General features: G+C 37.5%; 1 protein-coding gene across 7 annotated transcripts; it reads left to right on the top strand.

The window, feature by feature from the left end:
• The first annotated feature begins 56,460 nt into the window (after positions 1-56,460).
• Positions 56,461-213,878, top strand: WNK3 (WNK lysine deficient protein kinase 3). 7 transcript variants are annotated; one of them, XM_059156945.1, is made up of 24 exons: positions 56,461-56,556; positions 77,929-78,583; positions 104,456-104,628; positions 105,726-105,946; positions 106,675-106,832; positions 109,767-109,855; positions 113,655-113,874; positions 118,344-118,638; positions 119,616-119,797; positions 119,894-120,043; positions 149,499-149,567; positions 150,459-150,520; positions 167,752-167,899; positions 178,556-178,672; positions 180,483-180,638; positions 180,720-180,771; positions 182,023-182,160; positions 182,535-183,478; positions 188,681-188,771; positions 189,326-189,456; positions 189,996-190,618; positions 193,828-194,039; positions 203,804-204,006; positions 208,379-213,878. In XM_059156945.1, exons 2-24 carry the CDS (start codon positions 78,047-78,049, stop codon positions 208,706-208,708), a joined length of 5,301 nt encoding a protein of 1,766 aa, XP_059012928.1. In that variant the 5' UTR covers positions 56,461-56,556; positions 77,929-78,046; the 3' UTR covers positions 208,709-213,878. The 7 variants fall into 7 exon arrangements, with proteins under 7 accessions (XP_059012928.1, XP_059012929.1, XP_059012927.1 ...); XM_059156946.1 differs by lacking the exon at positions 56,461-56,556 and adding an exon at positions 56,609-56,686; XM_059156944.1 differs by lacking the exon at positions 56,461-56,556 and adding an exon at positions 56,694-57,253.
• The last annotated feature ends 6,681 nt before the right edge of the window (positions 213,879-220,559 follow it).

The following is a 220,559-nucleotide window of genomic DNA, read 5'->3' as shown; positions in this document are numbered from 1 at the left end:
GAAGATATTATGCTGAGTGAAATAAGTCAAGCAGAGAGAGTCAATTATCATATGGTTTTGCTTATTTGTGGAGCATAAAGAATAACACGGAAGACATGGGGAGATGGAGAGGAAAAGGGAGTTGGGGGAAATTGGAGGGGCGTGATGAACCATGAGAGACTGTGGACTCTGAGGAACTAACTGAGGGTTTTGGAGGGGATAAGGGTGGGAGGTTGGGTGAGCCTGGTAATGGGTATTGTGGAGGGGACATATTGCTTGGAGCACTGGGTGTGGTGTATAAACAATGAATTCTGGAACACTGAAAAGAAATTTAAAAAATAAATAAAAATTTAAAAAAGAAACAAAGAAATGCCTAATTTCATTGGAGGTTAGAAAATAAGATGTATTTTTTCACATCTAAATCCACACTTAAATTCTATGCATGACACTTACTCTACTCCTACTCTAGACCCTATTCTAGAGCAAAAATTTCAGACTAGATTAAGCCTAGATGAAGAGGACCAGATTAACATGGTAAAGACTGAACTCCCAAAACCTAAGCCTAAACTCAATTCCCAACATGAGACCTGAGACTAAGATCCAAGATTACAACACAGATTGAGTTGCCAAACTGAACTGCTAGTGTTTAAATGCAGCAGGTTCTTCCAGATGGAAATTTTCAGACTAGAACCCAGCCTGGAATTCCAAGACAGAGCCCACCACACAGAGATCACAGGTGAGGTTACCATATTGAGATCCCCTAGGCTTGGCTCCTCAGTATAAAATATTCTGGACTGAACTCCCAAAATCTGATTGTCCCAAAGCGGCCAGACTCAGCCACCCACACTGAGCCTTGAGCCTGGCAATCACTTGGTGAGAGGCTCAGTCATATCTTAGATCAAAAATCAGTCTTCCATATCAAATCCTTAGGTGTTTCAAGAGTTAACTCTCAGTGTTTAAACCCTCAATGTCATGTCCCCATAATGAACTTCTAGGCAGAGGTATGGGATTGAGACCCTAAATTTAGCTACTTGAAGGAGGATAGGGATGATATCTGGAGGAGGTCCAAGCCTGAGTTCCCAGAAGAATCCCTCACATGCTGAGGCCACAGATACATCTCCTCACTGAAAGTATAAAGTGAGCTCATGTTCTGAAACAAGTTCCTCCAGAATGAAAACCTAAGTCTGAGCTCCCAAATAACATGCCCAGAATGAGCCCTAGAGGGAATCCCCAGAGAGAACCACCAGTACATATCCAGTGGTAGCCATGAGAAAGCATCTCATAGACTTTTTATTTTATTTTATTTTTATTTTTAAAAATTCTTTTGTTTCAAACAGATTTTATTTATTTATTTGAGAGAGACAGAAATAGAAGGAGAGAGCATAAGCAGGGGGAGAGGCAGCAGGAGAGGGAGAAGCAGACTCCCTGCTGAGCATGGAGCCCAGTGCAGGGCTCGATCCCAGGACTCCAGGATCATGATCCAAGTCGAAGGCAGATGCCCAACCAACCAAGCCACCCAGGAATCCCTCTCATAGACTTTTTAGACTTTAGGGAGCATAAGTAATCAAGTGCCCCAGCTGCTGTGTTCCGAAATCCATCCCTACATTTCTGCAAAGACCATGCTTCCCACAAGCTATTCCTAGCTTGAGTATGGCAGAGATACTTTGATGACTTTGGGTCAGGAATCCCAGACAGCCTTGCCAAAACTTCTTTGTACTGCACAGCTGTCTAGAACACTTCTGTTCAATCTTCCCCCCTTCTCTCCTTTTATGGGCCAAACTACATTGTGTTCTGATGGCTCTCAGCCTTCCATGGAAACTACCCCATTTTCTGTCATGGGCATTTCCCCTGACAAAATCTTGCTCACTTAATCCCATCTTGGTGTTTGCTTCTCAAGACTAACACAAGCTCCTGGGCATGAGACTATGTGGTTAATTGCTCCAGACTGAGCTTCCATTTTTAGAATGAGCCTACAGAATGAGATCAGGAGCCACAGTGTTCCCAGATGAGCTAATAAGGTCTCAGCCTCAAACAAATATCCCAGTTTGAGTCCTCAGACTTCTATGGGAGAGGGAGCAGTCCAGGTGGAACTCCAGAGGCTACCAGATTGAACTCCCACTCTCAAAACTTTAGGTTTATGCTTGCAGAATTAACTTCCAAGACTGAGCCCCTGTCTAACTGCCCCAGAATGAGTTCCTAGATTATTCATTTAACTGACTCCCCTGAGGAAGCTCCCCACAAGCCCCCAGACTGAGCTCCCAATGTTAGAGCTCCTAAGACATATATCAAAAATGGATCTCCAGACAGGCATGCAGAGAGAGGGGGTCCTTGTCAATTCAGACTAAGGGCCCCACACTGAATCCCAAAAGTGATGAGTAAAGGCTGATCCCCCAAATTGAGCTAGTTCTCTTAGATTGAGCCTCCAAAAGCTGGGCTTACAAACCCAAGATCCAGAATGAAGCACCAGACTGGCAATTCAAGAGGCTTAGACACATCCTGGACTGAACCCAGAGGTAGAATATAAAAAATCAGGATCCCAGACTGAATTCTCATATTGAAATACAAGAATGATTCCCTAGTTTGAGCACCCCCCAGACTGAACTTTTTATGAATGGAAAACCAAGAATGAGAATCTGAAGACTGATTCTACCAGACTGTCCCCAGACTCAGAAATTGAACTAAATCCTTTAAAGTAAGCTTCTAGACCAAGGTTCCCCAACTTTGATCATGAAACTGACTCCCCAGAATTAATTTCCAATCTCTCAGACCCTAAATTCATATCCCCAGAATGAGTTGCTCGAAATGGTATCCACAGAATCAGGGGCTCAGACTGAGAATCCCAGGCTGAGATGTCTGTGCAACAAAACTGCTAACTTCACATCCCAACTTACATTTTCCCTTTCTCCTTTGGAACGGAACCCATATTTTTAGCTAAGTGGATATAAGTCCAGCTTAAAGACTATATTTCCGGGCACCTGGGTGGCTCAGAGGGTTAAGCCTCTGCCTTCCGCTCAGGTCATGATCTCAGGGTCCTGGGATCGAGTCCTGCATCGGGCTCTCTGCTCAGTGAGGAGCCTGCTTCCTCCTCTCTCTCTCTGCCTGCCTCTCTGCCTACTTGTGATCTCTGTCTGTCAAATAAATAAATAAAATCTTTAAAAAAAAAAAAAGACTATATTTCCCAGTATCCCTTGCAACTGATGGCCATGTGATATAAGCTTTGGCAGTAAGATTTAAACGGAAGAGTGAGGCAGTTCCTTGGAACTGTTTTTACATGAAAGAAATAAAGGCTTCTATCTTGTTTGAACCATCAGTATTTGCTGGCTCTCTATTATGTGCAATTGTATCTGATACCTGTGGAGCACCCTTGGTTGGGCTGAAGTCTGATCCACAATGACTCAGCATTGTAAGCCCAAATCTTGATGCTGAGTGCCTAACAATGAGTGATCCAGACTGAGCTCCTGACTGACCAATACAGTGAGACTGACCCTCAGTACTAAGCTAGTAGTGCCTTAGCCCTTAGACAGGCAACCATAAAGTAAGTGTTTCAGTTTCTAGACCAAACCCCCCAAAATTATGTCTCTAGAATAAATATCCTGCCTGAGCTCCCTGACGAAATTTCCCAGATTGTGCACAAGAGATAGTTTGCAGGACAAAGTTTTAGATCCCCATACTGAGGCCACACTCTGAGCCTCCCCAAAAATGAAACTCCTCACCAACCTCAGAATTAACCACTGGATGGAGCTAGCCCATTACATCCAGAGTAAACCTCTTCACGGAACCTAGTAGACAAAATCCCCCAGTTGGAGCCTCCAAAGTGGTTCTCCAGAGCAGAATTCCCAGATAAATCTCCCTGAAGTCTATCTGCTAAATTGAGGTCCCAAGATCAAGTCCCTCAGGCTAAGACTCCAAAATGACCTCCAATTATAGATCTAGGTGGTCCACTCAAGTTGTCTGAACCCAAATATAGGCCCTCAGAGTGAGGCCTTCAAACTGATTCCACAGATGAAATTTTCAGATCAAGGTCCTGTACTAAAATTGAGACAACCAGTGACAATGTTGGAACTTATCTGAGCCCTGTGTTCCTGGAAAATAGCCATGGTCCAAAACTCATCCACACTCTGTGCTCTGAGAAAGGGCTAACTACCAAGGACTTCCCTGCTCCCACATATTCTGAGATAAGACTCAGCTCCCCCTTTCTTCAGTGACTCAGATAAGACCTGTCCCTTTTCTTCTTAATCATCCTGTAAGACTCCTTAACTGTCCACCCTTGTCTACTTGCCTCCATAAAATTTCAGTCTCCCTTTCTTTCCTTTAAGACATTTCTCATTAGTGTATGATCTCTCTACTGTAATAGGCTGAATAAAAATATCTTCTTAATTGTCCAGAGTGTTTTGTCTTTCATGCCAATCTCAGTCCTCACATTGAAATACATTGCACTTAAATCCTCAGTGTCTCATTCATTGATTCATTCATTCATTCACCAAATACTGATGGAATGCTGAATATGTGCCAGGCACTACACTAAGCTCTGCACTAACAAGGCTCTGCTTTCACAGAGCTTACATTCAAGTAGGATAACAGGTGAGGGAGGAACAGTTTTTAATATGGTGGTCAGGAAAAATGCTGGATGTAACATTTAAATTGTTTTTATAAGGAGAGGATAGGCCAGAAGAAGATGGTTCCAACAAAGGTAACATGCACAAAGACAAGGATAACGGAACTTAGTATGAGAGGAAAAGTGATACAGGAGGTGAGGCATGTGATACCAGCAAGGGCATTATTAGTCCATGAGAAGAAATTGAATTATAGAGAAGCAAAAGTGGAAGCAAGAGACCTGTCAGAAAGCTCTTACAATAGTTCAGATAAGAGACAATGGTAGTTTGGTGTAGGTTAGTGATAGTGGAGACAGAGACCTGTGGACAAATTCAAGACAGGTTTTAGAGATAAAACCCATAGTATGCTGTAAGTACTACTGAGTGTGGAGGAGTTGAGGGAAGGGCATGATTCTCAGTTTTCTAATTTAGTAACTGGTAGTTGTACTGAGGTAGAGAAAGGTCGTGGGAGGAAAAGACTTGGGGAAAATATCAAGATTTATGCTTTAAAGATGTTTAATCTGAGGTGCCTATTAGATATTCAAGTGCAGATAACAAGGGGCAATCCATCTACAAGCTCAGAATGTCAACATTTAGAGGCTAGCGAGAGAAGATGAGAACACACAGACATGTTCTAGAAAGAGGAACTGGTTGACTGACCATGTCAGATTCTACTGAGAGCACAGTTAGGATGAGCAAAGACAAGTGCTCATCTGTTGGGTTTGACAACATGAAGTCTTTGGTGACTTTGACAAGGGCAGGTTTCATGGAATGGTGCAAAACTAGACTGGAGTTAGTTGAAAAGTGAATGGGAGGTGAAATGGGGACAGCAATGTGTAATCCACATCTTGAGAAGTTTTGCTATGAAAGGAAGAGAGAACTAGGCAGTAGCAGAGGGGCTCATGGAATTCAAGGAGGACTTAAAAATGGTAGATAACAGAGCACATTCACGCACTAATGGGCATGGCCCAAAAGAGGAGAACCTGGTGATCCGGGAGAGATGGGAGTAGCTAAAGGAGTAAAGACCTTGAGTAGGTGAACAAAGTGTAAAGTAGAACTGAAAGGACTGGTCTTTGATATGAAGAGGTTTAGTTCCTTCACTTGACAAGTCAGAAGTAAAGGAAGTTCTGTGCAGAGAGAATTGTAGATCTGGTGGTGAGATAAGGGAATTTCCATTTGAATGTAGCTATCTTCTTAATGGAGGGTCAAGTGAAACCAACAAGCTGAAGGTGAGAACAAAGACTGGAATGTGGAAGGTTTGGGAGGAGCAGAGAAGGTATAAAATAGTAATCTCTGAAAGTGCGGAAGTGAGCACAACAGGATTGCTATGCTATTAATGCCCATTTGAGGTCTGCAATCAATGATTTAGAGTGAAATCAACTAACTTGTTTTGTGGTTTTTTGTTTTCTCTAATAACATTCAGCAGCTCACATACAGATGTAGAGTGGGTGGGGCATTTTGACTAACCCAGGTTGTGTTTGGCTAGCCAAGTATTAAGATGGGAGGGAGGGGCTGCATTAGTTTCCTATGCTACGGAACAAATCATCACAAACTTAGAGGCTTAAAACAAAATGCATTTATTATCTCACAATTTCTATGTATCAGAAGTCTAGGAATAAAATTACTTGGTCTTCTCTAGGGTTTCATCAGGCTGCAATACAGATGTCAACTAGAACTGCGGTCTCATCAGAGGCTCAAACTAGGGAAAACATCTGCTTCTTGGCTCCCTTGGGATGTTGGAAGAATTTACCTCCTTGAAGGTATAAGACTCATTTTCTTGCTAGCTTTCAGGTAGGGATGGCTGTCAGCGGCTAGACACCAAGTTCCTTGCCACATGATCCTCCCTATAGGCCCTTTCACAACGAGTCTGCTTACTTCTTCAACGCTAGTAAAAGCATCTTCAATTCTAATCTGCTAAGGTGCAGTCTTATGGGAATAAAATCCTATCGCTTATCATATTCTATTAGCCAAAAGCAAGTCACAGATTCTGCTTACACTGGTGGTGGTGGGGATTACACAGGGCAATCAACACCTGGTAGTGGAGATTACTGGGAGTTGCTTTAGGGTCTATTGGCCGCAAGGGCCAGAACAGTAAGGAAGTTTGCAAGGGAGTGATTATAATGATGGATAATGAAATCTAAACTGAGTGTATTAGCTTTCTATTGCTACATAACAAATTACCACAAACTTTGCAACTTAAAACAACACACAGTTATGTCACAGTTGCCATGTGTGAGAAGTCTAAGCACAGCTTACCTGGGCTCTCTGTTCAGGGTCTCACAGGCTGCAGTCAAGATTTTGGCCAGAGCTGAGGTCTCATAGGAAGCCACATATTATTTCTGTAAGGACCTATTTTAGAAACTGTCGCGGCTCCCCTTCCTCCAGGGGATTTACAGGTAACAAAGCCCTGATACAAAGGTGGGTCAGGCCAGGTGGAGACATCGATCAGTGGGGGGGGTGGGGGGATGCATGCTGTCTCCCTGGTTACCAAGGAGTATGGGCCCCGCCCTTTGGGAGCCCTTTTGTCGCTAATCCCAATCAAGGTGTAATAGGCTGGTTCAAATGTCTACTAGGGTAAATTGTAACTCAATTGGTCACCTTCCATCACTGTGGAGTTTCCTCTGTGTGTTACAATCTCATTGGCCACCTGTGCGTGGCCAGGCCCGACTGCATGGCCTTTGCCCTTAAAAGCTAGACTGTGAAACAGAGAAGGGTCACCCTCTCTTGTAAGAGGTGCGGCCCTGAATGTTCGGTTAGATTTTTGATGCTTGGCATGAAATAAAGCTTTGCTTGACCTTCGCTTTATATCAGTCTCGCTTCTTTAATCACGGACCCATTATTGGGGCATAACAATTTCATATTCTCTTCCAATCTCACATGGTTGTTGACAGAATTCAGTTCTGTGTGGTTATAGAACTGAGGTTCTGAGATCCTAGGGTCTGCCCAGAGCTCCCTGCTATGTGGCCTTCTCCATAGGCAGCTCACAACATAGCAACTTGCCTCTTCAAGGCCAGCAGTTGAGTTCCTTGCATGCTAGCAAGATGAAGCCCATCAGCTAGATAGATAGATAGATGATAGATAGAGATATCTCCCATCACCTTTGCCATATTCTGTTGGTTAGAAGCAATTCACAAATCCTGCTCATAAGCCAGGGAAAGGGCATAATACCAGGAGGTAGAGATCATGAGGACCATCTTGGAGTTCTGCCTACCACACTAGGTAAGGAGGGAAGTGAGAGCACAAGGGGAGTGCAGGACAGTGAAAAGGTGGTGGGTGAAAGAATCAGAGGTTGAGATGTGTTTGAAGAATTCTTATGCAAGGTAGGTATGAAAGTAAATCAGCAAGAGGACCAGGGAATGATTATTAGAGGGTGATATGTTTGAACTTGAGATCTGGGGAGAAGGTTCCATTTTTTGCTGAAGATAAGGGTTAGGCTATGATCATAAAAGTGAGGGGCTGAGGTAGCTGGAGAGGAAGGTTGGAAATGAGGAGGTCAGAGATAGGCCAGTGTGGTGGATGGGTCATCTACATCTAGGACCTAGCCATCCAGGAGAGCCTCACAAACTAAGCCCCCCCCAATGGAGCCCTCAAATTGAGATCCTAAGGTAGACCCCCATAGCTTTGATGCCCCCTAAATCAAGCCCCTGATTGAACCAGGAAGCTCACATAGGCCTGAGTAAATTCCCAGAGAGAGGATATACCCTTAACTTGTCCTTTTCCATATATAATCTCCTACTCTGAGTACCTATCTGGGTGTCCTGCAAGGTTTCATCTTGTTTTCCTCAGTCTCTCTCAAACTAACAGCCTCTTATCCTATGTTGTCTCATCCTTCTCAGCCACCCCGGCCCATCCCCTCCCCAACCTACCCCAGGGAGATACCCCAGGTAAGGCTGTTACTAATTCATACAGTATTGTACTCTGAATGTAGTGAAAGAGGCACACTGTCGGCTGGAAAAATTACAAAAATGAGCCCCTTCCAGTGGATGGGCACAAGTTCACAAAGGGGGAGCATCCTTGTTGAGTGGATCACAGATTATATTTCATTTCAGCCCAGTCCCCACTTAGACTCTAGATTGGGTATTCTTGTAAATGCATAAACTGCACAACCATTTACAGCAGCCAAAGCAGCATGTGTAAGGGGAATGACCACTGTGAGGCAGCCTTAGCCTTAGCTCTGCCATCTCCTAGCTAGACAACCTAAAGCCAGCCACCAACCTTTTCTGAGCCTCAGTTTCCTCACTGGATGAATAAGACATAATCATACTTATAGTACAAGGCTGTTGTGAGGATTAAAAGAACTACTTAATGCAAAGCATTTGATGGAGAGCCCTGATGAGGGGAGTGGGACCTGGGCCCTGCCCTAGGGGGCACAGTCTGATAGCGTATGTGACCTCTTGTGGGTAGGGACCACCTCTGGTAATCTAACGTCTTTCACACTCATTCCTGCACCGTATTTCCTTATCTGTGAATGGTCTGTTCATATCCCTTGCTTATTTTTCTAATTGGGATGTTGGGGCTTGGTATCCAGCAATGCAAAGATGGGGAAAATGTTTGGTGTTCATTCATTTCTTCTAGGAGTAGTAATCGGGGGACCCTGTTAATAATTTTCTGCTATTATCAAGTTCCCTAAGGGTTTTTGTCTGTCCAGGCTTCCTTTTAATCCTGTGAGTTTCTCTTACTTTCTGTTACTTGCAGCCATAGAATCCTGATCAAAATTCACATTTGTGGGGCGCCTGGGTGGCTCAGTGGGTTAAGCCGCTGCCTTCGGCTCAGGTCATGATCTCAGAGTCCTGAGATCGAGTCCCGCATCGGGCTCTCTGCTCGGCAGAGAGCCTGCTTCCCTCTCTCTCTCTCTGGCTGCCTCTCTGTCTACTTGTGATTTCTCTCTGTCAAATTAATAAATAAAAAAAAATCTTTAAAAAAAAAAATTCACATTTGTAAGTGAAGAGATGAAGGTGGGCTATCCTTCTGTTAATCTTATAAGAATAATTTTGAGGGGAGACCCTCAAAGAGCATCTTGAATGCTAGTGAATGACGTCTTACAGATTCAAGTTTTGCTCTTTATGGGTGGATTCTAATAAATTACTATGTGATATGGAATAATAAGCCTATTGTAAACCAAAGTTGAAGCCAACATTATACCTTATACCATTTACTCAGAAAATTATCGGAGCCTTGGAGACAGAGTCATTTGGGCAAAATATTGGGCAAGCTGGAACTATTATTGTGAGAACAGGGCAGACAAGCAAAACTCACCCATATTTTTGCTTTCACCACTATGGAATCTGCTCCATACCAAATATGGCCCTAGATGGAAATACCATAAGAGTGTCCTGTTACCTTGCCAGTGAGAAACCAGAGCTGAACACTTCCTGGAATTCCCAGCTGCTGGGCCTCACCCACAATAATGCCTATGTCTTGAAGCATTCATCCATCTCTGGGAACCACAGCTTCATTTGAAGGTTTAATTCAAAGATTACCCCCATGAAGAAGTTAAAGCTGTTTTTGTTTTTATTTTTTTTTAAGGAGGAACTTCCTGAATTGTCCTTATCAGCTGGTAGCAATATCTTGGGTACACGCTGAGAAACTTGTACTTTGTCTTACAGCTGTGTATCTGAATAATGAGAACAGTGAGTTTGGGACATGGAGTTCAGATCACCCCTTAATCACGTCTCCTTTCTGCCACATACCCTTTAATAAGCTACTGCATTTTGTAATATTAAATCTTTTAAGGGATGCCTGGGTGGCTCAGTTGGTTAAGCAGCTGCCTTCGGCTCAGGTCATGATCCCGGCATCCTGGGATCGAGTCCCACATCGGGATCCTTGCTCGGCAGGGAGCCTGCTTCTCCCTCTGTCTCTGCCTGCCATTCTGTCTACCTGTGCTCGCTCTCTCTCCTGCTCTCTCTGATAAATAAATAAAATCTTTGAAAAAAAAATCTTTTAAACATGGCCTTCCAGCAATTTAATGAACCAAAACAATTATTAATGGAGACCCTGACATTAATGCAAAGAATCTTAGTGATAGGCAGACCTTCTTTCTTTACCAAAGCTTTAGATGAACAGTCTGTGCACATAGTTTCCCAGTTTTCTTCCAGTTGTTGCTGGGCAAAGAAACTTTCAACCACCTTGAAGATGCCCAAGTGCCTTTATAGTCTCCCAAAGGTGCTCACAAAATAGAATGTCTTTCATGACATTTCATGATGTCATTTCATGATTTCATGACATCAGCAACACATAGAGGTTGAAAACTAGGTGCTGGCTATAGGGAGAGACTTTGACCCAGTTGCCTATTGAAAGGAAGTTGCTGAGATGCCTGGGTGGCTCAGTCGGTTAAGTGGCTGCCTTCAGCTCAGGTCATGATCCCAGGGTCCTGGGTTTGAGTCCCACATCCGGCTCCTTGCTCCAAAGGGAGCCTGCTTCTCCCTCTGCCTCTGCCTGCCTGTACTCTCTCTATCTCTCTGATAAATAAATAAATAAAATATTTTTAAAAAAAGAAAGAAAGGAAACTGCTCTCACTTTCTCACAACACATCTCTCCCTTTTTACTTCCCTCCCTCAGGCTTTTCTTCTCCTTCCTTCCTCTAGAAAGGAGGACCAGATTCAGAGCAGCTCTAGACTGATATTCTTTTAAGGCTTGCTGCATCTGGATGAAGGTATTCCATCTGTTTTCCCACTCTGCACTCTTTTTGCTCAAAGGGTGATCTGTTGGCATCATCTGGGTTTCAGGCCTCACTGACTCAGAACCTGCAAGACTCTCAAGTGATTCAAATTCATGTTAGAGTTCAGAGAAGCCTGTCTCAGTAAAAATCCAGCTGGTCTAGTTTGGGTCATCTGCCCACCCTTTGACAGAGGAGGGCATACACTATGGTCGACCTTACTGACAGACTATATCAGTGGGGGAAGTGATCATTTAAATTTCCTGAATCAAGGTGCTATTACCAAAAGAATGGGAAACAAATGAAGGGAAGCAAGAACCAAATAAAATACCCATTTCACCTTTGTTCTTCTTTGGGAGGATGAAGTTTCCCCTTGCAGGCAATGAAGTTATTTTGCCTATGAAAGGGAATTTCAGAGGCTAGAAAAGGAAAGTCTCACTTGGCCTGGGATAAATCCCTAGGGAGTGGAAAGAAGGGTCTGTGATGGGCAAATACCTGATTCAATCTGAACCTTGTGCCTCTGGGGCAGTGAGGTCTCTGAGAAGAGCTAAAGTGTAAACCCAGAAACATTGGTTACTTAGAGTTATAATTTGGGGATTATCTGTAAAGACCATACTGACCTGTGCTGGAAGGTGGAATCAGCTAAGCTTTGCTCTGGAGCAGACCAGCTGTGCCAAATGGAAACAGGTCAGTGTTCAGTAGTGATACATTGTGGCATTGAGGCATGGCAGTAGAGATTTTTCTCTGCTGAGGCAAAGACATCAGGCCAAACTCCTTTGTGGACTATGGTCAAATCCTCTATGGACTTAGCTTTCTGGATAAGCTAGAGGAAGAGAAGAGCCAAAGTGGGTGGTATTAAATTTTTTGCTAACTGGCCCATGAAGGCTCAAGCCTGTTTTCATTTATTTTGGAGAAATACAAAAGATAAGATTCTACTTGCTCCTCAAGTCCTAAAGTTCTAAAGCTATCATAGAGTCTACATGCAATTTTATGTAATTATTAGTTCACTGTCTTTCTTCCCAAGAAGAAAATACCAAGAATGGCAGGGATTTTGCCTGTCTTATTCATGCCTACATCCCCAGAAACTAGCACATAGTAGATGCTCAACAAACATTTGTTGAATGAATGAATGAATATGATGGGGTGTCAGTGTTGTGGGGCTTCAAGACATGCAATAATGCTGGCCAAATCCAGAAATCATCTAAATGCCTTCTGCCTAGATGTACCCAGAAACTACAGCCTGACATGGTCTCTTAGTTCTTTAACACTCTCATAAAATGGCTGAAATCTTAGCCACTTAGAAGTGGCTGATATTTCTCCCCTGATATTTCTGAAGATTCTTGGCAGAATCTCATTTATTCTGGCCGGATTTCCTACTTCTTCTGGGCCTGCCTGCTACTTTGCATTGCCCTGCAAGGTGCCATAGCCACTCCCATTGTTACATACACCAGGAGCAGTCCTTTTCACTGGGGCTTTCCTGAGCTGCCACCAACAGTTCTTGGCACTGTTTTAACCCTGTGCCTGCTTTTCTTCATAGTCCCCACCCCCATTCAATCCTTTCTTCTTAGACCTCTTAACCTCTTAACCTCCTCTAAGGTCACTGCCACTACTCTTTCCTCCCCCAGACCAGAGTAAGTGACTGTTAAGTAGAATCTGGCATTTGGTAGGGGGAGAGCCCCATAAGATGGCCTCTATTTTCCTCTCTTTTCTTTCCAATCTTTATTATAATGTGTTCTGCTCTAATTTAGGATTTCTCTTTTGAGTCAAAGACAGAGTCAAAGTGCATTACCTTTGCACAAAAGCCTAAGTTAGAAGCAAAACAAAACAAAAACCTGAGCATTATCTACCTCTTTATGTTTCTTCTCTAACAATTCTAATTCCAAATTCCCTTCAAGGTGATAATGTACTGAACTGAATGGTCCTCACTGAAAAATTATGTGCACTCAGAACCTATGAATATGACCTCATTTGAAAATGCTATCTTTACAAGATGGGATTGGGAGGGAGACAAACCATAAGAGACTCTTAATCTCACAAAACAAACTGAGGGTTGCTGGGGGATTAGGGGGTAGGGATAGGGTGGCTGGGTTATTGACATTGGAGAGGGTATGTGCTATGGTGAATGCTGTGAAATGTGTAAGACTGATGATTTACATACCTGTACCCCTGGAGCAAATAATACATTATATGTTAATAACAATAAAAAATAAATTTAAAAAATAAAATATTATCTTTGCAGATATAATCAGGTTAAGATGAGGTCATACTGAATTAGGCTGGGCCTTAAATCCAATGACTGGTGGCCTTATTAGAAGAGGGAATTTTTAACACAGAGACACAGAACAGACACACAGGGAGAGGGCCATGTGAAGATGGAGGCAGAGATTGCAATGATGGATCTATGAACAAAGGAACACCAAGTATTGCCAGCAACCACCAGAAATTAGGAGAGAGGCATGGATCAGATTCTTCCTTAGAGCCTCCCGAAGGAACTAACCTTGCCAATACCTTGATTTTGAACTTTTGTCCTCCTGAGCTGTGAGAGGATAAATATCTGTTGTTTTAAGCCATTCAGTATGTTATTTTGTTATGGCAGCCCTAGGAAACCAATACAAATATGGATGTTCTTGTCTCCTGGTAGAAGAGCTAGGAAAGGTAAGGCAAAAAAAAAAAAAAAAAAAGCGCAAAGATTAAGGTTTCAAGATTGTATCCTGAGATTTTTAATATGGTCTACAACCTTGCTAATCAAAGTAGGTCCAAAGAGCAGCAGAATTAGATCTTAAGAAGGGCTGACTCTTGGGGCACCTGGGTGGCTCAATGGGTTAAGCCTCTGCCTTTGGCTCAGGTCATGATCTCAGGGTCCTGGGGTCGAGCCCCACATTGGGCTCTCTGTTATGGCAGGGAGCCTGCTTCCCCCTCTCTGCCTACTTGTGATCTCTCTCTCTCTCTGCCAAATAAATAAATAAAATAAAATAAAATACAAAAAAAAAGAAGGGCTGACTCAAGGAAATTCTACACATGCTACACATATTCAAGTACATGCTACAACATGGATGAACCTTGAGGGCATTATGCTAAGTGAGATAAGCCAGTCTTAAAAAAACAAATGCTATATGATTCCTCTTGTTTTTTTTTTTTTTTTTTTTTTTTTTGACAGAGAGAAATCACAAGTAGACAGAGAGGCAGCCAGAGAGAGAGAGAGAGAGAGGGAAGCAGGCTCCCTGCTGAGCAGAGAGCCCGATGTGGGACTCGATCCCAGGACCCTGAGATCATGACCTGAGCCGAAGGCAGCGGCTTAATCCACTGAGCCACCCAGGCACCCCTATATGATTCCTCTTCTATAAGGTACCTAGGACAAGCAAATTCATAGAAACAGAAAATAGAATGGTGCTTGCCCAGGACCAAGAGAGGAAGGAAATGAGAAGTTATTATTTAATGGGTACAGAGTTTCAGCTTTGCAAGAGGAAAAGAGTTCTGGAGATGGATGGTGGTGATGCTTGCACAACAATGTGCCACTAAACCATACACTTAAAAATGGTTAAGATGATACATTTTTTAAGAAGTTTTTCTTTTTTATTTTTTTAGTAATCTTTATGTACAACCCTGAGATCAACAGCCACATGCTCTTCCAACCGAGCCAGCTGGGTACCCCTAAGATGGTAAATTTTATGTTACATGTGTTTTACCACAATTAAAAATAAAAAAGAAGGGCTGGCCTACAAAGTCACTTCTGGCTTCTGCCGCCTCTCTAGCCTCATTTAGCCCATTATCCCCCTTACTTTGTGCCCCAAACAACCAGGAGTTTCTTCTGTTCCCTGCATGTATCAACTGTGAACTTTGACAAGACGTGGCTCTCTTTGGTGCATTTTTCCTTCCCTATTGCCTACTATCAAATGTCCCTTTCTCAGAGCAAAACTTTCCTGACACTACAGACCAACTCAGCCTCCAACTGGACATTCTCAAGGCACCTGTGCTTTTCCTTCTTTATGCTGATTGCGTCAAATACTTAAACAATCCATTGTTTAAAGTCTGTGTCTCCAACTAGAGTGTCAGCTCCTCAAGGACAGGGATCGTGTCTATTTTGTTTACTGCTGTATCCCTCCTAGAACAGTTAGACATTCAGTAAACATTTGCTGACTGAATGAATGACCTACTCATTGCTAGTTCAAGCTCCTTACCTCATATAATCCAAGGCCTATAAACTTCAACTATGCGGATCCAGAAATCTGACTTTGAAGGAATACGCAGAGCTGATCCAACTCAGAGCTGGGTGACACAAGCAAACAGTACACTCAATTACTCCACAAAACAGATGCCATTTAATTAATTTATGGAGTGGATGCCTGGTTGAGCAGAGAACTACTGCCAAGAAAGATAAAGAATCTTCAGCGATACTTGCCTGACGAAACAAAATGAAACAGAGAGTATCTCCTAGTAACTGGTATATTTCTGTCTCTGATCCTGCATCGTTTTTAAGGTTGTTGGTTGCTCACAATGGAAATCATGTCTGTGCTCATAGAATCCATGCTCTCCTAGAGGACCAGGCTGAGAAGGGGGATGGGGACTACAGGAATATTAAGGGAAATGAACAACTTCACAGTCTTCCCTCCATCCTTGTATTCTTCGCTCATGATTCGAAGACAGAATCTGGTTGGCTAAGTTTAGTTCATAAGCCTACTGGGCTCAACACACTAGGGAAAAAGGTAATGTATTATTTTGCAAAACAATAGCTAATAACAGCACAGAAGAACTGAGATTAAACTGAGTTAATCTGTAAAAACACATATATTTATGTTCAACCTTAGCTATTAACCTTAGCCAAGCACCACCTTGGCTATTATTTATTTAATTTTCATCTTTAATTCAACTCAATTTATTTCAAAAAGAATATCTTGTATTCTAGAAAATACAAGAATATACAAAGACACATTCTATTCACTCTCAGAGTGATAATATCATATGTCATATAACCTCTAAGAAACCCCATCATATACTTATAAAGTAATGAGAGTAAAAAAGGAAAAGAACATCATGAAAACGGTTATGACCTTGCAGTATGAAAAGGTCTTGGGTATCCCCAGGAGTCCCATAGTACACCTTCAGAACCACTGGCTTAAATCAATCAAGACTTAGTCCTGAGTCACACAGGGTAAGATTGGGCCCTGGAATCAAAGCAGGGCCCTGACAGCCTGGAAGAGGGAGATAACTGATGGCCTGCTACAGTGGGTCAGAGAGCATTCCCCAAAGACCACAAAGGAAGGAGAAGAAGTGTGTCTGGGCAATCATAAATCAACAAGCAATATCCCCACTCTCTTCCCCCGAGACAGAACTACTATCCATTGGACACTCTCTTTCAATCTCTGCATCTCTTCTTCACAGGGTTGGGCCTGGTTGTCCATGGAACCATTTTTCCTTCAGATGTATTCATAGCCCTGATGAATTTGTATAGGCACTTGGCTGCCTACCTTTATATATTTCTTTCATTAGATGGGTGTTTGCTAAACAGCAGCTGCTGGAGAAGAACCTTAGAATGTTTGCCAAGATCAAGCACCACCTTGGCTATTATTTATTTAATCTTCATCTTTAATTCAACTCAATTTATTTCAAAAAGAACATCTTATTCACTTGGATAGTGAATCATCATCATTCAATCAGTCATCATTGATTGAAAGTCTCTCTAAGCTTCTCCAAGGAGTCACAGGAAAAATGATCCACTAGACTATTGATTCTTTCTTAGAATTACATTTGTGTGTGGGCTAAATTGGTCTTAAAAGCCTTTTCTGTTTTTATTGTCTTATCAGATGCTGTGGTCCAGGCAAGCCTAGCATTTCAAAGATACGGTTTCTTAGTGGAGTTTGTTTTTGTTTTTTTTCCTAGAAAGTCAAACCAAACTCTGACCATCATTAATTGTAGCAGGGCAAGACAAAAGGAGAGTTTAAATTCCTCTTTTGTTTCACTTTTCCCCTCCAAAACAAATGGCAAAAAAGAAGACTAGGAGAGACTATGGACTCTGAAAAACAATCTGAGGGGTTTGAAGTGGCGGGGGTGTGGGAGGTTGGGGTACCAGGTGGTGGGTACTATAGAGGGCACGGATTGCATGGAGCACTGGGTGTGGTGCAAAAATAATGAATACTATTATGCTGAAAATAAATAAAAAATAAATTTAAAAAAAGACTAGAAGTGTAACAACACCCCTTTTTTCCTGCTTCTCCTCTCATTCACCCCTCCTGAGGGTCAGCCTTATTCAGGCCTGGGAAGTGGGAAGCCCCAGAGGCTTTGAACAGACGCAGAAGCTCCAAGGTCTTGAAAGTTGCTCATCCTTAAACCTGGGAGGAGGGAGGAGTGTAGAGAGGGGGTGGGGTGGTCACAAGAAAGATTGCAGAGGGGTGGGTGGAGAGTTCAATTGACCCAAAGGCCAACCCTCTGAAGGGAAGGAGAAGAGAGAGACAAAGAAACAGAAAAGCAGAAATCTGAATCACAGAGAAGAGAAAGGGCAACACATAGGAGGGCCAAGAAGGAGAAAAAGGCAGAGGCAGAGGGAGAAGCAGGCTCCCTGTCGAGCAAGGAGCCCAATGTGGGACTCGATCCCAGGATGCCGGGATCATGACCTGAGCCGAAGGCAGCTGCTTAACAAACTGAGCCACCCAGGCGTCCCTGCTTCTATGTATTTTTTAATTTGTCTTTAATTTACTGGTTGACCCATTCATTCTTTAGTAAGATGCTTTTTTTAGAGATTTTATTTATTTGTCTGACAGAGAGAGAGATCACAAGTAGGCAGAGAGGCAGGCAGAGAGAAAGGGGGAAACAGGCTCCGTGCTGAGCAGAGAGCCGGATATGGGACTTGATCCCAGGACCCCAGGATCATGACCTGAGCCGAAGGCAGAGGCTTTAACCCACTAGCCACCAAGGCGCCCCAGTAAGATGCTTTTTTAACCTCCACATATTTGTAGTCCTTCTAAATTTTTTCTTTTTTTTTTTTTTTTTTTTTTTTTTTTTTTTTTTTTATAAAGATTTTATTTATTTATTTGTGAGAGAGAGAGTGAGAGCGAGCACAGGCAGACAGAGTGGAAAGCAGAGTCAGAGGGAGAAGCAGGCTCCCTGCAGAGCAAGGAGCCCGATATGGGACTCGATCCCAGGACGCTGGGATCATGACCTGAGCCGAAGGCAGCTGCTTAACCAACCGAGCCACCCAGGCGTCCCATTCTAAATTTTTTCTTAACTTAACTTTTTTCTTAACGTTAACTTCACGTTTTATAGCATTGTAGTCTGGGGTTGCTTGGGTGGCTCAGTCACTGGTTAACCATGTGCCTTCACCTCAGGTCATGATCCTAGGGTCCCGGGATCAAGCTCCACATCGAGCTCTCTGCTCAGCAGAGAGTCTGATTGTCTCTCTCCCTCTGCTGCTCCCCCTGCTTGTGCGCTCTCTTTCTCTATCAAATAAATAAAATCTTAAAAAAAAAAAAAAACAAAGCATTGTGGTCTGAAATTATGCATGGAACAATCTCAATCTTTTTGTATAAGTTGAGACATGATTTGCAACCCAGTTTGTGATCTTTTTTGGAGAATATTCCATGTGCACATGAGAAGAATGTGTATTCTGCTGCTTTAGGGTGAAATGCCCTGAATATATCTGTGAAGTCCGTCTGTTCCAGTGTATCATTCAAAGCCCTTATTTCCTTGTTGATCTTCTGCTTAGATGATTTGTGCATTTCTGTGAGTGGGGTGTTAAAGTTGCCTATTATTATTATATTATTATCAATGAATTTCTTTAACTTTTTATCAATTGGCTTATATATTTGGCTGCTCCCAAGTTGGAGGTATAAATACTTACAATTCCTTTTTATTACGATACAGTGTCTTTCGTGTCTTACTATAGTCTTTGCTTTAAAATCTAGTTTGTCTGATACAAGGATTGCTACTCCAGCTTTCTTTTGATGTCCCTTAGCATGATAAATGGTTCTCCACACCCTCACTTTTAATCTGGAGGTGACTTTGGGTCTAAAATGACTCTCATGTAAAAAGCATATCAGTGGGTCTTGTTTTTTTTTTAAAATCCAGTCTGATATAATATGTCTTTGGATTAGAGCATTTAGTCCTTACATTCAGAATAATAATTGGAAGATATGAAGTTAGTGCCATTATATTACTTGTAAAGTCACTGTTCCTGTAGATCGTCTCTGTTCATTTCCAAACTTTGTTACTTTTGGGCTCTGCCCTAGTTCTAATAATCCCCTTTAATATTTCTTGCAGAGCTGGTTTAGTGTCTACAAACTCCTTTAGCTTTTGTTTGTCCTGGAAACTCTTTATCTCTCCTTCTGTTTTGAATGACAACCTTGCTGGATAAAGTATTCTTGGATGAATATTTTTCTCATTTAGCACATTGAATATATCATGCTAGCCCTTTCTGGATTTCCAGGTCTCTTTGGACAGGTCTGCTGCCAACCTTATTTTTCCACCCTTGTAGGTTAGGGATCTCTTGTCCTGAGCTGCTCTCAGGATTTTCTCTTTATCCCTGAAATTTGCATGCTTCACTATTCTGTGCCTTGTACACTTGAAATACTGCTTCCTTCCCCAGATTAGGGAAGTTCTATAATTTTAATTATAGAAGAAGTTGTCACCATTTTAATTTTAAACTTTCTGATAGACATGCGGTGAAATCTCATTATGGTTTTAATTTGTATTCCCCTAATGGCTACTGGAGTTGAGTATCTTTTCACATGTTTCTTTGCCACCTTTATATTCTCTTAAATGAGATGCCTCCTCATTTTTGTCCATTTTCTAGCTGAATTTATTTATTTATTTTATATTATTTTATTTATTTGAGAGACAGCATGCATTCATTTTGTGAAAAATTTTTGCATCCATGTTCATCAAGGATATTGTCCTGTAGTTCTCTTTTTGGGTGGTATCTTTTTTTTTTTAAGATTTTATTTATTTGACAGACAGATCACAAGTAGGAAGAGAGGCAGGCAGAGAGAGAGAGGAGGAAGCAGGCTCCCTGCTGAGCAGAGAGCCTGACGTGGGGCTCGATCCCAGAACCCTGGGATCATGACCTGAGCTAAAGGCAGAGGCTTTAACCCACTGAGCCACCCAGGCACCCCTTTGGGTGGTATCTTTATCTGGCTTTGGTATCAGGGTAATGCTGGCCTTATAGAATGAATTTGGAACTTTTCCTTCCTTTTTTATTTTTTGGAATAGTTTAAGAACAATAGGTATTAACTCTCCTTTATTTTTTTAAAAAGATTTTATTTATTTATTTGTCAGATCACAAGTAGGCAGAGAGGCAGGCAGAAAGAGAAAGAGAGGAGGAAGCAGGCTTCCCACTGAGCAGAGAGCCTGATGTGGGACTTGATCCTAGGACCTGGGATCATGACCTGAGCCGAAGGCAGAGGCTTTAACACACTGAGCCACCCAAGCACCCCTAGCTCTTCTTAGATGTTTGATAGAATTCTGCTGTGAAGCTATTTGGCCTTGGATTTTTTTGGTTGTTTTGGGGAGGTTTTTTTTTTTTTTTTTTGATTGATTCAATTTCTTTGCTGGTTAATAGTTTGTTCAAGTTTTCTATTTCTTCCTGTTTCTGTTTTGGTAGTTTACATGTTCCTAGGATTTATCCACTTCTAGTTTGCCCAATTTGTTTGTATATAGTTTTTCATAATACTCTCTTATAATTCTTTGTATTTCTGTGGTATTGATTGTTATTTCTCCTCTCTCATTTATGACTTTATTTATTTGGATACCTTCTTTTTTATTTTGATAAGTCTGTCTAGAGTTTTATCAATATTCTAAAGTATTTCAACGAACCAGCTCCTTATTTCATTGCTCTGTTCTATTTTTTTTTATTTTTTTAGTTTCTAGATCATTCATTTCTTTCATCTTTATTATATCCTCCCATATGCTGGCTTTAAGCTTTGCTTGTTGTTCTTTTTCTGCCTCCTTTGATGTAAGGTTTGGTTGTTTATTTCAGATTTTTCATGCTTCTTGAGGGAGACCTATATTGGTATGCACTTACCTTTTAGGACCACTTTGCTTCATCCCAAATGCTTTGGACCATCGTGCTTTCTTTGTTATTTGTTCCCATGAGATTTTTGATTTTTTTCTTTGATTTCATGGTTGACCCATTAGTTGTTTAGTAGAATGGTGTTTAACCTCCAAGTAATTGTGGTCCTTCCAGATTTTTTCTTGTAGTTGACTTCTAGTTTCAGAGCACTGTGGTCAGGAAAGGTGCATAGTATGACTTAAATATTTTTGTGTTTGTTGAGGCCTGTTTTGTGACCTAGTATGTGCTGCAGAATATCCCATGTTCATTGAAAAACATGTGTACTCTGCTGTTTTAGGATGAGATGTTCTGAACAGTTTAAAAAGCATTGTGGTCTGAGAATACACAGGGTATAATCTCAATCTTTGGGTATTAGTTGAGACCTGATTTGTGACCCAGTATGTGATCTATTCTTGAGAAAGTTTCATGTGCTTTCAAGATAAATGTTCTGTATATATCTGTTAATTCCATCTTATCCAGCATGTCATTCAAAGTCATTGTTTCCTTGTTCATTTTCTGTTTAGATGATCTGCCCACTGATGTAAGTGGGGTGTTAAAAATCCCCTACTATTATTGTATGATTATCAATTAGTTCTTTATTTTTGTTATTGTTTCATATATTCGGGTGCACCCCACATTGCATGCATAAACATTTAAAATCGTTATATCTTTTTGTTAGATCTTCCCCTTTCCTATGATATAGAGCCCTTCCTTTTCTCTTGTTATGTCTTTTTAAATTTATTTATTTATTTGTTTATTTGTTTATTTATTTGCTTTTAGAGAGAAAGAGAGAGAGCAGGAGAGCATGTGTGGGGGGAAGGATTGAGGGAGAGGAAGAAGGAACAAGAGCATCTTTCAAGAAGACTCCATGCTGAGCATGGAGCCCATTGTGGGGCTCAATTCCACAACTCTGAGATTACAAACTAAGCTGAAACCCAGAATTGGACACTCAACCAACTGAGCCACCAGGTGCCCCATTGTTAAGTCTTTCTGTAAAGTCTAGTCTGTCTGATATAAGTATTGCTACTCTGGCTTTCTTTTGACCTCCATTTATGTGATAAATATTTCCCCATCCTCTCACTTTCCACCTGCAGGTGGCTTTATGTCTCTATTGAATCTCTTGTAGATAGCATATAGATGGGTCTTTTTTTTTTTTTTTTTTTTTTTGGCCCATTCTGTTACTCTATGTCTTTTGATTGGAATGTTTAGTCCATTTACATTCAAGGTAATTATTGGTAGATATATATTTATTGCCATTTTATTACTTTTTTTGTCATTGTTTCTGGAGATTTCCTCTGTTTTGTTTTGTTTTTTTTTTTTTCTTGTCCTTGTCACTTTTGGTCTCTACTTTCTACCCCCTCTAATATTTCTTGCAGGGCCTGTTTAGAGGTCATAAACTCCTTTAGTTTTTTGTTTGTCTGGGAAACTCTTTATTGCTCCTTGAATTCTGAATGATAGTCTTGCTGGACAGAGTATTCTTGGCTACAAGTTTTTCCAATCAGCGTTTTGAATATATCAAGCCACTGCCTTGCAGTGCAACTGGCTTGTCAAGTTTCTGTTGTGACATCTCCAGCTAGCCTTATGTGCTTTCTCCTGTATGTTAAGGACTCTTTTTGTTTTGCTGCTTTTAAATTTTTCTTTATCACTATATTTTACAAAATTAATTATAATATGTCTTGGTGTTAGCTTGCTTTTATTGATTTTGATGAGAGTTCTCTTTGCTTCCTTGATCTGGATAGAGAGACAGTGAGAGAGAGAGAGAACACAAGCAAGGTGAGGGGCAGAGGGAGAAGCAGACTCCCTGTTGAGTAGGGAGCCCAATGTGGGGTTTGATCCTGGGACTCTGGAATTAGGACCTGAGACGAAGGCAGAGGCTCAACTGACTGAGCCACCCAGGCACCCATCTGATGGCTGTTCTTTCATTTGGGATAAATTCCTCTCTCTTTATCTTTTATCTTTCTCTGCCTTCCTCTGTGTGTTAGAAAAGCTGGTTATGTCTCATGCTCCTGAAAGCTTTATGACAAAGAGATCATGTAATGCCCAGGGCCTGATGCTTCAAGGAATATCTCGGGTGTGTGCTGCATGTGCTCTACTATTGTGTTTTCACCACTCTCTCCTTCAGGCCAGTCATCTGCATAGGCTCTCCTTGCCTGCTGTAGCCCTATTTGGTCCCTGGCCTGAATGTGGCAAGTTTTAGCTACCTGTATTCTGGTCTGCTTGTGAAATGAGACCTGTTATCATCTCCAGCAGAACTGAGGCCCTGCAAAACTCTCCTGTCAGGCAATGTTTGGGCAAGGATTTGTGCTGATCTTCTGTGGGAGGGGTCTGCCTTGCTGGGACTGACACAAGTGTGACTGAGAAAGGAAGTCCTTTAAGAGTGCGGGGGATGGGGCTTATAAGCAAGTTGGGCAGCCAGTGTTGGTGCTTCACTTCTTCTCCTAGGTGGCACTTTGTTGATGCTGAGGGGCAGGAGAGGAAAATGGTGCCAGGCAACTCCTTTTTTCCTGAATAGGTTATCTCCTTGAACACTGCCTCCCAGTGATGTGCTCTGAGAAGAGCAAATAATCTCCCTATGGCATGCCCCTAGTGCTCTTCAGATTGCTGTTTCCTTGTTTTCTGCCCCTAAGTTATTTGCCTGTCTTCCAGGAGCAACTCAGTGTCCTTTAGGCTCTATTCCAGCCAAGCCCATTGACCTTTAAAATGTCACACTTTAAAGTCCTGCTGGTTGCAAGAACTCAAGAAATTCAACTCCTCTCATTTTCCTAGCCAGTGGCTTTGAGAAATGGTCTTTTTGTGTATTCCTGTGTGCTCCTGTCTCTCTCACCCTTCTTCACAATCAAGGCACCCCCCTCCACAGGACCTGTGATCCTTTTCTCCTCTAAATTTCATCTCTGCACTTCCTACTTTCTTCAATGTGCCATCTTCTCTCCCTTTAGTTACAGAGTTTGTTCTGTCAGTCTTCAGGTTGATTTCTGGGGTACTTAGGGTGATTTGGTAGTTATCTAGTTGTGGTCATGGGATGAGGTTCCTACTCTGCTGCCATCTTCCCCTCCCTGAAAAGATTTATTGTGTTGGTTATTCTTTTTTTTTTTTTTTTAAGATTGTTTATTTCTTTGACAGAGAGAGATCACAAGTAGGCAGAGAGGCAGGCAGAGAGAGAGAGAGGAGGAAGCAGGCTCCCTGCTGAGCAGAGAGCCCGATGCGGGACTCGATCCCAGGGCCCTGAGATCATGACCAGAGCCGAAGGCAGCGGCCTAACCCACTGAGCCACCCAGGCGCCCCTGTGTTTGCTATTCTTAATGCAATTAAATACATTATCAATAGGGTTGATGTGCATTTTCCTAAGATCCAGGGCTAGTGTGAAATTCTAAATAAGTCAGTGAACCAGATAAACCCATGGGTCACAGTTGTTTATGCAAGATTATGCCCAATCTTTATTTCCAGCCCAGATTTCTTCCCTGAGCCCCAGACCCAGGTATTCAATTACCTACTGGACATCTCCCTGTGAATGTCCCATAAGCATCTCAAATTTAACAAATATCACTAAACTCACCATCTTCTTTTTTAAAAGATTTTATTTATTTATTTGAGAGAGAGGGAGCACGTGTTGGTGGGGGTAGAAGGAGAGGGAGAAGCAGACTCCCTGCTGAGTGGGGACCTGATGTGGGGCTCAATCCCAGGACCCTGAGATCATGACTTCAGCTGAAGACAGATGCTTAACCGACTGAATCACCCAGATGCCCTTAGTTCATTATCTTCTTACCCCAACTTGTTTCTTTTCCTATGTTTCCTACATTAATTGGTGGCATTACCATGACGCACAATGACCAAAGTCAGGAACAAAGCAACAATATCTCCTGTTCCTGATAAATTTCTCCAAGTAAGGTTGACTCTACAACTAAAGGTCTATCAAAACAGTATACTATTTTCCATCCCCATGGCCATCTCCTTAATTCTGGCCTCAATATCGCTCTTCTTGATTATTGCGTTTGCCTCTCTAAGTCCAATTTTCATCCTTCAGTCTACTTGCCACAATGACCCCTGGCAATTGTGTCTTGGTAAATGTTTAACAACAGGCTCTGTAGGGGGAAAAAGGCTTCAGTTTGTAGCATTTGTTGACATCCATTCCGTAAATATCCCCATTATGACTGATTTCAAGTTACTAACATGTCAGTTGGCTGGCAAAATTCCTGAAATTTTAAGAATCATCTGTTTTGGGAGCTGGTAGGAGCCAGCTGCAGAAAACCACTGGTATAAATGAATCTTTGTAACATACAAATTTGACCAAGTTACTCCTTTGATTAAAACTTCAATGACTCTCCCATACTCACAAAATAAAGCCCAAGGTCTTCAGCTTAGCATTCACCTTCCTTTGCAATTTAGCCACTACAGACTTCACCAGCTTCATTTCTCAAACCACCCAAACTACAGGTCCCGTCCATTTTGAATGGCTCAACATTCTTTGATTCACCAGACTGTTTCACACCTTTGTTATCTTATTTCTTGCTTTTCTCTGCACCTGGTGAACACCTATTTATTTTTCCAGACTCATTTGATGCCCTCAGGCAGAACTGGACACGCCCATATCACAATTCATTCAGACTTCTGTCACAGCACCTGTAACTTTTTGTTTTATATGTTCCTTTATGTTTTTTTCTTTGAGACCAGCCTGTGAAGTTACTTGAAAATGGATAGAGTATCTATCATTCATCCTTATCTCTCTAACACCTAAGGCCTTAGCCTGGTCTATAGATACAATTTAATAAATAACTATTAGAGAGAAAGTTGATTTATTTTTTATTTTATTTATTTATTTATTTATTTATTTTTACAGAGAGATCACAAGTAGGCAGAGAGGCAGGCAGAGAGAGAGAGAGAGAGAGAGGAGGAAGCAGGCTCCCTGCCGAGCAGAGAGCCCAATGCGGGGCTCGATCCCAGGACCCTGAGATCATGACCTGAGCCGAAGGCAGAGGCCTTACCCACTGAGCCACCCAGGTGCCCCAGAGAGAAAGTTGATTTAGACTAAGACTTGAAGGAGTTAAGAGTTAGCTGGACAGACAAGTATTAGGAGAGAATTGCAGGTGAGAGAAAGTGTCCATATATACAATATGAGCACTCTCCAGTTCCTTAGAAGGCAAGGTGTGTGATATTCCTGAGGAGTTTTTTAAGTATTCCTCTAACTAAGTAAATAAAGAGGCTATTAGTGAGCCTATCACACTGTGGACTTCAATTATGATTAATGGCAACAATCACTATGATGTTTTTCACTCCCCACCCCTGGCTCATCTGCCATGGGTACAAAAAATGTGCTGTACTCTGATTAGGGAAAATACAAATGCTCCTTCTTTTTCTACTTTTCTTATGAATGATTCTTAAGACTTCTCTGTGGATGGTGAGGAGACAGATTTAGGATACATTTTAGAGATTGGGCTTTAGAGGACTTGATGGATTTGATGTAGCATGTGAAGGAAGGGGAGATATCAAGGATAACTCTTAGGTTATCTAGGTTGACTGGAAAGATGAAATTTTCATTAACCAAGGTGGGGAAGACTGTAGGAGGAGCAAGTTTGTGGTGGAGGAAGATCAAGATTCTATTTTGGACATGCTAAATTAGAGAAGCGTATGAGACAACCAAGTGGAAATTTCAAGTAGGCAGTTGAATACACAAGTATGGAGTTCTGGATAGACTATTTGGGAGTAATTAGTATACAAATGGATGGTAGTTAAAGTGCAAGGACGGGATGAGATTCTCAGGAGAAATATCTGAGGACTGAGACCTGAATACTCTGAAGTTTGGGGGCTGGGGAAAAAACACTGGAGTCAGCATAAGACAATGTGAAGGAGCAACCAGTGAGAAGGGGAACACTATAAGGTTTCAGTGTTACAAAGATTAAGAGAAGAAAATATTGTAAAAATGAAATTATTACCTCTGTTGAATGTTGCTCATAGTTTGAGCTGCTAAAATAAAATACCATAGACTGCATGGTTTTAAAAGAGTAGAAATTTATTTCTCACAGTTCTGGAGGTGGAAAGCCAAGATCAAGGTGCCAGTATGGTTGGGTTCTGGTGAGAAACCTCTTCCAGGTTGCACATAACCATTTTCTCCACTTATCTTTACATGGTGGAAAGGGCAAGAGAATTCCCTAGGACTTATTTTATAAGGGCACCGATTTCATTCATGAGGGCTTCACCCTCATGACCTAATTATCTCCCAAAGATCCCACCTCCTAATACCATCACATTGGGGATTAGAATTTCAACCTTTGAATTTTGGGGAGATACATTCAGTCCATAAAAGTTGGAAGTTGTTGAGTAAAATGAAGATAAAGTAATACTGAATGCAGTTGGCAACCTAGAGCTCACTTGTGGCCTTGCCGAGGACAATTTTACTAGAGGAGTAGGGATCAACACCTACTTACAATGAGTTGAGAAGAGAAAAGAATGTAACAATAGCTCTCTACTCTCACCTAGCACTGTCTGAGGTCAGTGACTATTAACCAAGATGTTTATTTCTTCTTGAGATACAGTGTATGATACCATACAGATTAAGACAGACTTTAGAGTCAGACTGCCTGGTTCTAGTCCTGATTTAGTCACTTGCTGGTAGTGTGACATTGAGCAAATGACTTCCCTTCTCTGTGCCTCAATTTTCTCATTTGTAAAGTGAAAATAGGTTGTTGTGAGATATATAAAAATTAATCTATGTGATATAGAATAGTGCCTAGCTCCTAATAAGTGCTAAAGAAATGGTAGATCTGATTAGTGTTTCATCTTTAGCCTTCAGAGAGATCTCTGGATTGGAATACTGGAGGGCAGGCCTCTAGTCCTATTTCTGCCATGGATGAATGACCATGAGTAATTCACTTAAAAATAAAGAAGTTAAAACAAAATATTTCTAGAAATTCAAGAACCTAGAATAAGTTTTAACCTATATGGATGGCAACTTATTCAAATTTGAAATGGGTGAAATAATGGTATTTTATACACATACATTTGCACTCACAGAAACCCCTGGAATTTGAAGGGCCAGATATGAGATCCCATTATTTGCTGAATTTAATGTTATATCAAGTAGAGGCAGCTAGGATGCAAAGGGAAGAAAGAAACAATCAGAACCAATGAGGCTCAGTTGTCTACATAGGTTAACCAGGCATTTCACAGCAACCCACCATGGTTAAGTATGATTCTCATTTCACAGGTGAGAAAACTGAGGCTCAGGGAGGGTAGGTAATTAGACCAGAATGGCACAACTATTGAGAAAAAGAATCAGAATTTGAACTCTGCTATTTTGACTCAAAAGTGCCTGCTTTTTCTATCACTAAGGCAGCCACAATGCTCTGTGGTCTCAAGCATAGGCTTTGGAGCAAGAACACCTAGATTTGATTCTAGCTCCTGCCAGTTATCAGCTGTGCAGCCCTCTGCAAGCCACTCCAATTCTCTGAGCCTCTCTTGTTCATTAGTAAAACAGTGATGGTAATAAGACTATTTAATTTTCACAGGGCCCCTGTGAGGATTAAACAGTCCTATAAGTGAAGCACTGAGCACATAGTCAAGAATCCATAAATGGTAGCTCACAATAATACAACAGTATGCTACTCAAGATTTAGTTTTAGGTTTAGCCATTTATAGTACACTCAGATTAGTTACTATACTTCCCTGGGCTCCAGTTTCTACCTCATCTTTAAGGTCCCTTTTCTGTTTGTTAACAACAACAACAAACAACTTGTATTGAGCTATTGCCTTTAAAGGATTCTGATAGGATTTAAATTCAATCCCAATTTTTTTCAGTAAGCTTTAGGCCCAATATGGGCTTGAACTCACTCTGAGATCAAAAGTCACATGCTCTACCAACTGAACAAGACAGGCACCCCTCATTTTAAGTAAAATTGTGTGAACACTAGGTACTTCCACTGAGATGATTGGGGTCACAAAGATTTTCCATATATTTGGTCTATATCTGCCTAAAATTATTCTTATTTTTATTTTTTTGAAGTGTGACTAAAGGTTTTAATGGCATGTGTTTTTTCTTAATTTTATTTTATTTTATTTTTCCATTGTTCCAAGATTCATTGGTTGTGCACCACACCCAGTGCTCCATGCAATACATGCCCTCCTTAATACCCACCACCAGGCTTACCCATCCTCTCACCCCTTCCCTTCCAAAACCCTCAGTTTGTTTCTCAGAGTCCAGTCTCCCATGTTTCATCTCCCCTTCTGATATCTCCCAATTCACTTTTCCTTTCCTTCTCCTAATGTCCTCCATGTTATTCCTTATGCTCCACAAGTAAGTGGAACCATATGATAATTGACTTTCTCAGCTTGACTTATTTCACTCAGCATCATCTCCTCCAGTCCCATCCATGTTGATACAAAAGTTGGATATTCATCCTTTCTGATGGAAGTGTATTATTCCATTGTATATATAGACCTTATCTTCTTTTTTTTTTAAAAGATTTTATTTATTTATTTGACAGAGAGAAAGATCACAAGTAGGCAGAGAGGCAGGCAAGAAAGGGAGAAGGAGGCTCCCTGCTGAGCAGAAAGCCTGATGCGGGCCTGGATCCCAGGACCCTGAGATCATGACCTGAGCTGAAGGTAGAGGCTTAATCCAGAGTCACCTAGGTGCCCTGGACCATATTTTCTTTACCCATTCTTCTGTTGAAGGGCATCCCTCCACGGTTTGGCCATTGTGGCCATTGCTGCTATGAACATTTATATATGGCCCTTCTTTTCACTACATCTGCATCCAAGCCTCACTTCAAACAAATGGAAAAATCCCGAATACACCAACTCTTTTTACATCTTAAAGAACTGGAAAATCAACAACAAATTAAGCCAACCCCATGCACAAGAAGGGAAATAATCAAGATTAGAGCAGAGATCGATGAATTAGAAACTAGAGATACAGTAGAACACATCAACGAAACTAGAAGCTGGTTCTTTGAAAGAATCAGTAAGTTTGACAAACCACTGGCCACACTAATCCAAAAGAAAAAATAAAGGACCCAGATTAATAAAATTATTAATGAAAGGGGAGAGATCACAACAAACACCAAGGAAATAGAAACAATCATCAGAAATTATTATCAACAGTTATATGCCAATAAGTTAAGCAACCTAGAAGAAACGGATGCATTCCCGGAAAACTTTAAACATCCAAGACTGAAACAGGAAGAAATTGACAACCTGAATAAAACTATTCTTTTTACAAAAATTATTATCATAACCCCTTCTGTGATCTGTCCCTATTCAGCCCTTCATTAGTTAAAAGCACCACATAAACAGCTATTACAGAACCATACATCTAGGTGATTCAATCATTTTGTTGCTTTCATTTCTTCTTTCTAAACACATTCCAGTTGACTATACTCAGTACATTCTGGTCATTATTTCTTCCAGAGATCCTCTTTAAGGTATACACAAAGGTGTATGGAGTTTATATCAGTAGAAGTCCTCGAAGAATAGAGTAAAACACTTCCTGCTCTGAGAAACACTACATGAATCTGTTAAAAGAGAATGAGAAAAGGTAAATACATATCACACTGAATATACCTGTAACATAACATATTCTCAGGAATTAGTAAAACAACTCAGAACATTTACTAAAAGCTCTCAAAAGTGGGAGTTAAAGACCAGAGATTTGGCAACAAATGATGGAAAAACAATTGGTTACACATAAGAAAAAACTGAAATTGGAGGCTAATACTATGTCATATACAAAATCCAACTCCAGCCTTATTAGATACTTAATAAAGGCAATATTTTACAAAAAAAATAATAGTCCTTGATATTCAGAAGCTGGTCTAGCACTCACAGCTAGGCCATGTTATTCTCATATTTAGACATAAACAGAGAACACCTACCTCAGACAAGGTTACACTGAGACCATGATAAATTGAGACAAAACAAGGTCATTTCCTAATTTTGTCTAAACACTGTGCCACTCACAAATTACCAAATGTCTCCTCTCTTTGCCAAAATGAGTGACTTCTACTTTGCCTATTATAACCTTAGCATTATGCTCCTTTTCCCCTCCCTATAGATAAGATTTATTGAGATACCTGATCATAGAATTGCCCCTTCCCACTGTCTGCTGGCACCCAATTTAGAACAGACTCTCACTTTCTTAGGCTCTCCTCCAAATCACTCAACCAAAGTTCAATTCCAGTAAAAGGTTTTTTTGTAATCCAATTTTATTGAGACACCTCTGGATTCCTTATGGTGTGTGTTTTTTCTTGTTGCAATGAATAATAAATTCAACTTGTTCAATTTTAGGTGTCTTTGATTGGAGGGCATTGACAACTTAAAAACCTTGAGTAAAAAATACTGGAGAACGTACTTTTACTTTGGGGTAGTGAAGTATTTTTTAAACAATACACAAAAGCATTAGCAATATAGAATAAAATTGATAAATTTGAGTGTGTGTTAGGCAGCCTCTTACATAGTCCCAATGATCCCCTCCTCCTGGTTTTCACACTCTTGTGTAATCCTTATTGTTGGGAGTGGGCTGGATGTAGTAAATTGCTTTTGATGAATACAATAGAGAAGAAATGATAGGATTTCACTTCTGAGATTAGATCATAAAGACTGGGCTTGATCTTGAGTACTCTTTGTCATTCATTCTCCCTCTTAGATTGCTCACCCTGAGACAAGCCATTTGCCATGTCATGAGAAAGCTCTATATAGAAGCATCCATGACAAAGCACCAAGGTTCATTAATCACCACATAAGTGAGTTTGGAAGTGGTCCTCCCTCAGTCAAGCATTCAAATGAGACCACAATCTCAACCAACAGCTTAGCTACAACCTCATGATACACCTTGAGCTAGAAGCTAAACCGTGTTCAGATTCCTGACCCACAGAAAATGTGGAATAAGAGTTCATTGTTTTAAGCTGCTAAATTTCAAGGTAATTTATTACATATTGATAAGTAGCTAATATAGACCACATTAAAATTAAGAATTTTGGTTCATTGAAAGATGTGCTATTAAAGTGAGAAACTACAAAGCTATAAATCATGAAGAGAATATTTGAAATACACGGTTTTTTAAATTTTATTTTATTTTTTCAGTGTTTCAAGATTCATTGGTTAGGCACCACACCCAGTGCTCCAGGCAATCAATACATGCCCTCCTTAATCCCCATCACCAGGTTTACCCATCCCCTCACCTCCTCCCTTCCAAAACCTTCAGTTTGTTTCTCAGAGTTCACAGTCTCTCCTGTTTCATCTCCCCCTCTGATAACTCCCAATTCACTTTTCTTTTTCTTCTCCTAATGTCCTCCATGTTATTCTTTATGCTCCACAAGCAAGTGAAACCATGTAATAATTGAATTTTTCTGCTTGTCTTATTTCACTCAGCATCATCTCCTCCAGTCCCATCCATGTTGATAAAAAAGTTGGATATTAATCCTTTCTGATGGAGGCATAATATACCATTGTATATACGGACCATATCTTCTTTAACCATTTGTCTGTTGAAGGGCATCTTGGTTCCCGCCACAGTTTGATGATTATGTCCATTGCTGCTATGAACATTGGGATACACATGGTCCTTCTTTTCACTGCATCTGTAGCGCAGTTGCAGGGTCATAGGGGAGCTCTATTTTTAATTTCTTAAGGAATCTCTACACTGTTTTCCAAAGTGGCTGCACCAACTTGCCTTCCCACCAACAGTTGAAATACACATACTTATCAAAGGATAACTAGAATATAAATCAAGAACTTCCACAGATAAAAATAGGAAAAAAATAACTCAGTAAACAAATGGGCAAAAGACAAAGATAGGCATTTCATAGAGTGAGAAAGAGGAATGTCAAATAAGCATATAAAAGGACAGTAAACCTCATTAATAATCAGACCAAGGCCAAATAAGATCTCAATGAGGTATCATTTTATTCATTAAACTGCCAAAAGTTAAGAAGTCTGCCAATGACAAGTAATAGAAAAGGGAATGTTATATACTACTGGTGGGAATGTAAATGTAGACAATCACTTCAGAAACATTTTGCTATTACCTAACTAATAAAGCTGAGCATACCCATATTGTACATTCTGGACATTTCAATCTTAGGTATATGCCCTGGGAAAAGTCTTTCATGAGTGCCCCATGAAACAAGTTTACAGCAACACTATTGGTCATAGTCAAAACATGGAAACAATTTAAATGTCTGTTGAGAGAAAAATAAATTGTGATAAGTGCATATAGTGGAATATTATATTTTTGGGAAATGAATTACAAAATGAATGAATCTTTTAGAAACATAATATATTTTATTAACATATAATGTATTATTTATTTCATGGATACAGGTCTGTGATTCATCAGTCTCACCCAGTTCACAGCACTCACCATAGCATGTACCCTCCCCAATGTCCATCACCTAGTCACCCCATCTCTCCCACCCCCCTCCACTCCAGCAACCCAGAAACATAATATTGAGTGAAAAAAACAAGATGCAGAGGACTATGGAGAGCATGATATTATATTTATAGAGTTAGAAATAAGGAAAAATTAAGCAATTTATTGATTATGAATACATATATAGGAAATAGAACTTTTCTAAACAAATGACAAATATAAAACTCAAAATAGCAGTTAGTTATGTGGAGAGGTAGGTGTGGGTAGAGAGAATCATATAGATAAATATAAGTTATTGGTAATTTCCAGTTTTTTAGGCTGTGTGGTTGATTCACAGGTGTTTTATTAGGATTTATAGGTTACATTTGTAACATAGTTAAAAATATTATTCCAAATGTATCAAATATTACTTCATTTAAAACATTTTAAAAAACAGATTAGGAGCATTTTTATTGTTTATTATGGAAAATAAAGAGCATTTTTTTACATCTAGAGAAAGTAACCAAGTTTATTTTTTTTAATGGGAAGGAAAAATACAGAAGGGAGAAAAGTTTGGTGAGCTCCTAAGAAGATCAAGAAAGGGAATACAATTCAGGGAAAAGGAAAAAAATCTTCCATTTTACACTATGTTATTATTTTAATCCTAGATCATTCAGGAAGCTATGCTGGCTAAAACAGGAATTTATTAAGAAGATTATACATTCACCTGCAGTTCACATCAAGTAATTTCCATCCATGTTCCACATCTACATCTTTAAATAGTTTTTAATGCTCTCCCTTCTCAAATCAATCTCAAATATCAGAAACCACCACATAAGGAAGTAGATAGAGCTACTTCTATCAGTGCTAGAGGGGAACCAGTCTCAGTTACATTCTTGGGGTTTTCCTAACTGGTTCTGGGGTCTTATGCAATGTCAACTCTTGATAGGTGTTGAAGAGGATCATTTGTCTTTACAAGTTATTACTGAGGGACATTGTCCACTTGGCATCTTCAGATTGGCAGTCTCTCTGTGGCTTCTGTGCTTGCCTTAGGACACAGAAGTCATAATATTTGTAACTCCAGGCCTTACATTCCTGTCCCTCAATTTTATTAAAGCAGACATTCCTTTCTAGGGCCTCACTGGGAGGCCATGGAAAGAAAGTCCAAGGTATCAGCTGACTTTTCCTACCTTCCTGCCCCCCAGCCCATGGGACCTTGCTTTTGAATCTGATAGAGGTCCCATTCTCCCTCAAACCTAATTTTCCTATGCGCTGGGGCTTTTAGAAAAGAAAGCTCAAATATCTTGCAAGCTGACCTGCTTTTGCTCAACCACATACTTCCTAGAAGGCGAAGTACAGAATCTGCATTTCCCAGAAAAGGAGAAAAGGAAAGTGTGAAATACAGGAAGAAAACCCCTCAATATTTCAAAATATTATCTGGAGGTTAAGCAAAAGTTTTTCAGATAGGATTCAAAAAATGCGAACTGGGGCACCTGAATGGCTCAGTCAGTTAAGTGTCTGACTCTTGGTTTCAGCTCAGGTCATGATCTTAGGGTCCTGGGATTGAGCCCCATGTCAGGCTCCCCACAGCGGGGAGCCTGCTTGTCTCCTTTTCTCTCTGCCCCCCCTAAAATAAATAAACCTTTAAAAAAAATCCTGCTAACCAAAGAGGGGAAAAATTGGACTCCCTAAAATAAAGAACTTTTGTTTACCAAAATACACTGTTAAGAGAGGGAAAAGGCAAGACAAAAAAGGGAAGAAGATTTTTGAAATACATATATCAAAGGATTCATGTTCAAATATATAACAAGGTCCTATAAATCAATTAAAAATGCAGACAATCCAACTGAAAAATTACTTAAAACCAGTATTTCACAAGAGAAGATATCCTAATGGCCAATAAACATGAAAGATTGTTCAGCCTCATAAGTCATCATGGAAATGTAAATTAAAAAAAAGAATGCAATCCTACTCTACATTGACCAGTATGGTTAAAGTGGGAAAGACTGACAATATCAAATGTTGGCAAAGATGTGGAACATCTTGATGGGAAACATAAAATGGTAAAACCACTTTGGAAAACTGACATTAACCACTAAAGCTAAACAACCGTAGCAATTTCACTTAGATATATACCAAAAAGAAATAAATATATATGTTTATCCATAGGCATATCTAAGAATTTTTATGGAGGTACTACTTATGATAGCCCCAGTGGAAACTATCCAGATGCTCATCAACAGTAATTGGATAAAGAGTAGTATATTCAGGGACACCTGGGTGGCTCAGTTGGTTAAGCAGCTGCCTTCGGCTCAGGTCATGATCCCAGCGTCCTGGGATCGAGTCCTACATCGGGCTCCTTGCTCAGCAGGGAGCCTGCTTCTCCCTCTGCCTCTGCCTGCCATTCTGTCTGCCTGTGCTCGCTCTCTCTCCCTCTCTCCCTCTGACAAATAAATAAAATCTTTTAAAAAAATAGTATATTCATACAATGGAATAACATACAGCAATGAAAATGAAGAAACTATTTCTACATAAAATATGGAGGAATCTCACCAACCCAATCAAGTGTAAAAAAAACAGACATAAGAGTATGTGTTGTATGATTCAATTTATATAAAGTTTTAAAAGAAGCAAAATTAATTTTTGGTGTTAGAAATCAGAATAGTAGTTATCTTTGAGATGAATAGTGACTGGAGTGCACATGAAGAGAGCTTCTAGGGAACTGTCCATGTATTATTTTGGGATCTGGATACTGGTTCCACAGCTGTGTTCTCTTTATGAAAATTCATTAAACTCTACACTTAAGATTTGCTCATTTTTCTATATATATGTAATACTTCAAAATACTAAAATACTAAATTTACCTACTTCTAAAATACTAAATTTACCTACAAAATTTTCATCTAAAATTTATGCAGCCTCATTGTACCTACAAGTCTGAGGGCCAGACCCTGAAATATGATTCACCAAAATAGCCAATGCCTCTTTAAAATGTTTTAGGTACTGCCCTTCGCCTTTTTCTTGTTATACCCCTATGCAGCCTTTCCCAGAACACAGCAAAATTTCTTCTCTAGGTCCTTTAGTGAAACTGAATAAAGTAATCTAGGCACATATGTAGGTTTTCACAAATTGGAAAACTTGGTATTCTATACCTACCTCAGCTGGTAGTGAGGGACAGAAATTCATTTAAACCTACTTGCCCAACTTCACTTGATACCCAAATTCACCCATCTTCTGACAAATTGCAATTACCTTTCTTCTTTTCCTATTTTTCCTTTTCCAGAGTCTCAATTCACACATTCAACTAACAGAAGATGCCAAACTCTATTACTTTTACAAAATAAGTTTGCTTTTTATAGAAAAATTCAACAATAGAAAAAAGAACAAAGAAACGGGCAATAGATAACCCCAAAATCCCACCACCCAAGTATAACCAGAGTTAGCAATTGGTGAGGACTCTCTGTAGAATGTATTCAAATAGCAAGAAGGATATATAGAAGAAAGATGGATCATGGATGCATAGAGATGGATATGAATATTTAAGCCACAAATTGGAAGAAGACAAGTTGCCATAAATACAGCAGCAAAGGATTAATATCCTGTATCTGTAGAGAACTACAAACAAAAAAGATGTGCAACTCAATTAAAAAGTGGAAAAATGATATGAAGACAATTTACATGGTATGAACCACAAAAGAACTGATAAACATATGAAAAGATGGTAAATCTTACATGTAATCAACAAATTAAAAGTAGAGGGGGTGCCTGGGTGGCTCAGTTGGTTAAGCATCTTCCTTCAGCTTGGATCATTATCCCAGGGTCCTGGGATTGAGGCCCATGTTAGACTCCCTGCTCAGCAGGGAGCCTGCCTTTCCCTCTCCCTCTGCCCCCCACTCATGCTCTCTCTCTTGCTTGCTCTCTCTAAATATCAAATAAATTAAATTAAATTAAATTAAATTAAATCAAAATAGAGTGACATAGAGTGAAAGTAATGGGATACATTTCCACATGTATGCAATGTTATTGCTACTATTTCACAATAATCATATTGGCAAAAATTAAGTAAGTTTTTAAAAAGTTAATTAGGTCTGGTAATATCAAATATTGGTAAAAGTGTGAAGAAAAAGAAAAGGAAAAAGGAAAGAAAAAGGTTGCAGCATAAATCAGTACAACTACATTGGACATTATTTCAGAAATATCTAGGAAAATTAAATATTGATGTCCAAGAGAAATCAAGATGCATGTTCACAAAAAACTTCTGCAATAATGTTCATAGTCATTGTATTAGTTATCCATTGCTACAGAACAAATTACCTAAAAATTTAGTGGCTTAAAACAACAAATAATATCTAATAGTCTGTAATACCATGCAGGGTTTAGTTGAATGCCTCTGCCTCAAGGTCTCTCACAGGGCTGCAATTAATGCATCATCTGGAGCTGTGCCCTCATCTGAAAGATCAATTAAAGGGAGGAGATTAGAAAAGGTCGGGCATACCAGGAGACAGAGATCATTCGGTCCCATTTTGGTTTTTTATTATTAAACTTTTTTAAAATTTTAATCCCAGTATAGTTAACGTACAGTGTTATATTAGTTTCAGGTGTACAATATAGTAACTCAATAATTCTATATATTACTCAGTGCTCATCATGATAAGTATCCTTTTAATCTCTTTCACCTATTTCACCCATCCCTCCACCCATCTCCCCCCTGGTAACCAACAGCTTGTTTTCTATAGTTAAGAGTCTGTTTTTTGGTCTCTTTTTTTCTCTTTGTTTGGTTTCTTAAATTCCACATGTGAGTGAAATGATATGGTTTTGTCTTTCTCTGACTGGCTTATTTCACTCAGCATTACCCTCAAGATCCATCCCTGTTATTACAAATGGCAAGCTTTCATTCTTTTTTATGACTGAATAATATTCCATTGTGTATATATACCACTTTTTCTTTATCCATTCATCAATCAATGAACACATGGGCTGCTTCCATTATTTGGATTTTGTAAATAATGTTGCAACAAACATAGGGATGCATGTATCTTTTCCAACTAGTATTTTCACATCCTTTGGGTGAATACCCAGTAAGGGAATTACTGGGTCATATGGAATTTCTATTTTTAATTTTTCTGAATAATCTCATACTGTTTTCCACAGTGTTTGCATCAATTTGCATTACCACCAACAGTGTATGAAGGTTCCTTTTCCCCACATCGTTGGCAACACTTGCTTCTTGTGTTTTTTATTTTATCCATTCTGACAGGTGTGAGGTGATACCTCACTGTGGTTTTGATTTGCATTTCCCTGATGATGAGTGATGTTGATCTTTTCATGTGCCTGTTCACTGTCTGGAGTTCTTCTTTGGAGAAATGTCTGTCCATGTCTCCTGCCCATTTTTAATTGGATTACTTGTTTTGTGGGGTGTTGAGTTGTATATGTTTTTATATATTTTGAATATTAACCCTTTATTGAATATATCATTTGCAAATATCTTCTCCCATTCAATAGGTTGTCTTTTAGTTTTGTTGATAGATTTCTTTTCTCTGCAGATGACTTACCTGGATGTAGTGTCAGTAGTTTATTTTTGCTTTTGTCTCCCTTGTGTTAGGAGACATATTTAGAAAAAAAAATGTTGCTATGACAGATGTCAGAGAAATTATTATCTGTGCTCTCTTCTAGATTTTTGTGGTTTCAGGCCTCACATTGAGGTCCTTAATCAATTTGAGGGTTTTTTTTTAGATTTTATTTATTTATTTGCTAGAGAGAGAGAGAGATACAGTGAGAGAGGGAACACAGTAGGGGGAGTGGGAGAGGGAGAAGCAGAATTCCTGAGGAGCAGGGAGCCTGATGAGGGGCTCGATCCCTGGACTCTGGGATCATGATCTGGGCAGAAGGCAGATGCTTAACGACTGAGCCACCCAGGCGCCCCTTGAATTTATTTTTGTGTATGGTGTAAGAAAGTGGTCTAGTTTCATTATTTTGCATGTAGTTTTCCAGTTTTCCCAATAACATTTGTTGAAGTGACTTTTTCCCACTTCATATTCTTGCCTTCTTTGTGGAAGATTAATTGATGATATAATCACAGGTTTATTTCTGGGCTCTGTGCTATTTGATTGATCTATGTTTCTATTTTTGTGCCACTATCATACTGTTTTGATTACTATAGCTTTAGAGCATATCTTGAAATCTGGGATTCTGACACCTCCAGCTTTGCTTTTCTTTCTCAAGATTGCTTTGGCCATTTGAGGTCTTTTGTGGTTGCATACAAATTTGGGGGTTGTCTGTTCTAGTTCTGTAAAAAATGCTATTGGTGGGGCACCTGGGTGGCTCAGCCATTGAATATCTGCCTTCAGCTCTGGTCATGGCCCCAGGGTCCTGGGACTGAGCCCCTCATAGGGGCTCCCTGCTCAGCAGGAAGTCTGCTTCTCCCTCTCATACTCCCCTTGCTTGTGTTCCTGCTCACTGTGTCTCTGTCAAATAAATAAAATCTTAAAAAGATATGCTATTGTTGTTTTGATAGTGATTGCATTAAATCTGTAGATTGTTTTGGATAATGTGGACGTTTTAACAATATTTGTTCTTCTAATCCATGAGGATGAAATATCTTTCCATTTCTTTGTGTCCTCTTCAATTTCTTTCATCTCTGCTTTATACTTTTAAGAGTATGGGTCTTTCACCTCTTTGGTTAAGTTTAATCCTAGCTATTTTATTATTTTGGGTGCAATTGTAAATGAGATTGTTTTAATTTCTCTTTCTGCTGCTTCATTATTGGTTTGTAGAAATGCAGTGCATTTCTTTTTAAATTACTTTTATTAATATATAATGTATTATTTGTCCCAGGGGTACAGGTCTGTGAGTCATCAAGCTTACACATTTCACAGCACTCACCATAGCACATCCGTCCCCAAAGTCCATAACCCAACCATCTTCTCCCTACCCCGCACCCTCCAGCAACCCTCAGTTTGTTTTGTGAGAGTAAGAGTCTCTTATGGTTTGTCTCCCTCCTGATCCCATCTTGTTTCATTTCTTTTTCTTTCCCTAACCCCCAAACCTCCTGATTTTGTATCCTGTGACCTTACTGAATTCATTTATCAGTTCTAGTAGTTTTTTGGTGGTCTTTAATGTTTTCTATATATAGTATCATTTTATCTGCAAGTGAAAGTGTATTTCTTCCTACCAATTTGGATGCCTTTTATTTCTTTCTGTTTGGTGGCTGAGGCTAGGATTTCCACTAGTATGTTAAATAAAAGTGGTGAGAGTGGACATCCCTGTCTTGCTGTCTTGTTCATGACCATAGAGGAAAAGCTTAATGTGTCCACATTGAGTATGATGTTTGCTTTGGGTTTTTCAGATATGGCCTTTATGAGCTATGTTCCCTCTAAACCTACTTTGTTGAGGGTTTTTTTTTTTTTTTTAATCATAACTTGGTGCTGTACTTTGTCAAATTATTTTTCTATTGAAATGATCACATGGTTTTTATCCTTCTCTTATTGATGTGATGTATCATGTTGATTGGTTTGCAAATATTGAACTAATCTTGCATCCCAGGAATAAATCCCACTTTAATGTGGTGAATGATTTTTTAAATATATTGTTGGATTTTATTTGCTAGTATTTTGTTGAAGATCTTTGCATCTATGTTCATTAGGGATATTTGCCTGTAGTTCTCTTTTCCTGTGGTGTCTTTATCTGACTTTTGCATCAGGGTAATGCTGGCTTCATAGAATGAATTTGGAAGTTTTCCATCCTCTTCTATTTTTTGGAATAATTTGAGAAGAATAGAATATTAACTCTCTTTTAAATGTTTGGCACAATTCACCTGTGAAGCCATCTGGCTCTGAACTTTTGTTTATTGGGAGTTTATTACTGATTCAATTTCATTTTTGCTAATATGGCTGTTCTAATTTTCTATTTCTTTCTGATTCAGTTTTGGGAGGTTATATATTTCTAGGAATTTATCTATTTCTTCTAGGCTGCCCAATTTGTTAGCATATACTTTTTTATAATATTCTTTTATAATCCTTTGTATTTCTGTGGTATTGTTTGTTATTTCTCTTATTTTGTTTCTTGTCTTTTTTTTTTTAAAGATTTTATTTATTTATTTGAGAGTGAGAGACAGACAGAGAGAGAGCGAGAGCAAGAGCAGGGGAGAGAGGCAGACTCCCTGTCAAGTTGGGAGCTTGATGTGTGGCTCAACGTGGGGCTTGATGTGGGGCTTGATCCCAGGACCCTGGAGACAAACCATGAGAGGCTCTTAATTATAGGAAACCAATTGAGGGTTGCTGGAGGGGAGGTGGGTTGAGGGATGGGGTAACTCAGTGAAAGGCATTAAGGTGGCATAAGATGTGATGAGCACTGGGTGTTAAATGCAACTGATGAATTACTAAACTCTACATCTGAAACAAATGATGTACTATATGTTGGCTAATTGAATTTAAATTTAAAAATATATAGTAAAATATTAATAGTAGAATTTAGGTGGTGGGTACGTATAAATTCACTCTACAGTTTTTCAACTTTTCTGTATGTTTCAAATAAACAATAATAAATAATAAAACATTGGAGAAAAATTTAAGAAGCATATCCCATATTACTCAGCAATCCAATTCTAGGTATTTGCTTACAGAAAAAATCTCAAACATGAGTATAGGTAGACATGTGAAAGGATGTTCACTACAATGTTGTATGTAATAGTAAAAAAGTGAAAACAGCTCACCTGTTCTTCGGTAAAGGTTTGGATAGATCAACTGTAATTTATTCATACAGTGGAATATAACATACGATGGAACTAGATCTACATGAATCAACTTGAATATATCTGAAAAACAATGTTGAATTTAAAATACAAAGTGCAAAACCATGCATACATCATGAGACCATTTATGTAAAAACAAGATAAATATTACTTATGGCTAGCATCATATGAAATAAACCTATAAAAACATCCATTGGAGGGGTGCCTTGCTGGCTCAGTTAGTACAGCATGGACTCTTGATCTCAGGGTTATGAGTTTTAGCCCCACACTGGGTGTAGAGATTACTTTAAAAAATAAAATCTTTAAAAATATTCATTGGAATAATATATACCAACATCAGAATGACTGTCCCTCTAGGAGGGAAGGATGTGAGTTAGGGCTCTAGAAGTATCTTTTAAAAAAAAAAAAAAAAGATTTTATTTATTTATTTGACAGTGAGAGAGAGAACACAGGTGGGGGAGTGGGAGAGGGAGAAGCAGGCTTCCTGCTAAGCAGGGAGCCTGATGTGGACCCCAGGACCCTGGGATCATGACCTGAGCTGAAGGCAGACGCTTAAAGACTGAGCCACCCAGGTGCCTCTCTAGAAGTATCTTTAATGCATTATGTCTTTCAAAAGTAAAAATATTTGCAGCAATTATGGAAATAATATGTAATATGTTTAATCTTAGTGGTGGATTTATACTCATTTAAATAATTACCATGTGCCAGAAACTTTGCTAAATGTTTTATATATTTTATATCTCACTTAATCCTCAAGTGAAATAGATTACCATTCATATTCACTTTCCAAATAAGGAACTTAGGCTTAAAGAGATTAAATAATTTAACCAACATCTGGGACACCTGGCTGGCTCAGCTAATGGAGCATGCAACTCTTGTTCTTGGGGTTTTAAGTTCAAGCCCCATGTTGGGGATAGAGATTACTTTAAAAAAAAAATAAAATCCTTAAGAAAGTAATTTATCAGGTGGCTCAGGGGGTTAATCCTCTGCCTTCAGCTCAGGTCATGATCTCAGAGTCCTGGGACTGAGTCCTGCATCAGGCTCTGTGCTCAGCAGGGATCCTGCCCCCCCACCTGCTTGCCTCTCTGCCTACTTGTGATATCTATCTCTGTTCATCAAATAAATAAATAAAATGTTTGAAAAAAAAATAATTTACCCAACACCATACATGCTAGCAGATCCAGAAAGTCTAACTTCAGAGTCTACATTCTTGACCATTCTATTTATATTTGTCACCTGATTAACCCTGTGTCTAAACCTCATGGAGAGAGAGGTTTCAAGCAGGATATGAGGGACTGATTTTATAAGGGATGCCATGAGATACAGGGAGACAAAAGGTGACACAAGGTGGATAAAATGGAACTTGTCTTCACTTCTGCACAGAATACAGTATATCTCTACCAATTCAAAGACTGGAAGCAGCAAGAGATACAACCCATTATGCAGATGCTGTGGTTTTCATGATGGATGTTACTCTCTATTGTGTATTGAATTGTGCCCCCCCCCCAATAAGATCTGTTTAAGTCCTAAGCCCCAGTACCTGTAAATGTTTGCAGTTGTAATCAAGTTAAGATGAGGTCATATTGGATACTCCTCTCTCTTGACCTTGCATGTTTTTAGGCACTTTAGAGAACAGTCAGAGCCCTGATGGCCCAAGTCCTTGGCGTACTACCTCTGCAGATTCCTGAGTTGAAAGCACATTCCAGGTAACTGCACCTTTGTTTGTTCTTTTATAACCAGGTACCTAGTAAAGTGGAATTTAAAAAAATTATAGCAATCGCTTTAAGTCATTAAGACTGTGACTCATTCTGGGAGGGCTTTTTCTTACTCTTAGCTAAAGAAAAACAAGATCTTTTTTTCTTTGTTTTAGCAATGTTATTCAGAATTCTGAAGAGTCTTTGGGAGGGAGTAGACCCAATTTGCATAAGAAGGCAAGGTGCTTTGGGAGAGGAAAGGAGAAGAGAATTCAATCCCTTCTTGCTTAGATTTAAAGTTTAGGAATCTGTTGGAGTGGTAAGAAAGGATGCCAGTGGTCCCAAAGGAGAAATTACCTTGAAGGCTAGCAAGAATCTAGGCCGTTTATCTAGGCTGTGTATCTCAACACCAGAACCTAAAGGTTCTTGAGGGTTGGGGTGGTTCTAAAGTTTAAAACCCCAGGACTGAACTTGGCAGGCACAATGGTATGTTTTCAGGGTCAACAGCTAAAAATGAAGAATTAACTCAAAGAGCTGTAACTTTGGCACTCCAAACTCTTGCCGTGTGCAGGATAAGGGGAGATGGCAAGAGAAGCAAAAGAGCTAGTGGACTGGATGGACTTTCTAATTCTCTCTCTCTCTGCCTCTGAGTTAAGAAATAGGACTCATCAGGAGCTACTGGGTGGCTCAGTGGGTTAAAGCCTCTGCCTTCGGCTCAGGTCATGATCCCAGGGTCCTGGGATAGAGCCCCACATGGGGCTCCCTGCTCAGCAGGAAGCCTGCTTCTCCCTTTCACACTTGCCTTACTTGTGTTCCCTTTCTTGCTCTGTGTGTGTGTGCGTCTCTCTAACTCTCTGTCTAATTAATTAATTAATTAAATAAATCTTGAAAACAAAAGATACAGTGTAATGATGAAGGAAATGGAGAATTTTTTTTAAGATTTTAGACAGAATCAGTATAGATTTCTATATATACATATGGACTTCTAGAATCAGAGAAATTCACAGTTCCACAGAGCTATTCATTAGGGCACAACTTACGATGTACAGTGCTATCAAATGAAAAAAGAGTGGTGTTCAACGTTCTTTGAACAAATTTGTCAAGACCTGAAAAGAAGAGCAGCTGAGTGGCTCAGTTGTTTAAGCAGCTGCCTTTGCCTCAGGGCATGATCTCAGGGTCCTGGGATCAAGCCCTGTGTAAGGCTCCCTCCTCAGCAGGGAGCCTGCTTCTCCCTCTTCCTCTCTCTTGCAAATAAATAAAATCTTAAATAAGAGAGAAGAGTTGAAAAGATACCTCAAAGTTAACATCAAAATTCCATGCTTAATCCTTTGAAATTCATTATCAACAAGTCCTTCTTCCCAACATTAAAACCAAAAAATGTTTGAAGAACTCATGGCCAAATTTTAAAGAATTTGTTGAAGATTATAAAACCGCAGAACTTCTTTTTTTCAGCCCCTGACTAAATTGTAAGCTCAGGTGCTAGGACTAGACCTAACTTGTTCTGGGTTCTCACCATAAATTGAGCACAAAGTAAAAAATTAATGAATGTAATAAATAGATGGACCTGACTATGTTGCAACAAATATTTGCTGAGGTCCACTGAAGAGGTAATACAGTTCTTGAAAGTAGAGTGCTTTCAAGTGTAAGGCTTATTTGTGAAAGGACCTTCTGTTCCCAAAGATTACTGTTTCCAACAAGAAGTCTGCTATCATCCTTATCATTGTTCTGTGCATAAATTATCTTCTTTTAAAAACAAGCTGTTTTAAGATTTACTCTTCATCATTGGTTTTAAGAAATTTCATTATTGACATGCCTTGGTGTAGTTTTCTGCCTGTTTCTTTTGCTTAGGGTTTTGTTTTTGTTTTGCTTTTTTGTTTAAGTTTTCTGGATCTCTGGTTTTCTAATTTTCAACAAATTTGGAAAAAGTTCAACAAATAGTTCTTCAGATATTTGTTTTTTGACACACCCCCCTTTCTGGGACGCCAGTGACATGTGTATTAAGGCCTCCTAAAGTTGTCTCACAGCTCGCTAATGCTCTGTTCATTTTTTTCAGTCTTTTTTCCCCATGTTTTTAGTTTCTTTTTCTTTTTTTAAATTTTTTTTAAAGATTTTTTTAATTTATTTGACAGAGAGAAATCACAAGTAGATAGAGAAGCAGGCAGAGAGAGAGAGGGAATCAGGCTCCCTGCTGAGCAGAGAGCCCGATGCGGGACTTGATCTCAGGACCCTGAGATCATGACCTGAGCGGAAGGCAGCGGCCTAACCCACTGAGCCACCCAGGCCCCTAGTTTCTTTTTCTTATTAAAAAAAAAAAAAAACCCATGTATTTATTTTTCTCTCTTTGTAAAAGGATTTATTTAGTTTAGAGAGTGAGTGCATGTGAGTGGGCAGAGGGGGAGAAGGAGAGGGAGAGAGAGAAGCCCCACCAAGTGCAGAGCCGGACTCAGGGCTCTATCCCAGGACCCAGAGATCATGAACTAAGGTGAAACCAAGAAACAGCCACTTAACCAACTGAGCCACCCAGGCACCCCATAACTAGATAGATTTATTGTTATGTTTTTGAGTTCATTAATCTTTTCTTCTGCAATGTCCAATGTCCAAGAAAATCTTAAAGCAACTTGTTTTTTTTAATAATTTAAAAAAATTTTTTATAAACATATAATGTATTTTTAGCCCCAGGGGTACAGGTCTGTGAATCGCCAGGTTTACAAACTTCACAGCACTCACCATAGCACATACCCTCCCCAATGTCCGTAACCCCACCACCCTCTCCTGACCCCCCTCCCCCCAGCACCCCTCAGTTTGTTTTGTGAGATTAAGAGTCTCTTATGATTTGTGTCCCTCCCGATCCCATCTTTTTTGATTTATTCTTTTCCTACCCCCCTAAACCCCCCCACATTGCATCTCCACTTCCTCATATCAGGGAGATCATATGATAGTTGTTTTTCTCCAATTGACTTATTTCACTAAGCATAATACCATCTAGTTCCATCCATGTCTTCGCAAATGGCAAGATTTTATTTCTTTTGATGGCTGCATAGTATTCCATGGTATATATATATATATATAGCACTTCTTCTTTATCCATTCATCTGTTGATGGACATCTAGGTTCTTTCCATAGTTTGGCTATTGTGGACATTCCTGATATAAACATTTGGGTGCATGTGCCTTTTCAGATCACTACGTTTGTATGTTTATGGTAAATACCCAGTACTGCAATTGCTGGGTCATAGGGTAGCTCTATTTTCAACTTTTTGAGGAACCACCATGCTGTTTACCAGAGTGGTTGCACCAGCTTGCATTCCCACCAACAGTGTAGGAGGGTACCCCTTTCTCTGCATCCTCGCCAGCATCTGTCATTTCCTGACTTGTAAATTTTAGTCATTCTGACTGGTGTGAAGTGGTATCTCATTGTGGTTTTGATTTGTATTTCCCTGATGCCGAGTGATATGGAGCATTTTTTCATGTGTCTGTTGGCCATCTGGATGTCTTTTTTGCAGAAATGTCTGTTCATGTCCTCTGCCCATTTCTTGATTGGATTATTTGTTCTTTGGGTGTTGAGTTTGCTAAGTTCTTTATAGATTTTTGATACTAGCCCTTTATCTGATATGTTGTTTGCAAATATCTTCTCCCATTCTGTCAGTTGTCTTTTCGTTTTGTTAACTGTTTCCTTAAAGCAACTTGTTTTTAAGAAGATACTTTATGGGGGCGCCTGGGTGTTTCTCTCTCTTTCTCTTATTTTGGGTATTTCTCTCTCTTTCTCTTATTTTCCCCTTCACTCGTTTGTTTGTTTCTTACATTATACATATGAATGAAATCATATGGTATTTGTCTTCCTCTAACTGGCTTATTTTGCTTAGCATCATACTCTCTAGCTTTATCCATGTTGCTGCAAATGGCAATATTTCATTTTTTTTTTTTACTGGCTGAATAATATTCCACTACATATATTTATACCATGTCTTCTCTATCCATCAATTAATTAATGGACACTTGGGCTGCTTCCATAATTTGGTTATTGTAAAAAATGCTATAATAAACAGAAGGGTGTGGGTGCCTGGGTGGCTCAGTCAGTCAAGCACCTGCCTTCAGTTCAGGTCATGATCTCAGGGTCCTGGGATTGAGCCCCATGTCAGGCTGCCTGCTCAGCAGGGTATCTGTCTCCTACTCCCTGCTCATGTTCTGTCTCTGTCTCTCATTCTCTTTATGTAAAATAAATAAATAAACAAACAAATAATAAATAAGTAAATAATAAATGTAATGGTGCATGTATACCTTTGAATTAATGTTTTTGTATTCTTTGGATAAATGCCCAGTAGTGTGATTGCTAGATTGTAGGGTAGTTCTATTTTTAATTTTTTGAGGACCTTCCATACTGTTTTCCATGTTGGCCACACCAGTTTGTATTCCCACCAACAGTACATGAGTATTGCTTTTTCTTCACATTCTCATCAACACTTGTTTCTTGTATCTTTGCGTTTATCCATTCTGATAGGTGAGAGATGATATCTCATTGTCATTTTGATTTGTATTTCTTTGATGGCAAGGATGATGATTATCTTTTCATGTGTCTATTGGCCATCTGTATATCTTCCTTGGAGAAATATCTATTCATGTCTTCTGCTCATTTTTATTGGATTATTTGGTTTGGGGGTGTTGAGGGTTTTTTGGCATTGAGTTTTATAAATTCTTCATATATTTTGGATACTATCCCATTTACAATTGCACCAAAAAATAACAAGATACCTTGGAATAAACCTAATCAAAGAGATGAAAGACCTGTACTCTGAAAACACTGATGAAGGAAACTGAAGAGGACAAAAGAAATGGAAAAATATTCCATGTTCATGAATCGGAAGAAAGAATATTGTTAAAATTCCATACTACTGAAAGCAGTCTACACATTTAATGCAATCCCTATCAAAACAACAGCATAAATAATCCTAAAATCTGTATGGAATACCCAAAGACCCCCAAATAGCCAAAACAATCTTGAAAAAGAAAAGAAAAACTTAAAATAATATTTCAAAGCTGTAGTAAAAAAAGGAGTATGGTAGTGGCACAAAAATAGACACATAGATCAATGGAACAGAATATAAAGCACAGAAATAAACCCACAACTCTGTGGTCAATTAATCTTCAACAAAGTAGGGTAGAATATTCGATGGGAAAAATAGGAAGAAGACAGCCTCTTCAACAAATGGTGTAAGGAAAGCTGGACAGCAACATGAAAAAGAAAGAAACTGGACGACTTTCTTACACCATACACAAAAATAATTTCAAAATGGATGAAAGACCTAAATGTGAAACCTGAACCCATAAAAGTCCTACAAGAGAACATAGGCAGTAATGTCTTTGACACAGGCCCTAGCAACTTCTTTCTAGATATGTCTCCTGAGGCAAGGGAAACAAAAGCAAAAATAAACTACTGGGACTCCATCAAAATAAAAAGTTTCCACACATTGAAGGAAAAAAAATCAACAAAACTAAAAGTCAACCTACAAAATGGGAGAAGATATTTGCAAATAACATATCTGAAACAGATATTTTAATGTTTTTTATAGTTACTGCTTTTAACTTCTGTATCTTCCTCTCACATCCTTTTGCCCCCATACCCGGGTTTTATTGCCTCAGGGGAAGGGAATGTGGAAGGACAAAAAGCAGATTTCACTTGCCAGTCTCTTTGTTTTTGTGTTTCAAAAGCCCAAGTCCTTTAGGGAGAGAGGATTAGGGACAAAGACAAGTGTTTTGGCTAGAAAAAATTAAGGGCAAAGGATTTTATCCAGCTTAGAGAGGGATTCTAGCACTTCCTGTCCTTAGGGCTGGAGATAATGTAATGCTATCAGGGAGACGGGGGTGGGGGGAGTGGGGGTGGGGGGAGTGGGGGGTCGGGGGGGGTGGAGGGGGTGCGGGCGCTGGGTAGAGGGGACCTGTGTCCTGCTTCCTGGCACCATCTCTGGATAGACAGGAACATTTGAGAAAACAGGGGCTATTCTAGGCAGCCTTAACAAAAATTCCTGAGCCACTGGCGGGATCCCAATGTAATAAGGACCTGCCAAATAGCAAAGGAACGCTGTGGGCAGAGGTAATGGACCTCTGACTGCTAAGCTGTATTGCCTGATGGTAAGGACTTGATGAACTTCTGTTCCCAGGCCTTAGCACTGTGTAATAGCCCAGAACTGTGGCATAAGCCTAGGAGAAATGCCAAGAAGAATTGAGGTTAAGTCACATAGTAAAGGAAATAATGGATAAAATGAAAAGACAACCTACTGAATGGGAGAAAGTATTTGTAAATGACATACCTGATAAAGGGTTAGTATCCAAAATATATAAAGAACTGACATAACTCAATACCCAAAAAGCAAATAATCCAATTTGAAATGGGCAGAAGACACGAACAGACATTTCTCCAAAGAAGACATACAGATGGTCAAAAGACACATCACTCATCATCAGGGAAATGCAAATCAAAATTAGATATCACCTCACAAGTTTCGGAATGGGTAAAATAAAAAACACAAGAAACAGCAAGTATTGGTGAGGATATGGAGAAAAAGGAAACACTCTTGCATTGCTGGTGGGAAAACAAATTGGTGCAGCCATGGTGGAAAAAAAAAACCAGTATGGAGGGGCCTTAAATATTAAAAATAGAACTACCTTGTGGTCCAGTAATCACACTACTGGGTATTTACCCTGCAAATATGAAAACAGTAATACATGAACCCCTATGTTCATTGTAGCATTTTTTACAATAGCTAAACTAGGGATGCAGCACAAATGTCCATCGATTGGTGAATGAATAAAGAAGAGGTGGTATATATATATATATATATATATATATATATATATATTAATATTACTCAGCCATAGAAAGAATGAAATCTTGCCATTTGCAACAACATGGATAAAGCTAGAGAATATAACGTTAAGTGAAATAAGTCAGTCAGAGAAAGACAAATACCATGTGATTTCACTTGTATGTGGAATTTAAGAAACAAAAGAAACAAGCAAAGGAAAAAAAGAGAGGGCGTGACAGAACAAGAAACAGACTCTTAACTATAGAGAACAAGCTGATGGCTACCAATGGGGAGGCTGGTGGGTGGATGGAGAAATAGGTAAAGGGCAGTAAAGAGTACAGTTATCATGATGAAAAATAAATAAGTAAAATGAATAAAAGGAATAAAAATAAAAACGAAAATAAAAAAGAATTGAGGTTGTCTTACCAGCCCCATAGAAAAGAGAGCTTGGAGTCTAAAGTTAAATGTAATCATAGAAAGATACAACAAAATGATTGAGAGCATGGACTCTGAAATAAACTAACTAGGTTCAAATCTAGCTCTGCCATTTACTTGCTGTGTTACCCTGGCAAGTTATTTAAATTCTTTGTGATTTGGATTAACAATTTGAAAAATGGTATTAATAATGTCACTTAACCCATAGGAGTCAATGGGTTTGTATAAAGCACATTGTAAATGTTATTTCATTATTATTATTATTACTAGTAGTAGTCATAGTAGTAGTAGTAGTAGTAGAATAGTAGTAGTAGACAGAATGTTGGAACAGATACAGAGAGATCAGTGGAAGGGAAGGTGAAGGGAGAGAAGGAGAGAGGAAGGAAAGGCAGGCAGGCAAATGCAGCCTTGTAGGTTAGCTCAGAAAATTGATTCCCAAAAGAGTATACCATGTTAGACTACACATTTCTTTTTTAAAAAAATATTTATTTATTTATTTATTTATTTATTTATTTAGGAGAGAGAGAGAATGAGCAGGAGGGGCAGAAGGAGCGGGAGAGAGAATCCCAAGCAGACTCTGTGCTAAGCTCAGAGCCCAACATGGGGCTTGAGCTTGTTGAGCTTGTTACCCTGAGCTCATGACCTGAGATGAAACCAAGAGTCAGACCTCTAACTGACTGTGCTACCCAGGTGCCCCAGACTGTACATCTCTAAATGAATTGATTTTCTTTTGGAGAGAGAAAAGTTTGTTTCAGCACCCCCAACTCAGGCTCTGTATCCGGTCCACATGGGGACTTGGCAGAGGAATGAAGATTCCAGATACCTAGCAAATTTTAGAGAAATGATGCAGGTTTTCTCTTTTTTAGGCTAAGTTGTCAAGGCAAAGGCATTTACTATAAATTTGCCCCCCTACCTGATATCTGGCCTGGGGCACATGAGGAAAGACTGTGTCTAGGAAGCGGAGAGCAGACTCCATAGTAAATCTCCAGAAATTGTACTGTTTAATCTGGATGGTGGAGATAGTTGCTCATTTCTGAGCTAGGTGATGTTTGTTCTTACTCAGGCAACACTCAACTTCTCCTGGAAGGAAAGATAGCCTCCTGAGAGGACATTAACAGACCCTGGATGATTCAGGTAAGAAATTTCCCAGTACCAAGCCCAGTACCTTGAGAAAAGATCACCCATGCATCCAAGCCCTGGGAGTTACTGTCTTGAGCAGGGGGCATCTCGATGCGAAGTAAATTTTCTTTTTTTTTTTCCTTCCAAATTTTTATTTAAATTCTAGTTAGTTAACATATAGTGTAATATTGGTTTCAGGAGTACAACTTAGTGAATAATCACTTACATATGACACCTGGTACTCATCATAATAAGTGCCCTCCTTAATACCCATCATGCATTTAGCCCATCGGCTGCCTACCTCCACTTCAGTAACCCTCATTTAGTTCTCTAACATTAAAGAGTCTCTTATGGGTTGCTTTCCTCTTTTTCTTTTTTTCCCCCCATCCCATATGTTCATCTGTTTTGATTCCTAAATTTCACCTATGAGTGAAATCATATGGTTTTTGTCTTTATCTGACTGGCTTATTTTGATTAGCATAATATACTCTAGCTCCATGCACATCATTGAAAATGGCAAGATTTCATTCTTTCTGATGGCTGAGTAACAGTCCATTGTATATATATACACCACATCTTCTTTACCTATTCATCAGTAGATGAACACTTGGGCTCTTTCCACAGTTTGGCTATTGTTGTTAATGTTGCTATAAACATCCAGGGGCATGTATCCCTTCAAATCTGCATTTTTGTATCCTTTCAGTAAGAGAAATAAGTTGTCTTTGCCCTAGGTGCTAAGATTTAATAGAGGGAGAATGTGGTTGGAATGTTTTGAGACATAAATGGATTTTTTCTTTTCTGTATTCCCATCATTCCCGCCCCCCCACCTCCCGAAAAAGTAGTCAGTTTTGTGGTGTATCTCAGGGCAAGAAGGCAGTGAGGCAGGAAACCAAATACTGTGTCAGTCTCTCTAGCTTTTGTGTTCCAAAAGTGGAAGCACTAGGGGAGGGGGATTAATATCAGAGGCAAAGACAAAGTAGCTGGGCCAGAAAACTAGAAGGAGGAAAGATTTGCATAAGGCTAAAAAAAAAGGTTCTTCTCTTCCTCACTCCCCTCTCCTTGGTGCATGGGGTGGGGGTGGCAAAGAGAGTTCTTTGGGAGGTCAACCAGCACAAACTGCCAGGAGCAACATTTGGTTGGCTGGAAGGCTCAAGAGAGGAAGGGCTGTGTGGAATGTCTAGGTCGATGGACCAAAGGTAGCTTGACAATGAGTTCTATGCTCCAAGTATGGCAGAGACATTGGAGAAAACTATAGCACCTGAAAGGACCATGCGGGCAGAGGGCTAAGCAGTAACTGACAGGCTCTAAGGACTTGGAAGTATATAATTTTACTCCAGTCCCACTCTCCACCCCCATGCCTGGGTACTACATAAGATCCCCGAACTGTGACATCACCTGGGATGAGGGGAAAGTACATTAAGATGACTTATATTGTTTTCCCAACAACCTGACAAAAGGAAGGCTCGGGGTTAGAAACTGAGTTTCAGAAACATTCACAACTCTACCTATGGTTGTAGCAGTTAGCTAACAGTCAGCTTTGAGGTTCATCTCCGTTCCATCTTGTTAATTGAAGGAGTTAACTTCTGTGTAGTAGGGAGGAGATCAACATCTAGTAGGGCCATGAAAATAACCCCCAGCCCCACCCCTGTGGGATGCTGGGGTCTAAAAATGGTTCCAGCAAAACCTTTTGTAATTTCACATAAGATGAACTAGATTAGGGGCGCCTGGGTGGCTCAGTGGTTTGGGCTGCTGCCTTCGGCTCGGGTCATGATCTCAGGGTCCTGGGATCGAGCCCCGCATCGGGCTCTCTGCTCCGCAGGAAGCATGCTTCCCTCTCTCTCTCTCTCTCTGCCTGCCTCTCTGCCTACTTGTGATCTCTGTCTGTCAAATAAATAAATAAAATCTTAAAAAAAAAAAAAGATGAACTAGATTATTGGAAGAATGTTTTCCTAGAATAATGTAAGGCCAAATTACAAATAGTTAAAATAAGTCAAATTTTCTATTTGATGAATAAAAACATCACTAATACAACCTAAGAGTCAGTGGAAACCAGGGGGTTAGAAAGGAATATTCCCTGGCATACGTTATTGACTAGTTATAATTGCGCATTCCCCTTTCTGCCCATAGTGACATTTGATCCTACTTATGGATAGGTTGCTTCAAATAGAAGAGCATGGGTGTCAATAAAATGTCTAAACTGAGAAAAGCCTGTGCTTGAACGGGGAACAAACTGATTTTCTAACTTCTGAAGTTTGTAAAAGTCACACTACTTTACATTTATTTAGCAAATGTTTGACTGTCAAAGAGGGACTTCTCAGAAGGGTTCATATCTGAGCAGGTTGAAGGGCTAACATTTCTAGGTATTGCTCTGTACTGATTACATCAAGGCGCTTGGAGACTAAGGAAGAGGAGGCGGCCAAAACTGAGGGAGGTACCTGTTGATTTTCCTAAAGGTGGATGTGTGTAGTGATGGTGGGAGTATAGAAATACTGAGAAATAAAAAATTGTGGTTCAGTTAAAGAAAATGGTGGGCACAAGTTTCTAGTTGCCATCTCAGTGGGAGTCAGGGGATACAAAGACTTGTAATAACTTGGTAACCTTTGAAACTGCCTTTTGGTAGTTGGCTCTGTTTCCTGTTTTCTTCGTAGTAGTGAACAATTCAACAAGGAAAAGGGATTATCTTCAGGAGCAGTGAGGTAAGGAGGTTAGGAGACTCCATTCATTCCACAGCTAATTTGGAATGTGGAGACCTTTAAGGTAGAGTGGTGGCGCTTTTTGGAGAAATCACACCTTGCTCTTCCAAATTTTGCCAGGAAGATCTCCACAGGTGAAATAGTTGGACCTTGTAGCCCTGAATTTCATTCCTTTAGAGTCTCTTTCCATTGTCAAAAGGGAAGATGGGGATTTGAAATTTATTACGGGCATAGTCTGGTTTTCTTACATATTCTGGCAATCATGGGATCAATTAAGTGACTTTCAAGAGGAAAGATGTAAAGACAACAAACAGGGCTATATGGCCTCTCACCATTCCACTCCATTTGAACTCTGGAAACTTATATTTAACTTTATTGACTTTTTTTTTTTTTTAAAGAGCTGAAAAGGCTGAGGTTTTAAGGCCTAAAAAGAAAAAAAAAGTGGGGAGAAAAGATTGATATAACTCTGTAATAGGGCCCTGAGGCTGGGCGGTTGTAAATATTAGCCTGGCGTTTTCCACACAGCCTCCTACACTCAGGGCATCTTGCTAAAGCTTGAGGGGTATTTGAAAGGAGTCCTGCCCCTGAGGAGCTTTCACTCAGGGGCTCAGAAACCAGATGAGGCCTGGAGGGTTGAAAAATGCATGGGCTTTGGAGTGAGCACACTTGGGTTCAAGTTATGACTCCTCCATACTTAGTTGTGTGAACTTGGGCAAGTCATGTCCGTTTTCCCCTCCTGAGCCTAAGTTTCCTCCTTTATGGAGCCAGGATTATTCATGCGAGAATGACAGAAGTAATTCTGTACAATGCCTGATACAATGCAGGAAGCAGTTCTTAACTAAAGCCGCTGTGCTGGGGTTAACGCAGCAAAAGCTTGAAGGAGCTAGCATTCATTACCAACTAAAGGAGAAAGGACGTGAGCGGTAAGAGATGGTGAGAGCCTGCCTTAGCGGGAGGTGGCCTTTCCGCATGCGCACAGTCTAGGAGACCGGCAGAGTAAAGAGGGGGCGGGGCTAGGTGCCTGAAGGGGTTGCTATGGCACCGAGGGGCCAGGGGAGGTTAACTGAACCCTTAAAACATTACGCCCTCCCTCACCCGTTACTGCCTAGGCCGAAGGCCATTGTTCCCAGCAAAATGGCGTCGGTAATTTCCCTCCCGGCTAGAGGCCTAAGTAAGGCTGAGGATGGGAATTGGACTGGGGATGAGAAGAAAAACTACAATTCCCAGGGTACACCGCACTCGTCTGCGAGGCGCAAGGCACGTGCCCAGGCCTAGCGGTTACATGCCGTCAAAAATCCGTTTCATAGCTTCCCTTTCCCATCCCCACTTTCGTTGTTGCCCAGCCCCCGCGCGCGCGCACTGCGGTCTTGGGGGGGGGGGGACATGCCATGGCCGTTGCCCTCGCAACGTAACCGGGAGACCGGTATTTGTAAATCTGTGCTTCGATTTCTAATCCCAAAGCCGGCAGGTATGGGTCTCGCGAGAAAAGACGGGAGTTGGAAAAAGGGAGTTAGGGGTGGTGGGTGAAAAGGTGCCCAAGGGTACCACATCTCGGCAGAGAGGCTGCATTTAGAGGCTTGCGGATAGCAGAGTGGATGGTGGGTGGCTGGGAAGTAGTGTGTGCTTGTACTTTTCTTTTTTGGAGGGGAAGAAGGTAAAACAGCCGTGGAGACAGAGCTTTTGAACACAAGGAGGTGTCACGCGTGTCTTTTTGGAAAGGAGAGAAGCCTTTCTCCAGTTCGACGCGCATCCCTCTCTCCCGCTGCGCTGAAGAGGGCGGGGGAGGAGTGCGCTCGCTCTAGTTGGCTAGCCACTCGGCACCTCGCAGCGATAGGGGCTGTTGGGAGTTGGGGCTGCTCCGTAGGCTTTCTCCGCCCCTCCCCCTCTTCTTTCCTCCCCTCCCCTCCCCGCCCCCCTCCACCCCTCTCTCCTCTCCAGAATTCCCTGGCTGGAGTACGCGTGCGCCTGCTCTGCTCCCGGGCGAGCGCGAGCTTGGGCTCGTACCCCGCTCCCCTAACCCCGCCCGCTCTTTACCTACCGGCAGTAGCTGGCCCGGTGGGCTCGCGGGAGACGCTCGCACGCGCACGCGCACACAACGCGGAGCGGAGCTGGAGACATCGAGGAGGGGAGTAAGAAGCATCGGAGGAGGTGATAGAGGAGGCGGTGTGCGTATCTGTGTGTGTTCTACGGTGTGGCTCGTCGAGGGGCGAGCGCAGGCTTGAAGGAGGGCGAGGGAGAAGGGAAAAGAGTCCGAGTCTCTGTCCGTGAGAGCCTCTAATCTGGTGAGGGTCCCGGGCCGGCCAGGGTTCTGGGAGAGAGGGAGGAGGCCGGGGGGCGTGTCTGGGATCCGGCTGAGAGATGAATGGGCCGGGGATGAATGGAGGGAGGCAGCGGCGGCCAAGAGTCTGTTGAAGAGTAAGCGTCCTAGTGGGGGGCGGCTTGACCGAGGCAGGGTGATTGTTGTCGTCAAGAGGTATGGGACGAGGCCGGGCTTGGGTCTTCGCGGTTGTCGGAGTTGCTGTCCGTTTGAGCGAACAGGCGGAGAGGAAAATTCTAAGGTGGAGGGAGTGGAGAAGGGCAGGTTTGGGTTTGAGGTGCGTTTTTTGTCTTCTTTTCTGTTTTTGTTGGGGGTGGCAACTTTGGGAGTTGATGGAGAACTAGGGAATGGGGAAGGTGAGAGGATACATGGGGGTTGGGACATGGTTGACAAAGGACTGAGTGATCATTTAAGTGAGATTGAGGGTGCTGAAAGAGATGATCGCTTCAGGTGTGAGAAGTTGAGTTTCAGTGGGTCAAGTGGTGGGGGAAAGTGGACTTAATATAGAGATTCAGTTGTGTATGAAAGTCGATAGGACTGGATCGGGTGAGAGAATATTGCTGCCTGGTTCTGTAAGTGGGTTAGGTTCAAAGAGATTGAGAGGTGTTATTTGGCAACGGTGGTGTTTTCTGTGACTGACAACTTGAGGATGGGGAAGAAATGGTATGTTTAGGATAAAAGTGGTGAGGTGGCTTCACTGTGCCGAAAGAGGTTTTGTTCGACTAGTTAAGAGTGGTGAAACATTTATGGAGTGGGCTGTGGATGGAAATCCTGCACGTGTATATCTTCCCATCTTGGGAGTTGATAGACGTGTTAAAATGAAATTGAGCCCTCAAAACAGATGCGAGTGGTATGGCTATTCCTTCTTAAGAATTACCTTTGACTAAAGCAATTATACGAATAAATGGGCTTTAAGTTGTGAAAGTCTTCTGTGTGGTAGTGATTACATCCAATTTGGGGAGGCATTGTTACCTGTTTTTCATTTATAGTACGTTGTAATACCAGGATAACTTTTGAAGAGATCTCAGTATATGATACAGAGCAGCAGGTGTTTTCCAGACAGTCTCTAACATTTAGCTTGATGAATTTAAAAATTGCTTAAAGTCAGCAGCCTAGGGGAAGGATACCCTGCATTTAAGGATGGCTAAAATATACTAAAGCTGATTCTGAATGCTGAAGTAATTATACATAATTTTTTTTTTTTGTCATTCTGAATTTACCTTGTTTGAAAATTGGCACTTGCTTTTTGGTGTGAGTTTAAATTATAGCAGATTACTAGGACATTTTGTTCTCTGAATACATTACTTATCTTCTGGTAAGGATGCCTGGTGATGGTTTCATTCTGTTCTGGGTCAAGATTAATAGTTTATGAATTTGTAACTTTTCATGGTTACTTTTTACAAACTTTACTGACATATACTCAGTATCTCGGAAATGTTGCAAATTTGAGAACTTTCCCATGCCCTTTATCTTTTATTCTGCTTTGATGTTGCAAAGAGTGTAATCCTTGTTTTGACTACCCAGAGTTTAAATACAAAAACTAATACTATATTCATACTTTCTTAGATTAAGATGAATACTGGTGTATTAAGCGGTAGAGTAGAAGTACTAAAGTACCATGAGAGCCTGGGAATGTTGCACCAATTTTGGCAGGCAAGGTAGCCTCCCTGTCTTGAACTAGATGTTCCTGGAGTGGAAGAACCTGCAAGTTTTGAGGCTGGAAAGTGTAATCTTGGTATATCTGGGGAGTGGAATGAGATAAGGCTGGAATCTTAGTTTGAATTAGGAGCCTTTGACTATTTAAGAAGGGGAATAACATGAGCAGGTTTTTGGTGTTTATCTCCCTGCCTTTGCTTCTGATGCCTCTGCCCCCAACCTGGAATGCTCTCTTTTCCCCATGCTGTGAATTTGAGCTCATTCTTTTTAGACTAACCTCAGTCATTAGTTATTCCCTAAAGCCTTTCTTGCCCCCGACTTTTTTTTCCTTTTCCCAGCATCCTCCACAAAGCTTCATTAGGTGCCCCACTTCAGTGGTCCCATCATACCTTGTACATATTTTTATTACTGTATTTCTGTTGGTAGGCAGGCAGGAAAGTTATTTGCCTTTTTATACTTAAGAGAGAAAATAAAGATAAGAGATAAGACCTACCCTAGTAAGCAGTGGACCCTGGAATTCCGACTTCTAAACCAATGTTGATCCTTGTATCACAGGTCTACATTTGTTGATGTAATAATTCTGTAGTGTTTTAGGAGTTAAATTTCTCTAATTTGGACTTTAACTTCCTTCCATAAAGTACAGGAATTTTTCATTAAGGTGTGCATTAGTTAGCTTGTAAGTGATAAAGCCAGTGGCTGCATAGAACCAGAGTAATCAGAAATAAATGAGAATTGTTCTATTACTATAAGATTTATTGTCAGATAATTTACTTTAACAAATTAACAGAAGTTCTAAATTTTTGTGTATATGTTTGTGTGGGGGGAGGTTGTGTGCAAGGAAAAAAAAAAACCCTTTCTCAGTACCCCATCTTAGTGTAAGTAGACCAGTTCTATTTGCAGATATATTTGATTATTTCTCTTGGCTAAAACCCAGAATACTTTTTGGGGGGGGGGAAGTTCCCATTTTTTGTTTGAGATCATAAAGTTTATGGCACTGTTAGGAGATGTTTGAAGATTGTAAAGGACGTCTATAAAAGATTTCATTCAGAAATTCCCAAAACTTCAAGAGTAGAATTGATGCCATTTTAAATTGTTTTGGTAGAGTTTGTCATGAGATACTTGGTTTAGAAAATGTTGAGGTTAAGTTACTGCAGTGGTGAGCCTTTAATGCCCCTTTCTTCAGGGATATATCTATCTATCTATCTATCTATCTCATTAACAGAAATGAAGTAACATTGTTTTCTGTGTTTTAACCTGGTAATTTTTTACTGTGATAAAATTCACGTAATATAATGTACCATTTTAGAGTGTACAATTCAGTGTCATTAAGTACCTTCATGATGTTGCATATCTAGTTCCAAAACATTTTCATCACCCCAGAAGGAAACCCTGTACCCATTAAACCATGGCTTCCCATTCCCCATTCCTCCCAGCCCCTGGCAACCACTAATATTCCATCTCTATGGATTTTCCATTCTGGGTATTTCGTATAAATGAAATCATGCATTATATTACCTTATTGTCTGGCTTTTTTCACTTCACATGTTTTTGAGGTTCACTAATGTTGTGGCGTATATCAGTATTTCATTCCTTTTTAAAAAAGTTTATTTTTTTTTTTTTAGTAATCTCTACACCCACTGTGGTCTCAAACTCACAACCCTGAGATCAAGAGTTACATGCTCTTCTGATTGAGCCAGCCAGGTGCCCCTATATTACATTCCCTTTTAATGGTTAAATAATATTCCCTTGTATGGATATACTACATTTTGTTTATTTATTCATCAGTTCATAGACATTTGGGATCTTCTACCTTTTAGCTTTTGTGAATAATGCTGGTATGAATATTTGTATATACATTTTTGCTTGAAAACCTGTTTTCAGGTATGCACCTAGAAGTGGAATTATTGTGTCATATGGTCATTCTGTTTAACTTGTTGAGGAGCCACTAAACTGTTTTCCACAGTGGCTGCACCATTTTACATTCCCACCAGCAATGTACAAGGGTTCCAGTTTCTTTACATCCTCACCAACATTTGTTACTTTCTGGTTTTTTGTTTGTGTGCTTTATGGCCATACTAAGTGGGTGTGAAAAGGGATCTCATTGTGGTTTTTATTTGTCTTTCTATAATGACTGATGATGTGTAGCATCTTTTCATGTGGCTGTTGGCTGTTTGAATTTGTTCTTTGGAGAACTAAGTCTTTTGCCCATTTTTAATTTTTTAAATGTTGACTTAAAGAGTTTTAAAAGAATACATTCTAAATTCTAGACCCTGATCAGACATATGATTTGCAAATATTTTCTTCTATTCAGAGTTATCTTTTTACTTGTTAATAGTGTCTTTTGATGCACAAAAAATTTGAAATTTGAAGTCCAGTTTATCTATTTTTTTTGTTGCTCGTGCTTTCAGTGTTATATTTAAGAAACCACTGCCAAACCCAAGACAATGCAGATTTACTCCTATCTCTTCTTCGCAGAGTTTTATTGTTTCAACTTTAATATTGAGGTCTTTGTTTCATTTTGAGTTAATTTTTGTATATAGTATGGGGTAAGGGTCCAGTGGTGTTTTTTTGTATGCGGATTATCTTGAAGTTTTATAAACTATAAAATAGATAAGGGGGTGGGAGATATAGGCTTCCAGTTATGGAAATAGTAAGTTACAGGGATAAAAGGTACAGCCTAGGGAACATAGTTAACGGTATTGTAATAATGTTGTATGGTGACAGATGGTAGCTACACTTGTGATGAGCATAGCATAATGTATAGACTTGTGGAAACACTATGTTGTTTCCCTGAAACTAATGTAACATTTTGTGTCAACTATACTTCAATAAAAAAAGTAATATATGATACTATATATGACGCTATTTTGTGGCAATATGTAATTATTCTTTGGGCTTTTGTGGAGGAGAAATGTTTCTAAATGCATTTTTGAAGGTCATGCTTTGTATTTGAAGAGTGGGGATATTCTAAAGCTCTTTATGAGACAGTTGGACTTTCATGATCAGGAAACCTCAATATGGCAAACTAGACAATCCTTATGGTAAAGTTACATAAGTGTTTTGTTTTTTAGATAATTGTTTTTCTTTTTTTAAAATAAAGAGTATTATTTTTGTTTTCGGATTTTTTGTGTAGGGTGAAATCTTTTATTATAACTGGGGGGAAAAGCAGATTTAGTTTATAATTAAGCAGAAATTGGCATTGGATTTATCCTAAGAGCACCCTCATCTATGTGTTATTTGGTTTCTGATTGTGAGCCAGCTTCTTGACCAAAACATATATCAATCAGTACCTTGTGGAGACTTTTTATTTGTAGCTTAGGCCATAATGACCTGTACATTGTCCTATTCATTTAAGAATCATGTAAGATTATTTTAGTTCCGTTACTTGTAAAAATGAGAGTTAAAATTTAGCACAGCACAATTTGTTGGTAAATCTCAGCCTCTAGTTAAGTGTAATTAAAATAGAGACGTTAGTTTGAATTGTTTTAAACACTAGGGGGTGTGTTTAATAGAAGAATGGGAAATTGGCTTGATTAGACCCAAGACTCATAGGGTGCTAGTTCAGCTCTGACGATATCCAGTGCTGCCCAGAGAATAATTTTGTCCTGATGAGCTACTGTGGCATATCCATTCATAGTTAGCCTTTGAAGGTTTCTAGCAAGAGGGGGAAAAAACCCCTTGAAGCTCTGTGGTTCATTTACTAAGGAAGCTTTCAAAGGTCCTGATAACTTACTCTGAAGCTGTTAATCCAAATGAATTTTGGAGTATGACTTACCTAACATATTTGTAAGGTTCTACCATTCCTTGAACAAATTTTTATTGTGTTCCTCCAGTGTGCAGGGTTGGTGTGTTGGGAATAGATGAAAAGGAAGCAAAGCAGGCAATGACCCTGCTCTCTTTGAGGTTACATTATAGTTGGAGGACAATAGTCAACAAATAGAACATAAATGCTGAGAAGAATGAGTTTTTTGAAAGATTTTATTTTTAAGTAATCTCTGCCCAACATGGGGCTCAAACTCCGAGATCAGGAGTTCCATACTCCACCGTCTGAATCAACCAGGCACCCTGAGAAGAAATTTTTTTAAAGGATGCTGGGATGTTAGAAGCCTCTTTAGCTCAGTTGGTTAGTTTGGAAGGTTTCTTTGAGGAGGTGACTTTGAACAGAGATCCGAATGTTAAGAGACCAGCAATTCTTAGTATCCCTTCTGTTAATTATTATTTTGTTAAATTGTTAATTTATCTCTACTAAACATTTTAGATTTCTTAATATTTTAAATGTGTAAGATATGTGCTTTTTTTTAAAGATTTTATTTATTTGACAGACAGAGATCACAAGTAGGCAGAGAGGCAGGCAGAGAGAGAGGAGGAAGGAGGCTCCCTGCTGAGCAGGGTGCCTGATGTGGGGCTCAATCCCAGGACCCTGGGATCATGACCTGAGCTGAAGGCAGAGGCTTTAACCCACTGAGCCACAGAGGCACTGCTGTGCTTTTGTTTCTAAGGAAAAAAAAAACAAAAACAAAAAAGGTGCATTCCTTATGAGAAGAAACTGTGTTTCCAGGTGAAAATGTCACTGGAGTAGGAGTCAGCCTAGGTTCTGGTCTTGCTCTCAGTGTAATCTTGTATAAATTGGTGAGCATGGATTTCCTCATTTGTTACTAAACAAAGCAAAAGCCCTACCTATTTTGCAGAGGTTTTTTGTTTTTTGTTTTTTGTTTTTTTGGCTAACTAAGAAAATATACTGCGTAAATTACACAACGGTATATGAAACACAGTGTATTCTATTAACATATTTTTGGAGTCAAAGTTTCTCAATTGAGAAATGTTTTCCTACCAATTTAAAGCTTTTGTGCCTGTAACCATCTGGTAAATTTTAGCACCAAAGATCTAAACTCATTGATTAATCAGGAGGGGTTGGGTTCTTAGAACATGGCAGTATGGTAGAAAGTATGTTGGATTTGGAGCTAGAAAACTGGGGTTCCAGAATTTCCCCTTCACTTACTGGCTTTGTGACTTGGGCAAGACTATAAACTTTTCTGAGCCTTCCTAATTTTCAGAATTCAGGGTAATACTACATAGCTCTCAGGGTTGTTGTTAGGAGTCTTTGAGTTAAGTAGATGAAGTTCTTATGGAACTATAAACCTTTTTCTGTAAAGGACCAGATTGTCAATATTTTAGGCTTTGCAGACCATGAAGTCTGTTGCAATAACACAGCTCTGCTGTTGTAGCAGCCATAGACAATATGTAAATGAATGAGTGTGGCTGTGTTCCAATAAAACTATTTATGAACACTGAAATACAAATTTTGAATAATTTTTCTGTGTCATGAAATACTGTTCTTTTGATTTTTTTCCCCAACCATTTAAAAATATAAAAATTTTTCTCGGGTCACCTGCTGCACAGAAACTAGCAGTGAGGTGAGGTAAGTTTGGCTTGAGGGCTGTATGTAGTTTTGCCACAACTGTTGTAAAGGGTCAGGCAGAATAAAGTCTTAATTAGGGATTTGAGGGTAGATGATTGATAAATATAAAGCCAAGTGCCCCGATAAATATAAATTGTTTAATTTTGATAACAAAAGAAGATGGAGATGATCTCAACCCCTTTTCTAATTTGAACCCAGAAATTTCTTCATATAAAATGAGCGTCTTTAATTGAGGAAATGATCTTGCTAAAGCAAAACTGGATGATGGAAGTGAGGAAGAAGATAGTTTTAGTGTTATAAACTCCCAGGGACTGTAATGTGGTTATGCATTGTATGTATCTCTGCAATTCAGGATTGTGTATAGTGTTGTGCATGTGGGTCCATGTCATATGTGGGTGCATGTCATATGTGGCCCCATATTATGAATAAAGAGTGGACTTGGGAGTCCAGTGCCTGAGTTAAATTCTGGCCCTGGTTTCTACTGGCTGTGTGATTTTAGACAAGTTAACTTAATTTTTGGAGCCTAGTTTCCTCATTTGTAAAATGGGAATAAAAATATTACCTACGTCAAGATTTTTGTGGTGATTACATGAGAGAATGCATGAAGGGGCTTACAGTGCTTGGCACAAAGCATTCAATAAGTATTAATTGATATTTATTTGTATTTATATTGTACATACCTTATTTGTTTTCTTCTTTCAGTTACTTTGAGAAATGGTAATATCCTCTTATTTATTATTTATTTATTTGACAGAAAGAGATCACAAGTAGGTGGAAAGGCAGGCAGAGAGAGAGAGGGGGGGGAAGCAGGCTCCTGCCAAAGAGAGCCCGATGTGGGGCTCAATCCCAGGACCCTGAGATCATGACCTGAGCTGAAAGCAGAGGCTCAACCCACTGAGCCACTCAGGTGCCCCAAGAAATGATAATATCCTTAACTGGTTCTTTTGTACAGGTTATTGATGGACAATTATGCTTTAAAGGATTAAACTAACATACAGGTAGATTAAAACCTTAAGGTCCACCTTTACACAATTTTTGCTTTCCAGTGGGTAACTATTGTTAAGTGTTGACTATAGGGGTGCCAGGCTGGCTCAGTTGGTAGAGCATGAGACTCTTGATCTCAGGGTTTTAAGTTCCCATGTTGGGTGTAGAGATTACTTAGAAATAATTTTTAAAAATCTTTAAAAGGAAGTTGACTGTGAACGTGTACAGTCCTTTTTCTCTGTATTTACATGCATATGCATATGCAAATAAAAATATTTTATGTCTTGCTCTTTTCCCAGAGAATATGACTTAGGGCTCTCTCTCTCTCTCCATATATATATATATATATATATATATATATATGTGTGTGTGTGTGTGTGTGTGTATACATACACATATATATGTATCTTCACATCATTCTTTTTAATGAATACACAGTGCTTAATACTAATTGCTTCTTAAACCTGCAGGATAAATTAAGAGCATATCTTCTGGGGCTTTTTTGTATGCATTTAAACATACATGAGTACATTTGGAAACAAGGTTTTATAGTTTTTTTTCTCACATAAATGATATGTTGTATATGCTGTACTGTAATTTGTTTTTTTCACTTAATAGTATTTATATGTAGGAGATTTTTATATATTAGTTGTATATATCCATCTCTTATTTTTTAAACATGCATATTATTACATAGTACAGATTTACACTGCTTATTTTATCATTCTCTTATACATGGATATTTAAGTTCTTTTCAGTATTTTTTGCTATTCCAGACAATGCTTCAGTAAAAACCCTAGTGCATGTATATTTGTATACGTACAAAAATATTTCTCAGGTAGATACCAAAAAGTGTAATTGCTGGTGATAAGTATGTATTAAGATACTTGGAATTTGTCAAGGAGTTTGACAAAGGGTTTGAAAGGTCTATTCCAGTTTGTCTGCCAAGAGTGCATGAAGTGCTGAATTTCTCATACACTTTTCAAAAACAGATTTTTTGGCTCATCTGTTGGATAAAAAATGATTGTTTGAATTTGCATGTCCCTGCTCAAAAAAGTTTGAGCCATCTTCCTATCATCCACATATTGGCCTTTTGTATTTCTTACTGATTTTTTTAGTTCTTCGTATATTCTGGATATTAATGGTTGTTATACATGTTGCAAATATTTGCTCCCCATCTGTTGCTTAGCTTTTAACCTTGTTCATGGTCAGATGGGCAAATGTGTTAGCTTTTTATTAATGGTCTTTGCATTTTGTCTTTTTATGAAAGCCTTTCTTCAGGTTAGAAATATATGCAGCCATATTTTTTTTAATTAATTAATTAATTATTTTTTTCATATTTTCTTTTAATAGTTATATAGTTTTGCTGTTACATTTAGCTCTTTAACCTACCTGGAATTTATTTTTGTGACTGGTCTGAAGCGGGTCTTTAACATCCTCCCCCACATTATAGATAGCCAGTTATTCTGACAGTGTTTATTATGCTATCTGTTCTGTGCTGAAACTATTATTTAACTTACTATAGCTGCATTATATTACAGTTTTCTTTATATAGGTATTGAATATTTCTTCTTGAGTTTGTTCCTAGATGAGTATGTTACAGCTTTGTTGCTCTTATGTACAAGATAGTGTGTGTGTATTTAAAATCTCAGTGACCTGCCTTCCTCCAGACACCCAGCCCTTCCCTCCCCTTCTGAGTGCTGCCCAACTCCAGGTCCCTCACCTTAGAATAGCTGCTTTTTAAATTACATTTTCTAGCTGATTATTGACAATGTATAGCAAAGCTATTGATTTCTGTTTGTTGATTTGATCTTTGGCCTTTCTGCTGAGCTCTCTATTCTGCTGAGTTCCTATTATAGTTGTTAGTTGATTTGCTTGGATTTTCTAGATAGATAATCATATAGCCTGCAAGTTTTGAATTTTGTGTCCTACTTTCTAATATTCATACATCCTGATTTATTTCCTTAAATGGTAGTGGTGATAATAAGAATTCTTGGCTTATTCATGACTTTAATTATTGTTTATGTGAAAGATGCTTAACCTCACTCATAAGATAAATGCTAATTAAAACCACACTGAGATTCCTTTTTAAAATCTATCAGAGTGTTAAAAGTCAAAATATTTGATAAGGGGGCGCCTGGGTGGCTCAGTGGGTTAAGCCTCTGCCTTTGCTCAGGTCATGATCTCAGAGTCCTGGGATTGAGCCCGCATCAGGCTCTCTGCTCAGCAGGGAGCCTGATTCTCCTTTCTCTCTGCCTGCCTCTCTGCCTACTTGTGATCTCTCTCTCTCTCTCTGTCAAATAAATAAATAAAATCTTTAAAAAAATATTTGATGATACCTTTTTTGTTGTAGGTAGGAGTTTGAATTGGTACAATGGCCATGGTACGCAGTTTGGCAGCATTATATAAAGATACACATGTATTACGTGTATTATTCTGGATGTATTAACATACATCAATAAAAGTTAAATACATAAATTTCTTTTGATCCAATAATATCATTTCAGGAAATACATATATAAACACACACAGACATACATACACACATATGTACAAAATATGCAATGCTATTCGTCATAACAAATAACATAGCAAATAATTGAATACTATATACTATATAGGTTTTAAAAGAATAAGAATAAGGAACTTCTGTGTAGTGACAGGGAAAAAATACCAAGTTGTTGTGACTATAAATAAAAGTTTGGTATACACTGTGCTATTTTTTTGTTTAAGGAAGGAAAAAGAGAGCATATATTTGTATTTGCTTATTTGCCTAAAGGAATTCCAGAGGGCTACACAATAATCTAATGAGTGGTTACCTGTTGGGGGAGTGGTGGGAACTGAATAGATGGGAAACAGGGTTGGGAGGGAATCTATTAATTATATACCTCTTTGATTTTTGAGTTTTAGGACTATATTTTTAAAAATTAAATTAAAAATGGTTTCTTAAATTATTTCACCTCCTCCAAGGACATTTTTGTTTCTCTTGATCTCTCTTTTCTGTATTACAGGTTTTCTCCAAATGGCTGTCTCCTGATTCTGTCCGTATTTAAGAATGAGCTAGTAGAAGGGCCGATTGGGAGTTCTGTGTACGGAGACAGGGTTGTCAACTGGTAGGCTTTATTTTGGGGTGAGTGGGTGGACAGCTGGCTATTACACTTGGAGTACCCAAATACCAGAGGGCAAAGGGCTTTGCTCTGGGATGCCCTTGTTCATCCGGGTTTGTTGAAATTAATATTTTGCGTGCAAGGATTTTTTTCTTGGTGGAATGGGGAAGAGAGTTCATCAACTGTTTCATAATTCAGAGCTTCAGTTAGTCCCTTTTTTTCCAGACTTTTTTTTTTTTTTAACTCTGGCACTTTATGGGATCACTTATCTCTGGGGTTTGGTCCTGCAAGTCTTCTCCATCCTGGGTTGGAACCATTTCTATTGCATATTTTAGGTTGTAGTATCCTTTGATTTGTGTTACTAGCCAGTTCTTTCCTATTTGCTCTCTGTCAGAAATTGTTGAAATCTTGTATTTGTTATGCCATTTTCCATTTGTATCCTTGGCCTGTGACTTATACTTTTGTACTTTATTACCATTGCTTTTCCAGGAAAGTACAAGAGATATAAGTGTTCAGTTTACCTTCTTGAACCAGAAGCCAACAGTGGTATATGTTAAACTTGGGTAAACTGTAGGCTCCTTGAGGACAAGGACAGACTTTTTCTTTTATCCCCAGATCCTGACCATGCTTGGCACTTGGTAAATGTTTATTGATGTGGATACATATATGAGAGAGAGAGGACTGTTAATGGGAAATTTACAATATAATTGTGACAATTTATTTTAAAAAATTTTATTGAATTATACTTGACATATGGTGTTGTATTAATTTTAAGTGTACTACATAGTAATTTGACAGTTCTATACATTCTGCTGTGCTCACCACAGTAAGTGTAGTTACCATCTGTCACCATACAAAGTTATTACAATATAATTGACTGTATTCCCTATACTGTACTTTTCATCTTGTGACTTACTTATTTTAGAACTAGAAGTTTGTATCTCTTAATCACTTCCCCTATTTTGCCTGTCCCCTCACTCCCCTCCCTTGTGGCAACCACCAGTTTGTTCTCTGTATTAGTGAGTTCATTTCTCTTTGTTGTCTTTTTGTTAGTTTTATTTTTTAGATTCAATATGTAAGTGAGATCATATGGTATTTGTCTTTCTCTATCTGACTTATTTCACCTAGCATACTACCCTCTAGGTCCATTCATGTTATCGTGAATGGAACGATCTCATTCTTTCTTACGGTTGAGTGATACTTCATTTTGTATATATACCACATCTTCTTTATCCATTCATCTGTTGATGGACACTTAGGTTGCTTCCACATCTTGGCTTTTGTAAATAATGCTGCAGCAAATATAGGTGAGCATACAACTTTTTGAATTAGTGTTTTTATTTTCTTCAGGTATAAACTTACCTGAAGTGGCCCAGTAGTGGAATTACTGAATCATGTGGTGCTTCTACTTTTAGGTATTTTTTAAAGACAGGGAAGGGGGAGGAGCAGAGAGAGAGGGAGAGAGATAATCTTAAGCAGGCTCTGTGCTTAGCACGGACCCCGACATGGGGCTTGAGATCATGACCTGAGCTGAAATTAAGAGTCAGATGCTTTAACTGACTGAGCCACCCAGGCGCCCCTGCCTGTTTTTAATTGGATTATTTGTTTTTTTGTGTGTTGAGTTGTATGGGTTCTTGGTATATATCTTGGATATTAACTTCTTATCAAATATGTCATTTGCAAACGTTTTCTTAAGCAGGTTGACTTTATATACATTCTTTCAATGGCTGGTTCCAAAAGTTGAAGTTCTTGAGCCATGGATTAACAAAGTACTGATTTTATGCTGAATTTCTGATGGATAGAATTTCTGATGGATGATAAGCTATGAGGGAAGATTATTTCAAGCTTTTCACTCAAATGCTCCAAGATTATATATCAAACAGGTTAAAGGAGTAGATATAGGGTACACATTTGTGAGAGTTTCCCTATAATTTCAGTCTCTCTGGTAGTGCTTTTGTAGTTATCTTTATATATATTCCCAGTTTGTTACCATTTTATGAAGGAAAAAAATGGTCATATAAAAGTTACAACATATAGCTGTTGAACTTAGTAAGAGACTTTAGTTTTGAGGCCTGATTTTTGTGGACTATTTCACTGAGGTATGTTGCTGCATTGCTGAATGTAGAAGAGTTTATTTCCTGGTCACTGAAGCAATGCCAGCTTGGTTTATTACTGGAAAGCTTTAAAAGAATGCATTATATACTTATCAGCCTTCCTAAGTGAGTCTACTGAAAATCACTTGATTTTTTTTTAGAGTATTATTGAATAGTGCTTTAATATAGCACTGCCCCTAGGGGTTATTAAGATGTAGAAAATAAAAGCTTCTATTGATTGATTATTATATTATGCCAGGCACTGTGCTAAGTAGTTTATATGTGTATTTTCATATCAGTCCTTTGAGATTTCACAAATGAAATCAAGAATGATTGAGGTAAAGTAATGGGCCCCAAATCTACTTTGAGGAATGAGAGGCAGAACCAAGATTTGATTCCAGGTTTCTCTCACTCCAAAGCCTGTGTTCTGAACCCCTGTTTTATGGACAAGAAGCTAGTGGATCCATGATGGGAAGGCCATAGATATTCTGTGCTTAGTGTAGTTCTTGGCCTAGTTTTAAAAAGATTTGTTGTTCTTATTTGTTGTGTTTGTGTCTTTTATTTGTTGTTTTTTATTAATTATTGATGTCAGGGCTTTCCCATTTAGAGAAGTGATTCTCAACTCGGAGGCCAGGCTGAAGATAAAGAAAGTGGACAAAATTGAGTGGGGGAAGATAGAGAATATAATTTTAGAAAGGTATATTTGATATTATGGCTTATATTTTAGTCAAAATGTTTTAAGATTCTTAAGAGAGACATCATCTTTTATTGAGATATAATTTATATACTATAAAATTCACCAATATAAATGTAAATGATTTTTAGTAAATTTATAGAATTGTGTAACCTTGATTACAGTCTAATTTTAGAATATTTCCATCACCCCCAAAAGGTTCTTTAGGCCAGTTTGCAGTTAGTCCTGTTCTTATATACTTCAGCCCCAGGTGACAAGTTATTTATTTTCTCTTTCTATAGATTTACATATTCTAGACTTTTCATAGAAATGGAACCATATGGCATGTTGTCTTTTCCTCTGGCTTCTTTCACTTAGCAAAATGTTTTCAAGGTTTATCCTTGTTGTAGCATATATCTGTAACTCATTCCTTTGCATTGCCAAGTAGTATTCTATTGTATGGTTATAACACATTTTGTTTACCCATCAGTTGACAGACATTTGGATTGTTTCTGCCTTTTGGCTGTTGTGAATAGCATTGCTATGGACACTTATGTACAAGTTTTGTGTGGACATACGTTTTCATTTCTCTTGGGAAGATGGTGTCATATAGTTACTCAATGCTTAATTTGTTGAGGAACTGCTAGACTGTGTTCTGGAGCAGCTGCACCATTCTACGTTCCCTCCAGCAATGTATAAGAGGTCCATTTCTCGGGGCGCCTGGGTGGCTCAGTGGGTTAAGCCGCTGCCTTCGGCTCAGGTCATGATCTCAGAGTCCTGGGATCGAGTCCCGCATTGGGCTCTCTGCTCAGCAGAGAGCCTGCTTCCCTCTCTCTCTCTCTCTCTGGCTGCCTCTCCGTCTACTTGTGATTTCTCTCTGTCAAATTAATAAATAAAAATCTTTAAAAAAAAAGGTCCATTTCTCTACATCCTTACCAACACCTGTTATTGTCTGTCTTTTGTATCATAGCCATCTTCATGGGTATGAAGTAATATTTCATTTGTGGTTTTGAGTTGCATTTCTCTAAAGAGTAATGATGTGTAACATCTTTTCCTGTGTTTATTGGCTATTTGTATATCTTTTTAAAAAAATATTTATTTATTTGACAGAGAGAGATCATAAGTAGGCAGAGAGGCAGGTGGGGGTGGGGGAAGCATGTTCTCCATGGAGTAGAGAGCCTGATGAGGGGCTTGAACCCGGGACCCTGAGATCACTACTTGAGCCAAAGGCAGAGGCTTGACCCACTGAGCCATCCAGGTGCCCCTGTATATCTTATTATACAGAATAAACATTAGAGAATGTCTCTAATAGACATTAGAGAAATGTCTATTCAGATTTTGAGCCTATTGGATTATTTATCTTTTCATTATTGAGTTATAAGAATTCCTTTATAGGAATGCCTGAGTGGCTTAGTCAGTTAAGTGTCTACCTTCAGCTTGGGTCATAATCCCAGACTCCTGGGATGGAGTCCCTCAAGGGGCTCCTTGCTTAGGTCTTGCTCAGTGGAGATCCTCCTTCTTCCTCTGCCTACTGCTTCCTGTGCTTATGCGTGCTCACTTGCTCGCTCTCTCTCTCCCTCCCACCCTCCCTCTGATGAATGAATAAAATCTTAAAGAAAAAAAAACAAATTCCCTATATATTCTGAGTACCAGTCCCTTATAAGATATGTGATTTGCACATATTTTTGGTCAGTCTTTTTGCTTTTCACCTTCTTGATGGCATCCATTGAAGCACAAAAGTTTTAAATTTTGATGAGGTCCATCTTCTCAATTTTCTCTTTTATCACTTGTATTTTTGTTATTTTATCTGGGAAATCATTGCTTAACCCGAAGTCACTAAGATTCACTTCAGTGTTTTTTTTATTTTTAGAGCTTTAGAGTTTTAGCTGCTATATTATGTCTCTGATCCACTTTGAGTTCATTTTTTTATGGTGTGAGGTAGGAGTCCAACTTTATCTTTTATATGTGGATATACCCAATTGTCCTAGCACCTTTTGCTGAAAAACTGACAAGGAGCAAGGAGCCCATGCTGGGAGTAGATCTCAGGACTCTGGGATCATTCTTTTCCCATTCAGTAGTCTTGGCCTCTTATTTGAAAATCGATTGACCGTAAATGTTAAGGTTTACTTCTCGACTCTCGATTCTATTCCATTGATCTAAAATTGACCCTTGATGATGTGAGGATTAGGGGCACCAACCCCTGTGCAGTTGAAAATCTGCATATAGCTTTTTGTTCTCTAAAAACTTTGTAGTTGGAGCACCTGGGTGGCTCAGTGGGTTAAGCTGCTGCCTTCTGCTCAGGTCATGATCTCAGGGTCCTGGGATGGAGCCCCGCATTGGGCTCTCTGCTCAGCAGGGAGCCTGCTTCCTCCTCTCTCTCTGCCTGCCTCTCTGCCTGCTTGTGATCTCTCTCTGTCAAATAAATAAATAAAAAATCTTAAAGAAAAACAAAAAAACTTTGTAGTAATAGTGTACCAAAGCTTTACCAATAACATAAACAATTGATTAGCACATATTGTATATGTTATATATATTGTATACTGTATTCTAACAATAAAATAAGCTATGAAAAAATGTTATTAAGAAAATCAAAAGACTATGATGAGTGCTGTGAAGTGTGAACCTGGCGATTCACAGACCTGTACCTCTGAGGCTAATAATGCATTATATGTTAATAAAAAAAAATCAAGAGAGAGCAAATTCACAGTACTCTATCGTAAAATATCCATGCATAAGTAGATCTGCACAGTTCAAACCCATGTTATTCAAGGGCCAGTTATATGTATCTCCTTTTTCTATTGTTCATTTCTAATTTAATTCTTTTGTGGTAGGAGAGCATACTTTGATTTCAGTTCTCATAAATTTATTGAGATTTATTGTATAATATGTGATTTGCTCTGGAGATTTTTTGCATGTGTGTTTGAAAAGAATGTATATTTTGCTCTTATTAGGAGTGTTATATAGATGGCAGTTAGGTTAAATTGGCTGGTTGTATTGACCAAGTTTTCCAGATTCTTTTTGCTTTTCTGTCTAGTTCTCTCCATCACTGAGAATGGGGTATTAAAGTACTCTACTGTTGTTTTTGAACTGTTTATTTCTTTCCAGTTTTCTCATACTTAAAAAATATCCTTCTTTGTATCTAGGAACATTTTTGTCTTGGGTTTTGCTTTTTTAGAATTTAGAAGACTGGGGAACACTTATTTCCCCATTCCCCTTAATTATTTCTTCTTATACTTATAGTTTAGGAAACCAGGTGACCAAATGTGTTAGAATTACTATACCAGAGCAACACTACTGTTTTTATATTCGAATTCTGAGTAAGATTTATATTTTTCTTATTCTTTTTTTTAAGAGTTTATTTATTTGTCAGAGACACAGAAAGCAAGCTCAAGCGGGCCGCGGTGGGACGGGAGGGGGTGGGTAGGCAGAGGCCGAAGGAGAAGCAGGCTCCCTGCTGAGCAAGGAGCCCATGCTGGGAGTAGATCTCAGGACTCTGGGATTATGCCTGAGCCAAAGGTAGACACTTAGCAACTGAGCCACCCAGGGGTCCCAAGATTTAATTTTTAAAAAGAGGTTATGCAGTTAAAAATGTTTTAAGGCCTTTTCCAACTTAAATTCTCCAATTTTATGTATTTTTGTCTGCTAAGAGGTCTTTTTATCTTACTTATGGATCTCTGTTCTTAAGGTTTCTGGATAAGTGATCTTTAGTGAAGTAAAGTGAATAATACTCTTCTTTCTTAAGAATATCCTACCTAAAATGTTTATATTTGGAAAATGTGAGTGAAGGGTATACTGGATTCTTTGTATATTCTTGCAGGGTTTTTTTTTTCCAAGTCTAAAATTATGTTGGAATAAGTTAACAAAAAAAATCTCTGCCTCAGTAAAGCATTGTTAGATACTTATTTCTCACTTGCAGGCAGTACTAGTCTGAGTCTTAAAGTGTATTGATTTGGCAGTGTGACCTCACAGAATAGTTTTGGTATTAACATAGTTACTTCCTAGTTCTGTCATCTGATAGGCACATTTCTGGGAATTTTTATAGGCTTTTCTTTTGCCTCACAACCATATTCACTTAGATATAAATCTTGCATTTAGTATTTGCTTAACATGTCTTGAGTCTGTCCCTCTTGCCACTGTTTTCACTGAAACCTTAGCATCTCTTCCCTGAATTGTGGCTCTCTAACTGGTCTCCTTGTTTTACATTGTATGGCATAGAAATCCTTAGTGACTATCTGCCTCTCTGTCCTCATCTACGTGCTTCTAATAAGTGAGTAAACTATTATTCATGATATCACTTATATGCACTTATTCCATACTGTTTTATGACTTTGCTTGTGATCGTCGCTTTGCTTGGACCAGCTAATTTTCTTTCTTTAAAACTCAGTTTGGGGATCTTTCCCAGGAAACCTTTCTTAGAGTATCTGACTTCAGGTTTTTGCATGTAGATATACAATAGTCCTAGCACCATTTATTGAAAAGACTGTTCTTTATTGAATTTTCTTGGCACCCTTGTTGAAAATTAATCAACTATGAATATGTGGGGTTTTTTCTGGACTGTTTATTTATATTCCCTTTATCTATACCTCTTTATGCCAGTATCACACTATCTTAATATTATAGCTTTGTAGTAGGTTTTAAAATTGGAAAGGGTGAGTGAGTCTTCCAACTTTGTTCTTTTTCAAAATGGTTTTGGTTTTGGCTCTTCTGGGTCCCTTGTAGTTCTGTATGAATTTTAGGATCAATTGGTGAATTTCTGCAAAGAAACCAGCTGGAATTTTGATAGGAATTATGTTAAATGTGTAGAACAATTTGGGGTGTTTCTCCTCATTTTGTTTTAGTTCAGGGTTGGTTTTCTTCAGTTTTTCAAATTTGGTATTTCTGTGTATGCTTCGTTTGGCATAGCAAATTGTGCCTTTGGAGGCATATAACATGATAATGGGTATGTAAGCTTAACTTCGTGATGCATGTTTGTGGTGGGAAGGGAGAATTTTCTTACTGGTAGTTTTACCATTTTTGAAAAAAGGTTTTTCCTTATGAATTCCACGTATTTCCACACATTCATTGTGGAAAGTTTTAGAAAATACAAGAAAGCAGAAAGTTCATAATTCCACCATTCAGAGTTCATATAGTGTGTACATATGTGTATGGAAGCTTGTTGTATATATTTCTTTTTTCATTTATCTGTATAACATATAGGCAATGTCTTTTCATCTCACTAAAAACTGTGGTGTTTTTCTTTCTTTTTTTTTTTTTTAATATTTTTGTTTTTTAAGTAGGCTCAATGGCCAGCATGGGACTTGAACTCATGACCCTGAGATCAAGAGCTCTGTGCTTTACTGACTGAGCCAGACAGTCACACCCAAACTTCAGTGATTCTTAATGCTGTGTCACATCTCATTTTGATATTTAACTAAACCTCTATTAGGCTTATGTTTAGGATAGTTTTTCCAAATTATAAGTGCTATAGTTAAATCTTTGCCCAGATTCTTGACTATTTTCTAAGGCAAGTTCCTATAAGTGGAATTGCTGGTTCAAGAGGATGCATATTTTTAAGTCTTTTTTGCCATTTTTTTAGTATAGTGATATTTGAAAGCCATTTCTTTATGTTAATATTTGAGGGTAAGCCATTTCTTTATGTTAATATTTGAGGGTAAGCTCATTAACAAGTATTTACATTATTTGGAACTACCATTAGATGTTCATATAGCATTATTCACTGTTGTTATTAAAAGGATAAAAAAAGGCAAAAACAAAAAACCAATCCATTGACCAGATGAATGGAAAAACAAAATGTGGTATATCCACACAATGGAATATTGTTGAGCCTTAAAAAGGAATGCAATTCTGATACACGGTACAACGTGAGTGAACTTTAAGCATCATGTGAAGAGAAATAAGCCAGACATAAAAGGACAAATATCGTATGATTCCACTTATATTGAAGTACCTAGAATAAGCAAGTTCATAGGGACAGAAAGTAGTATAGAGATTACCAGAGGCTGGGGATATGGAGAGTTTAACGGATGTAGAATTTCAGTTTGGAATGATGAAAATGTTCTGGAAATGGATAGTGGTAGTGATTGTACAACATTGTAAATGTACTTAATGCCACTGAATTGTACACTGAAAAATGGTTAAATGGCAAATTTGATATTAAGTATATTTTACCACAATAAAAATACTGCAATTGGAGTAATTTCAGAATTTTAGATAAAAATCACTCACTGAGAAATTATGTGCTTATTTTACTTATTGTGTATTACCTTGTAGCTAAGTGAGCTCAGGTTTTGAATACTTGTTTTAAATGTGATGGATTGATAGCTGGTGCTGAGAACTAAGTTCCTCATTAACATTCATACAATATGAAGATTTATTGAGCTCTGTATGCTAAGTAGTCTGCTAGGCACTGAGGACTACAGTGGTAAACAAGATAAGACACAGTCCCTAGAATCTCCTGGTTGCTAAGATTGGACAGAAAAAGAACAAATTTCTTATTAAGAAAAAAAGGGATTAAACAATCAGGTGACTTGTTTTCTCCTTAATGATTTCCTTTGTGGGGTGATTTTAAAATATCCGTTTCCCCCCCTTCAGGTTGCTATGGAAACATATGACTAAATAAACGGAAGTCCATTCTGATAATTCTGATACCTGAGATGTAACTGGACTAAAGAGTGGAACAGGAAAAATTTTAGTGCCAACCTCAATTACAATGGCTACTGATTCAGGAGAGCCAGCTAGCACAGAAGATTCTGAGAAACCTGATGGAGTTTCATTGGAAGACAGAGCTCCTCAGCTTGCAGCAACTTTGACAGTGGAAGCTAGACTAAAAGAAAAAAATAGTACCTTCTCTGCTTCTGGGGAGACTACAGAAAGGAAGAGATTCTTCCGAAAGAGTGTTGAGATGATGGAAGATGATAAAGTTGCTGCATCTTCCTCCAAAGATGAGAGAATGAAGACCACAACCAATATTCCAAGAGTAGAAAAACTTCCTACAAATGTGCTAGGAGGTGGACAAGAAGTTAAATATGAACAGTGTTCAAAGGCAACTTCAGAGTCCTCAAAAGATTATCTCAAGGAGAAAAGTGAAAAGGAAATGGAAGAAGAAGCAGAAATGAAGGCTGTAGCTACTTCTCCTAGTGGGAGGTTCCTGAAATTCGACATTGAGCTGGGAAGAGGAGCATTTAAAACAGTATATAAAGGATTGGACACTGAAACATGGGTTGAGGTTGCTTGGTGCGAGCTGCAGGTGGGTATATAATCTTCTTGGTCTTAATAAATTCCAGTTTTAGCATGCCTAGCCTTCTGATGGGTCCAGGGGTAATACATATCATGGATTAAAATAAAACGAAAGGCTTGTCCACTACCTCCCTGAAATTATGCTCTTTTCCTAGATCCTCTTAGGAGCTCATGGCAGCCATTTTTTCCTCCTCTTTTTTCCCCCCTTGTTTTAAAGGGGGAAAAATTTATCATTGTTTTCTTTGGAAAAATGTTCTCGATTTATTAACGTTGGGAAATCCCCAAAACTCTTGAGGTCTCATTTTGAAAACTTTTAGTAAATTTTAGTTAGTTGCATTATTACTTAGTTGATTGTTCTAAGTATTTGGGAGTGTGATATATCAGGGATATATTTAGCACGATACCTCCCTTTTCTCTTTTTCTTTAAGCAAATATTTTGGGGTTCGTATGGTGTTTTTCAGAACAGAAAATATTATGCTTGATTCTTTGATGACTTCTTTTTTTTTTTTTTTAGAAAGTATTTTATTTATTTATTTATTTATTTATTTATTTATTATTTATTTATTTGAAAGGCAGAGGTCAGCTTTAGCAGAGGCAGCTTTAACCCACTGAATGACCCAGGGGCCCCAATGACTTGTTAATATAGACTTGTCCATGCTTTAAATTTACCTCAGAGAGGATCTCTGGAAGAAATAATCACCAGAACCTACTGAGGTTAGTCAACTGGAATGTGTTTAGAAAAGAGAAATGAAAACAACAGATTAAATTTCCTCAGTATTTGGTTCCATATTTGTGTGGTAGCTACAGAACATCATAGAAGGGGTTATAATAAGAATAGTTTTAGATAGATACAGTTCAAATATAAAGAAAACCTTTGTGACTTCAGTCAGCCCATGGAAAATGTCACTGTTCACATGAGATGCTTAAAATTAAGATTGAGTAGAGCAAGTCACTTAGTACAGGTTTTTTTTTTAATATTTTATTTATTCATTGGACAGACAGAGATCACAAGTAGGCAGAGAAGCAGGCAGAGAGAGGAGGAAGCAGGCTCCCTGCTGAGCAGAGAGCCCGATGCGGGGCTCGATCCCAGGACCCTGGGATCATGACCTGAGCCGAAGGCAGAGGCTTAACCCACTGAGCCACCCAGGTGCCCCAGTACAGGTTTTTGTTGTTATTCAGAGACCTGTGGTCTCTCCATATGGATGTGGATGTAGGTGCTCTGATTTCACCCATTCTGAATTTGCTGTAGGTTGCCATTTAGATAGGTTGAAATTTAGTCCAGGTCCCTGCATTTCTAGGGAGCTTTTTGTTAAACAACATGGTTTTGAAACTTCACCATCTGTAACAGTTAGTGTTTTATTCATATGTGGATTCCAGAGCCTATTGTCAAAGATTCAGATTCAGTAAGTCTGGGGTGGAACGCAAGACTGCAATTATTTTTTTAAAGATTTTATTTATTTATTTGACAGACAGAAATCACAAGTAGGCAGAGAGGCAGGCAGAGAGAGAGGAGGAAGCAGGCTCCCCCCTGAGCAGAGAGCCCAGGGCTCGATCCCAGGACCCTGAGATCATGACCTGAGCTGAAGGCAGAGGCTTCGACCCACTGAGCCACCCAGGCGCCCACAAGACTGCAATTTTAACAAGCTTTCGAAGTGCTTTGAAAGTGCTTGGCTCTCTGGAATGCAAGTTACCTAGCAGTCAAGCCATTCTAGTAGTTCTCCAAAGATGTGTGCATGTGTGGGTTTGCTTGGTTTCTTTTCACCCCCTTGTTGCCCTTTCAGAATTTCAGAATTCTATAAGGTCTGTGTTGTAGTGGAAATATTAAGTCATGTGAACAAATAAATATCAAAATCACCTGAAATTCCACCATTTTGAGGATGTTTTTATTTTTTTTTATTTTATTTTTTTTAAAGATTTTATTTATTTATTTGACAGAGAGAGATCACAAGTAGGCAGAGAGAGAGAGAGAGAGAGGAGGAAGCAGGCTCCCTGCTGAGCAGATAGCCCGATTCAGAACTCGATCCCAGGACCCTGAGATCATGACCTGAGCCGAAGGCAGCGGCTTAACCCACTGAGCCACCCAGGCGCCCGGTTGAGGATGCTTTTAAATGGGCTCTTTTTTTTTTTTTTTTTAATGTGGGCTCTTCCCCCCCGCCCCCACCCCGGGCTCTTTTTTTTTTTTTTTTTTTTTTCAAATGTGTACATGACTGTTTTTTCTCCCCCACAGTGGGATTGCTACTATAAGGTTTTGCAAAACCTTTTGTTTTTACTTATGATGAACATCTTTTCATTACCAGTAACCATGAATTAAATTATTATTTTTAATAGATACCTTTATAACTTATTTAATCAGTCCTCTATTGTTGGACATCTAGAATTTTCTCCGCTATTTCACTGTTGTAAACATGGTTGTGACCAACATCCTTGTATATATAGTGAAAATTATGTACATTTTAATTTCATCTCTACATTGTGCCATTGGTAACACTCATCTTTTAGTGATACTCTGTAAATAGGGGAAATAGCTTCCATTCACTTGGTAGTAGGATACATAGTAAAAATATGTCAAGTATTTTGCAAATTGTATACTCTAGCTATGCTAAAGGATGCTTAGGTAAAACTTAAAACATTCTAGTGGTGGACCACTTAGGGAAGGGCCTTCTATCATTCACCTGTGGAGAGAGTGAAAGAGCCTGTAAGGTGTTAGTATATAAAGTGTGGTCTCTGAACCAGCAGCATGGACATCACCTGGGAGCCTGTTAGAACTACAGGTTCTACGTCTCATCCCAGACCTACTGAATCAGAATCTGCTTCTTAGTGACATCCATAGGTAATTTGTATGCACAGTAGTATTTGAAAAGCCCTGAAAGAAGGGACCACCAGTCTAAGAGCTAGCTGAATTAGAGGAGGAATTCCCTTAATACACCAACATATGCTTTATATTATATCATAGATACTGATTCCTGCTGTCTGCTCCAGACTTTCCAAATCAGAATCTCTAAGAGATGGGACCCAGGAACTTATTTTTTTAAAAAGTTGCCCAGGTGATTGGACACATAGCCAGATTTGGTAATATCCATGTGGAGCAAACGCTGTAAATATATAAAATACATTTTAACTTACATCAAGAAGAATTGCAGTTTTTGTCAGAATTGGTGGACTTGATACAATTTTTAGACATCACTTCATTTTCTGCATATTTGTAATTAGGAAAAACATGAGTATTATGCAGTTTGTAATGTATAATTTCTCATATTTTTTCTACAAAGTCGTCTTTGTTATATAATTAAACAATTTTGTAGAAAAACATCCCAGTCAATAATTTAAATGTTTAAAGTATTCCAAATTCTTCTCCACTCTTTGATTATATGTGTGTGTGTTTGTCTGTGTGTATAATATATAAAATTAGTATGTCCATACTTATCAATTTGGTATGTGCTTTCTATTTATTAACATCACTAAAATATTTATATTTTATTGCATTCATGTCACCTCTTGCTTAAATCTGCTTCCCTGAAATTAGGTAGTTGAATTAAAAAAATTTTTTTTGCATGTTTCATTTAACAGTTTAACAAAAGACTTTTATACCTTTTTCTCTTGATGACATTTTCCCCCATTGTGGATATTTGAGCCTTGTGTAACAGTTGTTAAAAGCGCCATATCCATTTGTTTAGAATACCTTGACCTTATGGCAGTGCAAAGAACCAGAAGAGAGAGATTTTACTGCTGATATTTGACTTTAAGGATGTTAAACAAACTCTTTGATGATGTTGGTCTGATTTAGGATTTGGCTGTAAATGTCTGCATTTCAACAGTTTGTCATATTTTATGGTTTCCATAACTTTATGCATTAGTGGGAAGGCTGACCGATTGTTCTTTCTAAAGAATTTGCTAAACTACTTGGTAAATTGGTAATTTACTGTGAGTGAGGGCTGTAAGTTGTAAGTGCTGTTTGGAAGACTTTTAGTTTATGATGTTGAAAGACCTGGTCAGATGTTACTGAAAGGCTTGTTTAGTAACCCAATAGAAGGAGTCAGTCACAAAAATTTATAATATTTTCTTCCCCTACCAGCTTAAGAATCAATAGCATGGAAACATAACCAGTTTTTGCTTTACTCTAATTTGGAAAAAATACTTCCACTAGTGCATTTGTCATTTGTTTTCCTGATGGAATTGAGTTTTCATATAATGGGAGTATTTTCCAAGTAAAGAGACATCATAGATATCTGAAAATTTTTTTGTTATTTGACTGTTTCTAAAATGTATTTGAGTGTTCTTATAATAAGCTTTACTATGGGGTCAGATACGGGATTGCTTGCTTCTCAGGGTAATTAAATGGGCCTCCTTTTTTATTTTAATTAATTTTTTTAATTTTGAAATTTTAATCACCACCATATAGTTAACGTACAGTGTAGTATTAGTTTCAGTATAGTGTACAGTATAGTGACTCAACAATTCATCACCTGGTGCTCATCAGGACAAGTACACTCCTTAATCCCCATCTTCTATTTAATCCATCCCGTTACCTGCCTCCCCTCTAGTAATCATCAGGTTTTTTGTCTATAGTTAGTATCTGTTTCTTGGCTTTGCCCTATCTCTTTTTTCCCTTTGCTTTTTTATTTCTTAAATTCCCTGTATGAGTGAGATCATATGGTATTTATTTTTCTCTGACTTACTTCACTTAGCATTATATTCTCTAGATCTTAATGGGCCTCCATCTAACAACTAGACATCTAGCAAGTCTGGCTATAGGGTCTGAACTGAACCAAAAATGGCACTGAAGAAGAGATTTTTTATAAAAGACTCAGTTGACCGTAGCGAGTTGACATGTTGAGTGAGCATTCTAATGCACTTTCAGAGCAATGCAATGGAAGTAGCAGTCTAAAAATCTATACTTCCACACCCAATATACCTATCATAATTGTGGAGAAACTTTTTTCCATTTTATTTTCATTCAGGATCTAAAAGCACTTTGGGGATGTATATTTTTTAATACCAGCCCTACATTTAATTGTAAAATTAGAATTAGATAATAATATGTAAATAGTTGAATTTCCAAAAGAAAAATAAAAAAATGTTAGAATTTCTGTTTCTGAATAAATATTGTGGTCCAAAGTATTCACTCTGGGATACTTTTGCTCTCAAAAGTTTCTTATGGCCTTCTTGGAAATGCTTCCAATTTCTGTTTGAGCCACACAAGAAAATGCTTCATTACATATAAGCACTCCCAAAATATTGTTATTCAGTTTGATTCCTGTCTTTTCATCTGACCTAGCCCTCAAAGTGGAATACTCTCACAAACAAAGAAGATTACATTGAAGGGAGGAGGGATAAGGCTTGTTTAAATATGTATGTTCTTATCTCTTTGTCTAAAAACTAGTCACATAACTCTATCAAGTATAAACCAAAGGCAGATGTTTTCATAAAATGACAAAGGGTGAGGGTGGCAAGAGACAGACTCAGTCTGGAAAATAACATTTATTTTCTCAGTTCAGAGTTAGTTTTGAACGATCTGTTTGATAGTTAAAACAACAAACTGATACATCTACTAGGCTGAATAATTGTACCCCAAGAGGCCCATGTCCTAATTCCTGGAATGTAAGAATATGCTACCTTACATTGTAAAAAGGACTTTGTAGATGTGATTAAAGATTTTGTGGTGGGTAGACTATCCTACATTATCTGGGTGGGCCAAACATAATCAAAGGTCCTTAGAGAGAGGAGGGATGGTCCTGGTCTGCAGAAGATTTGATGATGGAAGCAGAGGTTGGAGTGAAGTGGTTGATGAAAGTGGGCGTGAGACAAGGAATGTGGGAAACCTTTAAAAGCTAGAAGGAAACAGATTTTTCCCTAGACCAATCCAGCCTTGCCAATACCTTCATTTTAGTCTAGTGAAACTCATTTAGGACTTCTGATCTCCACAAGTAGAAGATAATAAATTTGTGTTGTTTTAAACCACTACATTTGTGACAATTTGTTACAACAGAAATAGGAAATGAATAGAATACACACAGCTGCCATTCATTCATTGTCCATTCATTCAACAAATGAATATTCAGTTCTATATGTGACACTTCTTCAGCCTTTCCTCTCCTTTTCATGATCTTAAAGAGTACTGCTCAATTATTTTATAGAATGTTGCTTCATCTGGGTTTGTCATGTTTTCTCATGATTAGATTTAGGCCGTGAATTTTGGGAAGAATACTATAGAAGTTATACAGCCTTCTCAGTGTGTCATAGCAGGGGGTACCTGAGGTTGTTTAGAGTACTGGGAATGATAACCTTGATCACTTGTTTAGGAAGGTGGCTAATAGATTTTTTCTACTGTAAAATTAATATTTTCCTCTTTGTAGATTGATAAATATCTTGGGAGTAGATACTTTGAGACTATGTAAGTATCAGTTTCTCCTCAAACTTTGCCCTGTTGTTTCAACAACCATTGGTGTATCTTGCCTGTAATAAGTATTACTGTTGGTGTTCAAATGGTGATTTTCTATTTCCCAGGTTCCTTCTACAGTTCTTCATTGGAATTACCTCTTAGTTTTATGTGGTCACTTCCTAAGTATGACTGTTAAGTTTCTGAGAGCCCAATAATTGGGAAATTTGTGGTTGAGGAATTTTAGTATATTTTAAATTATTAATAATGATATCATATACTTTGCATTTATCAAAATTAATGTTAATTGAGCACTTGTATGAGTACCCAGATAGGTACTTAATTTGAATATTTTATTTAATCTTCACAGTAATTGTATAAAGTAGAGATGATTAGTTTTCAGATGGTGGAACTGAGGTTTAAGTACATTAAGTAACTTGCCAAAAGGATAGAGCAGGGAACTGTATTCATCAATTATATATATGAAACATTTACATAGATTATTTAAGAACTTTCTCCTCATTGGTTATTTGAGCAGATCGTTCTTTTGTTTTTAATGAATTTAGATCAGTTTCATAAATGGATCCTGTTTAAAATAAAGTTCTTAATATTAAACTACTAAGGCTGAAGGGATACTTAATAGTGTCATTTAAGGACACTCCCTCGCTTGGGGCCTCTGAGGAATAATTTAATGGCTGGGTTGCCTTGGTTCAATATCTGGCCTTCATCTTCTGTCAGTGTCCAGAGGTGGTTGGAAATGTGGGCGAGACTGACTTGTGTTCATTCAAAAGCCTGAATCTAGGACACAAATTTATTAATTTAGAATGAGGAGTACATTTGGTAGGTCAAATGTTCTAGTTGGTCTGTAGGCTAGATACATGGGACACTAAATTATAACCAGAAACTGACTTGGTAAGAATAGAATCAGAACAAAGCAACTAGAGTCCCTTTGTATGTTCTGCCAAGACAATAGACCAAGCAAATAAACTGTATGCTCAGGTCCTGCCTGGATGAGGACATCCTCTTTGTTCAATAGTACTGGAAGACAGGTGAACCTGGTTCTGTATTTGGTTCATTCCCTTCTCCATGTGCTATCTTAACTACTATTGATGAGCACTTTTTAAAAAGGTACTGATACTATTGCTGCCTAAAAGCTTTAAAATGCTAATATGACCAGGCCATAACTATTATATGCTGATTTCTTGATTAGTACTTTGGTATTACCACTTACTTAAAATGATTGTTACCCTAGTATGTGTTTATTTCATATAGCTTTAGTTCTGGGATGCTACACTGTCTCTCCAAGGAAAGTGGTTTGTGAATGAGGTATCTGCAGTCATTGCTGTGAAGACTTTCTGAGAGGCAGAGCGGTGAACTAGAAAGTACTCAGGATTCAGAATATGGCAAACCTGGGTTCTAGTGATACCTGTGCCCTTTGGGTTTCTTGGGCAAGCTAAGTAGCTTAACATTTTGGAGCCTTAGTTTTTTACTTTTTAAAAAAGAAATATAATATTTCTGATATGCAAAAGAGAATAAAGAATAACATGGAATATGTGTACATACTGCTCACATAAATAAAATAAAATAACATAATAATTTAATAAATATTTAATAATAAATAATAATATTTAATAAAACAAAATATTTAATAATAAATTATATTTAATATTTTATTATTAAAATAATAAACAATTATTCTAAATAAATTATTTTATTTTTATTATAAATATTTTAATAATAATTAAAATCAATAATTCATTTAATATTTAATAATAAACAATATTTAATAAAAATAAAAATAAAAATGTTGAGGATCAGAGATAATGATTATAAAACATGGCACATGGTTGAGTGAACAATAAATGATAGTGATAAAATACTCATTAATGGACTACTTTGTAAGTTAAGCACCATTTTGAAGCCTTCATTGTGATTTTCCTTACTTGAACAAGTTATTATATAGCTTTTGAAACACCATTGATTATTTCTTCTGTTCATGTTTGCAGAAACAGCCACGTAGCCACTGACCTGGTTATGTAGTTTATTGTTGGTGTTTGCATTAAGAGACATAGCTGATAAGGCTATAGTTTACAGTTTGGAAATGGAATGCTTCTTTTTTGTTTTGTTTTTTTTGTTTTTTTTTTTTAAAGATTTTATTTATTTATTTGACAGAGAGAAATCACAAGTAGATGGAGAGGCAGGCAGAGAGAGAGAGGGAAGCAGGCTCTCCGCTGAGCAGAGAGCCCGATGCGGGACTCGATCCTAGGACTCTGAGATCATGACCTGAGCCGAAGGCAGCGGCTTAACCCACTGAGCCACCCAGGCGCCCCTGTTTTGTTTGTTTTTGTTTAAATTACAATTAGTTAACACAGTGTAATATTAGTTTCAGGTGTACAATAGAGTGATTCAGCACTTCCATACAGCACCTGGAGCTCATCACAAGTGATCCTCATCACCTATTTAACCCATCTCCCCACCTACCTCCTCTCTGTTAACATCAGTTTGTTCTCTAGTTCGGAGTCTGTTTCTTGGTTTGCCTCTCTCGCTTTCTTTTTCTTCCCCCTTTGCTCATTTGTTTCATTTTTTAAAAATTCCACATATAAGTGAAATCATGTGGTATTTGTCTTTCTCTGACTTATTTCTCTTAGCATAATACTTTCTAGCTGCATTCATGTCATTGCAAATGGCAAGATTTCATTCTTTTCTTATGGCTGAGTTATATTCCATTGTATATATATTCCATTGGCAGGTTTCTTTTCCACTCACTGAATTAGAAGTGGACCTTGGAAGATCTTGGCTAGACCTTTTCGGTGGAGTTTACCTCCAGTAATGCATCTGGGGCAACAGTTGTAATTTTGTAAAGTTGTTTACTCCTAATGCTCACTACTTTTGATTCCTAGGATCAAAGGATAAGATGGAGTAGTTTAGTTTGGCACGTGAAAGACTTGTATTCTACTAATTTAATCAGAAGGCATCAAAATCTATTCATTATTCTTCAGAACAGATCTGCTGATCTATCACAAGTGGATGACTTCCAGCTAATTATAGGGACAGTTAGGACTTACTTAGTCATCTTAGATTAGACAGAAAAATGTAAACACTTATTCCCAGGTCTCTTCCTTTTTAAAAAAAAAAAAGATTTTATTTATTTATTTGACAGAGAGAGACAGACAGCAAGAGAGGGAATACAAGCAGGGGGAGTGGGAGAGGAAGAAGCAGGCTTCCCACTGATCAGGGAGCCTGATGGGGGGCTCAATCCCAGGACCCCAGGATCCTGACCTGAGCTCACGGCAGACACTTAACGACTGAGCCACCCAGGTACCCTCCTAGGTCTCTTCTAAGTGTAGTATTCTTTGCTCTTGTTCTTTAAGTTCCTTAACTCTTTTAGCATTTTTTTAAAAAGTTCAGATATGCTTGACATAACATTGTGTAAGTTTAAGGGGTAGAGTATGTTGGACTGATACATTTATATATTGCAATATGATTGCCACAGTAGCCTTAGCAATCTATCGTGTCATGTGTTTATCTTTTATTTTTTGTGTGAATACAGTTAAGATTTAGTTGCTTAGCAGCTTTGACGTTTATGACAGTATTGGTGACTATTCACTATGTTGTCTATTAGATCTTCAGAACTTACTTATTTACTAGTTGTAAATTTATATCCTTAAGCAGCATCTCTCAAATTCCCTCCTCCAGTCCCTGGTAACCACTGTTCTAGTCTGTTTTTAGAAATTCACTTTTTAGATTCCTTACTTATTTTAAAAGATTTTATTTATTTATTTGACAAAGAGAGAGTATAAGCAGGGGGCGTGGCAGGGAGAGAGAGAAGCAGGCTCCCACTGAGTAGAGTATGGGGCTCCATCCCAGGACCCTGAGATCATGATCTGAGCCAAAGGCAGATGCTTAACCGACTGAGCCACCAAGGGGCCCCTAGATTCCACATTTAAATGATACCACACAGTGTTTGGATCTCAGCCTACGCATGATCATTGCAGCATTATTCACAATGGCCAAGATATGGAAACAGCCTTGGTGTCTGTCAGCAGATGAATGGATAAAGATGTGAAGCATATATATAGACAATGAAATATTATTTAGATATACACAGTGGAATATTATTTAGCCATGAGAAAGAAGGAAACCCTGCCATTTATGACAACATAGACAGACCTTGAAGGCCTTATGCTAAGTGAGATAAGTCAGAGAAAGACAAATAATGTATGTTTCTTAACTCTTTTTTAAAGATTTTATTTATTTCTTTGAATGAGAGGGAGCAAAAGAGAGCACACACAAGTAGGGGGAGGGGCAGGGGGAGAGGGAAAGAGACAAACTCCTCAATGAGCGAGGACCCTGACATGGGGCTTGATTCCAGCATCCCGAGATCACAGTCTAAACCAAAGTCAGATGCTCAACCAACTGAGCCACCCAGGCACCAGATAACTCTTTCTTAAAATACTTTTGTGTTATGGCAAAATGTACATAACAGTAAAATTTACCATTTTGGGGGCACTTGGGTGGCTTAGTTGGTCAAGTGTCTAACTCTTGATTTCCCCCCTCAGGTCATGATCTTAAGAGTCCTGAGCTTGAGCCCCATGTCGGGCTCCAAGCTCAGCACAGAGTCTGCTTGTCTCTCTCCCTCTCTTCCTCACTGTACTTGCTCTCTCTCTCTCAAATAAATAATAAATAAAATATTTTAAAACTTTACTGTTTTAGACATTTTAGGTGCATAATTCAGTGGCATTATGTATATTCACATTGTTGTATGACCATTACCACCTCCCATTTCCAGAACTTTTATTCATCACAAACTGAAACTCTATACCCATTAATCAATAATTCCCCCTTCCCCACTCTCCCAGCCCTGGTAACCACTGTTCTACTGTCTCTGTGAATTTCTGTCTCTATGAATTAGCCTAGCCTGTTCTAGGTACCTTGTAAAACTGGAGTCACACAATATTTGTTTTTTTGTATCTGGGTTACTTCACCTAGCATAATGTTTTCAAGTTTTATCCATGTTGTAGCATGTATTAGAATTTCATTCCTTTTTAAGGCTGAACAATATTCCATTGTATGTATATGCCACATTTGTTTTATCCATTTGTCCATTTATCCATTTGTGTAGTTTCTTCTGGCTGTTGTGACTAATGCTGTTATGAATGTTGATGTACAAATATCTGTTTAAGTCCCTGCTTTTAATTCTTTTTGGTGTATATCTAGAAGTGGAATTGCTGGATCATATAGTAATTCTATGTTTAATCTTCCAGGAACTGCCATACTATTTTCTACAGTGGCTGCACCATTTTACATTCCTACCAGCAAGTTACAACGGTTCCAGTTTCTTTAAATCCTGGACAAATCTTGTTATTTTCTGTTTTTGTTTTGTTTGTTTTTTTAAATAACCATCCTAATGGATGTGAAGTACTATCTCATTTTGGTTTTGATTTGCATTTCCCTAGTGGCTAGTGATGTTGAGCCTTTTTTCATATGCTTATTGTCAACTTATATTTCATTCTTTGGAAAAATAAATATTCAAGTCCTTTACCAGTTTTTATTTTTTATTTTTTTTATAAAGGATTTTTTCTTTTTTTTTAAAGATTTTATTTATTTATTTGACAGACAGAGATCGCAAGTAGGCAGAGAGTCAGGCAGAGAGAGAGAGGAGGAAGCAGGCTCCCCGCTGAGCAGAGAGCCTGATGCGGGACTCGATCTCAGGACCCTGAGATCATGACCTGAGCCGAAGGCAGCGGCTTAACCCACTGAGTCACCCAGGCGCCCCCCTTTACCAGTTTTTAAATTGGGTTGTTTGTCTTTTGGTTTTTGAGTTGTAGGAGTTCTTTATATGATCTGAGTATTGATCCCTTATAAGCTATATGAATTACACATATTTCTTCCCATGCTATGAATTATCTTTTCATTCTCTTAATAGTGCCTTTGATGTACAAAAGTTGTAAATTTTGCATAAGTCCAGTTTATCTATTTTTCTTTTCTTTTTTTTTTTTTTAAAGATTTTATTTATTTATCAGAGAGGGGGGGTGGAGAGAGAGCACAGGCAGACAGAATAGCAGGCAGAGGCAGAGGGAGAAGCAGGCTCCCTGCCAAGCAAGGAGCCCGACGTGGGACTCGATCCCAGGACGCCGGGATCATGACCTGAGCCGAAGGCAGCTGCTCAACCAACTGAGCCACCCAGGCGTCCCAAGTTTATCTATTTTTCTTTTGTTAATTCTGTGATTTGAGATTCCCCATGAATTTTAGGATGGGTTTTTTTTTTTTAATTTTGCAGAAAATGTCATTGGATTTTTTTTTTTAAAGAGTTTATTTATTTGAGAGAGTGTGCGAGAGAGCAGAGGGAGGGTTAGAGGGAGAAGCAGACTCCTAGCTGAGCAGGGAATCCATTGCAGCGCTCCATCCCAGGACCCTGAGGTCACAACCTGAACTGAAGGCAGTTGCTTAACTGACTATACCACCTAAGCACTCCTCATTGGGATTTTGATAGGGATTGCATTGAATTTGCAGATTTCCTTTGGCATTGACACTTAGCAATATTAAGCCTTCCAGCCATTAAATTCCATTTATTTATGTCTTCTTTAATTTTAGCAATGTTTTGTAGTTTTCAGTGTTAAAGTCTTTCACCTCCTTAATTAAAATTTCTTCCTACATATTTTATTTTTTTGATGCTGTTGTAAATAAATTGCTTTCTTAATTTCCTTTTTGGGTTATTAATTTTAGTCCATAGAAAGACAACTGATTTTTGGATGTTGATTTTATATCCTGCAACTTTGCTGAATTAGATTATTAGTGTGTGTTTTGTTTGTTTGTTTGTTATTTATTTATTTGACAGGCAGAGATCACAAGTAGGCAGAGGCAAGCAGAGAGATTGAGGAGGAAGCAGGCTCCCCACTGAGCAGAGAGCCTGATGCAGGGCTGAATCCCAGGATCCTGAGATCATGAAGCCGAAGGCAGAGGCTTTAACCCACTGAGCCACCCAGGCACCCCTAGTTTATTGGTGTTTGATTTTGAGTGTCAGGAAGAGGAAGCTAACAACTTGTGAAAATGAAAAAATGTAATATATTTCTAAGTTAATAGAAATAAAGGAAACAAAAAGTAAAATATATAAACAACCTGAATAAGATAGAAGGAGTAAAATTAAGTATGTCATGTGCTAAATCAAATATGTTCCTATTGCATTTGCTTGTTTAAAAAGTGAGACTGTTAAATGGGGTTAAAAGACAAAACCCACGTGTTGTTTGCTAAAAACATACTTAAGACAGTGGTAAAGAAAGGTAAGATAAATGTATGAACAAGAAAGAGAAAACAGGAGTGGCAATATTAATATCTGTCACAGAAGGAAGGAAGTAAACTTAGATCACTGAACAGGATTTTATGAAATTATTTACTTCACAGTTTAAGAAGATATATAAAAGAGCAATAGGCACAAAAAATATTTTGGTTTGTAATTTAAACTAAGAACCTGTAATAGTTTCGAGGAAAATGGATAAACATATGGCTATAGTCAGAGATTTCAGGTCCTATTATTTTAAAATAGGACTGATCTAGTAGACAAAAAGTGAATAAACACAGAAGAACTAGATAATATAGTCCACAAACTTCATTTGATGGATATATAGTACTATATATCCTTCAAAGAGAATACACATTTTTATTAAAAAGTTGGTCAAATTATGTGGCCTAAAGAAAACATTAAGTTAAATAAAGAGATTTTATATTCTGTATTCCTCAGTAAAATGAGAAATAATGAAACAACTAACCAAAAGATTCTTAACTGGAAATCAGAAATCATACTTGTAGATAAATTTTGGAAAGAAGAGAGAATCAAAACTGAAATTATAAACTACCCAGAAAGTGATGAAAAAGAGGACATTATGACAAAAATTGTGGGTCATTGCAAAAGCTATACCCAGAAGAAAACCTAAAATGTCTTCATTATCAATGAATAATAACTAGAAGGTATTTGATAATTTTGAGACATTAGGGATATAACAACAAAATAAAGCAAAATAAAATAAGAGGGAAATAAAGATAGCTGAAATTAATAAGGAATTATAAACCTGAAAATAGGATAAATAAATTCTACTCACTTTGGCTTTCTGAAAATAATTAATGAACCTGATGAAGAAACATAAAGAAGGCAAAAATACACAAGAGGAGAAATGACGAATGAAATATACCCATGCTCTGGAAAAGAGTCAAAGAAGTAGAAGAGAACATTATATGCAACTTTGCCAACAAAATTTTCCCAACACTTAGTATGAAACATTTCAAATATAGAGCAAAGTTGAAAGACTTGCCTAGAACATCCATTATGTCTGATAATACATTTTAAATCTTAAGTAATGGGTTGCTCCTAAACAAAATATAATCCAAAATGTACCCAAGAAAAAGTAGAAAAGTTGAATAGGCCAGTTATTGTAGAAAGGTGATCTAAATTCTTTTTTGTTTTTGTTAATACCGGGACAAGGAGGCATCCAAGGATATGCAATGCAGCATTGTTTATAATAGAGTAAGCTTGTATCAACCCAAATATCCATCAGTGGGTGAATGGATAAATTATGGTAGAACTAGATAATGAGATACTATGCAAGTTAAAATAAATAAATGGGAACTGTTATACATATCAAAGTAGATAAATGTAATATCAAACAATAATTTGCAAAAGGAACGTAACACATGATAACCACCTCTATGAAGCTTTAACACCTGTAAAACTATATTGCTTATGGATACAAACATATAATAAAAATACTTTTTAAATGTGCATGGATTAAAAACCTAATTCAAATAGTTACTTCTGGAATGGAAAGGAAGGGGATAGAATCAAGAAGGGATATCTAGGAAACTTCAACTATGTCTCTAATGTCTTGTTTAAAATGGAAGTAAATTTGGCAAAATGTTAAAATTCAGCAGAGCTGATTATTACACCTTATTCTTTATGCTTTTTTTTTTTTATAATTTAAAAGCATAAAAGAACATTAGAAACAAGTAAATCCAGAGCTTGATATTTAGGTAACCTTTATTTATTTTTTTTTAAAGATTTTATTTGTTTATTTGACAGACAGAGATCACAAGTAGACAGAGAGGCAGGCAGAGAGAGAGAGAGAGAGAAGCAGGCTCCCTGCTGAGCAGAGAGCCCGATGCGGGACTCTATCCCAGGACCCTGAGATCATGACCTGAGCTGAAGGCAGCGGCTTAACCCACTGAGCCACCCAGGTGCCCTATTTAGGTAACCTTTAAATGACAAGTGATTCCAATTTTAAAATTATTTAACTCTACTTAATTTCATGAAGCCAGTGTATTTTCTTTTTTTTTTTTTTAGATTTTATTTATTTATTTGACAGAGAGAGATCACAAGTAAGCAGAGAGGCAGGCAGAGAGAGAGGAAGGGAAGCAGGCTCCCTGCTGAGCAGAGAGCCCGATGCGGGACTTGATCCCAGGACCCTGAGATCATGACCTGAGCTGAAGGCAGTGGCTTAACCCACTGAGCCACCCAGGCACCCCAAGCCAGTGTATTTTCAATATGAATCCTTATATTTGCCAAAGAAAACTATAGCCTAATCTCACATATTAATATAGAGGTTAAAATCCTTAGCAAATATGATTCATCAGTGGATCAAAAGAATAATATGCTGGAACTAGGTAGGCCTTAAAGATTTTAAGAATAATTCTGTATCAGGAAACTATCAAGAAACCATATGATCACATTAATAAATGCTGAGAAAACATTTAACAAAATTCAACAGCCACTCCTAATTAAAAAATAAAAGTAACGTAAGAATGTAAGTTCAGCGTGTTAAAGTACTCGCAAAAACAAAAACAAAGCAATGGATGTTGTAAGCTGTGAGAATAAAACTTTTTATTAGAATACAATAAAAGGCATTGATAACTGTTACATCATTATGTTTTTTTTCAATTTTGTGAATGTCTTAGGAAAATTGATAAAAAATAAACAGGTCCATCCATGTTGTCTCAAGTGGCACTATCTAACTTTTTATGGCTGCATAATATTCCAATGTAAATATATATACCCATCTTCCTTATCCGTTCCTCTAATGATAGACACTTAGGTGCTTCCATATCTTGGCTGTTGTAAATAATGTTGCAGTGAACATAGGGGTGCATATATAGTTTTGAATTAATGTTTTAATTTGGGAATTATTGGATCATATGTTTTTTCTATTATTATTATTTTTTTTTAAAGATTATTTATTTATTTATTTCAGAGATCACAAGTAGGCAGAGAGAGGAAGGGAAGCAGGCTCCCCTCTGAGCAGAGGGCCAGATGTGGGGCTCGATCACTAGGATCCTGGGATCATGACCTGAGCTGAAGGCAGAGGCTTCAACCCACTCGGCCACCCAGGCGCCCCTATTATTAGTTTTTTAAGGAACCCCCATACTGTTTTCCAGAGTGGCCACACCAATTTACCTTCCTTCTAACAGTACATAAGGGTTTCTTTTTTCCCACATTCTCACCAGCACTTGTTATTTCTTGTCTCTTTGTTTATAGCCATTCTGACGTCTCAGTGTGATTTTTTTTTAAAGATTTTATTTATTTATTTGTAAGAGAGAGAGAGAGAGTGAGAGTGAGCACAGGCAGACAGAGTGGAAGGCAGAGTCAGAGGGAGAAGCAGGCTCCCTGCGGAGCAAGGAGCCCGATGTGGGACTCGATCCCAGGACGCTGGGATCATGACCTGAGCCGAAGGCAGCTGCTTAACCAACTGAGCCACCCAGGCGTCCCCTCAGTGTGATTTTATAGCCATTCTGACATCTCAGTGTGACCTTTCAGTGTGATAGCTCAGTGTGATTTTGATTTGCATTTCCCTGATGATGAGTAATATTGAGCATATTTTTATGTCTGTTGCCATCTGTATGTCTTCTTGGGAAAAATATTGGTTTGGATTCTTTAGCCATTTTTTAAAAGGTTTATTTATTTTAGAGAGAGAGCACAAGGAGAGCAGGGGAAGAGAGAGAATCCCAAGCAGACTCCCTGCTGAGTATGAAGCTGGACACGAGGCTTGATCTCATGACCCTGAGATCATGACCAGAGCTAAAATAAAAAATTGGGTGCTTAACTGACTGAGCCACCCAGGCACCCCTCACCATTTTTTAAATCTCATTTTTTTTGGGGGGGTATTGAGTTATATGAACTCTTTATATATTTCACATATTAACCACTTATTAGATATAACATTGACAAATACCTTCTTCCATTTAGTAGATTGACTTTTTTATTGATGGTTTCCTTTGCTGTGCAGAAGCTTTTTATTTTGATGTTGTCCCAATTGTTTATTTTTGTTTTTGTTTCTCTTCCATTAGGAGACATATCTAGAAAAATGTTGCTATAGCCAATGTCAAAGGAATTACTGCCTGTCTTCTCTTTTAGGATTTTTATGGTTTCAGGTTTCACATTTAGGTCCTTACTCCATTTTGAGTTTATTTTCGTGTATGGTATAAGAAAAGTTTGTTTTCACTCTTTTGCATGTAGCTGTCCAGTTTTCCCAGACCATTTATTGAAGAGACTGTCTTTTTCTCATTGTATATTCTTGCCTCCTTCGTTATAGATTAATTGACTATAGAAGTGTGGTTTTATTTCTGAGTTCTCTGTGCTTTTCTGTTGACCTATGTGTCTGTTTTTATGCCAGTGCTATACTGTTTTGATTACTACAGTTTTGTAGTACGTCTTGAAATCTGAAATCATGATACTCCCAGCTTTATTTTTCTTTCTTAAGATTTCTTTGGCCATTTGGGGTCTTTTATGGTTCCATAAAAAATTTTAGGGTTTTTTTGCTCTTGTTCTGTGAAAAATGTTGATGGTATTTTGATGGAGATTGCATTGAATATGTAGATCATTTGGGTTGTATGAGCATTTTAACAATAGTAATTCTTCCAATCTGTGAGCATGGAATATTTTTCCATGTTTTTGTGTCATCTTCAATTTCTTTTATCAATGTTTTATAGTTTTCAGTGTATAAGATCTTTCACCTCCTTGGTCAAGTTTATTCCTGGGTATTTTATTCTTTTTGGTGCAATTGTAAATGGAATTCTTAATTACTCTTTCTACTACTTTATTATTAGTGTATAGAAATGCTACCATGAAATTGTTATTTTTAAAAAATACTATTTACAGTAGCACCAGAAAAATACTTAAGTGTATATAAAGTATGTGCATTATCGGTATGCTGAAAACCAAAAAAAAAGTAAAATCAAAGAAGATCCAAATAAATGGATTGGTTGATTGGAAGACTTAATATTAAGATGTCAGTTTTCTCCATATGACCTACAAATTCAAGACAATTACATCAAAATCCCAGTGGGAATATTTGTAGTTGTTGACAAGCTGATTTTAATTTGATTAATCCAATTAATATGGAAAGGCAAGGAACTGGAATAGCTGAAACAATTTTTTAAAAGATTTTATTTATTTATTTGACAGAGATCACAAGCAGGCAGAGAGGCAGGCAGAGAGAGAGGAGGAAGCAGGCTCCCCACTAAGCAGAGAGCCCAATGCGGGGCTTGACCCCAGGACCCTGGGATCATGACCTGAGCGGAAGGCAGAGGCTTTAACCCACTGAGCCATGCATGCACCCCTAAAACAATTTTGATAAAGAAGTTTAATGAATTCCTGTTAAGTGATTTTTCAGACTTACTCCAAGGTTACAGTAATTAAGACATGTTTGGTATTGGCAAAAAGTAGACACATAGATAAGTGGGACAGAATAGAATTTGGAAATAGACCCAAACAGATATGGTCAAGTGATTTTTATTTTATTTTGTATTTTATTTTTTTGGAAGATTTTATTTATTTATTTGAGAGAGCGAGCCACAAGTGGGGAGCGGGAGAGGGAGAAACAGACTCCCCACTGAATGGGGAGCCCAATGTAGGGCTTGATCTCAGAACCCCCGGGATAATGACCTAAGCTGAAGGCAGATGCTTAACCAGCTGAACCACACAGCTGCTCCCTGGTCAAGTGGTTTTTGAAAAAGATAGAATAGCAATTCAGCATAGAATGGATGGTCTTTTCAACAAAAGGTGCTTGAGTAATTATACATGCATACTAAAAAAAAAATGAACCTCCACCTAATTTTCACATGTTATACAACATTTAACTCAGAATAGATCATAGACCTAAAAATGTAAAACATAAAACTGTAAAACCTCTAGCAGAAAACCTGAGAAAATCTTTTCCACTTTTGGTTAGGCAAAGAGTTCTTGGATATAACAATGAAAACATGATCTATAAAAGTAGAAAATCAATAAATTGGAGTTCAACAAACTTAAAATATTTTGTGTTATGAACGACACTGTTAAGAAAATGAGAAGATAATCCACAGAGTGGCAGAGAATATTTTCAAATCTCATACGTGACAAAGGACTTGCATCCAGAATCTATAAAGAACTCTCAAAACTCAACAATAAGATAAAACAACCTAATTAAAAATGGATTAAAGATTGGAACAGACATTTCAGCAAAGAAGATAGATGTATAGCAAGTAAGTGCAAAAAAAGATGCACACCCTCAGTAATCATTAAGGAAATGAAAATTAAAACCATAATCTGATACCCCAGTATACCTATTGGAATGGCTAAAACCCAACCAAATGAAACAAAATCCTGACAGGACCAACTGCTAGTGAGGATAATGTGGAGAAACTCTAATACATTGTTGGTGAGAATACAAAATGGTAGAACCATTCTGGCACTCTCAGTTTCTTACAGAGTTAAACATACCATATGACCCTTCAATCCCAGTTGAGACATTTATCCAAGGAAACCTATATTCATGCAAACAGTTGTACATGAATGTTTATAGTAGTTTTATTTGTAATTGCCCCAAACTGGAAAGTACCCAAATGTTTTTCATCTGGGAATGGATAAACATATTGTGGTACATTCATAGGTGGAATACTATTCAACAATTAAAAGCAACAGACTATTGATAGAACAATATATGGATCAATCTAAAGGACATTGTGCTAAGTAAAAGATGCCAGACTCAAAAGTCTGTGTATACTTTCTTCCCATTTATAGGACTTTCCAGAAAAGGCAAAATTATAGGAATAATAAATAGATGAGTAGTTTCTGGAATTTAAGAGTACGAAGAGGGTTTGACTAGAAAAGGATGGCGCAAAGGAATTTGTGTGTGTCGGTGGGGAGAGGGTGGAATCAATGGAATTGTTCTGTGTGTAATTGTGGCAGTGGTTATACACTTTATGCATTTGTCGAAATTTAAGGAATTATACATCAGAAAGAATCTGTTTTACTAAGTGATTTTCAAATAAATTAAAATTAAATATGTGGTTCAGGGAAAAAATAAGCTAAAAGAGTAACAGGTTTTTCTCCTTGCTCTCCCTCTCCCCCCAAAGAACCTTACTGGAACTCTGGACAAATGGAAAGATACACACCATCTTCTTAGATGGCTTCCTAGTTACAGTTTTCTCCAAATTAATGTCTGTATATTTGCTATAAGTCCAATTATATTCCAAGTGATTCTTTTGTTTTAATTGGAAAAGTGATCTTAATGTTTATATGGAACATAAAGAGATGAGAAAGCCAAGAAAATAATGAATAGGGAAGTGATTTGTCTTATCAGGCATTATACATACTGAAAGCCACTATCATAGGAATGGACAGATTAGTGAAAAGAAGCAGAATCCAGTATAGCTAGAGACAATATACAACAAACATTTTCCTCAAGTCAGTGAGAAAAGAGTAGTTAAAGTGGTGCTAGCACAACCAATTAACCATTGAGATAAAAAGACTGCATGTACAGGAAACTCCAGATAGATGAGAAAGTTAAATATAAAAAGTCTTAGGAGACTAAGCTTCAGATAGTCCCATAAAAGATATTCAGTAAAGTAAGAGATACTGGTGAGTGACTATGAGGTGTACCATATAGTTAGTCATCATGTGAGAAAAGACTCACATGCCAGTCTTCTCCCTTCCAAATATAATTGCAGCTACTCATTTGTGTATCTGTCTCATCCTATATCTATGCATTTAAGTATGTAATAGAAAATAAAGCATTGTTGAGGATGGGTTTTTTTATGTACAAATTACCATCTTGTAATTTTTTCCAAGTGCTTTTTTTTTTTCTCAGCAGAATGTCTTAGAGACCTATCCACATTAGTATACATAGATCTCCCTCATTCTTTTAACTTGTTATTTGGCTATAACCCACATTTAGCCCATTTGATCCTGGGCAGGTTACCTAACCATCTTAACCTCAGTTTCTTCATTTGCAAAATGAAGATGACAGTAGTAATGCCTATCTTAAAGGATTGTTGTAGGACTAAATGTATCAATATATTAAAAAATTTAGAGCAGTACCTGGCATATAATAAACTTTATTACTGACATTTTAGTTGTTTCTAATTTTTCACAATTCCAATCCATGCTGCACTGAATATCCCTTTATATATTTCCATACACACAACAAGGAATAATGTGAATAAAGTAACCAAAAATGAAATTGCCACAGCCCTGATGTGCTGCTTTATTAGGGTTATCATGAAGTCTTTAAAAAAAAACCTCTTTTTAAAAGTTTTCCCTTTTTTCCTCTTTTAAAAAATACATATTAGTAATCTCTACACCCAACATGGGCCCCAAACTCATGACCCCAAGATCAAGTGTCTTATGTTCTTCTGATTGAGCTGGCCAGGAGCCCCTTAAAGTTTTTCTTTATATTCCAGTTACTTAACATACAGTATAATATTATTGGTATGCAGTATAGTGATTCAGCACTTCCATGTAACACAAGGTGCTCATCATAACCAGTGCCCTCCTTAATCCCCATCACCTATTTAACCCATCCCCCCACCCAGCTCCCCTCTGATAAACTATCAGTTTGTTCTCTATAGTTAAGAGCCTGTTTCTTGGTTTGCCTCTCTCTCTCTCTTTTTTCCCTTTGCTCATTTGTTTGTTTCTTAAATTCCATATATGAGCGAAATCATGTTATTTGTTTTTCTCTGACTTATTTCTCTTAGCATAATACTCTCTAGCTCCATGTATGTTGTGGCAAATGGCAAGATTTCATTCTTTTTATGGCTGAATAATATTCCATTGTGTGTGTGTGTGTGTGTGTGTGTGTGTATGTATACATATATACACACTACATCTTCCTTACCCATTCATCAGTTGATGGACACTGGGACTGTTTCCATAATTTGGCTACTGTAGATAATGTGCTATAAACATGAGGGTGCATGTATTCCTTTTATTTAGTATTTTTGGATGCTTTAGGTAAATACCTAGTAGTGTAATTGCTGATCATAGGGGAGTCCTAGTTTTAACTTTCTGAGGAATCTCCGTACTGTTTTCCAGAGTTGCTTCACCAGTTTGTATTTGCATCAACAGTGCAAGAGGGTTCCCCTTTCTCCACATCCTCACCAATGCCTGTTGTTTTCTGAGCTGTTGATTTTAGCCATTCTGACAGGTGTTATACCTCATTGTAATTTGGATTTGTATTTCCCTGATGATTTGTGATGTTGAACATCTTGTGTCTCTTGGCCATCTCTATGTCTTCCTTGGATAAATGTCTACTTATGTCTTCTGCCCAGTTTTTAACTGGATTACTTGTTTTTTTGGATGTTGAGTTTTATAAGCTCTTTATGTGGTTTATCACATATGTCATTTGCAAATATCTTCTCCCATTCTGTAGGTTGCATTTTAGTTTTGTTGATTGTTTCCTTTGCTGTGGAGATTTGATGAAATCCCAGTAGCTTATTTTTTTCAAAAAAAATAAAACAACCTCTTTAATGGAAGTCTTTTGTGTCTATCAAGTTACCATTTCTTCTACTCTCTTGAGTTTCATAAAAGTATATTCTATCAATGCTTTTATTATTTATCTTTAAAAAATTTAACCCTTCTCATATTTCCATAAATGAAACAAGATGGGATTGGGAGGGAGACAAACCATAAGTGACTCTTTTTTTTTTAAATTTTTTATTTTTTATTTCATAAGTGACTCTTAATCTCACAAAACAAACTGAGGGTTGCTGGGGGGAGGGGGGTTGGGAGAAGGGGGTGGGGTTATGGACATTGGGGAGGATATGTGCTATGGTGAGTGCTGTGAAGTGTGTAAACCTGGCGATTCACAGACCTGTACCCCGGGGGATAAAAATATATGTTTATAAAAAATAAAAAATAATAAAAAAAAATGTAAAACTGCAACCAGAAAAAAAAATTTAACCCTTCTCATATTTCCGATACTACTGTGGATTTGCTTATGTATTTCTTTTGTCATTTTGGTGATATTTAGGAAGAGAAGGGAATTAATTTAATATGTTGTCAGTCATCTTGAAATGAAAATTATACTTAAATTTTTAACTAGGCTACTTGATTATTTCTCTGTCAAAATCAAAACTTAAAATAGTTCTCTCCTTCCTTTCCTGCTCTCACTTTCAGAAGACAAAAATTTTTATTCTTCTTTTTCTGTTTTTTAAAAATTTAATTTATTTTTTTATAGTTTCAAATTTTTATTTAAATTCTAGTTATGTAACATACAGTGTAATATTAGTTTCAGGTATAGAATTTAGTGATTCATCACTTACATATAACACCCAGTGATCATCTAGAGTCTTAATTGCAGAATTTCTTTTTACATTACATATCTTCTATTGAAATTATTATCTAGAAAATTCCTTCAGTTTTAATAACCACATTAACCATGATTACTTAGCCTTGACTAAGCATTATTGGAAATTTCATGCTATTTATTGTATGTCATACTTTCCTTTTCTAATGATGTTATCTGGCTAGATTTTTACTGAAATTCTTTGAGTAATAGTTTCAGAAAGGGTGTACGGTATGGTAAACTTTGGGTCCTTGTTTTCATGAAGATGTGTTTCTTTTTCCCTTATAAATTTGGTTGGTAGCTTGTCTGGGTTCAGAGTTTTGGGGTTACAGTCTTCCCTCAGAATTCTGTAAATGTTGCTCCTTTGACTTCTAGAATTTAATGTAGCAGATTAGAGGTCCAGTTCCTGTTTGAAGGTATTTTACTGGATGGTAATCTTGTATTTCTGTCTGGAAGTATGTTGGCAATTCAGAAGTTTAACCAGAATAAATGCCTAATGTCTAACATTTTGATTATTCCTATCCTGACATTGTAGATCCTATAGATGTGGAAATTTCAGATTTATGGAAACTTCTATTTGTTTTGATTATTATGTTTTTTCATTTTGATACCTTGTTTTTCTTTTCCAGCAAAGGAAATTTTTAAAAAAATTTATTTTTTTTCAGCGTAACAGTATTGTTTTTGCACCACACCCAGTGCTCCATGCAATCCGTACCCTCTCTAATACCCACCACCTGGTTCCCCCAACCTCCCACCTTCCGCCCCTTCAAAACCCTCAGATTGTTTTTCAGAGTCCATAGTCTCTCATGGTTCACCTCCCCTTCCAATTTCCCTCAACTCCTTTCTCCTCCATTTCCCCTTGTCCTCCATTCTATATGCTATGCTCCACAAATAAGTGAAACCCTATGATAATTGACTCTCTCTGCTTGACTTATTTCACTCAGCATAATCTCTTCCAGTCCCATCCATGTTGCTACAAAAGTTGGGTATTCATCCTTTCTGATGGAGGCATAATACTCCATAGTGTATATGGACCACATCTTCCTTATCCATTTGTCCGTTGAAGGGCATCTTGGTTCTTTCCACAGTTTGGTGACCATGGCCATTGCTGCTATAAACATTGAAGTACAGATGGCCCTTCTTTTCACGACATCTGTATCTTTGGGGTAAATACCCAAGAGTGCAATTGCAGGGTCATAGGGAAGCTCTATTTTTAATTTCTTGAGGAATCTCCACACTGTTCTCCAAAGTGCCAGCAAAGGAAATTGTATTTTTCCAGTTTTATTGAGATATAATTGACATATAACACTGTATAAGTTTAAGGTGTATAGCATAATGATTTGATATTTGTATATATTATGAATTGATTATCACAGAAAGTTTAGTTATCATATGAGGTATTGATTTTTAAGGTAATGATTTTGTAGGTGGATTTATAACATAGTTATGAACTATGAACTATAACATAGTTATGAACTCTGGCCCCATTGCCATAGTTATGAACAGTGCTGCAGCACTGTTGAATGGGAGGAGTCATAGTATCCACCTAATAAAATATATCAGTGATTATATAGGTCCTGAGAAAAAAATTGATAGGTGAAGATAAATACATACATAAATGAAAACAACAAAATAAGGCACATTTGAGTGATGTTACACATGTGCATGAGAATTTCTAGACTCTAATTTGGAAATTCTTTTTTTAAAAAAGATTTTATTTACTTATTTGACAGCGCACACAAGTAGGCAGAGAGGCAGGCAGAGAGAGAGAGAGAGAAGGAAGCAGGCTCCCCAGCAAGCAGAGAACCCATTGCAGGACCCAAACCAGGACCCCGGGATCATGACCTGAGCTGAAGGCCTAGCCTTTAACCCACTTAGCCACCCAGGCACCCCTAATTTGGAAATTCTTATTCCATTTCAGGATCGGAAATTAACCAAAGCTGAGCAGCAAAGGTTCAAGGAAGAAGCAGAAATGTTAAAGGGTCTCCAACATCCTAATATTGTTCGATTTTATGATTCCTGGGAATCTATATTAAAAGGAAAGAAATGTATTGTATTGGTGACTGAACTTATGACATCAGGAACTTTAAAGACGTAAGTTGACTTTGACAGTGCCAATGAAGTTTTACTTGGATATAATTTTCAAGAGTCATAAAAGTTGTTTATAAAATAACTACTTGATGTGCTCGCTTCGGCAGCACATATACTAAAATAACTACTTGATTAAAGAATAGGTAGCATCTGAATCTAGTGACTGTGCTTCAGGGCAGGTTGAAAAATTTAGGATGTTAATGAAGTTCATTAGAAAATACAGTATTAAAAACAAAAAAGAAAATACAGTATTGAGAAATGAATATTTGTGGGATCACATAGAATTTTAGAATTAGAAGTAATGTCATTTTGTAAAAATAATGAAATTTCAAGGGTATGGCTCCATTCACATATCTAGTGAACAGGACTGTATAATTATAGTTTATTTACTTTTATTTCTGACTACAGTTTTTCATTTGATGGTGTAATCAGTTATTTATAACTATTGAATGTGAGATAGTTTTTCTGTTTCGTAGCATCTTTGCAGTAAAATTTTACATAGTTAAACCTATTTCTGTTTCCTAGCATCTTTGCAGTAAAATTTTACATAGTTAAACCCTGTGGTGACCTTATATAAGCAGTTATTAGAAAGTAGAGAAGAACTTTCTTTTTGAAATTGTGCTACCTTTCCACAAAAGGATACTCTGATTAGAATGATTCTTGTTTTGAATTAAAAATACTAAAAACTGCTAAACTTGGCAGGATATCTTCTCTAAGAATGAAGCCTTAGATTTTTTTTTTAAAGATTTTTATTTATTTAACAGAGAGACAGAGAGAGATCACAAGTAGGCCGAGAAACAGGCAAAGAGAGAGGGGAAGCAGGCTCCCCGCCAAGCAGACAGCCCGATGCGGAACTCGATCCCAGGACCCTGAGATCATGACCTGAGCTAAAGGGAGAGGCTTAACCCACTGAACCACCCAGGTGCCCCTGAAGCCTTAGATTTAAAATTGTTTTTCTATAACAGAGAATAGAAAAACAGTTCAGTGATGGCAAGCATAGTATTTACAATAGCAGCCAGCTTACATGATTTACCCTAATAGTGCTCATATAATAAACTAGGTATGTGTGTTTACATGTGGTCTTCTGTTTCTTTGTGTAGGTACTTAAAACGATTTAAAGTCATGAAACCAAAGGTCTTAAGGAGCTGGTGCAGGCAAATTTTAAAGGGGTTGCAGTTCTTGCACACTAGGACTCCTCCCATTATTCACCGGGATCTGAAGTGTGACAATATTTTCATCACTGGACCCACTGGATCTGTGAAGATTGGTGATCTAGGCCTAGCCACCTTAATGCGAACATCATTTGCTAAGAGTGTTATAGGTGATTAAACTTTTATAGTTTATTGGTTGGATAAAGGGAGATTTTGCTAATTGTCTATATCTAGAATAGGGATCAGCAAACTGTGACCCATGAGCCAAATCTGGCCCCATTGCCTATTTTTGTAAATAACACTTTATGAGAACACAGCTATATCCACTCATTTATGTATTGTCTGTGGGTGCTTTTGCACTACAGTGGCAAAGTTGAGTAGTTGTGACAGAGACTGTTGTCTCTGAAATATTTACTGTCTGCTTCTTTACAGAAAAGTTTGCTGACTCCTGGACTAGAATGTGAATTTGCTTTGAAATATCTATTACATATTGACTTATTTCAGAGACATCCTAGTGTATTTCTTTTTTGGAATATATTAAAGATCATTAAAAGGTTCTGAAGACTTAAGAAAGAGGATTTACTAATTTAGTTCAGAAAAATTTATACAGGAAGGATAGAAATAAAAACGTTTTAAAAATTAACAAAAAAAGAAAAAAAAACAGATTTTAGTAATTGTTACCTAATCTTGAGTGTTACAGATTGTACTCCATGAGTATAGAAAGTTAAGGAAATTCCTGAAGTACTTTATATAGGTATAGCAAGTATTCTGCAAATATTTAGAAATTTGGTTTAGGGAGCAGAAATTAACTTTGGTAATCCTTATGGCAGAGGGAATGTGATATTGGTGGATACATTTTTCTTTTTAATAAAGATGTGGATATGGTGTTATTTTGTAGGGACTCCTGAGTTTATGGCCCCAGAGATGTATGAAGAGCACTACGATGAATCTGTAGATGTCTATGCTTTTGGAATGTGTATGCTGGAAATGGCTACTTCAGAGTACCCTTATTCTGAGTGCCAGAATGCAGCTCAAATATACCGTAAAGTAACTAGTGTAGGTATAACTTTATTCTTTTTACTTCCTAGATTGTCACATTTCATGTTGAAGTTGGTAAAGTTATTTTAAAACTAATTTTGGTTTAGTGCTATATAACAGTGCTAAATTTAAAATAATTTTAATGTAACAAGCTTTAGATTTATGTTATATACCTATACTTTATTGGGGTCACATAAAATGCTCTGTATTAGTAAATTGGGTAAATTTACAGACATATTATCTATAACCACTTGTTTGTAAATCACTTTTACATTTATTAGGTGGATATTATTTTTTCAAAGCTGAATAATGAAGATTGACTAAACGGTTTTGAAGGTTTCTGGTTCTAAAAGCCTGATTATAAAAGGGTGTTCAAAATATTATTCAATAGCTATAGTATTTGATTCCCTGTTAGGAGTATTTTGTTGCATTACAAATTTCAAGGAATGTAAAGATGAATAAGAAGTGTTTGCTACCCACAAAGAGCTTGCATTTTTAGTATGGATAAATTCACAAACAGGTATAAACATCAGAGGATAGGAATAGAGTAAGGGATATAAGAGAGGTAGAAGTAAAGTCTTAGGATAGTTCAGAATAGGTCTGTTTCATAATCCAGTTGGGTGGCTCTAGAATAGGCCAAGAAAGAGACTGTCAAAGTGTTTAAAGTAACTGATATTAATAGGTACCCTTTTAAAATGCATGCTTATACTGCATACTTTCATATTTATATCCTTACAAGATGGTACTATCTTCAATTTATGAATGATGAGACTGAGAACCAGAGGTTGTGACTTGCCCAAGTTCAAACACTACTAATAATGGTGTATTTTGACCCTAAGTTGGTCTGACTCTAGAGATAATTGTATAGGGAGACTAGAAATAAGGCCACTATTCCAGAATGTGGGCCATTCTGTAGGGCAAATGACTTAGTTTCTCCACCAAATCAATTTCATGAAAGCAAAAGGGGGAGGAACTGTTAAAGAATACAAGAGACTTAAAGTAGTGGTGAGCAGGTAAATGTTCAACAACCAATTCTCTGAAAAAGAAAAAACACTGATTTTTAGCATTTCCTGATTTCCTTGGTGTTAAATATTTCCACAGTGACTTTTAAGTTTAAAATTTTTTTTAAGTTTAAGTCACCAGTGTGACCTCACTGAATGCAGGTTTGGAGACCGTATACACAGTGGAACTTAAATGATATTTCCACCATATGGTTAGAATAAACCTCAAGAGCATAAATAATAGTAAAATGTAGTAAAATAATTAAGGACTGACTGATATTTTCAGTATTTATTACCTTGGTTGTTGATATAATTTATTTAATTATAAGCTTATGTAATTTAAATTTTGTAAATGACTATGTTTAACAGTCAGCTTGCAAAATTCTTGAAAATGTAATAGTTGCCTCTTGTAAGCTTGGTATGAGCCATACATGTACTATGAGGACCTTGTTTGAATCCTGATTTGAACAAACCAAGTATAAAAAGCCATCATTTAGACTATATGGGAAATTTAAGTGTGGACTGTAACAAAGAGCTGAGAAAAAGAGGTAAGGCTAGAATGTCTTTTTAGTCTTGGTCTGTACATTGTACAGCAACAAATAGAAAAAACTGTGTACTCAATTTTTTAAGTTGCAGTTCCCCAATTATTTTCACCTAGGAGCAGTAATTACCCAGGACTGGGAAATAGGTTAAGAGATCAATGGAAGGCCAAAAAGGACTTTTTCTATAAGTAGAATGATGTAACTCCATATTTTGAATGGTGACTTTATTATCTTATTTTAAAGTCACAAAAATATTATATCATAATTCATGTTTCCATCTGTAAGAAAGTTTCTAGAATTTGAGATCCCACTTAACTCCTAATCTCACCAATTTATCTACTATGTGATACTGGGCATTCTGATTCTGTATCCTGTGAAGTATGTCAGACCCAGAACTAGGCTTTAGATTGCAATTGTTCTATGATATCTTTCTCCTTCTAGATTAATTTGGAGTTTTTTGTTAAATAACTGTAATGATTTTTAAAAAAGATTTATTTATTTTAGAGAGAGAGAGCGTGCCCATGAGTGGGAGGGTCAGAAAGAGGGAGGGAGAGAATCTCAAGCAGACTCCATGCTGAGTGCAGAACCCCGCTCAGGACTTGATCCCAGGAGCCCGAGATCATAACTTGAGCTGAAACCATGAGTCAGATGCTCAACCAACTGTGCCACCCAGGCGCCCCTAATGATTATTGTTTTAAATCTAAAACTCATAATTTGAGGGTAATAGAATATAAATAAGCAGATTCAGGCAGCTAATAGCTACAGAAACATTTTTAATTGTCTGGACCTTACTAATTTGTTACTGAATTTCTAGAATCTGATAATTAGCTTTGAGTTCCTCTCTATATTTTAGTATTGCTTAATGATAAAAATAATATAGATTTCTCAGAAATACATATACACAACACCCACACACACAAACATACATATATATTGATTGATTATTGCTTCTCGCCATTCTGGAAGACTTGTTTATTACAGTTTGTTAATTGGTGTTATGCTTGCATGTATATTTTGGGATCAAATATTTATTCCCTACTTAATGTTGCAATAAGAGAATTATCCATGTTATTAAATACTCTGAGAACATTTTTATTTTTTGCATAACAGCATATATATTTATCACATAATTTGTATCTCTTGTTAGAAATTTAGATTGTTCACAGTTTTTCACTGTGAAATTTATTATAGACTATTAGAACTGTGACAATATCTTCAACAAATTGTTTAAGTTTGCACTATATGTCTATATTTATCTCATTTAAAGTTTGAATATGGTTTAGTGTTAAAAATTATTATGTTAATAAGTGTCATATTGACTTGAGCTTTCAATTGCTTAATTTGTGACTAGAAACTATTTTTCAATCAATTGTTTAGTTTGTGACTAGAAACTGTTTTTCTTTTCTCAGGGCATAAAACCAGCCAGTTTCAATAAAGTCACTGATCCTGAAGTGAAAGAAATCATTGAAGGATGTATTCGCCAAAACAAATCAGAAAGGTGGGTACAAATGTAGTGAAATGATACAACAGATGGATACATTAAACTCTTCCCTTGGACTGGGTCATTTTGTGACCTTTGAATAATACCAGTTATTATTTTTGAATGGAACACAAACCATTCTGTCTGGGGTGAAGTATATCAGTGCATGTTGTTTGCCATTTTGGACTTTGATATCATGTGCCGAATTTTTCTTGAACTGGAATTTGGGTTTTGTTTGTGTTGTGACAAGTTTTCATCACCTTCACCTTTCAGTTTAATAGTCACTGATAGTAGAGTGCTTCTGAATTGTCACCTTCAGGTAAGTACTTAGAAAAAAATGATAGCTTAAGAAAAAATTGACCATCAACTCCCCAAGTGTTTCATATTTGACCAATGTCCTTGTGTCATGATAATGGTAAAATAGATAGGGCTATTTATGTCTAAGAATTAGTATTCTAAGTTTATTTATAACACAACTTGTGTTTTTCTTATGGATATATCCCTTTAGTTTTAGCTTTTATTTCCTGTTAATTTGAGCTTTGGACAGTTGTCGAGTTAAATCAGTAGGTTAGTCCTTTGATTTTTTTACCTCCTTATTGATTATGATTAATAAAGGTGATAGGTCCTTTACAGAAATTATTTTTACCCACATTTTATTGACTGTCCCTCATTTTTGTTAGTTTTCTAAGTTTAGTGTTGTATATCTGAGACTATATAAAGGCCACTGCTTCATTGTATCTTTATTACTGAACATTATTTTACCAACAGGCTATCTCTAGGTAGTTATATATTTTAATTATGGTAAAATATACATAACCTGAGATTGACCATTTTAATCATATGTTAAGTGTACAATTCAGTAGCATTAAGTACTTTCACATTGTTAAACAACCATCACTGCTATTTCCAGAACCTTTTCATTACCACAACAGAAACTCTGTACGCATTCTCTCTCCATTCCCTCTTCCCCTCAATCCCTGGTAACCTTTATTCTACTTTCTGTCTCTATGAATTTGTTTCCTCTGAGTACTTCATGTAAGTGGAATCAGTATAGTATTTGTCCTTTTGTGTCTGGTTTATCTCACTTAGCATAGGGTTTTCAAAGTTGATTTCCATGTTGTATCATAATTTCCTTCCTTTTTAAGGAAGAAACACGTATACACACACAGCACATTTTGTATATCCATCCATTTGGATACTTGGGTTATTTTTACCTGTATGATATATGGTGAATAATGCTGCATGAACATTGGTGAATAAGTATTTGCTTGAATCCCTGCTTTCAATTCTTTTCATTATATACCTAGGAATGGAATTGCTGGATCATATGGTAATACTATGTTTAATTCCTTGAAGAACCGCCAATTTTTTTCCACAGTGCCTGCACCATTTTGTATTCCTTCCAGCAACATATGAAGGTTCCAATTTGTCAACATCATCACCAACACTTGCTATTTTCCATTTTTCTGATAATAGCCATCCTGATGGCTATGAAGTGGTATCTCATTGTGGTTTTGATTTGCATTTCCCTAATGTCTAATGATGTTGAGTATCTTTTCATGTGGTTATATCTTCCTTGGAGAAATGTCTGGTCAACTCCTTTGCCCTTTTTAAAATTAGGTTGTTTATTTTTTGTTGTTGTTGTTACTGGTTTTGAGTTGTAAGAGTTTAGATGTGCTTGTTTTTAAGTGAATCTAAAAATGCAGTTGTCTCTTGAATAACATATTATACAATACTGTAAATGTATTTTCTCTTCCTTATGGTTTTCTTAATATTTTTTTACTCTAGCTTACTTTCCTGTAAAAATACAGTATATAATACATAATGTAATATGGTATATAACACCTATAAAATTTGTGTTAATCAACTGTATATGTTATTGGCAAAGCTTCTGGTCAACAGTAGACTATTAGTAGTTGAGTTTTTGGGAAGTTAGGAGCTATACACAGATTTTCAGCTGAGATTGGCACCCCAATCCCCCCTCCAAACATGTTTGAGGGTCAGTTGTACTATGTGGAAGTACCCATTTTAGTTTGGATTCTGATTATTGCTTTTACAGCATTTTAATTGTGATCTATTACCAAAGAACGTTGGAATATTCAAAAGGATTCATTATATATTAGTATATTAGAAAGAACACAGGCTTCTACATCAGACTAAGACTCAAATGTGGACTCACACTTAGCCAGTATGATCTTGAGCGAGTTACCTCTGTTCCTCAATGCAGGTATTTATTTTAATGATTAAAAAGATATTGCATATAAAATAACTAACAGTAGTAAGTATTTAATGGTGTCTTCTGCTATTACTGTAGTTATTCCATAGTAAAAATACATAGGCTACATTTTCATTGAAAGGTAGAGAGCTTGACTTGGTTGTATACTTGTTGTTCTTCAGATTTTACCTATTTATTTGAGAGAGAGAAAGAGTGTGTGAGAGGAGAGGGGAGGGGTAGAGGGAGAGGGAGAAGCAAGCTCCCCACTGAGCAGAGCACCAGACACAGGGCTGGATCTCAGGACCCTGAGACCATGAGTTGAGCCAAAGGCAGACACTTAACTGACTAAGACACTCAGGTGACCCTTGGTTGTGTCGTCTTAAACACGTCTCACCTTAGTCTTGAAACTAGTCTGAGGAATCTTATTCTTTTTATAACAGTCTCTTAATTATTTGTCCCTTGATCACTAAAAACATAATCAGGAGGGTTGAAAATCTTCAACTTACAGGATACCATGCTTCTCAGTATACTTTATCTGCTTTAAATAGTCTAAGAGAGATTTTCTATATAGACATTATGAAATACGTGAGTTTTAGCTCTCTCTGGCCTATGATATAGATAGATTAGATATTATATATATGTTTTTAGAAATTGGCCCAAGCAAAGGACATTAACTGCCCCCAGCTTGTGAAAGAATCTTTTGAACCACTGTCCTTTTTTTTTCCCCTCTTCAGAGATGGTTAATCTCTAATATTAGGTAGAGGGGTATCCATTGTATGTATACTTTGGCCTGAAACACTAGGCTTAAATACTTGAAGAAAACCATGGGACTTTGCTGAACTAAATTAATTTCATTCATGGCATTCTCTAAAGAGTGAAGTTCACTGACTAGATTATTATTAATGGAGTCAATGACTTCTATTTATAACGTTTGCAAAAGAGTTTGTATTTCTGATTTCCTTTAGAGGTTATATATCCAGAAGAGTTTTTAGTTTCCTTTGCTGACAGTCTGTTGTTTGAGTTTTAGTTTTGTATTTTTTAAAAGATTTTATTTATTTATTTGACAGACAGAGACCACAAGTAGGCAGAGAGGCAGGCAGAGAGAGAAAGGGGGAAGCAGGCTGCCTGGCGAGCAGAGAGCCCGATGCAGGGCTCCATCCCAGGAACCTGGGATCATGACCTGAGCTGAAGGCAGAGACTTTAACCCACTGAGCCACCCAGGTGCCCCTATTGTTTGAGTTTTAGTAACTTAAGTCAGTGGCTTGGGGAAACTAGTCACTCTACCTAACATACTGTAACACTTCTCTAGTTCTCTAGGCATACTTATAGGTATGTTAAAATTCAAAATCTAGCTATGCTGCTGGAAACAATCTTTAAGGTGACTTTAAGTGCATGTTGGTTAGGATTTCTTTGCATCCTTGGTAAATAATAAGTTGGATATAAGATTTCATTTTTTCATAATGATGCAGATTAATGGTCTAATTAATAGGAAATTTAAAATAAGATTGTTACTTTGATTTCATTGATGTTTGCTAATTAAGAGTTCTATATCTTGTTCATGATTGGAAAAATTGATAATGAGATATGTATTTTGTTTATTAGGTTGTCTGTCAGGGACCTACTAAACCACGCATTTTTTGCTGAGGATACAGGACTGAGGGTGGAATTAGCAGAGGAAGATGACTGCTCAAATTCATCCTTGGCCTTAAGACTCTGGGTTGAAGACCCTAAAAAATTGAAAGGCAAGCACAAAGACAATGAAGCAATTGAATTCAGTTTCAATTTAGAAACAGATACCTCTGAGGAAGTAGCGTATGAAATGGTAAGTGAATCCTACAGCTTTTCTCCACTCCCCCCACCACTGTTGCCCTTTATAATATCAGGGTTAGTCGATTCCTTTCTCCTTATTGCTTTCTTTCCTCGCTATTTTCTCCTTTTCTTTATTTAAATTCTTTTATTGTGAAATGCATCTCTGTAGCAGAGATGTACAGTATGTGTGTATGTACGGTATAAAGAATAATAAAACACTACTTTTGTTAAGAAATGGAGCACACTCTCTGTCAAATAAATAAATAAAATCTTTAAAAAAAGAAATAGAACACAACCTGTACCTTAGAAGCCACTATATGAGGCACTTATATGCCTCTCCCAGTTGTATTCCCTTCCCTAGTCACCACAGGTAATATCTACCCTGACTTTTATGTTACTCATTTCTTTGCTTTTTGTTATAGTTTATCAGGTAATATGCTGTTTTGTTTTAAAAACCTGAGTGGCAAGCACATATCTAGCTGGTTATTGAAGTTACTATTAGGTGAAGATATTCAGGAGCACATAAACTGAATGGAGTCTCTCAGTCATAGTCTGGCTTCATCTTTGCTAAGTGTTTACAAGAGTCACTTCTGGGGAAGTCAGCAGGTGAGGTCATGAGTGAGTTCAGGGAAATACATGCATGGCTCACCAATCAGTCACCAGTGGACCATTGTGTGGACCTTTAAAATTAGTTGTCTGGTAACAATATGGTTTGATGTGGAGTGGGCCCCTCTGACCTCTCTACTTCTCATCACCCCATGTTCCCCTCCTTACAGAGCAGATGACAGCAGATAACGTCTGTGGGTTTGAATGTGTGTCCCCACCTCTCCCAGGCTGCTACAGTGCTTGGAGGGAAGGTGTGTAGGCGCTTTTGCAGCACATAGTCAAATTAGCCAAGTACAGAGCGTCTAAGCCAGGTTAGCCTGGGCATTCTGTCCTCAGGTTAAAAATAAGGATGGAACATTGACATTGGGGATCTTGGAGATGATAGCCTTTAACCTGTCTGTTTTTATAGTAATAGTGTTCTAATCTGGAATGATTGCCTTGGACATCTGGTGCACAGCTATTATCCTGATATTTCTCTTTACTATCTTTCTAGACTTCTCTTCCTCTCTTCTATAGGGTTTCATGTTTCTTTAATCCCATGTCTTTCTCTTCCTTGGCTTATCCTCTTGTTTTAGTGACACACTTCCTCTGTCTGCTTCTTAAAGAAAGGATATAAGAGGTAAATTCTTTAAGACTTGTATGCATGAAAATATTTTTATTCTATATTCATATTTAATTGATTCCTTGGCTGGCTAAAGCGTTTTAGGTTGCAGTTTAAAAAAAATTTAGACTCACTGTTATGCTTTTCTAGCTTTCAGTATTGGTATTGAGAAGTACAAAGTTCTATTTTCTGAAACTTTTGCATGTGATTTGCTCTCTGGAAGCTTGTAGTAGTTTCTGTTTCTTCTTTAGTATTCTAAAATTTCACAGTGATGTGTCTTGATTTGGGTTTATTTTCGTCTACTGTGTTGGATTCTCAGTGGACCCTTCCAATCTGTCAATGCATATCCTTTAGTTTCTGGGGAATTTCTTGAAGTATTTTATTGATGATTTCTTCCCCATTGTTTTCTTTCTGGAACTGTTATCATTTGGATGTTGAACCTCTTGAACTAATTCTCTAGTGTTCTTAACCTTTCTGTTTCCCATCCTTTTGTCTTTTTATTCTTCTTTCTGGCAGATATTATTAACTTTACCTTCTAACCCTTCCACTGAATTTTTCATTTCTGCTATCATGTTTTTAATGTTAAGAGTTCCTTTTTATTTTTTTGAACTGTTCCTTCTTTAGAGTAAACATCTTGTTCTTTGTTTTGTGGAGGCAATATTATCACATCTCTTTGTAACATAAGTAAAGAGAGTGTTTTTGACATTTTTTTTCTTCCCATATAGTCTCTTTTCTCCAAATTGTTGTTTCACTTTTGATGGTTTTGTGTTTTGTGTTCTTGTTAGAGGCTTTTCTGATATTTCTGATTATTCTTGGCTAGTTGCTTATGATTAATAGATTTTAGAGACTATATTTGTTTTCTGTTGCAGTGTAATAAATTACCACAAATTTAGTGGCTTAAAGCAACACCCATTTATTATCTCAGTTCTAGAGGTCAAAAGTCCTAGTGGACTTCACTGGATTCTCTACTTAGGATCTCACAGGCTGAAATCAAGGTGTCAGTGGCCTGGGCTCTTCTCTGGAGGCTTTTGGTGGGGAGTGTGAGGAGAGTGTGGGGGTCGGGGACTGCTTTTGATTTGTTGGCAGAATTCAGTTCCTTATGGTTGTAAGACTGAGGCCCCTGTTTCCTCGGTGGCTGTAAGCTGGTGGTCACTTTCTGCTCCTAGAGGCTGGTTTTCAGTCCTGTCATGTACCCCACTCCATCTTCAAATTCAGCAATACCATGTTGAATCCTTTAAGAGTTGCCAGCTGGTAAAAGACTCACTTAGATAATCTCCCTATTTTAAGGTCAACTCTTCACAGCAAAATAATGGGAATGATATCTCATTATATTCACAAGTTCAAGGATTAGGATGGGATACCTTTGAGGGGCCATAATTTTGCTGACCACAGGGTCTTACAGCCTATTGGGTGATGTGATTGCTTGTGTCAGACTTGTTAACTTTGACCCATAAGGTAGGGTATCTGGATAGGCCTTTAATTAAGGAATCTTTGACATCAATATTTATAAGTGTGGGGTGCCTAGGTGGCTCATTCGGTTAAGCCTTTGGTTCAGGTCATGATCCCAGGATTGTGGGATCAAACCCCACATTGGGCAGCCTACTCAGCAGCTAGTCTGCTTCTCCCTCTCCCTCTGTGATCTCTTGCCTTCACTCTCACTCAGATAAATAAGTAAAATCTTTATTAAAAATATTTGTAGGTCTGTCTTCTTAGATTGGTCAGATTCGCCAGAGAATCATCTTTCATTGTGCGTCCTGAAGGGTTAGGGTCTGGTTACTGGTACTTTGGTAGCCAAGTGAGGAAAAGGGCTAAGGGTTTCTGCATATGCCATTCAGCATGCATATGGTCATTTAATCTTATTTTCTATGTAGAAGCCTTACCCTCAGTTGTGCCTGGTGTTCCATAATCCAGAGAGCCCCTCTTTTACCCTCTCCAGAGAACAAAACTCAAGGCTTCTTGAGTAGGGGAGAAGCACTCACCCAAAGGTATGGAATGGAGGGTGGGGCATAGGGATCTAAATATTTAACTGTTTTTCACAACCCTTTCACTTAGTCTTCCTTATTTTAGTCATCTCTTTTGACTTTATCCAGTTCTGGAAGTAACTGGTATTGCCAGTTCCTGTGCCTTAATGAGCATTTTTCAGTATAAGTCATAATGATTCTCAGCTTTCCCTAATTCACCTTTTTCAGGACTGCTAGGTCATTTATTACTTAATCTGTTTTCCACATTCTGCAATGTCCAAAATGTTGCTGCTATTGTCTTTCTCTTATTCTCCCTGTCCCTGTGGGTTTACAACTTAAAAATCCATTTAGTATGGGGTATTTTGTTTTTGGAGCTTTGGGAGGGAGTGAATTAAATATATGGATTCCATCTAACATTTTAATCATCTTTCGACTACCATGAAATTTCCCTGAGTCTGCAGACCCCCAAGACATGCTTTAAAAAACAGATTGTAGGACTGAGAATGATATGCCATGACACCTCCTCAAGTCATCTTCTCTGCTACTCAGCCCTGCTCTTCTCAGACAGCAAGCCCTTAACTTCTCTTCTCTCACTCTTCTAACGCCTGGTAAGATGTAGTACTTTGCTGTGAGCATATGTCCCTTTGCCTAGAGTGCGGATCTCTAAACTTCGTCCACACCTCCCTTAACAGCCAGCAAGTACCTTTTTTTGTTTTAATTAAAATCAGAGTTAACCTTTCTCTGTGACACTTTCTCTACTTTTTCCTTTAGGGCTTTTGCAGCAGCTCATTTCTACCTTATTTTAAGTTAAATTTGTACCGTCTTACCATCAGATTGTGTGCTCATACAGGACAAAGGACTGATGTAGTAACTTATATGTCTCTGGAGTCCAGTACTGGGCACATTGTAGGCACTTAACGTTGTTGAATAAGGAAACCTTTTTAATCTTTCACAAACCTAATGACAATCACAAATGGTCTGTAATAAGACTGCATGTACTGAAACATCAAGTTATTTGTTTCATTTAAAGTCAGAATTATTTTAACAATGCTTGGTAATGGTATTGTTTTTCTTATGCTGAATTTATGTATGTTTGATTAAGAAAGAACATAGATGTACATCCAAAATATCGAATCACCATGATGTACACCTGAAACTGTCAATTATATTAAATTGAAAAAAAAAAGAACATATAAACAAGTTAACTGTTATTTAATAACATTTAGAATTTGGGGGCACAAAATAATTCTGCTAGTAAAAAGTTAAAATCGTAAATGTTAAAGATGTAATTTGCTTATTATGTTTTGTTTGTAGGTCAAGTCAGGATTCTTCCACGAAAGTGATTCCAAAGCTGTTGCTAAGTCCATTAGAGACCGGGTCACCCTGATAAAGAAGACAAGGGAGAAGAAGCCAGCTGGCTGTTTGGAAGAACACAGGGATTCCCAGTGCAAGTCTGCAGGGAATGTACTCCCTCAGCCCCAGAATACAACTTTGCCCCCTGCTCCTGCTCCACACACTGGGGCTGAATGTGAAGAACCTGAAGTTGATCAACATGTTCGACAACAGCTTCTACAGAGAAAACCCCAGCAGCATTGCTCCTCTGTTGCAGGTAACAGTTACAATTTATAAAAGCAAACAAATGTGTAATTGTATTCCCTTATGTCAAAATAGTACTTTTGTGTTTTTCAATGCATTTTCTTATCTATCATTTCATCAGTCCTTTTACAAAACCCCTGAAATAGACAAGCTGGCTAGTTTCCTGATTTTGAAATTAAGAAACTTGTGTTATGTGACCTGTCCATGGTGCTAATTGAATAAGGATTATAATCTTTTTACTTTTTTTAAAGGTCTGATGTAAATCCTTTAATAAAGAAAATTTGGAACTAAAGGGAGAATGTGTTGTTCAAGAATGAATTTTCTAGATTCTAAGATCCTTTGTATTTTAGATTCAAGTATAAAATTATCATAGTTCCTCTAATTTTTCTGCTATAATGCATCCTCTTCTCTAGAAGGACAGAGTATTTTCACAATAATAACTAATTGTTCTATAATGATAGTATTGTTTTCTAGCCAGGTTCTAGGAGAATGAGAATATGACACTTCGATTTGACTGAAATCCTAGTGGCAAGTATAGATTAGTTGGGTGGGGGAGAAGCAATCACCCAAAGGTGTGGTATAGAGGGTGGGACACAGGGATCTAAATATTTTGACTGCTTCTTACAACCCTTTCACTTAGCCTTCCTTTACTTTAGTCATCTCTTTTGAATTTACCCAGTTCTGGTATTGCCAGTTCCTGTGCCTTAGGAGTATTTTTCAATATAAATGATAATGGCCAGCAAAAGGAGTTGATTTTTATGTGATTCTTTGTTTTTAGGTTTGCTTTACTAAGAAAATTTTAGTTGTACGACATTGTCGGCATGGAGAGTTTAATAATGGTTTTTGGTTAACTGTGTATTGTAAATATTTTATTTCAAGTTGTCTCAGATTGTCAGAGTAAAAAAAAAACAGAGAAAACACTTATTTTCTATGCCATTTGGACCTTGTGTTTCAGGTTTTCCCTTCTATTTCTTATTTTCTTTGTCATAGGTGACAATTTGTCTGAGGCAGGAGTTGGATCTGCTGTACACTCAGATACTTCAAGTCAGCCCAGTGTAGCCTATTCGTCAGACCAGATGATGGTTTCCAACATCCCACAGGCTGAAATTAATGTTCCAGGGATAATTTTTCCATCCCAGCAGCTAGTAGGACATTACCAGCAGATTTCAGGGGTGAGGTGAACTCATATATTTTTAAATATATAATCTGTATATTTACTATAAATGAGAGAGTTTATCTTTAATGTATTTTTTTTTCTTATTTAACAGTTGCAACAGCAGCCAAAGCTGACTCAGCCCCACATTTTGCCTTTGGTTCAAGGTCAGTCCACTGTTTTGCCTGTGCATGTACTTGGACCTCCGGTTGTCTCACAACCCCAGGTTTCCCCATTAACTGTCCAGAAAGTCTCACAGATAAAGGTAAGATATATTTTAGAAGCTCTGTATTGGGTTAAAAATTTTTCTGATAAAGCCTCTCTTTTGTAAATTCATTTTAGTTTATATAAAACTCACTGGAAGTCAAAAGTTGTTTATGCTTTCCTTCACTTAAGATATTCTTGAGGACGTGCCTAACACTGTGAAACTAGAATCTTGAGACACTGCTTATATAACTGGAAAAGAAAATGAGAACTCCACTGATAGATAAACAAATTTATTTAGGACTCAGATCTCTTGCTTTTGGTGATAATGGTTTGTTCTTTGTATTAGACTTTTCTAGCCTGATGTGCATGTGGAGGGATTTCTTTCCTTTTCTCCCCCAGATTTTATTTATTAGAGAGAGAGATAATGTGTGCACATGAGTGAGGGGTGGTGGGCAGGGCAGAGGGAGAGGGAGAGGGAGAAGCAGACTTCTCAGTGAGCAGTGATCCCAATGCAGAGCTCAGTCCCAGGACCCTGAGATCATGACCTGAGCTGAAGGTAGATGCTTAAGTGATGGAGTCACCGAGGTGCCCCTGGAGGGATTGTTTCCATAGTTAATTAGAAATAATATTTTATAGACTTATAATTTTTAGCACTTTCATCTAGATTTATGGAGGTTCCTCAAGATATTAAAAATAGAGCTACCCTACAACCCAGCAATTGCACTAGATATTTACCTCAAAGATACAGATGTAGTGAAAAGAAGGGGCACCTGCACCCCAAATTTTATAGCAGCAGTGTCTGCAAACTTTGGAAGGAGCCAAGGTCCCCTTCAACAGATGAATGAATAAAGAAGATGTAGTCCATATATACAATGGAATATTACTCAGCCATCAGAAAGGGTGAATACCCAACTTATGCTAAGTAGAGTAAATCAAGCAGAAAAAGAGAATTATCATTTGGTTTCACTTATATGTGGAACATAGGAAATAGCATGGAGGACCATAGGGAAAGGGAGGGAAAACTGAAGGGGGAGAAATCAAAGAGGGAGACAAACCATGACAGACTATGGACTCTGGGAAACAAACAGGGTTGCTGGAGAGGAGGGGGATCAGGGGAGGGGGTAGCTGGGTAATGGGTATCGAGGAGGGCACATGTTGTGATAAGCGCTGGGTGTTATAAGCAACAAATGAATCATTGAACACTAGATCAAAAACTAATGATGTACTATGCAGTGGCTAACTGAACATAATAAAAAATTACTAAAAACATTTTGGCTTTTTAAAAAATTTCTTGGCTTTTTGAGAAATTTAAATTCCAGTTTAGTTAACATACAGTGTTGTAGTGGTTTCAGGTATCGTGAAAGTGTAGTGATTCAACAATTCTATGCGTTATTCAGTGCTCATCATGTTAAGTGTACTCTTAATCCCAATCAACTATTTCACCTACCCCCCCACCCTGCTTCTGGTAACCATTAGTTTGTTCTCTATAGTTTAGAGTTTGTTTTTTTTTTGTCTTGTCTCTTTTTTTCTTTGTTTTGTTTCTCAAATTCCACATCTGAGTGAAATCATATGGTATATGTCTTTCTCTGACTGACTTATTTTACTTAGTGTTATATGCCCTAGATCCCTCCATGTTGTTGCAAATGGCAAGATTTCATTCTTTTTTATGGCTGAATAATATTCCATTATATATGTGCACACACACACTATATATATATATATGTATATACACACACACACACTCACACACACCACATTTTATCCATTCATCTATCAGTGGACACTTTGGTTACTTCTATAATTTGGCTGTTGTAATTAGTGTTGCTATATACATCAGGGTGCATATATTTTTTTGAATTAGTGTTTTTGTATTCTTTGGGGGAAGTACCCAGTAATGCAAGTGGCTGCACCAGTTGGCATCCCCACCAGTGGATTCCCAAGAGGGTTCATTTTTCTCCATGTCCTCACCAATACTTGTTTCTTGTGATTTTGGTTTTAGCCATTCTGACAGGTGTTAGGTGATATCTCATTGTAGTTTTGATTTGTATTTCCTGAGGATCAGTGATGTTGAGCATCTTTTCATGTGTCTGTTGGCCATCTGTATGTCTTCTTTGCAGAAATATCTGTTCATGTCTTCTGTGCATTTTTTTAGTAAGATTGTTTGTAAGTTTTGGTGTTAGATTATATAAATTATATATTTTGGATACTGACTCTTTATTGGATCTTGGCTTTTTTTGATTCATGTTTATTTCTATAAGAGAAATAAATGTTTCTCTCTTTTTGACTCTCAAAGTCAGCATTATTCATTTCTGACAAGGAGTAAACAGTTATGAGCGTTCATATATTAAGACTATATTGTGGTTCCCAAGGTTATAAGGTCTGGACGCATGGTTCAGCTTTTCTTTGCCATCACTGCATTTTCTTTTCTCAGCCTCACCCTCCCCTGCAAGTGCCTTATTTCTTTGGGAATGAGATGGTCTGAACATTCTCTGTATATGATTCAGTTAGCAGCTGGCACGTCTGTTTCTTTTTAAGAGATTGGTATATAGTAAGGGACAGCTTATCAACAATTTTTAATGATTGCCATTTCTGTGGATATAAGATAAAATAAAATATGGTTCTTACCTTCAAGGAGTTCACAGTCTTACAGGGGGAAGCGTACATGTAACTTGACAAATGTCAGATACATTTAAAATCTTCTGGGGTAATTTAACCTGATGGAGTTGACAGTAGCCTGATATTTGGCTTTTGTTTGTAGGTAACATGGTACATATTCATAATTGAGCTCTTGTGGTTTTATTTGTGTAAGATTTTAATAGAAAGTGTATTGAATGGATGCTTAATTTAACTTAGGTTCAACCATATAAGTATGCAGATATGTATATTTTAAAATGTGTTTCCAATCTTTTTAAAGTTTTAAAAATTATTCTGAGTGTTAACCGTATGTGGGGGCCTATGATTTAGTTTGTATTAATGTCAGTCATATTATCAGTCCAAAAACTGACATATGATAAGTTCTAGTAATGTTTTAATGCTTATTGAATAAATAATCATTATTTTTAAAAAATTACTCTCTTATTTACCTATCTAAAAATAAAGCCTATGAAGTTATAAAATAGACCGTGAAAATTACCTGTTATTTCTCCAGCTAGAGACAACTTTTGTTTACATTTGTGGGTAGAGCCTCTAGGTTTGTCTTTTTTTCCCTATGTATACAAAATATGTAATTTTGTTTATATAAACATCTGTATATCACATACATGCTATTTTTTAGACTTTTTCACCACATATAGAAGCCATATAAGAAAGCACTTTGACCATTGGTGTCTTTTTATGAATGTGGTAGTTCAAGTTCTTGGAATTATTGCAGCCAACCTCTATTTATTCAGCCAACTCTGCTCTCCTCTTTAGAGAACTTCTGTGTTCATTTTAGGTATGATACTGAAATCCTCTTGAGCTTTTTCTTGGAACTTCGAGTGTCTGGTGTGTGATAATGTTAGATTCAGTTACTCTGAATCTCTGCCAGGGTTTGAATGAGTTATGTGGCAAGTGCAGTAAATGAGAAGCCATGAGCAGTGTATTACTGGGATTGATCTCAATCCCTTAATGTATTCAACTAGCATTTACTCATGGTATCAAGGATTTCTGTAGTATTAAAACTATATACCCAGCACCTTTTTGATAACTTGCTGAAATTTTTAGAACATAGCATTATTTTATCTGTCATTCTGTCTGGGACAGGCCCACTAAAATGGGCATGGTATATGCATTTGTAATTTGAATTTTCCTTGCACCAGAGCCAACTTCAACTGACCTTTGGAGCAAATGACCAAACTTCAGCCTAATCTATGACTTTACACTTGTCAGTTAGAGTTCCACAACCAGTCTTTCTGCAGTTTCTCCTCAGACATTGCCTATTTCACAAATGACCTCCAAGCATGTAACTGTTGGTCTTCAACTTGAGCCTGGGCCTAGAAATGGAAAGCAGGCATTAACCAAATCACCAGATGCTAATCAGACTTTTAGTTTCTTACTGGTTAATTGTCTTCAAGCTTTGTCAGACAGTCATTCTGCCCAGTATATGAGTAGTGCATAGAGTGTTGCTGGTACAGCTCAGGTCCCTTCTGATTCCACTGAGGGGCCATTCTGGGGCCAATCAGCCTTCACAAAAGATACATTCAGTACCCTACCCATATCCAGTAATACATCAGGAATCTGTGGCTCTAGGTTCTTTAGCACCACAAAGCCAGACTGTGCATTTGAAGAAACCTTGTTTCCAAGCCTCTATGCAGCAGCAGCCATTAATGTTACAACCTGAGATTATGGCATCACTACAAAAAATTTTTCACCAGGATTATATTCTGCGAGTGTCTGAAGCTCATGCAAGTGAGCAGCAGCTGAAGGATGGCATTGAAAGTGTGATTCAGTCTCTGGAATAGCCATCTTATTCTGTTCAACACGCTTATCCAGGACTACCTGCAGAACTGCCATCCTTCTCACTGAAGGCTCCTGGGCAGCTGCCATTGTCACCAGGAACAAGCTTCTTACCTATCACAACTAACCTACCCAATCCAGACTCTAGCACAGCCTGTTTATTCACTGCCAGCCCCAGAGTATCATCTTATAGTGTGTAACCACCAGGATCATAGTCAACCCATTCTATGCTGACTTCTTATCCAGTCCCACCTGTGGGTACAGACCTCTTATTTGGCCCCAGGCCAAGGGCAGCCTGCTTTTCAGTACAAACTCAAGTTTCATTACCTTTTCTAGACCAGACAGCATATAAGATCCAAGGAACTTACTCTGTAATTTATAGAACAGTTTGCTTACCAGGTACTGCCTATTGAACATGCCCATTATTCAGCACAAACTGTTTACACCATCCAGACAACTCAACAGGTAACCTTCATAACCCAGTAAGTATATGCAGTAAACCTTCCTGATAGCAAGAACATATGTATTAGAAGTTCTGCAGATCAGAAGTTACACTTAGTACTCCCTTATGTAGCACCGACTTCTGACCAACAAACCTATTTAACACAACCCTAAGGTAGTAATTCTTCAAAGTTGGAGCAAAAGCCATTTATAACATCACTCTTAGATATACAGACACATTCTATGGAGCCTTTGTTTAATGTCCAGCACTCAGAAGCTCCATCACAAGCAGATGTCCATTTTAGACACCAGCAACTAGAAGGCCAGTCAATTAGCATTACATCTCAGAGGGCACAGAAGGACAGCTTCAGCACCCTGCACAGATGTCCTTCATTCAGTAGGCTTCCTCACAGACCCAGATCCAGCCCCGACATTTTTCTACACAGTTTTTGCAATCACATCTAACACCAGGCCAGGTTTCTCATTCAGATTTCATTTAGCATCAGCAGATGACTCATTCATGTTACAGACAAGTACAGAAAAGCCATCAGTTGTCTATTTAGGAAGGTCCCCTAAATCAATAGCAGTCTTTGGGTAGCCACCATGCTGCTTTCCAGCAGCCGTTACCAGGCACCAGGTATGTCAAAGGCCATTATAAACATGGTACGATTATACCTCCTTTGTAAGAACCATTGTAACCAGTGACAATGGGACAACAATATGTAATACAGCCTTTAGAGCAGCCTCAAGTGCTTCAAACATTAGATAGCAGTCAGACTTTTTCCCTGAAGAAAACCCTGGGTCAGGACCAGCCAATGTGCATTCAGCAGCAGTCTGTCCAACCACAGTGGCAGCCATCTTCTGACTCAACTCTTGTTTTGGGGTCAGCAGAAACAATGACAACAGCAGACCCTCTGTCAAAGCTTTGGAATAACTCTTTCAAATTAGCCGTCATCTTCTGTTAATCTGTTAGTATGTAATATTCTGGTACAGGCTTCCACTGTCTTTCAGAGCATTTCTGTGTCACAGACACAACAGCATTTGCAAACCCAAGAAATTCTGAAGGTAAACCCTCCTGAGGGAAAAATATAGACAATTGTGATTTTTCTGTAACGTTCAAGGGTCAAGGACATGAACTAGGTAGAAATGACATCGGATAGGGACTCATAGTCCCTGTTCCTGGGTCTTCCCCTTATTCAGTGTGTGGCCTTGACTCAAATCTCTTTGGAGTTTTCTCATCTGTAAAGTTGGAGGGGTTAAGCCAGATGATGGCTTTGATAACAAAAAAATATTTGAGCACCTACTTGGGATATATCAGTGAATAAAACACAAAAGTCCCTTCTGTCATTGACTTTTGTTTCTTAATGGGGGGAGACTGTCAATAACCTTAAAAGAAAGTAAATTTATAGTATGTTCCCAGGAAGTTGGGGGAAATATGGAACAGGGTAAGGAGAAAAGTAGATTATAATTTTAAATAAGGTGGTAATCAGGGTAGGCCTCACTGAAAAGGTGACATTCAAGCAAATATTTGAAGAAGGTGAAGCAGCCCACAGTGCACATGTTGGGTAGAAGGAATAACCAGTACAAAGGCCCCAAAGAAAGAGAGTGTCTGGTATGTTTGAAGAACAGGAAGGAGGCCAGTGTAGCTGTTGGTTGTAAAATGTTAGGAACCTGTGATTGTCTTATTCTACATTAATAATAAAGCATTTGCCCTTATGAGGTGCTAATAACAAACACTATTAAGTGATTCCTAGGTGCCAAATACTGTCTTGATGGTTTTATATGTACTATCCTCTTAACTGTATGAATTGTAGCTACCATTACCCCTCTTTTACGGGAAAGGAAACTAAGGTTCAGACAGGTTACAGAAGGGTCAGGATTTGAACCCAGACTACCTGGCTGCAGAGGCTGTGCCCTCAATCATTACACTATCCAGCCTCTGTGTAAGATAGCATCTTTCCTGCCAGAATTGGAGAAAAAGGGCATGATGACTTCATTGAGATTTAGTTAACTCAGATTTATTGAATTAATTATAGGAAGGAATTGACAATCCAGTTTATTCCCCCCCTCTTTTTTTTTTTTTTAAAGATTTATTTATTTGTCAGAGAGAGAGCGAGCGAGAGCGAGCACAGGCAGACACAGTGGAAGGCAGAGTCAGAGGGAGAAGCAGGCTCCCTGCGGAGCAAGGAGCCCGATGTGGGACTCGATCCCAGGACGCTGGGATCATGACCTGAGCCGAAGGCAGCTGCTTAACCAACTGAGCCACCCAGGCGCCCCCCCCTCTTTTTTAAAAAACGATTTTATTTATTTAACAGATCACAAGTAGGCAGAGAGGCAGGGAAGCAGGCTCCCCACGGAGTGGAGAGCCCGACTCGGGACTCGATCCCAGGACCTTGGGATCATGACCTGAGTTGAAGGCAGAGGCATTAACCCACTGAGCCACCCCGGCATCCCTTCCCCTCTCTTTTATTCTGCTGTAGATAATTCTAAAGACTCTGAATTGATTGAGTTTGGCTAATAAAATGTTTTGAGTCCCTAGATAAAAGGTATGCTGTACAGTAAGAGTTCTAGTGGTGGCATATTACTTCCAAAAGCTATTTTCTCAAGTACTGTATGTTTTGTAAAATTCTCTCTCTCTTTTTTTAAAAGATTTTATTTATTTATTTGACAGACAGAGGTCACAAGTAGACAGAGAGGCAGGCAGAGAGAGGGGAAGGGAAGCAGGCCCCCTGCTGAGCAGAGAGCCCGATGCGGGACTCAGTCCCAGGACCTTGAGATCATGACCCAAGCGGAAGGCAGCGGCTTAACCCACTGAGCCACTCGGGCGTCCGTAAAATTCTCTTTTCATCAAGGGTAAATTATAATGAATTCCAGTGTGTGCAAGCTGACTTCTAACAGGGATGATCAAGGATTAATAAAGATCTTTGCAGTTGAAGTGTTTTCAGACAAGGCATGCTATTCTGGGATTTATTTCTTTAGAATAAATTTCTTCATAAAGTATTTTGGGTTGGAATATTCATTTCTGTGGTCATGTGCTATATACTTTCCTTACCTAATTAAAAAATGTTCCCCCAAAATTTATTAAGAAAAATGTCAGAGAGGGGCGCCTGGGTGGCTCAGTGGTTAAGCCGCTGCCTTCGGCTCAGGTCATGATCTCAGGGTCCTGGGATCGAGTCCCGCATCGGGCTCACTGCTCAGCGGGGAGCCTGCTTCCTCCTCTCTCTCTCTCTCTGCCTGCCTCTCTGCCTACTTGTGATTTCTCTCTGTCAAATAAATAAATAAAATCTTTAAAAAAAAAAAAAAAAAAAGAAAAATGTCAGAGATACAGAAAAATTGAAAAATTATAAACACCCATATACCTACCAACTAGAATCTGTAATTAACTCCTGCTGTATTTGCTAAGTCACATATCATCCCTTTATTCATTTATCAATCCATCTTATTTTTCTGGTGCATCTCAAAATTAAAGTTGTTGACATCAGTATATTTTATAAATACTTCAGCATTCATATCATTGACTAGAACTCAGTATTTTTTTGTTTACATTTATATGCAGTAAAATGCATAGATTATAGTTAGTGAGAATTGACAGTAAGTGTTTGCTTACACTTGTAAGCAAACCAGTATCAAAATATAGACCAGATGTTGACAAACATTTTCTGTGAAGGTCTAGGTAGTAATTATTTTAGGCTTTGGGGCTATATGGTTTCTGTTGCAGCCACTTAATTTTGCTATTACATGAAAATGGCCATAGGCATTATGGAAAAAAATGGACATGGCTGTGTTCCAGTACAACTTTATTCACAAAGCTGGTGGTGCACCAGCTTTGGTCTGCAGGCTGTAGCTTACCTACTCAATAAGGAATACTGCCATTACTGCAGAAAGTTCCCTGTGCTCTTCCCCAGTCAGTAGCTCCCATATTCCACCAGAGTCAACTACTGTTGAGTTTTTTTACCTTAATTAGTTTATCCTGTTCTAGACCTTCACATAATTGGATTCATACAGTGTATACTCTTGTATAAGACTTCTTTCACTCAGTATGTTTTTGAGATTGATCCATGTTGTATCAGTAATTTTTTTTTTTTACTGCAGAACACTATTGTATGAATATTCCAAATTTGTTTATCCATTTTACTCTTCATGAATACCTGAGTGGTTTCTAGTTTTGGTTTATTAGGAATGAAACTGCTATGAATATTCTTTTTTTTTTTTTAAGATTTTATTTATTTATTTGTCAGAGATAGAGGGGGAGAGAGCGAGTGAGCACAGGCAGACAGAGAGGCAGGCAGAGGCAGAGGGAGAAGCAGGCTCCCTGCCGAGCAAGGAGCCCAATATGGGACTCGATCCCAGGGCGCTGGGATCATGACCCGAGCCGAAGGCAGCTGCTTAACCACCTGAGCCACACAGGCGTCCCTGAATATTCTTGTATAAGTCTTTTTGTTAACATACATTTTTATTTCTCCTGGGTAATACCTAGGAGTAGAATTGTTTGGCCTTGGGATAGGTATTTGTTTACTTTTTAAGAAATTGCCAGTTTTCCAAATTGGTTGCACTCATTTACCCTAACACCAGCAATATATGAGAGTGCCACACCCTCAACAACACTAATTTTAGCTATTTTGGTGGGTGTGTAGTGGTTTCTTGTCGTTTTAATATGCATTTCCCTGATGACTGTGTTGTTGAGCACCTTTTCATGTATTTATTGGTCTTTGTGTATTTTTCTTTGTGAAGTGTCTGTTTAAGGCATTCGCCCATTTTGTTTTGCCTCTTACAGTTTGCTTCTCATTTTTGACTTGTTAGGAGTTATGATATATGCTGTGTAATACTAGTCCTTGAGCAAATACTTGTTGAATATTTCCTCCAATCTGTGGATTGCCCATTTATTTTTGTAATGACTTCATTTGGTGAAACAAAGTCTTTAATCTTGATGAAGTCTGATCCACCAAAATTTTCAGTTGTGGTTATTGTTCCTGTGGCCTCAGAAACCTTTGCTTACACGAAGTTAAAAAAATACTCCCCTCTTTTATGGTTTTAGGTTTTATGTTCAGGTCTATGGTCTATCTTAAATTAATTTTATGAGTTATGTGAAGTAGGAGGTCAAAGTTCTTTTTTTACCCCCATATGAATATCCATTATTTAAGCTTCATTTGTTGAAAAGATTTCCTTTTACCATTGAATTTATAATGTATCTTGAAGTTAAGTAGTACAAGTCTTGCTTCTTTGTTTTGCTTTTTCAAGATTTCTTTGGATATTCTAGGTCCTTTGCATTTCCAGGCCTTGACCTCTAGTACAATATTAAATAGCAAAGAAGATACTAGACATTTTTGCCTTGTTCCTGTTATAAGGGAGAAAGTGCTCAATATTTCACCATTAAGTATGCTATTAGCTGTAGGTTTTTCTAGATGGCCTTTAGCAGATGAAGGAGTTCCCTTTATTCACAGTTCACTAACAATACTTTATCTGGAGTGGATGTTGAATTTTGTCAAATGTTTTTTCTGTGCCCGGGGATATGATGACATATGACTAATATGATTAAATTTACATATACCATTTTATTCTTTTTTTTGCTTTGCCCCTCTGTTTTTTTTTTTTTTTAATGCCTCATGGCCAGCCTTCTTTGGGTAAAAAATTTTTTTTAGAATCCAGTTTTAATTTTTCTGTTGTCTTTTTAGCTAAGTATTCTTTCTGTGTTTTAAGAGTTTCTATCAATTTTATTTATCCAAGCATTTTTAAATTCAGATATAATTCATACACCATAAAATTTATCCTTTTAAAGTGTACAATTCAGTGATTTTGAGTATATTCATAAGATTGTGCAACCATCACCACTAATTCCACCCTAAAAAGGAAACTCCCTATTAGTAGTCATTCTTTATTCTCTACCTCACCTTCCCCTGCCATTCACTTAGCTACTTAGCTATTCTAGTCATTTCACATAAATAGAATCATACAATGTATGTCCTTGTGTGTTTGCCTTTTTTCACTTACGATAATGTTTTCAGGGTTTGTCCATGGGGTAGCATGCATCAGTACTTCATTCAAAATTCTAACCAAATAATATTCCATTGTATAGATATATTTTTTTATGCATTTATCAGTTGATAAACATTTGGGTTGTTTTCACTTTTTTGTTGTAGTGAATAGTGCTGCTATGAACACTTTTATATAAGTTATTGTATGAACGTTCATTTCTCTAGTTAGATACCAGAGATCCTGGGCCACATGGAAACTCCACGTTTAACTTTTTGAGAAACTGCCAAGTTTTCCAAAGCAGCTGTATGGTTTTACATTCCTACCAGTAAGTTATAAGGATTTCAATTTCTGCACATCCTTACCAAAACTTACTCCTTGTCTTTTTGATTGTAGCATCCTAATGGGTGTGAAGTGGTATTTCATTGTGGTTTCATTGCATTTCCCTAGAGGCTAATGGTGTTGAGAATCGTTTCCTATGTTTGTAGACCCTTTGCGTATCTTCCTTTTTCTTCTTAGAAGTATCTCTTTGGGGGCGCCTGGGTGGCTCAGTGAATTAAAGCCTCTGCCTTCAGCTCAGGTCATGATCCCAGGGTCCTGGGATCGAGCCCCACGTCGGGCTCTCTGCTCTGCAGAGAGCCTGCTTCCTCCCCTCTCTCTCTCTGCTTGCTTCTCTGCCTACTTGTGATTTCTCTTTCTCTGTCAAATAAATAAAATCTTTAAAAAAAAAAAAGAAGTATCTATTTGAAGTCCTTTGCTCTTTTTTTAATTAAGTATTTTTCTTTTCATTGTTGAGTTGCGTTTTTCATGTATATTCTGGATGCACCTTTAACAGCTTTGTCATTTGCCAGTATTTTCTCCCATTCACTGTGTTGTCTTTTCACTTTCTTGATCGTGTCCTTTGCAGTTTAAAACTTTTAAATTTGATAAAGTCCAGTTTACCTGTTTCCTTTGGTTGCTTTGTGCTTTTGATGCTATATCTAAGAAACTATTGCCTACTCCAAGATCATGTAGACTTTCTTCTATATTTGATCTTCTAAAAGTTTTTAAGTTTTAGCTCTTAAATTTAGGTCTTTGATCTATTTTTGAGTTATTTTTTTGTATTTAGTTTGAGGTATTGGTCCAATTATTTTTATGTGGATATTCAAATTTCCTAGCACCATTTGTTGAAAAAACTATTCTTTCAACTGAAAGAAAACTATTCTTTTCAACTGAAAATCAGTTGACCATAAAAGTATGATTCTTCCAACTTTGTTTTCTTTCTTCAGGACTATTTTGGCTCTTCTGGATCCCCTGCATATGATTTTAGAATCTGCTTAATAGAGCTTAATTGTGTTAACTCTGAATGTTACCTTTAGTATTATTGTCTTTTAATAATAGTAAGTCTTCCAATCCATGAATATGGGGTGTCTTTTCATTAAATTAAGCGTTCTTTAATTTCTTCCAGCAACATACGGACATTGGGGAAGGTATGTGCTATGGTGAGTGCTGTGAAGTGTGTAAACCTGGCAATTCACAGACCTGTGTCCCTGGGGCTAATAATACATTATAGTTAATAAAAAATTAAAAATTATAGAAAAAGATTGGAAGAATTTAAATAATTAAAATTAAAAAAATAATTTCTTCCAGCAACATTTTGTAGTTTTCAGCATACATGTATTACATTGCCTGAAACATTCTTTTTTATGTTGTTATAAATGGAATTTTCTTAATTTCCTTTTTGGATTATTCATTCCTAATGTCTAGAACTATAACTGATTTTCATGTGTTGCTCTTATACTCTAACTTTGCTAAACAAGTTTATTAACTCTAATAGTTTTTCTGTATGTGAATTCTTCAGGATTCTCTGTAAATGAGATCATGTCATCTAGGAATAGAAATAGTCAAAATTTTTCCTCTCTAATTTGAATGCCCTCTTTTTCTTTTTCTCCCTAATTGCTCTTTCTGGAACTTCCAGTGTTTTGTTGAACAGAAGTAGTGAAAGAGGACATCTGTGTATGGTTCCTGATCTTAGTGGGAAATCTTTGAATCTTTCACCATTAAGTATGATGTTAGTTATGGATCTTTCCATTTTTAAACAACTTTATTCAGGTATAATTTATGAACAAAAAACTGCATATCTCTTTTATAGCCCACAATTCAGTGACTTGACAGATATATGCTACAGTCAAGATATTGAATATTTTCCAAACCTCCAAAAGTTTCTCATGTCCCTTTTCAGTGGTTTTTTTTTTGTGGTTGCTCAAGGGATTTTATTTTAAATTCTTAATTCTTCAGATTCTACATGGCTTTAATATTTTATTTAATATTGTATTATATAAAATATAAGAACGATGTAACCATTTATTCCCTCTAGACTTTAAGTTGTAATTATTATATATATTATACCTACATATATCATAAACCAACAGTGCAGTCTTATAATTTTTGCTTTATATAAACATAAACATTTTTCTTTTTTTCTTCTTTAAAGATTTTGTTTATTATTTGACAGAGACACAGTGAGAGAGGGAACACAAGTTAGGGAGTATGAGAGGAAGAATCAGGATTCCCACTGAGCAGAGAGCTGGATGCAGGGGCTGGATCCCAGGACCTGGGATCATGACCCAAGCTGAAGGCAAAGGCTTAATGACTGAGCTACCCAGGCGCCCCTAAGCATAAACATTTTCCAAGAAATTAAGAGAACATGGATGCCTGGGTGACTCAGTCGGTTAAGCTACTGCCTTTGGCTCAGGTCATGATCCTAGGGTCCTGGGATCGAGTCTCACATGAGGCTCCTTGCTCAGCGGGGAGCCTGCTTCTCTCTGTGCCTCTGCCCACCCCTCTGCCTGCTTGTGCTCTCTCTCTCTGACAAATAAATAAATATATAAAATCTTTTAAAAACATTAAGAGAACAAATTAATTTAAATTTTGATGGGGTCCCATTTTTCAATTTCTGTGGTATTGATTGTGTCTTTGATGTGAAATCTAACTCTTTGCCTAGCCTTAGACCCTACAGATTTTCTTTTGCTTTTTAATTTATGGTTTTCACTTGTGATCTAGGTGATCTATGTTATTTTGTTGATTTTTGTATAAGGTGTGAGGTTAAGATTCAGGGTTTTTCTTTTTCTTTCTTTTTTTTCTACCTGTATCTGTTCAGTTGCTCTAGTATCATTTGTTGAAAAGGCTATCCTTTTTCCATTGAATCACTTTTTATGCCTTTGTCAAAAATTAGTTGAGCATATTTGTGTGGATTTTTTTTTAATTTTATTTATTTGAGAGAGAAGGAGAGAGAGAAGGAGCAGGGGGAGGGGCAAAGGGAGAAGGGGAAGCAGATACCCCACTGAGGAGGGAGCCTGACATGGGGCTTGATCCTAGGACCCTGGGATCATGACCTGAGCCAAAGGCAAGCACTTAACCAGCTTAGCCACCCAGGTACCCTTGTGTGAGACCAAGGGTTCTCTATTCTGTTTAATTTGTTTATGTCTCTATTTCTCTCTTAATTATGTAGATCTTGATTACTATAGTTATATAGAAAGACTTAACATTGAGTAAAGTGATTTCTCCCACTGTCTTCTCTTTTTAATTCTTTATTTAAATTCAATTTGGTTCTTTTTTAAAGATTATTTTAGCTATTATAGGATGTCTGACTATCCATATAAATTTTAGGATAATCTTGTCTGTATCTACAGCAAATCTTGCCAGGATTTTGATAGTAACTTCATTAATTTTATATATGAATGTGGGGGAGAATTGACATCTTTACTATATTGAGTCTCCCAGTACATGAATGTAGTGTCTCTCCATATATTTAAGTCTTCTTTGATTGCTTTCATTAGCATTTTGTAATTTTCAATATCCTGAACATCTTTTGTTAACTTTAAGTATTTAATTTTCTTTGGAGAGATTATAAATGGTATTCCTTTTTATTTCAGTTTCCACATGTTCATTGTTAGCACACAGAAATGAAGTTGGGGTGTGTGTGTGTGTGTGTGTGTGTGTGTGTGTGTGTATCTTGTGTCCTATGACTTTGCTGAGCTTAATTAGTTCTAGGAGAGTTTTTTGGGTAAAATCCTTGGGATTTTTTTTTTTATGTAGACAACCATGTAATCTCCAAAATGGAGACACTTTAATCTCTTCCTTTCTACTCTATATGGCATTTAGTTTTTATTTTCCCTTTATTGCCTGGGTAAGAATTTCTAATATTGTGTTGCATAATAAGACTGGTGAGAATGAACATCCTTATTACCTTGTTCCCCAAGCCTAGAGGAAAATAGTAAGTCTTTCACCATTATGAATGATGAAAGCTATAGATTTTTCATGTGTGCCCTTTATCAAGTTGAAGTAGTGCCTGGTGGCTATTTCTGACTAAGAAAATATGACTTTTCTTTGTTAATTAGTGTAATTTTGCGATTTTTTTCAACTATTGGTATTGTGGATTACATTGATTTCAAATGCTGAAACATCATTGCTACCTTGGAATAAATGCATTTGGTCATAATATATAATTCTTTGTATACATTGTTTTATTTAATTTACTAATATTTTATTGAGGATTTTTGAATCTGAAATTCATGGGAGATATTAATTGACATTTTTCTATATCTTTGCTAATTTTGTTTAGAGATCCCATCAATTGCTAAGAGTAGGATGCTGAAGTTTCTTTTTTTAAAAACATTTTATTTATTTACTTGAAAGATAGAGAGTTGGGGGGAGGAAACAGAGGGAGAGGGAGAAGCAGACTCCCCACTGAGCAGGGAGCCCAATGTGGGGCTGGCTCAATTCCAGGACCCTGGGATCATTGCCAAGGCAGACGCTTAACTGACTTAGCCTCCCAGGCACCCTGGATGCTAAAGTTTCTAACTATAGTTGTAGATTTATATATTTCTCCTTTTAGCTCAGTCATTTTTTCCCATTTATTTTGAAGGTTTGTTTCATGCATTCACATTTAGGATGGCTATGTCTTCTTAGTGGATTGATCTTTTTATCATTAAATTATATTCCTCTTCATCACTAGTAATTTTCTTTTTTGTGAAGTATGCATTATCTGATAGTTCATATCCACTCCTGCTTTCTTTTGATTAATGTTAGCATGGTATATCTTTTTTACTTTCTTTCTTCTTTCAACCTATTTATCTTGTTGTGTTTAAAGTAAGCATATAGTAGAAAGCATCCAGCTGGTTTTTAAATATATATATATATATACTCTGACAGTGTTTTCCTTTTATTTGGTATATTTAGACCATTTACATTCAAAATAATTATTGATACCTTAGGACTTAAGTTTGGCATTTTAATATTTGCTTTTTGTTTCTTGCCTGTGTTTCTCTTTCCTCTGTTTCTTTGTTCTTGCCTTCCTGTGTGTTACTTGCATTTTTTTTCAGTATTCTTTGTTTTCTTTATACTGTTTTGAGTATCTTGTGCTGTATAGTTTCTTAGCAGTTGCTCTAGGTATTACTCTGTATATATGTAAGTGACACACTTGCTGGTATGGACATTTTACTACTTCCGGTCAACTACTAAAACCTTTCTTCCATTTAGGTCCCCTTACCCTTCCTACTTTTAAAATAAAATTGTCTCAGGCATATGTTATAAGTTTAATGATCTAGTTCTGAAAAATTCTAGTTTTCTTTTGTCTGAGTATGTATTTTTTTTCTTTTTCACTTCTGAATATGTATTTTGCTGGATGTAGAATTCATCAATAATTATTATTTTCTTTCAGCACTTGAATAATGTTATGCCCCTCCTTGTGGCCTCTTATTTATTAGATGACAAATATGCTGCCATGCATGTTGATGTTCCCCTAACAGTAATGTGTTATTACTTCATAGTTGTTATTAAAATTTAATTTTTTTAAATTTAATTTTTATAGTATGATGTATCATGCTGTGGATTTCTGTGGGTTTGTCCTTTTTGAAGTTCACTCAGCTTCTTATGTCTGTTTTATGTCTTTGGCCAGATTTGGGACATTTTCAGCCATTATTTCTTTAAAATATATATATTTTTTTGGTCCATATTCTTTCTTGTTTCCTGCTAAGGCTCCAATTACATGAATTTTCAGTCTTTTTAAAAATTATTTTTCCGGGGCACCTGGGTGGCTCAGTCGGTTAAGCCGCTGCCTTCGGCTCAGGTCATGATCCCAGGGTCCTGGGATCAAGCCCCGCATCGGGCTCTCTGCTCAGCAGGGAGCCTGCTTCCTCCTCTCTCTCTGCCTGCCTCTCTGCCTGCTTGTGATCTCTGTCTGTCAAATAAATAAATAAAATCTTTTTTTTTTTTTTAAAGATTTTATTTATTTATTTGACAGAGAGAAATCACAAGTAGATGGAGAGGCAGGCAGAGAGAGAGAGAGGGAAGCAGGCTCCCCGCCGAGCAGAGAGCCCGATGCGGGACTCGATCCCAGGACCCTGAGATCATGACCCGAGCCGAAGGCAGTGGCCCAACCCACTGAGCCACCCAGGCGCCCTAAATAAATAAAATCTTTAAAAAAAAAAAAAAATTATTTTTCCACAGGTTTAGAGACCCTGCTCATTTCTTCCTCTTTTCTCTCTCATTCAAACTGAGTAAATTCTATTAATCTGTACTGAAGTTCACGGATTCTATTTTATGTCCTTTCCAGGTTATTAATTAGCCTGTTCAGTTAGTTTTTTTATTGAGGTTATTATATTTTTCAATTCTATAATTTCTGTATAGTTCTTGTAAGTTCTACTTTTTCCCTGAGGTTTTCTATTTTTTTCATTTGTTTCCAGAGAAATTGTGATTACTCACTGAGGTTCTTTTTCTGATAGCTACTGTAAAGTCCTTATAAGATAATTCCAACATCTGATTTATCGCAGTATTGGTGTAAGTTGTTTATTCCCATTTGAGTTACGATTTTTCTCTTCATAGAACAAATTTTTTTGTTGTATATTGGACATTTGGGGTATTATGATTGGAGACTTGGTCATGTTTAAATCTTCTAGTTTATCAAAGACTTGCACTAGTAAGTCTAATTAGCCTGTAGACTCTATCCTTTTGTGGGCTGTAGTTTCAAAGATAATTTAGTTTCCTGAGCTCTTACAGTGCTATTCTGGACTAGTTGGTCTTCTGGCTCTTTCTGGTTGAGCTCTTGCTGGGTCCCTATTGGTGCTACATGCAGTAACGGAAGGGGCTTTTCTGGGCTGCCAAGTTTCAGGAGTGGTGGATGCTGGGCTGAAGGCTGGAGAGCATTTCCCCTGACCTCTTTTCTGGCCACCTGATGCTCGTACCCTTCATACTTGATCTCTTCCAACACTTACCTGGTCACTGTCTACTCCTGGTCAGGAGTTGAGGGGTCTGTATGGCTCTCTGCCACTGGATGGAGGGTGAGGACATAATGATTTGGGTTGCCTTCTGCCATTAGGTGAAGTGTTAGGAGACAAGGAGACATCTAGCCAGGATCTTTTTCTGCTGCGTGGTAGAGCACTAGGAACTTTGTGGGTCTGGAATGTTCTGTACTACCCAATTCCTTCCTCTTTTTCTTCAATCTTACTAGAATATTGGGGTTTTCTTATGATTTTTAGCTGCTTTCAGGTGAAAAGCCATAAAAATGGTAACTCATCCACTGTCCTTTCTTTTTTTCCCTGCTGTCACCTTCTTACCTGTTTTTACCTGCTTTTGCCTACTCTGTCATACCTTCAGGCAGTTGTAGGGTTTTTTTCTTTTTTTTTTACATTTGTCCAGCACTTCTTCTTTTTTAAAAATTTTATTTATTTATTTGAGAGGCAGAGTGTGAGAGTGGAGAGCTCAGAGGAAGAACAGATTCCCTGCCAAGCAGGGAGCCCGATGTGGGACTCAATCCTGGGACTCCAGGATCATGACCTGAGCTGAAGGCAGTTGCTTAACCAACTGAGCCACCCAGGCACCCCATTGTCCAGCACTTCTCATTGATAACTGCTGGGGATGGAGGAAGCTATAAGAAGTAGAACTTCACTTTCCTAATTTTTGTCATTGCAAAATTCACTTAAGTTAGGTAATCACTATAGTCCTGTCAGTAAACCCTAGAGAGTTGATGACAAAGGGATGGAGTGAATTTCTGGTATTTGGGTTATTTTACTGCTGAGGTAGAGGAAAGAGATATCTTCAGTCTGGTCAGATAGCAAACTGTGCTTATATTTTGTGTCTGTCTCCCCAATAAACTGAAATTTTTTTGCACAGAGGTCTGTATACTATTTACCTCTAATTCCTTGCACCTAGGACAGTGTTTGATACAAATAGTTGCTTATTACATATTTGTTGAATAAATTAATAAGAATATCTGTAGATATCTCTATCAGCCTGCCCTCAGTGGCAGAAGGATTCTTTGTTGATATTTATCATTCTTGTTGCTGCATCAGGACTTCCAAACTGATAATGAACTTCTGTTGGGTGGGCAACTAATATCTGCTCTTATTTGTCCATTTTATTTTTCCATTTAGCGATGGACTGGGGTTACATAAGAGACAGGAAGTGAATCACGAGTTTAGATGGTTTTGATCATTTTATTCAAATAACGTGGAAAATCACTTATTCTGATATTTATCTATTGCTAAGGTCAGTATTTCTTACCTTCTCTAGTGTGATGTGTTAGTGCTAGTGAATTAATACTTCTGGTGGTTAAGATGGATTTCTTTTCATTTGACATTGTGGTCTAATCAGACATCCATTTAAATGGTTTCATTTTCAGCTGCTGGAAAGAAATATTAAATCTTAGCATTTATTTTTTAAAAATATTTTATTTATTTATTTGACAGAGAGAGATCACAAGTAGGCAGAGAGGCAGACAGAGAGAGGAAGGGAAGCAGGCTCCCTGCTGAGCAGAGAGCCTGACAGGGGGCTCGATCCTGACCTGAGCCAAAGGCAGAGGCTTTAACCCACTGAGCCACCCAGGTGCCTCTAAACCTTAGCATTTTATATACAGTTGCATCCTTACTGAGTATAATGTTTGAATATCACTTTGATTCTTTACCACAATATTTGTATTCCTTTTCCTTTTTAAAAAAATATTTTCCCAATTACTTTAATTACATGAGTAATATGCCACTATATACTTTTGGTAAAAATTATAAACAATGCAGAGAAGCCTCATTTGACCCACCCATGTCCTTGTCCCTTCTATCGTCAGCTTGGTGTATGTCCTTCCAGATTTTTTTCAATGTAGTTACATATATAGATATGTATGCTTAGACCATACATAGCATTGTGTTTCAGTTTGATTTTTGTCTTTATGCAGAAAAGATCATCCTACTGCATGTGTTACTTTGTACTTTTTTTTTACTTAATTACATGTCTTGGAAATACAACTGTGTTATTACATATGGGTATGTTGGATTTTATTTTATTTAATTGCCCTATAGTATTCATTATTAAGACTGTACTGAGGCTTATTTAGCTATTCCTCCTACCGATGGACATTTTGGCTATTTCCAGTTTTTCACTACTAATGTTACAATGAACAAGGTAGATCATGCTAGAGGAGACACTAGGGCAGAATTACTAGACCATAGTTCTATACATTTTTTTTACATTAATACATATTGTCAAATTGCTTTTCCAAAGGACTATACCAATTTAAATTCTCATCCACCAGTTGCACAATCTGTCAATATTTGGTAACATCAGATTTTTTGATAGGTTGATGCGTAAAAAATAACATATTGTTTAATTTACATTTCCTTGATTCCTAGAAATTATGAGCATGTCTTCAGATGTTTATTTTTGACTTTTTATTATGAAGTGATTTTAGACTCACATAGAGCTTGCCAGAATAGTGCAGAGAATTTCGGTGTACCCTTCATTCAGCTTTGCCCAATATTAACATCTTATTTAATCATAGTGCAATCATCAAAACCAGAAAATTGACAGTGTGTGATACTATTACTTAAACTAAAAACCTTGATTGGATTTTACCAGTTATCACGTGTACTCACTGATTTTGTGTGTATCTATAGTTCTGTGAATTTATGTCATGTATAGATTTACATAGCCATCACCTAAATCAGGATGCAGAACTTTTCCGTTACTCAAAAAAACTCCCTCGAGCTATCCATTAATAGTCACACCCTCTTCCACCTCTAACCCCTGGCAGTCAATATTCTGTTCCCCTTCATGATCATTTTGTCCTTTGGAAAGTAATGTATCAATGGAACTGTCCATGTATAACCTTTTGAAATGGACTTGAGATCCATTCAACTTGTTACATGTATCACTAGTTGCTTATGTTTTATTGTTGTATAGTATTTCCTTGGATATGGCTATACCATAGTCTGTTTACTTTTTCATTTGTGGGATGCCTGGGTGGCTCAGTTGGTTAAGCGACTTCCTTCTACTCAGGTCATGATCCTGGAGTCCTAGGATAGAGTCTCACATCCGGCTCTCTGCTCAGCAGGGAGTCTACTTCTCCCTCTGACCCTCCCCTTCTCATGCTCTCTCTCTCTCTCAAATAAATAAATAAAATCTTTTAAAAAAATTTCTTCTTTTTATTGAAGTATATAAGGCGTATATGCATTAAAATACCCTAATCTTAAATACATTATTTAATGAATTTTTACTATTATATTCCTCCATTAAATGCAAACAAAGATAGAGAACATTTTTAGTCCCCTGGAAGGCTTACTGAGATCAACCCACATTTTTGTACATATAGGTAGTTCATTTTATTTTTTGGTGTGAATTGTTCTATTCTAGAATATGCCACGGTTCAGTGATCAGTGTTCCTATTGATGTACATTAAGATTGGTTCTGTTTTTTATTCTTATGAATAAAGCTGCTTTTAATGTTCCTGTATGTTTTATTGATGGACACATACACTCATTTCTCTTGTGTGTATATATTAGAAGTGGTATTGCTGGGGCGCCTAGGTGGCTTAGTTGGTTAAGTGTCTGCCTTCAGCTCAGGTCATGATCCCAGGATCCTGAGATCGAGCCCCACATCAGGCTCCCTGCTCAGCAGGAAGCCTGCTTCTCCCTATCCCACTCCCGCTGCTCGTGTTTCCTCTCTCACTGTCTCTCTATCTGTTAGATAAATAAATAAAATCTTAAAAAAAAAGAAGTGGGATTGCTGGGTCACAGGGAAAAGGTTTATTTAACTATACTAAGTAATGTTACACAATTTTCCAAGTATTGTGTCAAAATTCATTCCTACCAGCAATATATTATGAGTATTCTAGTTATTTTACATCCTTTCAACACTTAGCATTACCTGTATTTTAAATTTTAGCCATTCTGCTGGAAACAACGTAGTATATATTGTGGTTTTAACTTGCATTTTTCTGATAAGTAACAATGTTGTGCATCTTTTCAGGTAATTCTTAGAGACTCAGATATCTTTTTTTTTCTTTAAAGATTTTATTTATTTATTTGACAGAGTGAGAGAGAGAGATCACAAGTAGGCAGAGAGGGGAAAGCGGGTTCCCCGCTGAGCAGAGAGCCAGATGTAGGCCTTGATCCCAGGCCCTTGAGATCATACCTGAGCCAAAGGCAGAGACTTAACCCACTGAGCCACCCAGGTGCCCAAGATTCAAATATCTTCTTTTGTGAGGTGCCTCATCAAGGTTTTTGGGGGGTGGTTGTTTGTCTTTTTCTTTAGTCTGATTTAATCTCAAATATTTCTTCAGCCTTTCTTTGTTTTGCTTGACAGTTTTGAAAAGCACAGGCCAATTTTTTGTAGATTATCCCTCAGTTTGTATTTGTTTGAAGTTTTCTCATGATTTGATTCAAATAATGGATTTTTGTCAGGAATACCATGTAAGTGACATGCTGTTCTGCTCAGGGCATCATATTAAGAGGCCTGCCAGGTTGTCCCAATATTGGTGATACCAACTTTTATTACTTGGTTCAAGTAGGGCCTGCAAGTCTTCTCTACTATTAAGTTGTCATTTTTTCCTTTATAATTTTTGAGTTATTTGCAGGGAGCTGTTTGACATTATGTAAATATCCCTTGCATCATCAAAACTTTCACCCACTAATGTTAAGTATCTGTTGATGATATTCTAATTTCATCATGCCTCTTTATATTTATTAGTTGGCTCTTCTCCTTTATTTATTTTGAGTGTGGACTCATATAGCCTTATATTACTAAATAGGTTGTGATATAATATTATCATAATTTATTTGATGGTTGAAGTACCCCAGGTTTGGCTAATCAGCACAGTACTCAATGGCCTGAAACCTTGCTAGGATCTGGACTTCCCTGCCTAACTCTTTGACATCATGTAGATTTTCTTTGACTTCTGTTGTCCTTTTGTGTGATGATTAAATCCTTCCACTGGTCTGCAGTTTAAGGACAAGGAGATATATGCTGTGTATTATTAGGCATTGATCTGCTGTGGTTCTGTAGTAAGATGTGGTTTACTTTTACCCCCATAATGTGTTCTCCAAAGCTTGTAATAATCAAATATATTAAGACTGCCATCTTCAATATGTATGGCTACCAAAATTTTTCCTTTCTGCATGCTTGCTGATTTGACTTTACTTGCAGGGACTCTACCTCCCAGAATGCCAAATGGCTCAGTTAGTTCTCTCCTTTTTATTTCCAATATGAATTCTCATTCCTTCCATTAAAAAACAAACAAACAACAACAACAAAAAAAAAACAGGGTTGTTTGCGCTCTCCAAATAGCTGTAGAAAGCCTGGAGGGCTGGGACGTCTGGGTGGCTCAGTCGGTTAAGTGGTGGCTGAAGTCCCACATTAGGCTCCCTGCTTCTCCCTCTGCCTCCCCTCCCCCTGCTTGCTAAGTCTCTCTCTCTCTCTCTCTGTCTCACACACACAAATAAATAAAATCTTTAAAAAAAAAAGAAAATCTGAGGGGTTTGAAGTGTCGGGGGCGTGGGAGGTTGGGGTACCAGGTGGTGGGTATTATAGAGGGCACGGATTGCATGGAGCACTGGATGTGGTGAAAAAATAATGAATACTGTTTTTCTGAAAATAAATAAATTAATTAAAAAATAAAGAACAACAAAAAAATAAAGAACATTAAAAAAAAAAAAGAAAAGCTTGGAAGGCTGCAGGAAGAGCAGTGTCTGATCAATTTGATGATCAGTACAGACCCTTGATAACTCAACCAGGGACAGATAATAGGGGGGAAGTATGAGGTATAAGTTGACTTTCAGTTAGGTCCCTTTCATAGGGTGCTCCCTAGGGAGGCCCTGGAGTAAAGCCCAGGTAGTTTTATTTCTTTTATACAGTTCTACCTGCCCTATAATTAATGAATCTTCCTCCTAGTTTCTGTCACTCGTGCCTGTCAATATTTTGTGTGCCGATGTGTTTACATCTTTTTTTCCTTGCCTGTTTAATAGCTTGGGTGTCTTTATGTGAGTTTATCCATGGAACTGTTCTATGGATCAGTTATTTCTTAGGGTAAATTTCATTATTCAAAATCTTGGCTTGGCCAGGAATTGGGCTTAGATAAGCCGTGACTTTATAGATGAACGATTCTTTAAAAAAAAAAGATTTTATTTATTTATTTGACACAGATTGAGAGAGAGCACAAGTAGGCAGAGAGGTAGACAGAAGGAGGGGGGAAAGCAGGCTCCCTGCTGAGCAGAGAGCCTGATGCGGGGCTTGATCCCAGGACCCTAAGATCATGACTTGAGCTGAAGGCAGAGGCTTAACTCACTGAGCCACCCAGGTGCCCCACAGGGTTCTTTATAAAAATATGGAAGTGGACATATACACATTGGTAATTTTTTAAAATTAAATTAACAATGATTTCACTGTTAAACAGGTATATGCATCATATATGTAATTTTTAAAAAATTTATTAACATATAATGTATTATTTTTTTCAGGGTTACAGGTCTGTGATTCATCAGTCTTACACAATTCACAGCACTCACCATAGCACATACCCTCCCCAATGTCCATTGCCACCCTATCTGCACCCCCAGCAATCCTCAGTTTGTTTCCTGAGATTAAGAGTTTCTTATTGTTTGTCTCCCTTTCCAGTCCCATCTTGTTTCCTTTTTTCCCTCCCTTCCCCTACTCCCATCCTGCCTCTCAAATTCCTCATATCAGAGAAATCATATGATAATTGTCTTTCTCTGATCGACTTATTTCGCTTAGCAAAATACTCTCTAGTTTCATCCACATCATTGCAGATGGCAAGATTTTGGGGGGTTTTGATGGCTGCATAGTATTCCTGTGTGTGTGTGTGTGTGTGTGTGTGTGTGTGTATCTTACATGTTCTTTATCCATTCATCTGTTGTACATCATATGTATAGTCTTGAGCAGATTGTATCTTTAATTAGACCTGAGTTTGAACAATGTCTCTTTGAATTATTTACTCTACGATTTGAGGAAAGTTATTTAATTTATTTTAGCTCTGACTCTTTTCATTTGCCAAATGACACTTTAAAATGCCTGTCTTGGATTTGCACCTTACTTTGAAATGTAAAACATAAGATGGATTGATGGATATACATGTGATAAACAATTATAATAAAGTGCTGTAGACTGTGAGTGATGGATATATAGGTTTCCACTAAACAGATATTCAACTTTCGGAAAATTTTCATTGTATCAGAGAAAATGTCTGTCTTGTAGGCTCATTAGAATTAGATGAGGTATATGTAAGAAATGCCTGGCATGTAATAAGTGCTTAATGAATAGCGGTTGTTAAAAAAAAGCACGTCATAGGAAAGACATGGTTTGTAGTGTTGAGAATACAGTGAGGCAGTTTATGGAATGTTTAAAGGTTTCTCTTCTTGTTTTTTTGTTTCCTTTCTCTTTCTTCCCTCTTCTCCTTCCCTGGAGATTATAAACTGCATCCAGGGCTGAGAATCACTGGTGGGAGGAGGGCAAGTAATGATAAAGTAAGTAAAGGAGAAAGAGGGTTAGGAACCAACAAAACTAACAGAAAGCCTCTGTGGTGTGCACACATGGTCTTTGGTCCTCAATACTCTTTGGAATCATTTGTCTATTCATTGATTTCCATTTACTGACTCAGTTTTCGTTTCCATCGCTTACAACTTTGGCTTGCTCATTTGTAAAATGAAGATAACAATACCTACTGCTCAGAGTTGTCATAAGAGTGGAATTTAGTTAAATAATGTATATGAAGTGCTTAGCACTTAATAAATGCTTAATAGTGATTGGTGTATTGCTGTAATAAAAATAAAAATAATAACATGAGAATATTATAATAATGAAAAACTATTATTGAGCATCTATTCCTATTTCAGGTGTTTGTTAGGCACTGGGAATATTGTGATAAATTTTACAGATCTAATCTCTTCCCTTGAATAGCTCACAGCATCATGGGTGAGAAAGGTCTAGAAACTATAAGAGAATGGTTTAGGTATCAAATGGAGAGGAGAGGATGGTATGGCCCATGGAATCCAAGCCTAATTTTGCTTCTCATTTTTGGCCTTATCCTCATTCTGCATGTGTGCAGAGGTACTTCAGTATTATTGAACTTTGCTAGAAAGTTATCAAGGTCTCAGACATCCAGATTATCAAGGTCTCATTAGGAAAGGGGATTGGTGCCTGTCTTTCATTTGGATTTTAAGGTGGGGGTAGTTGAGAAACAAGCACAAGGAATCATTTTTTCGCCTTCCCTTTCCCCCTCCAACCTAGTTAGCCCATACTGAAGTTTTTTCCTGGACAAATTAGATTAGCTTCTAATTGCAGGTTAGATAATTAGCTTTTTAACATAATCACTGTTTAAACGCTGAAAGCAAGTATTTTGGCAGTGAGATTTCTTTTTTTCATACATACAAGATTCAATAAGATGTATCCAGCCTAACAAATGGTTGTATTAAAGAAATTTTAAAAGAATTATATTGAGTCCCAGCAGGATAGAACAGTGATGTGGTGTCCTGATACATAAATCTGGAGGCAAATCCTATGGATTAAGTAAGGAGAAACAAGACATAGTTACTGTAACAATAATCTGGAATGATATTTTATAACAACTTATAATTAATGCTACTTTGTGTCCTTAGAATCATGGCTAATAGTTGGTTTATCTTTTTTATATGATAGCTTCTAATCAAGTTCTCTCATAATATTTTGAGGAGTTTCAAAACTATTATTTATAAATAAATGCTAGGCTATTTTTTTAGATGTCTTTCAGATTTAATGAACTGCTCCCTTTATACTTTTGTTTAAAGTGACTATAATGTTGTGTATTGAAATAAAGGGGACCTGCCTTGTGATTACCAGATTTGAGAAAGTTGGATTTATTTTTTTCTTAATTACTAATGCAAGATGATTACAGATAAGCTTATTAATACCTTATTATGTATTCTTCCAGACCATTTTATATGCTTATATATATATGTAATTTTAATGTAACCATAGTATACATATTCTTTTATAATCCTTTTTCATTTATAGTGTTATCTTATATGTTTTAACAAATTTTAATGGGCTACATAATACCAATTACTATGGATATAGCATTATTTATTTAATGGAACAAGTAAGGGAAACAAGTGTCTAATTTTTTTTGCACTTTGTGATTATAATCTATGTTATGAGGAACATTCTTAAAGCTAAATCTTTTTATATACTCTTATTTCCTTTGTATACACTCTTAATTATATCCTTGGGTAAATTTCTAGAAATGTCATTGATAGATATTTTTAAGACTTGATGCATTCACTGATTGTCAAGTTACCCTTTGAAAAGGTGTAGCCAGTTTACAGTCCCACCAGTGGTTTATGAAAATCCCTCTTTTCCTCTACACTTAGTATTTGATATCCTTTCAAAGTTTTTTAAATTAGAAAATGTATGTAGTAACATTGTAAAGAGTAGGAAAATAGGGAAAATCACCCAGAATGCTATTTCCTTAACATAGCAGTGATTATAATATTTGTTATAGTATTTTAGGCTTTTAACACATGCGTAAGTGGTATGTATACTTTTGTTTTCTACTTTTTTCATTCACTGGTAAGTAGTTTCCCCTGCCTTTACTTGGCCTTCAAAATTCCAGTGTTCAATGGCCACATGGTAGTGCAATACATATTTGTATTTACCTAACTCATCCCCTATTCGTGCCAGTTTTTATTTTGTGTAATGCCACAATTAAAAACACAGATATATACCATTTAGTCAGTATTTACTATGAAACAAACTTTATATTATGTACTTTTTTCTCCCTTTGTATTATTTCCTGGCTTTATGTCCAGGAATGGTAATATTGGATCATGAGCATTTTTATGGCACAGTCCTTCTTATGTCACTGTTTTCTTTCCTATTTCTTACTATCTTAAAACATTTATTAAAAGCCTAAAATGTGCCAGACATTGTGTTAAGAGGCACTGAGAATACAAAGATAAATCAGAGTCCTTGGAGTCAGACATTAAACATACATGATAAAGAGGGACATGATAAAAGGCAATCCCAGATGATGGTGCATCAGTTTCTTGGTTAATCATTCTTTCCGTCCATCCTCCATCCATTCATCTATCCATTTACGCATTTATACCCACTTGATATCCCTCTGGAGCATGAGAGAGCTAGTTGTAGACAGCATGATGCCCATTCATTCCTAAATATTTCAGTTTAAGAATAAGGATCTTTTTAAACCACAGTACAATGACCAAATTCAAGGAATTTAATATGAATATCATACTATTATTTAAACTGTTGTCCACATTCAAATTTCATCAGTTGCCCAAATGATGTTCTTTATGGCAGTTTTTCTTCTTTGATTCAGGATCTAACTGAAGATCATGCACTGCCTTTAGTTGTGTTGTCTCTTTAGTTTCCTTTAATCAATCATTCTTTGTCTTTAACCTTTTTGAAGAATAGAGGTCAGTTATTTTGGTTTTTTTTTTCAAGATTTATTTATTTATGAGAAAACGAGCTGGGGGAGGGGCAGAGGGAGAAGCTGACTCCCGGCTGAGCAGGGAGCCAGATGCAGAGCTTGATCTCAGGACCCTGGGATCATGACCTGAACCAAAGGCAGATGCTTGACCAACTGAGCCACCCAGGTGCTCCAAGGTTGATTATTTTATAGACTATCATTCAGTTTGGAATACGTGGGTGGCTCAGTTGGTTAAGTGTCTGCCTCTTGATCTCAGCTCAGGTCTTGATCTCAGGGTTTTGAGGTCAAGCCCAGCATGGACCCTACTTAAAAAAAAAAAAAAAGAATGTCCTTCAATTTGAGTCTGTTTGAAGTCTGCTTTTGCTCCAATTCAGATTATGCATTTTTGTTAGGAATACCATGTAAGCGATGAGGTGTTCTTTGCACATCATATTAGGAGGCATTTGATGTCAGTTTGTCCCACTAATGCTGAGGTTAAATTTAATTCTTTGGTTAAGAGGGAGGCTGCTGTGTATAGTTTTTTTTTTTTTTTTTACCATAAAGTGACCTTATTTTTGCTTTTGTAATTAATAAGTAATCTGTGGAGAGATATTTTGAAATTACATAAATTTTACCCTCTGATTTTATCACCCATTGATGATTTTCTGATTTCATCATTCTCTATATTTATTAGTTGGCTTTGTGCTGTAAAAACTTTATTTGTTTGTATCAGTATGAACTCATGTATTCTTATTTTATTGGGTGGGTTATATTCTGTTACTATCATTATTTATCTTGATGCCCAATGTCCCATATTGGGGCAGTAGGAACCCCTTCAAGCTGACTCCTCTATATTTTTGATATGTTCCCATCCTTCTTTGAGCAGTTCTTTACTTTTTGGCATAACAAGATGATCCAGCTTCATCTTGTGCTTTCTTTGCTCCAGTGTTGGAATAAGTCATTTCTCCAGGAAACCTTCATCCCTTATAGTTTGGAAAACAAGATAAGAGCTAAGGTATATGTTGTTGTTTTTTAAAGAGTACCCAAAGTGATTTTCCTGGTTTGTCTGGAGCCTATTGTATTAGAGGCTTATTGTATATAGGAGTTCTGTCCATAGAATGGGCAGGATTGAGGAGGAGCTGAAATAGTCCAGGAAGATGAAAGAATATAAGTAGAGTCACACTATGTGGAAAAGCCCAGCTCACTCAGAGGAGCTACATTTCAGTGTGGCTTCAAGTAGAGGAGTTTGAGAATGAGGCAGGGACCAGTTCATTGAGGACTTTGCCATCCAATGGAACTTAACCTTAGAGATGAGGAACCATCATAGAGGGTTTAAACTGGGCAGGGAAGAGATAAAATTTTGATAGATTTGCATTTTAAGGACACTGTGCTATCACCAGTGGCAATATGTAGGATGGATTAGATAAATGTTTAAAATTGTTTTCCAGCATAGTTGGCATTTCCCTTCTTAGAGGTCCAGTATTGCAACTGCTGATACTAATGTGTCAGAGGGATAGTTGTCAGTAGTTTAGTCTAAAGAGAGCAAGAAAAAGCCAGAGCACACAAGTTAAAGCATGAGTCATTTATCTGTTTGTTGAAATGGCAGCAACTCTCCCTTTTAGTACTGCTTTTACAATCAAGACTGGAAGATGAATGTCAATGTTTTCCATTGAAAAAAACACAAACAAAAGATATAAAATATTGATGAATATGAATATTGCTACATTTTATTTTTCTTTATCTTTGGTAGTAACAGCTAACATTCAGTAATGTAGACATTCTACCTAGTTTGTTATGGTAACCAAAATATGAAATGTAACAACCATGTTTTTTGAAATAATAGCAGATTGCATTTTTAGCTTGAAGTTTGTTGTTATAACAAGTTTTATTTCTGTACTATTTACAGCCTGTATCCCAGGCAGTTGGAATTGAACAAGCAACTCTTCTAAAACCCGATTTAGTTAGAAGGTGAGTATCTTCAAATTCATACCATCAAAACAAAGAGAGTGTTTTGAAGTATTTGCACTCAATGGGTGCTTAGTGAATCTTGATTAGAGAAGCATCTGTTTTCTTGTATTTGTGTGTATGTTCAATAAGATACTAGGTATTATTTTTACTTTTTAATGTTAATAATCATATAGGATGTTAAATTATTGACTGTTTTCTTGTTTTCATTATTATAATACTCTATTCTTAAGAAAAGAAGGTGTTAAAAAAGGAAACAAGGAATAGTGTAATTTAGAATAAAAGTCCTGCTAATCTAAAGAAATAGGTATATCCAGGTATATAATTGTGTTATTATCGGGTCATTGGAAATTAATATTTTTCTCTGTGTTGTTCAGATTGGATAATTTTTATTGTTCTCCAAGTTCATTGGTTCTTTCTCCTATTCATTCTGCTATTGTGCCCATTTGATGAGTTTATCTCTATGATTATACTTTTTTCCAGTTTTATTGAGAAATAGTGGACATACATCACTGTATAAGTTTAAGACATACATCTTGATGGTTTAATTTACATATACATTGTGAAATGATAACCACAATAGATTCAACTAACATCCATTTTCTCATCTAGATATAATAACAAAAAGAGACAAAAGTAAAAAATCTCTCCTTGTGGTGAGAACTCACAGGATTTCCTTTCTTAACGACTTTCGTGTATTTCATATAGCAGTGTTAACTATAGTCATCGTGTTATGTATTACATTCCTAGTACTTATTTATCTTATAACTGGAAGTTTGTACCTTTTGACCATCTTTCAGTTTTCCCACTCCCCACCCTCTGCCTCTGGTAACCACAAGTCTGATCTCTTTTTCTGTGAATTTGTGTTTTTTTTTTTTTATTTCTGTATTTCTTAGATTCCACTTAAGAGATTGTACAGTATTTGTCTTTCTGTCTGACTTACTTCACTTAGCATAATGCCTTCAAAGTCCATTAATAAATCTGCAAATGGTAGGTTTTCCCCTTCTTATGCCTAAATAATAGTCGTGTGTGTGTGTGTGTACATGTGCACACACCACAATTTCTTTATCCTTTCATCCATCAGTGGACAGACAGGTTGTTTCCATGTTCCATGTCTTGGCTATTATAAAGAATGCTGCTATGAAAACAGGTGTGCAGATATCTTTTTGAGTTAGTGTTTTTGTTTTCTGGGGATATATTCTTAGAAATCAAATTGCTGAATCATGTGGTTTCTAGTTCTAATTTTTTGATGATCCTCCATACTGTTTTCCAGAGTGGCTACACCAATTTATAGTCCCGCTCACTACACAGTCATTCTCTTTTCTCCACATCTTTGCCAGCATTTGTTATCTTGTCTTTTTGGTAATGGCCGTTGTAATAGGTGTGAGGCAGTATTTCTAGAGCTCAGTTTGCCAGTTCCCATTCTTGAGACAGAGGTACCTGGGTGGCTCAGCTGGTTAAGTGTCTGCCTTTGGCTCAGGTCATGATCTCAGGGTCCTGGGATCAAGCCCTGTGTCAGACTCCCTGCTCATTGAGAAGTCTGCTTCTCCTTCTCCCTCTGCCCCTTTCCCCAGCTTGTGTACACACGTGCTCTCTCATGCTCTTTCACCCTCATACTCTCTTTCTCTCTCAAATAAATAAACAAAATTTTTAAAAATGTAAAAAATTCCTGAGACAAAATGGAAACACAACATACCAGAACTTTGGGATGCAGCAGAAATATTTCTAGAAGGGACATTCACAGTAATAAATGTCTACATTAAGAAGTAGGAGAGATCCCAAATAAGGAACTTAACTCTGTGCATTAAAGAATTAGAAAAAGAACAAACTAAGCCCAAAGTTAGCAGAAGAAATAATGATTAGAGTAGAAACAAGTGAAATAGAGAACAGAAAAACAACAGGACATTAACCAAACTAAGAGTTGGTTCTTTGAACAGATAAACAAAATTGACAGACCCTTAGCTAGACTAAGCTAAAACAAAAGATTAAGGACCAAAGCAACAAAATTATAAATGCAAAGGGAGGAATTACAGCTGATAACACAGATATTCAAAGGATCAAAAGAAGCTATGATGAACAATTAAATGCCAACGAACTATACAACCTAGAAATGGATAGATGCTTAGAAACATACAATTTACCAAGACTGAATCAGGAAGAATAGAAAATCTGAATAGACCAATTACTTATAAGAAGATTGAATCAGTGATCAAAACGTTCCCAACAAGTAAAAGCCCAGGACCAGATGGCTTCACAGGTGATTTTTACCAAATACTTAAGGAATAATTAACATCAATCCTTCACAAACTCACAGAAGTGAAGAGGAGGGAACCTTCCCAAACTCATTTTATCAGATCAGCGTTATACTGATACCAAAACCAGAAAAGGATATTACTAGAAAAGAAAATGATAGGCCTATTCCCTGATAAATATAGATGCACAAAAACCTCAATAATATACTAGCAAACTGAATTCAACAGCAAATTAAAAGGATCATACACTATAATCAAGTAGTATTTATCCCTGCGATACAAGGATGGTTCAACATATGCAAATTAATCAATGATTTGATTGAAAGAAATGACTCATGATCATATTAATAGAATGAAATAAAAGAATCAAATGGTCATCTCAGTAGACGCAAAAAGTACATTTGACATAATTAAACATTCATGGTGAAAACTCTTAAGAAATTAGACACAGAAGGCACATACCTCAATATAATAAAGGCTATGTATGGTAAATCCATATCTAACCTCTAACTCAATGGTGAAATGTTGAAAGCTTTTTCTTGAATATCAAGAACAGAACAATGGTACCCACTCTTGCCACTCTTATTCAACATAAGATTAAAAATCTTAGTGCAATGAGGGATGGAAAGAGATAAAAGGTATCAATCCCATTTACAGTAGTATCCCAAACAACAAAAATACTTAAGGGATAAATTTAACTAAAGAAGGGAAAGATTTCTACTCTGAAAACTACAAAATATGGGTGAAAGAAATCAAAGAAAACACAAATAAATGAGTAGGTATTCTGTGTTCGTGGCTTAGAAGAATTAATGTTAAAATGTCAGTACTACTGAAAGCCATCGATAGATTCAATGCAATCCCCATCAAGATTCCAGTGCCATTTATCACAGAGCTAGAAGTACTCCTAAAATGTATATAGAACCACAAAAGTAGCCAAGTAACCAAAGAAATCCTGAGAAAGAAAAACAAAACCGGAGACATCATACTTCCTGATTTCAAGCTATACTATAAAGTTATAGTTACCAAAACAGTATCATACTGGCATAACAACAAATAGACCAGTGGAGGACAATTAAGAGCCCAGATATAAACCCAAGCATATACAAGTCAACTAATATTTCACAAGGGAGCCAAGAATACTTAAAAGACAGTCTTTTCGGGGCACCTGGGTGGCTCAGTGGGTTAAGCCGCTGCCTTCGGCTCAGGTCATGATCTCAGGGTTCTGGGATCGAGTCCCGCATCGGGCTCTCTGCTCAACGGGGAGCCTGCTTCCTCTTCTCTCTCTCTCTCTGCCTGCCTCTCTGCCTACTTGTGATCTCTCTCTGTCAAATAAATAAATAAAATCTTTAAAAAAAAAAAGACAGTCTTTTCAATAAATGGTGTTGGGGTAATTGGATATTCACATGTAGAAGAATGAAATTGGATCCATATCTTACACCACTCACAAAAGTTAACTTGAAATGGATTAAGACTTAAATGTAAGACCTGAAACCGTGAAACTCCTAGAAGAAAACACAGGAATAAAGCTCCTAGACATGGGTCTTGGTAACGATTTCTTGGTTATGACACCTAAAACACAGGCAACAGAATAGAAAATTAACAAGTAGGACTACACCAAACTACAAGCCCTCTGCACAACAAAAGAAACCATTAGCAAAGTGAAAAGAAGACCAATGGAATGGGAAAATATTTGCAAACTATGTATCTGATAACAGGTTAATAACCAAAATATATAATGAGCTCCTATAACTCAATAACAAGAAGACAAATACCCCAATTAACAAATGGGCAAAGGACCCAAATAGACATTTCTCCGAACAAGATATACAAAAGGTCAACAGGTATGTAAAAAGATGTTCAATGTCACTAGTCATTAGGGTAATGCACATAAAACAACAATGATATCTTACTAGTGAGTGTACACTCCCAACTTGATTCTGCAGATGAGCAAAACCACTCATTGGGATTACTACTTGGACACTACAGGTATGAATTTGTCTGCTACGGAACCATCTGTTGTCCTGTTGCAAACCCTCCCCTCCTTCCCTGTCATACTCATATTCCCAGTGGTTGAGCCCTGCAGATTCTCCTGCGATGCCTGTAGTGTGAGATCAAAATAGGGGCTCCCACAAAGCTACCCACAATGCTGAGTGAGGGCTAGTTGTCCCTCTGCCAGGTTCTCTTTTCCAACTGGAGGTATTAGAGGCTCAGGTACTATGCTGGCCTGGGGTAGGAGCAGTGTGGCCAATGTATAGCCACTTCTCTTACGCCTCTTTTTTTTTTTAGAGGGGGGAAGGAGAAAGAGAAAGAATGAGCATGAACAGGTGGAAGGGGCAAAGGGAGAGGGAGAGAAAATCTTAAGCAGGCTCCATGCCCAGCATGGAGCTCGACTCAGGCCTAGATCTCATGATCTGGGCTGAAATTAGTAGTCAGATGCAACTGACTGGGCCACCCAGGTGCCCCTTCTCTTACCCTTCTAATCCAGTCTGACTTGGTCTCTACGGTGCAAAGGGGGTGGCTTCTGTCAGTTCTAGGAATGTTCTAGGAATCTTTCAGTGGTGTCTTATTCTCAAATAGTTATTAGTTGTTCTTGTGAGCAAAGGCAGAAACAACCTATGTTGCCATCTTGGTGATGTCACTTCCTGTGATTGTGCTTTATTTTTGTAATTTTCCTTAATTCTCTCTTAATATCTCTATTTTTCTATGAGATTTTCTGTTTTCACATTTGCTTCAAGAATATTTGTAATTGCTCATTGAAGTATTTTAATGAAGGCTGCTTTAAAATCCTTATCAAGTGGTGCCTGGGTGACTCAGTGGGTTAAAGCCCCTGCCTTCAGCTCAGGTCATGGTCCCAGGGTCCTGGGATTGAGTCCCGCATTGAGCTCTCTGCTCCACAGGGAGCCTGCTTCCTCCCCTCTCTCTCTGCCTGCCTCTCTGCCTACTTGTGATCTCTCTCTCTGTCAAATAAATAAATAAAATCTTTTAAAAAAAATAAATAAGAAATAAAATCCTTACCAATAGGGATGCCTGGGTGGCAAGTCAGTTAAGCATCTGCCTTTGGCTCAGGTCATGATCCCAGGGTCCTGGGATTGAGTCCAGCACTGGGGCTCCTTGCTCAGTGGGGAGCCGGCTTTTCCCTCTATCTGCCGCTCCCCTGCTTGTTCATTCTCTCTCGCTCTCTGATAAATAAATAAATAAAATCTTTAACAAAATAAAATCCTTGTCAGATAAATCCAGTATCTGATTCATCCTGGTGTTGGCATCTCTTGATTGTTTTTTTGTATTCAAATTGTTATTTTCCTGGCTTTTGGTATGATAAGGAATTTTCATTTGTCTTCTGGATATTTGGGATATTATTTTGGGAGACTCTGGATCATATTTAAATACTGTATTTTAGTGGACAGTTACCCTATTTAGATGCATAGGTTCTGATCTACTTTTGTGGGCTGTGCTTCTAATGACAATTTAGTTTTCAGAGTCCTTGTAGTATTAGTACTAGTAGTACTAGCTCACCTTGCTTGGTTCACCTGACACCACTGGGCCCCTTTGCTGCTGCCCCAGGCCAGAACTCCAGGCCACATGCTACTGGTGGAGCTCCCTCTAATCTTACTAGGGGAGGGAAGGGCCACCTGAACTATCTTCTGCTGGGTTGGGGGTCAGGAGACCACTGGTCTTGCTGCCTTTGGCTTTGAGCTGAGAGTCAGGAGACACTGAGCCTGGACTATCTTGTCACTGGGTGGGTAATTGGGAGATGCCAAACTGCTTTGTTTGTCTTTGAGTCCTGGGAGTCCCTAGCCAATCCACTTTCATATTTTCATCCTTCAGTATCTAGCTGTGATTGTCTACTCTATTTAATTTCCACACTATTTAGTTGGACTTAAGAGGTAAGAATAATAGAGCCAGTTGAATTTCTGCCATCTTGTCCCAGACCCTCAACTGGTGTTTTAAGATTACTTTGAAATGCAAATGAAATAGCCCCATTGACTAGAATTATGTCTCTTTTATCCTTTGAAGGTGTTGTTACTATTTTTTTTGTATATTAAAAAACTAAGAGCAGTATTAATGTATCTCCTTCCACCACTTGTTTTTTTTAAAGATTTATTTATTTGAGAAAGAGGGGAAAAAGTGAATGGGGGGAGGGGCAGAGGGAGAGGGAGAAAGAACCTTCAAGCAGTCTCCCCACTGAGTGTGGAGCCCTACGTGGGGCTTGAACCCAGGACCCTGAAATCATGACCTGAGCTGAAACCAAGAGTCAGACACTTAACTGACTGAGCCACCCAGGGGCCCCCTTCTACCACATGTATTTATATAATTTTTTTAACAGGAACATAGGAAATATTTTAGAAGTTATTTTTATATCTTCTTTAATATCTTTATATAAATATTTCAGGGGTAGTTTCCAGGAGAAAGGAATTTACCTAAAAATTAATTTAAAAGATATGTGTTTGGTGCTAACAGATCTTTTCATTTAATTTTTAAATGTGTTTATTGGAAATTTTGTATTTATTGAAATATCTTCAAACTTAAGGAAAAATGTCCTGACACAGATAAACTGAAAGATAGCTGCCATTTCATAATCATACTGATATGAACCTGCAAGATATAACTAGTTAAAATTAATCACATTGAACCATTTTAATATATTTCATTTTTAAATTTTTTTTACCAGAATTATAGTTTATTTTATTTTGTTATTTATTTTATTGAAGTATAACTGACATAAAAATTTATATTAGTTTAAAATATACAACATAATAATTTGATATTTGACTATATTGTAAAATGATCACCACAGTAAGTGTAGTAAACATCTATCACCATACATAGTTACAGAATTTTTTTCTTATGAACTTTTAAGATCTAATCTCTTAGCAACTTTGAAATATACAATATAGTATTATTAACTGTAGTCACCATGATGTACATGACATCTCAAGAAATACTTATTTTATAACAGGAAGTTTATATCTTTGACTGCCTTCACTCATTTTGTTCAACACATTTCCTACCTCTGGCAACCTGTGGCAACAATTAATTAATCATTAATCTGTTCTCTGTATATAGAAGTCTGTTTTTTTAATTCTACATATTATATTTTTCTTTCTGTTTCTGACTTATTTCCCTTAACATGAAATATAAAGAGGAAAATAACAAAGGGTCTGTTCATGCTATGGAAAATAGCAGGACTCCATTCTTTTTTATGGCTGAATACTATTCCTCACTGTGTGTGTAAACATGAATATAACACATTTCCCTTTTTCCTTTAAGTATAGTGTTTTATTTTTTATTTTTTTTAACATTCAGTGTTTTATTAGTTTTAGGTGTATGATATAGTGATTCAACAATTCCAAATAATTCCCAGTGCTTGGTATGAGAAGTGCACACCTTAACCCCCATTCCATTTTTTTTTTAAAGATTTTATTTATTTATTTGACAGAGATCACAAGCAGGCAGAGAGGCAGGCAGAGAGAGAGGGGAGGAAGCAGGCTCCCTGCGGAGCAGAGAGCCTGATGCGGGGCTCGATCCCAGGACCCCAGGACCATGACCTGAGCGGAAGGCAGAGGCTTTAACCCACTGAGCCATCCAGGCGCCCCACCCCCATTCCACTTTTAACCCATTCTTCCCCACCTCCCTTTTGTGACACTTTGGTCTCTATAATGATGAGTCCATTTCTTCATTTGTCTGCCTCTCCTCTGTATTTTTGTCCCTTTGCTTATTGATTTTGTTTCTTAAATTGCAAATATAAGGGAAACTATATATATTTGTCTTTCTCTGTCTTCACTTAGCATTATACTCTCCACCTCTATCCATATAATTTCCATTCTTTTTTATGGCTGAATAATATCCCATTGTGTGTATATACACCACATCTTCTTTACCTGTTCATTAATTGATAGACACTTGGGCTGCTTCCATAATTTGACTATTGTAAATAGTGCTGCTATAAACATAGGGGTGGATGTATCTTTCTGAATTCGTGTTTTTGCATTCCTTGGATAAATCCCCAGTAGTGCAATTGCTGGATCAGAGGCTAGTTCTATTTTTTTTAACTTTTTGAGGAACTTCTGTACTATTCTCTGTAATCACTGTACCTGTCTGAAGTTCCACCAACATTGCAAGAGGGTTCCCTTTCTCTGCATCCTTGCCAACATGTGTTGATTCTTGTGTTGTAGATTTTAGCCATTCCAACAAGCATGAAGTTGTAGCTTAGTGTAGATTTGATTACATTTCTCTGATTATAAGTGATGTTGAATATCTTTTTATGTGTCTGCTGGCCATCTGGATGTCTTTGGAGAAATGGCTGTTCATTTCTTCTACCCTAATTGGGTTGTTTGTTTTTTGAGTGTTGAGTTTTACAAGTTCTTTATATTTGGGTACTAACCCTTTATCGAATGTGTCATTTGCAAATGTCTGATCCCATTCAGTAAGTTGTCTTTCAGTTTTTTTGATTATTTCCTTCACTATAGAGAAACTTTTTATTTGGGTGTAGTTCTAGTAGTTTATTTTTGCTTTTGTTTCCCTTGTCTCAGGAGGCATATCTAAAAATAAGTTGCTAGGGCCGAGGTCAGAGAAGTTATTGCCTTCTAGGCTTTTTATGATTTCAGGTCTCCCATTTAGGTCTTTCATCCATTTTTAATTTATTCTTGTGTATGGTGTAAGAAAATGGTCCAGTTTCATTGTTTTGCATGTTGTTGTCCAGTTTTGCCAACATTTGTTGAAGATAATTTTTTTTTCCTACTGGATGTTCTTTCCTGCTTTGTCAGATATTAATTGACCATATAGTTGTGAGTTTATTTCTGAAATTCTGTTCTGTTCTACTGAACTATATGTCTGTTTTTGTGCCAGTACTGTTTTGGTCACTACAGCTTTCTAATATAATGTGAAGTCCAGAGTTGTGATGCCACCAGCTTTGCTTTTCTTTTTCAAGATTGCTTTGCCTACTGAGGGTCTTTTGTGATTTCATACTAATTTTAGGACCATTTGTTCTGGTTCTTTGAAAAAAAAGTATTTGTATTTTGACAGATTGCATTTAATCTATAGATTGCTTTTTATAGTATAGACATTTGACAGTATTTGTTCTAATCTATCAGTGTGGAATGTCTTTCCATTTCTTTGTGTCATCTTTAATTTCTTTCATCACTGTTTTATAGTTTTTAGAGTACAGATCTTTTACCTCTTTGGTTAGGTTTATTCCTATGTATCTTACTATTTTTGGTACAATTGTAAATGAGATTGGTTTCCTAATTTCTCTTTCTACTGCTACATTATTGGTGTATAGAAATGGAACAGGTATCTGAGATGCATGGGTGGCTCATTCAGTTAAGTGTAACTCTTGATTTCCGCTCAGGTCATGATCTCAGGGACCAGGGATCGAGCCCCACGTTGAGCATGCTTAAGATCCTCTCTCTCTCTGCCTCTGTCCCTCCCCCGCTCATGCGCTGGCTCTCTCTTTCTCTCTAAAATAAATAAATCTTTAAAGAAGAAAGAAATGCAACACATATCTGTATATTGATTTTGTATCCTGCAACTTTACTGATTTCTTTATCAGTTCTGGCAGTTTTGTGATAGAGTCATTTGGGTTTTCTATATACAGTATCACATCATCTGCAAATAGTGAAAGTTTTACTTCTTCCTACCAATTTGGATGCCTTTTATTTTTTTGTTATTGTTTGATTTCTGTGGCTTGACTTCTAGTACTATCTTGAATAAAAGTGGAAGAGTAGACATCCTTGACTTGTTGCGGACCTTAGTGGAACACTCTCAGTTCTTCCTCATTAAGTATGATGTTACCTCTGTGTTTTACATAGATGGTCTTTATTATGTTGAGATATGTTTCCTCTATACCTATTTCATTGAAGGTTTTCATTATAAATGGATGTTATACTATGTCAGATGCTTTTTCGGCATCTATTGAAATGATCAAATGGTTCTTATTCTTTCTCTTATTGATGTGATGTAATGTGTTGATAGATTTACAAATATTAAACCACCCTTAAAATCTAGGAGTAAATCCTACTTGATTGTGGTGAATGATTTTTTAAAATGTACTGTTAGATTCTATTTCCTAGTGTTTTGTTGAGGATTTTTGTGTCTGTATTCATCAAGGTTAAAGGATATTGGCCTGTGGTTCTCTTTTTTTAGTGGTATCTTTATCTGGTTTTGGTATCAGGGTAATGCTAGTCTCATAGAATGGACTTGGAAATTTTTTTTCCTTTTCTATTTTTTGGAACATCTTAAGAAGAATAGATATTAACACTTCCTTAAATGTTTGATAGAATTCACCTGTGAAACCAACTGGACTCTTATTTGTTGGGAGTTTTTGATTACTGACTCAATTTCTTTGCTGGTTATTGGTCTGTCCAAATTTTCTATTTGTTCCAGTTTCAGTTTTGGGAGTTGATATGATTCTGTGAATTGATTCATTCCTTCTAGGTTGTCCAGCTTGTTGCACATAGTTTTTCATAATATTCTCCTATAGTTGTTCATATTTCTGTGGTGTTGATTATTTCTCCTCTCTCATTTGTGGTTTTATTTATTTGGGTTCTTTCTCTTCGTTTTTTTAAGTCTGGCTAGAGGTTTATCAATTGTATTAATTTTTTTCATAAAGCCAGCCCTTCCTTTCACTGGGTCTGTTCTATTTGTGTTTTGTTTTTGTTTTTGTTTTTTTTTAGTTTCTATATTGTTTATTTCTGCTCTAATCTTTATTCTTTCCTTCTGCTGGCTTAAGGTTTTGTTGGTTTTTTCCTAGCTCCTTTAGATGCAAGGTCAGGTTGTTTATTTGAGAGTTTTCTTGCTTTTTGAGGTACGCCTATATTATTGTTATAAACTTCTGTGTTAGAACAGCTTTTGCTGGGCGCCTGGGTGGCTCAGTCAGTTAAGCATCTGCCTTCAGCTCAGGTCATGATCCCAAGGTCCTGGGATCAAGTCCTGCATCGGGCTCCCTGCTCAGCGGCATGTCTGCGTCTCCCTCTGCCTCTGTACCTCCCCCCCTTCTGCTTGTGCTCTCTCTTTCTCATGCTCTCTCTCTCTCTCAAATGAAAAAATAAAATATTTTTTAAAAAACAGCTTTTGTTGCAACTCCGAGGTTTTGGACCATTGTATTCTCATTTTCATTTGTTTCCATGTACTTTTTTTTTTTAAAGATTTTTTAAAAAATTTATTTGACAGAGATCACAAGTAGGCAGAGAGGCAGGCAGAGAGAGAGAGAGAGAGGAGGAAGCAGGCTCCCTGCTGAGCAGAGAGCCAGATGCGGGACTCGATCCCAGGATCCTGAGATCATGACCTGAGCCGAAGGCAGCGTCTTAACCCACTGAGCCACCCAGGCGCCCTCCATGTACTTTTTAAATTGCTTCTTTTGTTTCCTGGTTGAGCCATTCATTGACTAGTTGCGTGTTGTTTAACCTGCATATATTTTTGGTCTTTCAAGATTTTTTCTTGTGGTTGACCTCTGGTTTTATAGCATTGTGGTCAGAAAAGATGCATGGTATGACTTCATTCTTCTTGAATTTATTGTGGCTTGTTTTGAGAGCTAGTATGTGATCTATTCTGTAGGTTGTTCAGTGTGCACTTGAAAAGAATATGTATTCTGCTGTGTTAGGGTGGAATGTTCTGAATGTATGTGTTAATTAAATCCATCTGTTCCAATGTGTCATTCAAAGCCATTGTTCCTTGCTGATTTTTTAAAAAAGATTTTATTTATTTATTTGAGAGATTGAGAGTGAGAGAGAAAATGCATGAGCAGTGGGGGGGGCAGAGTGAGAGGGAGAAGCAGACTCCCTACTGAGCAAGGAGCCCTCCTCAGGGTTCTGTGCTAGTATTGTGAAATCATGACCTGAGCTAAAGGCAAATGCTTAACTGCCTGAGCCTCCTAGGAGACCCAGTTTCTATTTAGTTGATCAGACCATTGATCTTAAGTGGGGTGTTAAAGTACCCAACTATTGTATGATTATTGATTATTTATATTTGTTATTAACTCTTTGTCTTTTTTTGCTCATATGTTGGGTGCCTAGATATTTACAATTATTGTATTTTCTGATTGGCTGTCCCCTTCATGATTATATGTTGTCCTCCTTTTTCTCTTGTTAGTCTTTGTTTTAAAGTCTGTTTTCTCTGATATCAGTATTGCTCCTCCATCTTTCTGTTGATAGCCATTTTCATTATAGAGGTTTCTCTACTCCCTCATTTTCAATCTTTTGGTGTCTTTAGGTCGAAATTGAGTCTCTTGTAGGCTGCATATAGGTAGGTCTTATTTTTTTTTATCCATTCTGTCTCCCTGTGACTTTCGATTGCAGCATTTAGTCCATTTACCTTCATAGTAATTATTAAAAATGTATTGTCATTTTATTTTTTGTTTTGTGGTTGTTTCTGAAGATTTTTGCTGACCCTTTATTGTTTTTATCTCTTTCATCATTTGATTTTCCTTATTGATATATTTAGTTTTTTTCTTTCTGTTCTTTATGTATTTATTAGTGGTTTTTGATATATGGTTACCGTTAGGTCTGTGTGTGATGACTTCTGCAGGTCTTAGTCTATATTAATTTGATGGTCGTTTAAGTTTTGACCCATTCTTTACTCTTCTCTCCACATTTTAGTAATATTTTGTCATATTTCACAAATTTATGTATTTTACATGTTTTCCATTTATTTTTTAATGTCTTGACTGAATTTTTACAGAAATATTAATTTTTACTTCTTTAGTTTCCTAGCTTTCTACTTTCACTTTTGGTCTTTCCTCTACTCAGAGTCCCCTTTAATATTTTTTACATAGCTGGTTTAGTCATCATGAACTCCTTTAGTTTTTATTTCTCCTATTCTGAATGGTAGCCTTGCTGTATAGAGTATTCTTTTTTTTTTTAAGATTTTTAATTTATTTATTTGACAGAGAGAGATCACAAGTAGGCAGAGAGGCAGGCAGAGAGAAAGCGGAGGAAGCAGGCTCCCTGCTGAGCAGAGAGCCAGATTTGGGACTCGATCCCAGGACCCTGAGATCATGACCTGAGCCGAAGGCAGCGGCTTAACCCACTGAGCCACCCAGGCGCCCCTGTATAGAGTATTCTTGGCTGCAGATTATCCTCATTCAGTACTTTGAACTTATCATGCCACTCCCCTCTGGCTTGCAAAGCTTCTGCTGAAAAATCTGCTATCCTTTTATGTTTCTCTTTTATGTTTCTATCTTCTTTTGCCTGCTGCTTTTAAAATTTTTTTAAAAAGATTTTATTTATTCATTTGATAGAAAGAGGGAGGGAAAGAGAGCAGAAGCAGGGGGCTGCAGAGGGAGATAGGGAAGCAGGCATCTGATGTGGGGTTTAGTCCCAGGACCCTGGGATCATGGCTTGAGCTCTGAAGGCAGATGCTTAACCGACTTGAGCCCCCCAGATGCCCCTTAAATTTTTTTCTTTATCACTATTTTTTTTTTGCCAGTTTAATTACAATATATCTTGGTATGGATCTCCTTTTGTTGATTTTATTGGGGGTTCTCATGCCTCCTGGATCTGGATATCTGTTACCTTCTCCAGATTAGGGAAGTTTTCAGCTATTATTTCTTCCAATAACTTTTCTACCCTGTTTTCTCTCTCTTATTCTAGGACTCCTATAATATGAATGTTACTACATTTGGTGGAGTCACTGTGTTCCCTATGTGTATTTTCATTTCTCAAAATTCTTTTTTCTCTCTTGTTCAACTTGATGACTTTCCATTGTTCTGGCTTCTAGATCACTAATTTGCTCCTCTACTTCTTCCATCCTTCTCTTCATTCCATCAAATATGCTTCTCATTTTATTTATTGAGCCCTTTATTTCAGCAATGTTATTCCTTATCTCTATGTTAAGGGTCTCACTGATGTCCTCCACTCTTTTTTCAAGTCCAGTGAGTATTTTTGTGATCATTACTTTAAATTCTCTATCAAGCACGTTAAGTATTTCTGTTTTGCTTAGATTTCTGGCTGTGGCCTTGTCCTGTTCTTTCATTCCGGATAAATTTCTCTCTCTTCTCATTTTACCTACATTACTGTGCCTGTTTCTACACTTTAGGAAAGTCAACCACATCTTCTATTCTTGAGGGTAATGGCCTTATGATGAAAAAATCCTGTAATGCCTTGCCCAGTAGTGTCCCTTGTTCCCTAGGGCCTTGAACTTACAGGAGTGTCTCCAATGTGTGCTGTGTATGCTCTTCTTTTGTCCTAGTCACTTTATCCTTCAGGCCATTTGTTTGCCAAGGCTCTATTTGTGTGTTGTGGGCAGTATTTGATCCCTTGCCTGAATGTGGCATGTTTTAGCTAGGTGTGCTCTGATCTGTTTGTGAAGTGAGACCTACACCAACACTATAACCTGTGCTCTGCAAAACTCCTAAGTGAGGAAGCATTGTGTGAACAGGGTTTTGGGTCCATCTTCTGGGGGAGGGAGTCACCAAGGTGGGATTGTGGCAATGGAGACTGGGAATGGGAGTTCCACTAGAATGTGGGAGAGGCATGGCTTGGTACAAGCATGTAAGCTTGGGGTTGTCATCATTGTGCTGGTTCCTGTCATGGCTCTGTGGTTCAGGGAAAGGAAATGGCACCACCTCCTTCTTTTCTTCCTGGAGGTTTCTCTCCATGAATGATGCCTCTCTGGGATGTGGTCTGAAATGAACAAATAACCTCCTTACCGTGTTCTCCAGATGCTCTTCAGATCACTGTTGCCACACTGTATACTCACAGGTTATTTGCCTGCCTACTCTGCACGTGTAGCACATTGCCCTCTGGGGTGTATCCCAGCCAAGCCCAGTAACCTTTAAAACTCTAAGCTTATGCCTTGCTGGTTGCTGAAAGTCATAAAATTTGGCCCCTCTTGTTTTCCAAGCCAATTGCTATGGGGATTTGTTCCCATCCAGTCCCCTGTGTATCCCTTTTCTGTGGCTGCTGCTTCCTTCCCATCCCAGTGACCACTCTCTGATTCTCTCCCCAAACATGTCTCCATACTTTCTATCTTCTTTTTTTTTAAAATTTTTATTTTTTTTTTCAGCGTAACAGTATTCATTGTTTTTGCACCACGCCCAGTGCTCCGTGCAATCCGTGCCCTCCCCAATACCCACCACCTGGTTCCCCCAACCTCCCACCCCCCGCCCCTTCAAAACTCTCAGGTTGTTTTTCAGAGTCCATAGTCTCTCATGGTTCACCTCCTCTTCCAATTTCCCTCAGCTCCCCCTTCTCCTCTTCATCTCCCCATGTCCTCCATGTTATTTGTTATGCTCCACAAATAAGTGAAACCATATGTTAATTGACTCTCTGCTTGACTTATTTCACTCAGCATTATCTCTTCCAGTCCCATCCATGTTGCTACAAAAGTTTGGTATTCATCCTTTCTGATAGAGGCATGATACTCCATAGTGTATATGGATCACATATTCCTTATCCATTCGTCCATTGAAGGGCATCTTGGTTCTTTCCACAGTTTGGCGACCGTGGCCATTGCTGCTATAAACATTGGGGTACAGATGGCCCTTCTTTTCACTACATCTGTATCTTTGGGGTAAATACCCAGTAGTTCAATTGCAGGGTCATAGGGAAGCTCTATTTTTAATTTCTTGAGGAATCTCCACACTGTTCTCCAAAGTGGCTGCACGAACTTGCATTCCCACCAACAGTGTAAGAGGGTTCCCCTTTCTCCACATCCTCTCCAACACATGTTGTTTCCTGTCTTGCTAATTTCATCAAGATCAAAAGCTTCTGCACAGCAAAGGAAACAGTCAGGAAAACAAAGAGGCAACCCAAGGAATGGGAGAAGATATTTGCAAATGACAGTACAGACAAAAGGCTGATATCTAGGATCTATAAAGAGCTCCTCAAACTCAACACACACAAAACAGATAGTTATATCAAAAAATGGGCAGAAGATATGAGCAGACACTTCTCCAATGAAGACATACAAATGGCTATCAGACACATGAAAAAATGTTCATCATCACTAGCCATCAGGGAGATTCAAATTAAAACCACATTGAGATACCACCTTATACCACTTTCTATCTTTTTCAGTGTAGCTGCTTCTGTACCTTTAATTGTGTAGTTGTTCTTTCAGTCTTCAGGTCAATTGCTGGTGTATTTTAGATGATTTGATAATTATCTGGTTGTATTCATGGGATAGGCGAGCATAGGGTCCTCCTATTCCACCACCATCTTCCAATGAACCTTTACCACATTTTTTAAAATCTCATTTTCATTTTTTGTTCTTTCTTATACCCTGTTCATCTGTCTATGTCCTTTTTTTTTTTTTTTTTTTTAAAGATTTATTTATTTATTTGACAGAGATTACAAGTAGGCAGAGAGGCAGGCAGAGAGAGAGAGAGGAGGAAGCAGGCTCCCTGCTGAGCAGAGAGCCCGATGCGGGACTCGATCCCAGGACCCTGAGATCATGACCTGAGCCGAAGGCAGCGGCTTAACCCACTGAGCCACCCAGGCGCCCTGTCTATGTCCTTTTGAGTTCAGTACATAAACAGGTATATTTTGAGTGAAAATTGTTTATTAGAAGATTTATTTGAACACATTAATAATATACCCAAAACAAACAAGATAAAATTGATCAAGAGCATCCTCTGATAAAAGGTTCCACAAAGATCCGTCAATGCCCTTGTTTTTCTTTTATTGCCACTACTGTCAGGTGATTGCCAAATAAATACATATTATCTCAGTTTTTTGTAACTTTGAATAATATCTTCATTGAGATATAATTCACATACCATTAAATTAAGCAGTTTAAAGTGTACATGTGCTTTTTGTATATTCTCAGACATTATGTTTCTTATTTATTTCCTTAAACTGATTATGTATTATTTTATAATTGGAATTTTTCTAGAATTTTACTGTCAGAATGGAATTATTCTAGATGTCATAGAATTTCAAATGTTAATTCTAATTTGGGTTAAATACTGGGCTTTGAGAATCATGGAATAATGTTTTCTTTGAGAAATTGAATATGACTTGCTTTCATTTTTTTTTAAATAACTAGTTTGAATCCTGATGTGGCAGCTGTGAAAGAAAACATCAATACCTCCGATAATCCATGTGGAAATGGCAAACAAGATCGGATCAAACAAAGAAGAGCTTCTTGCCCTCGACCAGAGAAGGGGACTAAATTCCAACTTACTGTCCTTCAGGTCAGTGTGTAAATATTATTTGGTTAAGTGTGTGTGTAGAGGTCTATGTTGACAGGTTGGGACCATGTTGCTTCAGACTTAAGTATAGAGCATTGCAGAATGCTAACATCTCTTTCATTAAAATTTTTTCTGATTACAATATTCTATACTAGGAAATATTGGCCAAATATTAGGAAGAAAATAAAAATCACATTTTACCACCTCTCAGAGATAGTTCCTATTAATGTTTTAGTTTTCATCTTTCTTTCCTATATGTATGTGTAGTATTTTATATTATTAAGGTTGTAATAGTACTAGTAATAGTAGCATATTTATTGTATTATTTTGTGGTAGAAACCCCAAATGTTATGCATTTGTTTTATCATTTAATCCTTCAGTACACCTGTATGATAGATGTTAGTATACTCATCTTTACAAATGAAGATGCTGAAGATTTGAAAGGTAAAGTAATTTGCCTGTGGTCATTGAATTAGCAAGTGATTGTTGGATCTGAATCCATTTCAGACTTTAAAGCTGGTATTCTAACCAATGTGATAAACATTTTGGATGGATGCTTAAACCTATATATATAATTTCATATTCTTCTTTTGCTGAACACACACACACACACACAAACACACACACGTATATTAGTTGTATTAAATTTTTAATTTTAATTCTACTAGAGTTAACATACAGTGTTATATTAATTTTAGGTGTACAATATAGTTACTTAACAGTTGTGTACATTACTTAGTGCTCATCATGATAAAGGTAATCTAATTCATATCATCTATCTCACCCATCCCCCATATACCTCTGTGGGGAGGTTTGTTGATTACTGACTCAAGTTCTTTGCTGGTTATCTATTTCTTGGTTGTCTCTCTCCCTTTTTTTTTCAATTTTTCATTTGTTCTTAAATACCGCATATGAGTAAAATGTTATGTTATTTGTCCTTGTTTCACTGACTTACTGTACTTAGCATTGCACTATCGAGTGCTATCCATTTTGCTACAAATGACAAGATTTCATTCTTTTTTATGGCTGAATGATATTGCATTGTGTGTCTATCTATCTATCTATCTATCTATATATCTATCTATACACACACCCCACATCTTCTTTATCCATTCTTCAGTTGATGGGCACTTGAGTTGCTTCCATATCTTGCTTATTGAGTGCTGCTATTAACATAGGATTATATATATCCCTTGGAATTAGTGTTTATGTATCCTTTATGTAAATAGCCAGTAGTATGATTGCTGGATCATGGGGTAGTTCTATTTTGAACTTTTTGAGGGACTTCCATAGTGTTTTCCATAGCGGCTATACCAGTTTGGATTCCAGGCAATAATGCATGAGGGTTCCTTTTTGCCACATCCTTGTCAATAACTATTTTTTTCTTGTGTTGTTGATTTTAGCTATTCCAACAAGCATGAGGTGGTAGCTCATTGTAGTTTTGATTTTCAGGTCTGTGATGACGAGCATTTTTCATGTGTTTGTTGGCCATCTGAATGTCTTCTTTGGAGAAATGTCTGTTTGTGTCTTCTGGCAACTTTGTAATTGGATTATTTGTTTTTGTTGTGTTGAGTTTTACAGATTCTTTATGCATTTTATATGCTAGCCCTTTATCAGATATGTAATTTGCAAATATCTTCTCCCATTCCATAGGTTGCCTTTAGTTCTTAATTGTTCCCTTTGCTGTTTAGGAGATTTTATTTTGATGTAGTCCCAGTAGATCATTTTTGCTTTCGTGTCCCTTTCTTCAGGAGATACAAGTAGAAAGAAGTTGCTAGTGCTGATACCAGGAAGTTACTGTTTGTATTCTCTTCTAGGATTTTTGCAGTTTTAGATCTTACATTTAGGTCTTTAATCCATTTTGAATTTATTTTTGTATATGGTATAAGAAAGTGGTGAAATTTTATTCTTTTGCATGTTGCTCTCCAGTTTTTCCAAAGCCATTTGTTGAAGAGACTGTCCTTTTACCATTGGATGTTGTTTCCTGCTTTGTTGAAGATTAATTGATCCTAAAGTTGTGGGTTTACTTCTAGATTTTCTATTATTGTTCATTGATTTATCTGTTTATTTTTATGCCAGCACCATAGTGCTAGCTCTAGATATCAGGTTATACGACTAAGCTGTATTAATCAAAAGGAAAAGGAAAAGCAAAGCTGGAGGCAACAGAACTCTAGATATCAGGTTATACGACTAAGCTGTATTAATCTGTATTAATCTGTATTAATCAAAATACAGCTTAGTTGTATAACCTGATATCTAGATATCTAGAGTTCTGTTGCCTCCAGCTTTGCTTTTCCTTTTCCTTTTATTTTTTAAAGATTTATTTGTTCATTTTTTAGAGAGAAAGAGAGAGCATGCATGTGAGTGGAGGGAAGGGCATAGGGAAAGGGAGAGAGAGAGGAAGAGAAGCAAATTGCCTGCTGAGCTTGGAGCCCTATGTGAGGCTCGATCTCACAGCCCTGAGCTCATGACCTGAGCTGAAATCAAGAGCCTGATGCTTAACTGACTGAGCCATCCAGGCACCCCTCCTTTTCCTTTTAAACATTGATTTTTGTGTGTATGTTCATCAGGGATATTGGCTTGGAGTTCTCTTTTCTAGTGGTGTCTTTATCTGGTTTTGTGTCAGAGTAATGCTGGTGTCATAGAGTAAATTGGCAAATTTTCCATTCTTCCCTACTTTTTGTAATAGTGTGAGAAGAATAGGTATTAACTCTTCTTTAAATGTTTGGTATAATTTCCTTGTGAAGGCATCTGGACCTGGACTTTTTTTGTTGGGAGTTTTTGATTACTGACTCAAGTTCTTTGTTGGTTATCTGTTCAAAGTTTCTATTCCCTTCTGTTTCAGTTTTGGTAGTTTATATATTTGTAGGAATTTATCCATTTCTTCTAGGTTTCCTAATTTCTAGCATATAATTTTTCATAATATTCTCTTATGATTCTTTCTGTATGTGGTGTTGGTTATTTCTCTTTGCTCATTTGTGATTTTATTTGAGCCCTTCTTTTCTTGATAAGTGTTGGTAGAAGTTTATCAGTTTTATTCATTTTTTTCATAGAGCTAACCCTTCCTTTCACTGGTCTTTTCTATTTGTTTTGTTTTGTTTTGTTTTCCAGTTTCTGTATCATTTATTTCTGCTCTAATCTTTATCTTTCCTTCTGCTGGTTTAAGGTTTCGTTTGTTGGGGCTTTTTTTTTTTTGTTTTTTTTTGTTTTTTTTTTTGTTTGTTTGTTTGTTTTTAGCTCCTTTAGCTGCAAGGTCAGGTTGATTATTTGAGAGTTTTCTTGCTTTCTTGAGGTATTCCTAGATTGTTGTTACAAACTTCCATGTTAGAACAGCTATTGCTGGGCACCTGGGTGGCTCAGTCAGTTAAGTATCTGCCTTCAGCTCAGGTCATGATCCCAGGATGCTGGGATCAAGTCCTGCATCAGGCTCTCTGCTCAGCGGGGCGTCTACTTCTCCCTCTGCCTCTGCACTTCCCTCCTTGTGCTTGTGCTCTCTCTCTCTTTCTCATGCTTGCTCTCTCTCTCTCTCTCTCAAATGAATAAATAAAATATTTTTAAAAAACAGCTTTTGTTGCATCCCAGAGGTTTTGGACCATTGTGTTCTCATTTTCATTTGTTTCCATTTCATTTGTTTCTTTTTTATTTCTTCTTTTGTTTCCTGGTTGAGCCATTCATTGACTAGTTGCGTGTTATTTAACCTGCATATATTTGTGGTCTTTCTAGTTTTTTTTTTTCTTGTGGCTGACTTCTGGTTTCATAGCGGTATGGTCAGAAAAGATGCATGGTAGACTTCAATCTTCTTGAATTTATTGTGACTTGTTTTGTGAGCTAATATGTGATCTATTCTGTAGGTTGTTCAGTGTGCACTTGAAAAGACCGTGTATTCTCCTGTTTTAGGGTGGAATGTTCTGAATGTATGTGTTAAATCCATCTGTTCCAGTGTGTCATGCAAAGCCAGTGTTTCCTTGTTCATTTTCTGTTTGGATGATATGTCCGTTGATATAAGTAGGGTGTTTAATTCCCCTGCTATTATTGATTATTATTGATAAGTTCCTTTATGTTTGTTATTACTGTTTTAGGTATTTCACTGGTCCCATGTTAGGTTCATAAATATTTGTAGTTGTTACAGCTTCTTGTTGGATTGTCACCTTTATTGTTATGTCTTTTTTAATGTCTTCTTATATTTTTGGTTTAAGTGTCTAGTTTGATGTAAGTACTGCTATTCTGGCTTTCTTTTGACATCCATTTGCATGATAGATGTTTATCCACCCTGTCACTTTCAATCTTCATAAGTCTTTAAGTGTAGAATTGATCTTTTGTAGGCAGCATATAGATGGAAATTGTATTCTTTTTTTTTTTTTTTTTTTTTTTTTTTTTTTTTTTTTTTTTTTTTTTTTTAAAGATTTATTTATTTATTTGACAGAGAGATCACAAGTAGACAGAGAGGCAGGCAGAGAGAGAGAGAAGCAGGCTCCCTGCTGAGCAGAGAGCCCGATATGGGGCTCGATCCCAGGACCCTGAGATCATGACCTGAGCCGAAGGCAGCGGCTTAACCCACTGAGCCACCCAGGCGCCCCTGGAAATTGTATTCTTATACATTCTGTTACCCTATGTCTTTTCACTGGAGTATTTATTCCAGTTATTACACTGAAAGTAATTATCAATTACGTATCTATTAGATATGTACTTATTGCATTTTATTACTTGTTTATGGTTATTTCTGAAGATTTTCTCTCCCCCTTTCTTGTGTTTTTCTCTTTCATATATTGCTGATTTTTCAGTTTTATATTTAGATTTATCTTTGAATATTAGTGGTTTTGATATGTGATATTGGATATATGATAAATTTGATTTAGCATTTACTGCATATTGAAGTCTATGTTAGGTTGATGGTCATTTAAGTTTAAACCGATTCTTTACTCCTCTTCTCCCCATGTTTTAGGTATAGGTTAGTTCATGTTATACTTTTCTTGGTGAGTTCCTTAACTGTTTTTTTTTTCTGTACAGAAATACTCATTTTTACCACTTCTCTGTTTTCTGTACCTGTACTGTCACTTTTCCTCTTTTTTTTACTTTTAAAGACTTATTTATTAATTTTTAAAATGTATTTATTTATTTATTTACTTTGGAGAGAGAGCGAGCGAGCACACTTGACTAGGGGGAGGGGCAGAAGGAGAGGGAGAGAGAATCTCTAGCAGACTCCTTAGGGGCTCTATTTCACAACCCTGAGATCATAAGCTAAGCTGAAATCAAGGGTGGGACGCTCAACTGACTGATCCACCCAGGCAACCCATATGCTGTCACTTTTGCTTTCTCTTTTCTGCTCAGAGTTTTTTTTTTTTTTTTTTTTTTTTTTTTTTTTTTTAGAATTTATTTATTTATTTGACAGAGAGAGATCACAAGTAGGCAGAGAGGCAGTCAGAGAGAGAGAGGAGGAAGCAGGCTCCCCGCTGAGCAGAGAGCCCGATGCGGGACTCGATCCCAGGACCCTGGGATCATGACCTGAGCCGAAGGCAGTGGCTTAACCCACTGAGCCACCCAGGCGCCCCAGAGTTCTTATTAATATTTCTGCAGGGCTGGTTTAGTGATCATGAACTTGTTTAGTTTTTGTTTGTTAAACTCTATCTTTTATTTTACACAGAATGATAGCCTTGCTGTATAGAGTATTCTTGGCTTCAGATTCTTCCGTTCAGCACTTTGAATAGATCATGCCACTCCCTTTTGGCTTGCAAAGTTTCTGTTGAAAAATCTCCTGCTAGCCTTATGGCTTTACCTTTGTAAGTTAAGGATTTATTTTGTCTTACTGCTTTTGAGATTTTTTTTTCTTTGTTACTCATTTTGCAAATTTAATTACAGTATGTCTTGGTATCAGTCTGCTTTTGTTTATTCTTTTGGGGTTCTTTGTGCCTCCTGGATCTGGATTTTTGCTTCCTTCCTCCGGATGGGGATGTTTTTAACAATTATTTCTTGAAATAAATGTTCTGCTCTCCCCTTTCTCTCTCTTCTTCTTTTGAGACTCCTGTTGTTTGAATGTTATTACATTTGATGGATTCACTGAGCTTCCTAAGTCTATTCTTTCGTTGCATAGTTCTTTTGTCTCTCTTTGTTCATCTTTATTCCTTTCTACTACTCTTTTTTTCCAGGTCACTAATTCATTTTTCTGCTTCTTCTGTCTTGCTTTTCATTCTATTAAGTATGTTTCTCATTTTATTTGTTGTGCCCTTTAACTCTGTTATGTCTTTCCTTATCTCTGTGTTAAGGGTCTCACTCATGTCTTCTACTCTTCTCAAGTCCAGTGAATTTCCTTATCATTTTTTGCTTTCTTTATCAGACATGTTACTTATGTCTCAGGCTGTGGCTTTTCCAGTTCTTTTATCTGGTACAAGTTTTTATCTCATTTTTTCCAGCTCTCTGTCTGTTTTTTGTGTGTGTGTGTGTTAAGAAAGCCACCTGTGTCTTCTGCTCTTAAAAGTAGTGACTTTACGGGTGCCTGGGTGCTGCAGTTGAGCATCCGACTTCTTGGTTTCAGCTCTGGTCATAATCTCAAGGTTGTATGGTTGAGTCCTATGTCCAGGTCTGTATCAGACTCCCTGATTTTAGGAAGAGTCCTCCACGTCAGTCTAAAATCAATATGAACATATCTGTCTCCTCTGTTCCCCCAGCTTTTTGTGACTTCCATTTTTTAAAAAAGATTTTATTTTTTTATTTGACAGAGATCACAAGTAGGCAGAGAGGCAGGCAGAGAGGAGTGGGAAAGCAGGCTCCCCGCTGAGCAGAGAGCCCGATGTGGGGCTCTATCCCAGGACCCTGAGATCATGACCTGAGCCAAAGGCAGAGGCTTTAACCCACTGAGCCACCTAGGTGCCTCTGTGACTTCCATTTTTATGTTGCCTCCCCAAAGGTCATTGTCTCTTTAAGGGCAACAACCCCCAGCTATCACGTGGCCTCCTGGATTGCCCAGTGCTGAGTCAGCTGACCTTCAAAGTTCAAGGTTCTAAGCCCCACTAGTTTTACAAACTCAACCCCTCTTGTTCTTAAAGCTATACATTATAAGGATTAATTTTTCTTGAGGACCTGTTTCTCAGCAATCTTTGTATAGCTAGTCCCTCCTGCAGGCAGTCTTCTTTACCATTGACCTTCCTAACCTTTGAGGTAATGCTTCTTCCATATATTTAGTTGTGGAGTTTGTTTTGCCAGTCTTCAGATCGCTGTCCAGTTTATTGACTTGGATCTGGATGATACCTAATTGAAAACACGGGATGAGGTGAGCTCCAGGTCCTCCTATTCCACTGTCTTGTCAAACTCTTACTCTCTCTTCTGCCCATTTTGTAATTGGTTTATTTCTTATATTGAGTTGTATGTTTTCTTTATATATTTTGGATGATAGCCCTTTATTGGATATGTCAGTTGTAAATATCTTCTCCAATTTAGTAGGTTGTTTTTCAGTTTTGTTGATGGTTTTCATTGCTGTAAAGAAACTTTTTATTTTGTTACAGTCCCAATAGTTCATTTCTGTTTTTATTTTCCTTGCCTCGGAAGACATATCTAGAATAATGTTGGTACAGCTAGTGTCACAGAAATTACTGCCTGTGTTCCCATCTAGGACTTTTATGGTTTTAGGCCTCTCATTTAATTCTTTCATCCATTTTGAATTTATTTTGTGTATGTATGAAAGTAGTACAGTTTCATTCTTTTGCATATAACTCTACAGTTTTACCAACGCTATTTTTCAAAAAGACTGTCCTTTCCAATTGCATATTCTTGGCTCTTTTGTTGAAGATTAATTGACCATATAATTGTGTGTTTATTTCTGGGCTTTTCTATCCTGTTCTTTTGATCTGAGTGTCTGTTTTTGTGCCAGTACTGTACTGTTTTGATTTTGATGGCTTTGTGTTAATAACTTGTGGAATTGCGATACCTCTAGCTTTGCTTTTCTTTTTGAGAATTGTTTGGGCTAAGCAGAGTTTTTTTTGTGGTAACATACAAATTTTAGGGTATTTTGTTCAAGTTCTGTGAAAAATGTTATTTTGATAAGATTTGCATTAAATGTGTAGATTGCCTTGGGTGGTATGATCATTTTAATAGTATTTGTTCTTTAAATCCATGAGCATGGAATATCTTCCCATTTCTTTGTGTCATCTTTATCTTTCATCAGTATTTGATAGTTTTCAGAGTATAGGTCTTTGGCCTCTTTAATAAGATTATTCCAAGGTATTTTATTATTTTTGGTACAATTGTTAATGTGATTTTCTTTCTTTCTTTCTTTCTTTCGGTTTCTGCTGATTCATTATTAGTGTACTGAAATTCAACTGATATCTGTACATTGACTTTGTATCCTGCGACCATAGTAAATTCATTTATCAGTTCTAGTAGTTTTTTCAGTATTTTGTTTTGTTTTCTTTTTCTTTAAGTTTTCTATATATAGTATCATGTTGTCTGTAAAGAATGAAAGTTTTACTTCTTACTGATTTGGATTCCTTTTATTTGTTTTTGTCATTTAATTGCTGTGGCTAGGACTTCTAGTATTGTGTTGAATAAAAGGGGTGAAAGTAGACATCCTTGAATTTTTCCTGACCTTCGGGAGAAAGGTTTCAGTTTTTCATCATTGAGCATGATGTTATCTACGGATTTTTCACATACAACCTTTATTTTGTTGAGGGATGTTCCATATAAACCTATTTTATTGAGTGTTTTCATCGTGAAAGGATGTTGTGCTTTGTCATGTGCTTTTTCTGCATCTATTGAAATGGATCATATGGCTTATTCTTTCTCATGTTGATGTGTGTGTATTACATTGATTGATTCGTGAATATTGAACCACCCTTGCATCCCAGGAATAAATTCTACTTGATTGTGGTGAATGATTTTTTTTAAAAATGTGTTGTTGGATTCAGTTTGATAGTATTTTGTTGAGTATTTTTTACATCTATGTTCATCAGGGATATTGGTTTATACTTCTTTTTTTTTTTTTTTTTTTTGCAGTTTCTTAATCTGGTTTTATATCCAGTTAATGCTGGTGTCAGAAAGAATTTGGAAGTTTTCCTTCCCCTTCTATGTTTTTGTAGTAGTTTGAGAAGGCGTATTCTCCTTTTTTAAAAGCTTAATATATCATGTACATTTTCCTATGTCAGTAATTTTTCAATAATATAATATTTCCAATTGCTGTCTTACATAGTCCCTTATATAGAGCTATAACAATTTAAAATTTTCTTCTGTTGTCATTTAGGTTGTTTTCAGTCTCTGTCTGCCAGTCTGTGTCTTCTTTAACTTTTTGTCTTTCTCTCTCCTTTTTTTTTTTTAAAGATTTTATTTATTTATTTGGCAGGCAGAGATCACAAGTAGACAGAGAAGGCAGGCAGAGAGAGAGAGGAGGAAGCAGGCTCCCCGATGAGCAGAGCCCTAGGCTGGGCTCCATCCCAGGATGCTGAGATCATGACCTGAGCTGAAGGCAGAGGCTTAACCCACTGAGCCACCCAGGCGCCCCCCTCTCTCCTTTTGTCTGTCTGTCTCTGTGTGTTTCTCTGTAACAGACACTTTTGAACATGGATCTTTATAAACATCCCTGATTCTTCTTTTTATTTATTTATTTATTTATTTATTTATTTTTTAAAGATTTTTTTTTTTATTTATTTATTTGACAGAGAGAGATCACAAGTAGGCAGAGAGAGAGAGAGAGAGAGAGAGGAGGAAGCAGGCTCCCTGCTGAGCAGAGAGCCCGATGCGGGACTCGATCCCAGGACCCTGAGATCATGACCTGAGCCGAAGGCAGCGGCTTAACCCACTGAGCCACCCAGGCGCCCCCCTCTCTCCTTTTGTCTGTCTGTCTCTGTGTGTTTCTCTGTAACAGACACTTTTGAACATGGATCTTTATAAACATCCCTGATTCTTCTTAATGCTTCATTCCTAGAAGTAGAATTAATGGGTGAAAAAGTGACAAAAAAACCCCCAAATTCATTAATACAGAGAATAAAAGTGGTCGGTAGAGGGGAAGTTGTTTTGTTGTGGGGAATGTACAACAAAGGGAATATAGTCAATGACATTGTAAACATTGTTTGCTGACAGGTGGTAAGTACATTTACCATGGTGAGCACTGAGTAATGTATGGAATTGTTAAATCAGTATGTTGGACACCTGAATTCAATATAACTGTGTATGTTAATATACTTCAATTTAAGATAAATTAATAAAACTAATGAAAATTTAAAAAAATTTTAAATACATTTTGCTAGATGGACTGTCCAAAAAGTCTGGACTAGTATTCATTTTCAATAGCAGTATGTTTTCTTTTGCTTGAAGAGCCAATTTGTAGGATTAAGAGAATTTTGGCATGAATGACTGAATGATCTTTGCATTTTGGAAAAAATAGACTTCTTCTGACTTTTTTGTCTTTCTTTTTACTTTTTATAGAAGTTGTATTCCTTTCTCATTTCTGTTGGATCACATTTCTAATTTATATTTTGCTAGTTTAACTCTTGTATTTGGCATAGGATGGGTGCTAAGGCACTATTTCAATAGGAAAAAAACAATCTTTTTATATTTTCAACAGTTTAAACTATTTTTCCATGTATTGAACATATGCTCATCTAGTTCCTTGGTTGATTGCAAAGAGAAGATAATAAATAACTGTGACTCTTAAATTGGTGGAATGTTTGTGTCCAGGTATCAATATCTGGAGACAATATGGTGGAGTGTCAACTGGAGACACACAACAACAAGATGGTCACCTTCAAATTTGATGTTGATGGTGATGCACCAGAGGATATTGCAGACTATATGGTAAGTACAGTGAAACCGAGTTATTTAACCTTTAGCATTCTGTATCTTTTTTCACTCATACTCTCCCCTCACTTATTCAGAACAGTCTTTTTAGGGTACCATTAGTTTTTAAGATTTGCACAGAACTATACTACTTATAACAAAAAGTAAGTCACTCTAACTTCTTTCATTTCAGTATATTTATCTCTAAAATATGAGGGGTTTTTATTAAGAGGTCAATGTTTCTTATTCCAGGCTGCATTTTAAAGTCATCTTAAGAGCTTTTTACAAACAAATCCATTGCCTAGGTCCCTAATTAAATCAGAATCTTTGGATATAAGGCCTAAGCAGGTAATTCTATTGGGTTAGGTACTGATATGTCATCTTACAAATAGGTCCTTATTTATTTATTTATTTATTTTTAAAAGATTTTATTTATTTATTTATTTGACAGAGAGAGATCACAAGTAAGCAGAAAGGCAGGCAGAGAGAGGAGGAAGCAGGCTCCCTGACGAGCAGAGAGCCTGATGCGGGGCTCGATCCCAGGACCCTGGGATCATGACATGAGCAGAAGGCAGAGGCTTTAACCCACTGAGCCACCCAGGTGCCCCATAAATAGGTGTTTAAATAATAGTCATCATTTCTTTTAGTTTTCATATTTTCTTTGAATTGTTAGGTTAAGTTAGTTGTTTTGCCCTTTTTGAAATGCAGATCAATAAGGGTAGAAGGAAGAGTAGTTCATGCTTTTTTTTAATAGCCTTTATTTTTTTAAATTTATTTTCAGTATTCCAGAATTCATTGTTTATGCACCACACCTAGTGCTGCATGCAATACGTGCCCTCCATAATACCCACCACTGGGTTCACCCAACCTCCCACCCTCCTCCCCTCCAAAACCCTCAGATTGTTTCTGCCAGTTTTCTTTAGATGTGCATTCCTGAAGAAAAAGAATTAAGCATTTTTAAAGTTAATAATGTTGTTAGTTCTGCTTCTTGTTTTTGTTTTGTTTTCAGTAAATAGTTCATTGATCTAATAATTGTTACACAGGAAATAAAACTGAAATTCTTTAGTAATTTAAAAAAAATTAACATATAATGTATTATTTGCTTCAGGGGTACAGGTCTGTGATTCATCAGTCTTACACAATTCACAGCACTCACCGTAACACATATTCTCCCCAATGTCCATCACTCAGCCACCCTATTCCTTCCACCCCCAACTCCAGTCTAGTTCTGCCTCTTGTTTAACATGTTTTCTGAGTTCTCCAGGCCTTTAGAGATGTTCATTTTGTGATTTAAAGAACTTTTGGGTTTGGACATCTTAGTGGTAATCATAAACATTTTCTCAGTTATGTTCCTCAAATGATAATTTATAGAATGTGAGATGTTTTTTTAAATGCTGGCTTTTTCTCTGGTAGGTGGTACCAATCTGACAAACATCAATGGTCTCAAAATAAGAACAAGTTAATGTTTTACGTGGCATTTTAGTGTGGTCATTTTTTAAAAAGATTTATTTATTTATTTTAGAGAGTGCATGAGCGCCAGCGGAGGGAGGGGCAGAGGGAGAGCGTCTCAAGCAGACTCCCTGTTGAGTGTGGAGCCTGATGCTGGGCTTGATCTCACGATCCTGAGATCATGACCTGAGCTGAAACCAAGTGTTGGACACTCAGCTGATTAAGCCACCCAGGTGCCCCAGTGCTGGTTGTTTTTAATTCTCTTGTGGCCTTTGTATATAATACTCAATTTTCATTTAATTTTCTTTAAGATAGTCACCATTGATATAATATCACAATCTTGAAGAAACTAAATAGACTTACTTTTACTTTTGGACAGGTTGAAGATAACTTTGTGCTAGAAAGTGAGAAAGAAAAATTTGTAGAAGAATTGAGGGCTATTGTAGGTCAAGCCCAGGAGATCCTTCATGTCCACTCTGCTGCAGATAGAGCCATCGGAATTGACTCTATTATTGTGGAATCCAACAATAGCCAAGTAAGAGCAGTTGCTTAGCAAATAGGTCTTCTCAGATATATATCAGGAACTTCTTTATTTATTTGTTCATTTTTAATTCAGACAGGATCATCTGAACAAGTACAGATAAATTCTGCATCCACTCAAACCAGCAGTAAGTATATTTCATAAAATTTACCATGTGGCTTTTGAAGCAAGACATTTGGAAACTTTAATTTATGTATCTTCATTGAGAAAGATACTAGCCCATAAAGGAAGTTCATAAATTGTTAATGTAGGTTTACCCACACTTGGTAAGGCCTTTTCAGCCCAGATGTAAGAAGTAAAATCATTCTCCAGATTTTCTTCAAGTGTTGGTTCTTTATCCAATTAATTGATTTCTGAGTCATTGCATGGTATGTTATCAGAAAGGCAGTCGCAGTTCTGATGACCTTTAATGGCTTTACTGTTTGAAGTTAATTGGTAAGTTGTTTTTTTAAACCACTGATATGATGTGGACAGTACCTTTCTTAACTAATATCACTATGTTCTAAGTTTGCCTCGTGTTTTAATACAGTCATTTATATCTTGATTTCCTTCCACCTGCTGTGATCACTGATAAGTTTTTGTAAATCAGTTACTAGCTAAACTTCCAGGGACTAAAAAATGGGTTCTTCTGTTTTCTTTTCTGATGACTTTATCTCTCCATTCTTTTCAGCTCTGGTCATGGTTATATTTAGAGTATCTGGGAGGGGGCGAAGAGCCATAGACAAATGAGGACCTGTGAAGGAATTATAACAACATGAAGAAGCAACAGGTGGTGTGGGAGTCATGAAACCAGATACCATTACCCTGAAATTTACTTTGTGTTAGGATGCCAGGGTCCTCCTCTGTTCTTTCTTGCTAGGGGAATTTGAACAGATTTCTGAGTGATAAAGTATGGTAAAGTTTACAAAAAGAATTACTTATTTGAATGAATTTACAAAGTAGGAGTAAAGATGTAGGGACTTTATTTTTAAGTTGTCATATAGTAAAATTGATTTTTTTCTTTTGGTGTATAGTTCTGTAACTTTTAATACCTATAGAATTGGGTAAGCATCATCATAATCAGGATGCAGAACAGGAGATAGAGGTTTTATTGGAGAAAATGCTTTCCATTTTTCCCCCAAAATGTGCCCTCTTCTAATTGCTATTGCTATAATGTTTGTTTTCATAGATTTAAAAAATCCTTCCCTAATAATATCTTGTGCTTAGTTCTTTAGAGTATTTGCCTGCGTTGGGAGGTCTGGTCTTATAAATTACACATATCCTAATGCTGTTGGAAATGGAGATACAAGACAAATTGGTGTTTTAACCTGGTTTCCTTAATAGGGTAAACATGTTGACAATAGCTTAGCATATTGATTTTTGTTAATTCTTTTTACAGATGAATCTGTTCCACAGTCATCCCCAGTTGGTCGGTGGCGATTCTGTATCAATCAAACAATAAGAAACCGTGAGGCTCAATCACCTCCTACTCTTCAGCAGTCCATATCTACAGTTCCTGGGCTGTATCTGCTTCCTGGTAAGTGTTCATTGACTGCCAGCTTTCTCCAGACTTGGAGGGGTTACAAGATATATACCATATCTTTAATTTGTGTTCATGGATATTGTATTCTTATGAGAATGTTCATAATAATTTTTGAAGGTGTTATTGTTAGGGTCTAACTTAAGCCATTTTAAAAGGTAATATTTTTAAATATAGTATTTATGGGAAAAAAATAAAAGGTTTTTATTCCTTGACAGGTTGAATTCTGTGTATTTTGAGTCTTATTTACAAGACTTATACACACAGGTTCTTGTTTGTCCCTTGCTCCTCTTGTCCCCTTTGAATTTGGTTACTAGTCCATGCTTTGTATTTATTAATATGTGCCTAGCTATTCTTTGTTATTGTTCTAGGTCCAAGAACCACAAGTAATAAGGAAATATCACAGGACACAGTGCCCACTCTAGAAAGTAATCCATGCCAGCGTGTACTTTTTGCCTCCAAATCAGAACTCAAGGATGTAGTTGATGGTAAGATTTCTGAATATGCCAGTGTAGAAACTAAGCAGCCAGCTATATTGTATCGAGTGGAAGATGACAGGCAGATAATGGCACGAGTTACTAGTAGTTCAAGTTATACTGCTACTTCAGTTCGTGCAGTTCCAGTTGAATGTGAGGGACTCACCAACCGAGCAGGCATATTTCTACCTGTATATCCATGTCACCAAGCTGCCAGTCAGGCTGATGTACCTATGGTCCCTCCTGGCGAGTCAACTCAGATTGCTGGTAACTCTGTTACAACTCTGGCATTTGTATCTGATCAAAAGCCTCAATCCTTAGCAGTGCAGCAGCCAACTATGGATGCAGAGTTTATTTCCCAAGAAGGAGAAACCACAATGAACACTGAAGCAAGTTCTCCTAAGATGGTCATTCCCACTCAGACCCCTGGCCTTGAACTGACTACCCTTCTACCCACTACTATCCTGGAATCAGATGGGGAGAGACCTCCAAAAATGGAGTTTGCAGACAACCGAATTAAAACTCTGGATGAAAAATTAAGAAACTTGCTCTATCAGGAGCATAGCATATCTAGCATCTATCCTGAGAGTCAGAAGGATACCCAAAGCATAGACTCTCCATTTTCTTCCTCTGCTGAAGATACGCTTTCATGCCCAGTGCCAGAAGTCATAGGCATCAGTCACAGTGGAATTCAAGATAGTCCTGCACAGTCCCCTAATTTTCAGCAGACAGGCTCTAAGATTCTGTCCAATGTGGCTGCAAGTCAGCCTGCTAACATATCAGTATTCAAAAGGGACCTGAATGTGATAACTTCTATACCCAGCGAATTATGTTTACATGTAAGTATCATTCTTTCTAATCAATTTCTTACCCTTATTCTTTTAAAGAAATTCCTTCTTTCCTAAAGTTATATCCTTTGAAATGAAATTGTCTATGTCTTAAGATTCTGAGGTCACAGGTTATTTAAGAAGCTCATGACTTTGGCTGCAGGTGCCCAGAATTTCTAGATGGAGACGACTGAAGTATCTTTGGTGAGAGAGCCCTCTGGTGAATTAGCTAGGAACCTGCAAGGATGTCTTTTTTTGTATTCGTGACAACAGGACTGATTCATAGATTGTTTTAGTAGGTAGGAAGAACTGACTTTTAGATTTCCAGTTAAAAGTGCATGGTCTCAATTTCCTTTCTTAAAAGTTTATGCTTCTAGTTTAATCTTGTTTGGTGGGTTTTATTTGAAAAAAAAATTTTTTTTTAAAATTTAAATTCCAGTTCACCTCTAGTCTAATATTAGTACAGGTGTACAATATAGTGATTCAGCACTTCCTGCTGTGATCCAATACCCTGCGCTTATCACAAGTGCCCTCCTTAATCCTGATCTCCTATTCAGCCCATCCCTCTACCCACCTCCCCTCTCTGGTTCTTGGTTTTCCTCTTCCCCTACCCTGAGTTCATTTGTTTTGTTTCGTAAATTCCACATGAGTGAAATAATATGGTATTTTTTTTAAGTTATGTACATAGGAACTTAATTTCCCTTTTCTATTCCTTCAAATCACAGGGGTAATGACTATTTGGTGTTTATCTAGTATTTGGCACTTAACCTTCTTAAGCTTTCATGGATCTTTTTACATCCCTATAACTTTTTATTTACAAAAATAGGATTGCGCTATATGCATATTGGTCTGCAAATTTATCTTTTCATTTTATAGTATATCATAGATATATTTCTAAATCTTCACCACTGTATCTCTTTATTATTGTTATTATTATATGAGTATCATATGTGTGTATGTAAAGTAAAATCCATCCCACTTCCAAACCTATAGACACAGCTGTTAATGAATCTTTGCAGACATAGTTTTAACTAACATACAGATATTTGTATAATCATACTTCTTTTTTTAAAGGATTTTATTTATTTATTTGAGAGAGAAAGAGAGCATGAGCTGGGGGAGGGAGCCCCACCCGGGGCTCAATCCCCACCCAAGATCATGACCTGAGCAGAAGTCAGATGCTTAACTGATTGAGCCACCCAGGCGCCCCAGTCATACCTCTTTATTACATATTTACAAAGATATAGATAGATATGTTTTTATACATATACTTCTCTATGTTCATGTGCTATTCTGCATTTTTTCCAATTATGAGCATTTATCCATGTTGGTACACATAGTTCCACCTCACTTATGTTTTTTAAACAATGGCGTAATATTCCAGTGAATAGATACAACATTAAGATTTATATTGTTTTAAACTAGTATTCTAAATTATATAGTTGATATATAAACAGGAAAGCAATTCAGAAGAATAGAAAATTAAAAGTAATTATGTTAACAACTTCTATACCCTTTTCTACTCCCCAAACACTGTTCAGTTCCTGGTTTTAATTCTTGAAGTCATTGCCATTAATAACTTGTAAATAATATACTTATTCATCTATCTTTTGATTGAATACTTTTAGATAATACCTAATAATTCACTACTATGAAGGGTGAGGAAATTATTATATTTTCCCTTTCTTCTTTCCCACATACCTGCTAATTTTTATCACTTGTATTACTTTGTAACACTGGCAAAGTTTATAACATCTACATTTTTTTTTCTGTAATATTGGTTGTGCTTTGTCTGTGGGTTGATTTGAAGAATTGAAGGTCAGTAAACAGCATTTATATTATAATTATATTGTTATCTGATGATCATGTAAGATGATTACAACTATTAAAAATGAAAAATGATTTTCTGTCATTTAAATTTTTTTGCTCAGAGGACACTATCATGTCAAGGTCAAATGGATTCTTTTGTCTAAGCGTCCGTTGCTACTTCTGGATCAAACTTACTTGCCACTATTTCTGGTGTCCTAGAATTCCTTCCTCCCCTACCCCAAAATGCTTCAATGAGTAATATTTTTAAATTTGTTGCATGGGTGACTAATTTGGGTATTTTTTTAAGTCCAAAAATGCCTTTATTGCTTCACACTTGATTAAGTATACATGGTAGGGTCATTTTGAGTTAATTTTTGTATATGGTGTAAAATAAAGATTCACCTTCATTCTTTTGCATCTGACTATCCTATTGTTCCAGTACCATTGTTATTCTGTTTGTTTTTATTATAAATGGAATTGTTTTCTTAATTACCTTTTCAGATTTTTCATTGCTAATATATAGAAATACAACTATTTTTTGTGTTGATGTTGTATCCTTCAATTTCGCGGAGTTTGTATATCATTTTGTATTTTCTGTATAATATATAAGATCATATTGTCTGTAAATAGAGATAGTTTATTTCTTCATTTGCTGCTTTTCTTATCTATTAACTTTTCACTGTCTGCTTTCTATCTCTTTGTCCTTTTGCTTTTTGTACTGGAAGAATTTCTCAATTTTTAAGCTATTTCCAGTCTCCTATTCAGCTGTTTCTTTATGTCAAGGATTCTGTTATTCTTTTTTTATTTTAATTTTTTTTTCATTTTTTTTTAGAGAGGGGAAGAGAAGGGCAGAGGGAGAGGGCTCCATACCCAACACAGAGCCCAACATGGGGCTCGATTTCACAACCCTGAGATCATGATCTGAGCTGAAATCAAGAGTTGGATGCTTAACCCAGTGAACCACCCAGAAACCCTTAGGATTATATTTTTAATTTCCAGTAACTGTAGTTCATAATTTTTCTTATGCTTGTATTATCTTCACACATATTTCTGGAGATATTAAAGTCTTATTCTATGTTATTGATGCTATTTCAAAACTTGGCTATTCTTCTTATTGAATTTAGTGTTTTCTTTCTTTCTTAAAGTTTTTATTTATTTACTTTTTATGTAGGCTCCACACCCAATGTGGGGCCTCAACTCACGACCCTGAGATTAAGGGTCACATGCTCTACTGACTGAGCCAATCAGGTGCCCCTAATGTTTTCTTATAATGTTGACTTCCCATAAGTGTTTGGTGATTCTTAGACTCATTTTTTCTTTTTCCCCTGTACGATTTCTTGTTTGTCTCTCTAAATGCTATATATAATTGTTGTTGTAGCCTTCCTCCAGTAATGGTGGGAAAGGCATTGAACATGCTTCTTGGCTCTGAACATTACTGCTTTTCTTGAAATGCTGCCTAGAAGGTAGCTTAATCTTCTTCAAAGGTGGAAGGGCTTTCCCTTCCTTCTGGATGTTGTCTCCTTCCTATGTTGCTGGTTGGGCCACAAACATTTTCTTCTCACCACTCTTATTTGGGAGCAGATGCCTCTGCTGTCTTTTGCTTGCTGTGGAGATAGGGAAGGAAAGAAGAACTGCCTGGCTATTCTTTCTTTGGTACCCCAACCAGTTTACTCTCCCATTCAGTGAGTAAGTCAAGATCTCTCTTTGTGAAGCCCAAATTCTAGTGGGAGAAGATAGATCCTAAACAAATAAATAAAGAAAAAGGCTATGATAGAATGAGTAGGGGATTACTTTATATAGGGTAGTCAGGGAAGAACTTGTGTATGGTGGTAACAGTCATGGGTGGAGACCTGTTCAAGGAACCAAAAGAAGTCCAGAAAGTAGGAGAGTGTTAGGAGATGATGTTGAGGTAGATAGGAGACTGATTGCAGACAGCTTTGTAAGCATTCTAGCCAACCACTCTTCCCTTTGGTTGGCCAGGGCTTGCGCTCACTGCCTATATCTGCCACCCAAGTTTGCAGCATATTTTTTTAAAGATTTTATTTATTTATTTGAAAGGCAGAGATCACAGGTAGGCAGAGAGGCAGGCAGAGAGAGAGAGGAGGAAGCAGGCTCCCTGCTGAGCAGAGAGTTGGGTGTGGGGCTTGATCCCATGACCCTGGGACTATGTCCTGAGCCAAAGGCAGAGGCTTAACCCACTGAGCCACCCAGGCGCCCCAAGTTTGCAGCATTTTGAAAGTTACTGCCTATGTCATGGGCTTCTTTTTCCTCCTCTAGTCATATATACATGTGTCTATGCCTGTTTTTTTCTGTCATATCTATGGATTTGGACTGATAAGGTAGACTAGAACTTGTGCTTAACTCACCATCTTGATCCAGGTATTACTTATTAAAAAATTTTCTGTAATTTCAGTGGGACCAATGCAACATTTTCTAAATTTAATATTATTGAGAATTTTTTTCTCTTCATGACAGTAGCATTATTACTAGTTCAGAAGGAGATTTTTTTTCCAAAATAGGACTTCAGAAAATAAGAACTGATTGTTCAGAATTTTAATAAATGCTGACCTGCCCTGAGTGTTAATGCTTATTCAAGACTCCAGTGTACTTAATGCCACTTACGCTATCTTCCTGCAGACAAATGCTGAATCCCATTCTTTGAACTTTGTAATACTCATTTAATTTTCTAGATTAGTAGAGACCAATCTCATGTTCCCAAAGTTGTATACTTTTGCATTAACTGTTATAGAGGATTTATTTTTAAAGTACTCATTTAGAATACAACAGTTAATTCTGACATTTTGTTGGGAGGGATGGGAGGCAAGAAGAGGAAAGTGATTTTATAGTGAGCTGTGGCCTGATGTTAACAATTTTTATGGCAAGAATTTGAAATAATTTCAAGGTCCATTGTAAGTTTCTACGTGCTGACATAAAGTAAGAAATTTGACTTGGTAGTATTTCTCTATAAATCTAAATGCCTAGAAAGCTTTTTTCTATGTTATCATAGGTGTTAGGCATCTTTAACTCTCTCAAATAATATGAGCATAAATGAAAGTTTCATTTTAAGAGCATAGGGTTTCAGTAACCTTTTTTTAGTAAATGAAGCATATGAAGGAAATAATTTTAATTTCAGTTTTCAAAGTTGCTGTAATGAAAAATATTCTAGGGTAGAAGGTTAATATTCTGCTCTTTATTTGTCTGAAGTCCAAATAATACTTTTAAAGAAAGGAGAAGGATTAATTCCGCTAAGTTGAATACTTCAGATTCACTCTGATATGCAGGTATACATAGCATTCCATTTTTGATTACTGATTAGTCCATGCAAGAAAGTCCAATGATATAAACAACTGCTTCACCTTACCTAAATTATTACTATTTTGGTTTTTCTCTTTTTGTCTCCACTAGGAGATGTCCCCAGATGCTTCACTGCCAGGGGATCCAGAGGCCTATCCTGCTGCTGTGTCAAGCGGTGGAGCCATTCATCTGCAGACAGGAGGTGGATATTTTGGCCTAAGCTTTACTTGTCCTAGTCTCAAAAATCCTATTAGCAAGAAATCCTGGACTCGCAAATTAAAAAGCTGGGCATACAGGCTACGGCAGTCAACCAGCTTTTTCAAGAGATCAAAAGTCCGTCAAGGTAGTGTGCTTACAGTCAGGGACATAGACTAGGTAACATCACTTTTCATTTACTTCTGTTTTTCTTTTTGTTTGTTTGTTTGTTTGTTCATATACAAACCTTACCACTTTTTTCACGTAGCCCATGTCTGTGACGTGTCCCATTAATGTCATTGCCACTTTGCTTTTCCTTTTGTAACTAATTTGGTTTTACAGTTATTCATTTCATGTAGATACTAAGTCTTGGGATAAATCTTACAATGTCTGATTTTGAGTTAGGGACTTCTGCAGTGTTGCTTATTACATTAACACTTTTTAATTATTTAGCAGGGGTTAAGCTTTTTCTACTTTTCTTCATTTTTTTGGTAATGTAAACAAATTTAGTCTTAACAAACAATGTTCTCTTTTCTGCTTACAATTGTGCAAAACTTGCAGTGGAAACTGAAGATATGAGATCAGCAGTTGCTCCTGATCCCATTCCCCTGACGGGAGAGTCCATGGCTGATACTAGGGCTTTGAGTAGATGTAAAGCAATGAGTGGATCATTTCAGCGGGGTCGGTTCCAGGTTTGTGTGTTTGGCTGAATCTTTATCTATAAGGGCATTGTAAAAGAGAATAGCATTGGAGATCTTGGTATTTAAATAGTACTTATTTTGAAGGTAGATTATTGTCATATTTAATTTTTTCCCCTTACACACATCCCTTACCTTTTGTAGGCTTTGAGTTAAGTCTAAAGAAATGGCGATTTTAGTAGTGGAAAAGAGCACAGAAATGAGTCATCATTTCTCAGTGGGTGGTTGGGTCACCTTTTTTAATAAATCTATTTCTTGTCCTTTAGAATCTCAGTAACTTGAATTATTGAATTTTTTTAAATTACAGAATTTTGTTTGAGCAATTTGAAGCCAACTCTCCTTATCCAGGGGACCTAATTGAAGGACTTTGAAAATGAGAATTATAAATGGGGTTTTTAGGTTTGGGTGTTATCGATGTGTGTACATCACAGCAGACCATTCACTTGTCTGTGCCATATTTTGATATTGAATTTCTTTGTGGGTTTACTCTTTGGTTAGATAGAGCCAACCACTTTTGCCTTTTTGTATCTCAGGTGATTACAGTTCCTCAGCAGCAGTCAGTGAAAGTGACATCTTTTGGAATAGAACACACACCAGTATTCAAAAAAATGACAACCCATTCTAGTGAAGAAGCTCTAGTCTTTATGGACAGAGCAAAGCCTCAGTTAGTGGAAATGGAACATGCCATGCACAATCCACAAACTTTACTTTCTTCTCAGAAGTTACAAGCTCTTCATGAGACCTTCAAAGAAGGGAAAAGAATTCCCAAACAAGGAGACAACTTCTTATCATTTAGCACAGCGTGTGAGACTGATGTATCTTCAATGACCCCAGAAAAAGAATTGGAGGAGAACTCAGCCACGGGAAGTAGTATGCATTCTGGACATGAACTGTTGCTTAAAGAGAGAGAGATACTTACTGCTAGTAAACAGCCTAGCTCTGATAGTGAATTTTCAGCCACCCTTGCTGGCAGAGGGAAGTCAGTGGCAAAGACTGGTCCAAAGAGTGATCAGTGCTTACCCCTCCATGAAAAAAAAGCCTATAACCAAACACAGAGCTCACTCTTCTATTCACCATCTTCTCCAATGAGCAGTGATGATGAATCAGAAATAGAGGATGAGGATTTGAAGGTGGAGCTTCAGAGATTACGAGAAAAGTAAGATTGTTTCCCTTTTGTCACAAATCTGGTTGCCTGGATTTTTATAGAACTAAGTATTTGACTGATAGCTAATTTACAGTTGGTAACATTAAAAAAAAAAGACTTATTTATTTATTTGAGAGATAGAGCACATGTGTGCACAGGGAAGGGGCAGAGAGAGAATCTCCAGCAGACTCCGTGCTGAGCATGGAGCCCAACATGGGGCTCAATCTCATGACCCTGATATCATGACCTGGGACAAAACCAAGAGTCAGATGCTTAACTGACTGAATCACTCAGGTGCCCCATGATTGGTAACATTTTAATGATTGAAAAATTTTGATGATTGACAAAGATAGCATCAGATCTCACAGGTTAAGGGCTCAGTCCCACAGATGCCAATCATAAGTCCAAGTAGTATTAACCTATGCTTCTGACCAACCTGTTGTAAATCAAAGGTTCCCACAAGCCCTTCTTTGGGTTCAATTAATTTACTAGAGCAGCTTACAGAGTCAGGAAGAACAGTTTACTTACTAGGTTATCAGTTTTTTTTTTTAAGATTTAATTAATTTATTTGACAGAGAGAGAGATCACAAGTAGGCAGAGAGGCAGGCAGAGAGAGATAGGGAAGCAGGCTCCCTGCCAAGCAGAGAGCCCGATGCGGGGCTCCATCCCAGGACCCTGAGACCATGACCTGAGCCGAAGGCAGAGGCTTTAACCCACTGAGCCACCCAGGCACTCCAGGTTATCAGTTTCTTATAAATAAAAAGGACACAACTGAGGAACAGCCAGATGGCAAGGTATAGGGAAGGGGACATGGAGCTTCCATGCCTTCTTGGGAGTGCCACTGTCCCAGCACCTTAATGTTTTTACCAACCTGGACCCTCTCTCAGCCCTACAGCTAAGGGATTTTTATGGAAACTTCATTATGGTAGGCATGATTGATTTAAACCATTGGCCACTGATGATTAATTCAATCTCTTCCTTTTGTCTCAGAGGTAGAGTGTGAGGGGCTGAAAGTCCCATGCTCTTTTCACTTGGTTGGTTCTCCTGGCAATCTGCCCCCATCCTTAGGGGCTGTTTCGAACGTCAGTTCATTAATATAAACTCAGGTGTGATTCCAAGGGCCTTGTTTTAAATAGTAAGATTCCTTTCACCTTTATCACTCTGGAACTACTTCAGGAACTGGAGCTATTTGAGGACAATAGACCAAATATTAAAAGAAAAGATTCTCTGGGCACCTGGGTGGCTCAGTCGGTTAACCATCTGCCTTTGGCTCAAGTCATGATCCCAGAGTCCTGGGATCAGGCCCTGCATTGGGCTCCTTGCTCAGCGGGAAGTCTGAATCTCCCTCTCCCTCTGCTGCTCTCCCTGCTCATGCTCTCTCTCTCAAATAAATAAGTAAAAATCTTTAAAAAAAAAGATTCTCCTATTGTTTTTTATAGCTTAAGAAATTACTAGGGTTTTAGGAGCTATATTCCAGGAACAGGGATAAAGACCAAATATATATATATATATATATATATATATATATATATATATATATTTTTTTTTTTTTTTAATATAAATCACAGTATCACAGCAATAAAAAAGCACACAAAATAATCTCTTATTTCTCATGCCCTAATCTTATTTCTCAGAGGCAACCACTGTGAACTGTTTGGTATATATCTTGCCTATCATTTTTCTGTGCATTTATAAATATATACTTTTTGCCTTTTATGAAAGTGAGGTCATAATATACATGTTATTCTACAGTTTTTTTACTTAATTGTTGCTTAAATGTACATATATGTACATGTTTATATAGATAATCTTTATTCCATATATTAGAATAGCCACTTAAAGTTTATTTAATCCCTCATTAATGGACATTTCAGCTTTATTCCATATTTTGCTTATGTAAACAATGTTGAAGTAAACAGCCTTATAATTTTCACATACTTATGTGAATATTTTTGTTGGATAGACACCTAAAAGTAGAATTTCTGGGTTAAAAGTTATATATACTTTAAATTGATAGATACCGCTAAAATTGTTGTTCAGGTGGCTATATTTTATTCACCAAACAAATATATGTGAAAGTGGGGTGCCTGGCTGGCTCAGTCAGTAGAGCATGTGATTCTTAACCATGGGATCATGAGTTCCAGCCCCACATTGGGCATAGAGATTACTTTAAAAAAGAAAAAAAAAAAAATATATATATATATATATGAAAGTGCCTGTTTTCTCACTTCTTAACAACATTGGACTGGATATTATTGATCCTTTTAGTTTTATTCCAATCAGATGAGTTAAAAATATTTCTTAAGAAATAATTGTATTCTCCTAATTAATAGTGAGGTTGTTCATATCTCATATTTATTGCCTGCTTGTATCTCCTTTTTGGAGTCACCTTCTCATATTCTTTCCTCTTTTTCCTTACAAGGTTGTTTCTTTTTTTCTTAGTGATTTTTTAAACAGATTTTATGTATTTATTTGAGAGAAAGAGAGAGAGCGAATAAGCATGACTGGGGGTGGTGAGCAAAGGGAGAGGGAGAAACAGATTCTCTACTGAGCAGAAAGCCCGATGCGGGCTCGATCCCAGGACCCTGGGAACAGGACTTGAGCTGAAGGCAGCCGCTTAACTGATTGAGCCACCCAGACGTCCTTTTCATATTGATTTTTTTTAGAAATTATTTGTATATCCTGTATATTAACCTTTTAGTATATGTTGCAAATATTTTGTTATTTATACTTGCAACATAAATAAGGAGAAGGTTAATATTAGCAATACTCTGTGACTTTAAATTGTATTTCATTGTCTTTCACTATATTGAAGTTTTAAAGATTTTTAAAAATTTATTTAATCATGACAGACAGACAGAGGCAGAGGAAGAAGCAGGCTTTCTGCTGAGCGGGGAGCCAGATGCAGAGCTCCATCCCAGGACCTTGGGATCCTGACCTGAGCCGAAGGCAGATGCTTAATGGACTGAGCCATTAGGCACCCTATATTGAAGTTTTAGAAATTTGTTTTTGTCACTTTGTTCACTTTTTTCTTAATCTCTGGTTAGTTTAATGTTGAGCTTAGGAAGGCATATCTCATCCTAAAATTGTGAAGATTCTGTATTTTCACATTGTTAATCAAAATTCCTTGTTAAACTTGCCTTGTATTGTTGTAGATGTTTCTGGAGTCATCTGTATGGTGCCAGTGCTATTAAAATGCTTTCTGCGTTATTTTCATTTAGACACATTCAGGAGGTGGTAAATCTTCAAACTCAGCAGAATAAGGAGCTGCAGGAGCTCTATGAACGTCTTCGGGCAATTAAAGATAGCAAAATCCAATCATCAGAGGTTCCTGGGCCACCTTCATCACCACGGAGACCAAGATCTTTCAAAAGCAAACTTCGTAGCCGACCACAGTCCTTGACACAGGTGGATAGTGGCACAGCTGCTGCAGGTAAATCAGTCTTAAAAGTGATTTTAAAAATCTGGTCAAATATCAGCAAAGTAAGAAATATAATGATGATATAATTATTTCTTACTTTTTATAATTTATTTCTTATTACACTAAGATGCTTTAAAGAAGTACACATTATCCTAAGATTCTTTTCTACCTTTTTTGATAAAAATTCTTTTGTGAAATTATGGTGAGGCTAAATGATAGATTTTGTAGAGAAGATGAGTGTGTTCTATGTTTTCATTTGGAAAACAAACACCTGGAAGCCCAACTTCAATCCTGCAAATAGGGTTGTTTTTTTTTTATATTTCAGGTCTTTAATTTTTTAATTTAATTTTATTTATTTATTTGACAGACAGAGATCACAAGTAGGTAGAGAGGCAGGTAGAGAGAGAGAGGGAAGCAGGCACCCTGCTAAGCAGAGAGCCCGATGTGGGGCTCAATCCCAGGACCCTGGGATCATGACCTGAGCCGAAGGCAAAGGCTTTAACCCACTGAGCCACCCAGGCACCCCATCAGGTTTTTAATTTTTAATAGTTATTTCCTGATTCCAAAAATATTTTTAGGAAATTTTAAAAAGTACAGAAATACATTGTTATTGTTGCCACTGATAATTATTAATACATACTACAGGTTTCAAAGCATAGTGTAAATTGGCTGCATCTCAGTCATTAAGCTAATTATTTAATTCTTCGGTCTCTTTAATGTTCATTATCCCATCTCTAACATCTCTAACTCAGAGCTGGGATATTTTCTACTTTCATAGCCAGTTCCATGGAAGAGAGATTTTTTTTTCTTTAGCAAATATAAAAGAATGCAGCCAAATAACTAAGTCTGTGTTCAAATAATTTTTTTAAAGATTTTATTTATTTATTTGACAGAGAGAGATCGCAAGTAGGCAGAGAGGCAGGCAGAGAGAGAGGAAGGGAAGCAGGCTCCCTGCTGAGCAGAGAGCCGGATGTGGGACTTGATCCCAGGACCCTGAGATCATTACCTGAGCTGAAGGCAGCAGCTCAACCCATTCAGCCACCCAGGCACCCCTGTTTTCACATAATTTTTAATTAATTCTGAATATATTTGTATATTACTGTTAGCAGTACATTATGCAAACAGTTTTTAAAATGTTAGCAATCATTGGGAGCTAGAGTTTGTTGAGTTTGTAGCTAACAAAGATAATCTTAAAAATACTGTCATGTTCTATGTGTTGTAAGAGATAATTGTTTCTTATTTATGAGACTATTAGAAAAATGTACTTCTTTTGATTTGAAAATAGAGTATCAGTCTCTTCTTAATAAAGAAGTTGTTTATCAGGTCAGACTTCCTGGTTACATGTGCATATTTAAGTGAGGGTTGATGGTGAACTATGAGGATATACGTAAGATGGCAACAGAATTTGTGGTAGACAGAATAATGGCCCCCAAACATGTCTTTGTGCAAACTTTTGGAAACTGAGACTATCTTTGGTTATATGGCAAAGGGGAATGGGGATTGTAGATGGAATTAAGGTGCTAATTAACTGATTTTAAAATAGGAAGATTATCCTGGATTAGGTGGGTCCAATGTAATCACAAGGGTCCTTTAAAGTGGAAAAGGGAAACAGGAGAGAGGGTCAGAGAAAAGATGTAAGGGAGGGGAGCAGTGTCAGATGGATGCAACATTGCTGGCTTTGAAAATGGAGGAAGAGGGCACAAATCAAGGAATTCAGGCTGACTGTAGAAGCTGGAAAAGGCTGGGGAGCGGATCTTCTCTAGAGCCTCCAGAAGGAATGAAGCCCTGCCAACACCTTGATTGTAGTCTGGTGAGACCCATGTTGGACTTCTCACCTACAATGCTATAATAAATTTGTGTTGCATTGGTATGGATGTTAGCCACTAATCTATGGTAATCAGTTATAGCAACAATAGAAAAGTAATACCGATCTCAAGAATGGGAACTCTACTTTGTGATCCTCCTAAAGATAGAACTGAAGGGTAATCTTAGATTGAGGGCAACTTTTGGAGTTTAACAGCAGAAGCATGTGGATTTTCAATCTAATACTCTGCCATTAATTGCTATACTTTTAAAAAAAAGATTTAGTTATTTATTTGAGAGAGAAAGAGCCAGTGTGAGAGAGAGCATGAGAGAGAGACAGAGAAAGAGAGAGAACAAGCAGGGTTGAGGAGTAAAGGGAAAAGCCCACTCCTTACCTAGCAGAGCACCTTGACCTGATCTTGACCTGAGTTGAAGGCAGACACTTAACCAAGGGAGCTATCTTTTGTTCTTAAGTGACTTGCTCTTTTTATATAGTTTTTGTTTCCCTAGGACTTTGACTTGCAGATGGCTTTGGTTTGTTATGATGGAAAGCATTCTTTCACTTTCTAATCCCTGCTTAACTGGCTTTTGTCAGATTGCAGAGACAGAAAATGGACTGACCCTGCTCATCTTTTTCCTGCCAAGAGATGGGCCAGAGGCCATCACCTGTCCTATTGTTAAAGGACTTTCTGTAGGTGAACACAGTTCTTGGTCACACCACTTTGAGGAATGAAGAGGTAGAGAAGACAGAGTGGTGGACAGCAAAGCAAGGGGTGTTGAGTTAAAGCAAAGTGATAGTACAGAGCTCCTGAGGAGGGAGGGGACCTGAGAGGGTTGCCACCAGAGTTTCTAAGTCAAGGGTGTTTTATGGGCTGGTTGGTGGGCTGTTTTAATCTGATTAATCCTCCCTGCATCTGTCATCCAATCAGGTTTTTGTCACATGGGAGAGGGTGGCAGGCTCCTTCCAGGGTGGTGTAAAATCATTTTAAGGGTGGTTTCCTCTTAGGGCAGAGGGCCCCTTGTCCCTACCTGCTTGCCTTCCAGCTGTCTTTCATCAATATCTGTTGTTGATCCACGGTAGTGAATTTTTTTATTTCAGTTATTGTACTTTTAAACTCCAGAATTTTTTTTTTAAAAAATCTTTAAAATTTTAGGCATAGTTTCCTTAAATTTGACTACAGGTTTTGTCTACTAATACCAAAATCTAGACCCCTTTTGGGATGTTTTTGTTGACTTTTTTCTGTATAGGCAGAATTCTTTTCTATTTTTTGCATGTACCTTATTTTGTGATAAAAATTGGACATTATAAATAATACATTGTAACAGCTCTGGTATCAGATTCTCCCACCTTCTTCCCCACCAAGGTCTGTTGTTGTATTTTGTTTGTTTATCATTATTATGGTATTTTCTTACTGATGTTTGTTTACTGATTTTCCAGAATAACTCTGTATTCCCTGCAGTGTATGACCATTCAGTTCTTTGCAACTCTAAAAATGTTTTTATTTTTAAGTCTGGCATGCTGATGTTCACACCTGGGCCAGTATATTTAGTGGTGAGCCAATGATTTTTCAGATTTAATTAAGTGCTTCATCTGTGTGTTTTTGCCAAGGGGATCTCTGAGGGAAGGCACACTTTCAAGCTTCACTTTATAAGACAACCTTTGAATTTATTTCCTGCTTTCTCAGGAACTGAACTTCAGCCAGAATGGAATGATTGGTACTTTCTCCTTTCTCAGGTCTTTCCTGGCATGCCAGACATTTATATTCCCAGGAATATGTCAAAGATTTTGAAAGTTTCCTCTGGTCATCTAATTGTCCTAGAATTCCTTTTTAATTCTAGGCCAGGCTCTTGTGTGCCCCAACTAAATCACAGCTTTATGCATCCAAGTTGTTGGCAGCACTTTCCTATTGTTTCAGTAATGCCCTAGAGGTAGTTCCTAACCCTCCCCCACTTCTTATACCCAGCCTGCCTGGGATGACCTGAGCTCCAAGTGAAACCAAATATCCACCACACTCTAAGAATGGAGGTATTTTTTTTTTAAGGTTTTAAGTTTAGACACAATATTGACTCAGGGGATGGTGCTTTTTAAAAGATTTTATTTATTTGAGTGAGTGAGAGGGAGAAGCAGATGCCCTGCTGAGCAGGGGGCCTGATGCAGAACTCATCCCTAGGGATACTGACCTGAGCCAAAGCAGACACGGCAGATGCTTAACTGACTGAGCCACCAGGCGCCCCTTGGGATGGTACTCTTTTTTTTTTACGATTTTATTTTATTTATTTGACAGACAGAGATCACAAGTAGGCAGAGAGGCAGGCAGAGATGAGGACCAGGCTCCCTGCTAAGCCGAGAGCCCGATGCAGGGCTTGATCCCAGGAGCCTGGGATCATGACCTGAGCTGAAGGCAGAGGCTTTAACCCACTGAGCCACCCAGGAGCCCCAGTTTTCCCAATTATTAACATCCTACATTAGTATGGTATATTTGTCACAACTAATAACCCAATCTTGATACATTAACCAAAGTTCATATTTTACTCTGATTTCCTTAGTATTTACTTATCTTTTATTTTCTGTCCCAGGATCCCTTCTAGGATACCACATTATTAAGTGTTCATGTCTCCTTAAGCTTTTCTTGGCTCTAACAGTTTCTCAGAACTTCCTTGTTTTTGATGACCCTGAAATTTTTGAGGAGTACCAGTCAGCTATTTTGTATGGTTTTGTTTTTGAACTCTTCTTTACTTACTAGCACCAGAAGATGCTCTAGGCTAATTTTGTATATTTCCTGGCCCAGTCTTAGGAACCACCGTTTCCAAAAGGAATCCTAATTCCTTTTACTAGAGAATAAACTAGCTGGCTTCTCCCTCTCTCTCTCCGCCCCATTGATGCGTGTGCTGTCTCTCTCTCTCTCTCTCAGTCTTTCGCTCTTCCTCAAATAAATAAATAAAATCTTAAAAAAATAATTCTTTCTATAATGTTAATTTTTTTAGGTAGGAAGTAATTGACCCAGTTTTTTTTTTAAAGATGTATCCATTTAGTTGAAAGAGAGTGTGCGTGTGCACATGTGCACGTGAGTGGAGAGAGGAGCAGAGGGAGATAATCTCAGACTCCCTGCTGAGTGTGGAGCCCTTTGCGGGCTCAATCCCACAACCCATGAGATCATGACCTGAGTCAAAACCAATTGTTGGCTGCCAAACCAACTGAGCCACCCAGGCACGACTGACCCAGTTATTTTTACCTTGTGGTTTCTAGCCTGTCTTCTTTGGTCCATTGTTCCAGCTCAGTTGCATTGCCTCTGTGGTACTCTTTGGATCTTTCCCACATGTGGGTCTCCCAGTGGTCAGTCTCAGTCTTCGGTAGTTGTCTTAGTTCAGTTTTCATGTCTTTGGTGTACTGCATTTTTCATGGCTGAGAGAAAGAAGTATGCTCAAGTGTGCCCCTCATAATAGGAAGAGAGTATAAGGAATCCTGTGCATAAATTTCTCTAGATTCCTGTTTCTTTTTCCCTTGCTGATCCTATCATGCATCTTTTTTGCTATAATAAACTTAACTGTGAATACAGCTATATGTTGAGTCCTTACAACTTTGATTGAATCATTCAATCTGTGAGTGGTCTTCAGGACCCTGAAACATAATTGCATTACATAATTACAATCCTCAAAATAACTCTAAGGTAGGTAGACATTATTGTGTCTGTCTCTTATGGGTAAGAAGACTAAAGTTGGTGAGGTCAAACAACTTTCCTAGGCCCTCAGTTCATAAGCGAGGGAATCCAAATCTGTTTAATCCCAAAGACTTGGTTCTTTACTGTTACTGTGCATTGCCTCCCAATACCAGAAATTATGTCTGCAGTGGGTTGAGAGAAGGCAGTGAAAGCTTATAGAGGGTGATAATGGTCTGAGACTGCTACATACAGGATGTAGTATTTGAGTTGATCTTGAAGGATTAATGGACAGGATTACAATTGGTGAAGTGCTGTGGGAAGAGTATTTTCTACAGATAGAATTGCATGGTATAAGCATGCAGATGTTAAAATGCAAGATTTATCTCCAAGAAAGAGAACATAACAGTTGGGTGAAATGGAGTGTTTATGTTAGAATTAGATGGTTTTTCTTACGTACTTCAAAAAAACTTGTGGCAACTGCCATAGCTTGTCTTTGCTACAGTTTGGTGTAAGATAATGTATCTGATCTAACACATAATTATATATTTAAGCTTAATAACTGAGATAGCATGTCTGTTTAGGGATAATAAATATCTGTTCTGCAGAGATAACCATGACTACTACCAATCACTTTGCCACCTAAACAAGTTAAAAACCCACTGTTGTTAGTACTAAGAAACTCCTGAAGTGGAGGGGGCGTTTGAAGAGAAGAGTGAAATGCTGAAAACAGCATTTAACTGATACTAATCTGGTGGCAGTGTGAAGAATGTATTTACTAGAGCTAGGGAGGCAGTTCATTTAGAACATTGTAATCATAGCATTCCATGTATGAGATGATTAAGAGCTTAGAGAATTGTGAAAGTGAAAATAGGTGAAAGATATTGTGTAGGATGAATTGCCATGATGTGGTGATGACTGGATATTTCTATGTTTTTGGTGAGATCCAAATGTTTGGAGTCTGAGTAGTTTGGAGAAAATATGAAAGTTATCATAGAAATATGACATTTAGGTGAACTGTTATGCCAAGACCATGTTAGGTTTCATTCTAACTGAATTGTACTGAATTGAACAATTTACTGATGTCCTAGTGGAAAAACACATTTGGGTTCTGAAATTGGATTGAAGAGGGGTAAAAGTTTGAGATAAGAGATGGGAAAATTTGCAATTGAGTGGTTACTAAAATGATCTGAATGTGGGCATCACCTTGGGGAAAAAAACAAAAAAGAGCAACAAGGACCATACTCTGGTTTTATTCATTTCATTAGTAAGAAATGAATATTAAAGAGCATCTTTGAAGTTTTAAGTAATGTTATAAGTAATGTTGACATTTTTTTAGAACTGTTAAAAACATTTGTATAGTACTTCTTTTCATGTAGGTATTTTCTAGTTCGTGAACTTTAAGTGGTCTTTTATAGTATATGAATAACTCTTAAATGAAATCAATAAGTAATTGTCCTTTCTGTGTGTAAAGTATAGGCACCAGATAATGTTCAAATAACATTTTTTTCTTCTCATATAGCACATTGTTCTTGATAACTTCTGGAAGGTATGTGTGTGCATATCTTTCTGTTGCCTACTTAGGAGTCTTGCTCTAAGTTCTGTTTCATTTCAATACCTGTTTGGTTTGTTAATCATTTCTTAGCACTTGCTGACTGTTGTGCCACTAGTGCACCAGCCATCATTACCATCACTTGAGGGTTCGAAATCACTTGTTCCATCACTTTCCCTTAGTGCAGAAATGTTCTTAAATGAATGACATTCAGACTTAGCTCTATGCAACACATTTGTTTTTTTAGAAAGTAAGGGGAATGAGCACAGAAATACTCCTTAGGAGAAGCTGGGTAGACACAAACGTTGGCACTAATGTGTATATGGTTCTGGCAGTTGTCTCCATTTTACTCCTACCTGCTGACATTTTTCCAGGGTAAGAAGACACTATTAAAAAGCTTCAGCTCCAGAGTCTTACCCATTTTGTTCTGCTATTTGTTCCATTACTGGAATTGACAGAGAATTAGATGAATGTGCAGAGGGATAACAGGAAAAAAATGTTTTTATTATAGGCTGACTTGTTTTCTTTGGGTTTTAAGTGTTAGAAAAGGAGGGAATTCCATCAAAATTTGTATGTCATTTTGGTATCTCATGGTTGCCCAAAAGGTAGTATACATGATTTTTTAAAAAAATTTTTATTTTTTCAGCCTAACAGTATTCATTATTTTTGCACCACACCCAGTGCTCCATGCAATCCGTACCCTCTCCAATACCCACCACCTGGTTCCCCCAACCTCCCACCCCCTGCCCCTTCAAAACCCTCAGATTGTTTTTTCAGAGTCCATAGTCTTTCATGGTTCACCTCCCCTTCCAATTTCCCTCAACTCCCTTCTCCTCTCCATCTCCCCTTGTCTTCCATGCTATTTGTTATGCATGATTTTTATAAAACTCTTTTGTATATCTGGGGGCGCCTGGGTGGCTTAGTGGGTTAGGCCTCTGCCTTCGGCTCAGGTCATGATCTCAGGGTCCTGGGATCGAGCCCCACATCGGGCTCTCTGCTCACTCAGGGAGTCTGTTTCCCTCTCTCTCTGCCTGCCTCTCTGCCTACTTGTGATTTCTCTCTCTGTCAAATAGATAAATAAAATCTTAAAAAAAAAACTCTTTTGTATATGTGAAGATGGTCCAATTAATTCATTAAACTCTTCTTAAACAATTTTCATTAATGTTTTTATTTAATATTTAATCCCCTTGAATCTAAGCTTTCAGTAATACAGAGAATCACAGACTTTGTATAAGCACTCATTCATATCATCATGTTCCTCCGTTTGAAGCAAGTTCCCCATTCATTTCCCAGTGTATTCTGTGGGTTGGTATGGTACAATGGAAAGCACACTGATCTGTCAGGATACCTGGGTTCTAACCCCAGCATATAACCTCAGTTTCTGGATCCCATTCTTCTCATGCAAAAAGTAGAATACTTGTTGAGCCTATATCACAGGCCTGTTAGAAGTTTCAAAAATGATAAAGAAAATTACTTTGAAAATGTTAATATGGAGGCTTCTTGCATCATCTTCAGCAATTTCCGTATTTTTCACAATTAAAAAAGTACCATAAGAAATGTACAAGAAATGTTCATGTTCTTGTTTAATAAAGTTCCTAAAAATGTTATTGTGCTTATATTTCACAACTGCATTTCCTAAAATTTATTTTATTTTATTTTTTAAAGATTTTATTTATTTACAGAGAGAGATCACATGCAGGCAGAGAGGCAGGCAGAGAGAGAGGGGGGAAGCAGGCTCCCTGCTGAGCAGAGAGCCCGATGCGGGACTCGATCCCAGGACCCTGGGATCATGACCTGAGCCGAAGGCAGTGGCTTAATCCACTGAGCCACCCAGGCACCCCCTAAAATTTATTTTAAATCCACTCCGTAAGTTTTGGCTTATAAATCAGAGGAATTGGAACTTTATGAATTTTTTCTATGACAATGATTTAGCAAATGTGTAATAGTACTGAATAATTGAAAGATTTAGTGTGATGTTCAGATTAGGGAATTTTTTGCTAACAGAGACTTCTATAATTGATTTGCTTCATTTATTTGGACAACTTCTGTAATTGATTTGTTTCATTTATTTGGACATCTTATGCTCTACAACTCATGAGGTTCATATACCATCTGTATTCTTGTTTCTGCCATTTGTTTATCATTAACAAACAAAAATATTGGTTAAAAAGTTAAATGAGATTCTAGTTTTCTGATACTTGTTTAAAGTCAGTATGGTATACTGAAAAGAGAGAGCATCCTCGTCTACACTTGAGCATTCCAAGTCTGAGTCAGCTGATGACTAATTGCAAGAATTGCAAGAACTCAGGCATGCCTTTCTTTTTCTGTGGCTCATTTGTCCATTATAAAACAAGTGGTTTGGATTAGACTTCTAAGATTCTTTTAAATTTTAACATTCTATGATTGTTTTTTAAAACTTCTGAGTATCTGAAGAAACCAATGTAAAGATTATAATTGGCACTAATGTTTTTAGAAAGAATAGAAATATTATATTTGACTTATAACTTATACCTTATTTGACTTATACCAAGGTGACCATATAATTTGCCATCCAACAAGAGAAAACTTTTGAGAGTTAAAGGTATACTGTTAATAATTACTCCAGGGCAACAGCTTTTGGTTTAGGACTGTCTCAGATAAACTCAAATATCTGGTTACCCTATCTGTACCCCATATGTGGGGTTCTGTCAACTGCACTGTTGGCCAAAGAACAGTATTTATCACTTCTAATTCCATTTTTATGGTTTTACTGTTTTTTCTTCTAGATCCATTGTGTGTGGAAAGTAATGTAGCATCATGCCAGCAATCTCCAGCTAGTAAAAAAGGGATGTTCACAGATGACTTACATAAACTGGTGGATGACTGGACAAAGGAAACAGTAGGAAATTCTCTTATTAAGCCAAGTTTAAACCAACTCAAACAGAGTCAACACAAACTAGAGTCAGACAACTGGAACAAAGTATACGAGGTAAGTTGTTTTTACATGTTCCTCTTTATTTATGAGAACTAAAACCAGGGGCTCCTTGGTGGCCCAGTCAGTTAAGGGTCTGACTCTTGATTTCAGCTCAGGTCCTGATCTGATCTTGCAGTTGTGAGTTCAGGCCCCATGTTAGGCTCCACACTGGGCATGGACCTTACTTAAAAAAAAAAAAAAAGAAAAGAATAAAACCGTAAAAATTGATTCACTTAGTCACTATGAGAGAATGGTGTGATTTGACAACATAGAGACTTTTATCCTTATCTAGATTCAGTATATCCTTGAGCAGATTATCTTTTAGACCAGGGGTCAGCAACCTTTTCCTGAGAAGGGGCCAGTTATTAAATACTTGCAAGTCATGTGGTTGCAACTAGTCAACTCTGTTGGAGGGCAAAAGCAGCCATAGACAAAGCATAAGTGAATGCATGTGGCTTTATTCCATGAAAATTTGACTTTCAAAAACAGGTGGCAGGCTATAGGTTGCTGTCCCTTGTTTTAGACTTTTATACCCAAAAATCTAACCATCAAGTATCAAAAAGAAAGCATCTAGAGTGATGGTTAATTCAGTCCTGTGGTGCAAGAAGAGTTTGGTTTTGAGGAAAAGCTATCATATGTTGTATGTCAGTATTCTTAGAACTACTGAGTGATCTTAGTTGTTCATTTTTCAAAATAATTTTAAAGCTCTTTAAGCTAGAATATAATGAAAGGCATCTTAAATTCATGGGATGAGATGCCTAGTTAATTGCATATGGCTTTAGTCAGATGTACATGCATTTGAGATATGGAAAGATGTCCTCAGTGCATCTGGAATGGGAAGAAGGTAGGCTTAGAGAATAGTATATACAGTATTTGTTTAAAATTATGGACATTAGATATATGTATATACACATAGAAATAGGAAGAGCTATTAACAATATGTAGGATGGTGGAATTTGGGCCTTATTTTACTTTGTACTTCTCTGTGTTTGAGTTTTGTAAAGTATCACTTTTTCATGATGAGTAAATCTACTAAAATGTGAATCAGGGCTTAGAATCTGAACCCTCATAATTGAAAGAGATATATTTGTGTGTCTGTTTTTCTGTCATATTTGTGTACATGTATGTGTATATTTGTAGTCATTGCATGTGTTTGGTAAAGAGGCTGAAAATACAGTTAGTGTTAATGTTGAATAAAAATTTCAAAAGCCTAGATTTCCCAAAATAGTAAGCAGTATATTTCTTGGGGACTCTGTATTTATCTTACTCCTGGCACTGATTTATACACAGATAATATTACCATTGTAAACACTGGAAGTCTTTAGAGGCAAATTTCAAGGCATAAATGCATTGGTGTTGCCAGTGAGAGAGCCTCTGAGTACTCTGTGAATGGAGACTTTTGTTGACTAGTAGGGGGATGGTTTTTTGCAGCATAATGGGGGATTTTGGAGGGAAAATGAGTAGAAAATGGAGTATGAACAAAAGTAATTAAGGTCTTTAAACAGTTAATACCTACCTTAGAAGATTGCTGTGAGGATTAAATGAGGTAACACCTATAGAGTAACTAGCACAAGGTAGTAACTACTTTTGTATTTTGAGTTAACTTGATTACATCTTTTTGTGGAAAACTCATCTCATAACCTGATGTTCTTGCTTGTTACTGAGCTTAGAAAAATTGAAAAATAAGAAAATTTGTCACAATTATATTAGGCCCTTTACTATGTGCCAAGCCCCGTCCTAGACACTAGGTTTGATGAACAAAAACAAGTATGTGCCCTATCTCTTGGAACTACACTCTGGTGGGACAGTTCAACATGAACAAACATATAAATATAAAATTATAGCTATAATATGGACTACAAAGGAAAAACTAAGATATCATAGGTAAGAGATTTGATCTAGTGAAGGGAAGTCAAATTTCACCAAAAAAGTGCTGATTGAATAGAGATCTGAGGAATGAGTAGGTGTTAAGTAGGTGAAAAGGAGAGGGAATGTGATTCCAAGCAGAAAGAACAGCTTATGCAAAAGTCATGTATGGGTAAAGGGATCATGAGGGGACTGAAAATAAGCTAGTTTGGCTGAAGTGAAGAGAGCAGACAGGAGTTGGTATGCGGTCAATCTATGGAGGCCGGGAGGGTCTTAAAAGTGGTGATGATAAGGAACTTTGTCTTTATTTTAAGAAAGAGGGGTAGCAGGAGGGAAAAAAAAGTTGTTAGCCGTTGAAGCCCTAGGGTTAACATCAAATTTGCTTTTCAAAAATATTACTCTGACTTGAAGCAAGAAGAAAGGATTATGGGGGAGGGGGAGGGTAGAAGTTGATAGATGAATTGAGAGTTAGTCACAGTAGTCTATATAAAGAGAAGCTGAGATAAAATTGAACAGATTCCAAGAAATGTTTAAGGGATAAAATGGAGATGCCTGGGTAGCTCAGTCAGTTAAGTGTCCAGCTCTTGATCTCAGCTCAGGTGTTGATCTCAGAGTCGTGAGTTCAAGACCCGTATTGGGTTCCACACTGGGCATGGAGCCTACTTTAAGGAGAAAAAAGGGACAAGATTTAGTGATGGAATGGATGTACATCAAGAGGGAAGTGGTCAAGACTAGGTTTCTGGCTGCCATTACTGGCTATCATTCCAGTGTACCATTCACAAGATGTGGAACATGCGTAGGCAGTGTGTTTTGGTAGAGGAAAGACTAGAGGTCATTTGAATCTCAAATTCCTTTGAAATATGCAGAAGGTTAAGTATAAGAAACCATCTCCAATTGTCTTTTTTTAAAATAAAAATCACATTATTGTTTGTAAAATAATGTTCATTGTAGAATTTAATAAGTGCAGAAAAGTACAAATCTTAAAATACCACCTTCAAATCCCACTACCTCTAAATAATTGTCACTAACTATAAACACCATTTCATATATCTTTCTATGTCTGTATATGTATACATGGAAATGACTTCATAAAAATGCAGTCATACTATATGTGCCCTTTTGAATCAGAGGTATTAAATTTTACTTTAATGGAACTAAAACACTGATATGAGGAAGAGATAACTGAACTTGAAATAAATGTGTTTTTTCACCACATGAGATACAGTCATTCATTATTGAGTCAAGCAAAAGCTTTTACTTTCAACGTTTATTTGAAAGGCTTTTAGCTTGACTAGTCAGCTTAAAAGAACTAAGCATTTGGGACTGATACCAAACTCTACTTTAAGTGAGAATTATTTACTTCCGTTTGACTTACTATTACTGTGTGCCTAAAATTTCAGTAATCTTTTTTTTTTTTTTTTTTTTTAAAGATTTTATTTATTTATTTGACAGACAGAGATCACAAGTAGTAGGAAGAGAGGCAGACAGAGAGAGGAGGAAGCAGACTCCCCTTGGAGCAGAGAGCCCGATGTGGGACTTGATCCCAGGACCCTGGGATCATGACCTGAGCCGAAGGCAGAGGCCTTAACCCACTGAGCCACCCAGGCACCCCAAATTTCAGTAATCTTGATAGATGTGTGTAATCACAATAGGACATGATAAGGAGAGTCAGGCAGGAATATATTTTCACAGTACTGCCAAAAACATAATTGTCTTGAGTTTAAACTTCCAAAAATGCAATGGGAATTTTAGACTTTAAGGCAATGAGAAGTGGGTAGGGCAGTGACATTTGTTGAGCACCTAATGTATATACTAGACTCTTCCCCTGTGCCACACTATATCATGCTCGTCTGTGTCCAAAGAATTACCTATTAAGCTGGTCTGTGGTGCTGAATGAAAAAAATTCATGGGGCTAGCAGAAGGAAATAAAAATAGAAGAGTAGGGGCGCCTGGGTGGCTCACTGGTTTAAGCCGCTGCCTTCGGCTCAGGTCATGATCTCAGGGTGCTGGGATCCAGTCCCGCATCGGGCTCTCTGCTCAGCGGGGAGCCTGCTTCCCTCTGTCTCTCTCTGTCTGCCTCTCCATCTACTTGTGATTTCTCTGTCAAATAAATAAATAAATAAATAAATAAAATCTTTAAAAAAAAAAAAAAAGAAGAGTACTGCTACCATAAAGAAATGGACAGTATTAAACTGTGAACAGAGATTTAGCAGGGTCCTTGGAGTTAGCTGGAACTCTATTCAAATCCTCACCTCACTGTCAAGTTGCTTAGTGATATTGGGTGTCATCAGTTTTGAGCTTCAGTTTCTTTATCCAAAAATGCCTCCCTTAAAAGGCAGTAATGAAGAGGAAATAAATAAGGTATGCAACAATGCTTGGCACACAGAAAGGTGCTCCAAAAGTGGTAGCCTCTTATAGTAATAATAGAAATAGTAAGCCAGAAGGAATAGGAAGGAATATAGATGGGTAAAAGCATCGACCAAATGAACTGATCTTTTGTTTTTATTTTTGTTTTTGTTAGAATACTCCATCTACTATGGGCTACACACCAACATGGATTTCTTCTCTGTCCCAAATCCGTGGAGCTGTCCCAACCTCCTTGCCACAAGGACTCCCACTCCCTTCATTTCCTGGGCCATTATCATCATATGGAATGCCCCATGTTTGTCAATATAATGCTGTGGGGGGGCCAGGGTACCCAGTACAGTGGGTAGGAATTTCAGGAACACCGCAACAGTCTGTAGTAATTCCTACTCAATCTGGGGGACCATTCCAGCCGGGAATGAATTTACAGGCATTTCCAGCTTCATCAGTGCAGAATCCATCTGCAATCCCTCCTGGTCCCAAATGAATCAGAGTAGAGAGGAACAAAAGGGAGATTTTTTTTTTCAGAATTATTTTCAGGACACCTAAGATACTAAACGTTCTTCTTCTTGGTTCTGCCATATTTTCCCTCATTTAAGTTTACTTTTCCCTGAATTTTTGTTGTTGTTGTTCCATTATGGTATTTTATATAGCTCATCATTCTGTAGAACTGTGCAGTTTGTACATAGAGCACTGCACACAGAAATGTTTTTTCACTTCAGATCCTATCCTCTTTGATACTTGATTTTTTAAAAATACCGTTCAGAATGCTTTAATAAGCTCAGCTTGAGCATTACCATTTCCAAGACACTTTCCATGAATTGCTGAAAAGCCCCCATTTTTTACTGCTGCTATCTGCAGCTGGATGATACTTTAAAATGTATAAAAACTATTTAAATTGATATTCCCCAAATGTGGACGAAGTGAGACCCTCGAACAGCTGGAGTTTTATGGGATTCTTCACATGTTTATCTTAGGTTTACCTTTCCCAGAAGGCAGGGTAACTTGCTGCAGGAAACGTTTTGGTATATGAAATTAGAATAACTTTGTCAACCAATATAGACCATGAGCCCTTTTTAATGTGATTTTCTTCCCGTCGTCACAGCAGGAGGAGTGAAGCCTTGTTTTAGGTGAGGCGGAGAGAAAGGAAAAAACAGAACTGTAACAGTTCCTTGATTCTGCAGATACTGTAGCTGCTTTAGGATTTCAATAGTAATTCAAAGCAGCTATCTCCTTGTTTCTCATGTGCACACTACATTGTTTTTGAGCATCTGAGAGGCACTGGTTTGGCTTGCATTCTTTTGTAAGGGATATATTGCAGCTGATATGAATCTCATTTTGGGGGAATCTTGGTATTCCGAACAAAGAGGATTCAAGTTACACCTCTATTGATCCATTGTTCTGAAGTAAAATGTACTTGACACAGTAGGTTGTAGGTTTTGAGACTTAAACATGAAACACTGGCTTTACAGGGTTCTAAGGTGTGGGGTATACACTGTCCTGCAGTGAAAAGGTAGACCCTCAAAGGACACTATTTAAGTTGCCCTTAGCTTTTTTTTTGAGGGGGGGATTGCCATTTTTTTAGTTGTTATAATTTCTTGTTAGTATATATAGCATCCTAGATGATTTTAGATCTTACATGATTTTGGCAGCCTCTTTTTAGAATCTGAGAGAGATCACTGTCAAGTTGCACTTTACTGGGTTTTATCCAGTTTTAGAAGGAGGTGAGACAATGTCAAAATATACACTTTTTGCTTTTCAAGGAGGCTAACTATAATAATCCTAAAAGGCTGGTCACAGAGTTACCTAATGCTCAGTCTGTGAAACCCAAATAGAATTCTTAAATGGTATTAATCAACTATCACATCCACATGTTTGAAATACTTTTTACTCTGAAAATTTCAGGGTCATTTCTACCATACAATTACCTGATAATGAATTCTATCGACTGGTAACCATTCCATATTACCACCCAACATTTCTTTGAACAGATTTTCCCCCATGTTCCTCTAAAATTTTTACCCCATGAGCTTGCCAGGTAATGAGGAAAACTCAATAGGTATACTTTTTTTTTTTTTTTTTTGCATAGTCTACTTTGTGACATTCAGTACCCCTTTTCAAAAAAGTGTGTCTGGTATTGCTTCCCTGAGGATCACACTAAACATCATAAAGATTTTGTCACTATCCTTTGGGGTGTCTAAGGCAGCATTTTCAGAATTGCTGTTGATAAGAGCCACAGTTTCTTTTCATAAATCATACTGTGGTTTGGGTGAGTCTCTTCTGTACAGATTCTTCAAATTTCTCCTACAGTATTGGTTTGCAAGTCGCAGTGATTTTAGGACATTAGTGTAATGCAAATACTTGCATTGCATTGTTTTCCATGTGTACAAAAACAATGCACCTAAAATCCGTAATTCTTTAAAACTGCTCGTGTTTCATTATAAGAGTTGGCTTTGTGTAATTACATTAAGACTTACAACCTATAAAGTGAAAATCCTGCAGGTTTTAAGATCCCTTCCTCTCTACATGTAATGCTTTTAAACAGTATATCCCAGGATGAAAAAAACCTCCATGGATGACATGCACAATTACATTTATTAATGGCTGCTCTACATCAAATGTCCCACATTTTGCCACCACCTCTGTTTTAGGTATGATTCATCATTCATTTGCCTGCAGACTTTTGCAGTGCCTTGTAATATTTAGAATCTTTTCAGATTTTTTGCTGGAAAGAAAAGTAGTCTTCTGAAGTTTGAAGATAGTGAATAGCATACTGCTGTCTCCATGCTGACCGCAGTAGTTGGATTAACATATGTTATGTATACATTATGTATATGTAACATGTATAAGTTTAAAAATACAGAAAAAAAGTGAGTTTGTGCAGAAATGAAAACAGTGTTATTCACATCACTGTGGGTTTTTATTTTTTTTCTCATTAAATGTTTGATTCAGATTATAGTCACTTTGACTGTAAATATTGGCTAGTTTTCTAAGTAGGGGTTTTACATTATTTCATAATTTTGCTAACTCATATAATAGTGCTGTTTTCATCCTTGCTGAGGTAATTTTCCTTCCCAAAAGCAGTTAACTCTTGAGGTGAAGCTCAGAAATTCCCTTCTTACTTAACAAAGAGCCTACTATATAACAAGGGCCTTCTACCCAAAACTGTCCTTTTCATTTTCCTTTTTGTAGGAGAAAGAGGTTGTACTAAACCATCCTACTTGTAAAGTTTATTTGGGGGATAGTCTGTATGTCCAACCTCTATGTTTACTTCTCAAAGTACAAGTCTGATGAATAGTACTGTATCTCCATATGTGGCAATGTGAGCATTTCATCATGAAGTACATGCTGCTATGTTTGTGAAGTTGGGTGTAACACCATAAGACTATGAAACCAGTATTGGTGTAAATCTAATGAAAATAACTCTATGTATATTTGTAGCAGTCTTGAATCTCTATTTAAGGTAATTTGCTGTAATATAACAAATATCCCTTTTGTTTTTCATCCTTTTCTTGCCAGTTTTATATCAAGCATGAATTCTCATGGTTTGACAGCAAAATTATCTGTGAAAGTTTAAAAGGCACTTTTCCGCTGTGATTTTTGGATTGAGTGTGGAGTGTTATGTACAATATGAAGGGATGTATCATTTTAGAACCCCAGATTTAACCCAGTCCAATTACTTTTGTTTATCTACCTCGTTTTCAGTGCTGTTTAGGGGTGCATAAGTAAACACTGCCTGTGAAACTTGCTTTTTTGCCTTGATTCTCAGTATTCTTTCAGGTTATAAATCTGGCCTGCCTCCTAGTCCCAGTGCTAAGCATGAGTTCGATATGAGAGGAACCACCACTCTGCCACCAATCTGTGTTTAAGTGATGAGAGCCATGTGCCTCTGCAGAATAAACTTTTGGGATCTGGGGAAGGAGAGCAGAGAAAGAAATCCAGCTGGTGGCAATGTAGGATTTAGTTTTAGGAGTTAGTCCTAAAAGAAATGGTAAGAAAGTATCTAGACAGTCCAGTGCCTGCAACTTTGCATCTTTTACTAAAGGTGCATTTCTTGTCTGTGTGCCTAAAGGGCTATGTGTTGAAATTGCTTTAACTATCACAGTGACATATTTGCTCAATCCTACAGCAGTGGCCTGTCATTCAGCATATTAGCATACTGCTAGGTATTTTCAGTGGTATTTTGTTACCTTAAAATGGCTGTATGCTTTTAGTTGAATTGTAGTTGGTGGTAACTATTTATTCAATCTCTAAAGTTTATTGGAGGCATTGACTTTCTTCTTTGCTGTCTTTACTGAAGGATGAAATGATGCATTCTTTTTCTTTTTCCAGAACACTCAGCTAATGTTTATAAGCCACATGTTCTTTGTTTCACATGGTTACTGTGTATAACACTACAGCATATTTAATGTTAGCAAATACTGTATTTCAGGCTTCATGCACAAATACATTCCTGAAATATATTTGGGATTCAGTTATTTAATCTTCTGTTTGGTTTAGAGAAACTTGAGATTTGAGGTGGGGTGCAGGCCATTTTCTAGAATAGATTGTTCATTTTTTCATTCTATAGTATATTGGGGACTTTTTTTTATCCCCCTTTGGTTTTGAAGATGAACCGGTGGGGGGTTGTTGTGTAGAAAAGGCCATTGATTTGATAAATGTAATTTCTGATAATCAGTTTTGTTTTTTTAAACCAATACAGGCTATAAAATTGTGACACTCAAACTTGGTAAAGTCCTTTGAAATTAGTATGAAATTTTGACAGAGCCAAATGCTTTCAGTTCACCATGGAAACAGTCTTTTTATGTGAAGGATGAACACAAACATTGGTCAGGGTTCTTGATAGCCAACATAGGAAGGGGCCTGGCATAGTGCTTAGGTGACACTGAAGTTATTTTCAAGTGAGATAGTTGGAAGAGTGTACAAACCGACAGTTCCCATTCTGGAAGGTTTTCTCTTAATTAAAAAAAAAAAAAAGGCTAAAAGTCAAGCAAGAAGGGAAAAGAGAAACTGGGCTCTTGAGAAAAAAAAAAATGTGCCGGTGTAAAATAAACTCCTAAATACGTGCTTTGTCATCCTTCCCGTTGTTTTTTTGTTTGTTTTGTTTTGTTTTTTAAGTTACATTTCTTTTCCACTATAAGTTAAGATTTCAGATTGAGGTTTGTGGGCCAGACCATACCCTCAGCAGAAATAGTGACTGATCGGAAAGTGCAGTTGTTCAAGGTCTGTCATGCTCAATCACTTAAAGCTGTAACTTGTTTGATATGAATATTAAGCATGTAGACCTAGTGCAGCATGGGAGCCACTCAGGAAGTTTATGCATTTAATAAACTTTCATGCATAATTTGCTATGAAGTATGCAGAATTTCAGCCACTTCTTTACACTTAACATTTAGTTGTATATGCGAATTCTCCTTTCTTAATTGGGGAATGTAGCATTATATAGAAAGAATGTTAAATTTAATTTTAATCCTTCTTGACATTAACCTTTTTTTTCCTTTGGTAAACCAAGTGATCTGCCTTTAAGCAGTCAACTGATTTTGGTTCTTTGAAACTGTGATTTTTATTTCATTTGTACCCAGCCATTGTAAGTATTTTGTTTTGTTTCTTGGAAATTTTGTTTTGAAACAGAAAATAAAGGCTGTGTTATAAAATGAGTATGGTATCTTATTAAAATGCTTTCATAGTCACTGCAGTCACCTGGCTTAAACTGGTTCTTCATTTATCAAATGTAATTTTTAGGAGATTTAAAAGATTTAGTCCTATAGATTATGCTGGCTGAACAAATTAACCAAGCCATCGATTATCTCTTGATGTATATAGCGCTAGCAAATTTTGAGTTGTACCTGTTCTCCACTCTTATCAATGAGCTATAATTATAATACTCACTATGATTTTTCTAAGTACCTGTTGTGTTATTTAGGCTTTTACCTGTGATATTTTTAATTCAAAAAACAATCCTATAAGCTAAGTCTTACTATCTCAACTTACAGTGAAAATTTATGGATCAGAGAGATTAAAGAGTTTGGCATGGTTAACACAACTAGGAAATGGTGAAGCCTGGACCCAAACCTAGTTCTGTCTGACTCCCAAGCTCATGGGAAAAACCCCAGGCCATACAACTCTCAGATACACTGTTGGAAAAATAATCCACATACATTTACATTAAGTTTTCATCTATTAATCAGGATTAGTAGGTGCTCTTTTTAAATGTCTTTCATGAGGTTATATCCAGTGCTTGTTTCATCATTTCAGGAATAGAACTGTGTTTATGGTACAAACAGGAATTCAAAATGTGCCCTTTGCACAAACTTAAGGAGATTTCCTTTCATGTTGACAATGTTTATGGTGCATGTTTAGGGAAAAAAGTATATTTGGAAATTTCCCTCCCACATCTCTCATTTACTACACTGCAATGACTTAGGAAACTGCCAAATGAGGTCCGATCACTTGTTCACTCGATAACTTAGAAGAACTGAGCATATATTTATGCAACCAGCCCTGGAGGAAGAGTTAGAGACCTGTCAAAAATACCCAAGGTTAGCTGAGGATTTTAAAAATATTTTTAGGGGTGCCTGGGTGGTTCAGTTGGTTGAGCATTTGCCTTCAGTTTGGGTTAATACAGATAGACTCTTTAGAGTCCAACAGACCCAGATTTGTATTCTGGCTTTGTGAACTTGGGAACACTGCTTAACTTTTCCACTTTGATTTCCTTTTCTATAAAAAGGATAGCTGCCTCAGTCAGGTTGTTTCCAGACTAAATGAAAAAGCAAAGAGAGGGGGGCGCCTGGGTGGCTCAGTGGGTTAAGCCGCTGCCTTCGGCTCAGGTCATGATCTCAGGGTCCTGGGATCGAGTCCCACATCGGGCTCTCTGCTCAGCAGGAAGCCTGCTTCCTCCTCTCTCTCTCTCTGCCTGCCTCTCTGCCTACTTGTGATCTCTGTCTGTCAAATAAATAAATAAAATCTTTAAAAAAAAAAAAAAGCAAAGAGAGGGCTTAGCACTATACCTTGCACGTAGTAGGTGTGCTCAAATAATAGTAATGACTGCTCAAGGGACCTTACATTATCACTATTTTAAGAGAAGAGGAAACAGGTGACAAAACTGAACCCAACCGGTGAGTCAATGTGAAATCTGTTGGTGGAAGAGATTAGGTATTGGCCCCAAAGGTCCTAGATGATGTAAGAGTGAGGTCCAGAGGTGAAAGTGTTTAAGTTGGGGAATAAGACAATATAAAACCCACTTAAAATGTGCATCACTGGGGCGCCTGGGTGGTTTAGTGGGTTAAAGCCTCAGCCTTCAGCTCAGATCATGATGCCAGAGCCCTGGGATTGAGCCCCAAGTCGGGCTCTCTGCTCAGCAGGGAACCTGCTCTCCCCCCCTCCCCTGCCTACTTGTGATCTCTGTCTGTCAAATAAATGGATAAAATCTTTTAAAAAAAATCCTTTAATTTGGCCTTCATTTAATATTGCAAAAGCTCTATATGAAAATAATTTGAGGAAAAAAGTGTGTATCACTAGATAAAAGAATGAGATGGCAGAATTGTCTGTGCCTAAAGTGTTTTGAAGGAGTTGAAGAAGTAGTAGTGGTAGGAGTAGTAGTAGGGGAGAAGGAGGTGCGGTCACACAACAGAAGCTCAAGACAGAATTGAAGATGTACAGCATAGGTAATGGTCCGAATAGGAGCAGGACCTTGTGATAGATAGATGAAGAATTGCAAAGGACTAGCTGGCATGCATGTTACTAATGAAGAAATAACCTCAGAAATTAAACCAGTATTTGTAAGTTTTCTCCATTACAGTTCAGAGGTTCTCAACCCTGACTGCATATTAAAATCACCTGCCTGGGGAGCTACATAAAGCACAACAATGTGAATGTACTTAACACTATTGCACACTCAAAAATGGTGAAGATGGTAGATTTTGTTTTATGTATTTTACTGCAATTTAAAATAATATGTCTTTGTCCCATCCCTACAACCAGTACTGTTACATCCACATATTAATATAATTAGGGTTGAGAACCACTGTCATTGTTTACTAATCAAATGACTTCCCTGCCTGCTATTAGAGAGTTGCTGGTTCAAGAAAAACAAGAAATATGGCAGCCTCATTAGACCTTCTAATTAACTATTTCCTATAACCATATGAGCTTATAGCCTCTCAAACAGGCCCCAAGGTTCTGGGCAATAGAGAAAGCTATGTGGGCCCCTTGCAGACACTGAAGAGCTAGTTGCTATTTAAGTGTAAGATTCCAGAAGATTGAGTCCAGTGTGAACTCTCCATGCATACTCCTTATGCTTCTCTCCACTCTTCATGATAAGAATGAACATTAATTAGGTGCGTACTGTGCCACTTATTATGCTAAGCACTCTACATCATTTAATCTCCATAAGCTTCTGAGGTAAGTATCCATCTCCTTTCTAATCTCCTCGGCTGCCAAAAACTGCTTTCTCCCAGTGTCCAGCTTTATTCCTGGCATGTAGTAGGGACCAAATCTGTTGAACGAATTAATGATTTCTATTTCACATTCTATCACACAGATATTAATGATATCTATTTCACAGATACAGTAGGGATCAAAAGGCTAAGTAACTTGTTAAAGTTAGATAGCTAATAAGGAGTTGAACTAATATTGGAACCCAGACCTTGGCTCCAAAGCACGCACCTTAAATACTGTTCTGTGACATCTACTATCCCCTTCTGCTTTCAGGGCTTTGGCCTCTGTTATCTCTACTTTCTCTGGCCTTTTGAGCATCGAGTTTCTCCTGTATTAGGTATGTTAAGACTCTTGTGTACAAGTAATAGAAATCCAATTTGAACAAGCTTAAGCAAAAAGAGGAATTTATTATAAAGATGGTGGTGTCTCACAAAACCCAGGGATAATGCAGATGGACCTGAGGAACATATAAATAAAATGGTTGAATGCAGCCAGGATTTTTCACTCTTCTCCAGCTCAGTCCCAAATTCTCTGTGAAGGTACATAAAGGATGGCTCCTGCTACAACCATGAGGATAAGGCAGAGAAGGTGGTAGAAAAGGGGTGCTGGGAAGACAAAACAACAGATGTTTACCTATACTCCTCTTAACTGCCCATAAACACATGCCATTTTCCCCATATCTACAATTCCATAAATGCCCATACCTAACAGAATCCATGGTTAAGTGCAAGTCACTTGCAACTTCTGCATCCAGAAGCAACAGCATAGGATAGACATGCCCCTTCCTCATCTACTTCAGTGACAACCTAAATGTGGCTCCTTTTGATCCTGCAACCTTTAGTAAACTTAACTGCAACCAATAGATCTAACATGAGGAATACAGAAATAGATTAACCACCATTAAAATCTGTTTTACCTTTTAGGAAATAATAAACCATTATTAGCCACCAGGTCCAAGTATGCACCATTTTCCACCCGGATAGGAATAAAGGAAATCAATTACAGGCATAGAAAAACTTTTGGGGGGGCACCGGGGTGGCTCAGTGGGTTAAAGCCTCTGCCTTAGGCTCAGGTCATGATCTCAGGGTCCTGGGATCGAGCCCCGCATCAGGCTCTCTGCTTGGCGGGGAGCCTGCTTCCTCCTCTTTCTCTGCCTGCCTCTCTGCCTACTTGTGATCTCTCTGTCAAATAAATAAATAAAATATTTTAAAAAAAAACCTTTTGGGAGTCAATTTACTAATGCACCTTCTCACTTAACCATCTGTACTTGGACCTATGGCATGTTCTAAAAGAGCAGTGATTCTCATGCTTGAGAGTGCATTCCAGTCACCTGGAGGGGAGAGACCTGTGAATACTTTTCTCAACACAAACACTCCCTTCAAACACCTGCGCCAAGAGACTTGACTCCCTTCAAACACCTGCACCAAGAGACTTGACCAAACTTAGTATGGCTTCTAGCAGCCTAAGGCTGGTTCCTGGGATGACCCATTTCCTATCTGGAAAGCTCAGGGCTGTTGCTCTAGCCAACACTTAAAGATAGGACCCTGACTTCCCTTTTTTAGAGCATTTACTAAAAAGGGCTTACAATTGTTAGTTCTTCCCCTCCCCCCTTGAGATGTGTTATGTATCTCTTACAGCTCAGAAAGATATTTCTTAAGGACCTGAGGGCCGTTCCTTTGAAATGTAATCATCAGGAAGGCTAGAGCCTCTATCTTGAAGTCTCTGTTGGAATAGCACCCTAACTTTGATAATTGCCAGCTAGCAGACCTACCTCGCCTAATCGCTTTTGCACTCTTACCCACTTTTTGTAATTTTTTCACTTCCCTGACTCTACTTGAGCCCCTGCCCCGTCTTTCTTTGTCCTCCCTCATCCTCCCTTTAAAACACCCAGTCACCTCTGCAAAGTGGGAACAGAGCCCAGCTTTTTCCCCTACTGGTTACAGAATAAAATCTGTTCTCGCTGCCTTTTTTTAAAATTTTATTTCAAGTTTTTATTTAAATTCTAGTTAACATATATGGTAAAATTGGTTTCAGGAGTAGAATTTAGTGATTCGTCACTTACATATAACACCCAGTGTTCATCACAAGTGCCCTCTTCACCCAGCTTTCACTGCTTTAACTAATGTCAAGTTTTATCTTTGATATTACTTAAAACACAGATTGCTGGCCCCTCTCACAGAGTTTCTGATTCTACAGGTCTGAGGTGAGGTCTGAGAATTTCTGAGTTTGTAGGTGATGCTGATGTGCTGGTCCAGGAACCATACTTTGAAAATCACTGTTTACGGTCCCTATCCACTAGATAAAAGATTTTCTGGTGAGACAACTTCCTCAAAATTCATTTGACTGCCTGTGGATTTCATTTGAGGGGACTCAGAATGCTAATAACAAGTCCAAGATCTAGACAAGATCTAAAAATCTTGTCAAAGTATTCTCTTCGAATCTTCAGATCTACTAAAGGGAATAACCTGGCTCATCATGTTGCAGGTTCTATCTCTTAGCGCTCTACCTAATGATTCGGCTTATTCCTTCTGGCATTCTGCTCAAGGTCTCCAGTTCAGAGCCTAGGTAGATGATAATAGGCTGAGTTCAAAGCTATGAGGTGTCTTTCTCTGTGTCTCTAAAGATTTTATTTGAGAGTGAGAGTGTAGGAGAGGGAGAAGCAGACTCTGTACTGAGCACCCAGCCCAACACGGGGCTTGATCCCATGACCCTGAAATCACAGCCTGGGCCAAAATGAAGAGTCTGGCGCTTAACTGAGCAACCCAGCCACCCCATCCCTCTTTTCTAATCTTCTTTGGGTGTGTTACAACTATCCTCTCTTCCTTGCATTCCAGCTGAATGCATTTACAGAGGGAGACATCATCACACTTGGGGAATTTGGAGAACAAGGAATCCATAAGGCTTATACAGATAACCTCATTCCAATTACCTAGATGGCAATTTCCTAATCAGTGAAACATTTGACATGAGAGAGTTCTACTGCTCTAAGTCAGCAAAGCCCACAAAAATTGAATACTCAGCAATTGCACATTTCTTGATACAGGCAGAAGGGCTGCTCTGTTTTGAGTCCCAAGAGCAATGAGCAACTGCTTCACTGCCAAATACCACAGAATGCCAACTTCCCGTTAACTGATGTGGGAGATCTCCAGTCTCTGCCAGTTCCAGATTTTAGGGTCTGTAAGTTGTCACACTCCATTTCCCATATCAGTTCTTGAAGGGTGTTCTTTATTTATTTATTTATTTAAAAAGATTTTATTTATTTATTTGTCAGGCAGAGATCACAAGTAGGCAGAGAGGCAGGCAGAGAGAGAAGAGGAAGCAGGCTCCCTGCTGAGCAGAGAGCCCGATGCGGGGCTCGATCCCACCACCCTGGGATCATGACCTGGGCCGAAGGCAGAGGCTTTAACCCACTGAGCCACCCAGGCACTCCGAAGGGTGTTCTTTTTGTGTGTGTATGTGTTTTTGTTTTGTCATAAGTAGTTTCTAACCCAATTCTGCCTGAAAAATAGTAATAGTAAGGATATAGGGTTGCCTCACAAGACCAAAAATGCTTCAGGAATGATAAAGAACCTGGAACTTAAACATGAAGACTATCTCTCATTTCTGTGCTGGGAATCTGCATTTTTCTTCCCTTTCTATAGACCAGTATATTTTACTTCTGTCCCTCTGTGGTAAAACTGCTGACAGCTTCCAAGTTTTATGTTTAGAGAAAAACTGATCTCTGGCCCAATTCCAATTTTCTAGGGAATGAGATTCTTTTTTTTCTTTAAAGAGTTTATTTATTTGACAGATGGAGACCACAAGTAGGCAGAGAGGCAGGCGGGGTGGTGGGAAAGCAGGATCCCCGCTGAGCAGAGAGCCCGATGCAGGGCTTGATCCCAGGATCCCGGGATCATGACCTG

Source organism: Mustela lutreola, chromosome X (assembly GCF_030435805.1).
Source record: "Mustela lutreola isolate mMusLut2 chromosome X, mMusLut2.pri, whole genome shotgun sequence".
NCBI lineage: Eukaryota > Metazoa > Chordata > Mammalia > Carnivora > Mustelidae > Mustela > Mustela lutreola.
This window is presented reverse-complemented; position numbering and strand designations above follow the sequence as displayed.

Excerpts from the sequence above, each read along its gene's own strand:
- WNK3 (XM_059156945.1), top strand. The coding sequence starts at position 78,047 with ATGGCTACTGATTCAGGAGAGCCAGCTAGCACAGAAGATTCTGAGAAA. Across the intron at positions 104,629-105,725 it reads ACATCAGGAACTTTAAAGAC|GTACTTAAAACGATTTAAAG; the intron begins GTAAGTTGACTT and ends TTCTTTGTGTAG. Across the intron at positions 204,007-208,378 it reads ACTGGAACAAAGTATACGAG|AATACTCCATCTACTATGGG; the intron begins GTAAGTTGTTTT and ends TGTTTTTGTTAG.